The sequence below is a fragment of the Pezoporus occidentalis genome, unplaced genomic scaffold (assembly GCF_034315485.1).
Source record: "Pezoporus occidentalis ecotype Australia unplaced genomic scaffold, CSIRO_AGI_Poc_V1 ctg160, whole genome shotgun sequence".
Classification (NCBI taxonomy): Eukaryota; Metazoa; Chordata; class Aves; order Psittaciformes; family Psittacidae; genus Pezoporus; species Pezoporus occidentalis.
In genome coordinates this window covers 2,017,767-2,264,881 of record NW_026913426.1, presented here as the reverse complement: position 1 = coordinate 2,264,881, position 247,115 = coordinate 2,017,767, and the positions used below count along the sequence as shown (strand labels likewise).

The window sequence follows — 247,115 nt, the reverse complement described above, 5'->3', positions numbered from 1 at the left end:
GGCTGTTGTATTAGACATGATGAAGCTGCTGCTGATTTTAGGCCAGGGAAGAAAGATCTACTGTATTCCTGGTTGTCTTGGCTCCTGCTCATAAAGGCACTTAAAAAGCTGTCTAGCTTCAAGTATGTGCTTAAGTACCTTGCTGAAATAGTCCATTACAAGATTTGCTTTCCTGCAGTCTTTGCAAAAGTCAACTGAAAGCACTGGGATTTTGACAAATGCTTTCTATGGCCTCTGGAGCAGACAGCAGGTACGAAGGTGCCCTTCCCAGTCATACTTCCATATCCTGTGGCAGCCCTGCCCTGCTGAGCTGCAGCGTGAGGAAAAGCTGAGCTTGACTGCTTGCGTCTGGTCATCTCCAAGCTATATCGAGGCAACTTTTGTGATCAGCTTCACTGTGTCATTTGCAACACTCAGTGCCATTTGGAAACTCCTGACTGCATGAAGCAGAGCTCAAGTGTGTCTTGCCAGAAATGGGTTTAAATTCTTATGTTTGGACTTTGCTTTTCCTGCTAATTGGGGCTCTGAACTCCAGTGATGCTTTTCCTTAAATTTAATTAAGGGAAGCTGTTTCCAAGGAATCATACATATAGCTCACATCAAAGACTTTAAGAGCAATGATGCACCCTGAGATGTAACGGATGTGATTCACAGTGACTCATGGGCTGTGTCCAGCTGCCAAATGAGTCAGCACTTGCAGCAACCCCATCAGAATCCACCCGCCAAAATTAAGGCATAGTGGTACCGTGGCCATGCTGGGTGGAGGAAGACGAGCTCCAGATGTCCCACTGCTCCTCAGACCACAGCACACAGCAGTGGCCCATCCCCAGATGCTGTCCCATGGGACATGTAGCTTTGCACTGCCATGGACACACTCCTCAGTGGGAGCTTTGGTTTCCTTTGGGAGCTTGGTTTGCTCATGGAAGTGTAGAGCAAAAAAGAGCTGGACTTTGGTGAATATCAAGACTGGGTGCAGAAGACCTCAAGCCTTCTCAGCTCATTAAAAGCGAGACTCGAGCCAGTTCCAAAGGAACTTGTGGCCAAATGAAGTGCTGAAACAAGCTGTTTCTTTTAAAACTTGTGCAGAAGCAATATCCTTGCTGGTGCAGCCCAACAGGAGGATCATGGAGCTGCCTCTTCTCCTCTCACATGGGCCAAACAGCAGCAAATAAGGGATTTTTTTCCTTTTCCACATAAAGAGTAATCCAAATTCTTGCCAATTCTTGTAAAACCTGAAACCTGAGCAAGGCTGACTTCTCTACACACACCCCCTGTGTGATTTGTGATGCATTTCTGCCAATGCAGGGGAAGATGACAACCATCTGTTTTTCCGGATGGGAGAGCGAAAGAGCTGTGAGGAAAGTTCTGGTGAGGCGGTTCAGCTCAGGGCTGTGATTTATAACTTAATACAACAAATCCTCTCCAATTGCCCTGGCCTTGCTTGGAACCAGCACCCAGCTAATAGACCAAGCTAAGGTCAGGCAAGTTATGATGACCGACTTGACTGGAAAAGCAAGGGAAGGGCTGGATAAATTGCTGCCCCCAGGACCAAGCTGAACTGCTGTGGACTGTGGGTCTGCAGCCACTGGCCAGGACGGAGTGATGTGCACTCACAAAATGAGGCTTAAATGGCAAATGCAAGAGTTCATCCCTTATCTCTGCCTTCCCAGAGGCATCACCAGAGACCAACAGCAGCAGTCGGCTCTGTCCCGGTATGTGTCAGTGCAGGATGCTGCCCCTGCACTTGGAGGAGGCAGCAAGACTGAAATTTTACTTTGGATTGGTTAAAAAAATAGCTCAGCAAATCCAAACATTTTATTTTAAATTCTGGGGGTTTAATTTTTTTTTTTTCTTTTTTAAATGGTTATTCAATTGGAGGAAATGCTGACGCCATTTCCACCACCCTGTCTCAAAATGGGGACCACTTTAGTTTTGTGAATCTTAGAAGAGGACATTGAAGTAACTTTTAGAGAAAACCCTAAATATCTAAACAAAAGCTTCAACAAACACAACACAGGCTCAGAAAATATCCTGATGTCACCAAATCTATACTTTTCACTGGAAAAAGATGCACGAGAAGCATTTGTCTGTGTTTACAAAGAGCCGATGGGAACAGACTGGCTGCTGCCATATCCCTGGGGCTTCTTCCCATCCCAGCCTCCTGACCATCCCCTCCAAACTGGGAACACCCCGCATACCCACATGCACAGCTCTGCTGGTGCAACTGGCACCATGGCATCGAAGGGGCGAGTTAGAGGATGGGCAAGGAGCCCAACATGCTGAGAGCCTCATGAGCTGCTCTGTCTGAGGGCAGCTCCTCACAGATCTGTCCCTCCAAGGACCACACTGGCTCACAGCAGAGCACGTCCTTTAAATCACTGCTGGAACAAAACTGTGGTGAATTCCACACACAAAATAACTTGGTGTGTTACTTAGTTTAAATGATACGTTTTCCTTTTCATACCCAGCAGGGCAGACTAAATAAGGCAGAGCTAGGATATCACACGAGTCCTCGAGCAGGGGAGTTTTATTGGAATAAGCTGCTTTTCCCAGAGCACTTGCCAAATGGCACAGTGACACGGAGACCCCAACTGGGGCTCACTCATACTGCTGTGGTTGGGTGCTTCCCTTTGTGGCCATGATCCCCAGAGGACACAGTGCAAATCAACATTGATATAGAAACATCCTTGCACACCATTAGTGGCCAGCAGCCCGCAGGGGTGCCCCGAGGAGCAGGACTGCAGGCACACTGCTAAAACCCCATCTAAATGTGCAAAATCTCAGACTTCCCTCACCCACCTCATCCCTGCAAACAAATCTCTGCTTTTACAAGGCATTATTTAATTCTTCCCATGCTGACCATCCAGCCCCTCCACAGACATGGGTCAGACTGGCACGGGGTCGTCTCAGACAGGATATCCTCCAGGGAACAGCCTCTCCACAACACAAAACAATAGAGCCCTGTCTTTCAAACCATAGGCATTTTAAAAGATATACGTGCCCAGCCTCTTCTCCCTACAAACCTCGGATATCTGCTATCTGCACAGCAGTCAGCACCATGAGATCAGATCTACAGCATAATTTATTTCCTGCTGTTGGTGAGCAATTCCCACCAGTGTTAAAGGGAGCAGAGCAGGCTCCAGTCCTGCGCCTATGCCTGCTCTTTCGGATGCTGCAGGTTTCAAGAGCTCAGGAGTTTGTACATTTACACGCTGGGCTGAGACAGGTCACCCTGCTTCCAGTGCTCAATGGCACAAGCCCACCAGCCAGTCTTACCCATGGTAATGGCTACAGAGGCCTCACCACAACTCCAGTTCCATAGCTACCATCAGTGTTTGCAGATATACATAACATACTGAAGGCTTTCACAAGGGCTTTAAACAAACTGCTGGACAGAAGCACCTTACGTACCAGATGGAGAAACAACATTTACAGTGGTCCAGGCTGGTCATAAACCAACCAGCCATTTGTTCAGGGTCTCTTTGGTTTGATCAGGTTAAGTTGCCCTGATTTGACTGCTGTCAGCTGAGCTGCTGGGCCCTATTCTGCTTTCAATTTTGTCAATGCAAATTTGGAACAACTCCACTGACTTTCAAAGCATAAACTAATTTAATGGAGAGCTTTCTAGATTCATACTGAGTAACAGGGAACAGACTTGAACCTCTGACTCATTAGCAAGAGAACATATACTGAAATTAAGTTCCCAGTAGCTGAGCATCTCTTGAGGCTATGGGCTTTTTGCCCTGGTTGTGGAAACGGTGTGACTTGACACTGAGCTGTAGCCTGATACCCATTGCCTGGAACTTCTGGAGTATTGAAAAGGTTTCTATCTGCTTGACAGACTGAAACAGAGAACGTCTCTTTAAAAGCCATGATCAGACTTAAAGCAAAGCCCTGAAATCTTGCCCATGGGAGTACATGCACCCTGAGCAGCCTTGAGCAAGCAGAGGACTTGATGGCATGGCACTAGCAGCACGCAGGATGGGGTTTGAGAGTCAGAGATATCTCTTGTGTGTGCATATCATATCTAGTTCCTCCCTAATAAGTCCACTGAAGCTGGGCTTGATTTATTAAGGTATTTGTCAGAGTGGACACTGTTTATACTGTGCTCTGGGAAGAAAACGTGTAACTGAGGCACACATTACTGTGGGCTGGCTGTGCAGGGCCAGGTGGCTCCTTTCTGTCTGGTAGTGGCCTCTGGCATATCCTTCCCAGTGACACTCACATCTTTCACAAGCGCATGAAAATGAAGAGCACAGAAACCAGCTCCTTTTCTCCTCCAGGCAAAGCAATCCCACGCTATCAGCACAAGCAGCACTGCCTGCAGGGGATGCCCTAGGAGGAGGGTTCAGTATGGATTTTGGCAGTAAGAACCCTAACTGTCTGTCATTTACAACCAAACACTGGACATTGCTGAGGATACCGGTCCTTTGGGATCTTTGTCATCTTTGACAAGAGCTCAATGATGAGCTGTGCCTCAGTTTACCTGCTCCTGTGGGCAGATAATGCACAGCATCACATTGGCCTGAGCACAGATAGGGAGCAAAACCCTGTGACCTGGGACCAGCTCTCCCAAAACACTTCAAAGAGGTTCAAGCAATTTTTTTTCACTGGCTCTCATTTGAGTTGCAGCAGTTGCTGTGTCTCAGGGGTCTGCAGGGTCAAGCTCCCTGCCTGCTCCTTCCCTCCCCTTGCACCCCAGTGGGGATCAGGCAGACCTGCTCTCTCCACAGCTCCTGCTCTCTGAAACCCAGGATCTGCTAAGCTTTCTGTGCAGCCTTTCAGAAAACAGCTGGGGTTTGTAAACAGTTCTTCTCCCACAAACAGATTCCTTTGTGCTTGCTGAGGAGCGGGGACACCTCCTACACTGGGAATTACAAATAAGGAGCAGGTCACAAAAAGAACCCTTAAAACCCCCCAAAAATCCCTTGTGCCAAACTCCATCTCAAGTAGACTCCCAGCCTGCAACACTGGGTGCATTTCACAGCAAGAGGTGCATTTAGCTTCACCCCAAGCAGGAAATGGCTGTTCCAACATGTAGTTTCTTTGCTGGGTCCTTGTCTCTCATTTTGCATCCCAGAGCCAGTGCAGGATTTGCAAACATTTAATAATTCCAAGAACAAGCGCATTAAAGCCTCAGAGCAAGGGGAAAGCCCTTTTCCTGCCAAAGAGGGATATTATTGTCAATACCCCATTGTTGTACTTGCACTCACCACCCCTTAAAGCAATTAATGGATAAATCAGGGTTTTTTCTGTGGCATTTCTGTGGGTGGAGTTTACTCCCATCCTTATCTGAGCAGCGGATCTTTCCCACCAGTAACCTGGTGCCAGGGTGTCCCACAGCCCGTGACGCCGGAGCCCGCTGCAGAACAAACAAACTCACTTACAGGAGGATATTTACAATTGCTGACCAAAGTCTCGATTTCCTTGGTAAGCTCCTCAAGACAATACACTCGGGGCGCTGGCCTCCAATTGTACTGTCAGAAATTCATACAGGCCCAAGAATGAGAAAATATTGTCTTTAGATTTGTGATAGGCAAGCAAAACAAGTTAGTGATGTTTTTGGGGGGTTCCCCCCCCCCCCATGTTTGTTTTTACAGCCACTGGATAGAGCAGGGTGAGTGTGGAGCTTCCCCTTGCTCCTGCCAGCAGCCAGCCACGCAGTGCCAGCAAGCACCGGTGCTCCCCTGGGAGGATGAGGAAGAGGAACAAGCGCTGCAACTTGTGCATGAGGCACTCACACAGTGCCTTTACTGAGCTCATTAAAACAGCCTTCCCCAGGCCTGCCAGGATTCAAGCAGGATTTAGATTAGATACTAGGAAGAAAGTTTTCCACATGAAAGATGCTGAGGCGCTGGCGCAGGGTGCCCAGAGAAGCTGTGCCTGCCCCATCCCTGGCAGTGTTCAAGGCCAGGTTGGACAGGGCTTGGAGCAGCCTGCTTTAGTAGAAGGTGCCCCTGTCCATGGCAGGGGGTTGGAACTAAATGCATTTTAAGGTTCCTTCCAACCCAAACCAATCTGTGATTCTATGAAACCATGGTGTCAACATAGGTTTCCAACAGAGGATAAAGGACACCTTCATCTCCCATCACAGGGGTAATCCAGCTCATCCAAAGGTGCCTAGCACACTGCAGCTCCCAGCCCTGCCCTGCGTGGGTCTCTCAAGCACCTCTTCCATGAGCAGCACTCACAAGGTGAGTTAACCCTCACCCAAGCAGTGGATCCAGGCTTTGCTCCCTTCTGGCACTAGTTTCATTGTATTTTTACTGATTTTGGTCACAGAGCAGCTAATATACAGCCCTCATTCTTGCCCCAAGCAAAAATCAGGTTTACACCTGCATACACCCAAATTAACAATGGAGCTTAACTGTGCGTTGGTGGTTTAATGTTCAGACCAATTCTCTGTTTCTTATTACACTAAGCAGATCCTGAGTGACAGCACTGCAAGCAGTGCTCTCCAGATCTGCACCAGTTTAATGAAAACCAGAATTTGGCTCTACATCTTAAGAGATAACACTCTCTGTACTTGTGGCCAATACATTAATGTCTTCCAGCATCATGCATCTTTCTCCAAAGCTGTTGCAAGCCTTCCCTTATGGGTTACCCAGGGATCAAGGTCTGAAAACCCATAAAATAGACTGGCTGTGTAAGATTTGCATTTATTGTAGTATGGCTTTTCTTATGATAAAGCAGTCCTGTTTGACTGCAAACCTCCATTTGTTACTTAGGGGATTAGGAACATAAAAGAAGGGGCAAGTTCCAATGGCTGTGAGACTTAAATTCAGTAAAACATGTAGTAATTTCTCTAGATTTACACCAGGCTAATATCAAACTCTGGTTCAGAGAAGGAACATAAATGAGTTGGTTAATGAGAGCTGGATTCCAACCAGCTGGATTAGGATCCTGTAATACTCATGTATTCTACTTTCCTCCCCTTACCCTGTTAACCGATGGCAGGCCACCCAGGGTAACAAAGACATATGACAAATATAGTGTATATTTATGTTGGCTTGTCTTGCTGTAGTCTCCTTCAGGGTATGAACTGACTTTAGTGACTCAGAGACTTACCCTATCGCTTTTTGGCTCATTTCCTTGTGGGCTTATAACATATACAGTCCCTTTCAGTTTATTCCTTCAGTAGATTTGGGGAAGAAAAAAAAGAAAAGGAGAGAAGGAAAGGGAAACCGGCCACAAAAAATCCATTGAAATCCATCTCAGGGGCTCCTACACATGTTTATTAGCATGGGTCACTTCCAGACTATGTTTCCCCACGGCCAGTAACAGCATCTTCAGAGAACTGGAAGATGTGAGCACTGGTATCTGTTCCACTCTCAGTGAACTGAGAACTATAAACATCCTCAAGGCTGGGTAATTTATCATTACAAGAAATTATACAAAGAGGCAGGAGTTGAAGTAAAACCAGGTTATATCATAGGAGGATATCTGATTGTAAAGGCATACCAAAATATCTTGTAATCCATCAGCTTTCCTAATGACTTGCAACGGCTTGTACATTCAGTTCTCTGTAGCTGAGGCTGTTTAATTTAAACCTGCTTGTTTCCAGTTGTGTACTTCTGAGATTATTAGTATAGATTGTCTGGTGGCATAGTTATGCTGCTAAAGTTCAGAGAAGTCCCCAATTTTAATAGCAATTTCAAGTATGTTACTGGGATAAGGAGAGGGAAAATAAAATCCTACAAAACTCAGTTACTGAGGATGGAGCAAACAGGTTTTTGAGGTGGAAGTCCATAATCAATGATTTTGTCTTAAAGTTCACAAACAGGGACCAGAAGCAGATGGTTTAGTTTCTATAAAGCTCTGTTCCACTCCATTTGTTTATCCTTCTTAAAGCAGGTAGTTCCTAAAACTGAGATTACAGAAGTGGCGAGTATGAAGATTAATTTAGGACTAAGGGAAGCTGATCCCAACTAGAAGAATGAGAACTGCCAGCCCAAGAAGAGGAAAAAGCAGCTCTGAGCAGGTTGAAGGGGTGACCCACAGGCACACCAGTTGTGCCTCTCAGATGCAACAAAGGATTCAAAGGAGCCAAGCATCTTGAGGAAAGAAAACAAAAGAATTTGCCTCACGTGAACTTTAATTTTGTCCAGAAATTCCACTCTGGATCAAAGAACTCCAGTGAAAGTTTCCTGTTAGTTTGAATCAGCATTTTCCTGCACAGAGGCTCAGCTTCAGCAAGTAGGAAACTTTTCCCCTCCCCTCGTTTTGTCAAATCCCTGGCCTCTTCTAAAGTTCAGCCCAAAGGCATTTTTTTGAGAAATATCAAGTGCAAGACATGCTGGAACAGTTACTGGGCTGACAGGGTGAGGCACACAGGAAACAGTGGGGGACTCCTGTAGCAACTAGTCTGCCAAAAGCCTGGAAGTGATTTGTGGGGTGCAAAGAGTGAGGAAAGGTGGTTGGTTCACATGGAGATATAGACCTGCCCCTGGGTCTGAACTAGGAGGCTGTAGAGTACAAGATGTGTTTGAGAAAGGAGCTAGAGATATCAAGTCATGAACTTCTGGGATACTTTTACTGAGTTTTGTCCTTTTCCTAGGGAGAAAAGTTGCTACTGGACAATGCTGAGAGAAAAAGCTACTGCAAACACTGAGAATGGAGAGAAGACATAGAAGAGTGAGCAGACACAGCAGATTCTTGTGTTGCCCTGGTGCAACAGGGCAGACGGGAGATCACAGACATGCATGGGAGTCACATCTCAATGGAAGAAGCATTCCAGCTCTGATTATAACCACACTTGCAGCTCTCTGAATAAAGCTGAGGATTTAATCACTTGTTTTATAGAGATGAGACACGATAGATTTACTACCATCTCCCTGCAGTTCATTATCTACTGACATGGTTTTCCTTGCAAGTTCCAGTTTCCAATGACTTGCTGGTTTTAGCACTGGAACAGCAAAGTGCAGTATGATGCCAGTTAGCTCTACTAGTGGTTCGTCACACTGCTCTTTGGCTGATGCTCTCAGTTGTTCTGAATAGACTCAAAAAGTAATTGGAAATCTGAAGTCTTTTGTCCAAAGCTGGAACTGCAATTGATGGTTTCAATGAACTGCACAGGAAGTCCTCCTTTACAAAAATTAAGTGAAGTAGAGTGATGAAAATCTGCCTTTATCCTTTGAAACAGGAGCAGAGATCAGGAAGAGATCTGCAGAACCGCAGACAGCAGTTGTGACATGTAATTGCTCATATATACTTGGTAAGCTTCATCCTGTAGGGGGGAATCAGTTTCTTTCCCATACTTCAACTGAAAGAAGTTCTCTCTGATGGCCAGAGATCTCCCAAATGCCACCCCAAGTATATTTATAGCCAGCCTAGACTCATTTGTTCTTGTGCCAACATTGTCCTGTTTCAATAGCTCTTGTTCCTCCCTGGTGCTTACCCTTCTGATGTATTTATTACCCTCATGATATAGTTAAATGAGGATGGCTTGTATTCCCCATTGGTTACTTTATTGACTGAAACTGTAAGTGCTTTTCCCAAGGCACTCAAAAAGAGGGACCAATGCAATACTCACTGCACCTGGTCACTCACCCCAAGTTAACAGCCTGGCAACAACAAGCTATTCGTGATCAACTAGCAATTTACAAAATGTTTAATGCCTTTTGGTAGTGTCCTGTTCCTTCACTGTTAATTCTGAAAATAGATACAGGAAAAAGAGTCTGACTTTTAATCATAAGCTTACCATTAAGTCAGTGAAACCCCAAGGGTTATTGGAAGTCAGGGCAATAAGACATCAGCACTTCCTCAACAACTGTGCCATCCTAGAAAGCAGTCCATGGAGCTATATGCTATAACTGCACACTGTCATAAATGGAAGTTATACCTTCATATCAGCAACTGCTACTGGAGACAGGTCCTCACAGATCAGCATCATAGCCCACAACAACTCTTTCTAACATGCTGGTGGTGTTCAGGGCTCACATTATAGCAGGGCTCCAACACACACATGGAATGGCATTTCAGAAGAGCAGAACACTGATGCATCATCCTTGCCAAAACAGGGTATAAAGAAAGCCCATAGAAAGCCACATTACACAGATCTGAGTATTGATTCTGCTCACCTCAAGATCTGAGGATGTTCATTCCTGACTGCTTGTGCTCAAGCTGAAGTTGGAAAGGAATTAGCTTGGCACACTCACACTTGATGTCTTTCTTTTGTAGTGATCCTATTGTTCTGAAACATAATGGGGCAGAGTTTTCTATAGTCCCACTGGGACTGTATCAAAATTGACACCAGTAATGAAAAGCGTGCTGTGTAATGCTGCTGCCTGCTCTTAACACCACGATTTCAGCCAAAAACAGTAAGTTATTCACATGTACTCCCAGTGAACTGGAAGGCCTTTTATTCAGGCTCCACATTAAATTTCAGCTGCCCGAAATGGTCTCATTCTTATTCAGGTCAGTGCTTTTGACTTCTTAGGCTTGTACAGTTCCCAGGGCAGCTCCGGCCTGCAGCAGCTCTGAGGAGCTCTCCATTCTGCAGCGTTGTTACTTGGTATCATGTTGATTTAAGCCACTGCTTTTCTTCAGGCTCCTTCAATCAATACCCAGCAAAGAAGAGTGGAAAACAAGCTAGTCGAAAACACTGTATTTTTCCCCTAAATTCTGAATTCCTATTGACATCCTCACCTTTAACTTTTTCTACTTAGATCTGTACTTGAAACTAGAGATGATCAAAAAGGAGTTTGTATCTTTGGCCTTAAACCAGTAATATTTGTGTACAGTTGAGGTAAACGTTGCAGGAAGTCAGGCTGACAAACAGACATACTTCAAGACCACATGCTGTCAAGTATAAACCTTCTCATAGTGTCTAATTGTGCAGATGACATTTCACAGCAGCACAGAATGGTCTGGGTTGGAAAAGACCTTCAAAGGTTGTCTAATTCCAAACCCCCTGCCATGAGCAGGGACATCATCAACCAGATCAGGTTGGTCCATTCAACCTGACCTTGAATCTTTCCAGGGATGGGGCATCTACCACCTCTCCAAGCAACCTGTGATTGAAGAGATGAAGAGAATACAAAGTGCAGTGAAGGGTTTTCTTTCACTTTCTCCCCTTGCCCATGTGAAGGGGCAAAGAAAAGCCACTGAATAATTTTTTTCCCTGCCATTTACACTGGTAGCATCACTGTGCCTATCTCAGGGACTGAATTCCTGCTACATGAGACAGGGGAGCATCAGGAGCCTAGGGCAGATGGTGGCTCCTATGGGAGAGGCAGCACTCAGGGCCCTTACCCTGATGGGAACAGGCTGACAACCTGTAAAGCTGCTGTGGCTCTAGAGGGACTTTTTAAATATAAAAGATAAAAAGGGTCCATGAGAATCCTTATGAAAGCTGAAAAATAATCAGACTTCTTGAGAACGCAGTGAGTTTTCAAAGATAACTCAATATGTATGTTATTCCTTTGCACAGAACGGCTGCCAGCTTGCCCACGGGTCTCTAGGACAGTCTAACCACACTGCGGTCCTCCAGGATGCTGCTCTGAACCAAGTCAGCTGCCTTTGCTTTGGCTGTGCCTCTCCCTTCAACAAGACCACTGGGGGTGCTTCCCCTGAGATAATGCTCATTCTCAATCAGCGTTTTGAGGGTCAGGGATATCCAATAGGCCTGATTGCCCCTCCCCTCAAGGGGATTGGCACCAAAAGCACTCTAAGAGAGTTAGTGAGGAAAAAGAAAGGTTTAATTGCAGTAAATGGTTCTTGATCACCACCAGAAACAACTGCCGCTGTGAGAAGCACTGGACAGCGTTGTGGTTTGCACCAGAGCTCTCTGAAAAGGAGCCTTGTTTGTTTTTCATTTTCCCTTTCCATAGAAGTTCTGCCAGCACAAAGCTGGGGAAACTGAGTGTTTTCTTTGGAAATGCCTCAGAGATAAACATGCTCTCAGAAACAGCATCTTCCACACGCACCTCAGCAACAGGGGAGGTCTGAATGGGCAATTGGATGTTCCTTAGCAGCACTTTGCTCCATCCTGGGGCAAAGCTTCAGCACCCTGGTGCAGAACTGAAGCAGTCCTCATCTGCTGGGACATCCCACCCCTCAGTGTGTGCTGGCTCCCTTGCTTCTGGCAGTAAACGCTTGATGAGGACCAATGAGTCCCGATTTCATACAGACTGAGTCTATGAGAAGATTCCTTCTTCCCAGACATGCCTCATGATGATAAAAGCCATTTCACCACATCTATCTTCCCACTAGTAGACACAGCAGGGCCCAGAATGGTCATTTCTGTCATTGCAGGCTCTGCTGTGATCTGTAGCCAGCACAATTCCCTGCTGGCTCCAGCTCCAGGGTATATTTGGCACCTTTACATAAAGCACAAGGCCAGATCTGACAAAACCCACAGTTTACACCAATGACATGGGCAGAAGAGAACAACTGGGGGGGAAGTGCTTGGCTTCCTTCTAAGAGATCAACCAAGGAGGCATTTAAAACCAGGCCTGATGATGTGCGACATGCCTGCACACACTGCAAAGGATGGAACACTGATGCACCTGAGCTCACTGCTCTCCAGAGGTTTGGGTGCTGGAAACCCCAGAGGCACACTGAGGAATCTGGGGACCTGTGGACATGTCAGCACCTGTTTGCAAATGCAGCTCATCCAAAATTAGCCGGGAGAAGTGGAAGAACCATTTGTCAGCTCCTGCTCTACTCAGCCATCTTTGAAAAATGTCACAGATACATTGACACTTCTGCTGTCGATTTAAATAGCAGGCACCATCCAGGATCGGCTGCTGGGGCAGGGGGCAACGTGTAGCTCCTGTCGCAGACTCCTCCTGTATCAGATGACTCACCAACATGCCTGAGAAACTCCTTTATACCACAGACTCCAGTAGCAACCCCACAACAAACAGTTGTCCAGGACTTGCAGTCATCCTTTGGGGTTAGGATGTAATCCTGCCAGCGCTCAGCAAATGGGGCGTGAGATGGCAGCGCTTCATCGCTCTTATTCTGCTGCTTCATGGCCATGTTGCTCCATTGGGATGCAGGTCACACAGAACCCCCTGCTTTGCCATAATACCCTTTGCTCCCCAATAAGATGTTCAGTCTTGGTCCTGGTTTTAATCCAGTACACTAGTGACAGCAAAACCTCCTCCCCAACTCTTCCAACTGACCCCTGAACTCCTTGAACAAGAGGATGTTCACACCTACATTTGCACACTGCATTGGCTGGGCCTTTGTGTACTGCCCTGTCTCTGAATCACAACTGCTTTTGTGGAGCTGCACTGAAGTATCTTGATGCACAAATGCATCCTCAGAATACTCTGAATAATGAAAGCAGAAAAACTCATACCCCAAAGGAGCTAGTGCAGCCATCCAGTACCTCCTGTCTGCAAAGTGATAGGAGTTTCTATTCCAGCCAACACTTTGGCAGCGTGATCCATCAATCCCGCTTTTTTAACATGAAAATACAGAGATCCTAGGAGTGACCTGGAAAATCATTTCCCCTCCACCTCTCCTATCATGCTAAGGGCAGGAGCTTTGATTGCGACACTCCCACCCCTACCCTGGAGAATTGTAGCTCTACCTCCGAAATGCAAGTGAAGTGTTTTGACTCTGCAGATACTCAGCTCTGGGGAGGACACTCCTAAACAAATACTTCTCTCATCTGGACCAAGAAAAACTACAGAGCTTCCTATGACCTCATTGTGATCCGCGCCATGACCCTCTGCAGCTGCATCAGACACACCTTCATCCTTCTCTAACTGGTGGCGATTCCGCACAGCGCCACTCACACTGTCCACACTGTTTCACTAGGATGAGTGGAGCTGCACATAGGATGAAGGGCAGCTATTTAACATGGGTTCATAGCAGCAGGCACTTCATTATTTAAGCTACCCCAGCACAACCTTATCACACCAAATATTCTCTCTTTGTCAAGAGAACTTGACCAGTATCCAGGGATTTCTCATCAGCACTGGGGAAAAAAGCTGTGCTACAGATGATGTATAGTTTTCAATATGACAGTGAAACTATTAACATAAAGGACTTCAGAGCCAATACAAATCAACATCCTATGAGGTTCTCATATATATTCCAAATGTGATTCTGCTCGAGCCATGCACAAAAAAAATATGCAATCTGTGGTAGGTAACATGCATTTTATACTTAATTTTAATACTGAACTTTTGCTGCTGTAACTTCACTCAAGCCATCTTTCCTCCACTGAGTTTTAAGTCTCTAAACACACACTGACTCAAGCTAATAGAGTCAGAAACATACTTTGTGCTAGCTTTTAATGCTCTGAAGAAAGATAATGTGTGTTTAGAGCTAAAACCATGTCTTTATTTGGAGCCCAATTCTTCAAACACACAATTATGTAAATAGTCCTTGGCCAGGCAAAAACCAAAAATGTCTTCAGGATCTGTAAATTGTGAGCCAAGATTCCCAATCTGCAGAGCTCTGTGAGGAGAGAGACTGCTACAAGCAATCGAGCAGCAAATGCACACAGGACCCAGCTCAGACTGGGGCTCGATGTTCGTCTGTATTTATATCCTATTCAGTGCTCACCCTCTTTTTGCACTGTTAAGGAGCAATCAGCATCACTGACTGTATCACTTAATGAGCAGGAGCTCAAATCCTTGCTGCCCAGGTCTTTCCCATCCAGGACCCCATCCCAGAAGGCCACCAGCTTTGGGAGATGGCAGTCCACAGCCCAGGAGCCAGCCTTGCAGTACATGATATACAATTAATTGTTCTCACGTACCCACGAGAGACCCAGGTCTGTGTATACATTCAGATGGAACCACAACCCTTTCCTACTGCTATCTACCACACAATGTTTATCAGGGCTTACAGACCACTTCCTTTTAAAAACCCTTATTGAAATTTGCACAATAAACAATTTACCCAATTGGTTTTAGGAAGCCCTCAGCCCTTTTCCTTTCAAGGCAAAAGAAAGGAGATTTATTTATTATATAGAAGCAGGCTGGGCTCTGGAGGAGCTGAGGGAGGCAAGCAAGAGGGCTCAAGACTCTGGCCATGAGCATAGGTGCTAGGAGGGGACATACCCACCCCACGAGACTGTCAGACCTCAAGAGACTAGAGCACATAGCATCCGTGCTCTAACCCAGACAGAGATCATCCACATCACAGGTTAAAGCATGGCAGCAGCATAGATTTCCTGCAGGTACCAGGATTAAGAGTTGCACACACAGCATAGCCTTAACTGTTCCCCTTGATGGCACTGCCTGAGCACCAGTAATCATGAACAGCCATAAGCTTAATATCAGACACTTCTCCCAGCTGAATGTATAGCCTATATGTAAGCTCTGCTTTGGATGAGGAGAGGACATCACAAAACTGCTGCTTCACCATCCACCTACAAAGCTTCCAAGCTCCTGGAACCCATTTGGCCCAGGTTTGCCGCAGACAGGAGTTCTGCCTCCAGTTGTGGTTTTGGTCTCTGGTTTGTTTTGTTTCCAAGGAAGCTGTGGAAGGCATCCTCAGGGACACAGGAACTGCCAACAAATCACCTCATACCACATACGGGTGGCACAGCTGGGAGTGCAGATACTTATTAGGTCTGATTTTCAATTGTCTTCCAACTTTTCCAGGTGCAAAGAACAGCACAAATGTTGCATCCCATTGGAAATTCATTGCCCTGTGCATTAAGCATTTGAAGACCAAGCACTACAAGCCAAGCATGCAGTTGTTCTGAGAGAAAGAAGGAAAATCTTTCTGAACAGAGAAGATACATCTTTAACACCATCCATATGAAAAGAGGAGACAAGAGATGCAAGGGAGTACTTGCTCCCTGGGAGAAGATGCCTATTCAAACTACATTTGCAGAAAGCCACATGGCTATAAGGAGGACTGAGGTGACCGTTTCATGCTAAGCTGCTGAAATGAGACCCTCCCCAAGATGAGCCAAGCAAGGAGCAGCAAAGCAAGTGCAGTAGCAGGGGAATCTTTGAGCCTGGAGTAATCCACAGGTACAGAGGACTCCCAGGGGAGAGCAACAGCTTCTGTTATTTTGGTAACCCATGGATTTCTATTAGCCTGAAGCCTAAGCAGTTCCCTCTCCCTTTTCTACCACAGAAACCCCTAGATCGGGTTTTTGGTAAGGTTTTCACTTTTACCTTCTGAAATTGCTTATATCACAGGGTACAGAAAGAAAAATACACACTTATCACTGTTATCACCCAGGAGAAGTAGCTTTAATACAAGATGTAAATAATTTACTTTGTTTTTCTCTGTCTGAACTGTCATCACCTGCAAGGGGCAGGATCCCCATTCCACCCTGAGGAGGCCAAGCAGCTGCTTTGGGCAGTAACTCCCAGACTGCTGGAGATTCTGACCCTTTGTGCAGCCACTTGCAGACCTGCAAAGAGTGGGAATGTATTTGCTGGGGAAGCACTGACCTTTCTGCACAGCAGGAATTCATGGCAATGCTTTGAATGCAAGAAGTACAGCAGATAAGAGATGCCACATTAATGATGTATCTAACAGCACAGTGACTTTCATGTTGAACAGCTCCACACCTGGGGCGTTTTTAAATTGACTTTATACTGTTTGCAGATCTTGTGTGAAACGCAGCCACATCTGGAGGGGAAGGAGTTAACCCACCAGTACCGGACACACTGCAGACAGAAGGGATGGATACCGTGGCAACAGGCATCTATCAAGTGCAAAATCGTTACTGCTTTCATAAAGTGCTTTTAAAAACAGTGAAGGGTAGAGCAGCTTTTTGCTGGAGTGCTTGGGGAGGAAGCATCACAGCTGGAGCTGGGATAGTTCAGTCTTGCAAAATTCTGTTTGTGTTCTCTCAAGGCAATGAATACTTGCTGGGCAAGCCAAATGCAATTAATTCATGGTGAGAGCTGGCAAGTACAATTCCATCCCCAGATTTCCACCCTTCCCCTCTATCCTGACACACACATTCTGCCTCCAGAAAAATATACGCTCATCAGGAAAGCAAGCAAGGAGTACAGTGTCCTGGGAGCCAGCTCTGTCTCCAACACTGAGCTCCAGTATTCAGCATTTCCCAGGGCCAGTCATGTATTCTCCCAGCTTTGGCTGTGGTCAGCTTCTTTTGGGGAGGAGGTGGCAATTAAAGTCACAACTAATCACAATATTAAAGCACTTCACTACTTGTCAGAACAGAGATCTTACAGATGGGGCATTGTTAGAAGCGAGCAGTAAAATGCTGTGATTAAGCACCTGAAGGTCATGGATGTCCTCTACATGAAGGAGGGAAAACTTCCTCCTCCCTACCCCCATCCCTTCTTGATAGCACAAATTAAAAACAAAGCCAGCTGTTCAGTTGGGAGTGACTTTAGTTTAAATCTTTCTGTTTCTTGCTCAATAACCCTTTCATTATAAGCTTCCTGCTGGGAAAGTTTGTGAGCCAAGGCGTGCTACTGAACACGCAGCACACTGTCTGCTGAGAAGCAGCACCCAGCGAGCCCACATCCACATCTTTGTTGAATCATTACGATTTCTAGACCTGATGAGGCACATCAGAGGGTGTTGGTTTGAAAATAAGGAGTAAAAAAATTAAGACACAAGCTGTTCTCCATGAGAAACTAATCACATGCTGGAAAGCTCTGTAGCAGCTTGAAGAGAAGGCAAGAAACAGAAGGGAGCAGCTCCGGGGTTTGTGCAGCAGGATGTTTCATGCTCTGCACGGATTACATTTGTAACATAACCTTTCTAATTGAAACAGTTTGTTCACCTATAAGCTCGCTCCAAAGTCCTTGGAGGTCTGTAGGAAAGTCCCAAGAAAGCCTTGGATGGGCTTTTGCTCACCTTCCCCATTGTTTGCATGAAGGGAAAAATCTGAATATTGATATAAACCCAGCAATTTGGAGGCCTTGCTACCAAACAGTGGATGTTGACAAGGGAAGACGGAGAGAAATAAAACATGATCAGAAAGGTAGCATGGTACACTGGAAGAGCGTTTCCAATTGCTATCTCTGGCTGTGATCTACACCTGGAACATTTAAGACACATGTATTTGGTATGTAAATTGTGAAACTGAAGAGCATCCCACATTGCCTCTGAAATGCCTTTTCTGAAGCACTGTCTTCAGAGGAGAAGTTATCACAATCGCCCCTTCAGTGGTTGGATGACACAACTTTGCAATTTACAGAAAATACCACTATCCAGTGCCAGATGCCCAGATACATATCCAGGCAAAGTTGTTATGGTGCACAGAGCCCAAAGAAACCAGTTGTGGGCTCATGGAAACTGCATGCAGGGAAGAACTGCTTAGTAACACCCACAGGATCCAAATACCCACTCAGGCTGGGCACATTGGGCTTTCCACCTTTCAAGTACCTCTAGCTCAAGTTTTACTTCTGCTGAACCATAATTACAGTCAATGAGCTCTTGTAAGCTTCAGATCAATCCATGCAAGCTTTGTTTATACAGACTTGTCAGCAGTTTAAGAAACCATTCTCAGTCTGGCTGACTACATCTCTGCAAGAACACAGTGGTCATTCTTTTCCCTTCAAACACTACAGGACCCAACACGTTACTGAAGCCAGAGAGCCCACCCCAGTCCTCCTCCCCCAGCTGCTCCAGTGTACATTACATTCAAAGAGCTTCACCACCTCCATTCCCAAGGCTGTCACCTTCTCTCAGTAGGTCACTCATTTTGGGTGTATTTATTTGCCCAGTGCTGGAATATCCCCTGCCTGCTGACATAAGTGATTGCACGGCAGCCGAGGCTCCTCTCCCCCATGCAGAGAGTGTTTAGGCTCTTTTGGGGTTTGCACAGCCCAGACCTCACAGGCAGCTGGGCTCAGTTCTCTCAGTCGTTGATCAATCTTTCAGAGCAGTGGCTGACAAGTTTAACACAAGTGTCTAAAGAATTCCATTGCTCTTTAACAGCAAGAGTGAAGGGGTAAAACCCCACCTTTTTCCTACAATGACACCTAAATACCAGGTCTGGTTCAAATGACAGAAAACATAAACATTATGGTTACAGAATTGAGCATGAAAGTGCACGAGGATACTGCCTTCTGCCTCAGAGAGAGGTTCCACTGTGCAGCTACAAAAATACACTGGGGAAGGTGAAGTCAATGCCAAGTCCTAATGACTTTCAGTAGCACTGAAGTACTCAGAATTCTACTCCTACAGCAATGGTCTCTTGGGAGAGTATCACACCCCTTCGTCTCAGGCCCTTTACACTGAGCAAAACATCATTCCCAGGACTGCATCCAGTAATTTCTTTAATTTGCCAACAGCCTAAACTGGAATACACCTTTAAAGAGAAATCAAATCTATAAAAGTTGTAGAGCAATAGAACAGCCTGCTTAATCTCATGTCTTTGGGGCAGAGCATCCATTAAACAAACTTGTAACGTGCTAATTCCAGGGAATATCTTTTTTCCAGAAGACTAGCATCACAATAGTGTCTCCAAGTACTACCAGAAAAACAACGCAGTCGTCTCTAAGTTCAGCAGTGCTCATGACGACATTCCTGTCCTGAGACTGCCACCAAGGTGTTCTCATCCAAGCCAGTCATATGGAAATCACAGCTCTCCAAGCAGCTGTGTTTTTTGGAAGTGACTTCATATTTTTGGATGTTGTCTACCACATGGAATCTAACATCTTCAACAGCAAATAAAGCTCTTCCTTTCATCCCATGCCATATTTCCTCCATGTAATAAAGGTGGTAAATGATTTTTAACTCTACAATTACTTCTTTTTGCTGCCTCCTTTACAACATTATCTCCGTAAATGCCTATGCAAGCTTCTGGTATTTCTAATACAAGTTTTGCTGCGATTCTACACAACACTGAAAGGATTCTTCCTCCCACTTGCCTCACATCTGTGCTGATGTGGATATACTGACTCACTCCAAAACAGTCACTCTTGCAAGTAAGTTCCTTTCCCAAAACTACATGTTTCATAATGACAGTTCCACCACATGTCTGTCTGTCAAACCACAATGGTTGTTGGCTACCATCTTCAGGAGAGGTCCAGCCTGTATGGGACATGCCAGAACACACCCTTGGACCCTGGGCCATGTGAACCAGCAGCTCAGAGAGCTCAGGGGTTGCCAACAGCCAACACCTCCGCAGCCTCCTGCTAGTGATGGTTGACAACTCTTGCAAGGGGGTAACCAGAGGACATGTCAGGCTGCAGTGACATGGCAAGATGAAGGGCAGGGGTTCATCTTGTTCACCAGGAAGGAACTTTCCTTTTCATTAGGGCATCTTCATCCCCAGCCATTCCCCACAGGTGCAGCCCATTCAGAGGAAGCAGCATTGCTCCCCACACATTCAGGCAGATGAACTCAGCTTCACCAGCCTGCTGAGTCACAGCACAGTTTCCACAAACATCAGCCAAGGCAAAAGCTAACTTCAGTTCCTCCTGCCCTGCTTTGCATGATAACCAAGTCCTTTCTCAGCCTCCTCTTCTTCAGTAAACAGTGCTCAAGCCCCACTACAAACAACGAAGAGCTGTCCTTTTATCTGCTTGGGAACATACTTCACAAATAAAAACCAAACATTTCCATTTGAAACAACAACCATCTGCACATACTGCTGGAGTGTATCTGCCATTCTGTCACACCACTCAGCTGCTCACCGCTGGAAAACAGCTGGATCTCCCTAAGTGCCAAATGGACATGCACCAAATGTAGCTAACAAAACACAGAGGATGCTGCTCCAAGACCCTGCAATCAGGATCTGCCCCAGCTTTTCTGATTTGAGAAGCTGTGCAAGCGACTCCCAGATCCATTGGTGCATGGCTTCTATCAGTTCAGTTCCTGCAGGTCCAGGTGACCATACTTACTCCCTACTGTTCTAGGAGTTGATAAAAGAGCATTTTACTTCAGCATTTTGGAGCAAACTCCAGACATACACCAGGATGTTCAGCTCTTCTAGTCTCTACCCGTTTTCTACCTTGTCCAGATCACTCAGGCTAGCAGCAAATTGCAGATTTCAGAGAAGTGCCTGAGGATCCAGATGCTCAAAATGGTACCAGGTTCCTAAGGGGCTTTAGAAAAAACTTCTTTGCTTTTTTAAAATCCCTAAAGGCCTTATATGTATTTTAAGGTACCTTTGAAAGTGGGAGGAATCCAGGTCTAAGTAATAAGGCATCAACACCTTCACTCAAAACAAACAGACCTAGAACATTAGTGTTTTCCCTCAAGATCTCCACTAAGTGCATTTGCTTTCCAGTTTCCTTACACAAAGAACACTGCTCAAGACCAATGTGAATCCAGTCTTATTAAAAAAGTTAAAGGTCTGCATGTAAGGATAGAAAGATGCAAAAGTGATTATACATGCATTTAAAAACAATCATACATTAAACACATTTTCTATCTAACTTAAAATGAAAGGCAGCAAGAGACTAAGTTTCTTACCAAAAGATAAACAACTCAGCAAGATAAACAAAAGCATCTAAGAGAGCCTGAGTGATGAGCCTCAGACACATTTTCTCCATAACTGCTTAAAAGTTGAGTGCCTGACCTCAGAAGCCTTGGTGGAGGCTCCCATTGCGACACTAGGTAAAGATCTGATCACAACAGTGCTGGCCCACACTAACTTCCAGGTCTCTTCTTACCTGAGAGGGTGCCCTCCACACTTGGCCAGAAGCTCACCTCCCTCATCATTCTGTTCCACCCCATCAACCACAAAGTATTTTATGTAAAGCGGAACATTTCTCTTTAGCCTGCACAGTAAGGGACTAAATTCAAGATAACTGGACTAGCACAACAGCTGAGGAAAACCAGAACCACTGCAGCCAGGTCAGCCCAGAGCATGGAAACTGCTAATGCCCTTGGGGGCAGTAAACAAGGACACCCACCTGATGGGTGCTGGAGCACTCAGCTTTCCAGAGGGAAGCAGCATCTGAATCAGCTGGGATGCCTCAAATACAGACCCTCTAGCAAACACCCACCTTAGACAGCAGATCAGGGAACATTATGGGGTTGTCATAAGATGGTTCAGCCCTTCCACAGGCCTAACCCTGCAGTGCTTGTAGGAGAGTTCATAGAATCATAGAATAGGTAGGGTTGGAAAGGACCTTAAGACCATCCAGTTCCAGCCCCCCTGCCATGGGCAGGGACAACTCACACTAAACCATGTCACCCAAGGCTTCATCCAACCTGGCCTTGAGCACTGCCAGGGATGGAGCATTCACAACCTCCCTGGGCAACCCATTCCAGTGCCTCACCACCCTTACAGTAAAGAATTTATTCCTTATATCCAATCTAAACTTCCCTTGTTTAAGTTTTAACCCGTTACCCCTTGTCCTATCACTACAGTCCCTAATGAAGAATCCCTCCCCAGCATCCCTATAGCCCCCCTTCAGATACTGGAAGGCTGCTATGAGGTCTCCACACAGCCTTCTCTTCTCCAGCCTGAACAGCCCCAACTTTCTCAGCCTATTCAGGTTGTTTTGTTTCCTTGGGCAAGACCTGTCTGGAATTGAAAATTTGCATATGTATATAAATATATATGCAAGCTGCAGCTAGCCAGGAGGGAAGTAAGCAAGGAAGTAGTCAGGAATTGGGAATAGCAGGGTGTCTTTTAGTTATTTAAGGTATTAGCTGGGCCAATGGGTATGCTCTTCCTGTTTTAAATAGACACAATAAGATAAAGGTCAGCAGGGGAATTGGTTACATTTCTCTTTCCCACGTATAGGTATACTGCAATGGAGGATGTAATCCTGCCAGAACACTTTAAAGACACACAATAATTTGAAGATCGTAGAAGTACTATATTGGCTCCATCGGCTAAAAGCATGCTGCATTATAGGCACTAATTCCAGTAAAAGCCAGAATTTGGGTATTTGGATACTCATACAACAAAACTAAATCCTGCTATGCAACTAAGGGATCCCATAGGGAACTTTATTTAGCATCAAAACTAGCTACCCTGTATGCTTATCTTTCTAAAGCATCACATTATGGGGAATATACATTTTCTAATCAGCTTTCTTCTGCTTCAGTGGATAGCAGAACTAATACCTCTCAAACTGCACCAAGAGGCTCAATAAATACCACAAAAAATGGTAATTTCTTAATTTGTAATTAAATCCTTATTTTTTCAGTATATCAAACAATTACAGAAGCAACTCACAGGAATCACAGCCTTACAAACCTGCATATCCTATTGCAGTCAGAAAGAGCCTTCAGCATAGTGGGAATTCAGGCTGACTTGCAACAGCATTTATAATGCCTTCTGGTGCATTAGAAACCAATTGAGATCGCTGGCAGCTGTAAATAATTCAGTTAATCAGTTCCTAAAGCACAAAGAAAGTGATACTTCTGGTTACGAAAGTACTTTTAAATATGATATCATTTCTTGAAGGGATAACATTAAAGGCTGGGTTTTATATATACATATATATACACAAACATACACTTTTGCACACAGGCATGTATATAAAAGCCCAAGAGATTTTGTTTCATGCAGAAAGGTAGAAGGACCTTTACACTGGGCAAAGTGGATGTTCTGAGTGTTGTTTCCTTAGTTTTAAACATGAACTCTAAGACTGTCAATGCAAAATAGAGAGCAGTCTGCCTGAAGTATTGAGCATGTTGTATCTTATATCCAGGTTCTGTTTTACAGTTCCCTTATTGCCTCCAGAATCATTACACTGGAAAACACGCTGTTAACTCATCAGAAGCCAGAACCCTGCTCTCAAGAGCTAAAGGAAAATGTATTACAAAAGCTAAAGCGTAAGGTGTGATGTTACTGGAACGTTCCTGAATACAGAACTTAAAGCAATCTGTTTCTCTACTTTTGTTTTGGAAAGAGAACAATGAAATATTACTCTTAGGATCCAAAATGAACAAGAGATCCATTCCCTCCCTTCATTGTAAAATATCCATCTTGCAAAATCTGTTTTGGTGGCCTATTTCTGGTCCAGAGATTTCAAAATGTATGTGGCTGTCCTCCAAACCTTCCTTGAAAGACATGAAAAAAGACTGTGTATTGTTTCAACTTAGAAAAAACATTCCCACTGTATGCAGATTCCTTCCCTGGCCTAGATCATAGTGACCATGAGTTCTAAAACCTTCATTGTACAAACCATGATACAAACCACTGTATGCACCATGATGATGTGTGGTTTGACAAACACCTTATTTCACCTTTCTACTTGACCAGTTGAACTAGCACTGAAGGGCAGAGGTACAAGAAATCAAACAGCATTTGCTTCAGGAGTTACACGCGTTAGATTAGGCTTGGTCCAGCAGAGCAGTAGCACCCTTGTTTAACCTTGAGCATCTCTGTATTCTTTGCTGAATTTGCAACAATAGCAGAAAGTCATCCTAAAGTGCAGTCGTCACAGTGACTTTCATCTGAACAAATGCATTCGATGGCTTCCAAATAAAATACATAGACCAGGGAATAAGGGGATTTGATATTGAGTGTAATTGCTGTTGTTTGGATGCCTTCAAATAACACTAGTCTTTGGGCAGGCTGCTTTCTCAGCTCATTGTGATCCTACCAAGAACCTCTGGCATCTGAACATACAAAATGAGTGTCAAAGAGTGAGCTGGCTTTGTGATATAGCAATTTAAAGAATAATGGATCTCTAGTGACAAAGTCTCCACGTTGTGCTATTATGTTAGCAATTATGGCAGAGGAAGTTTGTTTAGGATTTAGGCCCAGTGTTCCTTAAGCAAGGCTTGTAAACAGTCTGGAAGTTGACTTTCCTGTTGGTGATAGAGAGACTGACAGCTAACAGCAACCTTTTGTGTAGCAATGACAACTGAGATTATTTTGCAGTTTCACTGCAATGTGATTAGATTGTAATTGCACTGTGGCTCTGCTGGGATTTTGTGTTGCTTAACTGATGGCCCCAAACCAAATGACTTTCACTATGAGAGAAAAACCCTGAAATTGAATTCCCTGATGTTGGTTTAATACATTCTAATGTAGTTTCATGCTTGTAGAAAATGAATCCACTTTGAATAAAACCCACAGAAAGAGTGGAAAGATCCACTGACAGATTCTGTGGTGCAGGTATCTGACAGAGGCATCTACACTAAAAAGTTCCTCAAATTTGGTTGAAGGAAATTGTTTTCTGGTTTGATTTAGAGAATGGTACAAATTTCTTCTCTCAGTGCCATAAAACTGTTATGAAGATGAAACTCCTTTTATAATGAAAAAGTAGTTGGCAACAGAGAAACATCTGTGAGTATGACCTTGGTTTTATGGAGATCTGAAAGTTGTGTTATTATCACCAGTGAGACAAAGATATCATCTGGTGGATCCAGAATAAAGAAAGTGCTGGAGTTTCTTTATATTGTATATTTTAATAGGTGTGCTGCTCAGGGCACGTTTCTAAACCTGAGAATTAATATTTTTAGATCATCTACTTTATTGAAGAGAAAAATAAAGCGTAACAGGATGATTGCTTATATACACAAAGATACTATGCTGTTTAACTGACGAGATGTTAAAACAAATGAAATCACAACCAAATAATGTCTGAGAAAATCAAATCAGAATTAATTTCATCCATTAGGAACAAGCGTCTGATGGGAAGTGTACCTAATGAGCCCACCTAGGAAATGTTTAAACGTATCCAGAAATTTGAGCCACAAGCTTGTATTTGGCAAACACTATCAAAATGTTCTAACGTCATATGATAAGAGTGAGTTATATAAACACAGCCTATGCATGAGAAACTCTCCTATTTCTGCTTCTTGTATCAAGTAAGAGGAGGGGAAACCTGCCAGTATTTAAGAAGATCCTATTAAAAAATAGACTTTTCTTTCTTTTCTCTGCAAGAAAGAGTGAGTTTAGAGAAGATGGAGACAGGAGCTGAGTTCTTTTTTTGGACCTGCTACCAAGATCTCCACTCAAAAAACAACACAGCTTTTTATTTTCTCCCTTTCAAGCACCTAGCTATGCTCATTGACCTCGTAAGAGCCTACTTTGTGGATGCACACATTCATTCACAAACAGACTCAAAAATCCTCTAAAATGACCTAATGTTGTAGAATCCATTCTTCCTCCATTTGGACCCCTTCTCTGCAGTTGAAGGCCATTCATTAGCAGCTGCCAGCCATGCTACCAGCCCCTCTCTAATCAGTCATTCCATCATCACTTTAGGACACTTGTAATGCTTGACAGGACTTTAATATAAAACTTCCCAAGGCAGTTGTCAGATGGCCATGAGTTCTGACTATGATATAATTCACATGTTCAGGAATGTAATTTCATGCTATGGGTGTTGCTGAACTGCAAGCTTTTAGCTCTGACTTCACGGTACTTAATCTCTTCCATGCCAAAAATTGCCTCAATAGCATCTTTTATGTTCAGCTGAACTGCTGCACTAGCCCAAGGGAAAACTTTGGTTCAAGGTGGATTTAAATTTTGCTGGAAACAGAAAAATCTAATCAGACCATTTAATACAATTTACACTGTTGCTCCTTCTGCCTGTGATGCGCAGAAGATGCAGAACAGCTCTGCCCACCTCACCCCATCAATGCCTGGCACACAGCATCTCTCTCTGCTCAAATGTAGATTTATTCTTCTCTCCTGCCTGTAATACTTGTTCTCCAGGGGCTTTTGAGTGACTGGCTTCCTGAACACCTTGCTGGGCTGCCGGAGCTGCTGGACCACTGGAGATATCTGCTCACTGCTGCACCGTGCCCTACGCACGTACACAGGCACTGTCCTACCCACAGAATAACCCTCCTAATACCAGTTTTAAGCTGGAAAGAAAGTGAAGAGTGACTTTGCAGGTTATCCTTCACATGGCTCATTCTCAGACTCATCTGTGATTAAATGATCCCTCTGCACAGCTAGCCTGTCCCAAAGGAGCTAAAATGAGTGGCTGAATGAGATGGAAGCAGAAGTTGTCTCTTGCAGATGATGTGTCAACATCAGGAGCTAACAGTGCCCAAGCCTGAACAGCTCTGGTAAAAACTGGCAACTACTGCTTCTCTCCTTTGCTCCAAACCATTTTTCAATACAACTTCATGTCTGCTGTCTGGTGTTCAGACTACAGCTTTCTGCAGCAGGAGCTGCCTTCCCAAATACCTGATGTTTAGGGTGTGATGCTAGAGAGACCTGAGATTTTCCTCCTTTCAAATGGCGGATCCATATAGATGAGAACTCTCTTAAAGCACTCTGCAGAGCGATGCCAGTCACATTTGCAGAGTTCCAATGCTTAACAAAGCCTTCACTCTGGGGACAGAGCATTGTCCAGCAAAGGAGGTGACAGAGACGTCAAATCTATATGCCAGATGTCGGTGTTGTAACTTGTACTGAGCCTCCTTTCTCTTTGTACGCTTGGCCTCACTGCCTGCAACGTGCATTTCCCTGCTGGAAAGACCTCGCACACTTCTAACACTGGGAAAACGAAAATTGCCCAAAGGGAAAAAGTACAAAAGGTTTGCCTGTGCTACAGGAAACTGGAACTGCCAACAGTCTGCTTTGCTGGACTGAGGATGTCGGCAGGACTAGGGTTTAGCAAGGTATCAGCAGTGTGTGCATGGACAGAAACACAGAGAAAGAATCGCCCAAGTCAGGCTCTTTATCAACATGGAATACAGAAATAAAAATTTAGCAATGGGAGCTCTGTACAGTCTGGAAATTCAACCCATGAAAAATTCCAGGACTGTTCTCATTTTATTACCTTCCCAAATCAGGATGCAAATCTCAGTTTCTGGATTTTATCTATGCATGGATTAAGGCATACAGCTTTCACATAGGTGTATAATATTTCATTTCAGCAGATGAAGATGTTCTGTATCATCTCTCTCCTTTTGATGTTCTTTAAAACAATGCAGTCAAAAATGCAACATGCTTCATGATTACAATTTCCTGGAAAAATGAATAAGCAACAAAATTCTTACATTTCTGTGAAAAGTTTGGAGTTAATCAGATCATCATATTCCAGTGGAAGACTATTCCCTTGGGAGTTTCAGACCAGCTGTAACTCCAGCATTTGGAAATCTTTCACCCTAGGAAATAGTGGAATATCAGAACCATGAAAACCTGGGAGCTTGCTGTGACACTGTAGGGATGCCCATCAGTCGTGGGAGCACTGCGGTGCTTAAGTCTTACTTTCTCATTCTCCTCCTCAATTTGAAATCCTTCAAACCTCTTATCTGTCTGTATTATGCATCTATGAATACATAGGCAGCACAGTGTGTGCAGGGATAAACCAGGTAAAACTCCAGTAGATGGCGCTCAAAAATATCCAAAATTGGTGTCCCTGCAGGAGGCCAACGGGAACTTGGTGCTGTGCAAAGGGTGCCGTGCGGGCAGCCCTGCGGCGCTGGGGATTCGGAACAAGGCGCTGGGCTGGCACTGCCATGTTCCAGCTGCTGTGATGCAGGCACTGAAATACCTTTGCCAAGGGAAGAAAAGTTTGGTTTATTGGTTGTTGGGGTTTTTTTTCCTAATTTTAAAAGGCAGCTGAAGGTGTTGATCCTATTACACGTAATCACTCAGCTTGTAAGAGCTGAAACATTAGCAATAACTTGAGCATCTTCAAACTTCATTTGCTTCAAGCCTGGATTTCATTAAATCTAAGCTGTACCAGTTTTGTTCCAGATCAGGCAATGACTGCCCCAGTCACTGGATTTTCTTATGAAAAATACTTCCAGGAAAATGGCTAAGAGATCAGAATGTTTCTTTACAAATTTGTTTTAGAAGCCAGAGTGATGACTGAAAAGCTGTTTGCTTGGGTGACAGCAAAGGTCATTCTTTCAAGCACCATCAGCTGGTAGGCAAAGAATGACATTTTCTTTGTCTAGCTAAAATCAAAACAGAAGTGGCAACTCAGATGGTCATGCATGACATACCCCATTGATTCCAGGAGACTAAGCCAATTCTCATGACCAGTGTATCTGCCTCCAGCACTCTTAACTAAGGAGACCTCTTGAGTTACATGATGTGAAGTATAGTGGGATTTCAGCTCTTCCATTACACAGAAGATGAGGAAAAATGATCATGGTTTGATTCAGAGGCACAGACATCTCACCACATGAAGCCAGAGCTAGCTTGTGGGATCAGACAATTCTTACCCATAAAGCTGCAAAGGGAGCAGGGAGGTGGTGAGCACTGGCTTACAAACAAACTTTCATTCCAGCTCCAGCCCCAACATGCCTGGCCCTTCCAGCAATTATTCTGGCTCTCAGCCATCAGCCCTGGGAAGAAGCTTCCTTTGGGGGAGTGCATTTTTATGCTGCAAGTATTAAAAGTGTACTTATCTCAGGCTATTTGTCCTTACATCTAGTCAAAGGAGCATATGTGTGCATATGTGTGTGTGTCTATGTGATCTTTTCTCTTTTTTTACCAATCCAGAACAGCTCAAGATATTAAAACAAATGGACTAGTGACTTTGGGTTTCAAAATGGGATGTCCTTCAGGAGAGCACAGCTACCTCTATAGCTTTGAGATGAGGAGCAAGAGGACTAATATTCCAGATTAATACTCCAAGTAGCTCAGAGAAGAATTGCCATATGAGAACCTAAACAGATTTTGCCACATGTGATCTGACAGAGGAGTGAGTGGGAATAAGAAGTCTTTCTATCCCCCTCTCTGCACTCTGCCCAGTGCCTATGAAGGATTTTGGGACACCGCCTACCCAGATTGACGGGGCTACTGAGGTAATCTTGGAGAATGCACACTTCAGTTTGCACCATGTCATAAACTGAACCCAAGTCTCATTTAAGGGATGATTTGGGCTCCCCTAACTCATCATTTAATCTCCCAAGCATTTGTCCTGCTAAATACTGAAGAGAACTACCTTTCCCAGAGAGAGAGTGCAGTATCAGGAGAAAGCTAGCTGCAAAATATTCAAACTCCTGTTCCCACCCAATGCATTCTCCTGAAGTGGTGAAAGTTGTTCAATGAAGCTTTTGTGTTCTTTTGGGGAATCTCAGCTAATTCACATGCAGGCCTACTTTGTACTTTTGTTTCCTTGTTAAGCAGCCATTGTACTATCCTCAGCACAGACAGAATGCAGGGGAGAGAACAAAGAGCAGCCGGCAGTAAGAATGTGACACCATCTCTTCCCATGAAGCTCTGTTGCCGCAGCTCAGGGCGGCTGGATGTTATTTTAGTGGCTCTGCATCCCACCCATGCGTTTCTGTGGGTCCTGTGGCTGTGACGCCTTGAGAGCGCGAAGCTTATTCATGTTCAGGAATGGGAGGGTCAGGGCCATCGACACACACCAGCATCCTGCTGCCTATTATTTCCTGCCAGTGCTGGCGTCGCACCAAGCCCTAACATGACAGGTGGATGGAGTTCACAAGGAAATAATGTCATGGGCCAGTTTTCCAGGAAAGCTGTTAACTCTATTCACAAACTCGGGCCTTCAGATTGAAAGGGAATGTGGCTGAGAAGAGGTGGTGAAGGGCTGCTCTGGTGTTACTGACTTTTTTTAATAGATGATTCACTGACATCTCCTGCTGCAGTACAGAAATCTTTACCTCTATGTAATGCCTACCTCTTCTAGAGTAGACTGTGGCTGAATGCTTTCTAACTTCCAAAAGCAGAGGGGCACTGCCTCTGCAAATCCCAAATGGCCATTTGATTTCAGTCAGATTGCAAAGAATGTATGAAATTCACCTCCTGCCTTTCACTGAGCTAACTGGTTCCTGGGAAACAGAAAAGGAGAAGAAATACGAGGTGAGATCTAACACTGATCTTAACCTGGAGACTTAGGTATTTTATAGGAAAAAACCTGAGGATACAGGCAAGGATGTATCAGAAACAAGACTTACATATTTATACAAATCTCTGTCTTTCAACAAGGTACTTGTGTAAAGCTCTGCTATCCCTCCGTGACTTTTTGCAGTGTCCATTTGCTGTTCTGTTCTTTGTGTTCTCTTTCTTCTTTTCCTCTGTTTTTAAAGTTTAATACATTTTTCTCTTAGTCTGCAAAGCACAGAAAGTGAAGAAGTGAAGCAATCAACACAAAAATAAGTGTTTTTCAAAAACACCATGTTTGCCACAAATGCAAATTTTTGGGTGCAGGAGTTAGGACAATAGGACTCTAACTGCCTGCTCACAAGAGGAAGGATTAGGTCCTCTGTCATGTTAATAGTGACATCAACAACCTGAATAAAAGCCAAAAATTCAAGTTGATTCTGCAGTTTAAGACCATTGTTCTCCCATGTGGTTTAGTCTGTAAGATATAGTCTACACATAGAACTTTTCCAGGATTTATATAATGTTTCACATCATACAGTGCAATTCTTGGTATGTTAATGTACTTTTACATATCAAAGCCCTTTGTAATTGACAAAGATTTATACTGATATAGCTAAAAATTCCCTACAGCTTACAGGCATCAGAGGTATTGGAAATACATATGCAAAAAGATGGCTGCCAATATTGTTCTGTTCTTATTTCAGAGCCCATTGTAAAAACAAATCAGGTGAAACCTACTAATAATATGCAACAACCTCCACATCAGATTAAAGGAGCATTAGCCCTGGACTTTGGCTCCGGATAAGCAAAGCTGAGGCAAGAATACGGGATATTCCAGAGGGCTTGTTCCTGGCCTGACCCTTCCGGATCCTGATGAGACTCTCAAGCCTTTCTTCATTCCGTACTCTGAGCCCAGTTCCTGTTCTGTTGAGCTGCAGTAATGTTGTACATTCGTTGTTTGGTAACAGGAGCTCTCCCGAGTGTCCAAGGCAGAGGAACATAATTCTTGAACACAAGTCCATGAATCTACCCTTTCTCTCTCTCTTTCTTTAGTTTCTTTGCAAATTCTGGTATTAGACCCACGATCACGTACAAGTCACATCACGTTGGTGACTGGGGAATCGTAAATTGGGCATTTAGACTTGAACAAATACTAAGCATTGTCATCCTAAACTGATTATTATTTTAAATACTGTCCCGGGCTATAACTGCCTTTGTGTACAATAGCAATACAGGGTGTAGTTACAGACACAATTTCCTGTGCTTAGGGTTTGAAATTATTATTTAAGATCACCGTAACGTTTGCCCGGTGCACCAGCGCAATTCCCCTATTAGATAATTTTCTATCCTTGTGAGGGCAATTTTGCTTGTGCAATGCTGCCAGAGCTTTCAGGAAGGGAGAGACAAGCAATTGTGACAATAAAATTTGCATCAGCTCCCACCCAACCTCTCCCAGAACTGAAATACCATTTGTCGCATTCAAAGCGTTTTCGCATCAGAAGGGAAGGTGTTTCTGAGCTGGAAAGTCATTGTGATCTCCACAGGGTTGCATCCTCCAGGCTGACTTCTGCCGCTCAGGTTCCCATGAGAAACACCAAACAGCAGTTCTGGAGTTCCATATGGCTTTGTAGCAAAGACTTGCTGGGTTGCCTGGCCCAGCATCCAAGCATGAAACCCCAAATCAATCCAGTCATGGGGTTCAGAAACTGAAGCTGAAATTCTGCTGTTTGTAGCTGACCAGTTTGACGAGGTTGACCCTTGTAAAAAGCACTGCAGATGTGCCCTTGTAAAAAACATTTCAGATCTAACAAAATCACCGGTTTCTGGAAAATGAAGGTGCCAAACCTGCCACACTGTACTCGTGTAACGCCTCCCTCAGAACAACTCGAGGTTTAAGGGCTAAGAAGAAGGTATTGTTCCTGTGTTGGAACCAGCACCAGGGGCACAGGGAAAGAGGATAGTAATGAAAAAGTCCGTAATATGTAGATTTGCAGGAATGAAAAACATAGACTATAAGACTTGTGTTGGATGTCATCACTGGTCATTCAGAAAAGAAGCTACTGCTACTTCAGGCTGTCCCAAAATCAATGCACACAAATCATGGTGGTGAAGTCTGTGCCAGTTTCTAAGGCCTTGTGGCAATTCAGCAGTGAAACATATGAAAACGTCTTCAACAGCATAAGGTCTCTGACTAAACTGTTCACAACCTCTGCCTTGCTCCTGCAGGATGCCAAGACCAAGTGCTTGGATTTTTCCCCATAAAGTTAACATTTTGCTTTTCTGAGTAAAGGACGAACAAAAGTGAATTCTTGCACAGACTTCACTCACTGGTTGATACTGAGAGGCTTGTGCACATATGTTGTACCACCAGGATAGAGCTGATGCTGCTGAGCTCAGCAGTTTGTGCTGTGGCAGCCCTGTATTACCTAGAGGCCTCTCAACCTGTCTGCTAGCTGGTATCCTGGGACCATGCAGTAGCTGAAACTTTGCTTGCTAGGGCATCACTCCTAGGGTCAGCACAAGGCTGGCTGTCACTGCTCACATGCTGCTTAATGCCTGGATGCCCACACTTAGCAAGGCAGAGGGTAGTGCAGGCACTGTGCTGCGTCCTTGTACGTTCAGGGCAAATATAAAACAGAGTAGAGATAGATAAGGGAAATCTCTAGCAGTATCAGAGCAACTCTGACTCATATATACTTTCCCTGGAAAAAAATGCTCCACAAAAGCCATTGCCTCTGTTCCACTGAGTTCAGCCTTTTCTTTTGACTTGGAGCAGAGGCTCACCTTGCACCTCTGCTTCCCTTCCGCACGCCGTATGCAAGCTTGCCTCTATCGCAGCAATGGCGAAGGGAGGACCCGCGCATGGGAAAGACTTCTGCAGAGGACAACAGACTGGGAATGATGGGGCTGAGCTGCTCCATGTGTGTAGTGCAAATCCCTGCATCTCTACAGTCCCTGCAATTCTCTCCTCGGCAGCCTGCAAAATTCCACTGAGAAAAAACAGAAATGGGGAGGGGGAAGAAAGAGTCAGAAAAACTATTGTGTTCCTAGGGGGGCAAGAAATAAATAGCCCTATTTAGCTTATCCAGCTTTGCTGATGTCAATCACTTTTCTCATTTTAAACAGGAAAGACACCACTTTAGTTCCACCTGTTCCATTATTTATCATGCTATGCATTTCCCATAAATTGTCACTCATGCAAAACCTGTACATCGTAAGGGGACACCCTAATATTTTTAATGACCTTAACCAAAGTGATTGACATTAGACACCGGTGTCAGATGTTCTGGTGACGCAACATGTTCTCCTAGCAGCAGGAAAGCTTCCTGCCGTGATTAAGTTAGGGCCATGGAAGTGCTAAAATGTGTTGTCAGCTTTCCTCTGATGCAAGTGATTTTATTATAGCGTCTGGTAACCACGGAGTGTGGCAACGCAAATACTGACTCCAAACATCCCCTCCCATACATACAGCTTGCTCTATTTAAAACATGAAGTGCACTGCACAAATCCAGGGATAGATTATGGATGTAACAAGCTTAAACCATGGAGGGCAGAGGAAAAGGTGGCACCTCAGCCAGAATGCTGGGTGATTCCAGGAGGTGAAGCATACAGCTCTGGGATGACCTGCGGAAGGCAACCCCCTGGTTGGCAGGGATGCTCTGCAGTGGCATCACCACTGCTGTTGTGGATGCCAGAGGCACCAGAGGGCAAAGAAGAGGCACATTAATATCAGGTTCACTCGCTGCAGCAGTGGAAACTAAAAATCACATCCAGCCCTTTTGAGTCAGGAAAAATTAAGGACAAAAAAACAGAGAGGGGAAAAATAAAGAGGGCTCCATGCAGCCCCTCTGCCTTCTGACACCCTCACACACACTGGGATGAAAGCCTGTGACTTGGCTCCACACCACTTGTCCTTCAGGACAGAGATAAAGAAATAACATTCTGGTTTGCTTCAACTCGGGACCAGCCCCTCAATTATTCATTACCTGAAAAAAAAGCTGGAAGACCTCTGGAACACAAGAGTTACAGAATCGAACATCTTAGACACACACAAGGGACGCCTGGCACCTGCTTTTCTCAAGATCCATAATCCCAAAGCTCATTCAGCAAACAGTTACTACACAGACGACTTCACTTCCACAGGTAATCATTCATAGTTGTGTCTAAAAGTGACCATGCCAGTATGTGTCTGCAGAACTGACCATTATGGTTTTCCAGTAACAGAGTTGTTAACCTGCAAAAGGAATGGGCCATCAAACTACAATCCACACTCTACAGAGATTCTGGGAGGAGATCAGCAGTACATATGTTCACAGTTACTGTTCTACAAAAATAGAATCATAAAGCAGTCAAAGTTGAAGATACAAGATATCTTGATAGCAAGAACAGATTTTCTAAAGGTCTAGCAGCACTGAATATTATTTTAATGAAATTTACTTTTTACTTTTATAGCAAAATAATCCAAAGTGCTAAACCTGACCATTTTAATTTAGAAAACCCAAAAAGTCTCATGTTTTAAGCCATAATCATACCCCGTTATTTAGGTTAGACAATATCATTATATATTTCTACCTATTTCTATTCAATAGTAGAACAAAATTAATATTAGTTGGTTTAAAAAAGGGGAAAAAGTACCACAGATATTGGGAGGGGAAAGTTACATAAAATACAAGAATCAGCTTATTGAGCGATCTGCAGTGTTTGGTTGTTATTGCTTTTTCTTTTTTGAGCTACAACTTAAGTCACAATCTGGCCATAAGCTTGTAGTCACCTCAAATGCTTCGACTTCTCCCTTGGTCAAATGTCACAGTGTGTATTTTAAGGAGATTCTGGCATTTCAAGGCCTTATTTCAAAACTATTCTTAGTTTTCACAAGTCCCTTTCCAACATGATCAGCATGTTGGAGAATGCAGCTGTGATGATGGAAGTCAGGATGATGCCTCTTTCTGTGCAGGAAAAGTGGGTTTTCCTCCGTCTTCAAAAGAATCACTACCAAATCTGCAGTAAGAAAAATATTAAGAACACTTGCAGACTTTCAAAGAGTATTTCTTAATCCATTCCATTTCCACTTCAGTTCATTTCCAAAGTTAAATTAAAACTTGCAATCTCTCCTACTGATAAATAGTCAAGTTGACTTACAAAGGTTCTGCCTTCTGTCCAGTCTTCTCCTGGTTGGCTTTAACCAAACAAGGTTCTCTGATTTGCCACAAGTGCTGTCTGGCTCTCCCGCCTCTTTGCTTTTTTGTTTTGCTGCCTGATTTTCCAGCACACTGCACTAGAAGCCAGCAAAAGGAGTCCTGATGACAAAAGGACTAATCCAAACACCGAGATGATCGATCCATGAGAATTAAAGCTGTATGCCACAGCAGTAACCACGATGCCAGCTATGAGGATAACCACCCCAAAGGGAATGGTACAGCGGTAACAGGAGAGTTCTGCTCCCCCTGTTGCTGCGGTCAGCTGGCACTCACTGACAAGAGGGATGGTGGTTATCACACAGTCATTGTTATTACACTTCTCCATGGTTACAGTACCAGGATGCTTTGGAGCGCCCAGAATCTCTTTAATAGGTTCGTTTGTCATCTTGATTGCCTTGACTCCGTCAGTTCTTAGGCTAGAGCAGGCACTGCAGAGCACATGGCGCACTGTGGAGAGAAGAGCATGAGTTCAACCAAGTGTTACTGTTGCATGACATATGGATGACAAGGGGTTATGGACAAGCTTTCTTGTAACACTACTGATTGTGGAGGATCTGAATAAATTCTTATAGTAGTCATCAGCATGTGCTAGAAAGAACACAGACCAAGACAGACATCAACCTTAAAGTGCTGTGGGCTAAATCTTACTTTAAGTCACATCCTAAAGTTGGTATTTCTGGATGCAGTTTAGATTTCAATGGCATTGCATCTTCTGATGAGGAGGTGAAGTTCAAAGGCTGTTTTGGTTAAAAATTCTGCTCTTGCTCGCACACTTTTTCACAGTGTTTCTTTAGAGCTACACCTCTACACACACATTATGCAGATTTGCTTCAATACACATCACAATAACATGGGCAAGAACTGGTCCAGTAAAACCCAGGACTTAATAGCAAACATCTTCTCAGTGCAAGTGCTACTCAGTGAAAAATTCAAATGGTCATGACTAGATATGGATGTGGGGGTAATGGAGATTAAAACAGTTCCCTGCACTCAACAAACACCAGCAGAAAGCAAAAGTAATGGGTCCCTTTTAAGTCATAGAGACACAGAATACAAGGTTGGAAGGGACCACAAGGATCACCTGGTTCAACTTTTCTTGGCAAAGCATGACTTAGACTAGACTTCCCAGCACCCTGTCCAGCTGTATCTTAAAAGTGTCCAGCATTGAGGTATTTACCACTTCCATGAGGAAATTACTCAAGTCCATGAAACCACATCCATGTTACTCCATGGGAGGGAAATTTAGTGTCATACTCAACCATTCTAGTGACAGTAGGTCACTTTTCTCCTATTTCCACACTGTATACACACTTTCAGTCCTACAGAGAGCATGCACAATTTGATTCCATCTGCATTATGAGGCAAAACGGCTTTTGACTCCCTGTGCCCAGTGCCTAACTGGAGTCCATCTGATCAGGGAAAGATGAGCCCATGACTCTCTGCTGCTACAGGCAGCCATGAACAGACCTCATAATTCCTGCGGGGAATGTGGTGGTATGGGGGTTAGTGAGCACCTGACAATGCCAAGGCTACCATGGCTGTGTGCTCAGTGCACCCCACCACATACAACAGAGACTGGGACACTAGGGAAGCACTAGGTTTTCCTTCTGCATGTAGTGCACAGGACTCTCCCACTACTCTCCGGTACAGGCTGTGCAGCTTTTGCTCTTATGAGCAGCATGATATGCAGCTCAGAGAAGAAGGAAGAGTGCTGGCAATGCAGTAATCCTTTTATCACCTTCACATCTGTGACTAGGAAGTTAATTGCCAGATACTTGTATTCTCCTTTTCCTTTCCCACCACTCCACCCTTGTTGCTAAGATATATTCATCCATTGTGGAGAGCCCTTGGTTTTATATCTCAGTACCTCCTATAACTGTGTGTTTTCTGAGAAAGAAGATTTCTCTATTTTTAAACACACACACAAACAGGCAACACTGTAGTCAGAGAGTTTGTATCGGAGTTTCCTTGAACCCTACTGACAGAAAGAAAGTTTAGATCTGGTTTGACAAAGCTTTTGTTCTGCTGCCCTAAAGAAGAGTGCTCAGCTCAGTAGTGTTTCTTTCTGTACAGGGCTGTCCTCAGGGCTCAATCCCACAATGGGTTCAGCAGCTACAAGACAGAGTAGCCTCCTAATGACAACACCAAGCACAGCGGAACTGAGCACACACACTGACAACACAGGAGACAATGGGCACTAACTGAAAACACAAGAAGGTTCTGTCTGAACATCAGGAAGCACTTTTTTACTGTGTGACTGAGCACTGGAACAGGTTGACCAGGGAGTTTTTGGGGTCTCCATCCTCGGAGATATTCAAAAGCCACCTGAACAGATTTCTTTAGGTGACCTTGCTTGAGCAGGACACGGATGGACCAGATGACCTCCAGAGGACCATTCCAGCCACAACCGTTCCATGATTTTGTGTGTTGCTGTGAAGGTGTCTGGTATCTCCAAGGGCAGGAACAGGACCTGATCAGTGCTTACTGGACAAAGCAAACAGATCTGCTCTCTGAGGTTCTGTTGCTTTGTTCTTCAAATTCTAATGTACGATTAAGTGCCTTTTAGATCAGACAGAAAGAGCCCGGGAAAGCCATGGGGCTGCTCTAGAGCACCACTGATCTGTCCCCACATGGGCCTGAGCCCAAGTTCTGCATTCTCAATAATGTCTTACATGGCAGTGAGACTCACTGGTGCCACTACGTTGCTGCATCACTTACCCATTAAATGTCACAGAAGTTCGGCACAATGGGAGAATGTGCTCCCTAAATGTCACCCTCTTTTGATCTTACTAATTGAATAGGGCAAATCTTTGATATTTGATAGCCATATTCAGTTAGTTCAACATTTTATTATTAAATTTGAGAGAGGAAAAAAAAATAACCATTTTCCATATAAAAGGTATTTCACATCCAAATACATTTTAATGACTATGCAAAAGTCTAAACACTCTAACGGTCACAGAAATAGGGAAAGTTCCCAATAACTTGAAAAGACTTTGGACTGGGGTCATAGTGAACATGATTATCCTGAAAAAAAATTCAACATTCAGTCAAAGTATATTTATTCCTGTCCCTAGAGTCCTTGTCCCTCTGCTTCAAATACATCCCCAATGAACATTAATCTCTTAGATGTCTTGTACAGAGGTTTATGAAGAAAGGAGATGCATTTATATAGTCAAAACTAGCATTAATTTTGTAAAAAATCTTCTGAACTACCAAAATTAAATTAATGGCAAAATACCTTTTGGCTTCTGAGAAGCACATTTCCTGCCTGTAATAGGATGTAAGCAGACAGGCATTCATATAAAACAAATAAACAAACCCCTATTGAAAGACTCTAACTAAAATAAACAACAGAACCTATCTGAAGTGGGAGTAAAGGTATTCAGCCCTAGAAAATAAGGTAAGAGATCCTCATTGCCAGCAAAGTCACTTCTGACTTATGCCAACAGGTGACTTGGTTCAAGTTTCAGGGTAAGAAATTTAGGCGAAGATACCCGGCAACACCAGCATCCTCTCACTAATCATACCACAAGTACTGCCTTACGGAGCTATGGTGACTTGGAGGAAGAATGTGTTTCTCTGGCAATCTGTGGCTAACACCAGATAAAGAGGAGAGGAACGTTTTACCCACTAATAGTTGTAAGTTGAAAAGCCATGAAATCCAGCAGCACACGCACCTACCAGGTCCAGGAGAAATCCATCCGAACAAATCCCTTGGCTCAGTAAGCAGAGGAAGATGGCTTGAGATGTCTCGTATGTCAATTCAAGGGGGAAGTCATGCAGCAGTAAGTGCTGCTCCAGGCTGTGAAGTGTTCAGATGTTGCTGAACTGGAGGTAACAATATTCTAGCATGGAAGTTTCCTACAAGAAAAGTTGTTGGATATTTATCAGCTTCTTAAGAACAAAGCTCCTGCTGTATGCTGACTCCTGCTGCTAACCGAATGGAAGCAGGGGATGTTCTCCCTCTGGTTCTCCTAGGGGTTTCTGCCTCTCTTCTTGGCAGCAGCTGCACATTTCTGGCCCTATGTAATTTTTCTTTGATGATGTGACATCTCAGTGATGAATGTCACAACCCAGGCAAGACCTCAGAAAGAGCTAGGCAGGACAAGATAACGCATGGGAATTTCTGCAGTCATAAATCTCATGTAATTTCATTTCTATTGCTCACTTACGTGAATCACAACTTGGAGTACTTGGGGTTTCGCCTATTCTGCCTCCAGTTTCTTTGAGCAAATTACTCCATCTCCCTGTGCCTTGGTTTTCTCAGCTGTAAACTGGCAATAACAACATTCTTCTCACTAAAACCCCCTCTACTGTAACAAAACCCAAAAACTCCTCTCAGAAAAACAAACAGGCAAGCTAATTGAGCCCAAGAACTCACGGTAATAAATATAAGTCCATTATATTTGCTATTGTTAATTTCTGTTATTTGGATTTGTAAGAACAAGGTTCGTAACTCCAACAGGGACAAGGCAGACTCTGCAGCACAACAGTGATGGAAATTGTAATCAAGTGCAGAAACAGCTGGGAAGTCACCGAGCAGCTGGGTAAAACTCATGAAGCAGCAGAGATTTATGTTGCTAATCTTACTCAACATTCCCTTTCTGTATAGGCATGATTATGGAAGCTCATTTCCACGCTGAATTTGGAGTCCTAAGTGGAGATGGGAATATATTCATGAGGATAAACTTGTATAATGATAAACTTTAAGGGCTTCTTCTCCTTTTAAGTTGCTTAGGCCACGCTAACAGCTCACAAACATTTACAGGCACAAACTGCTGCTGCTCTTCAGCTGATCCTTGGGAAAAGCCTGTGACACAGCTAAAGTATAATTAGCTGGTTAATGAAGGTAGCTAATAATAAAGGTCTCCTTGCTTATCTCCTTGACTACATTCTTGTCTCTACCAGCAACTAGTTTCACTTTTTGAAAAGTCTGGAGGGAAATGCAGGAAAACCCCCACCTCAGATAAATAATCCAGGTTACAGCAGACCAACAGCAGACCTCTGGAATAATCTTGCAATTTGCACACCTATTGTAAGAATGGTTATGGTTGTTCAAAAGGCTCTTCCCAGCACATCTGCGCCCCTCAGCCAGCATCATTCTTTACAAAGATTAATCTCTCTGTCAGTCATTTCTCTGGATTTGATTTGACCACAGACATTTCACATCAGTTTTTAAATCAACGTCTTTACCAACCCCCTGACTGACAGACCAAATTTCTTCCCCCCTCCTTCCCTCCCTCACCATAAAGCCAAAGAAGCAGGAATACGAGGAATCTCTACATTCAGCTTCCAAGATTTTAACTGGGAATCATTTCAATGTGGTGCTCTCAGGAGGCTTTCCACATGCTGACCCTCTCTGTGCAAGTGCAACGAGATGGTATTTCTCACCTATCACAACTGTCTCCCCTTTCTCACATTTACCCAGAAGCAGTGTGTCACATTAAGTTTTCTCCTTTACCACAGACCTGAGGCTGTGTCTTGCATAATATTTCAAACACCCCTTTTTTCCATATATAAATTCCAATAATTCATAATGCTCGTGCTTCACACTTGGGTTTGTGTTAAAGCGACTACGGAAACCAGTATAAGGAGTCAGTCCCCCCATACTGAGTGGAGAGAGAGTTCACTTGGAATCCAGCAGCCTGTGGTAACCCTGAACACAACCCTGCAACTCTTCCCCATGTGAACGCTCCTGGAAACACAGAACTAGGATTTGTACTTACAAGGCTCCAGTATCAGGCCCTGAAGTATAGGGAGGAGAACACGTTACACTCGTGCGTGCCAGCTCTCTGCGCGTCGGGATGCCCTAAGTTCCCATCACCAAGTTTTTCGGTAAAATAATTACCAGGTCTGAGCTCTCACACCTTTTTGGGTTTCCAGATGCAGCTGGGGCAGGACGGAAACCAGACAGCCCCCTCCACAAACAAATCGTTCTGTAACGCACCACAGACACGGAAGCAAAGCACGCGTGTCGTGCCTGTCCGCGCACACCTATGCGAGCGAGAGGAGCGGTGAATAGGCAGGGAAAGCCCAAAGCATGCCTCCGGCTGCCCGTACCGTGAGGCTTCCACTGTACCACCAGCCCCTGGGGCAAACCCTGTGCAGCGCAGGAGGGAGCGGTGCGGGAACCGCCTCAGGAGCCGGGGCCGGCGCACGGGTCCCCGCAGGGCCCGAGCAACCCCAGCGCTCCCCGCCGGCTCCGGGAACCGGGAGTTGCCGGGCAGAAGCCCCGCGGGCACTCGGTGTGTGCGGGTCCTGCGCCTGCGAGCCCAGCCGAGCCCTGCTGTGCTATGCCGAGCTAAACCGTGCTAGACCATACTATGGTATGCCGAGCAGAGCCGTGCCATGCTGAGCTAAACTGAGCTGTGCTAAACTAAGCTGAGCTGAGCCGAGCCATGCCAGACTATGCTAGTATACTATAGTATAGTATGCTGAACTAAACTAAACTGAGCTGAGCTAAGCTAAGCTAAGCTAGACCATGCTGTAGTATAGTGAGCAGAGCCGTGCCTTACCTCCCGAGTGCCGGGCGGGACTGCAGCGAACACCAGCCCGGAGCACGTATAAGAGGGGGATGCCGCCCGCTGCACAAGGGACTGTAAACAAAGTTCTTGTGAGAGCGAAACAATTGAGGGACCGGAGCAAACTCAGCGGCGGGAGCTGCGGCGGGCGGGGCTGCACTCACCGGGAAGGTCCCGCTCCAGCCCTAAGGAAGGCTGGCCGGGGGCGGGCAGGCGGGGCTGGGCAGTCCCCTGCCTTGTCTTGTCTTGCCTCGCCCTGCCCTCCGCAGCTCGGCGTTGCGCCGTTCACATGCCCGGCTCGGATGCGCTCGGTGTCTGCTGCTTTGTCCGGTCCCGCACCGTGCGGGGCTCTTCTGCACCCTGCCAGGTGAAACATGGGGCCGGGGGGTATCGTCCAGCCCTCTTTGTCCCCCCTGCACAGCACCATGGGGGGAGATGTATGTGTGTGTGTCTGTCCCCCCAGCAGCAAGACACCCTGGTCCGAGCAGACGAGGGTTCGCTGCGGGTCCTGAGCCCTTAGGGGCTGGATGACCCCGCGGAGCACAGCCAGGCCCTACTGGAATCCGGATGAACTCCCAGCTGGTGCTTCACTTCTCAGGCATTAGATGAACAGGAGTGTAGTTTTAGATTACATCCTTAGAGGATAAAGCTTTTCCTATGCTTTATTCACTCATTTCAGCGGAACATTAAACTCTTCAGGGGGTTGGAGTGGAAGGGAATGGGTGTTATTTTTTACCATGCTTTCTGATCTTTCCCAACAGATTTTGCTTTTGAGGCTTGTAAAAGAACATGTTTGTATTGTGTGGTTAAGCTTACCCAAAGTTTATATTTAAAAGGCATTATTTTATCAATGATTGATAAAAGAGCAGTGCTCCAGATGTATTTAATCAGCCACTCTGTCTCTGAAAGCATGCATGTACTTTTGACTCCCTTTCCAGGGTGAAATCCTGGCCTCAAAGAAATGAATAGCAAAACTTCCATCAACCTCACAGGAGCCAGGATCTCGCCCCGTGTATCATTAAGAACTCCCCAGTGATGGAGATCCTGCCAAGGATTCATCTCCTGCAGCTGAATCAGTCAGGAGGTTCTGGAAGAGCTCCACAACTTTATACAAGAAACTGGTACTTTCTTCCCTATTTGCAAGTGTTTCCTCCAAGCACATTGGCCTTTCAGCAGCAATGATAAGTGACTGCATCTGAGGGCAACTGTCCCGGGCAAGGAGCTCCTGGGCTGTTAAATCCAGGCCTTTCTCATACAGGCAGCAGTGCCAGGTAATCTCTTTATTAAACTTGCCAAGTTCCACCTCAAACCAACTAGATTTCCTGGTCCTGCTAGAAAGCTATGAGCTTTATTCTGTTGATGTCTAGGAACCTTAATCATGTTTCTAGCTGCATAGATTCATAGACAATGATACATTCAGCCTTGGGCTGAAAGAGATGATCTTTCTTTTGGCGATTAACCCTCTAATGTCCTGAGGTAGAAATCAGACTCTCTCAGGCTTACTTTTGATCATCATTTTTTCAGATGTGGCCTTGCCAGTATCCTGCATGGATGTAAAATATTTTCCTGTCCTGCCAGAAATACTAATACTTCATATTTATCCTCTGATTGTTCAATATATCTGGATTTCTTTCCAGTATCGGTTCCATTTATCACTTTATATTAGAAATTCTTGCTATTAGCACGTATGTGCATGACCTGACTTTCACCCCATTCCTATTACATCAATTCCTCTCTAGTCTTTCCAGTGTAGTATTTGGTCCTGTGTTGACAGATAACCTCCCTCCTATGCTTACACCATCAACAGTTCCCCTAGTACATTCTTACTTTTCCATGCCAACTTTATTACTGAAAGTATTACATAAAATAACTCCCAATGCTGATTTTTGAGAAAGTAATCTGAAGTACACATAAACAAGTGTCAAACTGGGCTTAGAATTCACATGTTTCTGAATAAATAAATGCCCTAACAATAGGCTAGAAAGTTACACTCTCTTCTAGACCTCATGCAATTGTAACTCCTTCTTGTGAAGCAGAAGAGCTGCTATGAGAAGTGATGGGAATGATGCCTCCTTTCAGTGCTGTGAGAGCAGTGGGCTGTCCCCTAAAAGGGGAGGTTTGTAGCTCCAGGACACAAAGAGGTCAAATACAACCACCCCTCTGGCCTTTTAAAATGGGGATGGCAGACTACCTCTGCCTTTTAAGGGCCTGCTGTGCTCGGAGCATGACTCTCCAAGGATATAAGGAAAGAAGTACCAAACATACCCGAAGCAGCACGTTTGGCACCTGTAGAAATGCAGTGCAAACAGCTGAGGAAACTTCAGGACTGAGCAACAGCTGCAGCGAGGGGTTACAGGTTCACAGTTTTGGACTGCCATGCTTAAATGCCTCATAGTTCCCCTTTAGGACCTGACCTAAATGACAAAATCTGCTCCCTGTGGCCTTAACACAGCTGCTCCGAGGAGGTGCAGCCCCAGAGGGGACAATAAACAGAAGCCTATGTCATTCTGGAACTCCTGCAGCCTATTGAAAGAGCTCAGTTTTACTCCTGAATCGAGCAGTGCTGTTGCTCTGCCTACTAAGACACACTTGTAATACTTCATGGCTTCCTTTGAGTTCCTGACAGTCTCCTGGGCTTTTGGAGCACAGCAAACAGTGACTCACTAATCTGGCAAAACACAACCTTTGTGGGCTCCCTATTCAATTAGTTTTTCTTGCCTTTTCTCTAACTCTCCACTGAATTTTCCTTTATTTCACCCCTAAGCCCACACACGGACACAACATGTCCATTGATTGCATTTACTGAAACTTCTAGAAAGCACTCTTTCAGCATGTTTAATATGTTGGAAATGGTCCTTACCATGTCCTGCTGTGCATGTGTTTCATGATGGGGAATGGAGTTCTTAGCAAAGCCAGTTAAACCAGAGAACATAAAACATTGTAGCTCCCCTCTCATTAAACCAGTTTCCAGCACCAGGGAGTTCAGCCCTGTTGGTTGATAGCTGTGCAAACCACCCACCCAGTAATCAGTCTCATGAAATGGATGTGCTTATAATGATAGTGAGAAACCTCCTTGGTGACTAGGAATATGGAAAGGAATTTTCTTTTAACTCCATTAGATCCTCCCCATACTTTGGTCAATTTCAGCTATCCTGCTGTGCATTTGAACTTCCTTATTCCCCTACTCGACTTTCACTTGATCTTCCTGCAGTGCTGAAGAAGACAGGACATCTGGAGCTGAAAACAATTATTCTTATCTCCTACTGCTTTCATAATTACACGAAGTTCACATTTGAAAAGCTGCATTCCTTATGGGGATGTGTGCTTTTCATTAACAGAGGGATGCGCCACACCAGCAGACGCCAAAGCCTGAAGCTAGCAGAAGTCTGTTACAGAACCTCTGAATCTTTAGCCAACTGGAATCTCTGAATCTCAGCTTTCTGGCTGAGCTAGGAGGAAGCCTGGTAACAAAGACAAGACAATGTAATTTCACCATAACAGTGCTTTTTCTTAGAGGTTATTGCAGTAGAATCCAGTGAATTCAGCTGAGATTTAAGTCAGGGTAGGAATGAGCTTTTCCCATGGCTCTGCAGAGGGCTTTTATTGGTTTCCCACCTGCACTGAGTACCCCAAGGAATTCACAGGGCACAAAGATGTGGAGGGAAATGAAGACAAAGAGTTGCAAAAGTGACCTCCCCAAGCTCATGTAGTGGGTGATGTCAAGATGCTTTGTATGTCACTTCCCTGCTCTGCCAGTGGGTATGGCACACACTGTTCCCTCTTCTAATGCTCACTCTAATGAATATGGATCATTTCAACCACTGTAATTGACTCTGGCAGTAGACAGAAAATGACGAGCTGTCAGCTACCCTAAACAGGCCATCAGTTGGATTACTTCCTTTAAAACGAGGCTCTAGACAGCTTGGGAACACTGGTGAGAAGGGAAAGAATTATGGGGAAATCACCACTTGCCAGTAGTGTTCAGGGGCTGCTGATACACAGATATACAGGTCAGGAGAAGCCTTCAGATTCTCTTAGCTGACATCCTGCATATCACAAAGCATTCCATTTTACATTCAGCCCAAGATCAGGATTGTGAAACCAAACTTCTCTGCTCATCTGAAGTATATTTTGAAGAAAATTATCTAGTCAAGAGATGGAGAAGTTGTCTTACCAATTCATTGAAATGTTACTGTTTAAAACCTATGGTTTATTTCTGGGTTTTGGGGGTTTGGGTTTTTTTTTCCTGATTCCTTGATGTTAATTTTAACTCTTTAGCCTTTACCATGTCTAATGAGTCTTTTTTTGTCCTCCTCTACTACAATCCTTGGAACTAAATTTATATCTAACATACTGCATGTAGCTACACACACAGTTTTTCTCCTGCAGAACAGATGATTTCATATGGGATTAGCAGTAAATTACGTGTCTGATCTACAGAGGAATTAAGAAAAAGAAGAAAGCACTATTGCAGTAAGCAACAGTTCTCACTGTTCCCACAAAAGAAAGCTTCCCATCCATATCATCTGCGTTAGCATCACTGCTAAGGGAAATGCTTAGAAATAGTTGTACATCCACATAAACAAGTTAGGAAAGGAGAGGGTGTGGTAGTGACAACCATTTGCCAAATCAAGTCAAGAGCTAAACAGCCTTGCTTATCATCTGAATGACTCATTTTAGGTCATGCAGATGATTTGATAGTGCAATCCCTTCTTTCCTATAGAGGTTGTAAAGTTGCCCCTTTCCTCAAGGCCAGGTAGATGGGTTGCACCTCACAGTCTCGTTTATTTGCACTGGGAGGGAATGTGGCTAAAAGGTGTAAATCAAAAGTAAATATGGCCAAATGAAGAGGTGGGTCCTAACACCAGGAGTCCAGCATATTAAAGATAAATAATATTGAATAGTAGCAGGCAGGAAAACAGCAGAACTCCAGTTATTCTCTGAATCTTCTTCTGTTTGAATGGAGCTCTGTTGAAACTAGATAATACAGATAGAGTCATAGTTTGGGGTTAAATTGAACTCTATGAAGAAGGCTATTGCAAGCTAGTGTTTAATGGCCACTTAAAACCTCTTCTGACAGCTTGAACAGTGAATGTCTTGTGCTAGTTCTTTGCACACTGGGTGCCTATACATGTAGGCAGGAATAGAAAATATATAGAATATATTTTTAGATAAAATATATACAATACATATCTCAGTGTGTCAGACAGGCTAGACTTTCTGCATGTTCTTTATGTGTTGGAAAAACAGATTTCCCTTTGACTCCCGCAGCAGAGGAGAATACAGACTGCCTTGCACAAGCACGGCTATCCTGGGAGATGCTATTGTTACTTTCCAGCTTCCTGGATGAAGAATTTGCTTCTTGCAAGCTGCAAAAGTCATGAAACAATTTCTAAGAAAGGCTTTTACATAATGCAATCAAGGGAACAACAGTAGCATAAGATTATAATTGGTCTGGCTGTGTATAATAGAAATATGAAAGTGCATACTGCATAAATGTCAGGACTATTCAGCACTTTTGCAAAATTTTTGGAATACACTGAGTGAAATGGAATGACAATAGTATATAAATATCTGCACAGCAGTAGAATCCATTGAAATCCCACATCTTTAGTTCAAGAATTTCTCAAAGCGCACCACTGCCACACAGAGACAGACGCAGGAAAACACAATATAACTGGTAGCACTTTCACATATGGATACCCATATCCAAAGCATCTGAGGCCTGAAAACTTTAACGTAGTATGTTGCTTTTTTCATTTCTGACCACATATGATTTTCAGATGGAGGAGTTGTCCTGTTCAGTGCTTTGATGCCACAGCATAGAATTCACTGGATTACTCAGAGCTGATTTCAGAAAGGGTGGAAGTAATACAGATTATTTCCATTCTAAAAAACAGGTGGGCAATTTAGGTGCACTAATCCCATGAACAGCCCAGATCAGCAAGTTTCCTCGAGGTATCACTTCCCACTGAAAGCAGCAGCAGATGAATACCTAAGAAATATTAAGTATGCGGGTCAAGTCCTGGGCACTTTTGAAACTCCCCCTCATTGCCCTAGAATAGTAACCCTCTATTTTCATTCAGATAGTATTTAGGTCCTGATCCATGTGTGGGACTGGATCGTGCTGTAGCTAGGCTGCCTTTGGTAGCTGTGCTCAAGCTTGGGTTCGTGTTCCCAGAACCAGCTGCCTTGAAGCAGTTGCTATCCCCCTGTCTGTTGGGATAGAGCTCTAGGATATTGGTCTCTGCTATGTCTGAACTCCCCCAAGACTACAGCCCACTAGCCAATAGTGCAGATATTAAAGGGTTTGAGTTCAAAGTTTAGCTTCTGTCCCTAAGGTAAGGTCTTATGACATGCAAGTGATAAATAATAACACTTACGTAAACATACATGAAAATAGAAAATAAAGTCTCCTTTCAGAACTGTTTGTGCTTTCTTAGTACTCACCACTCCTTCTTTACCAAGAAAACAGGGCACATAGTAATGTCCTTTTTGAAAGCTTTGGTCCCTAGAGTAGCCTTGGGAGATAAATCTCTTTTTCCATGACAGTGTTATGGGAGGGAGGGAGTGGCCAGGCAGCCGTAGCCAATGTACAATTCTAATGCCGTGTGGACAACAATATAATACCAAAGATCTACTGTAAAACAAAACAACAATGTTGAGCTATGATCACTTCAGTCCTTTTGCACAAATAAGGCTCCTTAAGAGGTCATGTAATCCTACAGGCACACATCCTTGCTGTAGGTGAAACACTAGCTTTTGACTCACAACTCTTCCTTTTTCATATGGGGTGAAAGTTATCCGTGTACAAACAAGAGCCATGAGCTCTTTGTGTCTCATTTGAGTCCTAGTTCAGAGCATGAATGGGATTTAAAAGTGAGATAGAAATCTGGTAAAATCACTGCAAAAGTAAAACTACCACTTGAAGAGCTATTTCTGTAAAATAAACTACATCAGCCCCACCATTGTCTCATATTCCATTTTAAAGAGCAGATCCTCAGCTGGGTGAGCAGCACAGCTCCACTGAAGTCACTTTAGCTCCACCAAGAATTTACTTGTAAGGCTTCAGCCATAAGAAGCGTCATGTTTTGGAGAACCAGCTGGGCTGGTGGGCACACCATTGTAATTCACAAAGAACACAAACAAGCCAAAATATTTTACATATATTGTATAAATATTAACAACAAAAGGTCATAATACATGTAAGCATATTACAGAAGTCAAACACAAGAACTGGAATGTTTGCCTAGTTTCATTGGGAGGTGAGAGCAGGTAGTGTGAGAGCAAAGACTTGGCAACTGTTAGGGTCATTATCTTAGGAAGATGCTATAGGGCAAATTCTGGCATCAAATATACATGATGAGGGGAGGTTGTTTGGTACCATCTTGCCTTCTGCCAAAACCCTCTCTCCAAAAGTTCTGTGGACTGTGCACGAATGCTCAGCCTGTGTGTCCAAACCAGAGTCATCCAGAAATGCTCAGCTCTGCTTGCAAACCAATTGTCTGGAACTGGAGAGGACAGCTGACATAAGTGAACTCTTTGTCAAAGAGCTCAGCCACTCGGCAGGGAGCTAGAAAAAGCTAACTTTTGCCAGCCTTGCACAGAGGTTACCACCCAGTGCATTGCACTAGTGAATCTGCTCTTAGTCAGTAGGTTTGATGATGTCCCATCGCTCAGAGTTGCTTGTGTTTTATTCTGAAGACACAGTGTTCAACAGGAAAGTCTCACAGGAATTAGAAGAAAAAGGCTGGAATGAAAACAGGCTTACAACCCCAGGGAGAATACCTTCTTTAGCCTCTTACATTTTGATGACCTGAATGCACTGAGTGCCTATGCCAGCCTCACACATCATCATATTGTTACAGGTGGTGTTATTAGCAGTAGTCTAAGTAGGATGTGAGGAGTGTCCCCATCAGTGAGCTCCTCCTGCCCAGGAGCTCAGACCAGTGGCAGTTTTGTCCCCTTCCATCCTGTCCATCCCAGTCCACCGTGGGCCAGGGCCTGCTTCCATCTCTCTTTGCCTCCCACTTTGTAAGCTGGTTGGGGTGTACCTGTGTCCAACACACTTACCAGCTGCTGCACAACGTTTATGGGTGCATTATATATAGAATGATAGAATGGTTTGGGTTGGAAAGGATCTTAAGATCATCCAGTTTCAACCCCTCTGCCACGGGCAGGGACACCTTCCACTAGACCAGGTTGCTCCAAGCCCCATCCAACCTGGCCTTGAACACTGCCAGGGGTGGGACAGCCACAGCTTCTCTGAGCAATCTCTGCCAGCACCTCACTGCCCTCACAGTAAAGAATTTCTTCCTTAAATCTACCTGAAATCTCCCATTTAAGTTCCTCATATGAACCACCTATAAGGAAAACTGCTTTTTAAAACGTGAAAATACATATACAAAAATACACGTGCCCATAGAGACTCTTCAATCCCAGTCTTGGGGGACACCCAAAAAGCCAAGCTCTGACTCACACACCAGCAGAACCTGACCCTGTTCTGGCCCCGGACATAAGACATTTAAACACCACCTCCCCAAGCGCAGCGGACAAACCAAGACCTTATCATGAAACACGGAGCAACCGTTCACCCCGGCGCACCCTCCATCCTCCGCCCCCCGCACCGCCCCGGCCCCGCAGCCCTCTCCCTGCTGCGCGGCGGGGGCCGGTCGTGGTGCGCGGAGGGGCGGTGCCGGCCATTGGCCCCGAGCTCGCCGCCGCCGCCACGGAGAATGGAGGCGCCGGCGCTGCGGGGCTTCCCCGAGGAGCAGTTTCGGGCCGCCTGCCGGGAGCTGGACCAGCCGGCGCCGGCGGCGGGGGGGCCCTGGCAGCTCCTGGTGGAGAGCATGGGCGTGAGGATCTACCGGCTGCACGACGAGGTGGGCGGGCCGGGGGAGCTCCCCCCGCGCCAGGGGTGGCCGTGCTCGGGCCCTGCCCTGCCCGGCCCTGAGCCCCTCAGGGAGCGCCTGCGGCACGCAGCGGGGAGAGGGACACGGAGGGTCGGGGCAGCGGAGCGGGTAGAGCCGCCGGGCCGCGCACAGGGCGGGCTGGGGCCCGTTGCCCGTCCAGGTGCCCCCGGCCTCGGCTCGGTTTCTCCAGGCTGCCGGAAAGCAGCTTTCAGGGTAATGCTATTAAATGCTGATGAGGAAGCGGCTCCGCTGCGGTGAACGCCGCCCTGAGAGGCGGTGCGCTGGGAAACCCGCACCCGGTGAGGCCCTGAAAGCTCGTTAACAGCCGGTGCCGGGGACGCTCCTGCTGGAAGGTGGTTCCGGCCTAACGGAGTGTTCTTCCCTGCGAGTCCGCTCTAGCAGTGGTAGTCTGGGAAACTGAAGGCAGCTGTAATATTTCCTATTGGCTTTCCAGCTCCGTGCTGTATTCCCACCCACTGATTGAAAATTTGAAATGTTCCACGCTTGGTTTAACTTTCTTATTGTGAATTGCTGGTTTTATTGAATGTCTGTTTTACCTCCTGAAGGGTGTACTGTTCACTTCTCAGATCAAATCTGTGATTTCATACTGTTACCAAAATCCTCCCTTTTTTTAGTGGAACATATTTAATGATGTATGCCATGATTTGTCTAGCAGTGGTACAAATAGACTGGGAGAGAACACCATAATTTCTTGATCTGTCTTGAGTGACAGTATAAGAACTTGAAGGCTACAGATGTAATGACTGAACTGACATTAGGAGCCTACCTTTGAATGTAAGGTAGAGTCCCATGTGTTAAGTCAGCACAATATATAGTGCAACACTTGCACTCTCTAGTGACTTCTGAATAATGTGACAGTAAATGACATTGCTACAGCTCTATTTTAACCTCTGATGGAGGGTTTACCTGTAACAAAAGTGCTTTGAAGACCTCTATTGTTCGTGTATCTTTTGATAATCCTCAATTAAAAAGTATTCCAGCCACTTCCAGCTGCTGTAGGGTGGTTTGTGAAAGCTTTAGAAACAAGCAATACAATGTAATAGTTTGTTGTCCTAAAAGCATGGAACTGTAGCCTGCCCTCACTAAGGTACAAAGCAGACACTTCTGTGTCTTTGAGGCAGGCTCTGACAGCTTAAATGAGAAAACAGCTGCATGACTTTCTTCTATCAAACAGATTGAGAGAAAGCCAAAGGATGCAAAGGATGAGTGAGTGTGCTGATGAACAGCAAGCTTTGCATGGCAACTGCAGAATGAAAGGTTTCGGTGAGCTTGGTTTGTTGCCTCTCAAGATGCAGCCATAATCAAAGTCCAGGAAAAGAATAGAAAGAATATTTTGGAAGCCCCAAATTTTGTGCTCTGGCATATGCTGTAGGATCTTGGCTTAATTTCAGCTGTAATACTTCAAAAATGAATTTTTCCTTGTGAAAATAAACGTGGATGCCTTTAACAAAGATTGTAAGAGTGTGTGGAGCTGACCGGTTCAGGTTGGAAGCTTGTGACTGATGCTTCAGTGAAGCCACAGTAAAGATGAATAGCTGAAGAATTATTATCTTTTGGTGTATCAGTTCTTCATCTTCTGAGGTTGATTTGTGAAGGGGAGGGGAAGAAGAAAAATCAACCATTCACTGACAGAATGTTGTATAATCCCTTCCTTCCCTTGAGAATGCTTGAATTTGACTCCTACACTGTACATTCAAAATACTCTCTTTGTTTTAATTTGGTCTTGAGCTGGTACTAACAATAGTACAAACGTTCTATAGGCACAGATGGAGTTTCCATATGTTGAAAGTAACATTAAAAGTGTTAACACAGGAGATATCCTGCACCCCATCCCTTCATTGCAGACAGCTTTCAGAAAGAAAATAGCTGATAAATATTGAAGGCGGCTATAATAGTGCATTGTATATAAGTGTGAACATTGTAAAGCATTCTTATATCACAGCTAGAAGGATAAGCACACCTACTTTGCTGGAAAGCTTATTCCAGATGGTGCAGTACTTGGTAACCTCCTGGGAGGTTACCTGAGATTCTTAAGCATGTTATAGAGGGTCTGGAGGCTTTGCCACAGGAATTTAATGCTTCTGGTAAGCTTTGGTGTGGGCAGGATTTATTCTACGTTGACCACTGGAGATGAAAAGTGGGAATGTGTGTGAAGAAACATGCTCCCTTTGGAGCGGCTTACGAAGTAAAAGGGTACTGGTGTAAGGGAAGGAACAACCATTGTGCAGGGCAGGTCAGCCTGTCTGGATTTACACTTTCATGTGTAAATCAAAAAGTTGAGAGGTTAAAGACTGAATCTCACATTGTTTTTTGAGCACTTCTTTCACAGCTCTTGGGCAGATTTGTAGTATGTGCCCCACCTAACTTCCTTCAGCTGTTCTCCCTGCTGCAGAGTGCTTCCCTTTCCTGTGTGACTTTTCCTCTCCCCATTCTGTTTCCACAGCAATCAGGACTTTATGAATATAAAATCTTTGGTGGTCTTGCTGACTGCTCCCCAAAATTGTGTGTGGATGTCTATATGGACTTGGATTTCAGAAAGCAGTGGGATCAGTATGTTAAAGGTAAGCTTCTCTAGGCCATTTAAATCCAAGCTTTATGTTCACATTGACTCTTCCCACCAGAAGTTTCAGAGGTATTTGAAGTTGCTGCATCCAAAGACTTTGAGCCAGACGTAAGTATCTTTGGAGATAAGGTTTCACTCTGCCAATACACAGGTAAACACTGGCATTCATCACCATACGCCTTTTTTTTTCTGGAATGAATTATTTCCATGTTGATTAAAGCACACAACTGGCGTCACTTTTTATGCTGGAGCACCTTGTATGTTCTAGTTGTAATTCCTTAGTTAAATTTTAGTAGAGGTACTGGGGAGCAATGGAGATAGTACCTCTTCTGCATCTTTTCATATTGCAGTGGAGCAGTGCAATCACAGAATCATAGAACACCGGATAGGATCAAGGATCATCTGGTCCAAACTTTCTTGCCAAAATCAGAGACTAGACAAGGTAGCCCAGCAGTCTGTTCACCTGAATCTTAAAAGGTGTTGGGGAATCCACAACTTCCCGGGGAATTATCTCAATGGCTGATTGTTCTCATTGTGAAAAATATTCCTCTGGCTTGTACCAGTTTTGGTACATGATGGAATGTCTTTTCCTGAAAGCATTGGTTGCTCTTGGCACTGGTAACAATTAGAAATGGATGTATTGAGAGAACAGTTGGTGACTTTGGGCTCTTGCAGAGAAAGGAATGACTAATTTAGTTGTGTTTATTTAATGTTGTCTATGAAAAAGGGAGTTGAACCTGGGTATCCATATGATGTTAAACCATCTTAAGTCAGCAGTGACAAGGCAAGGATTCAGCTGATGTAGGCCTGTGCTTAAAGTCAGTTCAGGCCAATAAAAATGAAACATGGTCAGAATGTTTTGCTGAACAAAGAAAAACCAAAGAACTGTTAAATGTTGTGCTTGTTAAGTCTAGGACAGCTCTGTGGGGAATGACTGCTGGTGATGCCTTTGGCTGTATGGGTACAGAACCACATATTTGACTCATGTCAGTACTTGGTCAAGCTTAAGAAGCTGTGTCTTCATTAGTAAGTGTTATTTGTCAAAATAGGCAATGGATTTCTTATAGCAAAGGTCACTTTGCCATTAATGAAACAACAGCCAGAGTGGATTCAACATTATCATACTGATGTAGAAATAACTGTTATCTTGAGTTACTTCAATAGTTGTCAAGTGCATTTAGGAAAACTGAATCCTTCTTAAACAAATACTGCTTTTTTTCTTAATGCCTCCTTAAAGAAAGGAAAGGAAGCAGTTCAGGGAAGCTACACCCTGAAACTGAAAGCTACATAATATTGCAGAGCTGGTGTTTATATCCTTGCTGACCATCATATGTTCATCTGTGAATTTGTACTTGTGCTGGTACTTCAAGTCCAGTGTCTCACAGAAGTTAACTCTTGGAAGGTTACAAACACAGTGTTAATGCTTTCCTCTTAGCTTACCAATTGACACAAAACCACCCATTCTTCAGAACTGTAAACGGGATGAAACAGTGCCAGCAACTGTTTTCAGTGTTAATGATATAAGCTCAGGTTTTCTCCTTTCATATTCAGGGAGAAAAAACAGACCACTTTTAATTCAGAGCCTTCTTGCTCTTTGTTTCACTGTTTCTATTCCTTGTTGCTCTTAGAACTATGAATAATGGCAGTGCAAAGAAGAGTTCTCTGCTGAACTGCTGTCTGGCATTGAAATAAAAATGTGACTAGAGTAGATATAGCTGCCTTTTTAGCTGAAAAGGTAACTGTTTCTGCACACGGCAGAAGAGGAAGTTATCTCTGTCCTCTAGTTATGTTCAGCAAAACTCTTTCTGAAGGCCTGACTAAAAGCAGATATAAGAAGGGTTCCTACAAGTACTTCAGATTGTTCTGCTTTGATCTGTTCTTCCAGGGGTTTGCATGAGGCTTCAGAAACTTTGGTTACCAGACTGTTACTGTTGTTGCATTGCTGTTAGTAGTCTGGCTCTTTCCAAAGCAGGCTCCTGGCTATCCCGAAGATGTGGACATTCTGAGGCCACATTCTGAGTGTGGAAACTGCCAATTCAGCAGGAAAGCTGTGTCTAAACCAGGAAATAGTGATTGAGGTACCATATGCTTCTGTGGCATGATCCAGAATGGCTGGGCCAGAGCTATATTGAAATTTGCTCCTCCTGATTGCAAGAGTACTGATTGAGCTCATGGTAAAACAGTTTAATGGTAATAACTGACTGCTAAAGCAGCAAATGCAGCTGTGCCTATTATGAATAGAACAGCCTTGTGATTGATTGTGGTAATGCTAAGTGAAGTCTGGTTATTGATGAAAATATGCTGTATTCTGCTTTGGCCGGAAGCTGCCCACTGGTATTGACAGACTAAAGTGATACAGATGGGACATGACTTACCTATTGTGTGTTTTCAGTGTGATTGCAAAGATACAAAGGTACATGTGTTAGCGGCTAGCAGTTGCGCTGAAGTCTTTAAAATACTGTCTTTATCCCCTGAAGGAAGGAAAGCTCTTCAGTTAGGAATGAAAGTAAAGCTAATATACCAATGCTCCACTGACCTCTGGTGGATAGCATAATGCTCCAGCTTGGAGCAGAAGAGCTGTTTTTGTGGGTGGCAGCTGACTTGCAGGGCACGCTAGCAGAAGCCTGGTTTGGAACATATTACATAGGGGAAGATTCTCCCATCAGTGACACCCTTCCTTAGCAATGAGAATATCAGTCTGTTCAGCCTTGTTTTCAAAAGCCTCCCCCCCACTGAAAGTGATATGCAGGTGCATTACATCTGCAGGATACACAGTACCTCAGACAGAAGTCTGCTCTAAAGGAGGAAAGCTCACTCTGTTTATGTGAACCACCTCTCTGGATCACACCCATGATAATGCATTCATGTAGTGACCAGTCCCTAACAGACAGGAGTTCACCACACTCAGCCTCATGGCTTATCAGGTCTGTTCACCTGATAATGGCAGTTACTGCCTCAAGGGAATAAGCCATACAGTAAACAGCTTTTCAAACTCCATTATGTAGTTTGGTTTTAACCGTTTTCTTCTCCTTTTTGCCACACTACTGTCTGGCTGAGTCACTGCCGTGATTTAGGGACTATTCTTAGATTTTTCTTTCTCTTTTCCTATGCAACTGCTTTCTGACTGAGTTTCCAGGCAGGCTGAAGGTGTGATGAAGGCTTGTAAACTGCTCAAGCTTCTTGCTCACTGTTGCCTGTATATACTGCTGTGAAATTCCTAATAGCTTTTCCAAAGTTCATTAATCTCTCATGTAAGACTTCTTCTTACATGACAAGCAGTGTTTGTCCTAGTTCCGTGTTAACTCAGAATCATTTACAAGGACAGTGACATGCTTGTGAGAAAGCATACTGTACTTGTGGCTCAGATTTATACAGAATATGGACATATGAGGGAAAAGCTTTGAGATGGAAAGGCTGTGGATGAGTTGACTGTCTGAAAGGAATTTGACTTCGCTTCCCGCCAAAATTGTTCTGGTTTTGTGGTTTGTTTGGGTCTTTTAATCAACTAATTCAATAGCAGCAGAAAATCAGGCCACTTATTTTTGTGTATTTGGTTCCTGCACAGCCCTGGTACAGAACTCTCTTTAATGCCTCCTACTGCTACAACTTTACATACATATCAATTTTGATATAAGGATACCATGTAAAATGTGTTCATGTCAGAAATCTGAGCAGCTCTCGGTCCTGTTGCATTAGAAATTAAAAATATCTAACCATCTTCCTTTTTCAACTGCAGAACTGCATGAGAAAACATATGATGGTGAAAGCATAATCTACTGGGAAGTGAAGTACCCTTTCCCCCTCTCAAACAGAGATGTATCCTTTCAAGCTTTTTGTTCTCTTGCACTCTTTGTCACTTCGTCATCCAGGGATCCCAACAGTGTACTGATTCTACTGCTCTGCTGCACATCGTCTAAGGTCTTGCAGTCATTGTATGACATGAATATGTATAACATGAAGGAGAGTGGGGGTACCTCTTCCCACACACAGCTAAAGCTCACATAACTGGATTGAATCCTGTAGAAGCATAAGAAATAACTTGAAGGGGCTGGTGTTTGTGATGGAATTCACTTGTCAATTCATCATTTGTCAAACTGACACTGTTTTGACATGCCTCCTCAACTTGAACACAGTATGTCTATATCCGTGAATGCCGAGAGATGGATGTTGCTGGGCGGAAGGTCTGGGTTGTGTTAGCTCGGAGTGTATCTGTTCCTCAGTGCCCTGAGAAGCCCGGTATAATCAGAGTTAAAAACTACAAACAAAGCCTAGCAATTGAAAGTGATGGCAAGACTGGATCAAAAGGTAAGAAGTCAAGAAAGCGTGGTCACAAGTCATGTAGCCAAAGAATGTCTGTATTAGCAAGATGCACAAAGAGGAAGACTGGAAATTTTAACCTAAACCCAGGTACTGTAAAGTGGATGTACTGAGCACTGGGAGTACTTTAAAATAAATGAAGCTTTTAGAAATGCCCAGTGCAGCGTGCTGCTGTTAAGAATCTTTTATTTAATGGGCTGGGTAGTTAAGAATGAACTACTGACCACTTCATTCTGGCCCCCCGTTTCTCTTCCTGCCAGACGGTTCAGTTGGGTAGAGTCTGATGCCAGCTGCAGTCTTGTGAACTCAGCAATGATTTAAGTGTCAGGTTTGACAGATGTATAGATTAAAGGGTTTGCCTAGAGCTTGACTCCTGTCTGAGATCAATCCTTTAAACACAATCTTATTTTAAAAGACAGGCTGCCTAAAATAGTTTTCAGTAGTCTAAGTTAATATTACGGCACTCTCAAGCTTCCCAGAGGTTACCTGGGAATGGCTGTGCTTATTTCACATTCTATTTCAACATAAGTTGACTGTTTTGTGAAGAAATGAGAGCAGAACTGTTGTACTTGGTGCTTCAATCACGCACATCAACAGCTTCTGTCATGTGGTGTTAGAGAAATGGGCTATGGCTGGATAACTTTCTGGTAACTTCTCTCTCCTCTCTAGTGTATATGTACTATTTTGATAATCCTGGTGGCATGATTCCATCATGGCTGGTCAATTGGGCTGCCAAGGTAAGTAAAGGCTGACAGCACAATTGTCTTTGGCTAGTCTGTTTCAATCAGTGCATTCACTGCGTTGTACCTTCTTCTGCATGGTGGGTAGAATTATTTTCTTTCTGAAACAGATGTATTGACCTATGTAACAGAGTCCCATTTTTAGAGAATCGTTATTGTCTGCTCTCACTGCAGTTGTCTTCAGTTTTGGTTTTGGTTTTTAAAGTCCTATCAAATTCCCTTGGTTAGTCAACCAGGCAGTTACATTTCTGCAACAAAACCAAGAAACCCATCTTCCAGAGAATATGCGAATAGCCTTAACACAAGGAAACTTCAATAATGCAGTCTGTTCATGAAGCATGAAAGGAATGGTCTGCTGCCTTGTACCACATCTTAGAATTGTCCTGAATTAAAGGTTTTTATCTATAAAGGGGGAATTCTTACTCTGCTTATAGTTTTTCTTGATTCCATTATGCAAGAATGACTTTTCCACTTTTCTCTTTACAGAGTGGTGTGCCTGCTTTCTTGAAGGATATACAGAAAGCTTGCCATAATTATTCCAAGAGCACGTAGGTCAAAGTTGATCTCAATTGCTTAATTCCTAGAGCTCTGCACTTTCAGGAGTGGCTATGATATATTACACTGGATAAAATCTACCTCTAATATTGGAAAGAATTTTATTATAGTTGGTTTATGCCTTGGATTTGATTAGATCTTTGTTTCTATCTCCAACTGAAGAGCTAGCCACTAACGAGGTAACAGCAGCATCAGCTGCATCCTTTGGAAAGGACGTAAGTCGAGCCTTGTCCCTCATGCTTTGCTTCTGCTGATTGTCATGTGACAGCCAGAAGAGTTCTGTTGTCTCAAATATTGCATCCTTGGACAAGAGACAACGATCTTGCAAGGAGAAACATCTGAACTTGGGCTGAAAATTCTCTGCATGTCTTACGCCTGGATCTGGCTTCATGGCCTTGCAGGGTGGTTGCCTACTGAAAATGGGTAATGGAACTTGGCATTGCTTAGGAGGAAACACTTTCGCTGCTCAAGTTTTTAATTCTTAAAATTAAACGTATAAATTCTTAAACTTAAACGTATAAAATGCTGAGGACATGCAGGTAAATTACTAGAAGTCTACATCAGGAACTGGAACTCTGCGTTACGATGCCTCTTTATAGTGGCTTTAAGTCCAGAGCTAAAAGGACTTGTGCCTAAAGCCTTGCATTCACATCTCAATACCCCTGTATGCAAAGTAAAAGCCGTTAGCTGTGTCCAGCTAGAAAAAAAGGAGGAGTTGGCTTCCATATCTAATTTAATGGGAACAAGTTATATCTTCAGAGTCAGTACCATATCTAGAAAGCAGTACCAATTTGAGACTGGAAGTAATTTTAAACTGGATGCCTGCAACTGATTGTGACTGAGCCTGATGTGAAATTTGGGCTTGCTTGCATTTTAAAATTTCATGCTGCTGTGAAGGATGGAACTGTAGTTTTGGATGGTGATCCACTGAAAGCACAACAGAGCAGGAAATTACATTTCCAGCACCTTTGCAGGGGGCAAAGAGGTGGTGGAGTGCATAAAAGATGAGAGGTCCTCAATCTCAGGGATTTAACTTGTTCTTCATTGTTACTGAATCTAATCCTGCTACTGAACAATTCTTCTACTGGGGTAGCTCTGTCCTGTTAAAAAAGAAATGGTTGGAGTGATTGCCTTTATACTTTGTGTACATATTCATTTCCAATAAATTATTATTCCATCCATGCAGTGTTCTTGTTCCTTCTCTCATGTTCAACAGTGGCCACGCTGGGCAGGTCACAAATGGCAGCCTGATATCGTGGGCTGCTTTTTAAAGGCTTTTGAAAGAATAACTAAGTAGGATTCCATGTATTCTGAAGAGCTTGCTGTCAGCAGTTTAGGCATTTTTCAAGTATTTTTGACTCGGAGGCCATTACAGAATTCAATATTACAGTGTTGGGCAATTTTCAATCCATTTTAAATTTAGCTGTCACATTTTTTTCTCCAGCAGATAAAGAACAGACATGGAGAGAGAATAGTTCTGAAGCAGAATTCTCTTTTAATAGTTTTTGCGCATGTGTGCTTGCTGGAGGTGAAGCTGAATTTTTATGTATGTGTACTGAAAATTATTTATCTCCATCATACCAGGAATATGATGGTGTTTCACCTGAGTATATAAATTCTCCAATTTTTATTTGCAGTGTTGGAACAAAAAATACCTTCAGAAAGCATTTTAGCAGTGTGGAAAGTCTGTAAAAATTCAAATGTCATATGCAATCAAGAATACCACAGTTGCTTTTGAACAACACAATGTGGATACAAGTTAATGTTCTGAAGCCCAGCAGCAATGGTGGGACTGGGGAGATTGTTCAGAAAGACGATAGAAATGCGAAACAAACTGTTCTAGACTTGATGTAACAGCACTTAAGAAGGGGACTAGCTGAGGATGGATCTTCCTGGAGCAATGATGCAAGCTAAGTGATTTCCAGTTCCTTCTGGACAAAACTGACCTCTGTGCTGCAATACAAACCCTGCCTGTAACTGTGAACCTACCTTAAAATGCAGAGTTTCAACGTTTACAAGAATTCTGTACCTAGCAAGCTGAGTATGTGCGCAGAGGTGAATCATGTCTGGATGGGGTTTTTTCATCCTTTTCTCCAACCAATCCATAATTTTGTTTATAAATAAAATGCAAGCAGGAGAGAAAGCATTTTGTATTCATAAATTCACAATCACATTTTTGTCATTACAGTTGTCATCACAAGAGACTGTACATTTTTCCCCAGCGGGCTGAAAGAGTAAGACTGACCATTCAAGAGGGTGAATGGCTCCATTGTCAATCTTGCTGAAAACCTGATTTCCTACAGACCCCACACAGAGAGTATAGAATACACAACCTCTGCTCATGTATCCTTGTTAAACTATTGCACAGACAGTTTTTTGTGCTGTACACAACTTTCCAAATCAGAACACATTTGATTAAACAGTACCTCCGTAAGGAGTGATGTTAAACAAAGTGAATATAAACCATTCTTCCACATTGTGATCTAGTCATTCAAATCTGTTCTTTCCATGTGATCTTGCTGTAAAACTATTGTATTTGAGTTGGAAGGTAAAGCAAAGGAAAGATTCTGAGTAACCCAAAGTCAACATAGTGAATGATGTCAGATACGCAATCACTGCAGTGCTGCCTCTCAGAAGATGATGTGTAAAGGGAAACACAATTTATCTTTGCTCAGGAAACATCTGGTTGGTACTTCATTTCTCAAGCAGGTTGTTGGCTGTTTTTATTATTTAGTGGAACAGAAAAGTGGGAAGATAGAGGGATAGGCTTCTGGTACAAATGCACACTAGTAGATGTATCTTCTCACCAGCACTTGTTCCATTCTGTTAATTTTTTTCTGTACAAAGAACATTTTCAAATGGGGTCTAATGGTATTTAGATTTCACTTAGCTGAGAGTAATCTCCCTGAGAATGGATTTGCCTTCCCTAAACAGGAAGATGTTTCATAATCAAATTTGGTGCCCCACTGTAGTCTTCTGATCAGAGGAAACTATTAGACTTTCAGACAGAACACTGGTTTTCATTCATCTCTTAAAGATTAAAAATCACTGAAAACTTTCATGCAAAACCAGAAAGGAAGGCTTCCGATATGAGATAAGTTGTTAGAAGTCTGGATGGACTGTATGGAAGAAAATGTTTTTTGGGGAGCAGTAACAAGAATAAATCTCTACAGCATGATGAGTGTTGCTGGAGTACTCATACCACTCTGGTTTACAACTGCAGATTCAAGAGGAATCCTGACCAACAAGGTAAATAGAGCTGGTGTTTAAGCATCCAACTAATTCTTCTCTGAAGCTGCCAATCAACATATGAATTAGCGTTACGTATGAACAAACATGCACACATAATGAGAATGTCACCTTTCTCAGTTCAGCATTCCTTGTTCTTTGAGAACTTGACCATAAGCAAGTAATTCTCATCTGGAATCTGGATTACAAAAGTAGCCTGGGGTCCTGCTGTGAGACAGGAACATTTTAAATGGGAACAATTCTCCACTGGAAACCTTCATTTCCAAAGTAAGAACAACTGCATCCTGTGAATAAGTGTTTCAGTGGAACATGCCATCGTAAGCAATTACATTGAAGGGCCTTGAATATAAATATTAATTTTAGCCTTGTGAAAAATTTCCTGCACCCCAGCTGTGTAAGCAGTTAAATTGAAAGCTGTCCCTGCAGTTGAAGCACAAGTGCCTGTAACGTTAAGATTTGAGCTTGCCTTTGTCCTCACTGGATTTCATGCAGATTTTTAGATTTTTCTATGGCCTGTTTCATTACTGCAAGCAGAAAAGGTTCTATTACGGTCTTTGTGACACTTGAAGTGTCAGCTTTTGCCCCAAGCTTAATTCTGCTATTATTCCTCATCTGTGAAAGAAGTTCCTGAGAGTGAATCATTTTAATAGACTGTGTTGTTCCTGAAATGATCAGTTTGGGATTGTAGCACTTCTTCTTCCATAATACATAAGGCCAAGGATTACGTCTGTGCTGTACATACTTCCAGTAGATGCCTGCTGTTCAATTACAAGGATTACTGACTGCATTTCTGCCTAAGCATAGCTTGAAAGGTTTTCAGTCTTCCCCTATTTCACCTGGAGTTGTGAGGGGTTTGGCTTTTAATATTCCTAGTGCATATACATATCTTCCAAAGCATAATAGAAATTGTAATTGGCTGTAAATGGATGTTCCATATTCAGCTGAAACTTGGAGACAGGTTTAAGAATGGATTTGAAACAATTTTTATTAAGACCAAACTGCTGCTGTGCATTTTAAAAGTTAATGTGTTTTCTCTGCATGGAAATCATATAATTGACTTGTACATTTGAGTTGAGAGCATGATTCCACAAGAAGCCAAAATTGCCTGGCCAACCCTTTTGCCCTGTGCAAGGCTCATATGATGCTGTTCACCTATTCAAATAAAAACAAACAGTAGGAACATTTCTTCAGCAGGAAATTACTTTGACACTAAAAGTGTCTATTGTCTGAGCGTGAGGCGGGTACGTGAAAGGGTACATTGCCTTCCACTCATTTTTTGTTTTAACATGGGAATAAACTGACCCTTGATAACATTTGAGGCGTGGTTGTAGGAACCATGAAGTTGAGAACATTATCACTGAATAATGAGCTCGATTAATTCACTACAGGGACAGGCAGTGGGTCAGTAGTTTAGAGAAAGGACCTTAAAATCCATTTGAAACAAGTTAAAGAGTAGGAATAAACAAGTAATCTGAGGACACTTTAAGGTCTTTCAGCAAAGACAGGCCTAGAAATACCTGCCAGATCACCAAATGCAATTACAGGCATCGCATAATATAAATCATTCCCTTTCATAAAGTACATTTCACAAGCATGTGTTTAACCCATCTTCTCTTTCAGACTGGTAATCCTGTATGAATCCTGTATGCTGAATACCTTTGTGTAAGTTTATTGTGAACATATGACTTGAGTAGAGAACTAATTTTGCTCTTCATCATTTTTATGATCAGCAGATATCTGAATATTTTATGACAGTATAAAGGAAGTGTTTTTTTCACAGTAGTGCTAATCAGCAATGAAAGAAGTTGATGTGAGACACTTGGAATCTATGGTTTTGGAGATACTCAAAGCTCAGCTAAACAAGGGCTTGGGCAATTTATCTGACCTTGAAAGTAAAGCCAACTTCAAATCTGGTGCTGCATTGGGCTGCAGGTTGGACCAGATGATGAGATGATCCCTTATGTCCCTTCCAAGTTGAATTATTATATGACTTTTAATAATAATAAATCCAGGAGATTCCTTCTGAGAAGGCAGCATTATTTTTTTTTCTAAATACTGTTATTTAACAGACCAACTTGAATGAGCTAAATTCCTATGATATACAGCAAGATACACAAGTATACAAAAATCCTATAACAAGATTTGCATTAGAAAGAGGTACACATGCATTTTTGACAGGATGCTTCTGTAGGCCTGCATTATTGTTTTAGTTTAGTATTTTAACTAAAATTATTAGGAGGAGTTGGTGAGAAATCTGATAAATTTAAACTAAATTAAAGTAGACTTTCTTAATCTTTGCTAGTGAGGTTTCATATAATAAATACAATATCAACTGTAAACATGGTAACTGCTTTTGGAAAGGGACAGCAATAGCAGACAAACTGAGGCTGTGCTGCACACTCAGGGGAAAGTCACTGAGACTGTTTTTGTCAGATATATACTCAGTCATATTTAATTAAAATTAAATTAATATTAAGGGATATTTAGTGTTAGTAAGTAGAGTCTTCACAAGACCTAGTGCTCCTTACCAGCTTAATTCGATACTTAGCAGTAGAGATTAAGAAATCTCTGTGTTGATTCTATAGTGTGCTTCCCTCCAAATGGTCCAGTGAGGGATATTTACTGGTGAATACAGTGTCCTTTACTGTCACATGCCTTTCCCTTTCCCTTCCCCCTTCAATATTGTGTCAACAGTTGGGATGAGCCCAAATCCTAATGTGTGATCCGACCTTCTGACATCTTAGCCCAGCAAGCTACCAACTTAGCCATGCTTCCTGCTCTGGAGAGTAAAGCACAAACATCACTCTCAAGGATCTTCTACCCACCTATTATTTTTATGCCTCTCAATGCTTGTGCATTTTGCTGTACTATAAAAATCTTGGATGCATTTTCATTCCCCAAATATGTATGTGGATCTATGTATCTGGATTTATGTGGGAATAAGAATTATGCCTTTTGGAAGTGGTAAATGTTGAACTAAGAAAAATGGAAGGGAAAAATACAAACTGGACTGAAATCAGTATTGAATATGAAATTACGTTGGTCTTCATTAAGCAGCATTCTGAAAATATAATAGTTTTGTGTTTAGAATGACATGCTATAGTATATGAACTGTATTTTATAATAAACCAGGACATTTCTTCAGGGACATTTGTCTTTTTTTCATTAAGCAGAGGCATATTTTGAAATCATGACATTTTTGGCTTGTGCCAACACATCAAAGAGCAAAACTGTTTGCTAGAGTCCCAGTAAATACTGTCTTCTGGCTTTCAAAATGTATTAGTTTAGCACTCTTGCACTAATGGAAACGCCGTGCTGTTAGAACATTCTCCCCTAGATAAGTCTCCTGTTTTCTCCTAATATTTCTTTTAAAGGTTAAAAGAAATAATCCTCATTGCTCCACCCTTGCCTTGAACAGAGGCTCCAATTCAAACACCATTTTGTTTTGGAGTAAGAAGTTCATTGCCTACAGTAGCAAACAAGGAGGAAAACAAGAAAGGTTCCCTTTGAGTGGCAGTATCAGCAATATGCCTTTTGCAGCTTTCACAGCAGAGACCAAATGAGTGAAGCACCAGCACACTGGGATAGTGCAGGCTATTTTTGGTAGTGAAGCTCATCTGCATCACTGGGGATATTAGAGGAAATGCAGATACTGTGGAAGGCTGTTCTGATGTCACATGCTTTTAGGGGGATTAAAAGGACAATACTGAGCCTTTCACTTTGGATTTCTCTCTGGCAGTTGCTGTTTCTCAAGCATGATGGTGGGTTTGTCTGCATCACCGAGACTGCCTCATAAACAGCAATTTCTTTCAAGTACTAATGAAGTCTATAATGTGGCAAAAGTACATAAATAAGCAGTGGAATAAGTACAGATTTTTCACTCACCTTTAAAAGATACTGGAAATCTAGTGGATTAATTTCAAATGCAAATAGAAAATAGTGAAGCTTTCCCCCATCATTTTCATCCCACTTCTCACATTTTAATTATTAAAATAAAATGGAGCTAGAGAAAGATGTGAAACGAGGGATAGCAGCAAGGGAAATAAATCTCAGGTTGGGGAGAAAACTGGGGCAATGCTCCAATTGTCATGGAAAAATAAGAAAACCAGTATTTTACTTTTGTGAAAGAAATTGAACATTTTTCAGCTACAAACAGTCTCTTCCACTGCTGCAAAGCAGCTGATACTCTGCGCAAAACAGAGACAAGGTATTAAAACTGCAGAAACAAATAAACCCCTCCCTTTCTCCCAGCTGTACGGCACAAGCAGCAGTGGAAAGTCACCCACCGGCACTGTTTTAGAGTTGAAGATAGGCTTCTATCCAGAGCATTACTTCCTTCTCAGCAAAACCCTGAGAAGAATCCTATCTCTTTTCCCCATTGACCTGGATCATTCTGCCTATGTTGAAGATTTGCTTTACAGAGCAGCACAGCCCAGGTACAAAAACGTTTATCTCTCCAAGCCATTTATGATAATGCCTAGTAAAGAGACTGAAGTCCCATTTTGAAGCCAGCAGTCTCTAAGTAAAGGAACCCTGGCTGCCATGTTACTTCAAATACTATTTCATTTGTATTGGAAGGCCATAGTTTGGGAAACCAAAAGCATAGAAATAAATATATTTATTATCATCCTAACTTTGGCTTCAGTAGAGATATCTAGAGAGCTAACAGCATATGCACAGGAAATAAGATCTCTAGTTATTGGACTTAAGACAGCAGATACTGATTATTTGAGGAAGCTAACAAACAAACCCAATGTGTCCTGAACCAGTGGATGCTATTGCTCGACTGGCAGCCTCATTGTCTTACAGAGTGACCTTGTGCATGCAGCCTGGTGAGCCAACTGGCAGAGGCTGCAAGCTCAGGGTTACTGACTCTGAAATGTGGCAAAGGGGAAGGAAAGCAGCAATACCTACGTACAGAAAGGCATGCCTGTGAAGTAAAAGAGGGCAAAGCAGCACCTGGAAAAGGGCAGTAAATAGAGCTTCATAGTGAGGAAAGACTACAGGAAACTGGGTACCCAAACACAGTAGAACCAGGAAGGCATATCAAAGCACTAGGAAAAGGCCACAGGTACAGCCTAAAAACAAGGGCACCGTTGGGCACACACTGCTCACTGCTCTGGGCAGGCTCCAGCACCAGGGATTTGGGACATAGAAGCAGTGTGGACACACTATCTTTATTTTTGTTTATCTGAGAAGTCACATCAGCATTTGGTTTCCTTTTTCCTGATACTTTTCTGATTTTTCCCATGGGGTTGGAAAAAGACCAGAAAAATTAAAAGAAAAGGAATTTGGTTTAAAAGAAGCAGAAGTATGTTGCTAATTTATGTTATTCAGAAGCTAAAGTACAGCTGTGAAGTGAAAGAAGTAGGATGTGGCCATTACTGGAAGAAGACACTGAGCAAATTCTGAGTTGGGAGTCTAGGTTCCTAGGAAAGACCCTCACTCAGGTCTATGAAAGAATCCACTCACACAGACAGAGGTACATACTTATGTATTACACAGAGGTGTCACACTGCAGTTTTGCTGTGCAATGAATCAGAAATCTCAACATAATATTTTCAAAATTGTGTCAATACCCTCCTTACACAAACTCTCATGCACAAAACATGGATTTCTGTCAGCTGATAGCAAGCGTCTTAGAAAATTTGTTCTCTAACTTCATAACCACAAAGACCACAAATACATCAAAAACATGTAAATACTAAGATCTGGTGATTGGAAGTTTTAAGTCTCCTAAAACTCATGATGAGCTCTCAGCTTTACTCTTAGAGATATTTAACAGTCTACAAATGCCCACTATAAACACAGGCTCAAGTCCTATGTAAGGCAGTAGGAGTTTTGCTTTGCCTTCCACGCACCCAGTCTCTTTTCAGTTCCTGTTCATTTCCAGTGTGACAAAGGAAATGAAATCTTTTTATCCTCTGAATTTTTGCTAGTCACCATGTGAAGAAGGAAGCACTCAACTTCATACTTTCATAAACTGCTAATAAAAACACAATGGACGAAATGTCATTTAGTCTTTCAAACTTCTAGCTGATAATATCTTTTGGATTATTAGACAAACTGCCTAGATTATCATGAAATATTCCTTCTCCCCTCTCCAAATTCACCAAATAATTTGTATTTCTTGAAGCAAATTAAAAATTTGTCAGAGTTCTTTGTTACAGTAGCTGTTCTCTCCTTGTTAGTTCTGATTTAACGCCTGAATCTTTGCAGATCCCAAACTCTGGAGCAGTACCTGCTTGTCTGTGACTTCATTTCTAGATATCTCCACTCAGCCATACATTCTGATGTCTTCTCACTCCATCACTCTTCCTTTATTCAAAAACTGGCAGAGCAGCCACCTATCAGATTCTCCTCACCAGCCTCTTTGCTATGCCCACAAGTGAGATGTGCGTTTTCTAGTATATAACCTACTTTTTCTCTGTTTCAGGGCTTATGTTTACTAAATCTTTACAGTGCTTTAACATTGGACACTCTTCTAAGCCAAACCCACAGGGAAATGAACAGTCCTTAGAAACCTGTCACATTTGTCAAATCACTTTTTGATATGAGCAGCAGATTACAAAAAATGTGTCATCATGTCCTCCTGAAGAGAATCTCTGAGAGTGAAGAAGGGGAGGAATCTGCAGAAAAACTCTCTTCAGGAGATATGTGTCTAATCAACCTGTTAGGGCTGTAAATTATTCTCCAAACGTGAGCAAAGTGTATTTTTAAACACTCCGTGATTTTCTCTGTTTAAACAGCGTCTGTGAGGAGTTACCGGGTTTTTTTTTTTCGGTGACACCTGGTGGTGACAATTGTATAAAGAGTCCCTGCAGAGTCCCTGCAAAACAATAATCACAGTCTGTGGCATCACCGACCTCTGAATTTAGCGTTTGCATCTTGCTTTGTAAAATTATGGCTGTGAAACCTGCCACAAATTGTGCACACTGACAAGAAACCTTCCTGAAAACTTCTGGGTGACAAATGAGCTGTTAGTTTGACTTTTCCCTGCAGTGCTGCAGAAGGCAACATCCTAAAATGTTTTCTCTCCCTGCTGAGCACTCTGGTTTGCAGTCTTATCATGTATGAGCTGAACTTCAGGCAGGTTCAAAGAGACCCATTCTAAATCAAATGAAGAAAATGCACAATCCCCAACACTGTATCTGCAAGTGGCAGGTACTGCTTTCATAGAATCATAGAATCATAGAATAGTTAGGGTTGGAAAGGACCTTAAGATCATCCAGTTCCAACCCCCCTGCCGTGGGCAGGGACACCTTACGCTAAATCATATCACACAAGGCCTTGTCCAAACTGGTCTTGAACACTGCCAGGGATGGAGCATTCACAACCTCCCTGGGCAACCCATTCCAGTGCCTCACCACCCTAACAGGAAAGAATTTAATTTACAAAGGCAGATCATAATGTACATTTACTTTGCATCTAATTCATTGTGAGCTAAGAATTTGTAAAAGATAATTATTTATTTTAACTATTTTATTAAAGTTAAGGCCCAAAGCAAATCTGTTCAGGTTGTGGACATCTAATGACAGAAATCTTTCAAAGTTTCTGGACTTTTAGAGATAAATCTGTAAAGGTCACTTAATATTTGTGTTCTTCTTTTACATGGGTCTAATTACCATGCAGAAGATTGACGGTTTCAAGGAACACTGAAATTTCCCATTGGAACATGTTACTGATGTAAGTCAAATTAGGATGTAAAAGATATTGGGAAGAGATATTTATTCTTCTTTAAGGATGTTATTCATAGTAATACATCTACTTCTGCAAGATAAGAAAGAAAATGAAAGAAAAAGAGGGACAAGAAATAAATGCTGCAGTGGATTTGGGCTGTGGAACTGCTGTTTCTGTTTTAAATCAACAGAAAGAGTGAACTGGAACTGGGCTGTGCTTTTCTCCCCACTGGCTTGTAAACATAGAATCATAGAACGGTTTGGGTTGGAAGGGACCTTAAAGATCACCTAGTTCCAACGCCTTGCCAAGATTCATTTAACATGATTCATTTAACTGAAATTTCTACCAGTAAATGCAGCAATACTCAATCAGAAGTCAAGATACTGTCTCTCTGGCTTCACAGTATGTAAATGCATGAATAGGATCTTCATCACATCCAGGGAAACAGGTTCAAATATTGTTTCCTACCTGCTGGGAACTGACAGATACTAATTGCAGGCAGACATATGTCACAGCTCTGGATACAGGATAAACATTTTAGCAACATCACTAGATCATTTATGCTGGTCACATCTGACAATGAACTAACCAGAGGAATAAACACCACTGTGCTATTTTGTATCCTTAGAAAAGGGGTTGATGAGTTTTGTCTTACCAGAGGGAAAGATCATTTTACGATATTCTTTGAACACAGAAATTGCACAAAACTGAGCTTTGTCTGATCAATGTTCTGTGTGAAAGGGCATGGAGTATGTTTCATTAGATCTATAAAAACAATTTGCAGATTGAAAGGAGAAATAATGAAGATTCATTCAAAATTATAGCTGTTGTAACCAAACAATACACTGACATTCAATCATTCTAATGTAGTTTATTTAGCTAACTGTTTAACAAAAACACCTAAAGCTTTAAAACCCAATGAAAAGTTTTTCTGAGCCTTAAACTTTAAAGCACAAATCCCCAAGTTCTTTTTCTAACTAAGAAGTAGAAAGACATTATAAAAATCTGCAATGTAGAGCAGTGGCTGCTTTAGGCAGACTGCTCTATTGCATCTTGTCATGACTTGGCGTAGAAAAATGCCCTCTTATTACTCTCCAAGTCTTCCAAACTCTTCTTTCAGCAAACCTGTTTTTAAATTGAGGTGCTGGCCTGAACTAACCTCTCCTTTAGTGAGATCACTCCAAAGAAACCCCAAACCTTAGTACATTGGGAAAAATCTGACTTTGCTTCATTCCATAGGCTGTTTGAGGTGCACCATTATGGTGAAGGTGTTTTCAAATCATAGAAAGTAATAAATACATTTCACAGTAAATAATCTTAATGTCACAGCATTTCTCATAGAGTAAAATACCAACCAGCCTGAGTAGGAAGATCAGAGTACAGATACTTCACTTAGCTTTTATAATATAAAAACACAGCATCTTATAAATAAACCCAGAAGGATTTTAAGCATTGTCCAAAATATCATTCACAGAAGTTTCTTGCGGTTTGCAGTTTCTCACTGACACTTACTGAGGTTTAATATTACCAATATCTCAGACTGAAACCTTTTCTCATGCATGAATAAATGTTGGCTCAAGAGATGGATTCTGCCACTGACATTTTAATTTGAGGAGAATAGGGTCTGGAAAGATTGGGATTATTCTCTCTCAAAAAGATCGAGATTATTCACTCTCAGTCTTACAAATTATATATATAAAGAGCATTCTTTGTCACCATGAGATAATGGTAAAAATTTATAAGGGTTTGCCTCTAAAGAGGTACACTGTAAGGACCCTGTTTATGAAAAGTCAGGGGGAGAAAAGGAGCTAGTGTGTAATTAAATTGACTTACTTGTTCTGTTCATAAAATATTGATTCTGCCTGAAGGAGCACAAAGTCATGAAGTGCAGAGAAGGGGAAAGAGTCCTCATTATGGCTGAAATGAAATGAGAGAATATGACTTAATAGTAATAATTGCTACTAAAACCTGCTTTCGTTAATTTATCTGCTTTCATAAACAGTTAAATATCATTATTTCCATTTTAAAGACAGAACACAATAAAAAGTGATCCATTCTGTCAACAGCAGAACAAGAAATGTAACCCAGTTTTCCTGGATCAGTCACTACAAAACCCTGCAAGAAACTTTTGTCTTTGTCATGAAATGAGCAGCATATGGTCAACTCTACAACCCTCCCTCACTCAGGTTTCTTCATCCAAGCTCACTCACATAAATATTTATTAGTCAAAACTTTGCATCAGCAAAGAAGTCTGTTTGGTCCACAATCAAGAGGTGTTTGGATGAAAGCAAGAGACAAAGATCCATCTTTCCTTGATATTCCTTAAACGATAGCCCTGCATCTTTAAGATGACCACATCTATCATCTCAATATCAGTGAATTAATAAGAGAAGCTTCTGCAGTGAACACATGCAAGTGGTTAATAATTCACAGACTGTTTCACATCTGTTTTGGACAATGAGAACAGAGGCTCTTTTACAGTTATGTCAATTTACACCTGATGAGAAAAATCTCCAGCAAGACTAACTGAAACTACTTTTTTGTACACTGCCGTTGACATTCATCACATTTATCTCATCTTCAATGCAATTTCATGATGGCAGATTTGGCTAAATGTAATAATGCATAAAGCTTTTTGATTTTGCTGGTGTCTGAACTGACAATTCTCTTGGCAGACACATAAAGAGTTTAATTAGTTGGCCCTTGCAGGGGAGTGTGCTGTGTGCTCATGAGAAATGGCCTTTGTGGTCAGCTTAGATCAACTTCAGACTCTAGACCAAAACAAACTCAGCAAAGAAATGTGTTTCTATTTTGCACTTAGTTTATATTTCCTAATCCAGATGACTAATGACACAGGGAGCTGATGGTTCCACTGGGAAGAGATGTTGCTGCCATCTAGTGCTATGCGGTAGCCTCACCCTCTGGCATACAACTGAAATCTAATATTTTAACATGACACGTGGGTGTATTAGAGAAAAAGATTACATTTCCCATCAGTTGATCTGGGAAGTTTAGAATACAGTTGAGTGACATGGTGACTTTTGGCCTGACCCCGTGATAGGTCCTCTATTAAGACCGTAACAATGAACAAGCTCCAAAAGCAGACAAGAGGCAAGGCAGAAACTGTGCTGAAAAGGTGAAGACTGTTATCTTCAAGCCTTAGCCAGGATCAGGCTGTCTTTCCCTCTATTAAATGAAACCTCAGAGCTCTCAGGTGGCCTACACATGGTTTCCCATCATGGGTTTTCTGAGATCATATGGTAAAAATTTGTCAACATTCAAGACTAAGGCAATTTCTTGGTCAAAATTTAGACCCTTGACTCATAATGAAAAGAATAGAATTAAAGTTCTGCTGGTTTGGTTTATGAGACCAACTTCTGGATGCTGATAAGACACTTGGAGGGAAATGATGCTGAACCACAAAAAAAGGCTGCCAAAGGAAAAACACATTTTAACTATTCAAGCTCTAAGCACTGTTAGATAGTATGTGACTAAAATAACTTCAGCTGTCAGCACTGAGTATCTCATGTTTATTGACAACTATAGTTGGTACTGGTGCAGTAGTAGAGAAGCCAAAACATAAAAACCCCCGTTTGTGCAGAAACAGTTCAAAACTTATCAGAGTCCATGAGACTCTTGATTTGAAATTTAGGCCAGCACTTCAAAGTATGTAAAGAGAACTTCAAGTATGGCTTACAACTGGCATGAACAGTTAAAATACTTGTGGGAGAAGACTCATGCAAAAGTCTGTTCTGCATTTCTATCATTTCAAACTCATTATTTCTCCAAATAGAGATGCTGCTCAGGAACTGGAAAGGTTAGAATAATTATTCAGTCAGTTTGGGCAGTATTGGAAAATGTCCTTTAGCTATATTCTTTTTTATAGCATATTCCACAGCAAGTTGAATAAACTGACTGTAAGCAGTGTGAGCTTCGTTCAATACCCATTAACATCTTTAACAGTCTTCTATTTCTTTTAGAAGGCATCTGATTAAGCCCTAAAGGTAAAATTACAGCTTAAATTGAAATATAAAGGTTTTAAAGGATTCAAAGGTGGATTTTACAAACGTGGCTCAAAATAAATGAAGTCAATGACATTCTCAACTCCTTATTTTAGATCAAACCTGTAACTTCTTATTTATACTTTCCTTTTACTGAAGAATCTGAACAGTATCTTCATAGTTTGTGCCACTGAGATTGTGTAGGTTAATAAATTCTATAACATATCAAAACATGCTATTGTAAAATTGCTTTCTTCTACTGACAAAGGATGAAATGTCACTGCAGCTGCTGCCAAGTGCAGCCATTCATGTTTTCAAAAGAAGTTTGTGACAGCCTCTTAGTATAATCAATTTTACATAATTTAGGCAGCTGTTTTCAGTTCTCCATTTGCTGAAAGTATATTATAAGAAGTCATTCTTTTCTAGTTAATAGAATTACACAGCTTGCAACTAGAGCAGGAGTAATATTTCAGAGTGATTTCCAGGAGAACATGTAGAAAAGAAGCTCACTTTAATTCCTTTGTCATAGTTCAAAGAGAATCCTTTTCTATTTCTAGCCGCTTCTACCCTGCAATGTACAAGAACCCTACAATAACATCTAGTGAAACACACTTCAGTCCAAGTTCATCCTATAGTCAATGGAATGCTAAACCAGTAAGATCCAAGTCAAATTTGTAACATTTGTTCCTTGAATTTAATAAAAACCCCAAATAAGAGTGCTGGTGAGATCTGCAACAGTCCTCTGGTGTTATAAGAAGCAGATTACAGATCAGATCTTCATTTCCTTTTTCCCTGCATTGGACTAACATTTTATAACGTTTATAAAACTTCAGAAACAGTGGAATGTTGTAGTTTTGCACTGCTGATTGCAAGAACAACCCAGAATCAATTCCAAAGTGGTATGCTTTGTAAAAATGGGAATGTGCCTACTCTTTGGGGCATCCTTTAGTCCTTTGCCTACCCGAAAGCCAAAGCTATGGCTTAACCATTCAGCCTGCAAATCATTCTCACTGCTACAATGATTCCCAGAGCTAGTCACTCCCTCTCTGTTTTTTCTTGAAGACCTTCCTGACCAAAGGCCTGCAAGCTTGGTTGCTTCTTCCTTTTTCTGGTCCCTCTCCCATCTTTAGGTACATTCAAGTCATCATTCAGGCTCTTCTGAGACAATGCATCCAACTTTCTAGGATCAGTATCAGTTCCATCTTCTAGCATCTGCCCAAGATGGATGACCAATAACATAGGCTGGGAATGAGCTTTTTATTACTGGAATTCCTTGTGCAGTGCAAACCCACGCAGTCAATAACTCAAACCAGGCATACATACAAATCTCCTGGCTCAGCAAATAACACCTCACCCCTCAGGCTACCAAAGAGTGAAAAAAGCATCTAGAAACCTGCCCATTAGCTACTTACTCTCTTTGCAACGTACATAGCCCAAAACCAATGCAAATGTAGTTACTTCCCACTGAAGAGAAACTGGTTGCTTTTCCGACGTTATGATCAAACCAGGCTTGATATGCATTAATAGAAGAGTATTGCTTTCACGTCAACAATTTCCTTTTGTTGCAACCACAGCAACAGAGTAAGAAACCAAGTAACAGAAGTAGCAATCCTGGGAGCTGTTAATGACAGATCTGGAATTGCTTTTGTTCTGTGACCTTAATGATAGGTATGATACAAAAAGAGAAGCATGTAAAAAACATCCTTCTTCACAATCAGACTTAATCAAAATCAGCTTTCAGAGGAGACTGAGGCAGACTATTTTGCAAGATTAAAGAAAAGGCCATTCCATCAGGGAAACAGAGAAACAAATCTTCAATTTCTGAATAAATAGCACTGCTATATTGATCTATGGGACCTTTTCCTGCATCCTCTTTGCAAAGGCCAACATCTTTCTCCTTCAATGAGAATGATATCATATAAACTAGGCAATGCAATAACAACTGGAAAAGTTGATCCAGAAGGACTTCAGCAGAAATGGATTAAGCTTGAGAAGACAATTTAGCAAGTACTTGACTACAAAAAAATGAAATTGCTCATCTAAAGTACAATAAACATCCAGAAACATCATAATTGATGGTTCTAAGCTCAGTAAGTCCTGCCAACTAACTCTGCAAATATATCTCTATCTGAGCCTGAAAAAAAATGGGACACATTACAATGACAGGATGTCTTTCTTTCAGATTATATCAAAATGATAGACGGGAATGATTTGTGGCATGGGAAAGTTTGCTCTTGTCACAAGGGAAAGAGCTACTAAAAGGCAGCCTTGGATTGTCTCAGGGGTAAAGGTTTTCCTGATTGAGATTATTTATAGAGAATTAGCTTTTATGGTGGGCGTTTTATTATTTTCTTTTTCTCTTGAAAATTCCATCCGTTCCTTGTTATTCATTTCAGATGTTCTCCATGGATGAAGCATATCAAGGTGTCCTTTGTAGAAAAAATCCAGCAGCAACTCAGTAAACTCACCATCACTGTAAGTAAATTCAGCAATCAGAAAATTGCTCACATTTGTCAGAAATGTTTTGTCTTCTCCCTGCTAACCAGCTAAATGCATTGGAATCAATGCCGTACTTTAAAGTTAACCATCCATGCTGCAGAATATATATATGTATTATCGGTGGGGTAATGAATTTCTCTCTAAGCAGATCAGAACACTCGAGAGCAGTCTGCATATTTAAAATATTTCCTGAGCTGCATCTGCTAGGATGGTGTTTTGCATGGGAAATGGATTTCTACTTAGTTTTTACTGTACTCGCAGCACTGGCTTTCTCACAGCGGCTGACTCCCATTGTTAGACTTTACCAGGGTTAGTATATGCACTGCCTTCTTTACAATTAGCAGTTCTATTATATTCAGCATGATTATAATACAAATTTCCATTCTTTGGAGGTTTTTATTCTTCTGGATTTCTCAGTGATTAAAATCTGATTTCCTTAAAATCAGTGATTTTAAGGAAAATAACACCTTCCTTGTTTGATTAAAGTATCCTACGCTTATGCTTTCATTGGTAGAAAAGGATGTTTTCAATCAAACTTTAAAACTGTTTCAATCTAAGAATGTCTGTATTTATGAAATCCTAAGCCACTCCAGGATGATGATTAAATGACTTAAAATGTAGATACAAAAAGATACAATCACACACCATTAGCATTTCAGGGCATGTGCTTAGAGGGTTGTGCTGACAGGTTATGTCCTTGCCCATCTTCCAGCTGTTCTTCAGATCAGATCAGCCTGACTCTCCTCTGGACCTCTGATATTCTCCTCCCCAGACAGAGTGCAGGAGGTAAACCAGTATAGCATATCCCCAACATGCTTTATATCTCCATGTTACATTGTCACATGTTCATTTTATGAATACAGAGGCTTCTAAAGGTAACATATATCCAGGCTGTCAGGAGGCATAAGAGCTATGGGCACAATGTTTTCTGTACACAGATTACATGGATGCACCTTCTGTTACAGTGGTAGTGTGGGAGTATTCATTTTCATGTTTCTCAGCCAGCTCTACAAAAGGAGGATGAAATGACGACAGACTCAGTGGTCACAGAAAAGCTGTTCAGTTTTCTTAGAATCTGTGCTGAGTTTAAGAGTAGAGCTTTGTTTGGGTTTTTTATGCCTATAAATGTTGCTTCTCCAGAAAAAAACTGCACTTTTATGAGTGACCTGGTCTTTACATTATGTTATTTCTCTATGGCATACAGGACCAGATACAAACTGACACAAAGAAAAATTTAATTCTCCCTCTCTATCCCTTGACCTTGTAAATAATTTCTATGGACCCCTGGCCTCTGTACAATAACAGGCATAGAGAACCATAAAACTGTGGGCTGTTCATCACTGAGTACCATCCTTCTGAGCACTGAGGCAGCTAGAGAGATTAAAACCCCACAGAACAAAAGAAGAAAACCAAAGAAACTGAAAGAACAATGTTATAGTCTTCGAGTCAGTCCTACAGCTGGTGTAAATCAGCACTACCTCCTCCAGCTTCCATGTAATTCTGACAATATCAGCTACCTGAGACTGGTCCTTTCCATGCAATATTGTGGGGAGTATCATGTTTAAACTGTCAATTCTCATGTTGATTGCCCTCCTTTTTCACAAGACAGTGAGAAAGAAATGGGCTGTTTCCTTGCTTTTAAATAAGGTATTTTACTTCAATTCCCACTGTTTGTGGGAAAAAAGATAAATTAAAAAAAAAAAGGAATTGTAAAAGTACTCTTTATTTCCATTTTTTTTAATTAAAAGATAGTTTGTATTTCAATGAAAATTGGAAAAGATAATTGAAGATGGATCTTGAGAAAGAGAATAAAACTGGAAAGCAGTTTCCTCAACAAGGAGTGATTCAATGAACAACATACATCCATTTGAAGGTATAGGATCTTTTAGTATCATTCGAATGGCCTCATTTCACAGCTTGAATACCCTGCATATCTGCCCTCCCACCTTTGGGTATTGCTCTACAACAGGCAAAGTTTGAGACATTGCATATATCAGCCTTTCTCTCTTCATTTTCAGTTCTGGACCATTGGAAAGAAAGTGTTTAGATAAGCAAAACTGATTTATGAATCCAATGGGCCAGTTCTTGCTTATGCAATTTACATTTTTCTCACTTCACCCTCCCTTCAGATTTGAACGGTTGAATAGTTTCTTGCTTCACATTCTAAATAGTCAGAGAAATGTTTTTATGTTTTCTTCTAGAAATAACTAGAAGTATGAGTTTGGTCTTTGTATATTGCAAGGAAAGCATCCCTTTGATATCTTTTAGATTGCACAATCCCATACAAGTGCAAACTCTTGTATAATTGCAGCAATTGTCAGGAGCTGTAGACTCTACAATAAACTTGGAGGTAGAAGAAATCTGTTCTTGCAGGGAAGCGTTATTCTCAACTCTCCCCAGAGAAAATGGAAGGATCTGCATGCTTAGAATTAAAGAAATGATTCCAGTGATTATGAATTTTGTAGTTAGAGAATGCACAGAACAAAAGTGCCTTTAAGAAGGATATAATGTCTCACTGTGTATTTATTCCTGTATTTGCCTGTTTGATTTACTGTATTTAAGACCTTTTCAAATGATAATGTGTGTGTAATGCAAGAGATGGGAAAGAGTGAAATAGTACAAATCAGAACACTTCTACTAATTGAAATGGACCAAGAAACATTTATTTCAGCTGAAGTTCTGATTAATGAATTCAAACCTGTTCCAGATGTGGATATTCCATCCAATTCTTTTTAATATTTTGGTTGTCTAAAGAGTTTTTCAAAACAAAGTGATCATCAATCAAAACAACGTAAGCATCAAAATTAGAAGTAGCTTCTCTGATGCGATTTGGCTTGGTAAGAGTCTGATGTTTCCACATGTAAAACATACACAATAAAAGAATTATTGGTGGCATTGTCTCTATCTCAGAGAACAACAATATCAGATTTGATTGAGGCTAAGAATGTATTCAGTGCTGCCTAAATGAGTGAAAAATTAGCAAGTCAAATTCCAACTTTATGAAAGCAGAGGAAGTAGAGAATTGTAATAAAGCAGTACTTCTCCTACAACAGAAACTCAGCACCAGTGTAGGTCCCACTGATGCTGTAGGAAGTATTCCTCCATATTCCTTTCCTTACTTTTCTTCTGTTAGCTGTGTATGAAATAGTACACATAACTTTCATGGCAGCAGTTTTGTTTTATGATGTTCTTGTAAGACAGAGAATTTCTTGTTACAGTATTTGTCAAGGACATCATTTGTGGTATTGGGGTTTATATGTTCTATATTTTGAAAGAATTTTTTTCCCTTTCCCTACTCACCCAGTGACTTTCTCCATGCCTGCAACAATTGGACCCTCTTAGTTCAGTCCATCTGATTTTTCATTACATCTTTATTGTTTTCTGTCCATGGAACTGAATAGAAATGGCATCCATGGGATTTTAATCTGTTCTGGTGACGATTACACTTTTCAACTAGCATACAGCTATATAAGCAACAGTTCAAAGAATACACTTGTCCCATAAGGATTGCTATGCTTTGTTTTCCATTTTAAAGCCAGAACTCAAGGTTACTCAGTGTCAAGAAGTCTTCTACACTCAAAAATTAAAGCCCCAGGACTTCATCAAGCCTACAAACAGCTACTGTAGTACTAGCTGATAAGGGACTTGCCAACTAACATAAGAGGGCACTACAACTAAGGATATCAGAGTTTTAGTTCCTTTCTTCCAATGTGACTTCAGACAAATACTTAAAGATCTTGATTGCTCATCTGTGAAACAAAAATAATTTCTTGTTCCCTCAGATGGGAGTCACTGTATGAGTCATGAAGCCTATTCCCTATTGGAACAATATGAAGCACTAAATAACAAATAGCTATGCCACAAGATGATGCGTTTGTCTGTATCATAAGTAGCCTGGAAGCTACTCAGCTCTTCTCTGATACTAACAATAATGGTTCACTGTTTTAGAAATTTGAAATTTATTCAGATCTGGTCCCTGCCCATTGAAACTTGAAGGTTAGGTCTGGCACAACAAAAGGCTGCTGATAGAACGCACTAAGAGATTGCAGGAGCCCCACATGGTGGGCATTTATCAGAGCTCACCAGTGAAAGGCTTTTTTTGTATCCAGTACGTTTGAGCAAGTAGGAAAAACTAATAGCTTTGCCTTCAGGAGGCCAGACAGTCTGTAGAAAAGCACTGTGCAGATCTCCAGACCGCCCTGCGAAGGCTCCTCAGTTCTTGCCCTCAACACTCCTATTATTCCCTTGCAATTGCTGCCAGTTGGCTTGGCAACCATGGGCATATTTGAACAGCTGAATTCTTCCCTCAGTTACATTTGGCACCAATACGGACTTCAGGGGAGCTACAGGGTGTAACCGAGGGCAGAACTTGGCTCCCAGCATCCACTACAAAACAGGTCAAGGCCACCAAATTTTATCCTTAATGTTTTAATCCATATGGTTAGCAAAAGGAACCTAAACCAACTGTATCACCTTGCCTGAGAAAGCCTGGCTCCTTTATTTGGGCATAAGATTCTGTTGTGCAGGAAGCTTTGTCAGTGTGCCAGCGAGTGTGGAAAGAAACATGTTTCTTATACCTGAAGTACAGACTCGGTGTCACTCACGCTGCAGTCTACCCACCTATCACACCAACTGAAGGTTCCGGAGCTCGACTTGAAACAGGGCTTTGTTTTCACCACAGACTTTTATTTCATGAAACAGAGCTAAGTATCCTGAAACTAAAGGAGTATTTCTTCATGCTGCTATAATTTGTGAAATAATGAGACATTTTGGTCTGTTAACTCCTCTTAAGTCTCACCACAATGTTATGCTTTGACTTCATTTGTGGTTGCAAAATATTTACTTTTCTCTTTAGCAGATTATATGAAACTGTGTATTTTGTCTTGGGAGATATATACATATGTTTATATATATATTTAATCTTAGTAGGAGCTCTTAGTAAAGCTGCCTTTGTGCTCTGATCTGTTTTGGGGTCCTCTTCAAGAATATTTACCAGAATATTGTGGATTTATTTGCTGATGCTATCTTTTGTCAAAAAAAATTTAGGACATAATAATAATGTTTTTCCACTATGCAGGTAATAGACATACAAAGAACTGTTCACTTGAATGGGGAATATATTCCCCAAACAATTATTTAGTAATATTAAACTTCCCTCATTAGAGATTATTAATACAAGGTGGTATTTCTAAAACTGCCAGAGGGAGTTAGAATCTTCAGTTTTCGAAAAAGTCAGAGTGAGCTTTTACTAGTACAAACTCCACAGTAAAGGAGGCAGTTCTGTAATATTGGGATTTAAACAGCACGGCACCTGGCCTTTCTTTCCTTCCTTTTCTACCAACATACACTGGGTTCAGTCACCAAAACCCTGATAATCCCTCATTTATCACCTGAGCTGCTATCCAAGCAAAATTCAGATAGGAAGATCCAATCTAAACCCAAACAGCAACAGTGTTCAGGAGACTTCTGATTCTACATTTGAGCCACCTGTAGTTACAGCATTGCTTATACAACGTGACTGTGAAGTAATTAACAATTAAATTTATTGGTATTATATCCTTTGAAACAAACATGTTTATCTAGTCATTGTTGCCTCCCCCCACCCCTTCAGCGAGAATTCAAATGTGACTTCCTCATTGTCCGTGAATGCCCGAACAATGTTGTTTCTTGGTAATTAGAGTCTATCTCAGGTGGTACCTTTGTCTCTTCATTCGCTATCAACTTAATGCCTTGGTGTCCCCACTGCTGTCATTATCTTGGGGATGTCTCTGCCAGCAGAGACCCTAGTAGCTACTGAGTTTGGCATCAAGGGATGAAGGAACCTGCAAAGTAATTCACTGCACACAAGGACACTAAAACTGCATCATTCTCACAAGTTAAAGGGGCTTTTAGTAATATTTTTCATCTGCGGCTCTTACTTAAGCTTGCCCAGACTCTCAGCAATTTTAGAGATGTATAGCACCTGAATCTGGCAGAGAATCCAGGACCTATATGACCAGTGCCAAATGCAAAGACAACATAATCCCTCCACTTTTATTCAGCATCTCCTTTTCCTAAAGAAAGTATTTGCATTTGCTCTGTTGGCCAAGGCATTCTAAGGTGGAAAGTCATGTTCTGTTGAGCCTTCCACAGAATTCTCAGATCTTTTTCATGGGTAGCTTTTCCCATATAAATGGTATTTTACTTGGTTATACTGAAATGTAATTTAATGTTCTCACCATACTGAGTTTTGCAGACTCCTGTCAGCAATCTTAATTTTTCATGGCTTGTCAGTGTGTGTGATCTGCAGTTCCTGTCAATTTCATTTTCTTTACATCTGACCTGAAACACTAAACTTGACAGAAGTAGATTTTCAGAAGACTTTAGGCACCTAAAGAAAGGCACCTTGTTACATTAAACAGGGAATTAAAGAAATAAGGTACCTAATTCCTGTTAACTGCCAACAGAGAAGTGCTTAAAATATTTAATGACTTCTCACGGTTTAATCAGCTGCTTGCACGTGGTATTAAGTCTCTAAAAATACTTTTGAAGATACCAACCTTTGCTTTTCATTTGTACATTGTTTCCTATTGTAGAAGCAGAAAAAGGACCTAGAAATGAACGGAAATTATATCCACTTAAAAGTCCCTTTGTGCTGGAAGAATAAGATAAAAGTTTAGTTTGCTGTACTTTGTACTTGTGGAGCTGTGCTGCCTTTTAAGCACACTTCCAACTACAGACAATCTGCAGCTGGGAATCCTTATGCTAAATATCTATATCAAGTATAAGATTCCTAAAACAATATAAAAGTAACTCAAACTGGGCCAAAATTCCTTTTTTTTTTTTTTTTTTTACTTTGCAGAACCTAGATATAAGATAAATTCCTGACCTTTTTTTTCATTCTTATATAGAATTAAAGCAACCTGGGGGAAGGGAGAGAAAAGAGGGAGGAGAGAAGGGGATTTTCTAATTTTTCAACAAGGCAAATCTTGGAAAAACATGAATTAATTTAGGAAACATCAGATGCATATGTCTTCCAAATGTCTCATGTTTTTTGAGCTTGTGAGGAAAAATGGTGTGTTTTGTTCTTGTCTTTGATACCTACTGATCAACTACTTGCTTCTAGTGAAGTCCCAGGATTTCTGAGGCTTAGGTTACAGAGGAGCCACAAAAACTCGATTGAGACAATCTGACACTGGTCTTGCACCTCTGCACAGGAAAGTTCATTTTTGCTGAGAAAACTGCATATTTAAAGCTGGACTAAAGTATTTCAAAACAAGCACTGAGGTGCTATTGCAATAATCACATATAATTTAATCAAACACTTTGGTCCAGCCAGGGATGAAATCCTACAGAATAATACATAGTGAAAAATTTATATGCACTCAAAAAATTCTGGCTTAAGTGTAAACCCTACACATTCATGCTCCCTGTCAAAAAGCTTAGCCAAGGCTTTAATTGTTCCACTGATAATTTTCCTGGATGCAAAGAGGACCAGCAGATGCCTCCAATCGTCACACGCATGCTTTGTCACTGAACTCCAGAGGGCAGTAGGGTAATATATATATGTCCATCAAGTCATGCAAGCTATTTTTCTCTCAATATAACAGTTTGGCTGCATAAATATCTTGAATTTCTGAAGCTCTGATTTAGCTTTTTGACTAGGAGTAGGGATGGATATTATAACTAGCCACCTATACCAAACAAACTCTGGAAGTAAGAATCCTTTCCAGTTCTCCAAAATGAAAGCAGAAATCAAATTTGCTTAGGTCCATCTCTGTCTTTCAAGGTGATGTATACTCCTGAGAGATCAGTTGCAATGACCAAGAATATAGCTCATTCTTATTCATATGAAGACTGGAGAAATGTGCATGTAATTTCCTGCTCATATTTAGTGGCTATGGGTTCCTCCAAGTCATAGTATGGACTATCCCAATTTGCAAGTCCTGCTTCAAAAGCCCAGTAGAATAGTTCAAGTAGTGCAATAATTCACTTATCCTCCCCTTTCACCAAACTCTTTTTTGGTTTCCCATAATGACAACTGTCTGGACAGAGAGCTTTGTTCCATTCCATCTCCACACCAGCCTTATTATATCACTTCCCTTAGCAATACTAGACAGGACTTTCTGCGTAGATTTCACAATTGCCTAAAGGTGCCATGAGCTATGGCTTAAGGCATCTCTCAAAGGTGTGAGGTCAAAGGGTTGATTACAATATTTGACAAATTACATTATTAGAGTACAATTTAGCCCCTTGATCATGGTCCTTAGCATGTTAATGTGGCAAGTAGCCAGCCCCTATTAAAAGTGCATATGTATACCAATGAGTATGTATGTGCCAGAATGCAACTGAGAATCAATAACCACCATCACAGTAACAGTAGAAAATGATTCCCCAATGATATTATTATATACAATTACAATAGGATCATATTCCAATTGTTTAAATAAAATGACTACAACATGAGGCATTTTTAGTCAGCATTGGCCATAAAATTCTGAAATTAAGCCTAACCTGTATGTAGCAGGAGGTTTCATATAAATAATGCCAGCAAGACAAATGGGAATCCCTGTATAGTGCAACCATAAAAAAAGCTTATGGAGTGTTGCCTTGCTTATTATGGATTTTATCAGGGGGTTGTGGAATGAAGTAGCAATTAAACTAAATATACTGTCCTAGAAACCATTTAAGACTCTTCTGTCTGTATAGAGCAGACTATACTGAAAGAGACCACAATTTGCATTTCAAAACATGCATTAGGCTTTCTTTTCAATGGTTGTAAAGAACCTAGTCTGAGCCTGATCTGATGAAGCCAAACCCCTGATTTTATAATTTTTGGTCCTATGACACTTGCCTAACACAGTAGGAGCCTTTCTCAAACAATTCTTAGGTCATTTATGACTGCAGTAATCCAATATAGTGTTCTTAAAGTCAACGGACATTTTGGGGGTTGATGAGCTGTGGAACAAGTCTTGTAGCCCACAGACATTTTTTGTTCTGTAAGGCTTTTTTTTTTGCTTAGTTTAGACACAAGAAACCTTCCCAAGGAAATCTGGGGAGTTATCTTTTCCTGTGAAACTTTTAACATCTTTTGAAGGAAAACTGTGCAGAATCACTTTTATACTGGGACCTTCCCAGTCCTAAGCAATGTCAGGGCTGTACCAACACAGGGCACCTGAATGTGAAGCAACACTTTTGCTCAGTCTCCTCCAAAGAGAAGTATGTATTTAAGGAAGGATCAGTAGGGGAAAATCAGTAATTATAATCTGTAAATAATTGTGCTTAGAAGGAGGCTGGCTACAGGCAGTATCTTGAGAGAGAAAATACGTTTCTCCAGTCTGAAAAGACATGGATACTGCTACATTATGTTTTTGACAGTTCATTAACTTTATCTGCTAACCCTGCCCTTAGAAATAGGGATTTTTTGGCTGAGTTCTGCTTCACCATTTATCTGTGTCGTGCAGGTCTAGCAAAGCTGATTTCATTACCCTTTGTTCACTTGCTTGTTTTCAAAATAGATTTTAATAGTACAGCCAGGAATTTTACTATATGAAACTCAGACTGCATGCAATATTTGCTGTCTGTGTTCGAAAGTGCACCAACTTAGGCAGCAACAGCATCGTTTAGCCCTGTAGTAATCAAGTCTCATACTTCCATGGACATCTACAGTGATTACAATGGACACGTAGACAAATGTGGACAGAGAAGTACCACAAGTATATGGTAAATGTATATTCAACTGACCTCTGTAGTTAAACTGCAATAAAAATATTTCCATTATGCAACAGAAGTAACAATGTGGATTGGCACAAGACTGACAAGAAAGAATGTTCTTGTAGGTGTAGTGTTCCCTTCAGACTCGAGATTGGTATTCACCTCCTCATAAATATTGTTTTTGTTTCACAGAGGAAAAAAACACCTCTTCTGCCCTATATTTCTCCATGTGTAACATGCCCTGTTACACTAAAACAGCAAGACGTTTGGGACAGAGGCTGTGCAATGACAGTCCTTGTAGAACCTTGTAGCAGTACTGGCTGATCTTATCTGGGTCTCCTAAGTGCTGTATGCAAAACAAACATTCTTGGATTTGGCTTGATTTCACTGCCAACACTTCAGGTCAGCCCCCAAGCTGCGTTAGTTTTTTATTAAAATACATCAATAACACCCTTTGAAAGGTGGTGTCTCTGTTGTTTTCAGCTACACACTGATTTTGTTGTCCTCATTTACACAACATTTAATTTTCTGGTTGTTATCTGGAGAAATTCTAAAATACTTTTCAGAGCTTTCTTTCTGCTGTGGATATGCTGGCTCCTCCAAAAGATGCCTGCCCTGAAGGCAAATCAGACTCTTTGCCATCTTCTTACTCACTCCCCCCCATGATTTCGACAGGATAAGAGCATCAGTCTTGGCCTGTAATTACCTTTAATTCACTGGTACTTTTATTGGACCAGTTGCATGAGAGACTGAATGAGAAGTCAGAAGTCTCTGGGTTCAATGAGAAGACAGAAGCAGATACATAAAGCAATAATCAGAAGAGGGAAGCTATACACACACGTAACTGCAAGTACATCACTTAGTCATGGCCCCAAAGAAATGATGATCAAAGGCATTGATTCTGCAACCTTAAAGCAAATGCCTCAGTGACACAATGCTGTGCTGCCTATGTTGCCAACTCTCTCAGTTCCTACCAAGAACTTCATAATGTATGACATCTGCCTAAAATCTCATTTCTGAAAGTCGTAAGTCTGCATGAGAACCTCCAGATTCATTTGGAGAAAAAGGAGAGTTTCTGTCATGGCACAGAAAAAGACTGGAAAACATGATGCAGTTTCCTTAAGGCTCAGTAAACAGAAAGCAGATTTTAAAATACTCTTTATAAAAAAGTTCTTCGGTTTAAAGCTCACATCTTTTAAATTTAAAGGCCAGCCTGATGATGTTTTAGTACTTCAGGTTGACAGAACGATCAGTGGGACTATTCACAGAGTATAAAGATAAAAATGTGCAAAAGATCTTTGTCAGATCTGGGCTTCCAGCCAGCCTCTCACTCCCCAAGAGCATGTCATATGGCACTACTTCTAAATTTGGCTCAAATTTGTTTTGGTGAATGCAAAATTTGCCTAGATCCAAAGCTGGTTCTGTATCTACCATTTAAAACTTTTCCATCACATGTAGAAACCTCCGAATAAATACAAAAGTACAGAGAAGGTTTTATCTGGATGTAGATGTGTTTATAAAAAGTAGGAGCAGTGAAAGCAAAACAGCATTGGGCAGGGAACCAGAGGCTGATACCTCAGCTATAAACTACCACTGATTACAGTATTTAGTATATCCACTAAAAACCTCTTCCTCAGTTTCACTGCTTGCAGTCACATAGCTTTCCAGCTCTTCTTGTCTGGACTAGAATTTGCCCCCATAAAGCCCCAGGGAATCAAGATAAAAGCAATGGCAGAAAATGAACAGGATAATTTCCTTCCTCCCCAACATTTTCCATGTAATGCTGGCAGCGAAATCAGCAAAGTAACAGTTCAGCAAAGGAAACCTTTGACAATGACAGCATGTCTCACATTGCAGCCCCTTCCTCCCACTTTTTAGCTGTTTATGCTAAATCACTTTTTATTTGCCATATGGAAAAACACCTCTGTCCACGATGAGGATACACTGTGCATGCAGCTTCTTCCTTAACCCTTCCCAAGCTACAGAAAACTCATAGAAAAGGGTAAAGTTTGCTCATCTCCCAGTAACAAAACAGCAAAAGAAAATACTTGTCAAAGCAGTAAACGGTCCATTCCCTCAATTTGCTAATAGATACAGAATGCCACACAAATAACCTCCTTCCTCTGTCCCTTCCTGATTGATCTCTCTGTGATCACTAGCTTTGCTCTAAATAGGGGAAGGGGGGAAAGTTACAGCAAAATCAACAGTAATATGGCAGTAAAATATCACCTAAAAGACCTGTGACCTGTGCCTAGGCCAGTGCTTCAACGTGAAAGCCGTCTGGAATTTTCTAAGCAAGGACCACCAGATGGGTGAGGTGGGAAGCAAAATGGCGCTGCCATTGAGCACAAAGGCTAAGGTGGACAGTCTATAATCAAACCTTTCAGTATGAACAGTACTTTTTTTCCTTCCAGCTTGCCCTCAGCACAACCAAGGTGCTGCCTAGCCTCCTTTCTCCAAAGGAAGGCTCCTCTCCTGCCCCTGAGGGAAAACTCCTGTCACCTGGGGGTAAACACTTGTCACCTGAGGGAAAACTCTTGCCATCTGAGGGAAAACTCTCGTCACCTGAGGGAAAGATTCTCTCTTATTACCTGAAGGAAAACTCCTGTCAGTAACAGAAGGCTCCTCTTCAGTCCCCTAAGGGAAAGCTTGTCTTGTGTCTCCTGAGGGATGGCTTCTGTCCTGCCCTGGAGCTGCGTTCCCTCTGAGGCACCCCGCTCGGTTACCTGCGCTCTGCCCTGCTCTCACCCGCCTTCCGGAAGCTTCCGCAGCGCAGCCCGCCCAGGACCCTCGGGGCAGCACGGTTCCTTCCTGGGAGGCTGGAGCAGAGCCTGGTCCTCGCAGGCAGGACCAGGGAAACAGCCAGCCCTCATCCCAGCTGCTTCTCAGCCATTTAACAGAGCATGTGGAGGAGCAGCAGAGGAAACGCTTTGGGAAGGACACAGTCCTAGAAGGTACAAATGAGCGTCTGCTCTGTCTGACGGGGTAGAGCTGAGGTAAACTCAGGCCTGTTTCCAGGGCAGTTTGGTGTATCAGGTAACTTCAGAAATAAAGCAGCTTTCTGAAGGTGAAACCTCTCGGAAACGAGGAATGAAACTGTAGGCCCTTGAAGTGCAGCAAAGTGTGCTCTCCTGGGGATTAATAAGGCTTCAGAAGTCTCAGAAGCCCAAGAGATTAGTTTAGGACTGCAGCACGTCCCTTGAAGTGTTAATGGCAGTAGAGCCGGATTTCAGACATCTTTCCTCTTCACTATTCTCTTTTCCGTTAGTACCGTGGTCCCTGGGGCTGGAGAGCAGCGGTCTGATGCACTCCAGTGCAGAGCTGGACTTTCAGGCTGTGGGTGCTGGTGGAAAGGTGCTGTGTGGGGAGGGGAGGTGCGATGGCAGACTGCAGCGGCAGTCACGGTTTACATTTTAAGATGCGGTTTTGAGCTTCAGCCACCTGATGGCCACATTTAAAAGTCCTGTTTCAGATAATGCCTGTTGATGTAGTCACAGAGATGATGAGCTTAAAATGTGTGTGGTCAGAAAACCCTCTAGCCAGCCTCCCATACAGGAGAATGTTTGTGCATGTGTCTATTTTGATTGTGTAAATGCTTATTTCGATATCTTTCTGAAACAACTGTATAATATGGCATGGAGGAGAGAAAAAATTTTTATAATACAAGGGGCAATTCAAGTTTAACTTTCTGGTCCTGTAGCCTGGGGTGTGGTGGTTCTTTGGCACCCATGGCCTTAGATTCCATAGCCTCTGTTCACGCTGTGGATAGGATGTGACTGCTGAGAGGTTTGGAATAAACATAGCATTGTCTTTATATACTTGTACAGAGCATAATAATACAAAACTAGAAATATTAAGATAACAATAAAGATATTATTTCACACAGTCTGTGAAAGAGCTAACTGTGGCATGAGCCAATCCAGCTCCCAATTTCAATGTTGAAAGAAAACACATTAGAATACGTTCTGAGATTTGTTAAGTTTTTCATTTATGAAGAAATAGGGTAATCTAATGGTAGCTCCAAATAGAAAAGGTAGTTCCAAAAAAGTTCCAAATAGTTTCCACAAGAACACTTCATGTGGAAAGTGGGTGCAAAACTGGAATTCTGAATTTTTGGAGACTTAATTTCCTTCTAAGTAAAACATTAGATAAGTCAAAATGAGGTTTTTGGCTTTTACAAATTTGTGCTTTGAGCCTTTGACTGAACCCTAACCCATTCTGGCTAGGATCATGGTCTGAGTGTTTTACCTGAGCAATGCAAACCTTCAAATGATTCAGGAATATAATCCTAATGGATACAATTTCCTCTCGGAATTTTGTTCTTATGTGGCCCATTTGAAAGTTGTACAACCTGATGTCATTGCTTGTTCTAAAGTTCTTTTGCTCCTGACATAACCTCAGGGTTACAGGGCCTCATTGGCAGGATAATCACAGGGTTACTTCAAACAGCATTGTTCCTTTTAACTGTCTTGAGAGCACTTCTGAACTTTTTATAAAAGGAAAACAAGTAAGTTTATTGTTGCCAAAAAATCTTGGGAAATACAAGCAAAAGAGGCTGTGATAGTACTGAATAATAATAAAAAAATTGTATGTTCCTACTGCAATTTGATAAGATCTGGACAATTAAAAAGGCATGTTTCTTTGGATTACTTTAAAATTTCTTGGTGGCATTTTTAAACATTGGAAAGTTTATTTTAAACTTGATGGAAAGAAAAAGAAAAAAAATTACTTTTTCAGCATAAAGTAGTTTATCAAGGAGTCAGTTTAGACATTGTAATAAGTGACCTTCTAAGACTGCAGTATAAATTTCTGCCCATTGAACAATGAAACTAAGTTATGTCTAATCTCTATTTTATTAATTTGACCTAACTACATCTCATGAGGCCAAAAGACAGTCTCCTGTGCTTAGGTTAATGAACCTTTTAAAAGTTGATAATAGTAAATAATATAACAGAGATCCAAGTTTTAATGTGGTTGAAGTGATCCTAAACTTAAAACAAGCAAGCAGGGGTTTGATCTGAAGCTGGAACTTTCAGAGCAGTATTGTACCAAACAGCTTAAGCTGGGGAAAGCTCCTGGGCAACAGCAGTCTCATGAAAATTCACTAGGATCTACAAAATGGAAGACTCAAAGGGAAACTAAGAGTTGATTTGTGCTGTTTCAGAAGCTGGTTTGGAACTCTGATTCTGTTCAACTCCACGTGTCTATGAAATGCTGAACAAGAAGAGCTATTTATTGTTCTTTCCTAATTTCGAAGCTGCTTGAAATTTTGTTTGAAAAAATCTAAAATCACCTATCTACACTGTGGTCACCATAAGTTTCAGATGGTTCTAGTAGTTGCTCATATTTAATAATGAAGAAGAAAAATAATGCTGCAAATATTACTAATCTTTGTTTTCTTTCACTTCTTTTTTCCTTTTCCTCATCTTCCAGTGTGACTGTGCCATTGAATACAGTTGAGACAGAGCTGGTTCCAGCCTCTGGTACTTATTTTGGCTCATTAATCTTTGGCAAAGAAAGGACACTTAATAGGTCTGACTTTCCTGGCTAGGTGGTGATTGATCAAAAGTCAGCACAGTCAATGTTGTTATTTTTTCCAAACTTGTAGTAATGTTATTCCCCAAGAGCCCACAAAAACAAAGCAATTAGGCTGGCTAGATAGGAATGACAGTGGCTAAACCAGCAGCAGAAGGGAAGATAGTGGCTTTCCATGGGATTAGCTTTCCCTATTTTTTCTGAAGTCTGCTGCAGTCTAATTTATAAAATGACAAGGTAATGCATGTAGTATTTAAAATACATTATCTAGATTATGCCAACTGTACTCTTCAGGAATGTGACATTGTGAAATGAGATTTCCACACACCTACAGGAATGAGCAGACACAGTATTTATTAGCCTAGTAAAAATACAATCTTATATCAATAACACCCAGACTCTCTCTCGGTTTCTTCCTGTTTGTGTTGTGTGTCTGTGTCAGCCTTGTTCTGAGCCAGTGTTGCCAGGTATACTCGCCAGAGTCTACTCAATTGGAGCTGTGAATACCAGCCAAAAATAGCTAGCACTGATCAGATGCTCCAGCAGAGTTAATAATTCAGAGTCAGTAAAAGTACATGCAGAAGGTACACACAGCTATTGGCTGCTGGAGGTTTGAACTTGCCCACTGAAGATGAAGCTGTAACTGACATTGGGATGTGGAACACTGTTAGCTGTCTGGACAGGCTGGTTAAGTAAGAAACTGGGTGGTAACATCCAATATTTAGGTTTAAAACCTGCCTCAAGATATTGAGCTACTGGGTACTCTTACTTAGTCACTACTTTGTGACTTGATTTCCCTACCTGTGGAGCAGAATTATTCTGGCTGTGAAATGAAAAGGTTACATATTCCAAACAAAACTCAGTGTTGCTATTATTGACAGGGAAAATATACCAGTTGGATTGATTTGTGATTTCATAAAGTTGCTGGTACACTCTTGAATAAGGTGGTGCTGCTGGTATTCAGTGGAGTGCATTCTCCTTTGCAAAAATGAGGAGGTTTATGGGACCCTGTTGGAATTGGTGATATAAACGTGCTCCATATACAGATGCATTTCACTAATTCCCCTTTGAATCTGCGAAAGAATCTCTATGGGGACTGATTGAGACCAGAGTATCTGAGACCTACCAAAACCCTGGCAGAACTTTCTGTCTTCATCTGGGCATGTACAACAGCTCAGAAAATGGTGAATGTTCACTTTGCTTTTATATCATAGGTTTAGTGTCTCCTTAATCTGATGACAATTTTGCTAATGTTTTGAGAAAATCAGGGTTTGAATGACCCCTGAAAAACTAGACTTTCAGGATTAATGAAAAAGGCAAATGGGTCTGGTTCGGGATCAAGTGAAGCAGTTCTGGATTGTTGCTGCAGCTGGTAGGCTTCCAGGAAAGGTCTGAAAAGGGAAAACTCAGCTTTGGTTAGGAATACTGTTGGATGACAAAGACATGGGAGCCTGAAATGAAGAATCTCTTTCAGAGTCTTCCTATATAATGGTAGGCACAGCAGGAGTTTGCTTTCTTTGCATGTCAATGTCTGACTCACTCTAGTCTGAGCCTTACTCAGTAAAGCCGAATTGCTGGTGCTTCAGAAAGCCAGGGAGCTGCCAGGGAGCTGCAAGAGGTCTGCTGAGGTTTGAGCCTGAAAGCAGTGAAAGACTTTGTTTGTGTGCTATTTGAACTTTAGGAGGGAATGAAAAAAAATGTTATCTAACTGAAGCGCTAAGTCATCTTAGCCTGGAAAGTGTTAGGAGCTGCTTAGGTCAGCTGAAAGGGAAGGAAAATACTGACTCAAGTATTTTCTCGTGTCAGCAGGGGGTCCCTGCTGCAGTATGGAAATCTGAAGGGAGACATTATACACAACAGCTGCTTTAAAAATAGTATCATTCCTTTGCTTCTGAGGATTGCCTAAAGTCATAGGAAATCCTGCCATGACTGTCCCTTCTAATTTTTCAACAAGTAATATTCACATCTCTGTTAGTTATATTCTAACAAGTTCCATTACTTAGTGCTTGTTTAAGAAAAGCTTGGTTATACATTCTTCCCTAAACTGGCTTCATCTCAAGCAAAAATTTCAGATGCACAGAAGTGATTTAGAAGCTTAAACCTGACTGAGCTTGAATCACTCCTGAGAGTTAGACCTGACATTTATGAAAATCTTATCTGCAGTCTATTGCTAAAATCATAATCATAATATAATATTTTTCAACTGCTTTGGCTGAAAGTCTCAAGAACCTTGTGAATTTAGAAATGAGTCATTTCATTCAGCCTGTGTGTAATGATGACATCAGTATGATGACATCAGTATGGCCCTTGGTCATGGGAACAGTTTGGGAATTTTCTGATGTTGTTGGAAAATGCTTCAAATGGGGCTCTCAAGGCTTCATTTATTACCCATTCCACTGTAATTCCTATGAGCTGTAATGACAAAGACCTTTACTCTGGCCCTTGGGCACAATTTGGTGTGGCCTCAAAACCCTGCTTCATTCCTCATTCTGAAAAGGTCTCCATGTAGCAACTACTTCAGTCTCCTCTTTGCTTTTTGCTTTCCACCTGAAATAGAAGACATGGTGTTCCACTGCTTCTTCCAGCTATATATGCTGCATCTCTAGCGTGCCAAGATCTGTTCTATTAATGGTTGTAAATAGCTCAACTGTGGGAGGGTTTTCTTTACATAAGTTATGAAATGGTTTGTCTTCTATCAGTTCTCTTCATGAAGTAAAAAGAACAAAGATTTGCAACAAAACAGGTTCTCTTTAGAGTGCACAAGAAGATCTTTCATTCAGGGAATGGGGTACAAAAAAATTTCCACCAGGTTGCTTTCTCTTCCCTTTTCCTCCAGTTTACTACCTAGCCAGTGGGGTGAGAATAGCACCTCCCTGGCTAGTCTTGTCCATAGAAGTCATGCTGAAGGCCTTGTGACTGTAATTATTTTGTCTCCTTGCTCTCCAACACTGCCATGTGAATGAGGTCATGGTAATAAGTGGTTCTAGTCTGGCTCCGTAATACCTTTGCTTTATGTCCTGAAGGACTTACGGGATCTAAGGGGGACTATTAGGTCGGAATAATTTCTTAAGAATTTAATGACATTGTTGGATTTATATCCTTATGTGCTTTCTATATCAAAGTGATCATTGAAGTGAATAGAAATGCTTCGAATGACAAGATTCGGGTAATGCGTATTCTGCAAAAGAGTGGGGGGCAGGATTCTCACCTCATTGACTGCAATTCAAAAAGGGAATGCCCTTTCATAAAAGCTGTGCTGTCCCAAGCATTGCAATCAGATTCCAGTTTGGAAAAATGAATCAAGGTACTTAAACTTTTCTTCTGCCACTGTGTTTAACATTTCTTTCTTTCTTCACTTAGTGTCAGGAAGTGGTGCTGAGTTGGCAGCAGTATATACCATCCCAGTGGAGGCTGTAAAGTAAGTGTTAAAAATGTTTACTCCTGTCTATAAAAATGACTTTTACTGAACTCTAAAAAGGTAGTAACTGAACTGCCTCTTCCAGCAGTTTTTGTGGTTATTAATAGATGTTAGTGCATTGATTATTTTCTAATTGAGATTTAAATTCTTATTTGAAATATCCATCTAATTCAAACATTCTCTTAATCTCAGCTGCCTGGCAAACTTTCTAGGAACTCCTTTACATAGAATGCAATTTACCACTGTTTTAGTTAGTAAGCTTGTGAGAATTATTATTGATTCATATGACTAAGTGTTGTAGAGACTTCTTGGTTTTTTTGATGGATATCTTGCCTTGAAGATTGTTACAATTCATCTGTTCGCTTGTTTCAGCGCAGAAGTTATTGTAATTAAGGTCTCATAAACCAGAATGAATTTTGCAAGCTGTATTAAAAAGATGGCTCTTTATCAGAATACTAACATTGTATCCTGTTATTTCTTCTAAACTGAAGGTTTATTATGTAAATTATATAAATACTTACATTGCTTCTGATCCTCATGCAATATAATTGTCAGCTTTATGGTGCTAACATCCATAACGTATTTAACTTACTGAAGTGGAACCTAGTATCTATCAGGATTATTTCAGACTTTGCTTTTCTCCTGCTAAGGAGAATTTGAGGATTTTTCCTTTTATTAAGACATAGTATAATTTTAAAGGGACATCCACCTTTTGAATCCTGTGATACTCATGATACCAATTGTTTAAAATCCTTTTCCTGTGTTGTTGTGCCCCTAGATTTATATTAGCAGTATTTTACAGTTTTTCTGGGGGTTCAAAATGCCACCAGAGGACAGCTGACCTACCATAGTATACCATTACAGTCTAAAGTGTTACTTTGTGGTCTCAGGTTGCTTTGCCTTGAGTAGTTGGATACTATCAGTTGTCAGTTTCTCATCTATTGTTTCTTTCCTGCAAATGCTCAGTAAGTGGGAGATGACAGAGCAGACGTGCTGCCTGTGTTAGGGGAGCAACAGAACTCCAATAGCAATATGAATTATTGGAACAGTGTTCATCTGGGGAACTGCAGACAGGCAAAGCAGCTCTGAAGAAATGCATTCCTGTCAAAGACAGTTTGTTTCAGCTGAGGCTTAAATAACAGCAGAAGTAAAAATAGAGTAATCTGGTGAGGGAGAAACCAAACTGGAGCCACTGTATGTAAGTATTTTCAAATCATTTCTGATAAAGTTCACTTATCTGATGAGCATATTATTACATGCATTTCTGGAAACAATTTTTCATCTTTGAAGAATGAAAATTGCATTTCCTTTAATGTGATGCATAAGCAGATTATAGCTTTCTGTTCTCTAAATATGTGGAATGTTTTATATGAAGAATGGAATTTCAAATATTTGTAGGGGAGAAAACACTTTTGTTTTTGCCTTCCAAGTATATGCAGATATTTATTCCAAGTATAGTACTTTGATGTGTGGTCTATACCTTTTAATGGGCAATAGTTATGAACAAGTAATTATATTTGAGACTGGGTGTTTATAATTTCTATTTATGGAACTGTTTGCATTTTTGCTGTTTTCTTCAAGAGTCAGTTTATGGGAGGATGTTCATAGCAATAACTTACCTGCACTTACACATGAGCAAACCCAGTGCTAGAAACTGGCAGCCTGGAGTGAGTAAGCATAGAGTTTGTGGTTTGTGACAGTCTGAGACAAACTGCTTTTTATGAAAAGTTCTTGTTTCCTTTGATTCTCAGCAAAAAGGTGTGTGTGTGTTTGTTTCTGAAGGCTAAAGAAGAAGTACATTTTGGCATTACCAGAAACTTTATGGGACCAGTTTTGAATGGGAGAAATCGACTCCAGCCAATGGGAGTTCAAGGAGCTCTGCATTGTGCTACCAAACTCAGATGCCATGACAAATGGAATAAAAAAGGATCATTTGGGTTTTCTGAAACATGACATTAATCTACAGTTATTTCTCAGTATGTTTTCCAAGCAATACTCATTAGCAACGAATTCAAAGCTCACAAGCCTGCTATAGCAACAGCACTTTTCATTTTTAGAACATTTATGGAGAACCGTGGCACTGCACCAGCCTAGATTTTTTACATGTTTCATAAACTGATTATGATGCCTTTTTGAAGTGTAAAACAGTGCTATAACTTAGCATGAGTGTATCTCCACTGGAAGAATTTGATTTGACTGCCTCTTGTCAGAGGCTCTAGATAAATAGTGATTTGTATAGCTAAACAGTCTCATGGAGACAGTTCCTTCTGGTGGAAGAAACTTGGCGTGAACATGCATGTTACAGTTTAATTGACTGTCTTGGAAGTAGCATGCCATTCTTGTCTGTACATTTTTCCACATACACAATGGAGTGGTACTGGTTTCTTTTCTTAAAGATAGCTTAACGCTTTTGAGCTTATGACAAGGGAAGTCTTCACAGAGCATACTTAAAACTTTGTATTGAGCTCCATCCATACTATTACAGAAGGGCAGATAAATCACTACAAATCACTGTAAATCACTGAAGAATTCATACCCATTACTTTTGTTTTCAGTGTGATGCCCAATTACACTGTCTTTATGAACATTTGCTGATTGAGGTTAAAACTTTACTGCTAATCTCCACAGGCTCTCTTGCAATTCTTGACTTTATTATTCGTAGAGCTTCCCTAGTGTAGAGTTAGGAGATGATGTTATTAGATGTTATAAATCTAGGATTTTACAAGTATTTTCTGCATTTTTAGAATAAATTGAGGACTCCTTATTCAGCCAAATTAATTATGTTCTCAATTTTATTATTAAAAATTACTCATAATATATACATATGATTGATGTATATATTACAAAGTGTATGTTATACATATGTATATTATAATTCATTGGCTCTCTCTAAGAAGTAAGTTTCAATCTCTTTGAAAAGATTAAAATCTCAGCACTTTCTGATGAAAATACCAGTCTATTTACCATATGAAGTATTCAATTTCCCAAGCACTGTTTTTAAAATGAGGATTAAGCATCACTGAAGTCACTTCAGTTCCCAAGATAATCATATTTCTGAAGGTGTTTGTGTACACTTCTGGTATAAATGACCACACTTTCAATAAACTTAGTGGGACATTCTTATGCCAGTACTTGGGTGGCTCAGGGCTAACCAGTACTGTTTTGATGTCTGCCTGGCCAAGGCTGAGAAGAGGAAAAGGGCAACCAGAAAATACTGATTGTAAATTTATTCTTTTTGAAATACCTAGATCTGCATTTCTTTTTTCTTTTTTTTTTTCAGGTGAATAACATTTTATCAGCTTTAACAAAATATTATATTCCTTAGAGCTTGGGGTTGAGACAAATTCAGAAACCATTTCTGAATCAGTGCTGAACTGCTCTTTAGTTTATTCAAAGAAATTAAGCAGAAATCTTTGACTTCTGTTTAAAAACAGTGTTCAGAGACTAAATTAACTCTGTTTAAAAAACTAATTTAAAACCAAAACCCTCTAATAAGAATACTAAATTTGACCTCTAATTCTCATTTTGATTTTGGCCACTGAGCAAAATATAAATACTCCCTATTAGTGCAGTTATAACTCTAGGAAATTAATTTCCAGCTAAGGAATTGACTTGTCCAGAAGAGTCTTCTTGACACTCTTCTTGCCTTCTTCATCCTTAAATTGATACGTTCCCTAAGCATGTAGAGAAACTTGCTATGTGTCAAACAAGTTTCCACATATTTGGCTTAGTATTCAATTAGCATTTATGAGTGTAAATTATTACTTCAGAGCACTTCTTACACCAGCAGAAAATATATTCCTTAGAATTGACGTTTCTGTGCAGAGTACTTCATAATCACAATGCATGCAGTGTTCTACTACGTTCCCCTCCTACTTACACAGAATTTCTTCTTTTCAACCCAGATTTACTTATCAAATGGCCTAGCTGATTATATGACTTGTTACAAATCTGTTATACCTCTTTTAAGTGGTATTAGAAAAAAAGGTTGGGATTTGTAAATACAGGCAAGATAGCTGAGTTGATGTTTAATAGATAAAGCTTTGTATGAAAGACACTGCTTTGAATCTTTTTAATATATCTCTTACAACAGTGTTCAACATCTAGCTGTATTTGTGAGCCCAGTAGTCTATCCTCTGTCTTGAACTTTGAAAAAAGCAGAGTGGAAACTCCCCAGTAGGTCAGATGAGAACATTCTGCAGCCTACAGCTGTTTCTATGCTACATGGCCTTTTAGTTGCCTGAAGAACAATTGTGGAGTGTGGGAATTGCTTTACAGAACTCATAGATTGCTTGGGGATTTACTCAATAGATTCTAATTTGAATGAAATATGTGATTATGGAAGCACATAATAAGCATTCTCTCCTACACTCACAGTCTTTCAAGTATTTTCAGATAGTTCTCTGTTAAGAATACTCGGATTCTGTTGCATTGTATCAGCCTAGTCACATACTTCAGTAAGGTTCCATAGTAGATTTGCTAATGATGGAGAGTTTTACCATCTAAACAAATAAGCAAACAGAATTCCTACCTGTCCTACAAATAACAATGTTCTTGGGACAACTGCTATTCAGTGGTGCTGTGTTTGTTTCAAGTATGATGCCTCCACCCTTCCTGAGAATGTGGAAAGAGAATGAAGAGCACAGTTGATTAGAACCTATGAGCAGGTAGAACCTGTTTCTCATGTAGATCCCAGTGAAGAATTAGCAGAGAAGGCCTGATGGTAGCAGAAAGTGGGGATGTTTGGCCAGCCTTTCACTCAAACTTTGGTGTATTAACTGAATTAAGAATTAGTCGCTGTTGAGTCCCCAGCCCATAAGGCATGTGGTGACAGAATCAGAAGAATCTGTATCAAAACATGACAAAGATGAGGACATGCTAAAAATTTCTGAGCCATAGTAAAACCTATGAGGATTTTTCTCTTAGCTTAAGGAAGGAGCTGAAAAGTTTATTGCCTCTAACACTTTTTTTAAGCATTTTTAAAATCAGGAGCAAAACTATATATCGGTTGGCAGTGCTGCTTAATGTCCTTTCTTAATAGCAAAGAGGTAAAATAAATCAGGGAATTAAGTATAGAGATCCAGAGCCTTTTATGTGTAATAAAAGTATGCCCTATAAAATTCATATTTAAACTTTCTGAAAGGATAAGTGGATTTTCTCCTGCTCCTATCCTTATCCTTGTAGAGTATTTTTAGTGACTATAAAATAAAAAATGTGGTTATTAAATAAAGAATGTATGTCTTGCTGGAGTATTCCTCTTCCATATATAGATATCAAGATAGCTACAGATTAATGACAGCCTTTTGGTCCAATGAATTTGTCAGTAAAGGAAATCAAGCGTTTCTCTTAATAAAATAACTTTTCAGCATCCTTGAGGACACATGAAGTGATCTCTTTAGAAGTCACATTTAGTAAGGTAATGAGCATGATCAGAGTGCATTCCTTCCTCATGATCAACTTCATGGCAATGGAAGGAAAACTCTAGGTAAAAGTCTTACAGTGACACTAAATACATAGCTTCTTATATTCTGTATTGGAATGCATGACACACTGGCTGCAGTTTAAATGACTGTTTAAAGTATTTCAAGAGCAGCAAGGACATAATTCAACTTAAGTTCTCACTTTCCCTCAACAGAAACACGCAGGGCATTAAACAACTTGGGCAAACAGTCTGGAAAGTTACATTGTGGTTCATCTTGTTACACTTGGTGCTTTTTGTGTAATGGTGATTTTCGCGCTGAGGTTTAGTCAGTAAAGCTGGGACTTCAGCTTGTTTATGAAAACAGGAATTTACAATACCTTATCTTCAATGTTGCGATAATCTATGTACTGTAGCACAAAGAGAAAGCGTATGGAAGTGATAAGGATCACTTTCATCACATTCTTTAAAGTTTGATGTCTAAGAGATTAAGAATATTAAAGTATAAATGACATGAAAAAATGTAGCTGATGTCTTTTTTAATTTTTAAAAGCTATAAGTGATGTTTCCTATTGCTGAGGCACCTGCACTGAAATTATTTTGCACAGTGATGTTCTTATAACATCCGCATGAACGCTGCTCCACAGCATTGTGCTCAGGGTATAACATCAGTACTGCTCCATATAAACCAATATTACTGTCTAATCTCAGTTTAGTTCACTGAACTACACTTAAATTATTGAAAGCCAGTAGCCTTTGCTGTTAGAATTTTGATTGAAGTAAAATGGAAAACAAAATATAATATTCCTTAGAGCCTGGGGCTGAGACGAACATCATGGCGTTACTTAACATTGCATTCAGGGTTTAAGCAATGAGTTCTTCAGCAGAATTGCACAGCTTAACTATTCTGTTTTCCTGTGTGTCTGCTGTGGTGTACTGCCTGCCTGTTCTTAGTTTGCTTGAACAAATGTCTTGTTTCAGCTATGATGAGACAGATCAGTGCAGCCTCCGTAATACTCTCTGATTTCTATTTTATTGCTGGTTTACATCAGTCTATCAACCGGTCTCCATGTTTCTTCTTGTAATATGGCCATTGAACCACTTGAGAAATTATTTCTAGCTGAAACCATACCAATATACTTATTCAGATCAAACTACCAATTCTGGGCCACCAGGCTCCTATGAAAATGAGTGGGCTTTGTTAATTGGAAGAGATTTACATATATAATTCCTGGGAAATAACTATTACTCTAGCCTTGAAAACAGTGACTGTCAATGAGCTTACCCCCAAACATTTGCCTAAAAGTTTGTTCAGTTATGTAGGCTGAAGCTCTTCAATAAAGCTAGCCTTCATTAATATAGCTAAAAATACATGTGGGGAGGTTTAAGTGTAGTCTTGTCCTCTGAACCTTAAGAACATACATGCTGAAAAGGACAGAGAAGACACTGGTGGAAATAATTGAGAAAGAAAAATGTCAATGCATAAACCAGGAATTGTTTACGTAGGATTACTTGCTGGTCTTGAGACAACAGCAGAGGGTATGTGCATCGCAGGTGTTTCAGTGCATCTCAAGAGGATTGAGGCTCCAGACTTAGTCCTGAAATAAAATAAAAATAACTTTAATTATGTGCATTTTTTCCACCTAAAGAGCAATAATGCTATTAAAAGACATCCACTGGTTCATCTGTTTCCTTAAAGCTGTATCAGAGCTCTTGTTTTCCTTCTATAAGAACTGACTCCTGATTGCACAGTCCTGGTCAGGTCACTGAGGAGTCCTTGTTTTTATCAGACAATGCTACTTTATGGTACACTGTAATTACAGGTTACTGTTTGTGAAGTCTGTCCTACAGAGCAGAGAAAGGGAGAATGCAGTCACGTTCCACCTTTACTACAGCATTCTTTGAAAGGTTCCATACGTTTACCTTTATCTGACTATAGATATTGTGCTTTTGTGGCTGCTGGCAAGAGCAGTTGAATTCTTTCATGTCTATTGCTTTAATAAGGAATGTGAAGCCACATATATAATAACAGTAGAACACAACAATATGAAGCACAAATGATCCTTGATGGGATGTATATCTTGAGTAGGGTTTAGGAATGCTTTCCACCTAATTCTTTATTTGGACTGTTACACTTATAAATTCCAAAAGGGGGCAATCTTACCCTCTGCCTGAAAGTCTATAAATACAATTCAAGTGAGAAAATACAGCGCACTACTTTCTAAGTTTCATTTACCTTAGAAAACTGAAGGTTGGTGCAATGATGAAAACAGCTTTTAGGAGGTTGCTTTTGGTTTTGAAAATAAAATTTTAAAAGTGTTTTTACTGGATTTTTAAACTTTGTTAACTGCATTAGCTTGAATCCATGTGGTCACTCTCAAATTGTGATAGTTCAAATCATCTGACACCCTTATTGTAGAGAAAAATCATGTTGTTGAGAGGCAGAACCATAAAAAAAATAACAAACTATACACTTAAATTGCTCTTGGGCATAAATAAGCATGTTTATGATGCAGATTTAGGGAAAAACAGAATTTCAAAGTCATCCTATTTTTCCAGCTGACTGGCAGTGATGAATTTGAGACAAAACCTGTGTGCTCTCTTGGAGGAATGAAAGTCAGGTTTTATAATTTCTTATCTTTCTGTGGTATAGATAGGAAAAATAACCTGTGGCCTTGTGGAAAAAAAAAAAACAAAACAAAAAACAACCCTTCAAGATATGTGCTTGTCATTCATTGTGGTAACTTTTTAATGTTATATATTATTTTCTGTAGGAATTATGCCTATTTTCTATATGCTTTTTAAATAATGTCTTGTGGAGCCATCTTTTGTAATTTGATGGCAACAATAATTTAACTATAAGAAAACATTTCATGTACATGAAATATATATATGCATCTACTAGCTGCCAAAAAAATATTATTTCTGTAGATATTGGAGAGTAAATACTAAATCAGTATCCTTTGGCTGAATCAAATGGGCGTTCAAAAGGAAGACTGTGAGAAAGAAATGCTGATGAGAGCATTCTTGGTCTTGACTATGTATCACACCCTTTCAGTTTTCCCCAGGTACCAACTTTCTGAATATACTGTCTTACTCTGAGAGTGAATGTCTGCTACATGTTCATAATTCTGGCATCTTTCTGATAACTCCCTGCCTCAGCAATCAGGAGGTATTGTGCAGACACCCTCTACCTCAAGTGAAATAGAGCCAGCATGCTGAAGGGAAAGATCTAGGACTTCAGATGTGCTGTTCGTTACATGGCAGATGAGAGCTGTGGGGTGTGAAGGAAATGGAGGGATACACTGGGACATGTATTCTGATCTTAGCTTTATCTTAAGTTTAGTTATAGAACACTTCTGATGTTTTAAAGCTTTTGAGAGACTTCTGAATGCTGATATTTATAAACTGCATCATCACTGTTCATTAATTTCTCTTTTGCTTGTGGTTCATCCTGTTACACCGGGGCCGCGTATCTTCTCATGATAACACCAAATCCTAGAATTAGTCATTACTCCATGGAGTCTGGTTAGAGCTGATAGATTACTTGTAGTTAAATGAGTTGCAGCTTGTGGTGTTTGGAAGCTTGAGCTCCAGTACATGTAGTATTAATAAAGAGGTACAGATTGTCAACCTGTATACGCTGAAGTGGCTCTGACCCCTGATTCAGAGCCAAGCATATGGCTGCTACAGCCACAGTTCCATAAAGTGTCACAGTTAAAGATGTTTTCATAAGATGTAAATGAAGCTAAAATAAATTATGACACCACTTTATTTTTATTGTGATAAGCGGTATGCATAATAAATGAATATAATCTTTCTCTTTTTTGCCTTGCTTCACATTCATATGATGTGGACTATTTTAAACCCAGCTGCATTTTTTCCCCTGTCGAGAAGATGACCATACCAATTGCCTCACTATCTGTTTACATACTGGAAAGAGTCATTTGGGATTTTGTCTTTCTGAAATAAACGTTTGCTTATGGATTTTTTTTTTATTGTCACATCCATGGCATTTTTAAAGTAAATAGGAGTACAAGGTTTATATTATTTTAAATGTATATTGTATTTGTCTTCCCAACACTGTGGTTTTTAGTACTGTGAATAACGTAGTATGGAGCCAGCCTATTAAACAGCCTGTTTTTGTAAGGAAACTGTTAGTCCACCTACAATATTCTATTGCTTACTGTGTTCTTCCAATATGCTTAGCATTCCACAACCTAAATGATCATTTGTTGAACAAATTCATGCTTTTATTAGTCAAAATACAGAGAAAACAGAGCCCCCCTGTTTCAAGATATTTGCTAATGCACGGTTAATTATCACATATAGCTTACTATAATTCATTTTACAGGGAGACCTCCTGCAGGTAACATACTAGCAGTTTATGAAGCAAAATAACCTCACTATAGATTAGAACTGTTTCACTACTGGTCAGACAGTTGCTGCTTCTAGGCCTTCTCACTTCACATTGCTAATTTGAACAAGGCTTTATTTTTATATTTGTCAGCAGCAAGACTGTAGCATGGTTGTTAAACCTCTCCCAGGCCTAATTAGAGTAGCAATGCAAGCATTCATAATGAATCTCGTGTCCTGGGCTGGAGGAGGTAGCCGTGGTGCTACAGTAGCTTCCTGGCAGACAGTTGCTGGCAGGTTTAAGGTAGCTTGTGGCTTGCAATATTAAGTGACTGTTGAAATTCATTGACTCCACTGCGGCTTATGTGTCTAGATGACAACAAGTTTACACGGTTCTTTTATAGTTACAGCAAATGGGTCCATTTAAATATTTATTAGGTGATTATGGTGATGTGAAATGGAAAAAAAATTGCAAAGTACAGTATTGCATGTATAACTGTTTTAACTGTTTGTACAAAATAGGCCTGTGGTATCATTTGAAATTACAGCATCTTTTTTTCCTCATAAATATTTATAGTGTATCAGTAGCTAGGAATGCTAATTTATTTGCATTTTGTTTCTTATTTAATTTGACAGCCATTTGGGTAGCCATTAAAGGCACTCACTCTGATTTGAATGAAGGATATTTCAATCAGCAGTTGAGTGGCATTTTGATTCGAGTGGGTGAAGTTCAATTTTAGAAGTTCTTTTGGCCTTTATGAGACTCAGAAAGGAGTGTTATCTGTGTGTGCTAAGTGACACCCACAGCCTGCTTCTCTGAAACTGCTACTTTTGAGGAATTTGTCATAACTATTGGATTAAATATAGTTGTTTTATTTTGTTCGTCTGGCTTAATCAAAGTAAAAAGAACACAAGCACCAGGTATAAATTAACAAAGAGTTCCTGTAAAATATGAGTGTGACCTGGATGATAGAACAAGCTGTTGCGGGCATATAGATCAAGGGATTAATCACATGCAGGAGAAAAAGAAATCCAATGTATTGACAGCTTTGTAGCTACTGTTTACTTCTTCGTAACAATAGAAGAGATGGAAGTGAGCCAGTCTCACTGAAGGGCATGAAGGAACATAATAATGATGATATCCAGAGGTGTCGCAACAGATATGTGCGTTTGAAATGCTCTCAGTAATAGCACAGAAAATAGGTATAGCGAAGAGAAATCAGGTACAGTACAGTAAATTTAGTCTGAATGTCTGTGTGTGTCTGTATCTATATTTAAACTTAAATATAACATGAGAGACTTGCTCTTTGTAATAATTAAGTACACTCCAGCAGTCTCACTAATGATGCTATCACTGAACTTTGCTGTTGTTTAGAAATTTAAATTTGCTGCAAGTGGGTGGCATAACTTTCTATATCTGTATTTTATAAAGAGCAGAAATTAACAGCAGAGAGAACAAATCCAAAGTCATCTCTTGTTAGGGGAAGTGTAAGATGCACATCATTGTCAAGTGGAGGCAGCGAACAGTTGCTGAAGTCATTTAAGTACATTTTGGGATAATGAGTAACACGTATCCACAGGTCTGATTTGTGCTTTCCTAATCCTGTGCAAAGACTTTCTTTGATAGATTCCCATTACTTTCAGCAGGCATGGAATACATTCTATTTTGTTGTGGTAAGAAATTAATTGGAAATTAATTGGTCCTGCCCTCTTTGGGTGTTCCATTCCTTTGGTTGTTTTCATTCCTTTGTTCTCCTTTAATGCTTTTCCTTCTTCAGTTCTGCCAGTGTCTCTTATGGCCAAACTTGCTCTTTAAAAAATTGCAAACAATTATTCTGTTTCTCTTGCAAGGGATTGGTATGAATACTGCTTAAATGTATAGATGGAAGGAGCAGAATTAAGAATTTAAAATAGAAAATAATGAGTATAATTAAGATTTAGAAGACTTCCATGATTAATATGAGTATACCAAGATTCCTAGAGATCAGCAGTGGACAGGAAAGTATCTTCCTTAGTGGAGCCAATTTTGCCAACTGTACCTGAGGAAAGGAGCTACACAGTCCAGAAATATGGACCCCTACTTGAAATGGAGATAGAGAAGTTTCACACTTTTGAAAGTGAGGCGAGTTACTCTTCCAAATAGGATAAAAAATTTCTGGAAAGTAAAATGGAGACGTGAAGTTGAATTAACTCTGCCTTAGGCCTCCTTTAGACTTTCTGTAATATGTCTAGTGTTGGGGTTTTGTCTACTGTAAAGAGTGAAAGATTGACTGATATTTTGTTATTTCAGTAGTACTTATTTCAGTATTAGTAGAGAAAAGCAAGACAGCAATTCTATAGGGATATGTTTAATGCCGGCTTTAGTTCAAAGTTGATGCCCTTGCTCCAAGTTGAGAGCACTAGTGACTGATGAATATGTCTACCATACAAGTAGTAAGAATTACTCAGTTGAGAACAGGTTGTTCAGTTTCTGAGAACTTAAAAGCTTAGGTGATTACTTACTGCATTAATAAACTGTCTATATGGGTATATAGACGTTTAGCCTCAGGCTTAAGAAATCTGTGCTTTATTTCTTCACTACCTTTGAGTGAAGTCCTATTAATTCTCAAGATGATAAGTTAAACTAGCAACACAGATTGAAAGTACATCAGAGTGAAGCCAAGGCTCTGGGAATGGCTGTGTCCTTGTGCACACACAGTAACCCTTGGTCTTCAGGGTTGTCAATGTAATTTTTTTCACAAGCACTAAATTCATTTAAAAGAAGACGAAGGGGGAGAAAAGAACATTCTTTAGCTTTTTGAGTCTGGAACTTCTGTCCTACTGTTTGCTCAGATTTTCCAGTGAGATCACTTCCTGAATGGGGCATAATATAAATAAGTGTTCTGAGAGGCAGGTACAAAACCTACGCATGCAGAAACTGTCCAAATTTGCAGTATCCCACCAGTGACAAAGCTGAATTTGGTTCAAGTTTTCAAATAAACTCAGAAAATTCACATGTGCAGCTTGATTAAGATGAACCTTTATTGAATCTTATGTGTTAAGTTTAATTAGATGTTAAGTTCTAAAATACTATTTAGGTTTTAAGAAACCTTAATGTATATATGCACCAGTAGAATAATTTGGTCTGAACAGAAAAATGACAGAATTTCATTCTAAAAGTACCTGCCAAGCACTTACTTACAAAAACTTTAATGTTTTTTAAAACATTACATGGTTTTACCTCCTTATGAAGTGCTATTGCAAAGACAGATTGCAAAATTCCTGAAGTAGTATGGTTATAATCAGCTACTTTCATAGAAATTAGTGTCCTAGTTATAGACCAGGATTCTGTCCAACCTCAGTGCAAAAGCTATTTATTTCCTCCATAAACATTTTGATGCAAGACTACTTGCAGAAAGAAAAATAAGACAAAACATGAATTAACAGAAAACTGGTGGTTTAGCCAAGGGCTCATATAGTTGTTTCTGCTGTTAGTTCTTAAGAATGAACTTGGAAAGAATGATTTTCTTGCCGCCATCCATTGCTATCTGTGATTGGTTTCCTAACCCCCCTCTCAGTTTTACTTCATTGAGTAACTAGAACTGTTTCTGCAGCAAAATAAAACTATCCTAAATGCAGATGGAGCAAACAGATATTTCTCAAGTATAATAGAAGCAGAAAATTAATTATACAAAAGTTTCTGAAGACCAATTAGAGGCAGCAGAATAGAACTGCTCAAATAGCAGCTCTTTTCTGTGTAGGCTGTTAGCCGGACTTGAGAAATATCCAGGAACATCCCTGGAATTTTGATAGCTACATATATGCTTTTTTCCCTATTATTAGGCAGTAGTAAGCACTACATTAACCATCCTTTTCACTAGTTGAAGTGATATCCAGGTGTTACTTTCCAGTTTCTGCAATACCTGCACCATCCTGACTCTCAAAGCCCCTGTACTGAAGCAAGCATCGCACCTCTTGTCTGGCCCTCCCTTGTTTTAAGAACCCTGTTCAGTACATGAGTGGGGTTTTTTACATGATCTAATATTTTAGTAATGATACACAACTCCTGCCTGCTGAATGCAGTTTGAGTGTTTGAAGTAGGGTCAATGAAGTATTCCCACAGAAACATGAGATTGAACTGAAAAAAATCTGTATGTACCTGAGAGCAGAGCTTAGTGTTTTGTCTTTTCTTCTATTATTAATTCATGTACAGAAGCTCACTCATGTTCAACTTGCTACCTTGAGAAAATGGAAAAATAAACAGATTTGCAGAAAGGCCATGCTGGAATAATTGGTTGGTGTCCATAATGATCCATGAATATCTGAAGCAAGGCTTGTAGAGGAGACAGTAACTTTTGTTAGCTGGAATTATATTTCAGACAAAGGAGAAAATCTAGGGAAGAAAACCCTGCAGAAGACCATATGGACACAGTAGGGCTTTCAGCTTCTGATTTGGGGAATAATAAAGGGGAGAGGGAATGAGCAGATTTAACTAAGTAAATACAATAATTAAAAGGAGTGCTGGAACACGTGGGCTAAATTAAGCTTTCATATACAGTTTCACCTTAAAAATCTCTGAAATCAAATACCTGAAGTGTGTGTGGGTGTGTTGTATGTGCAGCTAATACATGGCTGACTGTTCACCCAGTGCTGAAGCTTTCTCTACCTCTGATTTCTGCCACAACTTCGTGACATCTTTGCTCAGGATACTTTATTTTTAAGAGATTTCTGCAGTTGAAGCAGTTGAAGTTATTTTATATATTTCCAGAACTGTTAGGGTCCATTATTATAATCCCTATATATTAATTTTAGTAATACTGCAAGGTGGAGATGTACTGTTTCCCCTACTGAATTCATACAAGGTTCTTGTTCCAAGATGTATATTATAATCTGCCTCTGAGTACAAACTAGCTCTCTCACCACTGAGCCCTTCTTCTACTGACACTCTGTGTTGTGATCCACACAGATGAAAGGAACTGAGGGGTGGGAGGGCTGCAAAAAAACATTCAGGCTCGAGAGAACAGCCAAAATAAAGCTTCTTTCTCAGTAACAAGACAAATAACTTCAGACAATCGGTAGTACAACAAACTATATTCTACCTCTGTGCATGACCACTGGGAAATAGAAATCCATTTTTCAGTTGAATGAAAAATAGGAGGTCCAAGTGTCAAGATCTTAGCACTAGGACAAGTTGGAAACTTTCCAGTGGAACATTTTTCTCTCAGCTAATGCTGGTTCACCAAAACCTAACACGTTGCATGAAAATGTCTATTCCAATGAAATTTTTGATGGAAATGTGTTTGGTTTCCTGCCAGCTCACCCGCTTTTCCCAGCTCTCAGCTCCCCGGCATCTCACGTGGAATGGTGCCAGAAAGTCAAGTTTCTTCACGTTCTTGGCCTGTTTGGCAGACTGCCACAAAGGATGGGAGTCTGGGCTCACGAAAGTGGACAAGAAACCTTATACATGCACATACGACCATACACATACTCTCACAGGTCATTTAAATCCATGTCAGTTCATTCAAAGTAGAGGGTTTTTTACATAGAGGGTCTTTTAAATATGACCCTCCTATGGAAAATTTCTCATGTAGGAATTTTAATTCCAAGTTGCAACTGAAAAAAAAAGTGGGGAAGATGAAGAATTTTCCTTATGAGGAAAATACTGGTTCCTGTGCAGATGTATGTTGCACTATTGTCATTGAGGCTATCAAGAGCTCCATCTGCTTCTCTTTTCCATTCCATAAGGTCTATATTTGTAACAGGTAAGGTGTTTACACACTTACCCTTAACAAAAGAAGATGATATTTTTAGAGTTTTGTAAATACTTGTTTTAAAAAGTCCTCTTGAGACATATAGGGCAGACAGTCTTTTCTTGGTCACTAAGTTTTAGTCTGTGGACTGAGGGGATAGAGAGTTTCAATGTTTTTGGCTGAATAATAAACAGAAAATAGGCACATATACTGAAATCCTGACTGAGAGGTCCCTGAAGCAGGAGCTCTGTAATGTACTTTTCCATAGCTTCACTTCATGCACTGCAAGCTGCTCAGTCGCTTATTATATGTAAGTAAATAAATAAAGTTCAATCACACTGTGTTAGGTAATTTCTGACTGGGGGGATGTGTTCACATTGGAGACAAAAAGCAGTTGATTCAAGTAGCCAATAATGAATTCCTTTTCTGATTATTCTTAATACCTTGGATTAGCATAACAAAGTCAAACTCTTTAGGAGATCAGTACTTGAAGCAGTTAATTTTTCAATGGAGCTTTTGAGAAGCTGGGGTTTATAGTACTAGATAAAGTTCTTACTATTTCTTACTTACCAAGAAAGGCTCCTGACCAGAACTCCACTTCTGTGTAAATTGGTGTTGTGAGGCCTGAGCCTCACAGCCAGCCTGTCAAAAATATGTTGCTTTTGGAATAATAGGAAAATATCAAATGCCCTGTAGAAGATAACTAAAATTTCTGTTTTACAATAGAAAGAACATCTTTGTTATTCAAGATAAGGGGAAAAACATTATATGTTCTTTTTTTTTTTGTGGGGCACAACGTGTGGTAGAGCAGGAGGCTGCATTGATGCTGCCCCTGGCTCTTTCACAAAACTGTAATGTGATCTGAAATTGCTCTCAATGTCTTCACATTCTCAAGTGATAAAATGGGAATGATCAGCAAAATACTTCGGTATTAATGATAGCATTATGTACATAAATACTTGCAGCAGGCTTACATAAAATGCAGTTAGAGCCACTAAGCATTAATTTAGGGTGTTGAAGTTTTTATTATGCTGGGAGCTAACTTTGAATGTACATGGGTTTGCCCTTTCGTTGTGATAGTGCTGAAGAAGGCTCTGTGGATTGCAAGCAGCAGAAGAAAGTAAGAATTTATTGACAGAAAAAAATCTGCCAATTTCAGAATTGTCCTAAAAGCTGTTGTCTTCCTCACTGTGGCTGCACAGAATGGCATGATACTTCACTTGCATTTACCTTGACATCATCAGTCTATCCATGAGGAGGAGGAAATAGGATGGCGTGTATACAAACACAAACAGCAGGATTGAGCAATTCAAATCAATCCTGTGAAAAGAAATTAAGAAATAAAATCACAAACTTTTAAATTGGTTTGCTATTAATTGTTCCTTGCTAAAAATAATGCAACAGAAACGTGCATGTTACCAGCTGCTTTCTAATGTCCCTAAATTGAACTCCCTGTTGCCCTCTTGAATCTCCTAATCTTTCTGTAAAGGAGAGCAGAAGGGCCTCTCTACAAAGCAATCTTGACTGCTTTATTTGACTCATTGGGGTGAGAGGAAGAAGGGAGGGGGGGTGCAAGGCGTATCATGCTGCAAATACAATTCAACATGTGCAATGAAGTGACAGCTGAATTCTTCAGGTCTTTATGTCAAAGAATCAGTGCTGGACTGTGGTGTGTAAGCAAAGACATACTGTTATCTGACGTAGTGTTCTCTAAGAGCAAAAGTCTGACCAAGGGGAAAAAATACCAACTCAGCCCTCTGGAAAATAGAGGAACACTGGCACTGACCTTCCACAGCAACTTCCTTGCTTGAAGTGAAGCTCTGCTCTTTACTTGCTGTAAGCCTGAACTAGGTCTGACCTCTCTCCACTGTTGCAGGCACTCACAGCTGCTCTCTGGTGGAATGAGAAAAATCTGATTTCCATACAGAAGTGCATCATCTGAGATCCTGAACTTTTGCCTGTTCATCCTGACATAATGTACCGTATTTTTCTGATTGTTCTCTTGATTTGTTAAGGGACTCAGGTAAGTCTATGCTTGAAAATTTGGATCTGGATCGAAGCCTTTGACCATTTCTACCCCATAATCTTAAGGTATTGGAACAGATAATTCCATAGGAAAAAATACACTCGTATTTTGGGATGGCATTTTTGGTGTCACCTGAAAGAGACAGTGGGATATGATTGTGTTGTGTAATGCATGTTGTGCATAATGAGGCTGATGTTCTTAATGCAAACAAATGGAAAAACAAAAATGCAAACAAAAAGTTTGCATGAAGAGGGTAGACTCAAGGTGTTTCTGTTCCCAACATACTGACCTCCATGACAATTTCTATAAGTTCTTCCTGTTGTAGGACCTCAGACATTCAGTGAAACCACCCATATCCAAAATACACATCCAGGTACATTCATTAAACCCAGGGATGGACAAAGATAACAAGCAGGGATTCCTAACTCCATATGCTGAATTGGACTGAGACCAACTGGCCTCTGCAGAATGTAGAATTCTCCAATATTTGTGGGTTCAGGAACATGGCCAGTGCAGTGCTGGGCCTGGGGCACAAGAGGCAGCAGGGGAGAGCAGCCACAGAGCACAGAGCTAAAAAGTCAGGCTTGGGTTTTTACAGGAAGTAAAGGCATCTCTCTTCCAGAGTCAGACATGAGTACCTATTGAAAACTTATATTTCTTGCTATTAGTCTCTCTCCACTTGATGTAGTAAATTGGATCTGGTTTCTTGATTAAAATAGATCAAGATTTCTGTAATCAGCTACCTTTATCCCAAAAGCTGATTACAGTAACTAAATTAAACTGATGCAGTGGTCTGTTGTCCCATCAGATGGCACAGATGAGTTCTACAGTCTCCTTGGAGTCATCCAAATCAACTATTAATAGCTGGATTTAATGTAAGAATTCTGAGGCAGTTCAGTGTTTCTTTGGTATAAGATATTCTGGAGGGTTGGCTTTATTTCATCCTGAAATTGTTGTGCTGTTTGCGGTACTTAAGAGACAGACTCCAAACGAAGCAGCCATTCCTAACCTATGCAGACAAAGGGAGTGGTTCCCTTAGCAACAGGAACCATGTGGAGGTTCTCAGAGAGCTCTCTTTTCCCCCTACTCGTGTTTTCTTTTAACTCAACATTTTGCACAGCATCTTGCATGGAGACTCCGACAGCTGGGCTGGAGGCAAACGGTTCTTCCGGCTCTGGCTAACCAGTGCTCCAAAGGCAATTGTTCTGCACTCATCAGACAGCAAAATGATAAGCATGGGTAAGTGAACTGGCACAGGATCAGAGTTCACGCTGAGGAGGGGGAAAGTTTACTGGCTGGCAACCAGAAGTGTCCAGCACTTCCCAGTAGGCATGTATATTTGAAACAGGGGTACTAATGTGATGATTACCTTGGTTATTGCTAGGATTGTTTGTCTGCATTTAGAATTTCAGGGTTTGGAAACATTAGCACAACTGTGTTTTAGTCCTTAGTATGTTACTGACTTCCTCTATATCCCTGAACATCTCACCTCTCTGCTTTCCTTCCTCATCCACTAAATGGAGATGATATGCCATAAGGATCTTGAAAGGACTGTAAAATACTGAAGAAATATACCATATTGCTTGTCAAAATTATATTTGTTTTTGAAGTTAATGATAAGGTGTGCAGAATCTGAGATAAAGTATTGCTCTTTTATTGAAGATTTAACTCAATTAACTTTTTGGTAGATCTAGTTGGTTTTCTTTATGGTATGGAAGAGATGTGTGCATGTAGTATCTGTACAAACGTATGTATATGCATAAAAAATTGTGTATGCTGATGTATAAATAACAGAAATAGAGCAGTTTATTTCCCTCAAAATAGCTGTAGCATTGGTAAAGTAGCAGCTGTGTTTCAGTGAAACCCAGCATACTACAGAATAATGAAATTTAATCTTTGTATGTCTTGAAATAAACACTTGCTCTGCTGTCCCTAAAGTATTGTGTATTACCAGAGCTCTTGCCAGTCTCAGCTGGAAAAGCTTAATGCATAAACTCCATAAGTTTGTAGTCATTTACCTAAAAAGAGACATGGGGATTAATCCAATTTAAAGTCAGTTATTTTGTGGAGGACTTGCATAAGGGATGAATTTGTCCCTAAGTTATTCCTAATTTAATGTACAAAGTTCCTTGGGTCACAATTTTTCATCATATTTGAATTAAAATTCAGGCACTCAAGTTCATATCGTGACAAAGAGTGCTGCATACTGATCATTTGTATGCAGGCTTCCTTTTATTCCACATTTAGAGGCACGTCTCATAATGTCGCAGTGAAATGCATTTACCATTACAGGCAACTTAGTTGCTCTTATTTCAAATGTGATTACTGCAGGAAAAACAGGCATTGGTAACTGCATGCACAGAGCAGCTGCAGAAGTGTCATGCAGTGGCTGTCCACAGTCATATCACTAAGGTACTGTCATTACTCTTCCTATTCTTTGTGCAGCACTAACCTTCTGCATGTCACTTGCTATGTGCTTGTACAGCACCCAGTACCACTGAGCTTTCCCTACATGATCACCCGTTCAGTCAGAATACTCCCTTTTGGTAGTAATTGACAATTTGTCTCTTGGCTCCCATTCAAAATGAGAAAAATTGCCCTGTTTGCACCTTTCTGAATAATGTTCTCTGCCTGAACAAAGACGAATGCAATACTGTAATGTAATTGAAATTAATTGTACCCCTTTTCTCTCTGTGGTTATATTTCCCTCCTTTTATGCCCTATTTCAAACAATACTACTGCATGAGCCAGTGATAGTAGCTAAGGTACAGGATTAAAATATTTTATATTTAGTAGGTAGTGTCTGAATTCCTAATTACAGCTCAGTTTGTTGTAGTTTGTAATATTTGAAGAAATCCTGTGCATAGAAGGGGCTCAGCAAAGGTTTTAAGTAACTGCAGATTGATCTTCTTTATTACTCCCCTTTCCCCATTTGGTGTCTAGCTCCGAGGTTTCCTTTGTTCGACATTGACCCTCTCTTTTTGGGCAGAGTTTATTTTCTTTCAGATGAACAAAATCATCAGTCCTTTTACCAGGCCTGCTGGTAGAGACTTGGTATGAGTAAATCACTGAGAGCCACTTTGAGTTACTTCAGATTTAATAAGTTTGAGTTGTTATTAGCAGTAGTTACACTGTGCTATTCATGAAGCACTTGAAGCATACTGCAAAAGGAAATGAAGCCTCCTCTGAAATCTGGAGACAAGGAAGTAACACTGAGAGATTGCTTAATCCATAAATTGAGTAAAGAACAAGAATTCTAATCATCTTCAGAAACAAAGAACAGGAAGCAAAGATCTAATGTAGAAGGAGTGGATTAGGCTGATACCAATACCTATTTCAATCTCTTTCTGCTTTACGTATAGGCCACACAAACAGACTAAGCTGAAACGGAAGAAAAGGTGGATGTTAGTCTTAAAGGTTAAAGAAATGAATGACGATTGACTTTTAGGAAGAATTATGAGAAGCTTATTTATGTGGCTGGCAGCCAAAAAGCTGGAGAAGTTTCGTGCTTTTAGCAAGAAGGATAATCTCATCCAGGTCAAATTTCTGGATCTTACCATTTTTATGTACTATATGATTTTTCAATACCAAGTCAAAGGCAAGGCTTGTAATGGGAGTAATTCTTTTTTCAGTCTGGTTTATTCATTAGAAGATCAGCAGGTAAAACTCCTCCAAGATACCTCTGGCTACAAAGCAAACCATATATTAGTTTATGCATGGTTCATGGCTTTTTCTCTTGTAGCCCTGAAAGGAGGACTGGTGTGATAGTCTGGTGTGATACTGCCCCTAGCAACCTGTTATCACTCATCTGATCCAGTGCTAATACATTACTATTGCATGAAGGGCATCTTCTTTTTTAAAGACTTTTCAACATCTTTTGTGGGAAAAGCCAGAAAATCTGGGAACTGTGAATGGCTCTTATGCAGCAGTTTCCAGTCCTGGAACTGGTCTGGCATTTTCAGAGAGCCTAAAGGACTTAAGAAGCCAGGATTAATGACCTTATACAGTCTGAAACTGCTGTTCAGCAAAGTGGATAGAGTCTTTATCCTTGTGTCATTTAAATCCTGACTCTGGGTATGTCTACATTGCAAACTTTGTAATGTAGCTAGAGATTCATGTAGGTCAGATGCCAATTAGTCCATGGGACTAATGGCCCAGCCCTTTGCTTATATAGATGGAGACCCTGAAAGTAGACAAAGTGCCCCAAACCTTTCATTGCTCTGACATTGCACTTAGTCACGTTGTATCACTGAGCCAAATACATTTTACTGTAGCACGTGTGCTCCTATTGACATAGGTAACAGCTGCTGTAGGAGCACTGCAGCAATGGGTTTAGCTTGTTCCAGGTTGATGAGAAGACAAACTCACCCAAGAGCCACGAAAGCACTCTAGTTTCCAAGATGCACTAAACCTAGTGCCTTCACATCTTCATTGCTAGTGCTGTCCTTGCTAGCTCATTTATGACAAAATCTGCTATGATCACATTACGTTAACTTGATGTGTAGGCATACTTGATGTGGTATGAACTGTACTGAATAAACAACTAGGAAGTGTTACAGCCCAAAGATTTATTTCACTGAATAGAAGTATTCCCCACAAATTAAGACGTAAAAATAACAATGCGATGTACTTAAAAACTTAATGGCAATGAGCAGTGCACATGCATCTAAAGTAGAAGAGTAGGTAGGACATCTGAAAGAGTTCAGCAAGGAGTTCGGATAAACAAGCCTTGTTTCAAAGGTTATTTCAAATACACAGATATCATACATACGAGAAGATGTAGATCATTGTTTCTTCTGTCTACTTGAATGTAATCAGCAGTTTTAAGAGGCAGCCTTACGGAGAACTGGTATTACTTCCCTATTTCCTTATTTTTAATCACTTGCTTCTATTAACTCTTTAGTCATGGGATTTGTAAGCTGTTTTCTCCCCATATAACAAACTGATTTTACTTCTGGTTTTGTTTATAGATGTTGCATTTCCATACTTCCTTCCTCTTATTTTTCTACTCAGTGGATAGAAACCAAATCTTTTCTTTCTTTTCCCTGGTCTAATGGAAGGCGTCCCTACCTGTGGCAGGGGGTTAGAACTGGATGAGCATTAAGGTTCTTTTTTAAGTCAAACCATTCTGTGATTCTATGAATCTCTCTCTACTCTTTCAGCACCATTATGAAAAAGCACATAAATGTGCATGTGGAGTCTACCATAGAGAAGCTATTTTGAATTATAATAAATGTATTCATGGGATTATCCTTCAGACTCTAGTCTATTGCCTGGAACAGTTGTAAGAAACACTAAATGACATGTTCTTCAAAATATACAATAACCGTGGTTTATTATGTCGTTTCTCTCTCTCTTGAAATATTTCTCTTTGAACTAAAAAAGGTAAAAATAAGACCTGAAAATAGTCCTTTGCTGAACCTGTAGCCTGCCCTTGTGTCATCTTCAAGCCTGTATAAGGATCATCTCCTGTGTGATTCAGATTAGGTTTTTCTGTAGAAGTAAATTTTGAGAGTTTGGAATGTATTTTGTAGGAAAGTCTGAAAGTTCAGTATGAACTTAAAGTTGATGCCTAAACTTGCCTTCCTCAGAAACATACCAGAAATGCATATACAACAGCTCTGAGTTCAGGGTTAGTTTTTTGCCTTAAGGCAGTCGGTGAGCTGAGAAAGATAGAAATCTGCAGAGGGATCCTAAAACACCCTTTCTAAAATCTTTAAGGCTAATGTCTCCTTTTCCTTTTGCATCCTGACAATGCTGAAATTAATGATCTTCGGATTTAGATTTCACATGGAGTCAAGCTGAGAAGATGTACCTGAATCCAAGTTTCTTCTAAATACAAAGTTGCTGCAGCTTTTGTTCAGAGCTAATCCTTGTGTGAATCATATGGCAACGCTCAGCATGCCTGGTCTCCTGAAGATGTTCCTTTGAGGTCAACAATTGTCTCAAGCAAATATTTGCCACTTCATAAATCTCTGCTTGTATAGGCTGGGTTCTATAGTCTCTTTTGGGGGCAGTACAAGATTATACAATAGCTATCATGCATCACCAGGGAAGCAACAAATTATTTTGGAAAAGGAGAGTAAGATATTCAGACTGGAACACAATGTTTTTTTTGTGGCCAAAGTTAAAGATCAGTCAGAATGTCACTTAAAATACATAGGAGTTTCAGGTCCAACATCTGAATGACTAAAATAACCCATTGTGGAAACTGATGTATGCAGTCAGTGCACTTCTGAAAAGGAAAAAAGGTTGAAATATTTCACTGAATGTATGATTACAGTGGTTGGGAAGTTTCTGTAATAATATTTAAAATTACGAATGTATTTCAAAAATCATTAGAATGAAGTGTACCAAATCTGTTCAGAAGTTAACGTCGAGTTAGAATTGCCATTTAGCCATTTGTACGTCTTGAAAAGTGTATTTATCACTGGGCATTTTACATATGGAAAATTTGATCTATGATCATTGCAAAAGGATATGGAAAAGAACTGGCCATTTTTACTGGATTCTGTCCGTGTGACAATACTTTTTGGCTCACAAGTGAAGGTAATCATTCAATTGTAATTTAATATATAGCCAGAAAGTTATTCTTTAAAAATAATCAACATAGCATTTTACTTTGTTTGACTTGGGGTTTAAACCAGATGATGGTTTTTAGGTGCTTTTGAAAACCAAATGGGCTGATACATTATAAAATACCTCACATCTAATTAGTTAATGTTGATTATTTTAGAAGTGTCTTCCATTGTGTCATTCCTTCTGCATAACCTGATTGATTGATTGTGTTTTGCTGCAGTGCTGTGTACAAAGAACCTCTGACATCATTGAGCAGTGAATGTCTGTGTTGTCTGTTTAAAATGGGTCTTCCAGTTTCTAATACAAAGTTACAAAGCTTAGACAGACGCTGTCTGAACTCGGCCATTGTGGTCAATTTAGGATTAACAGCCCTACCTTCACTGCTTTCCAGGATATTCTTATGTAAAGTACATTTTGTGCCTCATTATCTGCATCTATTTTGAGTGTTTAGGACAGAAAGCGCACAGCCCAAGTGTTCACAGGGGTAAAGGATAGAGACTCTGCTCTGACATGTTTCAACATTACCAAATTCAGTTGAGCTACTACAGTTTATATTAGCTAAAGAATTGTTCCTTGCAGCAGTACATAAAAAAATTACCCAATTTCATTTCAATAATAATAAGAGGCTGAGAGTTGTAACATTTGTTGCCTTATGGTGCAGTGTGTATTATTATATCATGTCATGCTACAGGCCTGAAGTTTTGAGCATTTGTAAAACTTCATAAAAGGACACAAAGATGAAGTTTTGGAGAGAATACCAGATTCTGAGCAATGTAAGAGAAAAAGAGGGTGGAGAGAAAGATGGGTTTGAGAAGTTGAAATTTCTTTCCTTTTGTCACTGCTTGTCTGCAGTTTGGTGATATCCAGTGCTCCAGACAGCTCCCATCCTACCTCGCTATTGTCCCTATTGAACAATAGTAATTTTTTGCTATTTTCTATTCAAGGGAACAAAGCAGAAGGGCAAAACCATTTCTCCAGATGATACCTGCTGTTGCGTTTATATGGCTATTTCTCTAAACCCATGGTATGCAAACAGTAAAGCTGTGAAAGGGGTATTATTTACACTTAGCATTGTCTGTCCTCACAGTCTGATTATAGCGCCAGATAGGATTATATTTAGATTCATCATTCAAGAAACAAGGAATTAGGACTGAGAGGGAAGAGATGCTATAGGAGGATGGTAATGGGAAAAATATAGATGTCTCGGCCCGTTTCCTCCTAGTCTACACGGCTACTTGGTTGCAGAGTAGTGAACCTCTGCAGGTAGAGGTGGCTCAGAGATAAATGTATGTAGCTTTATGCACCTTCATATCTTGCAGCTAAACATTATTTATAGATATTAATTAGTTCTTTGCCTCTGCTATTTTGTTACTTCTGTTATTTTTGTTGATTTAAAAACTAACCCCCCTGCAGCAGTCTGTAGAGAGAAGAAGGTTATAGTAATGTATCACTTCAGTGTGATACTGAGAAACAGTACTTGGAGAGTAAGTTAGTCATTGCTGGGTGTGATTTTTTTCCTTTGAAAACTTTTGCTGATCTTAATATTGCTGTTGAAAAAGGTGATGTTTTAGAAGTCAGATTTAAGTTGTTGACATAAAGTGTATTTAGGTGTAAACCCAGCAAACTCTCTGTAAATTGCATGTCTCAGACCTTACTCTTGCAAACAGCTACTCATAGGTCTTGCCTCATCAAAATCAGCTATTTATACACATAAGTGTGCCGATTGGGCTTTCTTGCTTTAAATCAATGACTTAGGAAAGACTACTGCTTTCAGGACACTGATTGATTTATTCATGTTAGCCATAAAATACGTAATGTACCATAGTTCTTTCAAAGTGCACAGCCAACTTTATTGGGACTTTCATCCTGCTCACAAAGTTTGCCTTACAGGACCAGGTTTCAGCAGTGAGAGACTTCACAACAAGTGGCTAGATTGTTTCTTCCATGTTCGTTAGGCCACTATATTCCTTAAATAGTGTTTTTACATTTACCTGGGGATTTCAAATTAATATTATAAAGGGGTTTTGTTGGGACAGAAAGGGAACATAAACCAAAAGCCTCTGAACTTAATGGGAGTCTTTACCTGATTTCAATAAGATTTGAGTTTAACTTCCAAAGGATGTCTGAAGAATTAATCAACTAATTTAAATAGATACTGCATTTATGAATGTGATAAGATCTTTTTCTCTCCTGCTAAAAACCACAAGGTCTTTAGGATCAAAATCCTGAAATTTCAAGTTCCCAGTGCTGTAACTGAAGTAACAGCTCATACTTCATTTTACCGTTCTTTATTTTTTATCTTAAAGAACAGATTGAAATTGTATATAAAACCCAGTCATACACCGGAATGGGACTAACCTTGGCCAGATGCTAATCAGATCTCCACTACCACGTAGCTAAGCCTACACATAACTATCATCTTCTCACCTTGCTGTTCCCTCTGTGTCTTACTTACTTATACTGAAAGCTTGAAAGGGGAAGTATTCTCTCTTGCTAAGTGTTTGTAGAGAATACAACCCCAATTTCAACAGGAGCCTCTTGATACCACAGTAATAAAAGTAAGCAATTAAAGTCAAGAATAATTGCTTTAATTAGATGGTTTAGAGCTGACCAGCTGCAGATTATGGTAGAAATGTGTCATGCTGGCTGCTGTACTGGGTACACAATAACTGGTTGGAGTCCTTAGGCTTGCCAACAATATTCTTTTCAATGGGAGTTATTAACCTGTATTCCTTCCCAGAACTGAAATGTAATACCAGTATGTAACAACCATAACAAAAACGTATGCCATGTTTCATGTAGTACTGAATTGTTTCAGGAATAATTAATTATTCTCTAATTCCCCATTCCAAATCTGTAACATGAGGGATTTCCACAGATCTTTGCTGTCAGCACATTCTCTCTTATTTCCTTGATGATCTTCAAAGTCTTTCCCAACCTAGCTGATTCTATGACTCTGTGATTCATACTTCCGTATTGCAAGGGTAAGAGCAACTTTCCTAAGATCCAGAATTTTTCTCCTTTCTGGAAGTTCTGGTTTCTGTTCATAGTTCTCAGTTTTCAGCAGGAAAAAGTTTTTAGTGTTACTAAATTTGTATTGTCAGTTGTCAATAGTTGAGTGCTACAACACAAAATGTGCACCATGGTTGATAAGTGTGGGAGGCTGGAGAGAGAGACACCTCGGGTTTGTGCAAAGATCTGATGCTGCACTTGTCTGGTGTGACTAGAGAAATGCTTGCAGACAATAAGTAAAATAGACTCAGGGTTAGAAGGGTAGAGTAAATCAGATAAATTGTTTCCTTTGCATAATGAAACATGAATGGTTTATACATGAGCCTACAGGTGAAATCCATCATTAATGGTTTCCTGTTCTTTGGTTAAATCTCAAACAGGAATGGATAGCTTTTGAAAGTTCTTACTTACAGTGTCTTACTGTAGCAACTAATAATTCCTTCCACCACATGTGTGACAATGTTCTCTATGTATGAGAGAACTCTGAGTGTTGAGAGTCCAGCAGACATTTAATAAAATAAGAGCTTGTTCTTCTGAACAAAGAGTACTTTAAAACAGTGGCCTTTGGAGCCTGTCCTTGTTGGGAGCCACTTCATTGTTTGATTTAAAGGTTGGACTCTGAGATTTGTACAGGAAGAGCTGGATTATTAACATGCAAAACCAGGCACCGCAGACACATAATATACCTGTCCCAATATACTTTTGAAATGTCAACTAGAATAGTTAATAACTAATAGAAAAATTGCTGCAAAGGAACCTGAGGCATCAGATTATGTGTACTAGCATATGCAGCAACTCTGTGTGGTCGCTTTGACCACTCAGTAAGTACAAGACTGTTTATTCCACTTTGTAAGGATTTGGGGTATGGTGAGTGGATTAACACAGGAACTACTTCAAAGTAATTGGTATTCTGTAAATTTATGTCCCAGTGTAATTTGCATTAATATCCTGGGTAGACAAATGCAAAGGAAAATGAAAAGGAAATAACTGAAGAGACAGAAGCAGAGCAAACCCCAGCTTGCAATCCAGGCTGCAGGGCTGGAAAAAAAAAAAGTTTCCATTTGGTTGAATATAAAGGAAACACAGTCCATAAAAGGGGATACTGAGATCTCCAAGTTCAAACGAGGACAGCTATGCATCCTTGGAGAAGCCATGACCAAACTTGTATGGACTGTCAGCAACTTTGTGGGTTTGTTTTCATGTCCTGTAAGACAGTCACTGGTGGCAGACAGACCACCCCAGTTTGCATCTGACTGATCTGTACAGGAGGTTTAAAAATGAGATATGATTTTTTGCCTAGTTTCTCCTAGTCTGCTTGATAGAGCTTTTATGTGGCATATTTGGTCAGACCTGATGAGGAAGAAGTGGTAAAAATAATTTGTGGGCTATTATGAAAATGAAATCAACCCCTGTATATGGGAAATTTGGGAGTTTTTATCTAATTCTGTCTTAGTGCACCAAAGCATTTGTCCCTCAGCAAAGCATTAATGCAGGAGTGGGACCTAAAGGCACCACAGATCTTTCCTGCCTTGGTTAAATGCATTCATTGTAACCAGAAATACAAAGACAACAAATGGCTCATATAAGCCAGGCACCTGAGTACGTCTTTATTTTAACTCTTGCAATCTGATATTTCATAAGCAGTGTTACATTTCCTTTTGAAATTTTATTTTGCTTCTGATTTTGAAATGTAATGGTCAAACAATCCAAAATCATTAATGGGAACCTCAACAACTAAAGCTCACAGGCCCTTAGAACAAGGAGAAATATGTTGGTCATTTCCTGCTCTGACTTTCGGCAATGGGATTAGTGGTATATTTTTGCAAAGTGAGATGCTTCTCTGCAGCTTTGAGCACCCAGTAACATCAGTCTTCAGGGATCCTTGTAGACTGGCAGGAAACACCTTGTACCACAAATGTGTCTTCCCCACAGACATTACAGTGTTTGCCTGTGCATGCTGAACAGGTTTATCTGGATTCATCACCTCCAGGGAATAGGAGCAAAAGAGATTTTGTTTGCCTGTGCCTGCTTCTGCGCCAGACAAAGTTAACACTGCAAGAATAAAATTGTCCAGCAAAAGAAAAAGCAATTCTTTTCATTGAAAACTGGAAACATAAAGATAGAAGGAAAAAAGGAAATAACAAAATAGAGAAGACTTGTTACCAGTCATCTGAGTAAAAGAAAGACAAAGGGATCTTTCTACCCCTCTTCCCCAGTTAGGCAGGACAGATCAACCAACGTTGGTTGGTTGGTCTAAGTTCTACAGTGACATGTGTTTAACTGGAGCAGGGAAAGAGGCAATTCATAGATGGGTTCAGTATCACCAGGTGACATTAAACCATGACTCATAAATGCTACCACACTATTACTACAAATACCACCTTCTACATAGTGTGTCAACCTGTAAATCTCTTTGCAGCACTTCTTGCTGAGGAGGAGAAGCTAACATGGAGTTAACTCTGTTCACCAGGAAAGGGGTAGTGCCCCTTCATCAGGTCACACAACAGACTCATAAAGAATTAAAAATAAATCTGATTTCCATTTCTAGTTTGTTCCAGCCAAGTTCTTTTGTATAAATGAATGTTGTGGTTCTTTTTCCAAGAATGATGTGGCTTGATGGGATGGGGATTGGTATCTTTCGAGTTTACATGGAAATTGCCAGCAAGAATATGAAACAAAAAATGTATTTTCTTAATTTAGAAGCCACTCCAGGAGGCTGATTTCTCAAGAGCATAAACTTCTCCCACATGATTTTATTTTGTGCTTTTCACAACTGATTAGAGAAGATAATGCCAAAGGACATCAAAGAAAAAAGATAAGAAAAACACTAAATCATGAACTGGAATAAGAACGAAAACTTGACTGTCATCTGTAAATAAGCTGTCTTGGTTGGGGAGTCTTCCTACCGGCCCTCTCTCTTTCAGGGCAAAAACTATTTTAATGTAATTATTTTCCCAGTTTTCTCCTGTGAAAAGTTGAGCTTTGAATCTGACTATTAATACGAAAGCATTTGAAAAACACATCCCTGATGCTGTATGTGAAGCTCTTGCCCTTTCAGATATCAGCTGACCAAGATATTTCAGCCCATGCCTCCTAATAATCAGATTAATTAATTGTACTGAGGTGGCTGCATGAATTTCCACACGTGAAGAAGGACTCAGGCTTCCAAGTATCTTTTTTAACTGCATCTGAAACCTGCATTTCATAAAATGTACTTAAGGATGAAAAGAGTGTTCCAGCTATACCTGGTTCAGTCCTTTGGACAGCAATGGACTTCCCCTGCAGAAGGTATTCGTTGCATTTAGGCAGCAAAATGGGGCCCCAGACTTGCCTCATGGGAGGTAGGTGACATCCAAATTTAACTACTCTCAGCTACTCTGAGATGCTTCCTTCCCTGCTTTGACAATAAAGGAAGCATTTACTACTGATCCATATATCTAAAATGTAGGTGTGACATTCTCTTCCTCACTAAGCCTTACAACAGAGCTAGCAGTATGGCATTTTGATTGCAGGATATTCTGCCTCTCAGATAAGTATTCGCTGCTCTTTAAACTTTTATGTCACTGAAAGAAAGACAACATCTGTTTAAACTGAAGTGCATACTTAAATATTTTACTGCATAGGAGAGGAAAAGACTTTATAAAAGAGACTAATGTAATAGAAATTCTATGCTGTCTGATGCTCACTTACTTGGTCTATGAAATCAGGATCTGGACCAAATTTTGTTGAAGTTTTATAGCCTAGATTTTCACTGTTTGCAAATGGTAGAAAGCTGTTGCTCTGAAACTTCTAGCTTGTTTTTCAGGCTGTCAAAGCTCACAAGTTCAGACAGACATTTGGCTAAGAACCCAAAGCCTGGAGTTTTCACCAAACTGGAAAATTAGTTGAATTTTACTTGTCACTGTATATAATACCGATATTGGCATTTACAGCAGCAAATTTTCCTTTACTGGCTAGGATTGTAAAGCTTTCAAAATGAGGTTCTTCAACTTAAACACTGTGACATCTATGAAACTTCTGCCAACTTTTAACAGCAAAATCATTGGTTCTCTGGAAATAAATACTACAAGCCTCTTGATAAACCACTTCAGAAATTTCCAGCTTCCCAATTGCGATCAATAAAGGATTCTTCAATTGGCAAAATAACTTCCTTTTATATATATGCTTTCTTTACACTCCAATTTTGTTGACATCAGTGGATTTTGTGTTTGAAACAGCACTAATGTACAGTGGAGAAATATCTTGAACAGCAAGAACAATTTTACAGTAATTGAGCTTGCATATAGAGCAGTGAAGGATTTGCATGGTTACAGATGTTGCAGAAGATTAAATATAAAGGCACTGTTACCTGCAGGAATGAAATCCATCTTGTCAGCTAGTTGGAAGACTCATGAGAAGGAATTTCCTGTTGTGGCCAATTCCATCTCTCTTTCCTCCGCCCCCATTACGTCTTTGCTGTGCCTCCTTCTTCAGCTCTATACGAATATATTTTCACTACGGCACATTTAGTTATCAATCAACGGGAATCTCAGCTGCTGTTGTGCTTGGTGGACAAACTGTTCTTTCTTTACACTAACAAGGAATGCCTGAAATAGCCAGACACACAGCACTGATTGATGCAGCTACAGTTTATACACCTAGATTCAGACAGTCTGAAACTGCCAGAATTAATGGCTTATTATTAGAAAAATACTTCAGCTAGACTTATAATTTAAAACCATTTAAACGTCTCGAGCATAATCACTGAAGTTAAAGTTCTAGCTCATTGCTTGATGGTTTGAATTAGACATGTCTGCCTGTCTCAGGTGTGTTTTCTCATCACGGTTTTGCTGGTTTCAGGTTTTCCTGTGTTTCTAGGATGTGATATCTGAGATGATCGAGATTGCATCACTGAGCAAAAGAGAGAACTGTCCTTCTTCCACTGATACAAGCCTACTCCAAGCAGGGTCAGGAGCTCCCACTTCTCAGTTCTTGTAGAACTGTTCTGGTGCCAACTTCAGGGAGGGAGGAATAATTACAAAGTGAAATGCTAACTTCCCCACTCCATAAGCTACAAAGAAAGGGAAGAGAAGGACATAGCAAACAGCATCAGAGATGGGATCTGTTTCTTGCTTATCACACTAGTGAAGAGCATGTTTAGATGCTCTTGCAATGAGCACAGCTCTAAAGGGCTGAGAGTAAAAACCAACCGAACTTCAGATCAGCTTAAACCATATTAACATCCTGAACTGGGGGAAATCACAAGAAAGATTAAGGGACCCCCCATAGTTCAGGCTATGTAAAGTTGTTGCACAAACAGAAAATACTGGCAAAAGCAACAACTGCTTCTTCTACTGCAATTATTCTATGACACATAACAGAATCAAAAGCTTCAAAGAAATATGTTGGAAATTAAGGGAAGGTACCAAGTGAGAGGTAGGAGGAATAATATACCACACAAACGTGGGCTATAGGACAAATAGCTCAGTTTTGCCACACATGTCCTTACTGCCTTTGCCTGTGACTCTTAACCTAATGGTTAGCCTTTCTGGTTTATATATGAGACTTCAAGTTTGTGACTGGCTTTCATCATGAAAATGAACCATGATTTAAATGCTCAGACAGCACAAAATGCAGAATACTGAGCTATGGGAAACTTGTCCAAAGCCTGTATTAGTACTGAGTGCTCCAAAACAGAGCATGGGCTGCCCAGTTAGGTGCAATCAGAAAACACAAGGAACTAAAAGAGCACTGTGGCTCTAACTGAGATTCAAAGCATAAGGCCATGTGCTGTCTAAGCAACAGTCTGCACCCAGAAAAAGCTGCTAAACAGACCTGGCTATTCTCATCACTGAATAATGTGTAGTACATAGCGCCAGGACTCCAGAGCAAGGACAGTTTTCTGTTCTGATGAACTGTAAGCGCCTAGAGCTTTGCCACTGTGTTAATACAATACTCTTGGTTTGTGTTACTGTGTAAAACTGTAAGAGCAAAGCTATCAATGCACTTAAGGAAGCTTTTAACTGATGGAATTCTGTTAATTAAAATAACTTTCTGGGGAATGCTCAGCATTTCAAAATATTTATGAAGGCTGATGCAAATATCTATTTATATAGCACCTGCTAGACATCTTTTTATCTCTATTCTGTTGTAACCTAGTCAATCAGAGCATCTAGTGCTTGAATCAGGGCAAGCTTTTTTGTGCATTGATAAACTAAAAAAGGTGGTGTATGCTGAACAGCATATTTGTTTCACGACAAGTTTATGCTTCAACAACCACCAGTGCTGTTATTTTAGCAGTCCTCTTTTTAAAGAGAATCTTTTCCATGCTCCACTATGCCATTCTCTAAGGGAAAAGAACTCTCAGCACTATTGCATTTTCCCTTTTGAACTAGATGTGTGCTTAGAGGCTGCTTTGGAGGCTTCTATGTAACCTTCAGAACGTGTGGGGCTGCATCCAGGGCTGCCTGTGTGCTGAGGACACATGATGTCAGTCTGCCAGCTCAGTTGGAAAAACAGATTTTCTCCCTGCTCTGGCAAAGGGCGTCTTTTTTCCCCCAAGCCAGACTCCTGGTAGCTGAGCCCACTGTGTTGTCTTTAGAGCACAACAACAGCCTGAACACTGGTGGTTCTGCCAGACCATTGTTCCTTGGTTTGTCAGAGCACTAAGTCACTCTGTACATATGCATGGGGTGTTAAGCAAATCTGTTCTCTTTCTGTAAGAGCTGCTGCTGAAAAGGTTTTATTAACTTGAGCAGCAGCAGGAAAAACACTGTTAGTAATGATTTTGTAGGTTATCTGAGGCAAAGTCTTGTTTTGTTTTCTCTGGATAGTTTGAGGCATCCTTTATAATCATGACTTCAAGACCTTCCTCAGAAATGAAAGAATTTTAGAGCCTTTGTTCCTCTCTTTTTTTTCTGAAGTGAATTCAAATGTAAGTCCTTTATTCACCCATCTTGGTGAATCTCAACACACATGCTCTATCTAAAGAACATGTAGTTTTCTATTTATTTATGTTTTATTTATTTCAGGAATAAGTTCCTAATACAGCCAGTGACAATACACAAGTGCCTATTTTTTATCTGGCTCTGAGTGGTTAGTATACTTTTATACAGATTTGGGCTAAATTAATGACATGTTTGCACTAGGAACACTAGGACTCTTTGCACTCTCCTTGCACATAGGAAGTTCATGCAAGGACATATTTCTTATTTTTACTTAACATCCCAAATTTTATTGACTCAAAGTCTTAAGGTTAATAGGCATATTTATAAATATACCCACATCAATCTACATTGTGGCTCTCAGTAAGTGCTAGAGAGGAGTTGTTTGCACAGGAAGTTAAGACAAATTAACTAAAGATATGATTTTAAAGTATATTAGTTAAAGTGCATTAAAGCTTGGTGTGAATGTTCTCATTCAGAAGTAAAATGACTGTAGTTCACTTTACCTTAATGCACTTTAAATTCACACCTTTCAGCTAATTTAGCCTAACTTCCTGTGTGGACAAGCCTTAAGATTGTTCCCATTAAATGGCTGTGCTGAGCTTTATTTTCTACTTCTTAAATGCAAACATGTAAAACAGTCTTATGTTCTAAAGAGACTGTTTTAAAAAGAGATTTTGTTATGAGTTTTCCAATCATGACATTTGCTCGAATGGAGCATTAAGTGGAAAATGTTAGGATAAAGTGCAACTTCTAAATTTTATTTATTTTAGGTATAAGATTAGTGACAGATAAAATGTATTTATCAAACAAAAACCACAAGACACTATGAGCAGCACATGGAACTACGCAGCTTTTACTCAGTGAGTCTGGATTAACCAAGATTGAGTGAACTAGTACTGACTGAATTCAACTCATGTTATGTGAGTTTATCTAGATTACTTGTAGCATCATTCACCCATCACAGAACTAGTGCTTCTGCAGTTACCTGCAGGTGGTTGCATCAAGCTCTGTACAGAGCTGGGTGATCTAAATGCATTCAACTGAACACAAGGATGTGAATTACTGGTTGGATCTGCAAAGTGTGTTGGTCCCAGTCCAGCAGCCCACCTGAGCTCCCACTGCATTTTTAAGTACTTAAGTGACCTCAGTGTTTTCAATGGAACTGCCCAGTGTTTCAGGGGGTTAAAGAAAATCATGTGCTTAATGCTTTCCAGGGTTAAGAGCAGAATGCTAAACACACTTTTGGGTTTAGCACTATGCATTTTACTCTGCTGATGACATGAACTTTAACCAGGGAGTGTGTGTTACATTTGCCAGCTGTTACCCCTGGTGTTCTACGGTTTGATCAGAGCTGGCATGTAGCTCCAAAAAGACTGTGCAGCAGCTGATAGTAAAGTACGTGTGTAATAAAAATTGTAGTTTTGGTCTTCAGATAATGGTGAAAAAGCTCCAGTTCTCTTTCATACTCTTTTCCCCATTTGTCTTATTGTTCGCATTTTTAGGAAGCCATAATACAAGATTTAGATCAGTCTTTATTCACTGTGTTCACTCTGAACATAACTTCTGCTCCTTTTTGCATTGTTGATAGTAGTTACATATTAAGAAAATTAAACTCTCAAGTACCAGTAATTCCTGATGGCCTTTTCCATAATAATCTATGAGATAAAAGAACAATGTATGAAACGGTGGGTTTAAAAAATAGGTAAAGAACAGCAGAGATATCTAGTACTGGGACACGTTGCCAGAGACCACCTTTTCCACATGCTTTAATAAGTAAAATAAAAGATACTAATTGGTGTTTGTACCTGATATGTACTAGAAGATTTGCAGACTACAAAGGAAACAAAAAAGCCTTTGGCATCATTCATGGTTCACATATTTTGAAGACTGTTTTGCCACTGGGAATTATGATAATGTCTTCTGTGAGTTTGACAGTTGTATGTTGCCATCTCTTGAATCATAAACATAGAGGGGATGTCTAAATAAACATAGGCGAGAAGCATTTACAGATATTATTTGTGTTACAGGATCACCCACAGGCCCTATTTTATTAGGTATTGCATGTAAGAAAGCAAGCTTGCTGTGCAGACAGATGATGGATGAGGGTGGAAGGGGTCAGAGAAACAGGAAGCAACTTGGTCACAGTCATATAACAAGAATAGAAATGAAGTCTCCTCACTCCCTAACCCAGTGTGCTATCAGGTATTCCACACTGCTGCTCTATCTGTATGCTTAGGTCTTTCTTAAGCTCAACCACTGCTTGAAATATGAGCCCACCTACCCTAGATGTGACAGTAAGCACCACCGAAGTTTTAAGTGGCTATGTTGAATGAGTGGGTATAGCACATTACTTAGCGAGTGTAGTATCAAGTTTCTAATTTTATCTGCAGACACCATCATTCCAGTTGCATTTTAGCACCAAAATAGCAAATCAGGCAAAACAAATTTGGCACAAACAGCGAGTTTCTCATCTGATTCCTTTGTATATACAATACAATACAAAGTTGCATTTCTAGTTGCTTCACAGATGAAAGTGTAGAGCGCAGGATGGACCGTAAACTAGTGGTATCTGCAACAAGTTTTTAGGTTTAGGGGTGATTGTGAAAGGAAATCTCTTTTGAAGCTGTTTTAGCATCAAGAATAATTAACTTGTACCAGCTTTTAAGCTAAAGTCAGAACTTCTGTGGACTCTTTTCCCTGGTAAGCCATATTCATTTAACAATAAGCTGTCTTTTCTGTAAAAAAAAAAAAAAGAGAAAGTCACCGTATTATTCTGAATCAAGCATGCAGTTTTATGGCAAGCTGAATCCCTTCTGTAGTGACTGGAGGACGAGTGAGATTGCTTCCTTCATGCTACAGCACTACTGTAGCAAAGGAGGAGTATCCTGCAGCTGCAAGAAACTTTGCCCCTGTTGCATATGTGCACGTTATCTCACAGTCCAGCATGGGAATGTTTAGCTTGTACCTGGGTCATGCATTAGGCTAGATACAACTGACATGTTTTAACATTATAGTCATTACAGTGGTTCAAGAATTTGTTAGGAAACAGTTCTTCACACTGGAGCTTACTGAAGAAGAAACATGGGCTACTACACGTCCAGGTTTTCCTCTTTCTGGATAAAAACTTTAGCTTCAAAGGTTTTGACTTATTCAGACATTTATCCAGGATTTCTGGTAACACAGCAGGCCAACCAGAGCATCAGTGGCTGCATTCCATGTGGCACTGTAGTAGAAAAGCTTAAGTGCACATGCATTACACAGTTGCTGTCTGCCTGCAATAGATTTGACACTTGCCGGAAGTTTTGGACAGACCAGCCCTACCACACATGTGCTTTCAATTCAGGCTGCACTCACTCAGTAAGTCAAGTCTTTCAGGAAGCATCTAACCTGCTCCACTAGCTCTGTATATTTTATTCCCTGCATGCACAGATTCATTCTCTTCCCTGCATGCACAGGTTCATTCTCTTCCCTGCATGGACAGATTTATTCTCTTCCCTGCATGCACAGGTTCATTCTCTTCCCTGCATGGACAGATTCATTCTCTTCCTCACGTGCACAACAATTATACCCCATGCAGTAGGTCTGACATGATGCTTTCAAGGTGAGGAGCTGGCTGCACAGGTGTTGCACAACATATGTGTAATTTTTTCAAGCTGGACTTAGCATAGGGCCCCAGAATGCTGTGACTTCTATTTAGGTGAAGTAGCTGCATCCCAGATGGTTGCTATGGCAGAACACAGGGCACTGAATTGTTTGTGTATGGGTCAAACTAGAGATGGGGAGGTGTGGGGAATAGAAACACCTCAAATCAATTCTGCTGTCGGGAGAAGTGCTTCTGGTACTCCAGCCTTTATGTGCATGTGCCATGGAGTAACTTCAAGCACAGGTATTAATCCAACATACCTCATCAGCCTAGGTGAGCTGATCACAGACAGTCTATGCAGCACCTGTACACTAGGCCTGAGGACTTGCAGAAGTGTTAGACTTAGTGTATATGTGATACATGGATAACATTTGTATAGGGCAACGCTGAGTATAGACTCATTCACAGGCTGCAGGAACACAAAACATAACCATGCTCTGCAGCTGTAGTGGCTTTGAGTACTTAGAAGAAAGTTGCAACTTGTGCTTCAGCTGCAGTATTATTTAGGGATTACTTTTCTTCTGAAATAGGGAAAAAAAAATGTTCTTTAATCTCCATAGAAGGAGAAAAATTACATTTAGAAGATTATTTTAATCATTGATGGAAATAAATTGCATTGAGTAGTCACTCCTATGCACAGTTTATTTATACCATGTGTCTTATCAGCATACCAGGTCATTAAATTTTCTGTTTACAAAAAGAGTGTGGCCAGTATGTTCAGATGTGGCTGGTTTTCACTTGTTTGAAACTTCATTGTCTGCTCTTCCGATAACTCATTTGCATTAGAAATTACACTTTTGTGCAAACTGTTAGCAGATAATAATTACAACTTAAGCTGTCAGCCAAAATACACCAAAGCAATGGTTCTTGTGTTTGCATTCTGGTATTCCTTCACTGTCCACTGAAGCAAATTAATTACGCTGTTTCTTTTGCAAGTCAGCAGGAGGTAAATTGGTTTCTTAGAAATGAAAGGGAAGAGTCAAAAAGAAAATTGTCAGCCAATTTGTTAAGTTTTCCTTTCACTTTGCTGCATTGTTTTGCAATATCAAAGCCAGAAAATGAAATGCCTGTCATTGTTTTGGGCATTGTCCTAGTGCTGCTGGCAGGAGAACTGATAGTGGTAAGTGAAAATGTCAGATGGCTTTTTGAATGGCAGCTAAAGGCACCACGAGGACTTTAAAAATCTGTTTCCTTTAATTTCTAATGGCTTCATCATTCATTATGTTTAAGAGATATTGAATAAGATGCTCTTCATTTCCTTTTTTTAGGCTTCTGGTATCTTGGCCTGTGCAGGTGGGAGGAATTCATCTTAAATTATTCTTGACAATAAAATACTGTTCTCTAAAGTCTGCGCTCCATAGGCATAAATATTCAATATATTATATTCCATGGACTTTAGCATTGTGTGTGTGTATATATATATGTGTGTGTGTATAAGCATATATATAAAAATCAGCACTATTTTGTAACTGCATGTGTTGCTCCTACTTTTTACACCTGTGTTTAGATTAAAGATGTTGAAGAAACTCATTACTGAAGGATGAGGCAGAAGTACAGTATTTATGTACTGACTGTGGTCCCAGACCCTCCCCTCGACTCCTTATTTATTACCCCCTCTTGCCTCTCTCAGTTATGATGTACCAGAGCACACAGATCTGTAAGAATATTGGTTATCAATAGTGCTCAACCTGGAAATGGAGTCCTGTGCACCAATGACCAGTCTGACTGTGAGCCCTTGTGGATAAGGTTCAGTTTCTCTATTTTGAATCAAATGATCTCTAGTCCCAGTGAGAAAATTAGAAGAATGACATCTATTATTGCATATACAGAAAAAAAAACCCAAACATTTACTACAATGTTCTTGGGGTAACACAAGCAAAAGGACATCATGAATGGTATAAGAATTTTTAGAGGTGGACAATTGATTTTGAACTGAACCTTGCTGTCTAAAGTAGAAAAAAGCCCCACATCCAAACTGGAAAGCCTCAGAGCATTTAAAAAATATTTTTGTCTAATATTTCTAAGTTTTAAAGTAGAGGGAAAAATCTCTCCCACCCCACCGCATTGGGTAACAGGTAAAAAAGTAAATATGAACTTTGTATAAGAACATTCATTGAAATTTGAGATTTCAAATTAAAAGAAAATTAAAATCATCAGTAAAGCTGAACATTTTTTATGCTTCTGAACAGCTTCAAACCATGACACTAAGCCCCAGTTTTAATCTCTACAGTGTTCATTTTCAATTCTATGATTTTAGCTTGCTGAGCAGATGGTGTGCAGTAATAAAGCGGCAGTGACATGGGTTGAAAGGAGCTGCAAATATTAGAAAAGCCTTTTATTTTGTTCTATTTTATTTATATTTAAGGGCAAGCCTGAGGAGTTCACAAAAGGCAAGTATGTTGGTTCCCCTGTATGCAGTAATTGTCTTCTTCACTGAAAGGGTTAAAGATCTGACTCTGATCTGAATCTCCAATACAAGTGCAAATTGAAAGATGTAAATCTGACTTCGCAAGTGTAGACATAACCGTCAGCTGCTTTTAGCAATTGTTTTGTATTGATTTTTATGTTCTTAGTTTTATTTAATGAATAGGTTATTTTTCCTTCCTCTGTAATTCTGACGTTATTCCAGAGAATCTCACTCTGCAGCTCCCCTCTAACTTGCAAAAAAAAAAAATCTCTTCCATAACAGGTTCAGAAAGCAGTTTCCTGTGAATTTTTATGGGGATGTTATGAAAATTAGGGTTGCATTTTTGACCCCATTTGATCAAGCATCTGGCTTGCACTGCTCTGCTTGGTGATGTTTCTTTCTCCCAGCCTGACTTTGATAAATACTTTTGGTAGGCTGCTTACCCTTTGCAATTCAAAGCATTAGAGTTATTTACTACACTCCTGCAAACTTTCCTATTGTTTTCACTGTCCTTTGTATCAAATAAGTTGAAGACCAGCACCAGCTTTGCAGCAGATTGATTATGTGGCTGTTGATGGCTGCTTCTTTTGGTAGTTTTGAATTTCAGTTCAGAGTAAGAAGAACTGTGCAAGTACTATAAAATTATATCTTTCTTGCTTTTATTTTCCCTTTGCACATGATGCTTTTATTAAGATGATATACTATTTTTATTTGCCATGAAATCTTAGTTCTACAAAACTAATTTAGTTCAGATGGCAATACTTGACATATGAATTTTTAAGAACTTTGATGTCCTACAGGACAAAATTCTTTTCATGCACCTTTAGTCGATGAGCTGGATTTTTACTGTCAGTAATATTTACTATTTTTTCTTTGCAGAGCAGTAGTACCCCACTGTGAGCAGATACCCATTATAGTAGGCACTAAACCAACATTTATTAACAGAATTCTTGCCCTAAAGAATTTGCAGTCTGGACATAAACATATAGAGGAGGGGAAAAGAAGGACTGTTTATTCTTCTTTTACAGAGGAAAAATGTGGCTGCAGGAACATGAAGGCTCAGATCCACATAGGCATTTAACTGCTGTTGAAATTGATTCAAGGTCCACGATCACGCTCTGTATAAGTATGAAGAGGGAGGGCATCAAAGTTAGATGTACACTTCTGAACAAAAATAATACAAGTAAAAATAATATAACCAGCCACAAATACATGTATACATATGGCAAATCAGGATGCTTTCATCGATTGGTAGAAAACACTCTTCCAGTATGGGTATTGGCAGCAAGAAAAACAACTGTATGCATGGAAATTCATAGCTCAGTGATCTGATGATCAGGGAGAATTAAGAGGCATTTCAGGAATATAATCGGAGAAATCTTGGAGGTTTGTACTTGTCCTTGAAAGCTAATATTAGAGGCTGCAAAGTTCACTGGCCCAGACTCATGGTTGTGTGGAGGTTTTGTTTGCTATAAACAGAGTTATAAATACATAGTTTATAATACTTTTGTTTAACATGGAAAATACCCATTAGAAGTACAGAAGCTGTATGACATGTACAGTGTGTGCTTCCAACAAAGCTTCTCATTGATCTGCTAGAGATCTTGGGGTTCGATCTCTGCCCAGTGGATGCCTCCCAGACCAGAAGATGACCCCTAGGACTGTAAAAGTAAAACACTGTTTTAGCTAGGGACTTCTATAAAAAGCCCTTTTGACTGATTAATCTTAGAAGAAAACATAGAGAAGACTGATTAAACCATACACTCAACATGGGAGGAATACTTGGAGACCTGGTACTCTGGTTATGTCAGCCAAAAAAACCCAGGGCAAATACAGGGCTTGAAAACTAAAATTACATATAAGCTTTGTTGTTTCCTTAGTAGCAGCCAAAGTGACATAAGCCAGTTCACTCCATGTGAAACAGCACTAGAATTGAAATGGCATCATTTCTTTGAGCTATCCAGGCAAATTCTGTGTTCTCAAGAAAATTAAATGTTTCATAGTTTGTGAGAAACTTCACTTTCATTATTGTCTTGACACAGATTATGGCATAAAAATGATTAGGTAATTTGAAGATCAATATAAAATCTTGAAAGTTAATGTTTTTCTAATAACAGCTCACTCTAAGACGTTTCTCTATAGTTACCTTACAGATAGTTCTGTTTCAAAGCTAGGAGAGCAACTGCTTTTACATTATCTCTCTGGATAACAGAAAATCCCCAATAATTAATGCCAGACTCTCAGCTCTGATAGTTTCATTGCAGCCACTAGGTCGATGCCAGTTTACATCATTTGAAGATCTGACCCAGCAGGTATAAAAATGAATATGGCAAGGCAAAAAAATATGAGCAATTTCATATCAATAAAGATGTGCCTGAGGTCAGCAGGGAAAAAGGCTTTTCAAGTTTCCTTTGACTCTTTTATCCTAAGGAAGAACTTTGTTTCTCAGTCACTGGGCAGGTAATGTACAGCAAATGATAAATTACAAAACAAAATAATCTCTTGTAATAAACTCTGGGCAGAGGCCCAAGTATTTGTTCCTAAAATATTTATTTTTCCGCAGCTGTATTTGTCTGTGAATGCAGCAATGGTTCTAAAGCAGCTACTACAAAATGTAACATCTTTGGAGTAAGAAACTGCTCTTAGTTAGGGACATTTTAACAAAGAGGTTTTCCTTTTTCAAAACTTGAACTTTGACCCTTCCGAAATCTCGCCATCACAAGTGACAAATCCCAACTGTTTAGACAGCGAATTTCAATTCAGAAGTTTGAATCAAATTTTTGACAAAGAAAGTTACTCAGTTGCCCAGAAAAGAAACTGTAATAGATCAGAAGGGCACGTTAGTCTCTGACTTTAAGTAGCAAATGTATTCAGTAGCTTACATTGAAATTATTGTCACTGTAACTTTTATCTGGAAAAGATTTATGAATAATTACTTACCAAAGAAACATTAAATCAAAGACAAATACAGAATTTGCTGTTAACCCTAAGAGGGGATGCTTTTATTTCACTGTAACACTGGTAAAAAACCTCAATTCAAAATTTTTGTAAGGAAAATCACAGTTTATAGAATGACCTGGTGGGGGGAAAGTGGGAGGGAAGCTCAGACCTGAGATCTGAATGTAGAAAATGGAAAGTTTGAATTTTAGTGAGCCACAGGGCAGGAATATTGCATTAAGGGGTAAGGGTGTAGCCCCACATGTGATTAATTAGCTGCACCCAGGGGGAGATAAAAGAACAAGCAGCTTAGTTGAGAGGGAGAGAACTGCAGGGAATAGGGGTTGATGTGGAAGTGCTGGGTCAGGGGAAGGGGCTTGCTCTACCAGCTAGATAAAAGGCCTTGTGGTCTACACCTGCTGTGTAGACAGCAGCAGAAGCTCTTGGAAACAGAGGTCTTAAAGAAGGCCCAACAGCAGGGTTTGGTTTATCTGTTTTCTTTATTGATGACCCATGTTTCAACAGTAAATATGTTCCTTAGAGAAGGACACAGTGATGGTGAAGATGTTTTGTTAAGAAGTGTGACTGGTTTATATCAGAGCAGGGAAACTGAGGCAGGAAAGTTTGAAGGTGGAGTTGTTGCTTGTGTTGTAGTGAAGTACCGTTTGTTTCTGCTAAGGCTGTCTCTGACTGCTCTCTCCAACTTTGCTTTGCCTTCAGAGTGTGTTGTGAGCAGTGGAGCAATTTGGAATGTTCTTCATATCTCTTACTGAAAGTGAATAGCAATGATAGTACTGGCTGCTTAGGGCACTACATAGAGGAGTGAATCCTACGGAGGTGAAGTTCCTTGTTTAGAATGGTTTGGGTGCATGCTGGGGCCTAGCCTTGTTATAAGGAATGAAATATATGGAATCAAAGTGAAATTCTATATGGGATAAGAAATGGGGTGGTCTTTATAGCAGGGTGGTCTTACACTGAGGTTTAATGTATGTACAATATACAAACATTTTTGACAGACCATTAACACCTATAATCTTGTAAATATTTGCAATTTTCTAGATCATAAATATAGCTGCATAAGCAGTTCTTTCAGGACATCATTTATACTCCATTAAAGGTTAATTTACAAGTTAGTACCTTATAGAAAGAAGATATGTGTACTTTTATGTTAACTTTCTGTAAAGGGAGACTGGTGTCTCCAGCAGCAATTTGTAATTCTCCTGTGACGCTCCCAGTGGCACTATTCAAAGCACTATTTGAATTCTTTTCATCAGCTCATGTTCACAGCAAACTTAATCTTCTGTTTTGAAGACAGAGGGAGAAAGAAAGAGGGGAAAAAAAGAGCAAGATCTTAAGTCTTCTGTCTGCGTTCCCAAGCATCCAACTGTTTGTTTAAACAGTCTCCCCTGACGCACATTCTCATTTGTCACAGTGCTGATGATACCTGCTGCTGCATCTTAGCCCAGCTTCATTGGCTTGGCTGTGCCAGAGTCTTGGTTGTTAAGGGGGGCAGGGAGGGAAGACGTAAATAGTAGGGGATTGACTCTGTGGGCTATGACTTTATTCACTGTAATGGCGTTTGTGCTTTCTAAAGATCAAAGGCCAGAAAAAGGGTGGGGGCAGGGGGAGAGAAAGAAAATTGTTCACTGCAGACCCAGTCAGGAGCTTTCAGAAGTGCCTGTGAGAAATTAGGTGCCTCCCCACACATTTGATCATCTAACTTTGAAATCCTGATGAGAGAGGGTAGGGAAGGATCTAAAGAGAAGAGCAAATAACAACTCATAAGTTGGGTCTATTGGGGAAGAATGAACAAGAAAGGTTTCAAATTTAACTGATTTTTATTTATTTTCTTTATGACAGCTTTCTTTGCTGAGCCTGGTAGGTAAACAAGTGAGTGCCTTTAAAAATTGCAGTTAGCTGCAGATATATTGGGGGGGGGGGGGGGGGGGGAGAAACCTGTTGCAAATGCATCTGCTTTGTTGTGAGTTACTCGGATTAAAAAAATCTCAAATGGTATGGCATGAGTTACTAAAAGGATTTCTATGGTTTTATTCACCTTCCATAGGATTTCCCACAAAAAGAAAAGCTTCTTTCTTGTTGCTCACTATCTAGTATATATTTACCTTTGTTATTCATATCTTAATAGTGTAAAGATTTCAGCAGCATTTTTTTCCTGTTTCAAACAACTGTGCGTGTTGCAGAATGTTCCAAGCTTCTATTTCTCATATAGTGAGACTTTTTCAGCTGGTTTCATACACAAAATGGAGAGCACGCATTATGCTTGTTTTAAATGATCACTTGTTGTCTCAGAGAACATTCTGTGGCACCACTTGTAACCTCATACCAGTTTTTCTCTATAGTTTTAAAAACGCATCTTTAATCCAGTTGTACCTCTGGTGTTGAATGAAGTAGGCTGGAAGGAATTGGCATGTATCTTAGTATCAAATTCAGTGGAGGGACTTCTTTTATAAATGTAGCTGGGGTTGTACCTGGCTCTAGGAGGTATCTGATATGCCAGTGCCCATGCTGAGTCCCAGTGTCACATGCATGGTTGGAAGTCACAGCATTTTGCATGAACAAGGAGACACTTTAACAGGATCATTAATCTTGGCACCATGTGTGGCACAGGAATCCAAAGAAGAGGTTGGAGAGGGCATCTTAAAATGGCAGAACTAGAGTGTTGGTCACAAGTCCCGCCAGTGCCCTTATGGGTTGCGAAGATGTGACTCTAGTAAGTGGAGTGCTGGGTTTGCATATGCATATCAAAAATGTGGCTTTAATTTATCTTGTAGTAGTTAATATAAATATCCCTGTTATAGCTGAGGTTGTAAGTGGGTGGGCAAAACAAGAGTAATCAAATAAATGTCCTGTTCGCTAGGGAGCTCATCAAAGAACAGTTTCTTCCTACAATAGCTAGTAAAGCAGCTGTGGTGAGGGAGCATGAGGTTTAATGGCTGTATAAAGGCTTTAATACAATTTAGCCTTAGAAATCAGTTAGCCTCAGTGCGTGCAAATTCCTTCACTATATTTTGGTATGGGGCTTGCTTGCAGATCTATGGCTGCCAACTGAGAAAGTAACACTTGTGATACTTCTTAGTATAGATAAGTATTTCATAAGGATGTTCGTCACTCATCTTGCAATCTGTGAAAGGACTGCCTTTATCATCTGTCTGGTCATTCCTCATACCTCTTGAGATAACTCTCCTCATATCCTTCAGAAATAAGAAAATCTGAAGAAATCCTTTCTAGTACCATTTTTCCATCCCTGCCTCTTAGCTCTAGAAATGTGCAGTCCCCATTGTTCTAGTTAAGGGCAGGGTCACACCTTAAGAGGGTCTTATTTCACCTTACTCTATCTGGTGCACAGCTGAGGGTTGGCTCTGACTTTGCTCCTGCAGCAGCTTGAGGTATGAGTATATAGTGAAGTGCTCATGCGTTTGCAGGGTCCAGCCCAACACATTTGCTCTTGACCTTCCTCTCTTTACATTTCATATATAAATGTAGACAGTGGAAGCTAAATTAAAAAAAAAAAAATCATGAATAAGTGAATATATGACTACCTCAGTATGTGAAATCTTCCTGAGTTCTTTGGGTTGAATCCAGAGTTACACAAGTGCCGAGCTCAGTGAGTGCAGGCATCGTTAGCCTTTCTGAATTTTACAAGTTGCGGAGCCTTTAGGCTCCTCTATAGAAATCTTAATTTAAACAAAACTTTAAGGTCATAAAAGCCTGAAGATGTAGATTAAAGCAGGATCCATTCTATTAACTTTGTTTCCTAGAATGGAAGCAATTTCAGCTACATTAGGAGCTTAAAGGAGTGTTTGTTAATTATTAAACTTGCAGTTTAGAAATCTAGCAGACTTGCTTGGAATTGCATGAAAACCTATTTTGTATGTAAATGCGTGCAAAAGTATGTTCAGTTCCCCAGTCTTTGAAGTAGTGATATGTCACATATATTCAGGAAGCTTTCCAGAAGGTTACTTGAGGACACCACTGGATGTATCGCATCTTTCTGCTGATAATTGTGTATATTTTATGATGAATGAAGCTCTTGCATCTATCAGACAAGTATCTTTTCCCTTTTCATTTAAAGTGTGATGAATGGACATAAGAGAGCAATTTTTCTTTACTGTTATGACGGAAGGGAAATGTGCCAGCACTTATGAAATGACCATGTTCTGGTTTATTCATGACACAATTGAGACATTGATCAGAAAGGGTTTGTTCCTTCAGTAGCAAAGTTAATGAGAGATTAACCGGTGCTTTGCAGTCAGATCAGAGCTGTCATTCCACAGTGCTATTTTGCCAATCCTCCAAATCGCTGCTTTTATAGTGGAGTATTAGTGTGAAAGAAGACATTTGAATGTTTTCCTGTCATCTCTAAAAATACTTTGTTATAATTCCAAATACAAACAAGCAATTTCATCATTGCAGTAAAACTCTGGGTATAATAGGCTGTCATTAAATTGTTTTGCTTTAAGTAGCTTGTAAATTGTCAGTACAATTTTCCTGGGTAACAGTCAGCTTTCTTGTCCAAGTAATAGTTTGTGAGTTGAAGATACTGACAACTCATGTGGAATTCACCACACCCCTATGTTTCAATATACAGCAGAACTAAAAGGAAGAGCTACCAGAGCAGTTTATCCCAAATCCCACTCTGAAATGATGTAATTTGCAGGACTACTGTCATGAAGGTGAACATCAAAGCAATGAGAAGACCTAGATCCTGAGTTTTCTAAGAGAGAAACAATCTGTTATCTAACATTTCTTTTATGAAGTCTGATGCACCTTTAAAAAAGTCTGCTATTACATTATAACCAGACAGCACAGAGGTAGTAACTGGGGCATCTTTAGACGGTAATAAACAGTTGTTAAATTGCCACAGAAAACCTCAAATTGAACAGTTGCACAGATTTCTTTTTTTATAATATGTTTTTATTACTCAGAAGCTACTGGAAAGCTCTTTATCTGTCTCTTCAACAAACTTCTATTTTTTTTATATTCCCATGTATAACACTTCAGCCAAAGGGCTGTAATTCTGATGGCTTTACAGGAAGACAAAATGCTTGAGATAGATACAGATATATATATATATATATATCTCAGAGGCCCTGTGTTTGTTTATACTTTGAAGATCCAATAAATTAGAGTGTTTGCTTCATTGTTGCATAAAATCTGTGTGATTGTGGTTCATTTAGCTTTAGGGAAAGCAAATTCCTATTTCCTGTGTTACAGAATATTCCTATGGGAGGGTGTCCTATTTTTTCAGCTGTTTACAGACTGCTATTGTAATTGAAGAACTATGATCAGAAGTTGCTCTTGGAAGTCCTGTGTATGTTTTCCTTTCCTAGACCCTGTGACAAATCCATTCTATAAAGATAAATGTTAATTCATCCTGGACCATTTCTTCTCAGATACACATCTATTGGGTGTTTTGAAATCATTTATTAAAGTAGTGGCTCAGTTTCTTCTACTGACTGAAATTTTATCAGTTTAAACTGCAGAGAACCTAAAAGTACAGCTACTCATAAGAAGGGATAATTCCATCACTGAAATTACATTTTCATCTATCTTAGTTTCACTGTACTCTATCCTTTGTCCACCTTTTGGTACTGAATTAAATTTCAGCATCTCCTTCTGCCTTAGTCTTTATCTTGGAAGAATGCTGCAGATGCCATAATAATTTCTATATTACTTCTAAGCATCTGCAGTTTTTAAACAAAATGTGTTTCAAGATTTAAAAAGATCTTTCTCCAAAGCAGTAATAGGTGGATGTTACACATTTTGACTCTGACAGCTGCTTATTGTTGCTACGTTGAGATCAGTGGAAGTTAAAGAAGCTTTTGGCTTTGCTGTTCAGATTTCATAAATGCAGAATGTGCACTCCACATCTTCTGTGCTGTCCAGCAAAAGAATTAAAGCAATCAACATGCACTCTTGAAGCAGCCGCTTGATTCAAACCCTGTTGCAGTTAATAGTGATCAGTGTCATTAGATGGTAATTTCTGATCCATGAGTGGTCATCTTCATTTGTTGAAGTTTTTTGGAGATACTTTTTGCATCGTTCATTCTCAATATAGTATTAGTTTCAGAGCAGCACAGATAATGCAAATGCCATTTTTTTTTTGACCTGTTTTAATCCTGACCTATCTTTTGCGAAAGAAGGTGTTTTCAATGTTCTTCATTTTCTATTTGTTCCTGGATTAGTAACAGTGTAAAATCCCATGTTATTCAAAATATGTGAAACTATATCAGTGCACTGCCTTGTCATCTTAGACACAGAGGTGAAAATGAGTTTATATAGAACTAATATAAAGTTCCTTTTATATAGAACTAATGGAATACAATTCCATTGTAATTACTTTCAGACTTCACTGACTTTTACATTTCACTCATAAGCTTAATTTTCTCACCCATCTGTGTATGCTCTTCAGTTGTATTAATTGTTCCATATTGAAAGACACTACTTGATAATTAGTTGGTTGTATAATTTGAAGCAAATGCTGTAGTGAATTTTGCCTTTCTTTTAACTCGGAAATCATCTGCAAGCAGTTTTCTCTAAAGTACTATTTACAGAGAATTATTTACCTGGTAATTCTACTGGAAGAAATACAATTGCTCTCTAACCATGTCTAAAAGGCTCATTGTGTGTATCTAACGTTTCAATATATTCTAATGCTCTCGGTTGTTCTTTATTAGATAGACACATTGATGCAGTAATTTTCAGTACAGCTATTCCTTCACTTTCTGCACTGCTTTTCAAGGAAAAGAAAGGTTCCTGAGTTATCTCAGAGATAAGTCATTTACTTTTATGTAATTGTTTGCTTGGAAATACAGTTCAGATGCTTCTTTGGATAGACAGACCAGTGAAAGAAATCAAAAGGAATTAACTCTGTTGTGGAGCATTCTCAAGACCACACCTTGCAGGCGGACAACTTTTACTGCAAACTCAAACCTTATCGCTGCAATCCTGTTTTATTTTCTTGTATACTTGTGATCGCTCATTCCACTTCACATTTCAAATGTATTTCTGGTACACAAGTGGCATTTAATTTTTGCACTGTCATCTACTGAAGGCACCATGTGCACGATTGGAAATGTTGCCTGAACTTAGAAACAGCTTTCTTCTACATTTTGACAACTGATTGACAACACAAACCAGCAGTAGCTCGGTTCTGCCAACATTTGTTAGGATTGGTGTTTCTGTTGTGTTTTTATCAGTTGAATCTAAGGTTGAAGAAAGATATTATTCATATGCTGTGAGGTTTCATATTGGTAACCTCTGGATTCTCCCTATCCAAACCTAAAATCAAAGAGCTAAGGAAGCTTACAAACTATCACATCTTTAGCAGATACCTGAATGGCAGTAACTTAGAGGGATGGTTATCATTTGCTAATAAAATAGGAGCCCCCATTATGGAATGCAGATCATATTGCATGAAGCTGTGGAACTTCACTTAAAATTAGGGAAGATTCATTTCACTCTAAAGCCTGAACTCCTTATTTTTCATGTATAATGATTCTGGCTGCAAGTAATCAGCTGTATTAATCTCCTCACTATTATCAACAGCCTGCTGGGCAAGATGCTGCATACTGAAAGAACATTTGGTTGTTCTTAGAAACATGGAAAAACTGATCAGAATTGATGTTTTTCTCATGGTGTGAAACTATGACTGAATTATTTCTCTAAACTCATATTAGAACTACCTGGAATTCCATGAATCATGGGTTTTTTTCCTATTACTTATTAAAAACTTAAATCCTGGTATAAATAGAGGGGAATTTAAGCAATCTTTGTGCTGGGCTGGTGCTGTTGAGCTTGTATCTGTGTTTCTTCCACTAAAATGTAACTGCTTCACTTGTCTTTTTCTGTATTCTCCCAGTACAGTTTGTATCCAATATTTGGAGCATTTCATTTTTAGAATGCCTATCAGTTTGTATTGTCAGGAGGCTGGTAGTTACTCTCTTGGGTTTTTCACCCTTCTAAAGAATCCTTCTTTAAGGACCCCACTTGTTTGAACATGATTTTCTAAGTGTCTGGATGTTCAGAAAATAAAAAGTTGTACTTAAACCATGAGATTGTGCTCTGATAATGGGCTCAGTAATCAAACTTCTCTGTAATACTGAATTGCTGATACTTCAGCTTGTTGCTGAAGCACAGGTACTCTTCTTAGGAATAAATAGACACAGGAACAATAATAATGTTCAGTTCTATCTCTGCCACAGGTACATTGAGTAACCATTGGGCAAATCCGTCTCCCAGCTTTCCTGTCCTATTTGCAGTCCACTGAACTTTCAAGTTTTGGTACTTACACAGTAATTCCTGTACAAAACTTGCATTTCTGCAGTGAAGTCAATGTGAAAACGTATCTGAGTGTTCTGATAGAATATTGTAGAAGGGATTACTCTGTTATCAAATGCTCCTTTTTCTTAAATTTCAAATGGAATTTTTATGGTGTTTTTCATGGTTGCTCTTTATCTGTGATTCAAAGTTGAAGTCGTTCTCTCTGGCTTGACTCCCCCCCCCAGTTCAATATTGCTGCCAAGAAAATTCACCTTATTTATATTGAACAGTAGGCAACAGAGCCATCTGCACCAGCAATTCCAGGACTCTTATGATTCATGTTTAACACTGCTTCTTATGAAGTGCAGCTGGAATAATCAATTCGACCTTCTGTTTTTCAGCAAATTCATCTGAAAGATGAAGCAAGACAGAAAATTCAGTCTGAATACTGATAGTGTGTAATTCTCAAGTTCTTTCTAATTGGGGCCCCTAATTAAAACCAAAATACAGTTTTATTATGAAGTACAGGCAATAGAAAAGATCAAGTGCGTACAAAGTAATAGAGCACAAGATTTTTCTTAGAGGACTGTATATAATAAACTGTCATCCAGCTGAGAATCTCTTAATATTTGACAAATATTGGTGATTTAAGTTTCACAATTATCTATCAGCTGTATATTTAAGAGAACAGAAGCTGAGGCAAATTGTAACACAGCTAGCACACAGTGAGGTATTCATATTAAAACTGGGCTTCTTGAACTTGTTCATTAATCTTCAGGACTTCCTTTCTTCTTAAAGAAACAGGTTATTCTACCTAAAAAGCTGTTACTGTCACCTCTTAATACACCATCAGGTGAGCGGTTTGTTAACAGCATCATAATGTAATTGCGTTCATGTTTTGAAAGGAGATTGACAACACATCCCCAAAAGACAGGAAGAAATAAGAGCTTAATTTCTGAGCAGGGTATGTATATTTGCCAGTACTGCTCAGATGAGTTTGAGGTTGGTTGATTTGGGTTGTTTTTTGTTTTTTTTTTTTAATGTTAGTCAAGAACAGCATCTGAATTAAAACCTGTGGGCATTTTTTCTGCACCAGGGCTCAGTTGTCATTGATCAGTGATACCTTAAGGGCAGTTCTTTTGCCAGCACTTAGGATCTAAAAGTTTTCAGCTGGATTCAGTGTTGCCTATAAGCAATTCACTGCATTATGATATAAGAGATTTCTGGGCTGTAGGTTACTTTTATACAAGTTATCTATGAAATACATGCATACAGATCATGCCCCTTTTTAAATTGCAGAAGAAAGGTGCTCAGTGAGAGATTTCACATTGTGTGAATTCACGTAACTTTTCCTTATAGCACCTCATAATTTTTCTGAACAGAGATCATTAATCATTGCAAAGTGTGTAGAAGTTTGTGTGATAGCTGTAAGACCACCAAACTCTGACCCTGGAGGAAATGAATTCCTAAAGGTGAAAACCAAGTGTTTTCTTAATTAAGCCACCTAAGCTGCCTGGGTTTGCAAATATTTATTAACTCTATTCAGATGAACTCAGATTAGCACTTCTAGCTACAGAGAATGTTGTTCCATTGGACCATGAGTCCTTGTTTCAAATCAGTTTTAGATCTTTTAACACAACAGCAAATTATTCTCCCCATCTGCCTCCAGGAACAACTCTAATGAATGTAATATCTGGAGGGGTTTTTTCAGTCCTGAAGTGCTTTGCTAAGTCAGAATATGGATTTCTGGAAATAAACCCAAGAATCTTATGGCCTGAATCAGATTCTCTTTGACCTCTTGAAAAACAGAGCAACGCTTGCTGCAACCTGCCATGAAAAGGAGAATTTATTTCAGCTTCTTTTCTCACCTTTGGTGTTGATCAATGTGGTAGTGAGGACATGGGGAAGACGGAGGAATGGAAAGAAAAAGTGTTAACTAAATCCATTCAAAAAGTATGTGCTCATTAGAGACTACCAATCACTTTATATTCTGTCCTCATTTCTGCTGTTGGGGGAGATGGAACTTGTGGCAACAAAGTGAGGACTAATAATAATGTTTATTGCTTAGCAAGAGGCTGACATAATGAATTGAAAGGAAACAGATTCATCAGTTTTAGGGCTTAAGGAAAGTGATGAGAGGATGTTTTCATGAACTCTATTCTAACTGCAACATAAAAGCCTCCACTGCAATAAAAATGTGATGATTTTTACAAATTATGCCACAGATGTCCCATATTCTACAAAGGAAAGATTTGGTTGCATTTCCTGCATTTGAATTCTAGCTTTACTGAAATGCTGGATTTCAGGAAAGAACAATCGCATACTTAGAGTTTAGCCATTGGTCTTGCTGTGCCTCACAGGCAGGTGTCCTTGACCCTGCACATTATATAAGGCTTTAACAAATACTCTTGAATATCCATGTATATTGCCTCTGCAGTAAACCTTGAATCTGCCTGATTTGAAAGCTATCATAAATGCTCAGTGAAAATGAATGTTTAAATGAGCTTTTTAACTCCATGTGAAATAGAATTGCACTGGAAAGCCTGAAGTTCCTTCACAGCAATCACTTCTGTTCTGTTTAGGTTTTACATTGCTCCTGTGAGACTCTGGTTTGGAACTCCTCAGAGTTATTTTCATTTTAACTAAAATGTAAATGAACAGTCACATCAGACCAAATGATTGCAGCATGGATTCCAGCCTGTGTAAAACTATCATAGCTGGGAAGTGTGATGTTTCCCTATTACAGAGATGACCCATGGGGGTTATTACTCACAAAAGCTGGTCTAGTGAGACGGATCTTGTGGTTCTTTCTCTGATGATGCAGACAAACAGGCTGCTGTTATGAATTGTTGTTATCTCGAATAGTCTGTCTCTATCAGGATCTGCACAATTGTTCTCCCCAGGTTATGTTAGGTTATTTGAAAACAGTCCCCTGAAGGGCAACTATCACTCCTTGGCTCTCCAGGCTACGGATCAGCTTATGGTTGGCAGTCAGGGAGTCTCGGTTGGTGCGCCATTGCCCCCGGTGCACTGTTCTGGCCATGATTGGCACTTGCTGTTCTTTGACCTTCAGCAACCCCACAGCAGAAGGATCCTCTGAGAGACCAGGCAAGGTGGACAGCTGCGTAATTTCCTCTGTCTCCAAAGCGGCAATACCGAAACCCCATTGGTATCCTTTTGGGTCTTTGAAGTACCCTCTCCTGAGGTAGTCTATGCCAAGGATGCATGGAGCCTCTAGACCAGTCACAATGGGGTGCTTTTGCCACTTCCTCCAAGTCAGGCTGATTTCAGCCTCCAGTACAGTCAACTCTTGGGATCCTCCTGTCACTCCATGTAGCATCGGTTGTGTGATGTGTAGAGGAGACCCTGCCTTTGAACATCCAGCCCAGCATGGGCAACCAGAGTATCAAAGTTTTACTGAAAGTGTTGTTCTTGAAATGCATTACTTTAATCACTGTAAATTATCTGTTAAAAGGAAATCATTGCCTTTAAATTTCTGCTTTGATGAGGCAAACGAGCTGCTCTTTGAGGAATATGTGTTTAGTGAAGTAAACACTGCTTGGGGCTCACAGAATAGGAGGAAGTTGTTCCTCTGTTACCAAAGCTGTTTCTTTACTCAGTAGGAAAAATATGACTCGTTTAGTGCTTTGTAATAGATATTCTTACGTATCAAGTTGTGGAAAAAAAAAAAAAGAGTCACCATCAGAAATAGGTCTTATGTTAGTAAGTGCACTGCTAGTCACTGTAATCGTGCAAAAGCTGCAATGACCCATACCTAATTTGTAAGTTCCTTTTGGTCTTTCTAATGGCCATGTCACAACCCCAAAAGTTGTTCTGATCTTTTAAGACAGCATCAATTCATAGCTATAGCTTAAAAAAAAAAGAAAGGGTGCTTCCCTGGAGTCGTGTGTATCTGCCTCTGCTCAGCTTTGTTCCATGCTTAATTTTGGTAAATCCTGTTTTTTCCGTATTCTCTCCTAATCTAGAAATTGCCAGCTATGAAAAACTGTTAATTTCTGTTTGTAAAATGTTCTACTGCATCTTGGATTAAGTGCAGTGCAGCTGGGAGTAGTCACAGCCAAACAATACGTGGCATAAATTAACTGTGTATGAAGTGTCTGACTAGATAGCATAATCAACACAAGACTGACAAAAAACAACACATTGAGCTGTTCTTGCTGACAACTTCATTATTCCTATGATGTTCAGCTGGGTAATTTGCTTCTGAAGAACAGCAATATCTTCAGATACGTGTGATGGTCTGTATGTTCTTTTATACCCTTTCTGAAGATGTATTTGCACAGGTTTAGGTTTTCTCCTAATATGGAGAATGACTGCAGGACCTGTTAGCAAAGAGTGTCCTGCTCTACCTTGGTTTTACAATAGGGCAGCATTTCCATCAAGCCATGTCCGTGAGCATCTTGTGGTATGCATGCGGATCACTTAGGATCCACATGCTGCTCTTTGATCCCTTGTTTCAAACAGTAATGGCTTGAAGGACCTGACAAACTTTTTAGGTTAAGGGATTTCTGTTTAATTTACACCCCAAACGATCCCAAATAACTAAGTACTGGTTTGTGCCTAAACACTTCAGGCCTGATTCTATTCCACTGCAGCCAGGGATCGTTTTTCTCTGGAATCTTCCAATTAAAAAGACTGGGGGGGAAGCCACTTTGTTGAAAGCAAACTGTACAAAACTCATGCCATCTTTGAAGAATTCCAGCCAAACAGTTCTACAGCCCTACTAGTTCACTTAAACCCATACTGTGAAATACAAGCGACCAGGGCTTGCAGCTCCAAGGCACTGCTGCCATCCAAGCTGCCACAAAGCTGGAGATCTCCTGGCCTCCATGTCCCTTCCTGTGGAAGTGGGAGTGTGCAAGTCCCAGGCACTGACATATCTGCCAGCTTCAGGCCTGCAGCAGAGCATGTTGAAATCCAGGTTGTGCTGAGATTAGGAACCACAGCAAAGGCAGGAAGCCTGGAGGAGCTGGGGCTGCCAAGCTCGATTTCTTTTAGCCACTTACATCATGGGTGTCTCAAATATTTCAAAACACTTAGTGGAATTATTTCATTGGGAAATTTTCTAAACTTAATCCAAAGACAATTATTTTTTCTTCACTCACAATTTCAGAATTTCTTGAGTTTGATCACGTCTATGACTGATGAACTGGGAAATATTTGTCTTTTTTTATGAACATACTGAATACTTCTGTGTCTCTGTGGATAATAGGTTATTTGCTATGGATCTGGATCAAGAACACCGGCGAAAGAAACTAGTGAAACAGTAAGACTCAGATCAATGTCCTTGAGGAAATACAAGAGACCAGGGAATAGGACAGGGAATGAACAGATTGGCAAAAGGATACGTGTGAAAGATGATAGGTAAACAGGGAGCCAGAGAGGCAGAAATTGCCAAAACCAGAGTTGGAATTCACTACAGTAGCTTATATGTATAAAAATCTGCAGCAAAGAGTAAGTGTGGAGACGAAGATACACTTTTATAGGCTTGTTTGGGATTTGGGGGGTTGGATTTTTTTTTTTTGTCTTAACCTTTCCCATTGTATATTTTTGGCTGCATGAGAAAAACACCTCAATGTCTGAGCAGAGTCATTTTAACACCTTTCTAGTCATGGATTTCCAAAAAGAGAGCATACAGAAGTCAGAGTTGGACTGACCATGTGACTTTGGGAGAGGCTGGAGATCCCATCCCCAGTTACCTGATCTGCCTGGCTCCATTGCTTGATCCCAGCCATGACAGGGTAGAGGACGTCACATCTGACGTTTGAGCAGTGTTTGTTCTTTTAGGGGGATCATGAAAAGTCTAAGATACAGCTTTGTCTCTAATGATGATGACAGCTTTTCCATTGACTGATTAGGAAGTAAAGTCAGGCTCCACATGAAGTTTTCAAGTTCCGCATGTCTGAGTTTCTTTGCTCCAGACTTCCCACCCAGTTTCCAGACTATTGGTCTATCAAGTGTTCTTCACAAGCTGAGTGTGTGCACACCGTCAGAACACAAGGTGATATAAACTCGACGAGCGTTGGATTCTATACGTGGAGGACGTGCTTGCTACTGAGCTGCCATCTGCAATTACCCTTTGGACATCGTGTACTTTGGGACAATGTGATACCTGTGTGCGGCTGCTGCTCCATGGACCACATGAGGGGTTTGAAGACCTGGGTGGATACTGCCACCTATTGATTGCCGACGTGAAAAGGAGTGTCTCCAGCTACCCTGAGACTTCACACAGAGCAGCTGTGAGCTTCCCAACCTCTTTGTGAGAGCAGCCTCCCTCATGCCAGAACTGTGCCCGGTGTCCAGAAGAAACAAACAGGACTTGCTTCATGGAATTAACGGCCAACACAATGTGATGCTTGGCTCCTAAAAATATCTGTGGTGTATAAAGCTGAGAACAATACAGGATAAACATTTTCACAGTTGATCAGCCAACTTGGGTGGCCTCTCTAAACGAAGTGTACTGCTCACTGTACATCTTCAGGATATCTTCACCTTAGCAGTAGTAATAATAATGATAGCAGCTTGTGGAGCCAGCTCATGATGTGTACTGCATGTAGATAAACTTCAGAGTGATGAAACATGGAACGAAAGTCTGTCGCAGCAGGTTAAGTAGTATAAGTACAGCAAGCAAAATAATCTGTTCAGTTAGTATGAAATATAGGCAAGGGAAATAATAAATGGCTGAAATCTTTGAGCCATCTAATGGAATCATCAAAAGCTAAGAACAGTCAGCTTTCTGTACAAGATCAGGCTAACAGCTTACATGTGTTTTATCATAAAACCAGGATTTTGGTTTCTGTAGATGTTTAAGTCTACTTCACCTCCAGATGTAGGTGTCTCTCACACTTACACACATTCATTCAGCATTTTTAGTAATTAATTTCATGGTTTTGTTGTTCAGTAAATTCGTAATTCTTTTACTTTCTGAGCGTTGCTTTATGTCTTCTGGCTTTTGAACAGCTTAATAATGAATATAAGTTCATATGACAAAAAGGTTAGAAATCTGTTTGCTTAATATAAACAAACTAATTGTCTTTCATAGAACTAACTTGGGCAAGAAAACGTCCTTTAATGATCTTAATAATGTCTGAGTTGATGTATTAAGCATTATAAATATTGAAATGGCAATAGCAAAAGTTCTACTTTCCACCAAGCTGAAGGGAGAAAGCAAAGGAGAGAGGGGGGAGTATTGCCCCACAATGAGGAATTGCTATATAGCCTGGTTTCAGTAAACACACTTCAGGTTTTTGCCCTGAAAATAGTTGAGAATTCCCTCACAAGTGAGTTCTATAGATGGGCTCTATAGAGACCAAAAAAAACTTAATCAGGGATTTTGACTCAGAAGAATCATCCCTATTCAGCACAGCACTGAAAATGGGATCTTTCTGCTTACATTTAATTTTAACTAATTTAGACATCTCAGATTTGCAGCATGTTTTTTTCCCAGATAGTATCCCAGTGTTAGAGAGGTATTCAGTGGTTTTCGGAAGAGTTCCTTGGCAGGGAGCAGTAACCTCAGTCAGCTGTCCTGCAGCCTTCTCGCTACTGGTCCTTGGAGCAGCAGAACAAAAGAGGGAATCCCGTACACGATTAGCTTGTGATGTTCATGGTGTAGGAGAAGGAATGTTGTGCATAGCTCATTGTCATCACACTTGTAGTTCTCTGCTGCAGCAAAATATGCAGAGAATATGCAATATAATAATATATATGCCATTTGGGAGAGACTTTTTAGCAAGGTCCTTTGTGACAGGAGAAAGGGTGATGGTTTTAAACTAAAAGAGGGGAAATCCAGGCTGGATGGGAGGAAATGCAAATGTGCATACAGAAAAATCATTTTTTGGTTAGGTTCATATCCAGATTAATTCGAAAAGTATATAGTAAGTCCTATGAGATATAACTGTCAGGCCCAAGATGGATTTTAGCTTCTTTGGCAAAAAGGTGCTATTTGGTATGAGGTACAGTACCCCTAACCTGGTTTTGAAGGGTGGGAGAATCAGTCTGGTCACTGGCTTTTGGGAGGTTTCAAACTTCAAACACCATGTCTGAATAAAGCAAGTCAAATTTTCCCAGCAGATTGCCACAGTAGCCCCATTATCCCTTTAACAGCAATAAACCCCACCTTTTCTGTAGCTATTAATGATCATTGGCTATGACAGACACAGGAATCTGTGTTTTGAGTTTTGTCTATTGCCAGGTGCTCCTCAGGAGTGTTTCGGTTACATGAATTTAACCCACTGGACTCTCCAGAAAGGATAACTATTTGCTAGGCTGTTGTCTTTGCTTATCATCTACACTAGGTTTAGAGGTCTAAGGCTGGGTATGGTTATTCCATATTCTGATTTTGGAACATCTTTGTGGGGTGCTGTGGGATTCAGCATTTGCGTTTTTGTTTTTTTTTTTCCTATGGTAGAAAAAAAAAAGTATTTTGAAATGTCCCCATTCTACAATTTTTGGAAGCTCTTAATGCAGCCATTACAGGATCTGGTTTAGCTGAAACAGAGGCAACAATAAAATATGTTTTTCTCATTTATTTAATAATCTTAATTTAAGCATAACCTGTTCAGGCTGGGAGCTTCCAAACGGTCTCACAGATGTCCCATAGCTATGGATGCGGTTGCTGCTTTTGTTTCTATGATTGCAGACAGCTGTAGTGATAGCTTGAAGAAAGAAGAAACAATACATCACATGCAACATGCATTAAAGGACTGAGTGTAGGACTGTGATTCTTCCCTCTTCCCCCCCCTTCCCCCCACTTTTATTGATTTAACATAAAACTAACTGCTTTAAGATGGCTGCATTAGCGTCTTTTTGCTACTACTTCATGGCAAATTAATTACTATCACAGTTCTGTTTACTCTGGCAGTAATTATTTTTCCTACTCGTACTCTGTGCTGCTGATCAATTTTAAGGGATGCACCAAGCTGAAAGCACACAGAACTCGAATCATCTTTGACTATGGAGGCAAGAGCTTTATGTATCAGTCATTCCTATAGCTGCACAGGTAGCTAGGACAGAGTTAAGGTACCAAACATTTTACTTGTGATACAGCACTATTTGCTTTTAAATGCTGGTTTGCTCTGAGATCTTATCAATGAGCTTGGACTTCAGTAATTGCTGGTAATAAGCTTTTTCATATCTGATCATTCATGCAGTGTAAGGAAGAGGTTTTCTCATTTTGCCCAGAGGCTGAAGCAGCAGAGAAAGCAAAACCAATGTGAATCATCAAACAGTGACAGTGGACAATTACCAGCAACTTGTTCACGCTTTGCCTGGAATAGCCTAAGCTGGTAAGTCACATTTAACTCTTTAATGCATTGATACCTAATTATTAGTTTCAAGTGTAAAATTGTTTCATAAATTTATGTTTCTTAACATATTTAAGAAGAAACATATAGTGTTTCGTTGTTTCTTGGCTGTTGTATTTTCCTAAAGCTAATGCTTTTCCAGCTGGGCTGTGTCCTGCTAGTGCACCTGTCTGTACAGTTCAGCACATATGTGCCACATACCACAGACAGTGATCTAGAATTTAGGTATTTAATTTTTTATTTTTCTCTCTGCAATATGCTTTTAAAAGGGCGTTAATACTGGGTCAGTATCTGCCAATCAAAAAAGTAAAGCTTTCATAATGGTAACAAATCTATATTCATTTGTATTTGAATTTGGCTTTTAAAGCACCCTGTTGCTGGCCAATAAAGCAGTTTTAATGCTGAGTTACCTCTGAATTAAGTATTGCACAGCTCTGCTCTTCTTTTTTTGTCCTTGTCTTGATGATGTTTAGGTTTGTGTGGTAAATGCAAATTGTTCTCTCTGTCATGAGTTTATTACTAACTGCATGGTATTTGGACTTCAATGACTGTACTCTTGGAATTAAATGATTTTAAGAAATTGAAACTTCCTTTAAGAGCATTCCTATGACATTTATTGGTGTGTTTTTATCTGTAATTTGAGACTGATTCTTGACCCATGCTTTATTGGTGAAAGGAAGAAATTCTTGCAAGCAAAGGCAAGAGGAGAAATTTGTATGGGATGATCTGTAGCTCGATATACTAATAAAAACTATGGAAGTGTTACTCTAGCTGAGAATGAAATTATTATTGTTGCTAATTATTATTATCATTGGGTAAATTACTGAATTCCTTTAAAATTCCAGTAAGATGGGCCAGTGGAAGATGAGTATTCAGCTTTGGGGGTAATTGGCTATTTCTTAAGCTTATTTGTAATAAATACTGAAAACAAACAGAAGTGTTGAAGCTCTGCTAAACAGAGACAGATGTGAATGAAATCTTTTCACTATCCTAAAAAAGAATTTTATTTCATGTTTATCCTCCCAAACGGTTCCACAGATGCATCTGTAAAACAAAAGGCTGTCTTCTTCTAAGTTTGCCCAGTATTAAGACTCAACACTTACCAGCAACTTCCGTACAGTTCTAGCTGTTCTAACTTCCTAACCCACACTTACTCCAGCACATGGCTCCAGAACACTCTGGCATGTCTGGAACATTTGTGAGTTGGCATTGGTGATCATAATTTTAGTGTTTTGCTCTAGTCTGATGTTGACAAGCAGCTTCTCACGACAATGACTTTGATTTGCTCTGTTTCTTGGTTTCTACTAAGCCTTTCTATCTAGTCTGTTTTGCAGGGCGGAGAATAAACCACTTCCTTTGAAGAGACAGTGATTTCTGTTAGTCCTTGTAGGCACTGCTGAAGTGCATGTAATAATTAAAAGGCAGAAATAATTGCTTGTGTGTGCCTCACATTACCTTTATTCCATAAGCTCAGAGAGAAGCAGCCCAAAATCACTGTAGTATTGTCATTCCCTGAGTCCCAGAAAGCTCATTTCTTATCACATCCCCACTTGCATATTAGTTTCAAGGATACAGCTCACATAATTCCCTTCTGATTGCACACACTGTTGTTCTAATTTATCAAAGTCTTCTCATCACACATGTCAATTATGTTGACTCAATCTCTCTTCATTCAGAGGTTTGGTCTCTCTTCAATACCCCATGAGCTTGGAGAATATGTGAGACTATTTGTAATCAGATACTTTTGCGCTCAGGACCACAACATACAAATGAGAAAAGAAGGTGTAGGAAGCTTATGAGACCTGGGTGGTGTCTTTAATCTTAGGGGACAATTCATGTCACCAAGCAGCCTCAACAGCAGGGAGAGTGTTTAGTAAAGAAAGTTTTTATGATTATAGTTATTAGAGTCTGGTCTTGCAGTCTGATCTACTTAGGCACAGGCTGAGACCGTAAGAACAGAAAGTTACAGGATCTGTAGCATAGTACATAGTACAAAGAATCTAAAGATTATTTCCAGGAAAAGACAGTCTGAAAGGGTAGCCAGGTCTACTGTCACATCTGTGAGGTCTTCCAGAGAGATGTTCTGTCTTACAAATGTGTACACACTCTTATCAGGGGAAAAAGGAAATGTGAAGAAATTTGTCACCCTTTCACAGACATCCCTGGGGATATTTTCCTGTGCTTGCAGTTGGGTCAAATCTGATTCTTTGTTTTCCTTCAGAAAGGCAAAACTATTCCCAGAGAGTTAAGTACTAATTCAGTTTTTCCTAATAGGGAAAAATGGCTGTAATCATAGAGCATAGAAAGTGTTGTTTAATTATGGGATAATACGGAAATCCTATTAGGCTAGTCAGTCTTGGAGAGAGGAGGCAGTCCCTCTTGGAAGAGTTTGTAGTCTAAATGGGCAGGGCAAACAGAGAGCAGGATATAGTTACACAATACATAGACAAAGTCAATGCCTGCTCATTAAATGAGGGAAGAAACTACTCAGTATGAGACTCTAAGCAGCATATATTAGATTCACAGATTATTTTACCTGTAAAATAATGTAAGGGTTGGTTGTTTTTTTTTTTTTTTGCAATAACCTGAACACTAGTTGGCCACAGGTGGTTTAAACTAAAAATGCACATATGCCTCATTCTGCCTACAGCAGAGCCCAAGTAGGTTTTCTGCGTTTCAGCTGTTATTTGCTCCAACTTAATACCTTTGGAGTCTCAGTTACAGAGCAGGTTCCCTCCCTGCCAAACGCTCCTCAAAACTAACAAAAACATTCTCTGTAGCAATGGACTTTCATATGGATGATAACATGTCAGCATGTGATGCAGATTAAATGTATGTTCATGCATTATTTCTGTAGTAGCTTGTGATGGGTTCAGAGATGAACAAGTATTTTGAATTCAGCCATTCTTTCTGAGTGAGAAATACCGCTTGAGTCTCTGGAGAAGGAGAATCCAGCCACCCAACTGAAAAGACCACATGCTTTCAGAGCACAGTTTCCTAGCAGGTAGTAATGCTGGAAATAAAGCACATCTTGCCACAGTTGTCTGTGTCAAATATAAGTCACTTGACCAGTTATAAAATTCAGTACTGCATTGTGTTCCATAATCAGTTAGATTTTTTTTTTCCTCTCAATTGATTCAGTTTTAAGAAACCATCATACTGACAAAGTGCAGGTTATGTACATGTTACCCAAACTGTATTGTAACATTTACATTTGGGTGTAATTTTTTCTGACTCCTGCATGACCAGAACTCACACCATCAAAAGGCTGCTTCCTCAACTAAATGAAACCCCTTCTCCTTATACAAATTAGCAAACAGTTCTGGTGTGGTTTATTTTTCCATCCTTAATTCTCCCTCCCCATAGATATCCTGGCACTAAATAAAGAGCAATTTGCCACTGAACAAGCTCAAAACCATGCTTCTGAGTGTTCGTGTGTATGAAAAGTATGAAAGTGATTTTTGTCACAGAAGTCTTACAATGTGCGTTTCAATGATACAGCTCTGATCAATGATGTTAGTGCAGTAAAACCTTGCTAAACAGCTGTTGCTTTTCTTCTAGAAACCACTAGCTGAAAATGACACAGCAAATGCATAACTTAAGTCTCCTCCAGACTAAAAAGAACAGCATGCCTTCCTCCCCAAATGCTGCCAAGCGGCTATATCGGAACCTGTCAGAGAAGCTCAAGGGGAGTCATACATCCTTTGACGAAGCGTATTTCAGAGCTCGATCTGACCGGCTCAGCCTCCGTAAGACCTCAATGGTAATTACTTGATATTTATCAAATTGGCATTTTACTGTCCTATTCATCTCCTTACTCAGTTTGCTTTTAATCTGTGCAATTTTCATCATCTTACTTTGTTCCCTGACCAGAGCTGTATGCTCTTCATAGAATTACCATTTATGATCCTGTGTTAAAGTCTGACCTTCATGAAGGCCAAAGACAAGCTATGTAAGTGATAATCCTTTATTTTAGGACTAAGGTCTTGGCATTAATTTAACGAAATATGAATTAAATATATATATATATATATATATATATATATATACACAAGTGATTCAAGAAAGGAAGAAAAAGTACTTTGTGAAAACTTAAGATGTCATAGGTACCTCCAGGTATTACCAGCCTGGGGCCTCAGCTGATGTCCACAAGCCAGTGAATAGTCTCCAACTGAACTTAAAAGTCTTTAGATCCCATTCTATCCATTTTGCCTGTTGTTTTCACAGTTGTCCCTAGAAATAAATAACAAGGAATCCATCAGAGAAGAGGTGGAAACATTCCAGGTCAAGTTGCTAGCTGATGTATTTTCTAATCATTGGGTTTCTGTGCTACAAAGCAAAGCCAATGACTAAAATCATGTTTCCAGACAAGTGAACAACAGTTGTTCGGGTTTGTTTTCTTTCAGCTTTGGCCAGCGAAGAGTTTTCTTTCCATTCTCTCTTGCTGTGCAACACTTTCCATTCAGTAAATTGTTGTCTTGCTGCAGACATAGCAATGTCCCAAAATAGCTTTATTCTTGAACTCATGTTTATCAAAACAAGTCTTTGCAGAAACTACTTTAATGTTTTTTCCGACTCCAGTAGCACATAGTGGACTTTTTCAGTCAAACCTAGAGCAAATATCTTGAAAGGGGCACTTCATTTTAATTAAGCTACATAAGATCGCATTTCTAAACACTCCAGCACTGAATCACTTACTGGAACATGGTTATTACTTACTGCAAAGCAATACTGTAGTCCTTTTCAGTATACACATTTGTGCATCAGAGTAACACCTAAATAAATTAATCACATAGCACAGCTGTCTACCTAATGATTAGAGGTTGTAGAACTGAGTCAAGGGAAAAGCAATGTAAAAAATGCCCCTAAGCTTTAGCCGATCACTTGTAAATGGGATTCAATTTGTTTGAATTCAGTGGTTTTGTCCTTTCAAAGCAAAAGTTATCCAGTAAATGTAAATGAAGGCAAAAATCAGAAAGCTCTTGTTAACATTTGTGATAATACCAGTGGGGCTAAAATTGCGCACATGGGTCTAAAGAAACTATCTTAACACTCTTTGAGTTTCTTACTCCTTGGCTGCAATTCTAGAGAGTGCTTTACACTCAATATGATCAGCTTTTGGCAGAAAACTATATAATCTTCAAATACATTTCTGTTTCTCTGTGAAAGCAAATAGCTGGGGAAAAGTTGGTCAGGTGTGTCAAGTGTTTTTGTAGACTTGGAGAGCTGGGCTCGATGCAGACATCCAAACAGGGCAGTCTACTGGCATGGCTGAAAATGCGGTAGATATTTTGCTGTCTGACAAGGATGTTTCTTGACCGAAATAGCAATAGCGTGGTTAGATGCGCACTGCTATGTGGATGAGGGGATGCATACATGCCCAGTTAGAAAGGCCATATCACAGCTCCCATGTTTTTACGCTCTTTGAAGTGATGAGACGTGCCAGCATATTTCAGCCTATTGCTTGTGTCTGAATTGTTCATTTGGAAAACCTGATATTTGCAATTTGGTCTCATAATTGTTTGGATTGGATGAAGTAGCTTATAAAATTCATGCTCTGTTTCTTGTTTAAATCAGTGCAGCTTTTTCAATTAGTTTTCTAATGAAATGAAGAAATAGAAATTTGCTCTTATTTTTCCCCTTTTGGTGAAACATCCTCACCAACAGATTAGCTGGCAAGAGCATTTATGGGGAATTAACTTAAGCGTGTGCTTAGATTCTGTTCAGCAACTTTAAGGCTAAAATTTCACATATACCTCAGGTATTTCATTTGGCAAGCAAAAAAAAATATAAAGATGCATTTTGAAAGGCATCGAGGCAGGTCTGAATTTTGACAACTGAATCCAAATCAAATGTTTAACAGTAACTCTACAGTAATCATTCAGGTAGGTAAAATGTGTGTACATATGTGTGAAAATGGCCAGATGATTTTGTCAGCTGTATCGTTAGGTTAATTTCAGCTGTGATACTGAACCTCGCCATCATTTGTTTTACTATGTAACAGAGATGTTTTGTTTTCATATAGCGCAAGGAACTCCTGAAATGTAATACAGGATTTAATGAGTTTCACCCAAAATTGGAATTAAAGCCAAGTAATGGTATTGAGTGCCTAGGGTAGCACACTACAAATGCCAATTCATTTAACTTTTATGCTCAAATACCAAGTAAATTAAAAGAGAATGGCCATTCTGATCTCAGAAAAGGCAAAAACCCTGTATGTACCCAGTGCCACAGCACTGGAAATGTGAACCAAGGAATAGGTAATTTTCTGCCCTAAGTGAGGACCACAAGCCTGTTATTAAGCAGTATCATCAGCAGGACCTTTTTGTTCTGTTCTCAGACCATTAGCCCATGTTTCCTAAGATAAACTTCACTAAAAGAAAGGAAAACTAATGTAATCATTCAGTTTACTTCAACCAGTTCCCTTTGTAGTAAGCCTCTTCTGAATGTACTGTTAAATAAGTAGATTTTCCTAGCTGTGATCAGTTACAAGAGTAATACAATTTTGCTTGTTTCCTGATTGCATCAAAATGCAGATGCTTCTGAAGCTTAACTACCCTTTTTTTCCATAAACAACAGTATAGAAGAAGTTCCAAAATCAGTAGAAAATTAATTTCAAATGGGTGTAAACTGTGAGGAAATTAATGTTTCTTACAGTGTTAACGTATATTTTTGGAGAATTGGTGAATATGTTTTGCATTTCTAATAATTTATATGAAAACTCAGTCTATGAGATTAGTTCTGCATTCATAATAATGAAGTTTCAAAGAGCAAAGGAGCACAGCTGCTATTTTTTCCAGCTCTTTAGGTGGAACATCAGTGATCTATTTAAGTTAATTTTGAGTACAGCTGTTCAATGCATAGCATTGATTTGAGTGGCAGTTGATGATATTAATTAAAATATTTTGACATTTGAATTAAATTAATTAAAATTATTTAATTTCTAGCCAGAGCACTTCAAGAGTAGGGTTAAAACACAAGAATAAGAGTATGATCTCTGATCTCGGGATGATAAGGTGCTGTATAAACAAGGCAGCAGATGTGTGGAGCTACTGGAATGAAAAGAACTGCTGCATTGCAGTAAAAATATGTCTTTAAGTTTTACCTTATAATAAGAGAAATATGCGCTGGCCTCTATTCTAAGATTTTCTGGAGCTGTGCCCCCTTTAATGACAGTATATGTCCTTAAAGACATTCTTTTGCTTTGACAGGGGGGTGGATAAAGAAAGATAAATCTGGCTGCTTACCATTTAACTGTTCCTTTTTTCTGAGCCTTTTCTCTTACACCTAACACTGCAGTATGAGCTAAGCATTTGAGAATGGAATTAACTCTGAATCTTACAGTCTAGAGAAGAATCTCCAGACTGTAAGCAAGAATTTGACAGAGACCCATTTTGATGAAGCACTTGTTTAAGTAGTATCTTTTATTCTGTATGGAAAACTACAGCATAAATATTTCTCCAGCATGAGCTATCTTTTGTACTTAAGTGCCTAAAAGGTACATTCTCAAGTCAGCACTACTCTCCTAGATTTGCTTTATTGCTTTGTGATTCATCTCATCCTTACATAGTTATCTAACATATGTATTTTGTAGCGTGGTACCAATACTTTGTATGCAAAACAGTAGAGCAGAAGAATTTTGTCAGGCCCAAGAACTTCTGAAGCACAACTGAAACAAACCCTCTAGAACTGATCAAATTCCAAAGGGTAGCTGTGGACCCTAGCTTTCTGAACTGCTAGCAAACTATTAGTCTATGCTTTTTAGGAGGAGACAAAAGATCTTCCATCAGATCAGCGCTCTTCCAGAAAGTGCTGTTCCCCTGAGAGCAAAACTTGGACAGGGATATGCCAAATAAAACTACATCAATTTAAAAAAGAAAATGAAGCTTTGCTGTGGCTGAAATCCTTATTTCTAATCACAGCAGAAGGCTGTTTCAATTCTATATTTTCTGTTTCATCCATGTGGGTTTCAGGGCACAGGAATCCAGTTCACATCATGTATCTGGATAACTTCTCTCTATGTATGCATTTCTCCAGTATGCCCACTGGCACAATATATCCACACAGATCTCTGTTCCTTTATGTGACCACATGCTGAGCCCTCTTTGCTTAGCTGAGCCTCTTGCTTCTACTGATTCATTCTTAAGAGGAGAAAAATCGACTGGGTAATTATGGCAATGGGACAGTGGGAGAGAATGTAAAGAATCTTGGCACATAGCATGTCATTGCTGTAGGCTCCAGAAGGATGTTCTCAGAACAGAAACCTGCAGGCCATGCTACTCTCCTGCACCTTCTTCTCCCCTGCTCATTTAAGTGAGAGGTTTCTTGGTATTCTAGCATTGTTTTACCTCCTTGACATTGGTAAGGAAAAGTTTCAGTGGTTCTCCCTGCTTGAGAGTTGGTGCCATGTATGTTCAGGGGGTTGGCTCCTGTGTTCTCTGCTGTTCAGACACATCACTTTCTGGGCATGCCAATTTTTTCAGTTTCACTTCTTTAATGACTGTACATTTCAAAGCTGCTTCTACTTCCAACTAAATGCAGAACTGCAAGCACCTAGAAATGACTGAAGTGTTTGAATGAAGAGTACCTGTTACTGCTCACACTGGAGCTGTGAAGGGTTTTCTCCAGAACAGCTTGTTTGATCACCTGAGTTTGAAAACTCAGTAGTCCAAAACTCTGCAAAAATCAGTGTTTCATCCAGTTTCACACCGAAAACATAAAATACTGCTCATAGAGTTCAATTATAGGACAGATGTCTACATAAATATGGGTTTGTTTTGTGTAGGCTTGAATCTCATTTGAATATTTCCAGGGACATGCAGCAAGTTCAAGCACACAAGGTCCAGAAGCAGACAGAGCGCAGTTTTGCTGCAAACCTTTTCCACATTTCCAGCTGAACCTAAGCTGTGGCCAGAGGATCAGTATTTTACAGCAATCTCAAAAAGTACAAACTTTCTCATTTTATTTTTAAAACACTGACATTTGAAAAGTTTTATTGACTTTCTCATTTTATTTATACACAGAATTTCCAGTGCAATGAAGCTATGTTTGAGGCTGTAGAGCAGCAAGATCTGGATGCTGTTCAAATTCTTCTTTATCAATACACACTGGAAGAACTGGACCTGAACACACCAAACAGTGAGGGACTAACTCCTTTGGACATTGCCATTTTGACAAACAACGTCCCTATTGCTAGGACCCTTCTACACGTTGGGGCAAAGGAAAGCCCACACTGTAAGTAAAGACACAAATTTAATTGATTTACATAATTGCCTGTAGATTAGATTTGCTGCTCTTTTGGCAAATTAATTACTTCACACACAAAAATTGCCTGGTTTTTATCCTAAGGATGATTTTACCAGCAGTAGTGCCACAGTGCTGGAGGGCATCTGCAGCAATGTCTGCTTCTTGAATGCATGCTCAGTAGATGTTTTTTGTTCTCTATGTCAAATACACCAAGTGATGAATCAGGCTGAGCTTCTAATGTGATTAACAGTGGGACAGGAGAGTCAGTGTCAATGCTGAGGAAAAGATCTTTAAAAATATGGATGCAAGAACTGAGTGATTCAAATGCCATGGTCTGAAATACAGAGTTTGTCATCAAAATGAAAGGGTGATGGGTTGTCTAGACTTTGGTTTATTTTGATTATCCTTTTGATTTTAGCTCTGCTGCCTTCAGGTGACAGGTTGTGTTGAAATCCATCACTTCCATTACGCACAGACTCCTCAATCCGACTCTTCAAATGGCCTAAAATCTCACTTCAATGAGAATTTCAAAGTTCTACAGAACCAGTGAAAATCCAAATACAAAACAGACCTTCTCACTTTACCAGAATACCAATATCGCTTATAACTACATATTGTAATTCTAAAACTCCTTTGTATTCCTTCATGGGCATTTTAATGCCCAGTTTGTGGGTTGGAGGGTGACTTACCAACCCAATTAATCAACCCTATACCATGACACAAACTCTGACGCCTTACTTGTGTCTAAAAATACACCAATGTATGCGAATTTGTTTTAAACTGTCAATGCCTATATTTAGGACATTCCCAGCAAGGCTATAATGAGACTGTGTTTGAGGGGTTCGGCCACTGCAGACTCTGCCATTAATTTGAAGTTAGTTAAATTAACAACATTTAGTGCTGGCTTGTCAATCTCAGTGCTCCAGGAAATTGCACCTTGAGGCTACTAACATTGCCAGTTTTTTCACTGGAGAGTGTGTGTGCGTGTGCGTGTTGAGCTTTTTTGCCAGACCCTCAGTGTTGGTACACCTTTATTGCTTTTCTATGTCCACAGCACTTATATTATCATTTATTCTGGCCTCCTTTAACCTTCCCTGGAGATTTTTGCATAGTGTAGCTGCTCAGTGAAAAGAGTTTTTTAGTTTTATATTTATTTGTTTATTTTTCTGTCATGGTTCATGACTGAGGCTTTAAAAAAAAGTGTGACAGCATTTAGAGTACATGATTGACTGCTGAAGCAACATTCATTAACCATGACAAATCTAGAGGAAAACACAGTCTTGAGTGTTCTAAACAGCAGTAAAAAAGACTAAACTAATTTTTCATTGACCTCATCTGTAAATAAATGCAGTCTGATGGCGAGCAGGGGCAATCATAAATTAGTATTCATTTCCTGTAATTAATGCAAACATGCCTATGAACACAGAGAATATGAATATATAACCACCTCATTTCCATTTCAAAATATACCCACCAAATTTCCACTTATCTTGATTTTTAGTTTTTTCTGATTGAAATAATGGATGAAGCATTCTCACTGAAAAGCAACGATTGTTGGCTTTGTTGGCTTTCTGTTTGGCTTCAGGGTTTGCAGTTGTGCTCCTTGAGAGCAAAATGCAAAAAGTTATTGTCAGCACTCAAGAAGTTCACAGCACCTTTGTATGTGGCTTCATTCTCGTGGACCTGAGAGCACTCACTTTCTATTTGTCTTTCTGCTTTGCTTTCTGCACTTCAGCAACCCTGTTAGGATGAAATCCATTCTGTTTGTATGATCTCAAGGCAGCACCCAGCAGGAGAGTTTTCCTCTCTCCATGGTGGGCATTTGAGCAAGGCTTCTGCATGCTGAGTGGAATTTCAAAGTAAAATTCCGACTCATGCCAATTTTGGGACAGGACACAAGCATCTCTTAAATCTCATTGGAAGCTTATAGGACAGACGCACAAATCTGGGAGACTGCGAGGCAGGAGAATTCTCCATTCCAAGTGCACACAAAGCTTTCTATAGAGAAAAGTCTTGCTCTTCCACTGCGTTAGCTGTAGTGACCCAGGTGAAATCTCATTATGGCCCCTAATCTATCACTGTAGAAAAGAGGATCTGGAGGACAGATAACTTCCATCTGCATCGCCTGGACTTCTGCCTGGAACAGGAACAACAGCAGAGAAAGCAATAGAAAGTAAAACTATGGTCTTAATTTCCACATGGAGCTCAGACTGTGTAAATCTGAACAGGAACCCAACATCTCTTGAACACAAAGTAAGATCAGACAGTGCAGCATTTCAAATATTAATTTCTTTTGGGAGGAGGCGAAGTCCACTGTGTTACCTTTTCAGTTCCTCTTATTCATCATACTCATTGTTTGGCTTGGTTTGCTCATGTGAACCCAAATGAAAATAAGATTAAAATTTCCAGTGGCTGATCAGATGCATTTCCAAGACCTGACAATTGTGGATCAGAATCTTGATTAAACAGACAGAGCCAGGTCCTTAGTGAGAACTTGAATTGATGCCAGTTCTCAATTACCTGAAGTTCTGGCACATAAAATCTCCTTCTTCAGCCCTGTTGTGCTATCAGATATGTTGCATGCTTATCGTAGGCTTAGATCCAGGAAACCATATCACCTTTGGCCTCCCAGTAAATAGGCAGTTCTGAGGATACCAGAACATTCCAGTAAGCTGGGCCATATGTCTCTGATGTCCATATGAAGAATGATCAAACTTCAAGGATGGCTTCCAGCCAGCTTCTGAAAGCAAAGTCTTGGAGACAAACATTCTTCAAAAACAACCTTTTGGATGTCAGAAGTGTTGAGTAATTTGCTCTCCTCCTGTGGCTTTAACGATCCCATGGCACTTTTCCTATCAGTATGTGGGGTTATTCTTGGACTCTGATGAACTTCAATTGTGATACTGTTATGAGAGACAGAGGGCAAATAAAATGAGAGGTTTAGACTGGATAAAAGATGTGCCTTTTCACCTTAAGGACAGTAAAGAAGTGGAATAGGTTGCCTAGAGTCTGTAAAGCTTCAATCCTGGGAAGTTCTCAAGACCAGATAGGTATTGGCCTCAGTAACTTGGTCAGACCTCACAGCTGACTTCGTTTGGAACATGGAGGTTGGACTAAAGAATGTCCTTTCCAATCTCATCTGTCCCATAATCCTTATGATTCTGGTTTAGGAATGACACGTGCATATGCACAAACATCTTTGCTCCTGTGGTGTTTTGATGTCAAAAACCTTTCAGAGTCTTGGTCCTACGTATGGTACAGTTTTCAGAAATTGCTACTGCTCATGCAAGTGAGTGACCAGTGCATCCTTTGCAAGACTTATGCTGTCCTCTAAAATCCTTAGGGAAAAATAGAGCCTGGCTGTCCCAGGAGAGCAACTCCCCGTCATTGCTAAGAGCAGCTTGTGCTGTTTAGCTTTTGCTAGGACAATGCTTTCAGTAAATAGGGGCCTTTTAAATGAAGACTCTCTAAGAGCTCTTCTGCAAAAATACCAGACACCAGAGAAAAAAAAATAGCAGAAAAAAGTAATTTTCTGTGATTTCAGAATTACATCTCTTGTACACTATTTCCTTCTTACTGCACATCAGATCAGTGGCTGCATTTATTTTCAGGTAAATACCCTTACAAGCCCTATTTTCTAAACTGCAAATAATTTGAACAATTTCAGGCCAAGAACATTGTTGAGAAGAGGGCTTGATTCATCACTTTTCATATATAACAAGGGGCTGGTTTAGGGCAGTCTTGTGGACTTGGGCTATTTTAGTTTGTAACTTACGTGATCTTCCTTTTCCCCTTTGCGTAGCACAGACAATCTGAACTGCTAAATGTCAAATTAAAATTATTCTGAGCACTGGAGCAAAACAAAATCTCTGTGTCAAGCTGCTCACTATCTGTCCAGCCTGTCAGAGGACTCATTAGGCATTACACAGGCAAAATTGTGGCACAATGAAAACCTGGAAAAAGATCCATTCTATACCAGCCACAGCTCTTACACACAGAACTCTCATTCTTAATTTTGCCAATGAGATCTCTCTTTGCTTTATTGTATGTGTTTATAAACAGTAAAAACCTTTTTTCTATGAAAGCTTATGGTATTGTGGTGAAATGTGAATTGGATAGAAACCAAATGTTTTATTATTTCAGTTTGGTTTTTAATATTCCACCAGTTTAAAACATATACATACTCTTGATGACAAGATAATGACTAGAAAGCAAAGTGTTCAAGTACTTAACCTTGTATGTGTTATACCAGAATGCATAAGGCCAGAATTTTGTCACATAAGTCCACCAAGCAATTACTTTTCCCTTCTCTTGGTAGTTGTTAACATGGAAAGCAGGTCAGTGCATCTGAGTACATTGGTCCAGGAAGCACAGCAGCGAATTACTGAATTGTCTGCACAAGTGGTGAATGAAGACCTTGGTACAGACAACACAGAGAAAGAGAAGCAACTAAAAGCATGGGAATGGAGATACAGGCTATACAAGCGCATGAAAGCAGGCTACGAGCATGCTAGTAAGTAGAAGACATCAGCTGCAAAATCTGAGATGAACTGTACAACTGGGAACCCTTTGCCTTTGTTGAGCAAACATGCTCTCATCAAGTGATCCTCAGCACTGATGTGAAGCAGGCTAATGTTAGGGTGAAAGAAATGAGGCATATGGCTAAACGGCCTTCCCACAAATGAGGGATATCAGAACAATAGAGGGCCACATATCTGAGAGCGACAAACTCGTAACTCTTAGGAGTGGGCTGCATAAAATTGGTAAGATGAGTTCAGGATCTAATGATTTGGTCTTGCTCATTTTTCTTCACATTTACTCCTCGATCTCATTTAATGTGCTCAAAGTTTAAAACAGGATGATGAGAAAAAGATACGTGAATAGGGAGGAAGAGGGGGACATTGGCCTTTGTTCTGTTGTGACTTTTTTTTTTTAACTTATTCTGATTCAGAATGATCAAACAATGGAATTTCATTTTCCTTACAAAAATTCATTTTAACTTTGGCCTCCACATCTAACATTTTATCAGCATAGTCACAGATCGGGCCACTTTAAACAGTTGTACAAGTGACCCTGTACCCAAAGTAAATGTGAATTTGGGGCCATAGGAAGGAATAAACAGGCTTTAATTGTTTCACGTGTAGATCTTTTAGCTGTATCCTATTTGATGAAATACAATCATTGCCATTACCATTTTTACAACCCTTATAGATGCACTTAGAAATTATTTTCTCCAATTCATTGCATTTTAAGATTACTTCTTCAAGACAGATGTAGTGCTCCTTACGTTAGATACATTACTGCTGTATTTCCTGCTTCAACTAATATAATGATTTTTTAAAACAATTCCAGCAGTTACTCATGACATGTTTTGTCTGATTTCTGAATTGAGTCTGATTGATATTCTGTGAATTGAGCCTTTAAAAAATAAAAGTAAAATTAGGCCTCAACTGACAACTGTATTTTGGAACTTTTACACTGACACATATGTGGAATTTGCAATTTCTGCATCATAATAATGTAAAAATGCGTTCTGCGATTTGATAATTTGAGCTTGTGAGTGAAACCATAAAGGTTTAATTAGCTCTTTGTGGTTTTGTCCTTTCTCTCTCCTCCTCCCCACCCCAAGAGATTTATAGGGGCTTTTCATTGACATAATTAGCATGAATCTGTTTTATTGGGTTACATATATGCAGGAAGATATTTTTAACTGAAAGGAGCCAAAAACCATGATAGAAACAAATGGTGTCTGCAGGATATTGTTAGCAGGGGCACTAATTAAAATGCTCAAAAGGCAGAGAACACAAACACCTACAACGCAAAGCTCACAATTGCAGGGTGATTTTCAGTGGGTTCTTTGAAGACTCAGAAACATTGTTTGAATAGGATTTGTTGTGTTGAAGAGCTGATGTTTTCTCTTCTCTCCCAGGAGCCCCTGAGGCGCCAACCAATGTCTGTCTCATGGTAACAAGCAGTACATCACTCACTGTCACCTTCCAAGAACCTCTGAGTGTCAACTCAGCTGTGGTGACCAAGTACAAAGGTACTGATTTAGACATCTTTCATTTATGTTATCAATGTACAAAACTTCAAGGGCTAAATGCAATGGTATTTATCTGCAAGAGATTTATTACAATGCTAATAACGTTTGAATTATTTTCCCAGTTAATAGCCATAGAAGTGGAATTTTCTTAAAAGATTCCCCAAAGACAAAGTCTTTATTAAAAAAAGAAAAATAAATTGACCAAAAGATTTCTCCATGAGTGCTTTGAAGAAGTTTGCTTGACTCACTGTGGTTAGGACATCAGCTCAATGACTGGGTTGAGATGAGCAGTTATAAAACACAAACTAACTTTTGGTGCCTGTGGGCTCCTAAAACCATGTGTATCCTTGTAAATGCCAAACCCACACCACCATTCCTTAAAGGAATGCCTCTGGAAGCTGAAACTTTTGGCAGAGGCATCATACAGCCCAACTAATTAGCTATTCCAGGGCTGCCACATCATTCTTGGAAGAGCAATACATTTGGGGTGGCACCAGTTAGTTGCAAAGTGGAATGAATAGGAAAACGCTTCCATCTGAATAGCACTGTTGAATAGAAATGGTTTTAAAACAGAATTTCTGTTCCACAGGAAATTCCAACATTAAAATAACAAAAAATGTTTTATTGAAGATTAGAACAAAACCGAGAAATTTTAAAATTTCCTGCTTAAAGGAACTCCTAGGTTTTCTAACATGTTTGGTACAATAAGTTCTTCAGTGTTAAGTGCAGCAATGTGCGGCAGCCTCCATGTTCCAGTGGGAGCCTGAGTCTTCCCACAGGTCAAGGGACGGAAAGCTCTGTTCTGAAGTTCTGAGGCCTTCTTTGCCCAGCCCAGAGGGGTCAAGGAATGAGGAGCCTGGAAGTCCTTTTAGTTATTTCCCACTGTGTCTCTCAATGTTTCCTGTTGTGTTTGTTTCTTTGTATTAATAATTAAAAACTCCTATGAGAGAAATTTGAACCTTGGCTTTCCACACACATGGCAAGAACCATAACGGCTGTGTTGTGGGGCAGTTTATTTCATGTTTCCATGTGTGGGTGTCACAGGAGGGATTCAGAAAGCCCCAGCCCACAGAGGGTCCAGTAGCTCATGGAACAGTTCTGAAGGTGGGACATGCCAGTGCATAGGCTCCACTGGCATCAAGCATAAGCACCCAAAGGATTGCATGAGTTTATTTTGGAAAAGGCAGATTCTCTCTTTCTTTCCTCCTCCTGTGTCTGGTCACAGATTCCCATCACCACTGGCTATGGCCAGTAAATAATTTTTTTACAGTGTAAGGAAAAAACCCAACAGCCTCTCAGACTTCACTAAAGCCATCAAAGTGATTCCATTCTGATAGCCTCAGTGGAGGGGTAAATTACTGTATTACACCTAGTCAGCTGTGCAGTGCTGCAGGAAGCGTGATTTTCAAAAACATCAAAGCCCTTTAGAAGCCTAAATCTAATTTTCAGCAATGGTTTGGGTTGCCAGGAGACTAAATTTCATTTAAGGGCTTCCTACTGCCTGATTTACTTGTGAAAATGATACTTGGGCTCCTAAAACATTGAAGTTCCCTTCAAAATATCAGCCTGTTCTTTGTAATACGTGTATTAAAGAACATTGAAATGTTGCCCACGCTTAAATTATAATGGCTATTGATGTTTGCACAGTAAAGCAAATTCCCAAATAGAAATGATTCTTCATAAAACATTTTCCAAAGCTTGTAGTGCATTTCTTCTATGTATTCACTTGGCTTGAGTCTGTTTTGCCCCGTGTCAGTTCTGTCTTCTTTTTGGTAAGCACAACATTCAGAGAAATTTAATCCGACCCAACCTAACGTTCTCATCAGACTAGGTAGCATTGCTGCTGTAGTTCGAGTTACCCCCACTGGTGATCATTTTATGCTTTATCAAGTTGACAGTTAGTTTTGCCAGAATGTTCTTTTTAAATCCTTTATCCCAGGAGACTTGTATATTTATGGTTAGATAAAAAGAAAGATCATTAATAGCTCCTTTTGGTGACTTTCGGGAATTAATTAAGCACTGCTTGTAGAATTGTTTATTACGTTATGGAGTGAGATTCTTTGTGCTACTTTGAGGGGTCATAAAATGAACCTTTCAAATGATCACTTGCAAGAATGATTAGAACCAGCTAGCAATTACTAGCCCTGAAAGGAGAGTTTGATAACATTGTGAGAGGATCTTTTTAGTCAGATATATATAAACCTTCTCCCAGAAAACTATCTAAGCGCTTTACTAATTCAGGGAAGCGAATAAGCTGTTAGTTTTTTTCCCCTCAATACTTTACCATTTCTTTTTCTAAGCAAATTAAAATTCAGGAGCATTTGCAGCAGTGTTTAGGGAATACCTGCTCATTAACAGAAGCTAATAATGTTCTTTTCTCTGGCTCTGAATTATAGGGGATAAAACCTGACATCACTTCTGTTCAGTTTAGTTCCCTAAAAAGAGTGTGAAACTGCCAGTTCCTTTCTTATGTGCCATCTTTTCTTTTTCTTTTTTTTTTTTTTAACATACTTTTTCCAAAGTTTTATGTGCCCAAATGTCATTTAGAAACTGGGCTTGGAACATTATCTAACAGTCTGCTGTTTTCCTGTGTGTGATCTTTTCCCTTGTTAGCTGTATAACTTACAAATAATAATACAGGAGAATAATACTTTGCACTCACTCTCTAACCACTAAAACCATCTCACTTCATTAGGAGATTTAATTTTAACCACACACGGTGAATGGGTATTGACTTTGGTGTCCCAGCTGGATGGCAGTTCAGTGACTGCATTCTGTTGAGCCATTGCTTTAAGGAGCCAGAGTATTCTTTACTTCCTCTCCTGGATTGTTGTTTAATGTTGCAGGCACCATCCTAATGGCTCCCTTCAGTTTCCCTCCAGAGTAGGCTACAGCGTGGTGGTGGTTGATGTGAAATGATTCCTATGTATATTGTAACTTAGTAAAGTGTTTTGAGGCTGGAAGCAGACAGGCATGACATAAATCAATAATAATAGCAATAATCTGCTCCATGCTAGGGAAAGATTCAAAGCCAGAGACACCTCACCCCAGCCAGTTTTAGGAAGGATGTGAAGCATCACTGTGATATTGAAAAGAAAAACCCCTGCCCTTGGCTAATCATGCCCTAAAGCCAAACTTCACATCCCACCGTGGAAGTACTTAAGACCTACTTTGGTTTTGCATCTTTGAAAGCACAGTCAAAACTTTCCACGCTAATACACATAATAACTTGCCACAGTTTGAAGGTAGGGTGAACCTTCTGCTTACAGTCTTACTGCATGATGCATTTTTTATCCTAGAGCTACACTATTGTAACTATCTTCATGCCAAAAAATCCCAGCAGCAACATAATCCAGATAGACACCACTTGACTCCTAGGAACAGTCCCAATAGAGCCAGTGGTAAGTGCTTGTAGGGCTTTTAAGAGCTAGTCTCTCATTAATTAGCCTTTCTAGAGTTCACATGTCCCACGCAACACCTACACATAAAGAGAGCAGAACAAAATTATTAACAACAATAAGTAATTTTGTTGCAGGTATTTTCTATGCATTTTAAATCTGACTATTACTTTGCTATTATGGACAATAAGTTCAAGGAAACCTCCCCTTACTGCACGGATTTTCGCCCGTTTCCCATCAGAAGTAGTGATAATAATGCTGTGATCCCCAAGTACAGGAGAAGAAAGAAAAATAGACATAGCACTGATCATTACCTACTGGAAAGGATCACTATGCAATGGAAAATCTCTGTTTATATTTTATTTACACTTGTAAAACAAACATCCATATTCCCTTTTGGAGGAAAAATGAAACAGCTTGTATAACCAAAATTGAGCTAATTTATTTAAGAGCCTGGAACTATTTATGTTTAAAGAGAGAGGAAGAGAGAAAAAGAAGTCTGAGCCATGTTTGATGTAGCAAACAGAGCTGATCTCTCTGTTTGGATGTAGCTGTGAAGTGGGATGCCAAGTTATTTTCCAGATACGATGCTAAGCTGTCTGGGCCACGTTAGCCCTTGTTACCTTTTTGCTTAGCTTCTTATTTTAGCAGAGTATTTCACATTTGCCAGCACTGCCAAGCTGCCTTCTAGGATTTCTGTTGGAGGGGAGAAGAATTTTTCATTTTCTCTGTCAGTGTAGCTCTTTAGAAAACCCAACACGTCAGCCTAGATCAGGAAAACAAGAGTTATGTCTTGCTTGAATCTTGACATAAAAATTGTTCCCTGCTCCCTTCTTCCAAGGCAATTTGTGGTTCATTTCAGAATGTTTGCATCGCAATAATCTAAATTGTCTTTAAATCACTGGTTCGGTCCTAGCTAGATAGGCAGTAGCCACAGTATGTTGCTATCACATGGTTGCATGACATGGGTTGGTTATAGGCAAGTTCCTTTGTCCAGTAGAGGACACTTTGGTGTTATCCCTAGAAGTCCCAACAAAGGATGAATGGAGCTGCCTTTTTATTAAGGTCTCAGCACCCAAGACCACGGACTAAGGAAGACTGCCAGGCTAGGCCTGTATGATGTATGTTCTGTACCTCAGAACTATCTGTATTTGAGATTCTCAGCTGACATCTCACTGTATCAATGAAAAGTTTTCATTGAAAGTTTCAGCGCAAGAAACCTCCGAGGTTTTACAAAACCCACCTACCAATTTGCTGTGATTCTGTGGGTTTTACTCTCCGGGGTAATCCTTTCACAACCAAATAAGCTTACCATTTTGCGTGGGCTTCTGCTTGTCCCTGTGAGCACCACAAACAGCATATACCATATGTTTTGTAAGTCTGTATTTGACTTATCTGTCAATAGTTGACTTGTGTTTGATCAAGTTTGGATTTGTTCCATAGCAGGCTTCCTGCAGTGATCTTTCTAGTGCTGTACAGTGGGTTTGACTCGACAGACTTGACTAGTCTGGTTAGGTAGAACTTACAGAGACCTAAATACATATATATGACATCTCTAGGTTTCTTCCTCACTTTAGTGGCAACTAGCTGCTCTCATAGCAGAGTCAGACTAGAAAATAGAATCTCTGTGATTTCTTTGATTTCTAGAAGAGTGTTATGGAAATGACTGCTTGTAGAAGTGAAAATGTGGTGCTTTAATGCTGATATCTATGAGACTTCCTAAATGTGGTGGTACGTCACTGCTGGATCCTGTTCCAGTCTATCGTGGCATTAAGTCGCATTCTGCATTCAACTTGATCTTGAAATCGTTTCCGCTTATTATTCAAGGTTTCACTGTATATTTTGAAACTCATTCTTTCTTTCCCCAAAACAGTTCTTACTCCATAAAAAGGAAAGAGAATACATTTCTTTGTAAGACATTTGAATTTATCCTGCTGAATAGGTGTGGTCTGATACTTTTTACAGTAGTTCATTTATGGCATTTTATTAGGTCTCCCGAGCACTTTATTTGCACATTACGTTTTGGTAGCTACCAGGACTGTGCAATTTGACTTCTATTTTTATGCCTCGCAAGTACAGAAATGTACAAATGTTAAAACAAACCTTTCTATTTCTAGCTCCTGTCAATGTCTGTAGTATGTGTTGGACAACAAAAAACTTAAGAACTTCTATTTTTCAAGTTTGCTGTGTATTTAAAACCACCTTTGAACATGGATCACATATTAAGTGATGGTGTCATTAACTCATGTAGTTGATCAGACACCAGCTACTCAATTCAGTCATTCTTTCCTCCTGCTTTGTGTTTTATAAGGATTTTGAACAGCAGCTCAGATGAACAGCTACAAGAAAACCCAGACATAGAGGCTCTGGTTTTGTCTGCCTTTGGTGCCTAAGAAAAAAAGACTCATATCATGATGTTGCTGAATTCCAGACATTGCTTTACCTTTTATATTCACTTTGGAATACCAAAAATAAGGATTTTTTTAAATTATTGGCATGTGGATAAGCATTACAGCTTCCAGCTCATAGATATTGCGTAGAAGTGGTGATTTTCTTGTAGTCAGTGGCAGGACTGGAACTCAAGACCTTCAGCTTCTGTCTTGAAGAAGTTTCCTGATTGAGTTGATCTTCTGATTCATGGGTTTGGGAATGCTTCCTCACTGGAGACTTAAACAAAACCAGAATGTCTTCAAATGGATTGTGGCAAGGTTCCCCTGCATATTGCTTTGTCTGAAGTCACAGACCCACAGAACTGATAAATGAATGTAAATTTGGAATTAGGGCTTTACATATGTAGTGAGCATAAATTGCACAGTTTTCTGTGCTCATGCATGAGCACCCACTTAGTTCATGCATGAGCACCCAATCAATTTATGCATGAGCATTCAATTAGTTCATGCATGAGCACTCAGTCAATTTATGCATGAGCACCCAATTAGTTCATGCATGAACACCCAATCAATTTATGCATGAGCACCCAATTAGTTCATGCATGAACACCCAATCAATTTATGCATGAGAACCCAATGAGTTCAGGCATGAACAGCCATTTAATTTCCTATGAACATCTAGCAGTTCACACAAGCACCCTATTAACTCATGTCTGAGCACCCAGTGAGTTCACACATGAGCACCCACTTAGCTAGCACCTGAGTACTGTGTCCCGTATATACAGCAGGTTTGAGTAGCCAGTGGTGTAGGAGGAGGTCAGGAGATGCTGGGTGCTGGTCACAACCAGCCTGGCTACCTCTAAATGCAATGAAGAACCCCATCTCTGAGTTCAACCCCATAGTGGACACCAGGGAAACTGGGAGTGGGAAAGGATAGGTGAGCCAGGGAAAGGTGGTGGAAAGGTGTTCACTTGTTGTTTGGTTATGGTTTCTCTCACTCTGAATAAGTGATTAGATGCTTGCGTTAATTGACAATAAATTAAATGAATAAATGAAGTAAATGCAATTAAATAAATGAAGTAAAAATCCCCAAAATCAAGACTGTTCTGCCTCGAGCACATGGGCTTAGTGCAGGGGACAGGTGAAAGCTCTTTAAGTTACTATAGGGATTAGTTTGTAAATAAATAAAAGCCTTAAATATGATTAATTGGTATCTATGCAGTTAAGTCCCTCTTTAAATGTATATTAGAGCAGGACCAGGGAAGGAGGAGGGGAATCCCATTAAGATGACTTGAATTAACATTAGATATTTACTTTGTTCGTTAGGTGCTGTGCAGTGCTCTGGTTTGTCTTGTACATTGTGATAGATGACTTTCCTGTTTGCATTTTCCCAACTGCTCTTTATTAATTAGATTTTAATGCATTCTGGTTTGGGAAGAAGCTGAGCCTAACCCATGCTTCACACAGATGAGTAGTCCTTACGTTCATAAGCTTCCCACCAGATTTGGTTACACAGATTACATGAGTAAAATGTTCTCACTTGGAAGGGGAAATATGCAGAATCAGAGCCAAGCCTGTTACACCCTTCTATCATGTGAAGCCTTTGCATATGAATCCCATTTATTCTCCAATCCCTTTTTACAGTTCTAACATGTATTTCCTCCCACTTTTCTCTTCACAGCCAGAGTAGGGTATGTTTGTCATTGCAGGGCTAAGACACAAATCTTGGTTGTTATTATAATCCACTGTAGCTTTTTAACCATGGGCTCACACTGAAAGCAATATGCACCCACATGGCACATTTTCTTAGCCGTTATAAAACGTTAGCAAGAAATGTCCTTTTCACTTACAGAAAGGAAAGAAGTTCCTTCTTGTACTGGACTAGCTTGACCTTATTACAAGCAGATACAGAATTGTTAGTGCTTGGAAAACACTGATTAAATACTCCAGGAAAAAAACAGTCTTTTTTTTTTATTTTCTCTTAGTGAGAATTTTATTACAGTGCAATAAAAATGGTATCTTATAAATCATTTATATAATGTAGTTGTGCTAGAAGATGAACTAGTGAAACCATGATCAAGCAAAGATGTGTCTTTGGCACCCAGCCTGCTGTCATAAGGCTTCCCATAAACATCAAGACATAAAACTGAGTATTCTGGCCTGGGTCAAAGGAATGTCCAAAAGCAGGGCCACAAGAAAGGTTATTTAACATCATCGGTTATTATTAGCAGGTGTAAAAGGTAAAGGAGCCCACAGCTCTTTGGGAAGCTTTACCCCAAATCAAGTTTTTGGTTATTAAAGCAATTCTCTGAAATAAGTATGAAGATTTCTACCCAGAGAAGTTTCAAATGAAGATGTGCTCTCTAGGAACAGTCTAGGAATGCTGCTCTTGGTACTCTTCTTGGTGCTGTTTTGGCTGTTGTTGTAACGAGAAGCCCTTAAGCCCGTGTGCAGCTCTCACACTAAAACACAGCAATGCTTTATTTACTTCAGGTGGACACAGTGCTGCTTGTTTGCATCTCCTTTCACTCCTCTTCAGCCTTATTGATGTTTCTCCTGACCCAATACAAAAAGCCTTGAATATGTTTACAGAAATATATGAAATAATAGATAAGATCAAAAATAATGAGCATTAGTATTTAGAGCACGTAGGAGCTCAGCTTTTAGTTTAAGTAGTGCCTAGAAAGCCTACTCCTAGACCATGACTGCACTGTTTTAACTTCAGTGTTTGCACAGCAATATGCCCAAGTCCCTTAGGCGTTGCAGTAAATCCCAGTTAGAGTCCTTAAACAAACAAACAACTGGAAAGTTCACCTGTTCCCTTTGTAAATGCTGTGGCTCATATCGTGTTATCCCTGTCTACACTCCTGGAGCAGAATGCAGCCAATTCCAGATGCTCTGTTAGCGTGCATTTGTGGATGGGTTATACCCTTCATGCAAAAAAACAAATCCACAGGAAAAAATACAAACTCCTCAGTGCCAAACATTTGGTTTTCCCTAACGGAAGCACTATGCTGGGATCTCTGTCAGTACTCCCCGCAGCTGGTATGACTTGAGAATTTCTAAACATGAGGGAGGCATGAACAGAGCCTGAACCCAAATCTGCAAAAATTGGGTTCCTTACTCAACTCAAGCTGGAAAGAGCAGTTCAAGGCAGCTGTTTGCAGTATGTGGTCAATGCTCTTCATCGGAGCTGGTGATGCTGTCTACACCAAGAAACTGATTCCTGCTTTTCACTGGTGTTCAATTCTCTTCTTGTGTTATATGTTCATTTAGGTACTTTCACGCTGATCTTTTTCACCCAAATGGCAGCATTCAATATCCTTAAATCAAGCTGCTAAGATATTATGAACATAAACCATTGACATTATTTCCTAAAATCAACAGGCAGAAAAAAGATGGTATGAAGTGGTTTCTGGTGTGTCAGTGTTCCCTTTCAGTTCTGCATTTTAAAGGAAGCTATTGAAGAATGCAGTTATTCGTTTGGAGGCCCCTGGAAATGCAAGCAAAGATCACAGTGTCTTTCAGCCTAGCCACGGATATGGGGAGGAAGGGAAGGAGAGAGCATCTTTGTGCTTAAGTCTGGGTTAAGCGCTATAGTGATGTAATTCTTTGCCCAAGGTCACACAGCAAATCAGCAGCAAAAGCAAGAATAAAGCCCAGAACCCCAGCTCAGCACACCATTCTGTAGACCCCATCCACTTAGCAGCAGAACTTATGTCCTTCAGCCTAATTAAACTCATCCATTCAGTGAGTAATTTAAGTGCAAGCAAAAGTAAATGCCAAGTGACAAATTCTACTGTTGCTGGAGATTTTAACTTGACTCAGGAGAAGGTGCGCCCCTGAACGAATCTACAATAGGATCAGGAGCTGTTTTATGCCTTCACTTTGTCTCTTGTCTGTCTGTCAGTCTCTCAGATAAACTGTGTAAGGTGAGCCCGGTATAACAGAGAGATAGGTCGTGGAAAAGAAACAGGTGAAAATAAACTTCTCCTTTTATTTCAAAGTGCATGAATTGAGTATTAAAAAAACCCCAAGAACTTGGCCACAAGTAAGTTACATAACTTAAGCCAGTCTAAAATTATGTGCCAGCAATTTACATGAGTTTTATGTAACTGTTTATACTGCTGTTTATTTAAAAATTACTACTTATCTTGGCGACCGCAGCAACACATCGTGCATTTGCCCGCTCTGGAATACAGGGCACCTTCATTAAAGCACATAGTCACCAATATATTAAACACACAAAAAAAAACCCTGCTCTGACATAACATGAAGTGTCAGATGGAAAGCCGCAACAGCAAAGACATTCAGCGTTCACAACAAAGCAGCCCTTTGGGGCGTTCAGAACAGCACTGGAACATGCTCCATCCTTAATTCATCCAACAGCTTTCAGGTTCATTACAGCACAGTTGGTACAATCTACAAGACCAGCTCTTGTTCCTGGGCTCTTATAAAGGGCCCTCTTCATCTTTCTATGCTTGAGTATTTTTATATTCAACTTTTGCAGTGCTGAGGTTACCTCACCTTTTGTTCTATCTTAAAGTCCCAAGTACTTCAGTTTCCCAAATGGCTGATACTTTTTGTTTGCTACCAGAGCAGTCTCTCCCAGAAATAAGGCAAAGGTTCAGCAAAATCTTCACGATGGGTGCTCCTGAATCGCCATGATTTTTTGATCCAGATTAATCACAAGTGTAAGACCATGGTTGTGTAGCATCATTCTGGTACCAGGAAGAGCTGTATGTGTCCCACGTAGCCAGAAAGTATGAGTGACACTGATTTAATAGTCGTAGGATTTTGTCCCTTGTTTTGGGACCTGCTGAGTGAACACAATGCTCTACCTCTCTTTGCCTTCATTTTCCCATCTATAAAATGGGTATTCACATCCTTCTAAAAGGTTTAAAAGCCAATCAATGAGTATGGTATAATATTATGTATTATTTTTAGCCAACCATTACAGCAGAAAGCTGAAATCTGGCAATGTATTACAGCAGATATAAACTTCAGTTATAAATTCCTTACGTTGATTTGCATTTCTTTAGAACTATATCATAGAGTTTTCTTCTCACTTGTGTCAGTAAAATCATGGGAGAAAAATTGTTAAAATCAAAAGTAAGCAAAAAATTCCAAAATTTGTTATGAGTTTAAGACAGATCTCATGAGTCAGAGATTGACATTCTGTCAAAAAACAGCAATGCTTCAGTGTATCCTGTTAATATGTTTTCAGTAGTACATTGGAACAAGGGCAAAAAGAAGGCACTATTCCAAGACAGCTGTTTGAAAAATATTTATTTTTCAGTTATGGAGGTTTTTATTGAAACTGGGGGGCAAGAGTTTTCCAAATGTGAGGGTTTAAAATGCATCTATTTGAAAACCGAACTTTGAGTAACTTTGTAGAAACCATCTTGTTTTGGTAAACCTCCTTTAAAAGGGGGATTCTCAATTTTAACGATAACCATAACCTGATCCACCAGCTAAGACCATATTCCTGTTTTCAGTTTGATGGGTCTCAGCCACCACAGCATAAGGCATCACTTGGCTGTGTAAGGAGAAGCACAGCTGAACTTCAGCCTAGCAGCCAGCAAGGACTCACTGGTGAAGGGGCTTAGAGGGTTACCCAAACCCTGCAGTACCTCCTGAAAGGACTAGGTCCTTTCCCTAGCAAGTAGTTGTCCTTCAAGGGACTGGGAGATTACTGTGTCACCCCACAAGTGGATGAGGGTGTTTGTACTGCACATGAGGCTTCACTGGTGTGACCTGGGACAACAGTTTGCTCTAGAAGATAAGGACAAAGCTGTGATTTATTCTTTTAAACTCCACTTCCTCAGCTGAGAGCTTTAAAGGCAGTGTCAGCCTTTTCTCCCCTTGGTAACTCAGCTTCTTTCTCTGAACTCAGTACTCCTTGACTATTTCTGAGAACAAACTGCCATGCTGTTACTAGTCTTAATACTAGTACCATGATGGTCCAGCTGTACACATGCTGGCAAATGTGTAGGATTGCAATCCTGTTTAGATTAAGGTAGTGAATTCCTCTCCAGGCAGAGAACTCTAAATATTAGGAGCTCCTTTCCAAATGCCAGAATACAAGTGGATGGCTTGAGGAGACCCACATCAAGAATAGGGCTGCAATGTTTATTTGTGTAAGCTACCCAAACATAAATATACCATCTGAATTTCCAGTTTATGTTTGGGCAGCCTTCAGTCCATGGAACAGCTAAAACTTTGGGAAGCTCAAAAGCCACTTGAAGCTGCTTATTTCACCCTTGGTTTTTGTTTTGTGCTGCCTAAAGTGCAACCTTAGCCCCGCATGCTGTGCAGCACACTCAGTCATGCTGGAGGCTCCAGGGAAGACAGGATTTGCTGCCAACGCCTGTCCTGAGTGACATGATCTTGCTTTACATGAACCTTTCTTTGAAAGGAAGAATGGTATCTGAAGTGACTGCAAGCCTGTTGATAACGTGTTCAGCAGTTCAAACAGGGTTTCTCCAGCTTATCCCTCTGGAAAACTGACATGTCTAAGTTTGCAGCATGTATACAATGTCCTCAATGATTTAATACAGTGGAGTTATGAACCCTGAAAATCGTGGTTTACAATGGAAAATTTGACAGGCCATCAGGTTCAAAGGCACTTAAAAGTATTCCTATAATTAAGTTGTCACCAAAAGCCTACAATACAGTACCATAACATTCTCTACGTATTCAGACTAATGTACAGAAATAGCTTCCACTAAAGGTGGCAGGAATTAGGTACTTAAAACCTTTGGAAGAGTAGGAAACTACCCTCTGTAAAAGTTCAAAGACAATAGACAAAACCAATATCCTTTTCATTGCAGCAAGCAGAAAAATGTTGCAGAACATGCTGTGCATTCACAAACTGCAATCACAGAAAAGGAGCAATTAGGAGAGAAAGGAAAAATGAGTTGTGCTATTGATACTTGGCTGCTTTAGAAAAATGTGTTGGCAGTTAAATGCATATACTGAGCGCAAAATTCTGTGAAGCCTTTTTCTTTTAACGTGAAAATACCAGTGTGACGCAGCCAGAAGATGAAAATTCCACATGCTGAAATTAAAATACCTTTATCCTCTGATCCAGGCGAAATTATTGACTTTTATACTAACAAATATGCAAAACCAGAAAGGTATCTAGAAACTATTTTGTGAATCTTAAAGGGAAAGCTTTGGGTTGAATTCTCTTCCTTGATGTAAATCCAGAAAACTGATGGAATTTTCCCATGTCTACAGTAGAATAAGAGATTATTTTCACTATGGTTTTGGGAGGTTTTCCTGAGTTTGAGTGTGAGGGTGCAAGTTACTAAATCCCAGAGTTATGTCTCCAGGATTAACCCTAACCCTAATCATGGTACCTGTCATTAATAACGTATAATTGAAGAAAAAGAGGCTGTCCCTATACCTGCAGCCATCAGTTCCCCACTTGCATAGATTCCCTTCTTAAAATCCCCTAGTAGGTTTCTGAGGCCTATTTCAGACTATTTTATATCCACATTCATTTTTGCAAGTATTGGGAAGAGTCCTGGCAGCAGGACTACTCCTACATGAGTCGTCTGTACAAGTTGATGGGAGCACTCTGGTGAAGGTACCCATTGTAATTTAGGCTGCTCGATAGGTTAGGAGAGACGTGTCAGCCCAATGCCACTTAATTCCCTTTAAAAGCGGATACAACCTAATAGATCCTTGTGGAGCTCTGTAATTTCAGTGACCACAGCAGCATTAGGCTTGGACAAGAGAGCCAGAACCCACTGAAACCAATGAAGAGACTCCAGTGAGTGTCGGATCCAGTCCAAGGAGGATATTTCTATACAAATTAGCCAGGGTTAGGTGATGAAAGCTTTGTGGACCTGTGGAGTCCAAAGGACTCTCTGACTATTCCTACCTCTGCAGACCCAATTGCAAAACAGCCCTTTTTGTCAGTTTGGATGTGTAAACTGCCAAATGGCATTAGCAGGTCCAAATCCTTTACCTACTCTTTTCCACTACTCTCCTTTCTTTAAAAGGAAATTGTTTAAATGAGGGCAAATGTTGCCTGAATGTAGTTTGTATTGCAGTGTATGAGGTTAGAGTAGATGATCTCCAGAGGTCCCTTCCAACCCTAACAATTCTGTGATTATGTGCATTTTTAAGCAATCTTTCCTGAAAAGCTTTTGAGCAGTATTTTGCTTTTCTCTCTCATACACAGAGATGTAGTTTAATTATTGTCCGAAGTTTTGTTAGTTATTGTTAAACATGGCTTTTAGTACCCACATGGAATGGGCAACTGCTTGGAGAGAAGTTAACCTGTGAGTGATTCGAGTACTTTGATATCTTCTCTTGGACTGGTATTTGATTTTATTTTCTCCTGCTATTTGTTCCCTAGTGGAATGGAGCTGTTCAGAAGACTTTTCTCCTTTGGCTGGTGAAATAATTATGGATAATCTTCAGTCTTTGAGGTGCACCATCACAGGTCTCAGAACGGTATGTGCCAAGGGACTCATTCAGGCCTCAATGTCCCCTGCTGCCCCAGGGATACAAAGGCACTGATTATTTGCTTCCACGCCTGTTGGCAATAACTGTAGAGTGCCTTTCTTCTAGCAACAAGTTCCAGTCATTAAACATCATATGTCTGGCATCCGTAATCTGAAAGTCACAAAGGAATAGACAGACAGCATGAACTGGTTTATGTCATCTTAGGGGAGATCAGAAAAGGCTGCAGTGAAAGATGCTGTTTTCTAGATCACAGGATAATCTTAGTGCAGATCAAAGGCTCATGGAAGATCTAGACCTAACTCTGATGACCAGCAGCTAAAATAACAGTTCTTTCTCATCTGCTTTTTCCAGGAACACATATGATGATGGCAATCATTTTCATTTTTGTTATTTTTGTATGGTTCTTTTTGGCAGGGCCAGAGGTATTATGTCCATGTTTCAGCATACAACATGAGAGGATGGGGACCTCCACGCAAATCTACTCCTGAATATGCTTCTCCTTCAAGTAGGTTGAGTTTGTCTGCCCTCCTAGTTTGATTAGTGATGTTGATTTGTAAAAATGCTCTGTCTTCAAATAACAGAAAAAGACAAATATTCCAGAGTGGATGATTTAAATGCTGCCTAGGAGTGAAATAAATAAATAAATAAAGCTCAACTCCTCCCACTCCTGAGAAATAACCACAATAATCATCTCTGTATATTTACATGTCTTTTCTGCTAGCCTTCTCCAGTCCTTTGACAGAATACTGTTGTCTAGTCACTAATGCTTAAGAAAAAATGAGAAATATTTTAACCTTCATTTCTCTTAATAGAGTTCTGCTATATGGAACCTCATTTCTCAGTACATGAATGGATCAAAAGGTGAACCAGAACTCGTAGAAGCAAAACACAAGTATCATATGTAATTTTGTATTCTGCCTTGTAGCACTGTAGATCCCATTCACTGGACCATTCCTATAGCATCCTGTGTATAATACGCCCTAGTGTGGACACACATGTTGATAGAATCTAGCCTGTATACACTGAAATGGTCTAGACATGTCCAAAAGCCTTTCTCTCTTTTCAAACCCATGACAGGTTTTCTCAGACTCCATTGGGACTGTGATTTTTCATTTGTAATTTTTAATCTATTATAATGACATTGTATTGTTGGTTGCTTTTCCAGACTTGTGTTCACTGCCAAACTGGCTCAGCATATGACAGCTTCCCTTGTATTGATAATGCAGTAAAGTGGGACTTCTCCTTTTATTGCATTAGCACTTATTTTTATTAGGCTAACATAACAATTTAATAACCTTGCATGCTAATGTGAAGAAATAAAGCAAGCTGTACCTATTCATAATGGCAAAGGCTGGATAAATGAGGCTCTTGCAGTACCATTGAAGCATCTTGCTTCAATTTTGCTCTTGTTTATCACAGAATAAAACCAGAACAAAACTAAAGAAATATTTTGTTTGGGAACAAAAATGTGCTACAATCTTGGGACAAAATTCTGCTCTTGGCTACATGGATAACTCACTACTTCAGAGCTGGTTTGAATAACAGTGACATGCAATTACCTTGACTATAGGCAGGTATATCTGTACAGGATTGGGCCCCCCAGCCCAAACATTTACAGCAGCTGAGAAGCAGACTTCTGCAGTAGCTGGTAGTTATTCAGCTAAACATCCCCAAAGCACTGGGCACCCCTGGCAAAGCAGGTGGAATTTAAGGCTGTATCTTTGTATGAGACACACTTTTGATTGAACATGATGCATTGTCTTCCCTGTCTATTTCTTGTCCACTGTTATTAACCTGAAATCTGACCATACATGCCAGTTCCAAAGCCTTGGGATGCAGGGGAAGTTCTCCTGCAGATTTCAGTGGATTAACACAAAACTGTACAGAGAATTGAGCTCATTTCCCATGTTTTGTGTCTCAGGGACTCTGAAGTGCCTGGGATAATCACTCTGGGGGTGTTTCTCTGAAAGGTAACAAGTCTTTTGGATTTCCCTGTAGGAAAGCAGGAGCATCATTTGATATATATGTGATTTTTTATGAGTTTATGGCAAAGAGAAATGTTTATTCATGGTTATATATGTATGTTTTCTTTGTTGATGAACACAGAAGCATTAGGCAGACTTAGCTCACTGCATATAGATAGTTGGCAAGAAAAGGGTATTTTCATTACGTATCCTTAGCAGCTTAAGCTTCACAGCAAGAGAGACCCTCACAGCTTAAATGTAAATGCTTTCATTAAGTAATAATATCAGAATTGTAGCTTGAAAGACAAGATGCTGTTTACCACTGCAGTTACTGGGGGCAGAACTGCTTTACCCATGACTGCCTTCACCACTGGTTTTGAAAACTAGCAGACTTGTGCTTGGCAAGCAGGCAGCAACTTGAAATTACACCAGTGTTGCATAACAAAATATGGCCTTAAGCTAAAAATTAAATGTGAATACATTAATACTCTACAAAGCTGTCTGTAACGGCAGCCAGAAGAATATGCAAGGGAAATTAAAGCCTCAGGGCTTAATCCTGATCTATTCCAATCCCAGAGCATCAAAGTGACATCCTTGTAGATTCATCTGTGTAGCATGACAGTCAATGCTTGCCACTGTCCTCCCATCTCTTCCACATACACAGTAGCCTGGAAAGTGGTGGCCAGTGTTGTGCAGCTGGTCTGTGAAATCACAGCAGGCACTAACATTTCTAGGCTTATTCACTAGCATATGAGTGGTGGGCAGTGAGGGATGCTGGTCTGACTTCCATGTCATGTTTAAAGGTGTCAGCAGTCTGGGGTATCAGAAACGTTGGAAACCTCTGGAACAGAGGAATCATGAGGTTGTTCAAAACTCTACCAGCCTGATGACACCAAAGCACTTTGGGGTTGGCTGCTCACAGGGGATCTAAGAACTGGTATCCCCACACAGAGCTATAAATGCAGTCAGCCCTTGATCTCTGCAATAGCATACAACATGCAGGAGAGCCTCTCTGCAGCTATTAAAACTGCCCACAGGCTATCAGGATAGCAAATGTCTTCTCTTTCCACCCTTTCATGGGGCTTACTCTAGCTGCTCTATTAAATGGCAGCAAATACATATTTATATCCCTGGCATAGTGAGCCTATTGGAAGGAATGCTTGACTCCAAACTTGCACTAGAAACTAGATCTGTATATTTAGTGAGTGAGCAAACTGTTGGTGGCTGTGAATACACACACAGCCTCTATGCCAGCAAGATGGAAACATGTCTCCCTTGCAGACAGATCTCTTACCTTGATCCACCATTACTTTGGGTCAAGAAATCAGTGCAATGCTTTCTTCTTATAATAAGGAAAGTATGAAAATAAGCGAGTCTGGAATTACAAAGCTCCTCTCTAATACACACAGCTTCATCCTCCTATTTGTGAGGAGATTGTTTGCTTTTTAAAATGAAGATTGTGATTGTAGCAAGCAGCACATGAGTGAAAACAAAGCCTTTTGTAGGTTGGAGGTATGTAGGACAGAAATCGCAGCTTCTTGCCTCACGAGTGCAGTGCTGAGCAGAGCGTGTGCTCCAGGGCAGGAATCGCCAGCGTTTGTTCAAGCATCTGCTGAGAGCAGGTTTTCAGAAGTGATTTCACTCAGAGCATGTTTCTCTGGCTGCAGAGCTAGCTCTGGATGTAGGAAGATGCTCTTTCTCTGCTCTGCAATCAGTTTCCTATATAACTGTAGAAGAGTCATTCAGCCTCCTGGGGTGTCGCAAGCGGAAGAGCAGCAGTGTGATCTTAGTGAGGTACCAAGAGTGTCGGTGCGGTATGGGCTGAGAGCAGCTCTGGCCCTGCAGCAACAGAGGCCACTTATGCACTGAAGAGAAATAGCCATTGTCTAGTCAGTCACTAGAGGAGCTTCTAGGGGCTGATTGTGAGCTCTTTGTTAATAATCATTATGATGAATTACCCAACTGGCACAAGGCAAAGGAAGTTGATCGTCCAAGTAACAACAGCAAACTTACAAACAACTGCCACTTTTTCCTGCATGCCCAGATGTAAAAATCCTCTAAAGCCAGGAAGTATCAGAGGCACGAAAATGTTTTAAAACCTTCTCCTGCACCTTTGTGCTTCATTTCTGTTTGTTTCCTTTGCTCAACAGACTGGAAAGACTGCAGTGGAAGAGAACCTCGGCACAGGGGACACACTGAGGCCCTGGAACGCCTCCTTCAGCAGGTTCGAGCAGCTCATCAGCATTATAATTGCAGAGGTAAGGATGAATATCTATGTGGTAGGGCACCAGCTGAAGCCTCTGCGGCGCCTGTAATTTTAGCAGTTTTCTAACTAGGTCATACCTTCTCATTCATCAGGAAAAGAAAGATATTAATATTGGCCCATCTGGAATCACTTTAGTGCACTATCTTGCTCTTAACCCTTGAAATTAGTTGGATGAAAACATCCGAAAGCTACAAATGCACGCAAGCACAGGCACAGCCTTTCTCCCTCTGTACTCTACACACCTCTTGCTTTGGGGTTTTTCCTACACATTAGTTTCACACCAGATTTCACCACAGTGTTTCAAGGATCTCCCTCATTTTTTCATATAAAGAAATACTTTTGAGACTTAACAACTGTTTTGGATCAAAAGCGGGGACTTGGCTGCCTCCAAATGGAAGACACTAAATACTCCAACGGATGTGATGCCAATGAAAAATACTTGCACAATGCAGTGGGAAGATAAGATTGCTACGTTTTCAAATAGAATGGATCAAAACTAGGACAGAGTTCGAATCTCAGCCAGCTTTTTGCTCTTCATTCATGAGAAACAGACTGTGCCTTTAACAGCTCACGAGCCAAGACAACAGCTTGGCATTCTTTTTAAAGCATATATAAAAACTCCTCTTCTATATGGGTTGTTGAAAAGTACTATTTATTTTCTTAGAATAAACTTCTAACTGGAATAATGCTTCATTGCAAAGGAACTTATTTGAAACTGAAAAGCTGAACTACCATGAAGTTTTCATTTTTCTTCCCACACTATGACTGTTATGTCAAGCTGCACCAAGTGATTTAAAACTATAGAAATACTTAGGGCTAAAATCATCTGGCTGAAACAGAAAGATGCAGGTTTTGTTCTTTACGTGCAAATATGTCACTATCACGACGATCCACAGTCTGCAACAACCCACTGTAACCATAGCAACTTAAAGTAGTCAGCTGTGTTGCTTGGAAAGGGAAAGGAGATACTGCAAGAAAATGTTGTTTCTCTAATTAAAATTCATACAAGCATTATCACTTGCAGGTGGCCTTGCTACTGAAAATACAGATGATGTATTCCATCTCTTACATAGTTCTTCATGCATTAAAGGAGTCTTTTTTCCCATGGTACAGTTTTCCCTTTCTGAAGTTTGTGGACATCTCAGGTCTTTCAGGTCACCTTCCTCGTAAACAGGGAAAAAGTGACGGAATTTCAGAAAATAGTATAAATTGTTTTACTGACATAGCAGAACAGCAGCAGTTACAAACAACATGCAGAAAAGCCTTTCTTTTGAGAATCTGACACCAGTGCCTGGTTCTTATAAAATCCCACTGCTCCAGAAATCAACCCCAGTCTCAAAGCAAAGCACAGACAACTCTGTTGTTGATTTCCTAACTCCCTTTCCTTAAATAATAAATAACAACAATATAGAAAATCTGTTTTGCTCAGAACGTTTTCTTGCATGTCTGAAGGAGGATGTGGGAGCTTACATGTGGCAGTGCTACACTGGGGAGTCAGCCTGAGCAACGCCCTTGCCTCCAACCAAGTAAAATCTCATAATTGCTTGTAATGCTAGCATTACACAGTAGTATATTTTGGATAAATCAGGATTGTAATATAATAGAAGAGCCTTTGGAACTTGCCTTAAATATATGACTGATGCCAATCCCATGTATTTCAGTAATTTGGTAAAGAATCAAGACAAAGAGTGTGCAGAAAATTAAGAATTATGACACCACTTTGACTCTGAAATTTGATTCTGGTGAATCTCAGTGAAATCTGAGGACTTTAATCAAGGATCTCAGATAAGCTACTGTATATGTCTGACAGACCCAAATAATGGCTTTCACTCCATATAATAGAGAGGCCTGAGATGCATTCTTCATTAACGTGAATTAGCATGATTCACCTGACAGGGATAGCAGTCAGCATGGATATGCTGTGATACACAAGCTGAGAACCTGCCCAGGCATTTATCCCTTCCTTACCATTCTTCTCTTTACCTCTCTCTTCTTTGATTAGACATTAATATTCTAACCTCTGATTTCTTCAGTTGTTTTAGAGATGTAAATAGCTGGACATTGTTTGTAGGGTATCCCTAAATCTGCTTACAGCCACTGATTTGCTGTGGCTTATAAATAAGAGCAGAATTCAGCTCTGCATGAATAAAAGCCGGGTGAAGACAGAGATAGGACTCAAACCTGGTGTCCTGGCACCTTGGTTTTTCACTAAGTGATTACTCTGCAAGGTACCACGCTTATGGTGTTCAGGCTGGTTCAAGGAGTGTGGAGGGTGAATGCAAGGGATTGTGATAAAAAATGAGGGTAAAAGATCTGACATTACTTGGATAACACAGGCAAAAGCCTTAGAACACAGAGGAGCTGGAGAAGCCAGGCTGTGCGCTAGAGCTCCAGTGTGACCTGGGAGGGGTGAATTGCCCAGATTCCAGGCAGATCCCTTGTCCAAGTCTGCTCATTCAGGCTTCACACTGCAGCCTGCCTTTTGCCCTCTGCTTTGCATTGCAGCGGCTAGAGAAAACAAGCTTACAAAAATGCCAGGAAGAATACACTGGAATGTACAGTGAGTTTAAGAGCTTTTGGAATTAGATCAGCTGTTGCTTTTGAACCTGCTCTGTGATATGATGAAATCTCCTAGGGAATTACTTAGGAAGCTTTGCTTTCATATGTTTAATCTTCTGGAAAACCCTGATGATTACAAACAACAGTCATCCATTTGTCTTCATAATACCATGCTACAGACTATGATAACTGAGTTACTACAATTGTATGTCCTGGCAACACTTCAAATGTATTTTTTAAGTATTATTTTCTTGTCATCATTCTTCCTAAACAATTCTGAGTGGATTAAGCAATTGTGTGATGCTTCATTAAGAAAGGAACCCAACTCTTCAGTAAAATGCTTACCAGATATTTTCCTTCTGAAATTTGGTTGAAATGTATTTTACTAGACAAGTCAGAGCTGAAATAAAAATATTCTAATCATAATTTGGTTCACAAGCAGGGCACATAGGTTTATTGCATTTAACAAAGAGAAGGCTCTTTGATTGCACCAGGCATTTAAAGAGTTTAGATTACAATTATTTGTGAGAAAAGATAAAATCAGGCTTGAGAACCAAGCCATAGACTGGGAAGTTCAGGTAGGGAATTAGAAAAGGTACAATTTCAGCTCTTGTGCTTGGCTTTGTAATCCAAAATATACCTCTCAATGGTATGACTGTCATGCTAAGAGCTGCTCATGACATACAGAATTGTCTTGTGAAAGACATCTCACCTTGAGGTGAGGTAAAACAGAATCTGTCATGGTCTCGAGCTATTTAGGTGTCTGGCCACTACTTATGCCTTTAACTTCTGTGTGGAATTATGTCTCCATGCGTATTATCCCAGCGTCAGTTGTCTGCACTGCTAAAAATGTGCAGTGTTAAATTGAGTTTGAATTCATCTGGAAGTTTCCAGCTCTTGGATGTATTTTCATAAGGTTACACAATTAGTGAAAACTCTAAACCCCATTTTATGCCCTCCACCAGGGTTTCAGTGGGATCTAGCTCATTTTGTGCTAATTTACTTCCTCATTCAGGGTCACTCTAAATGATATTTAGCTGTTCCACATGCCCTCTGATTTGTGGGGCTGAGATCTCAGATGATTTTGCACTGAGGTAATTCCATTTCCATACACTTCACATCTGCCCCACTTGAGGAGAGGCACCCGCTTGTCTAGTGATAGGACAAAGAATTCCAGATGATCTTCCTCCTCAGAGAAATGGCACGGCATAACAGACATTCCTCTAGAGCAGAGATCCCAGATGCATGCTGGCAGCCTGAGCAGGCAATGTCGTTCTTACTCTTCCACAGCCGACTTATGTTCTTTTAAGTATCTTCTGTATTGAAGTGCACTGCAAAGAAGCATTTCTATTTTCTACCTGAAAGAGAAAACCTGCTAATGCTGTAGTTAACTGCCTGTTTTACTCCAGCTTTGAATGCTTCTGATCTAAATCTAATCACTGGAAATTCTCCGATCTCAGCCACTATCTATTCGCTCCTGAGCATCTATTAAAAGAGCTCACAGCTCTATTGCTGTATCATTTATTAATGTTGTTACTGGTGCCTTTCTATAAAGGTTACTCTATGTTATTTATTACTTAATTAAATAACAGACAAAGTTCTATTTCCTGTAGATCCAAATTATCTTCTAATCTCAGCTCCATGGTTTTTGGCTTCTAGACAGACTATACTGTAAAACAAGCAAATAGCAATGTAGGAGTTCACGGTCTCCATCTAGTTTTACACTATTTCTTTTGCTGTTGGCTTCTGCAAAGCTGTGGACTGAACCCAAACCACTGAACAGCCCAATAACATATACTTCACTTGTAATGTGCCCTCTTATTTTAATGCTGCACTCTCTGGGTGCTTTATACAGAATTATGTTGCTTTGCCTTCAGCGATTTCCTCCTCCATTCCCTCCATAGAGATGGAGGCAATAGAGAAGAAAATAAAAACTGCATAATGAGAATGAAATTTATATTCCTAAATTGGTCTTAACCTTGGAAGAAGGAAGCAGCAAGACAGGAGGTCTCATGTACCATTTGGTTTCCATTACTGTGATACACCGAAAAAAGGTCACAGTAAAATAGAAATTATCTCAGGAGATATGGATAGAAAAACAAATGGAATTTTTTTAAAGGAAAAGAAAGCAAAGATCAGTTGCATCAAAGGAGCAGTCATGGCTTTGGATGAGTCTGTTAAACCTAAACTGAACAGCACAGTGGAGAATATGCCACGGAGAACAAGTCTGCACTGGAAACACAATGGATTTGATGATCTAATAAGTCTCATACATCGTGCATGAGTTCACCCCCAATAGAACCTTGTTCTCTTTGTACGTACTGTTCAGGAAAGTGGTAATTATTGCTAACAATGTGTCTTCTTTCCGTGGTTTTCAATGTGAAAATTACAGTGCGAATTTATGCATCATTTAAAATATGTTGAGCACTTCCACAGATGGGGTTTTGACAATAGCACATTTAGACGTTCTTTAAATGTTCAAACTTAGAACTCACTCAGGAGACACAGACAGACACCTCCTATTCTGCACTGAAGATAAGTGGGAAATATGTTACTCTGAAAGCACCTAAGCAAACTGATCAGCAGCTTTCAGCAAATGGTTCTTCATGGGATGTATTTTTTCCCCACTGGAGAAGGGTGTCCCTCAACACGTTTCCCACTTCAGGCTTGATGGGTACCCGTGCTTCATCCAAACCAAGTCAGATCCTGGGAAACGGTTTCATTTTTCTTTTTGTCTTTCTTTTCAGATTACAGTAAATATCTGAGGAATTAATTCCTATTTTAAATCAAATGTTTCCTCTGTTTCTCTTACAACAGCATTAGACAGGAGAGACATTGCAAAAGACAATGCAAAAGAATCCCAAACAGTTTTAAGCACCCATTCCTTTTAAATGCCATAAGTGGACAGCAACTGACAATACATTTTGCAGTACACAATCCTGCATGTTCCTGACTGCCATCTATTGGCATCCCCTCCAAAATCTGAGCACAGGTACACAGGTGGACACGGCTGCTCCACAGAGCTTGGGAGTTCCAGTTCCCACTGGGAGATTTTTCCTTGGCTTACAAGGAAACCCAGGCCATGTGTGAGAGAACGAAAGACTTTAAGTTAAATTCATCAAAGTGAAAAATAACACCATGTATAAAAAATTAACCACGTTTTCTACAATATTAGGCAAAAGATTTGACTTTATAAAATTCTTATGTTAAGTGAGCTGGTCCAGAGGTCCTTGCAGGCACATAGCAGGTCTCAGCTTTACAAGAAGTGGGCAAATGAGTTAAACAGCTCTTCCTTGGATCCCAGATGACTAGGGAGCAAATGTAACCATAAAAGCTCTGAAACAATACATGTGAGTGGAAGCTGTTGTGATGGGGGGAAATATCCAAGCAACAGCACATGCACTTAATGTGATATAGAGAAAGATGAGGGTCTATCTAGTTCCTTAAAGCTCTCACTCAGGTCACTTTGATGATGTGCTATTACTGACTGCCACTTATTCAGTTCTTAGAAGCTTAAGTTATGTATGGACAGAAACTAAGGAATTACAACACCCTAAAATGCTGACTGATGGTTCGAGTATTTTCCTGGGTTTTTGAGACCACTTGCAGAACTCATATCCATTCTGAACATTAACAGCATGCAGTTCTGGTTCAAGCTGTATTTTTGCCAAGACCAAGTTTGCTGCAAGTAAGAAACTTACTTATTGTTACGTATCACTGACATACTGAAAATATAAGCAAAAGGTTGTATTTGAGCATGTTTCTAAATGTTGTCTTTTGAAGGGAATACAGTGGGCCCTGACTGAAATTTAGTGTTGTGGTTCAACAGACAAGGGCTCTTTATGAGACACTAACTGGAACTAAAGTGCTGGGTTTGTTTTGCTTTTTATTTTCCATTTTAGAAAGCTCTAAACTACAGAATGCTGGTCGCAAGCAATCTGTTTCCAGAAGCTTGAAGCACCTTTTCCATTCATCAAACAAGTTTGTGAAGACTCTGAAACGGTTTGTCATTTATTTTATCTCCCAAACATATCAAGTTTTAGCTAGCAGTTGCTGCTCTTATAGCGAAAAGCACCTTAGAAATGTATGTGAATATTCCACTGGCAATGAAACAGCAATTGATCAGAATGAAACTGATAAGCACATGTAAGACTGGTGTAGCTCATAGGAAAATATGCTCCAGTTCCTACTGAAATCAACAGAATCTTTTTATTATTACTGTTGGAAATGGATTTGAATTGTACCAGAGTGAAATATTCTGCTCAAACACACGTGCAGTTTCTGAGGTATTTTGGAAGCGCTGCTGCTGCTGCTGCTGCTGAGTAATGAAACTATGGTATTTATTTCATTTATAATACAAAATGCAGAGCTCAGGTAACATGTTTTAATAGTCCACTGGCAGCAAGCAACACATCTAGAATCCTCCAACATCTTTAGCTAGGTTTGCAACCCAGTGTGACCCAAACAACCCTCAGCCATGATGATTTGGTTTAGCACACGGAAGCTGCTTATGCTGGATTATTTCTTTTTTCATTGCCAGGAGTGTGCTTTTTCTTCTTTGTATTTTGATAAGAGTTTGATTCTTTCAGAAGAGCTCTCCAGAGCCTTTAAATTCCCTAAGGCAGCTACTTAACGTATGTAACTAATTGCAAGGGTAAATATTGAAAGGAATGATCTCTATAAACAGTTTTGAGATATGCTGGCCAAATTACACTCAATTACACTAATGTAAATCCATAATAACCCACCTGATTTCAATTGAGTTACTTTAGATTTACTGTGAAGCAAAGGAGGGCAGAACTAAGCCCATTAATGATAAAAAGTTTAAGTAAAATTTCTGATTTCTAAGGGGCATAAAGCCTCTATTGTGTACTGTTTATGCTGGCAAAATCCTTACTGAAGCTGATGTCAGTGGCTTACAGATTCATAATTTCTTAGATTCCTGTAGTCTCACATCATCTAACGTGATAAGCTTCCCAAATGGGTTTCAGAATTCACTTGCTGAAGTTGCATACGGAAGTTAAGACCAGATGATTGTATTTGTCTCCTCGGAACTTAACATCTATGATACTTTGACTGAAATTTGGCATGGATGTGAATAAACATGAAAGGTGTTTGATAATAATTGTTTCCTTCTTTCATCAGGGGACTCTACTTAGCTGTTATATTTTTTTACAAGGACAATTTATTAGTAACCAATGAAGATCAAATCCCAATTGTGGAAATTGATGACTCCCACAGTAGCTCAGTTATGCAGGATTTCCTGTGGTTCACAAAGGTAAGAGGAGCCTAATTTCATGTATTGCTTCTACCAATTTGTTGCTGGTAATGCACAGGCGTTAGCTCATCATTCTAATATATGAAACGATGTCATTAAAAAGATAACAAACCATTTATATGGGTTAAATTCTGACTGGGTCACTGGCAGTGGCACAATTAACTCTTATATGTAGGAGCCTACACAAGTGATGGCTACTTAGGTACATAAAGGGTTTACGGACATTTAGAGGAAAAGCCTAAAGAAATAACTAGAAAATTTAAAGTTGGTATTACGTTTACGCCATCATTCAAAATATCTTCACACTATTTCTTATAGGGCAAAACCCAGTAAATCAGTTTTACACATTAGGCCAGAAAGTAACTGAAATAGGTGCATGATGGTTGCAGAACAACTTCTGTGTCTGATTCAGTCTGTTTCATGTTTATCTAGGCAAGTCACTGCCACCCGCCGACACTCAAAATGAGCAATAGCTACTGGTTTTTCCAAGTCCAAAATGCTTTTAGTTTCATTTCTGCTTTTGTAAAATGCTGAGAACAAAACCTCATTGAACTGCGTATATTTTTGCAGTTGTCTTGCATGTGGGATGATATCAGATGGCTAAGGCAGAATATGTCTATATCCGTGTCCTCATCAACAACGCTTCAAGCCAGGCAAAAGATGCTTTCAGCAGCAGCACAGCTACAGGTTGGTTGCTTCGCATATTTCTTGATTCACCCATGCCTTACAAACTGCTCAAGTATAGCTTCTGGGGCAGAACTTCACTGTTTGACCAACAGGATGGCTATGCTTTTGTGGATTGTCAGCAGGGAAGTTAAATTCAGTCTTTCATTGAGTTCCTAACTGAGCTGCAGACTTATTTAAGGTGAAATGCACCTTTGTGCAGAGAACCAGCAGAGACCTGTTTAACCCTTAAAAACAGAGATTAGAGAGATTCAGTGGTGCACAGGTCCTGTGCTGACCCCTCAGCACAGTGGTAAGGGCAGCAACACTGTGTGCACTATTCATATCACATTGTCAAGGCACAGCACTGACCATCAGGATGGTTCTGTTCCAATCTGTGCTACAAACTGAGCGGTACTGAACAGGTCACTTAACCCTTCTGTGTCTCAGTCCACTATTCCATATGCAAATAATAATGGCACTCTCTCCAGCAAAACATTTCGACATGTATTATAAGGCTTTTGAAGAATGGGTTTCATGATAAGCTGAAATCTCATGAGGTTTTTACTTTTGTGAGAAGATTCATTTTCAAAAAGATGCGTGCATAAATCTCATAGGAAAAGTATATCCAGGGCCTGCTTTCTCCTACCTTTTGTTTGAATGAAGTCACCAAAGCTTCCCAGAAAAATCTATGGTACAGTCATGGAACTAATGAAGACCTTGATATTGCTTGACTCATGTATTAGCCACACAACCATCCCTCTTGTTACTGCCAGCCGATGCAATAAGCTGGTTTTACAGCACTATGAAACCCAGATACTTTGTGACCATTATTAAGAATATCCATGTGGGGTTTGTTTTACATCTTTTGGCAAAGCCTGCTGTACAGGAGAGTAGCCTTCATGGGCAACCACCTGTCTGGACTGATTTCCCCAAAGTATCCCGAAATATCTGGAATGCCAGTCTGCTGTACCTTTATTGGAGGACCACCTGTGTTAAGCAGCAGCTGCTTGTCAGTCCTTTGAGCTGTCACTAGAGAAAGTTTTAACTGTATCTGCTGAATGTTCCCTCTGGTGTGGTTAGCTCAGCTTAGGTAGCACAAGCTCTTTTGGTTAGCTCAGTTTCATTCCCCCTGTGCTGATTGCCTTTAACTGAGCATTGCTAGGATGCACTTGGAGATAACCAAGGTTTCTAGTACATTGTGTTATTATTTGCTACCAGAGATGTTAAGAGCAGCACTCGAAGCACAGAGATACAGCAAATGTGTCCATGTGGCATATTGCTCTGCTGACTCTCTGGCAAATTTATCGTCCTTAACGTTTGTTCTGTTAGCTTTGTCCCCTGATGAGCACAGGGATTGTCACCGGCCTGCCAGCCTCTAACGGTGTGTGGCCTAGTGGGATCCACCAATGGAAAGATCTCAATAAAGTTTATATGGTTGAATACATTTTATTGAGGCAGTTAATAGACTGGCTCTGCAGGAATTCAGGACAGAATGGAAAAGATCAGTGACAACACAGCTGCTAAGGGACTAGATCAGCAGATTCAGAGACAACAGGGACAGTAATTTTGCCTGTTGTTACTACTAGACAACTAAAGCAAACAAAACGCAAGTGGTGGGGTGCCAGCCTGAGCAGAGTATATGAATTTTCAGTATATGAATTAGTCACATATTCTTATTAGTAAGTGCTTCCATTCTCTGTGCTGCAACACCACTCAGAATATACAGTCAGTGACAGTAAAGAACTGTTTGTTTCCACCTAGGCACATTCATATGTTGCAGTGATTCATCTGACAACTGGATGGCTAACATCTACCTGCATGGTCTGTCCCACCTGCAGGCACATGGATTGAAACAAAATGTATATTCAAGACACCCAGTGTTAATCAGTTACTGGGGCTAACCTCAAAAGGCAGAACAGTTAAAAAGAAGAGGGGAGGTGCCATCAACAGTATGCCCTGGAGAGGGATGCATAAAGCTAAAATAACTAAGTTATGTATGCCACGTAAAGGGCAGTCACTGTGCTGGCTACCTAGAGTTTATAAGCAATTTAATAATACAGTTTATAAGTAAATATTGCCTGCTAAGTACAGATAAATAATTTCAGGATAATCTATCCATTTACAATGTCATTAAGTTAATGTACAGCACTTCCCTAAACATACAATGTGCTACATTGTGAATTCAAGTTCTCACTTTAAACCACCCCCCTACCTACCCAGCTTACTGTAGATCTCTTGAAAAGTCACAAAGTAATGAGCATATTTTAAATGTCAGGCATTTTTCTTTAAGACATCTGGGAATCTCTTCAGTGGCTGGTCAGTGGATTGAGTGTGTTTGCACCTATGAGCAGATGCCTTACTGTGTGAGGAAAGGGATTTTGACCAAAATATGTATTTTATGTGGAGCCTTTTAAAATTACTTTTCTTTAATCCTCACATATTTTCCTGGAGAGCTTTGCCCTGGGAGTTTGTTCGTTTCTGCTGGTTTTGTCTAGCACATTCTTGGTATCTGAAGTAAAAGGGCCCACGTCTCTTCAAATTCTTCTGTGTTCCTTCAGAAACACACTCCACAGTTTAGCTCCAAATTATTTACATTCAACACGGATATGAGGGCCTCTCACTTCTGTTGCTGAAAATAATCTGAATAATTTTAAAACAGAGACCAGAGAATGGAGATTACAATTAGAAAACCCTTGGAAGTGTCCATTTTGAATGATTCAGGGATAGACAAAGAATTTCATATCATCGCTGACACTTGGTTATGGGGAGTTGAAGATAAGCACCTAGCTCTTGAGTAAGTTCAAATCAGAAGGGCCTCATTGATACCAAAGGAGTCTCCACTAGACCAGCACTGAGTGCTTTTGGAAAGTGCACCCTTGATCTTTAGAAGACAGAGGAAAAATAAGAAGTTCTGTCTAAGTAAGTGAATTACTTTGTAGTGTTTCCTTTTACAAAGGCGCTGGGTCATAATGGTCTTTCTGTTCTCCATTAAATGTTAGACTAAACACGGCTGAATCAAATGCGTCGGAGGATCCACAAGCACAACCTAGGGAAAAACTGTTCCTTTTGCCACTAAATGATATGATGTAGGGCAAGTGTTTGAGAAAGATTGTGTGTCTCGTTGTTACTGAAGTCACCAGGACTGATGTCAGTGAGCACAACGTTACGTTTCAACATACACCACTCTCCTGCTATGTGACAAACAACTTTTGGTTTATGATGTGCTTGTTTTCTAGAATTTGCTGGGAACTCACAACCTAGGCAGAGTTTTTTACGAGCCAATCAAGGATCGACATGGCAATATGCTGATAGTGACTATAAGAGAAGTGGAGAGTCTTTATTCATTTTTCAATGGCAAATGGATGCAGGTATCCAAATTACAAAGCCAGAGGAAATCCCTCTCAACTCCAGAGGAGCCAACAGCATTAGACATCTTGCTTATAACAATCCAGGTAGTGCTTTGCTTCTCTTACTGTATGTTATTTGCTTTTGTAAAGCCTGCGCCAGAGCCCTGACTTTTGGAAGAGTCTTGTAGAATTTTAGGCCTTAATCCAGTGCCCAATAAAATTAATGGCAAGGCTCCCATTGAAAGCAAAGACTTATATTACTTCCAGTGGGTCTGGGATCAAATCCTTAATATGTAAAATATCCATGAGATTCTAAAGAAATAACTTCAAAGTCCTAACACAGAATAGTAGTTTCTATCAGTTTCGGGAAACCATGCTACAGAATTCACAGAAAGGGATATAAAAACCTTTAAAATTCTCTGGGATGGTTTTAAGCACCTATACAGACACTTAAAATTTCTACACTCCATAAGATTTTTCCATCCAACCTTGGACACTAAACCTGGGTTTAAAACCTTACTGTTCTACTTAATAAACTTGTTCTGTGGGGTTCAGAGTTCCTTGGAGCCTGGTATAGCTGCTAAAGAATTCTTTACTGACCATAGCCCTCCTTTAATTTCTGTGTAACATGCTCCTACACTTCACAATTAGGAAAATAAAAGGTAAGGATTGATGTTAGGAGTCACTTTGCATAGTTAGTTTAGTTAACATCATTGAGAGCCATGAGCTTTCAGCCCTTCAAGAATCAGGGTTATTGGCAAACTCATGTTAAACAGTAATGTTAAATACTAATACATGTTTTCTGTAGGGAATAACAACCTATGTCTCCCAAAGTGTCAGTAGCCAACTCTAAAACTCAGTTGCATGGTTACCCAAAATATTACAAGACAAATCACTTAGTCCCTACTTTAGCACCCTTGACTAGACGATGACTACTGTGGTTAGGTTTGAAATAGAGGCACTTTCTTGGGCAGAGACTGTGCTTTTTGCACCGGAAGCTGAGAGGCAATCAAATCACATTACCAGCTTTTAGGAACATTAAAACATTTCCAAAAGACAATAAAACTTACCTGAGCGATGTTAGATTTAATGTATTAAAATGTGTTAAAGGTGTAGAAAAATGTCAATCTGGGCAGAAGTTTTATATTAGGAAACCCAAAATACAGGCCTGGTCACATTTCCACAGAGATCCTAGTGGAAAAAATGTTCCCCTGGTGGTTTACACATTCCTATCTAATGCCCACCCTTTCTTCTATTACTTGTTTAATCATCGAATGGGTATTTTGTTCATGAAGTGCTTGTGAAAATGAGGGTCTAATTGCATTGGTCAGAGCCAAGTACAGCACTGGCAGATAATTTGATGGTTCCAAGAGTAAAGGCATAAGGCCAGGTGTCTTAATCCTCACCCGCTGCAGAAGCACACATTTCTCAGGATGGCAGCAGACATCACTTTCAGGGTAGTTTTGGGAGACTGCTATACATAGCCTTAAAAGCATGTCCTGGCTTCAGCAAATCCTCCATCATTATTAATTCTTTCTAAGCTCTGTTTGTTGGTAAAGACATTTGTGCAGAAAACACAGCCGTTAATTAAAATTAGCAAACCACCAATGGCGGTGCTCAGTGAGAGCTCCCTGTTGACAGCAGGTGACACAGAACAGGCAGGCTGGGACTCTGAAGGGATTTCTTTGGTGCCAGTACGGGCTTATACAGCTCCCTCTCTCCCACCTTCCCCAGGGGACAGCTTTGTCCCAGTGCTGCTCTACTCCATCTGTGCAGCTACGTGCCAAATGTGAACCAGGGAACGGCTCTGGCTGCTCCTTTTCTGAATTGTTTTTCAGCAGAATCAATTCCCTGACGCAGCTCACTGCAGAAATGACCAGGCAGGAGTGCAGAGGTGGGTGCTCTATTTAAGCTAGTTTAAATACTACTGTTGTGGAAGATTGAAACCTCAGGTTTTAGACTCAATTCCTACATGACATTGAGAGCTTAGAGAACTTGTGTATGACTTTAAGTTGTCCAAGTGCATCCAAACTACCAGAGATTATTTATATGCTTAAGCACATACTTAAATGCTCTGTGAATTGGGAACACTTGAAACAAAAAGATGGCTGTAAAAACATTAGTTGCTTTTTATCCCAAAGACTTCCCCTTATGTGGAAAAAAAAGATGAGATTTTTATGTAGGACTGTTTCTCTTCAAACAGGACATACTCACCTATCACAAACGAAGTCAGCAGCGCCTCCCTCCTGGCTTGTACCTGGGTTACCTTAAACTCTGCAGTTCTGTGGATCAAATCAAAGTGCTCGTGTTGCAGAAGTTGCCTAATGTCCTGTGTCATGTTAAAATCCGAGACAACAGCAATGTCTCCAGGTAAGTGAATACATACATACTTACACAGACATATACATATTTACACAGAACATTTGTTTCAAGTTTAAAACAACTGATCAAATTTAAACGCTAAGGCAACTTTACCATTGCAAAATTGTAGGTGCCAGCAAAGTCTGGCTCAGGTGTGTACCAGCACAGACATCACCACCGAACTAAGGTGGACCTGTGTGTTTCCAGCAGTCTGAAGGCCTATCCAGAACACATCCAGATGAGCCCATTGGTTTCTAGGAATAGCATTATGTTGTTCGCTCAAACTCCGCACAGTGGTAATGATCTTCCATATATCTGCTAGGAAGATCATAGCCTGCATCCCGGATTCAGCCTCCAGTGAATTCAATGTCATCCTTTTTCCTGATTTCTCCTGACCATGGGGTGTTGGTGGTGATTTTTCTGTTTATTTCCTTGTGTAATACCTGGTTTCTCTAATCCACGGCAAACATACATCAATTCTAAACACATATTCAGACAAATGCTATCAGCCACTGAACTTCTGTGCTCTGGAAAGGCCATTTTTCCCTTTGTCCATTGCTTCCCTTTTCGACTGGGCAAGTGCACTTACTTGTACTGCCTGGTCCTTGCCTAGTGGGCAACATATTTTATTCGCTTCCTTCTGGAGCTTTTTAATCCCTTATCATTCCAGCAACCAGCTGATAATTTTGCACGGGGACAGGAACCGGCTATCTGCATGCACAACAAGGATATCCAGAATGTAGTAGTTAATATTAACAAACATTTTGGAAGGTATATAAAGCCAAGTGCTTCAGAGTTTATACCAATCTCTGACTCTTGAAGTTTAAGATCAGATCTTTATTTAGGAGCAAACTGTACCACATCTATTACTCATCTACTAGTGGGGTTTCCTGTACTTTTTTCTCTTGAATGTTTGCTGCTGGCTGCTTTTCAAGACTGAATACTGGGCAGAGTGCATTAAGGAATTGATCCAGAAAGATGATTCCCATGTTTATCAGGTCTAAAATGGATATATGTCAAGCAAACCAGGAAGTTCTTTGGCTCCAGTGAGTGGAAGAGAGTCTGCCACAGAAATGAAACTTCCTGCTAATTGTCACTGCTGTCATTTCCAATGCATGCTTTTGAAAACGTTGTGGTAGATAGGAATGAAGTATGTGAAACAGAAATCCTGGAGTGAGAAGCCTTGGTGAAATCTTTTAAAGGCACTTGGATTTTCAGGGTTGCAAGGAATGTTCAGCTTGATGTACATGTGCTAGAAAAATCACACGTCTCAAAGTCAGACTGTTAACCACAAACAATCAGGGCTGCACAAGTTTAGAATGTTTTGCTATATGAGGATTAAACTATCAACAGATCCCAAATGCACATACACTGAATTCCTGCTTGTGCACTGAACTTTTGTTGTATTTCTAATTTTAACTTGACTCAACATACAGAGATGAGTGGGAATGGATCCAAACACTTTCTGGCTCAGAATCTGTGGAAAGTATGGATCATACTTCAGACTGCCCTACTCAATTGTTCTTGTATGAGCTCCAGATGGCAGTGAAAGCTCTCCTTAAACAGATCAATCTACCTCTGCATCAGGTATTTTCCTCTGTGGTATTTATCACCTTCTTAAAAACTGATTCTTAAGCACACAACTAAAAGCTACAAACTGTGTAACTTGCAAGCAGGGATTAAATGATATGGTTGCAAGAAAAGAAAAGCAGAGAAGTTCTGTATTCCATTGTTCCAAGGGGAAGGGGGTGAGAAGAACATCTTTAATAAACCCGTTATTTTCCTGGATATCTGAACATACAAGGATTAAGAAACAATTTTCAATTAGCTCCTATTTTTTGCATCTGCTAGCATTTGTGCAACTCGAGGCAGGTGCAAAGAGGCACTTTTGCATTAAACTAGTAGTTGTGAGAGCCTTTACCCAGCTGGCAAAGAAAAACAGGCTATTTTTCCAGGCAAGCAGGGCAATAGACTGTTCCTCTGGAGGCAGCAGTGAAAGCGTATGAAAAGCCTACTGAAGACACAGCATTTTGTCTTCTGGAGGCAACAGTGAGAGTGTATGAAAAACCTGCTGAAGACACAGCATTTTGCTATTATTTTACACATAGACAAACGTAGCACTCCTAAATCACATAGCTCTACACCTCCAGATTGCTGTGGGTGAGGAGAGGTATCTGGCTTCTGGCTTTACATTTATGTACAAGAAATGTGCATGTGAATAAATAAAGTCAGGGGGGATAATCTATGATGTGAAAGATCCATGAAAAAATAAGCTAAAGAGTTTGTTTCTTGTTTACATGAATTCCATTTTATTTTGGTCTACATGGGTAAAGAGGGCTTAAAGAAGTAAATCATCTTTATATTCGCTTCGAGGTCTGTTTGTGCAGCTAGAAAGATGTGGCCTTACAATAAATTAATCTGTGTCTACATTTCTTGATTTTGAAAGGTTTAGGCTTTGCTTTTAAAAAGGAATCCATCAGTGCTGCACCTTCTAGCCTGGGAAGAGCCAAGTAAGACTCAAGTAAATCCAAAATTAAGACAGATGGTGTGCTGCCTTGTGGTCAGTCACTCTAATTCAATAGAGCTCTGTACAGGTCTCGAGGAGGGTGTATTTTCTTGGAGGTTATAGCTTTTGTGTATCTTTTTTTTTAACCTAGGAATGTGCAATATATTCCTTAGGCTGCAGCTCAGCCAAGCCTTTAAGCTCATCTATTGTACACGAGAGATAGACGTAAACATGACCTTGCAGTTAAACAGTTGTAGATGTTTTGATGGCTCAAGACCAAACTCCTGTGTTAATTAATTCCATTTTTAATTTAACAGATTTATTTATGTATTTGTATTATTTTGGTGGTAACAGAACAATGGGCAGTGATGCTGGTGCATGCCCAGGCTAAAATGCAGTTCTGCACACAGCAGCTCTACAGCAGCCTCCGGCCAACTCCTGTGTGTGCCATTTTCTCTTGCTGCAGCACTTGTTAAACCTTTTCAGTGCTGTGTTGAGGGAGAGCCGCATATTTCTCCTAACCAACCCTAAATTGAATCTTAAAGGTTTTTAATTGAATCCATTTTCATGTTTTCACATAATTATGCAATCATAATCTTGAAAAGCACATGGCATGTGATCATTTTCTGCCTAATAAGAAACATAAATGTTGTTTTCAGGGGGGCTGTGCCTGTGTGTGTTGTTTTAATGTGGAACATTGCAGCTTTAAATCTTTATTTTATGTAGTGACATGAACCCACATTTAGCCTCCCCCCCCCCCCAAATATTTATGTTTTATAAAAATTCCGAGCTTGATGTTGTGCAAATTTTCTTTAATGTTTTATATCATTTGGGGTGTTGTTTATATAAGTGCCATGTTGTAATTCTCTCCTATTTCTTTCCCCGCGCGTGTCCCTCTACAGGCTAAGCACTTCCGTCTGTATACACAGGAGGTGTTGGAACTGGGTCACAATGTCTCCTTTCTTCTCCTGCTCCCCGCCTCAGACGACGTCTGCACTGCCCCAGGACAGAATAATCCTTACACCCCACACTCAGGATTTCTTAACCTCCCTCTTCAGATGTTTGAACTCGGTATAGTAGCTTGCTTCACCTAGAAATATTAACCCAGTCTTCTTATAATAAAATCACAAAGTTGTATCTGTTTTCCCCCTTGTCCCAGTGGAGAGTCAATAAATCACATGATGGCTTTGGCAACAACACTACCTATAACTGTGTACAAGTTATAGAGGGAGCAGAGCGGTTAAAGCATATACTGTAGCAATCGTTATTGAAATGCAAAGCATAGAGCAAAGCCCACAGTTATCCAGTATGTGTCTAGAAGCTTATTTGGAAGATGATGTGCTCTATAAAAACAGAACCAACAAAATTACACACAACACAGCAAGGCTGGAGTGTGAAAGGAGATGCAAAAAAGAATCCCTCTAAATTGTCACAAGAATCACCACTAGTTCTGTAGAGGAGAATTTATGCAGTTTCTGATTGCAGATAGTCTGACTATCTGCAAGGTCTGACTCCCTCACAGCTTTGTGAAAGGTGAGTGGAGTTTCCCATGTGAGGGTCATCATTTTTCCTTCTGATTCCTGGAAAAATGCAGAAGACAGTTCCATTGCAGTTATGGAAAATGCCAAAGCACTGGACTTGAATCTATTTCTTTAGGGAGCGCATCCTGTGCTGCAGCAGATTCAGCCCTCTTGTTCCACAGCATTTCTGGCTGGGGAAGATTTCCCCAAAACAGAGTTTTCCAGCTGTCTCACAGGAGGCATATGATGCTTTAGGTTCAAGGTCCTCTAGTTCTCATTTCTTCTTGTTTGGTCCACAGAGAAAAGAAAGGTTCCACATAAAAGCAGCTCATAAAGACTTAATAGTTCTTCTTAGAAAGAATATTGTAAGTATGGGGACTGCTGAGCCTTACACATTAGTCTCCTCTGTTTCCTTCTGGCCCGTAAAACTGGATATCTTTCTTCCCTCTGCTGTGGGGAAGAGAAGAAAGATATAAGCCAAAACTGATGGGATCAGTACACACACAGCCGCTACAGAATACACCTCTAGTGACAACTGTGTCCTCACTGGTATCTCTCTCAGGTGCTTATGTGACACCATTACCATCCTATGTCCTGTATGTCATTGCTAAGTGCAGTTAGAATCACTGATGTAGCAGAACAATGATTAGATGTTAATGGAGGATCTTACCAACACTGTATTTCTGCAGTCACAACAGATCTGTGACCTACCATCATCCAGCAACACAAGTACACAAACAGGAACACACAACAGTGCTCATTCCACATCAGCCAGGGCACACAAAGTGGTGCCTCTGACAGCTCTGGGGTTCTATGCTTGTTGTAGGAGGAGAGATGACAGCTAGCTGAGCTGCCACATAATTACGAGTGGTCCAGAACCGCAACACGTGAGCTGTTGTGGTCAGCTCAGGACAAGTTAGCCCTTCAAAAGAAAACTGATGTAATTGAACTAGAAGAGTTAGTTCAATGCTTCAGGTCATATGTCCTCGGCTGTAGCGCCTTAAAGCCAGACTTACCTTCCCGGCACACAACCCTGAAGCTCACTATTAGACTGTATTGAGCATATCATTTCTTCCTTTGAGAGGTGACTGCTGCACTCACTGTGCAAATTAATGCATGAAGCATACTCTTTTCTGGTGAAGTTAATCTCTGTGCTAGAGGCTTTGCAGACTACCTCTCATTGTGTGGTACACAGGCCAGGGACAGGAGTCATTCTCACTTCTGGGACATAGTTTGCATCAGGCTGAGAAAGCAATATCTTGGGTGATGTGTGCAGATAAACATGCAACAGAGCAATCTCTCAAAAGGCACTCTGGGTGCAGACCTCTCTGTTTAGCAGTTCATGGTGCAGAAAACAGTACAGAAAGTGAACTTTATGTTTCAGTATTTTTATATAAGCAATCATCTAGCCAAAGACAGATGACATTTCTATATGACATTATATATGTATCCCTGATGTTCTATAAAGTGACTGTGATTCACATCTCAAATATTAGAAGCTTCCATTCCCCATTAGCTGGTGGCTACCAGCTATATAATTGCATAACCACAAAAGACTATGTTGAAGCAACATTTGTTAAAGTAACATTAAAGGGTCTGACTTAAAACCACAAAGGCTAGAAACTTCAGCACTGGAGCTGAAACCGCGGCCGTAATTCACTCAAGAGTCCACCACATATGGCACATATACTGTAAGACCACACACTATTCAGACTAGATCCCTGCAATATCTCGGCATCTTTGAGAAACCAGAAGGTAGAATTCTTTCTTTCACTCTTTTTTGTGAGATTTCTATGTTCAGATTAGGCCTTCACTGTTATGCTAATGATGTGTCTGTGAGCGGATTTCTTAGTTTGAAAAAGTCTTCTCAGTTACTCTTATCATGTTGTTTGCATGGGACAGACAGACACATGATGCTGGTTTGATTTCTTTATTGATACTTATGATAAGAACAATACATGCAATTTACACTTGAAACACCCTGAAAAATACCCTGCCCCAACCCAGAGAAGTAGCAGCAGCAACCACCAGGCAGTCACTGCTGTAATAACATCATGCTTTGTGCTTGCATTTATTGAAGCACCACTGAATGGGGAAGTATTTCTGAGCTCTCCCTCAGCAAATTTCAGTGTGTCTGTGCAGAGATTCATAGTGATAACTGCTAAGTCTTGCTTGTGCAATTGCAGGTTCTATAATGGAGCTTTAAGAGGCCAGGAAAACTTAACACTTGCGAAGCTCCATGGCACTGAAGCTGTTGTGTCTCTTACCTAATTACCTCTTTCAGAGGTAGCTCAGACTGCTCTGTGCCACTCCAAAGTCAAATCACACAAAGCAAGAGGTCACATCTGCACCTTCTTATTACCCTTCTGCATGAGAGTTCAGAGCATGATGTGTGCTAACACCTAACAGAGTTTTAATTGCTTCACCCAAACTGATACCACTGAGATGCTTTTACTGCTGAGTCATTTACATTTCAGTTACTGATTTCAGCCAGCCTAGCTCAAGAGAAAGTTATCACCCTTTGAAATGATACTTTCTGTCTGAAACACTCAATTAAAAAAAACAAGAGATGAGTTCCATTTTCCAGTCATGTCACTGCCTTCTTGATAAAAGAAATGATGAGCTATAAAAGCCTCAGAAACAGCCCTTCTGATTGAAGCTATCAAGGCTAAGATAGCCTCTGGAGCTGCATACTAAGGACCTGATTATCCCTTCACTTAGATATAAATTAGAAATGACTCTTTTGAAATCAGTGAAGTTACAGAGTAAATCCAGTGTAAATGAGAGGAGAATTAGAGCCTGTACTATTTATTTCTAGCTTAAAGTAACCCATCCAGAGTTAGTAATTATATCTAATAAAACTTGTGCTCTGAAAGCTAAGGATTTCATATTTCATAACCAGAATAAAACAATGTTTCCTTTGCACTTGGTCTTTTCACAGTTCATTTTTGCTGCTACAAGGAAAAATTTATAAGCCTGTATTGCCGCCTTTCTGCTGTCATAGAGCTGGACTCTCTGAAAACCCAGCAATCCCTAAGGGAAGCAATTTCAGACAGTGAAGTCGCTGCAGCCAAACAAAGACACCAGCAAGTTATAGACTACATACAGGTAATAGTCTGTTTCTGCCTATTCCAAGGAGATTTTAAGGTGGCTTTCTTAAAAATTGCATAGGGCTGTAACTTGAAATCTAAATGGAGAATTATTCACAGACATCATAAAAAGAGCAGTTGTATCAAAAGTGCAATTCTGTTTTTATGAAATTCAAACCCAGAACATGATTTCCTTAGTTGTTGCTTTTATAGAAGGATTTTTATGGGCAAAATCAAATGACAGTTATACTAGACTGTTATAAAGAAATGTGTCAGCCTGCTTGTAAAACTCACTCCCATCTAATGTGAGGTAAGCTAGTACCAGGCTCGGGCATTCATTTGTATAATGGTTTTCCTCTGTCTTTGTGAACTGAGGACGTTTTTCAATATGAGAAGTTGCCAATTAACAAATTAAATGAAAACTTAGACTAGTTTGCAGAGCCAATCTTCATCAACATTATCACAGCGCAGCGAGCAGTTTTGCACTGAACATGGCAAACCAGCCCCAAGGCATCCGGAAGTCTGTCCAGCACCACGCAGTGATACAGCTTCAGTCCCCCAATGCAGAAGGATCACACATGTAATCATACATTATCATTCTTGTCTAATTTGATTATTCTCTGTATCTTACACTGATTTTCAGTACTATTCCCAGATGAGCGCTTTACCAACTCAACTCGGGGATCTTCCAAGTACACCACACTGTGCCCCATAGCAAGGCCTGTCCTTTTGCAAACCATTTTGGTAACTTAGAGCTAAAACTCCTATGGACATGGTTGATCTGTCTTTCTACAACTGAGGTGCAGATAAATTAATTGCTCTGCACTCTTAATATTCAAGCATTTTCTGTTGGAATAGGGGCCAAGACAGCCATTTATCCCATTGATAATATGTTTTTATCCATAATTATGAAGAAGATGATAATATTTCTCTTCCTCTTTGCTTTGAATTCAAACCTCCTTTGCCTTGTTCGCTTTGGAGCTTTTGGCAACATGCAGGAGGGCAGGGAGGAATGTTCCATTGTACTTTCACTGCTCAAACACCTCCTTCCTTCTCATCTTCTCACCCTCACCCTCAGAAAACCTACCTTTTTCCCAGTGTGCAGGAGACTTTGGCACATTCTTCTCCTTCACATCAGAAATGAGTATATGCATGTTAATGCGCATGTACTGTATAGACAGGTCTGTGTTCCTCTTCTCCAAAGTGTCTGGGTCACATATATACGCTGGGAAAATATGGGAGAACATCTGAAACTTCAGTGTTTTGTGCTGAATTATTGTGACAGTGTATTAGCCTTGTCAGGTTTCCCCTCAAATGAAAACCAGCTGTATTTCACCTATTGGCAAAAATATCTCAGCCCACCACATACCGCAATCTTCAGTGGTGACCACAAAACCGCAAGGGCATTTGTGTGATCCTAGATCTAAGACAGTGTTGAAGTCACTACACAAACCAAACATTGTAAAGAGCGAGGGAGTCTATATAAATGCAGTTCTGAAAAGGAGTCAGAGGGCAACTGAAAAGTGAAGATTAAAATAAAATAAAAGAGCAGATAAGGTACTTGGAGACTTTACCAGAATGTTACACAGCAAGAAATCCGCAGACACTGAAACTAGAACTGAAGTTAAGCTGTGAATTATGCAGTATAATGCTTCAGACGTTCCTGAATTGTAAAAGAACCACAGTTCATTAAAATGACTGGTCCATTATCCCAGGAGACACTGCAGAATGGCATCACAGAGAAAAACAACAGGATTTGCATCTTATTAAACTGCATGCAGTGTGATTTCTGTTTGGGATTGAGGGAGGATCACAGACAGAGAATACAAAATCTCCAAAATCAAATAGGTGAGACGTTTGCTAACTGGCATTCTCTTCATGGAGCAACACTGAAGTCTTGAAATGATGTAGGATTATGAATTAATCTCTGAGCCATTTGCTATTCTTATCAGTGTATATTCTTAGCTCAAATTAACTCAGTGGCAAGGCTTGCACTGACATCATTGGAGTCGGGATTTCACCTTTACATAAAAATGGCCATACTAGGTCAAGACAAAGATCCATCTCTCCAGTTATCCTGTCTCCAATACAGCTCATCAAGAACTACCCTAGCTAATCTGGCATCTACAGTATCCTTTGGCAATAAATTTCACACTCCGAGTGTGCAGTTTGTGAAGAAGTATCTTCAGCTAAGAATATGTGCTGGAGCCCTCAAAGTACAATATGCGAGTCTGCAGTCTCCTCTTCCCTGGTCCCTTTGTTACTTCTCTATTTGACAATACTCACTGCACAAAGTACCAATCACTTTTGCCTATCCATTTCCTGACCCAGGGCTCTCGTTCTGCATCCCTGCAGAACATAGCTTGCATAACTGCAGAGCAGTTTCCCTTAAACACTGCAATATTAATATGAAGGCTCATTTCTTTAAATGCAAAATCTTCTGCAGGAAGAGGAGTGCAAGGGAAGTTCTAGAAAGGGTACTGCAGCAGAAGGATAATACACTCACAGCTACTGTCACTTGCTGGTTGCAGCAACATCTGCTCCGTCATCAAACATGTTGAATTGCTTGAAGATGGTAAAAGTGTTCCATTATCAGAAGGCTCTCAAGACCCACAGTAAACAGCATCTTTTCTCTCTTCATAGATACTTAAAGCTATATCCTGCTATTGGTTTAGGCACTTGTCTCTTATTGCCATCAACAGGCATGTGTTAGAACTGTCTTACTGTAGATTTATACTATTAAAATATATGAAGACCAAAATGATGATAACGGAGAAACTTGCAGTTTGCCTCATAGCTGTGCTTCTACCCTCCATGAATGTACATTCTTCTACGTGTATGTATATTCTTCTGTTAAAAACTAGCTTTGATTGGAGCACTCTGCTTTGGAACATAATCCTGGGTTTGCAAGGATGCTCAAGAAGTCTTGCTTTCATGACAGTACAGAATGAAATCACCTTTCCACTGTGCCACAAAACTGATCCCATTTTTTACTCCATCAAAAGACCATTTTCATTTTCTTTCCATGTCAGAGTTTAGGCCTGAATTCCCACACCCACACCCCCCCTAAGTGCAGGTTCTTAATTGAGGTATCTCATTTGAGAGTCAGACTGCAATGGTGAAGGAGAACAAGCACCGAACCAAAGGCAGTTCAGACCACCTACATCTGAAGTGTCCTGTCAGGGGATCCTGCTGCTGTCTGCTGGCAGCATCCACACACCCACTTGGGTGCTTTTATAACGCACGCACTTAGGTAGAATCAATACACAGGCTAACTGTGCTTTTTCACCATTTCTTTACAGCAAATCGATGAGATCTGGAGGGAAATGAGATGGATCACAGAAGCACTGCAGTATGCAAGATACAAGCAGCCAGCAGCTGGCCTACCTGTAAAGAAGTTTGTGGATCTTTCAGTAGAACACTCTCAGAAGAAAATCAGTTCATCCTCTTCACATTTAGATTGTCTTCCTTCACCTCCCCCTTCACCTGAGGCTAGACTCCAGAGAAGAAAAGCTGTGAGTGGTAAGAGAACTCTTCTTTGTTCATCAAACAAAATCCTTTAACTCACTTTCACTTGTAACAGTTCCTGTATTGTCTTTTTATAAAAGGAGTCAACATTTTCCCATACCTGCCAGGGTATTTTAACAATCATTTTACCAGCCATTTGCCACTCTCTATCCTGAGATCCCTCTACAATCTTTGCAATCAGTTTTTACCTACTCAGAATAACTGCTCAGCATCAGCCAACTCTGTCAACTCACTGTTCCAGGTTATTAAATGAACAGGTTGGAAGGTACAAGTGCTGTCACTGACTTTGCTTTGTTTTGACAGAGCAAATTTTAGTGCCAATAGTCCAGTTTAAAAGTCGTTTTCACATACTTCAGTGTTGTCAGTGTCCCAGACAAGCACTTTAAAACACAGACTTACACAAGTAAGTACCCACCTCACTGACTGTTACTACTTCTCTGAACAGCTGGAGAACTAAACTGATGAAAGAAATGGATGACAGCAAATAAAGGTGAAGCAAATTAAACAGTAACACCTAATTTGCTAACAGAATGAGGACTTTGGAGAAAAATGTAATCCATCATTCTGCTGAGCTGTCTTTAAGCAATAAGTAAATGAAACAGCAGAAACAAAAGCACCAGATGCTCCATTAAACAACTGCCATGACCATTTTGGTAATAATAATTTGTGAGGTTTATTCAAATTGGAAGTTTTATACAGTAAAGAAAAATGAATACATGTACTCTGATTAGATTAGGCTGAAAGCAAGCCAGAGACGATGGTGTTTTGATTCACTCCGTTACACCATGGTGTTCTTTCTCAGCATCTCTCCCTAAACTGATTTTTCCCTGTATTACAGACCATGAATGCAGGATAATCCTTAGCTCTGGCACCATGTTAACTAGAGCATTATCTTGTCCTGCATGGGCTTGATTCACTATTGCTGGGCTATACGGTGATTTACGCTCAAAGTGAATAGTCAGCACTGTATAAAGTCTACATTTCCTTTCCTTGGATCTAATATAAAACCTGCAGGGCAGTGAAGCATCAGCCCACTCTATCACATATGCCACTATTTATTATGTTATTGATCCCTCTGCAGCCAAAAGACAGCAGTGGTTTAGTGATGGTGTGGTCAACAAATTCACATCTGAATTAAGTGTTTTCTGCTTGTATATGAACACAAGTAACACACCTGATGGACAAAAGGGTAGTTTTTGTTCATCTGCCTCCAGATGAACCTCTTAGGCACACACACAGTTGCACCTACTCACAGTTACAGAGGTATACATGTGGAGTAATTCAACTGGCATCTTTAACAAAAACAGAACCTGGATTAGAGTTTTTCTCTCCCAAATCTCCATCTCTATGAAATTTGGTGACAAGAAGATAAAAGAAAACAGATCCTTTCAGAACATAATCCCAGTTCACACGAAATACACATACATGTTTAGAATTGTAGATCTGACTCTAAATTCAGGAAAAAAAAAAACATAAAAGACAGTTAAGCCATTTCTTTCCTGTGCTTGTCTTCTTAATCACTTCTCTTTGCAGATTCCCAGCCCTGCTCAGATGAAGAAGGCTGCTCTGAAGTATTCCTTCCAACTGACAGTGACTATGATTCCAGTGATGCATTAAGCCCCAGAGAATTAGACCTGATTTACTCCTCCTCACAGGACATATCCCAGCAGGCCAGCAGTGGCCTGGGTGGCAGTGCACCTGATGTTCTCCAAGTCCACGACATGAAGCCTTGCCTGACATTGAAAGAAGGCCTGACAGAGTGTAGTGCCTTTGATACTAATGCTGAATGTTGCACAGAGGACATGAGCAATCTAACAGTGTCAGGGCTTACATTGAAAAGCATAGACAAGTCCTCTAGCTCCAAGCAGGCACTGAGCTTTTTAGGGAAAAAAAAACTAGGGAAACATCAACATTACAGCTACTTCAGCCGGCACCATCGGTGGCTGCGTGTGTACAGTGAGACACAGTCTGGCTCTCTGTCTGAAGGGGTGTATACTCAGCATCTCATGAGACATTCAGATTTGTCTCAAGAGCCTATCTCCACTGAGCAGGTGAAGATTCCCATTGATGGATCTCGGAGCACTTTCTTGCCTCATGCATCCAGCCTTCCAGAAGATGGGAAAGGCAAGTATGAGGAGTCAAGGCAAACTGTCCATCAGATACATGTGGAGCCTTATAAAACATTTCTGGATGAAGACAGCAAGTCCTGGGCAATGAGCACACAGTCTGTAGAACACAGGGATGCTCACAGTGCTATGCAACAGAAAATGAGTCCAGATGACCAGTCGGGTTCTGCTGTCTCAGAAGTCTTCAGCAGCACACTTTAACCCTCAGACTTGTGCATTGCTTCCCACTGCTACACAGTGAGAGAGTGAACATCGTGCATGCAGGGCCATACTTTCAAAACCACTTGGAAATCTCCAGCTCCTGAAATGGCAACTCATGCCACTCAAAAGAATCCTCATCTTTTGACTTCATCACCAGGTTTCTGGTCTTACAGAGGTATCATCTGTCACGATGTAAGCTTTATTATTGGCATCTGCACTTTTGCAGGTAGAGCTGTAACAGTCACCACAAAACAGAACAACCTGTGGCTGCAAATCTAGTAATGAGGTTTTGCAGTTCTCCTGGTTTCCATGTCTCCCTGAGCATGCAAAATTTTAAGCATGAGTGGTTCTGCCTGCAAGTTAGCAGAAACTGTAACATCCTTGGTGTCCTCACGTTAGGACTGTGTCCTAAACTTGTACTAACCAGTTCTCCATTATTTCGTGTCAGTTTTTCTACTTCTTGAATGGATTTAGGCTGCATATAACTGAAGTGCTAACTTCTCTAGGAACACATTTAACCCAGAGTTTCACTTACAGAGAAATGAGAAGTCTTTTGGTACCTAGAAAAGGCAGTCAACACCACCTCTGAGTGCTGTCGAAGCCTGACATAATTATCACAAGGGTTTTTTTCACCAGCTTAGATTTCAAATTATGTATTATAAAGGCTTAGCAGGTAAACCTTTGGGGTCAAGAGCAGGCAGAATGAGACCAAGTTCTGAAGGAATAAGATGCAGAGTCTAAGTGAGACTGAAGCTTGGTCTTTTCTTCTGCCCAGAACACAAGAGCTCATTTCTGCATGTTGGCAGCATGCTCATACACCCGTTGAAAAGAAATGCTCCTACTTTTGTTCCTGAATATTCACTGTAAACTTCAGGGGTATTTGATCACCATGTCTGAAATTGGGATAACTGTAATGATTAGGGAAATTTGGGGTACGGTTTGAATGCATTATTTGGGCCACCAATATTGTATCATAAGGAGAGTGGGAGGTGGTGTTTTAGCATGCTGTGTTTGTCTAAAGGCAGATCACACTGAGTCATGATGTTGTCCTTTACAACCAGAATCAGCCTTATAGTACTACAGGAGATGATCTCAAAAATGAAATCCCTATTAATGAGAACCATAACATTTGAGTCAGTAAGAAATGAACGAATGTGGAGAGAAACCCCAGCTGTTGCACAAGCTTTAATTTTTCTTAAACAGTTCTTGAAGTTTAATTTTATAGGCCACATTCCTGCTGGTTAAATTCCCTCACTCCATGTTTGCGCAGCCTTCTACCTTTCAATTTTTCAGCCTCCAGGTGGATACATTCTAAGGCCTCCAATAAAGAGATTTGAGTTAAATAGTTGAGTTTACAAGTCCTTGAGGTAAAGGTAAGGATTTGGGCCCATGATCTGTGGTCCTTATTAAAATAGCACTTCCATAACCCCAGTGCTATTAAAATCCCTGTGAACTCAATCCATAAATTCAAAAATAAATGTTATTCACTATTTTATGCTTGGTCAGTATGTGGAAGCCAAGAAGAGTGTTTGCAGTGATACAAGGGCAAAAACTTTCTATAAGGATTTACATTTGTAACTTCTCTTTTTGGGTGAGGGAAGTTAATTTTTCACCCAAACTATTCATTCATTCCCTGATCCGAGGCTGGAAAGACTTCCATTCACTTCCACAGGCTTTGAATGAAACCCATATTGAAAATTCCTGTGGGTGAGAAGATGCTGGGGGGAGCAGAAGTGTCAGCGCCAATTTGCAGCTAGAAGGACATACATTGTATGTTGTATGCCACATGGAGCTGCAGGGGGAAAACCTGACTCACACACCATAGAACCAAACAGTGATGTTTTACTGTCACTGAAGGCAGTAACAGCTTGTTACATTAGATTATGTTCATTAGCAGAAGGCTTTGCACCAAGGAGAGCCAGCCAGTGTAATGCTCATACTCAGAAGTCAAAATAATTTAGATTGTTTTCTAGGATACAGCACCTAGCCCAGGCTCCCCTAATCTGTTTAGCCTCTAAGCAAAACTGCCATAAAACTGTCTATTAAAGAATAAAAATAACAATACGCTGAGGCCATATGTTTTTGCAGGAAGCGATGAGATAAAACAAGATGTTCCTAAATGAAACCCACCTTGCTTTGCTTCGGCTCTTCAGGAACACTGAGGGCAAGAAGTAGCAAGAACTACAGCAGAACAGGTACACACTGCTGGTTAGGTAAGGATGTAAAAATCTCTGTCACCTACTTCTGCTGCTGGACTTTTCCAGCAGTAGTCATGTATCTAATAACGAGCTGGGTTCTTTACTGGTAGAAAGGGCTTGATTTCATCATAATCTGCTGTGCTAAAATGGAATTTGACTCTGAGAATGCAAATGCCAGCCACAATGTACCCCACCTTGATTCTAACTTTGTTACATGGAAGTAGTGTTTACATGATGGCCAATGGGGCATGCTTCCTTAATTCTATTAGCTCTAAATTGAGGTTCTTCCACATACTTTAATAGTCAAAGTAGTAATTGATAGTTCTGACTTTAAATACTTCTGATTATAAAGCACTGAATTGTCTCGTTAGAAATACATGTTCTTTGTTCAAAATTATCATCCCTATCTATTCAGTGGGTGATTGAGCAGAGCAACGCCTTAAAAGAATAGTAATGAACACCCAGAGATAAATAAATAGTAGAAAGTGGTGCCTTTCAAGTACTGTCATAGTACTATTCATACTGCTGCTGCAGTTGTCTTAGGAAGATCACTCACACATTTCACAAGCAGCCACAGCAATTCAGAAGCATCCTGCAAACTACAGCACTGTATTCCCACTCCATAAAGGCACAAGTGGCTCTTCTGAGTAGGGCTTAGAGTAAAGGCTCACAGTCAGGAATCAAATTAAAATTAGGAACTCAGATCTTTGCTTCAATTACTGTGAACCCTTTCCCCAGGTTGGGCTCAAGTGCCCCTCCAAGGATTCCAGCACAGAACGGGGAAATGCTGTGGCTCAGAGCCCACAGCACACCAGAGTTTCATTAGCCAGCAGACAGCTCATTCAAATGAGTCTGCACCCACTGAAGCTCTGCCCTAAAATGGGTACTAAGGCTTCGTAAACTTCTGGACATCTCTCTTTTACTCCTGTATCTTGCCACAGAACTTTGTCCTGCATTTTCTAGGGAGTGTATATTCACCTGGGCTGAACTCAGACCCTCCTATCTCTAGGCATGACTTAACTGGCTAGGAAAAAACATACTGCTTTAATACTGTGACTCAACAGCAAAAAAAAGAATGTGGATCATATCTCCCTGTTTAGTGGACTAAAACTTTCCTTTTTCTGCTGGTAGGAAGCAAGTTAGAGGTAAACTGCAAGCGAATTCCTAGCATCAGCAAGAAGGCAGTCTGCCCATGGATAGTTTGCCTCAAGAAAGCTGTGCCTTGAGCACTGATTTCCCAGGCTTGTATTTCTTCTTCCTTTGCCTTTAGGTATTAGTTGACAATTGGATTTTCTAGACAATAAAAGCACGCACAGGGAAATCTACAGTATTTTTAAACATAGATACTAAAAGGGGAGGGAGAAGATGGAATATTTTATCCTGAACATTTATGTTTAGAGCGTTTTGGAAAGAGATGGTGCATCTTTAAATTCTCTAAGGTATAAAGAAATGCATTAAGTTGCTGGTCAACTCTTTTAAGGTGTTTAAATGCATGGCTCATGACTGTTACGTAAAACTTCAATACAGCCTTACAAACAACAAGGGTATAGTGTATTTGAAACTATGGTACACAGCTTGGAAACTTACTCTGAATTTCTCTGAGGTGTTGAACTTTGCCATCAGCAAAAAGCATTTTTAGTAAAGAGGCCTTGAATTTTCAGACAACGGAGATTTCATCAGGTTGGGTCGGATTTTTCCACTACAGAAAAACACTAAGTAGCTGGAATACTTTATTTGTAAGTATAATCTATCTTTTGATTCCATCAAGTAGAATTCATAAGGCTAAATCATGCCCAGAAGCGAGAAGCAGAGCTGTTGGAACAGTATATTCTTTGCAAAACCCAACGGCAACGTTCCCGAAGGCAGGCTGTGCATTATCTCTGGCAGCTTTGGCCTCTTCTGTGCTAAGTGAACATCTGCATCTTTTGTGCTAAGTGAGCATCTGCAAAGTCATGAGAAGTCAGTTTGTTGATTCGACTGGAGCAGGCCCCACGTACTGCTGAAAGCTGTGCAGCTCCTACCAGCTCAGAGGACATCTCATGGTCCTGGTGTTCGTGAGCACTTACCCAGCTTGCTGTCTCTCAAACGGAGCTTTGGGGGTGAAATAAGAGCCAGGCTGGAATACGTATTCACACGACAGCACCTTGGGCAAGATTTAGCCTTTAAACCACTCACACTGTAATAGAGTAATGTGTTAGTAAGCTTGTCTGTCATTAGCCTACGGGAAACCTCGTCTTTTGCTTGTCAAATAATAAGAATAGATTTTTTACGCTTATGTTCATTTTCTCCCTTGGAAAAGCTATCTGAAATTGGCCTAACCTTAGAGAAAGTGGTTGGTGTGGCACTAATCTACCTTATTACTGTGAACTGTAGTAATTCATTAAGCAGATTTTAAGTTAAACGCACAGAGGTTTTGTGTTTTGCTTTATATAATGGTCAGTTTGAGGCCAATTGTGCTGTCCTTAGACCTCGCTCCAGGTCCTTTTGCACCAGTGTAAACTATGAGTAGCTCCACTGAAGGCAAGCCAGGTATTGCCTTGTACAGATCAGCATTACCTCCACTGACTAACAAGGCTGGCTCGGCATCAGCTGAGGATCTGGATCAGTGGAGTCATCACGAACACAACACACAGATGCTGGTGCAAAAATGGTATGTGTAAGGAAGACAAAAGGGGATTTATCTCATGGAACATCCCCCTGGAGGTCACAGGGACAGTTGTTGGAGCTGGCTCATAGAGTGAGCCCACCACGCTGCTGTGTTACCAGTTGTACTGGGGGGGGTAACCTATACTGCATGATCTATTGCTACATTTGATAACAGGGACCAAATTTCTCTCCTATATTATGCAAATGAATCCCCTGCTAAATGTAATGGGAGTTTCAGTTACTTTCCTGATAAAAATGAGGACTGTTGAGGGTTACTGGGGACCTGGGGGGAGGGAAGAGGGGTTGTTTGGTTTTTTCCCCTCAGAGAAAAAGTAATTTAAGTGAAATGTGCAAGGCAGTGTTTAATTGCTTCCTGCCTTGTTTGTACATAGCAATTTGGCTGTTTATTGGTTGTCTTTGTTCAGATTTTTATTGTAACTTGTTGCTATATATGCAACCAAGCGTATGTTAAAGTTTAAACTTTGGTACAAAATAATGCACAATTTTATGTGCTTTAAAACTTTGTAAATATCTAGATGAACAATGTGGGCTGTGCTAACTGTGATCTTGAGACTTGACGCAACAATATTTTCATGCATATGTACCTGCGAATGGTTTGAAAATAGCAAAATATATCTTGAGGATGGCCACGAGCCAAGAGTAAATGAGTGCCGCATGACTCATGCTTCTTTAATAATTCCTGAAAGAGGCATGTCTAGTACATAAAATAGACAATAAAAATAATTTTCAAGACTACAAATATTTTTTATAACTTCAGATATTAAATACTATTTTAGAAAAAAGATTGGTTGGTAAAAGAAATCAGGTTTATTCGAGTGAATCATTGTCATAAAAATGTTCTTAACATAGATTTTTTTGTTTGATCTAATATCATAGAAACCCAGCTCTTTTAAGATTTCGAAGACTTGAAGTGCTCTTGTGTTCGTACCACTCCCGTGATCTTCTGAAATGATGTACTTCAGGTCTTCTCCCTCATTAACAAAAACATGCTAGCGTATACATTCGGAATCCTAAATACCATGTGCACTTGTGTATTTGACCGTCACCAAGTACCCACCTATATGAGCTTTACAGTCCATAGAAATCTGAATGTAGCTTGTGTTTTTCCCTGAATTCTTTTATTTTTATTAGAAAATGACTTATTCTAAGGCCAAGCTTTCAAATATGGTCTCCAAAGTTAAATTTTGGGCTACACATTCAGACATCTAAACAAAACATGGCTTCCAGAGCTTGCGGGCAAAAATAACCTGCCATCAAAGTCAACAGGAATTGAAACTCAATTTGTACAAATGTAATTGCCTCAATACAGCAGTGATATCTGGGTAGCTGGATTTGAAGTGGCATCTTTCTAATCTGTGTGTTACAACTGCAGAAAGTGCTGGCATACAAGTATCAAAGCAGTGAACAGCACCAAGATCTTGCAGGCTGACAGCCCAAACCCTCCCCAAGCCCAGGGCTCTCCTATGGGCTCAGCAGCTTTCGGCAGGGTATTTGCAATGACACCCAGACAGAATCCACTGCATGCTTGCGGTGTGAATCTGTGCTTTCAAGCCACGTTGTAAACACTGTATTGGAGGTGTATAATCTGCTTGTAGCCAACACCCCAGATATTGCCTGCTGACGGGAATTACCTTATGAAAGTGAAACACTCTTCCATTGTGACTCCTCCATTTTTCACATATTCTTGTCCTCCAAAAGCATGGCAACATTTCCAATGTAGGATAAAATTGGGTTATTGTATGTAAACAAGAGAAATAAGAACTCCATTTTCAATGCTGAAGTGAAAGGACTTGGGTCACTTTTTACCTTGTTTCCCAGATGGAGAGGTTGCTAAATCTATTTTAAGCACCATACTGTGGGAGCCTCTCAGCATCTTATGCACTATCCTACCTTTTGTACAGATACTGCTGTAATTAGAATAGGTGACATACCCAAGGTCACACAGAGAGCTTGTGACAGAGCAGGGACACAATTTTCTGGCTTAACATCCTTACAACATCAGCAGCAGCCAATTATTCATAGCTTCTGCACAAGTATATGTGGTAATGTAAATGTTGACAAATGTCCGTATTCCAGCCAGGACATGCCAACTCATTGCAAGCTTCAGGATAACAGCATCTTACTGGAGTATCTGTGGGTATTTTCACACATGGAAAATATTGTAACCAAAATGCAGCCAAAGTGGAGCTCAGCAGTAGAGTGAAATACTGCTTAAACTGTAAGATAAAATGTGACTGTCGGTCACCTCTGCTTCCTTCGTTTTCAGTTGCAAAACATTGTTACCACATTTCCAAAGTCAGTAAAAGAAAAAAACCAAATGCAAGTAATTAGTCATGTACAGTAAGCTAAGGAATTAACTAGAAAAAACACTGCAAGACAAAGAAGGATTTTTTGTGTGCATGTACTTAAATTACTTGGGGGCATTTCTGCATGTACCACACAGCTTTTAGAGCCTAGTTGTTCCTATGTTTTGCTTGCCCCAAGCTGAGATTTCTTCTTTATATGAGAAGATAGGTAAGTGAACAGTGCAGTCCGTCCAGACCTTTCTAACACGTTTGCCATGGTTCCTTGAAGGACAGTGCTGGTTTATAATTGCCTCTGTGTTCTATGATGAAATGCTTTTAAACCAACTGGAAAGAAGTTAACAAACTCATGTTTCTGACAGCAAAAGACACCATTTCGCTGTTCCATTCAGATGTATTAACTTATATAAACTGTCATCTCTCTGAGCAAACTTATTAACTCATTTTTTAATTCTGCCTTTAAATAAATGCTTTGGGTTTGATTTGGGGTGTTTGGTTGTTCTGCAAACACACAAAAGATCGTTCTTAATAAGCTTCATCGTTCTCTTCCCCAGACAGCTGTATTCAAACTCTCTTTTCAAACAAATGTATGTTCATTCAGAAGAGCTAGTAAAATGTTTCTATTTTAAGAGGTTTTAATTACTAATAATCACCCCTAATTAATCAGTAGGATTTCTGCTCCTTACCCGTGTGAATAACAGAGCTAATTATTCTGATTATCCAATTCATTTTTATTATGGCAAACATGCCGGGAAAAAAATCAGGTACACTCCTCTGCTCTGCTGCTCACGTACACACTCAGTTACACACAAAAAACGGTAAAGTGGGCAGCAATTTTGGAGCTTTATAAACTAATATTAAAGTCAGTTTAAAGACAAAACAGCCTTTAATAACAGTAAATAAAAGTGGGGGTTTTTTTGGTATATATCAAAATAAAATCCCTGCCTTTGGTGAGATGAGCAATTTTTTGACTTAATGCGGTCTTTGCAAAATAAATTGTTTTAAAATTTCCACCAATTTGCTTTTTAAGGGGGAAACAAAGGCAATGCCAAAATGTTTTGCTTGTAATCACTTTCTGAAAAATCCTGAGGCAAAACGTTTCAAGTGTGGATGCCATCATTAAGTGGTGATAAATAAATGCATAATAGTGGACTAGGCTGAAACACCCTTCTGTGAGCAACGCCGCTGCTGTTGGTTTTAGTGGTACTTGGGAGTGCTCCTCGCTCCTGAAAATCAGGCATTTTGTTTAAGTGCTTAACATCAGTGACACACGTATAAGAATGTGGCTCTGGTTCCCCTCAGCTGTGATCATTTCTGGACCACAAAAGAATCCTGCACCTACACAGAGATGTTTCACACGAACCTGCACACCTTCACCTTTTCCCATACTGCTTTTGAAATGTTTGGGAAAGGAAAATGTGCCCTTTTTTTTTGCTTATCTGTTTCTGAAATGGTCACAGAAAGGAGCTAAATCAGAAGTCAGGCTTGATAAGTTTAACACCCCAGTTTCACTCCTGTATGTGCTACAAACCTAGCCCCAACAGAACACGTCTTTTTTCAAGCTTTCTTCTGGGGCACACTTGCTCCTTCCCCCTTCTGTGCCTTGTGTTCTCATTCTGATCCCCTGCTCTCTCATGGCTCCATCCTGATCCCTCTCTTCCTCGAGTCTGAGTCACAGGAGCAATAACCCAGCCTGCTTCGACCTACTCAGTGCCTCAGCTGTTAGGGTAAAGCCACGCTCCCGGGGGACTCACGTTTGAGTACAACCCCAGGATTGTCAGGGCTCTGGCTGGCAGTGCTGCCGAGGGGACAGTCTAAGGCTCTATTTTAATCTTCTGGAGCCCAGCCAAACACTGGAACGGAGCTGCCAGCACGAGGGGGGCCCTCCTGCTCACTGCGCCTGACCTCCCATCAGGAGAGGTGCTGGTGTGTTCCTACTCAAACTACTAGGGCTCTTTCATTGCGCCTGACCTCCCATCACGAGTGCTACCAGGGATCCAGCTTCGACTACTGGGGGCTTAACCCTGGCACAGGTCCAGCACACGAGCTACACGCCGCCTGTCTCCAGATGTAGGATGCACCGAGTGTACACTCGCACACCGCGGGCTCAGCCGGAGGGGGCTGTTTCAGGTACTCTGTACAAGCAGCCACGCAGCACTGCCGACCCCTCACCCTGTCTTACAGGGGTGGACGTACCCCTGCAGGGGGTTCTGCCGATCCTTATCCTTTCATTTGGGAAGATGCAGCGTTTCACACGTGTCTGCAGTCCTAGCCTGCATCCCTACTGCAGCTGACCCTGCAGCTTGACTGCAGACACTCGCTCCTGTCTTGAGCAGTATCAGCTCCACAGCCTGTCTCCATGGACGGGCATTCAGTGAGATGTGGCTGTGCCACGGGCCTCGGGGAGGAAGCCCCTGAGTAACTGTGAGGCAGAGAGTATGTGCTACCCCTTCCTAGGTACCCCGAGATGGGAATGTTTCTGAAGACCATCACAGAGGTTCGCAGTTCAGCTAAATCACGCTGTGCTTTGCAGCTCAGCTCTGCAGGCCTCCCCTTCAGCAGTCAGCAAACCCCAAAGCCCGCTCCTCCTCTCCATGCTCCCTGTGTGCTCAGAGCACCAGGACGTCAGCTGAAGCCCATCCTGAGCATCAAGAGCATCTCCCTGACACCAGCAGGCTCCGAGCTGGGATCTCACTTGCTAGTAATCTCCTGTCCTGGCTTCTTTATGTTGGCTGAGTATCATGAATAACCACATCACCCTCCAGGCCAATCTAACACCCCTCCAACGCTACTATCTTCCGCTGAAACACATTTTTAGCAGCCCAACTCAGTATGTCACCATTTAAGAGGTTGATAGCACATACACCCCTCGGGCCAGCTCTGCAGAGTTGGCAGGTTCACACCGCAGCACCCAAAGCGCTGGTGCTGCTGCGGTGCCAGAGCACATGGCAGCGGGAAGCAGCTGCGGGCTGCGACGGCTCAGGCAGGACTCGCAGTACCAGCCATAGGCTAACGCTGCCCGGGGCCCCCAGCCTCGGCTGCCCCAGGACCCACCTACGCGCGCCCTGCTGCTGCCCGCACACGGCGGGACGGGACCGGACCGGACCGGGCACCACACGCTCCCCTCACCACACGCCTGCCCAAAATGGCGTCCCAGGGAGCGGCGCGGCGCCCTCTCCTGGGCAGGCTGAGGTAATGGCGGCCGCCCTGCCGGAGGTGCGGTGCCTCCATGTGCTCTGCGGGCTTCGCGGGACGTGGAAGTTACCCAAGGCGCCTTGCACAGGTGCGGTGAATAAAGCTCCCCGGTATTTACCACAGCGTTACCCGCAATGGCGCCGCACGGCCATGCTGCAGATATGGCGCCCGCATTGCTGCAGCTCAGCCTCTGGGGATCGTCTCCTCACTGTCAACGACTGATGACTGCTGCCACTACCTCAGGTATTTATGGTTTTCGGGACTCTGAGGTAACCCGATGGGGGCTGTGACACGAGTGGGGTGGGTCGGGTGTGCCTTTGCATGGTCTGACCTGCCTAAGCTGCAACTTGCAGCCACCAGCGGCAGCCTTAAACCCCCTCTGCAGCGGTCTGTGTTGTACCTTGGTGAAGCTGTAAGGGTTTTCACTCCAAGGGATTGAATAACACAGCTCTAAGTCACCGGGAAACACCTGAGGTGCAAAAACATTCAGGCATGGCTCCACGTGGATGAGGCGTTCCAGCAACCGAGGGCAGCTTGTGTGTCATCCATGGGGATGAGCCTCGGGAAGATGGTTTGCACATGCATTCTTGGCAGAGTTAAGCTCATAAAGATCGCTCTGTTTGAGGGATTGCATCACCGCAGGTTTCTGAGTGACTCCGAGCTCAAGATGCATATTTTAAATCTCCCCTGCTGTTGCTGATAATTTGTTCCATATTTACCATATTACTTAGTACTTGTAAATGGAGGGGGGTTTAGAACATAACTGTTAATTAAATTAGATAGCCATAGCCGCTGCAGGCCGAGCTCATCTCTGTAATGCCATTGCAGTCTGTGACTTTAATGTTCAGGATGAGTTTAGTGCTACTGACTTTCTCCTTACATTAATCCATTGGACTTGAAAAGGAATGGAGTTTTTACTTCTGTGTAAGCTCATTTCTGTGTCGAGCTTTGTGCTGGCGTTGAGTCCTAAAGGTTTTCAAAGGATGAGGTTACTGCAACTGTACTGCTTGTTTAAGTAAAGTATGTGATAAATATATGCAATTCTGGACTTGGTCAAAGACAGGTCTTACATCTGCCTCTGTCAAGGTAGGATTTAGGTAAGAATGTAGGTAAAATAAAAGACTTTGTGCAACAGGCTTTCAAAAGCACATTTTCTCAGCTGGAGTTTTTATGGTAATAATTTTCCTTAAAGTAAATTGTCAGACTCCCACAATATCAGAAAAAAGGGGCAGCTCGGAAGAAACTTATCTCAAGCACTGTTCTTCCACGTTCTGCAGGGATTGCATCCAGTATAGCATGTTTAAAATCCATTGAATTAAATGATCGTTACCATTTAGGACTAGAATATCCTTTGCACACTTGATGATAGCTTTCATTTGGAGCAAGTAAGATGTAAATGAGATCCATGCTGTTGGGCCCACTAATGTGCAAGCTGGTGAGAGGTCCATTGTTTTTGTGGCAGTTTTACTGTTTCACTTTTAACATGTTCTACGTTATTTGTGAAATCGGTTCAGAGAAAATGTGTTCAAACAGTGCTGAGGAAAAAATGTTTTAGTTTTGGCAATTAATTATAAAAACAAACTGCAGATTCATTTCAGCATCCACTGAAGCCATGAAAGCCAGAGAGAATGTAGCTGTACTGAGCATCAGCTATCTGATTACACTCCAAGTGTTTTCAGCTTTCATGTTATCTTATTTGAAGTGACAAACCAGTGTCTTTCACTGGTATTGTTCTTGCTAAATGTCTCCTCTATTTGTTGTTTAACCAATTATTTTAAGTTTAATTTGTTGCCAGATGACCAGATTTACCACATACAGATCTGTATTAATGTAAAGTAGTAAAGCATTTCATCCTGTTTTGGAAGTCAGACTTCAGAAGGATCAGTAGAGATCTGTAAGAATGATTCAGGGATTGGAAAATACAATTTAGAGCAAGATACCTTAGCAACTCTTTCTAGTTCATTTAACCCAGAGGTGACTGAGAGCTGTTAGCTTGCGTTCAGTGTGTGTGTTCATGAGGAGGATGTTTCTAATCTTAAAGGTGTCCTAACATTGAAAAGAATCTGTGTTGTAAGAGTGGTGTCTGTCTGGGTATTGGAGCAGTTGTGAGTAGAAATAGGGAATACAATTCACTTTTAGAGAAACTTCCTGAAGGTTGACTTGCCTTTTGCACTGGACTGCCTCTCTGAATTCACATTTCTTATTGGAAGTGGGGGAACAGAAAAAAAAGAAAAGGAATTATTTGCTTCCCAATACCTTTTGTTAAGTGAGGAAAAGCAAAAATGTGACTTATGATGAACTCTAAAACATATGCCATAAGATACATATACCACAGCATGTATTCGCATGAAAAAAATTAGGAGGAGCTATGTTCTCAAAATAGTTTGTATTTGGTCCTATGCATGTGTTATTCATTGTGCACACATACTTACTGTGAAAGTTGAAGGAAATAAACAAGTATGAAGTCATTAAAAGAAAAATCAATTCAGGTGGTCACACTTCAGCCCAGTTTGTGTGCCAGTGTCTGTTTGGTTTCGGGTGCTTTGTGCTTTGTTATTGTTATTTAAGGCTATGTGCAAAGTTATAAGCAAAACTGAAGAATAGACTGAACTTTGCTTCTGGAACATGTCTTGTATTGGGGTGTTCTTTATATTTAAAAATATCTGTTGAATACTTCTTCATACTGGATGATACAAGATAGCAGTTCCCCTCTTTAATGTGAAATATGGAAAAAGAACCAGTTGTCCTCATTCCCTTATAACTTCACCATGTACTTCTGGTGTAGGTATTTTCAGCATAATGTAGCTAGTCCTGCTGGTGTTACTGTCTCCCATGCTTTAATCATACAGGAATTATTCTGGTCTACATTGTTATCTAGTCTAAACGGCCTGCATGTTAGCAGCCACTGAAATGAAGCATAGTTTTAGACTCCACATGATGCTTAGCAGTTTATTATTAGCTCCATATTTTGTGCACTTTCATAGCACGTAGTCACTGCCCTTTTGTAATAAAAAGCAACAGCTGTGGAAAAAATGGTGCAGTTGGGCTGTACCTATTCCCTTATGGCCTTTCTGTCCCTGTCCTAATCCGCTGAGCCCTGATGGAGAGCACAGAGAGCCTAAGCAGTAGTGCAGTAATACCTCCGTGCTGCTTAACCAGTTGGGGGGCAAGGAGGTAGTCTGATCAGTCGGGTTGTTGACAGTCAGGAGTGCCTATTGGACAGACAGTGACCTTGCTCAGGGGTGAGAGAATCTCTTGGTGCTGACTTTTCCCCAGTGTATGGCCAGGGAACTTGTCGTTCCACTGAGACCTCCAGAAAGGACATTAGAAACGTATTGTCAGTGTGAGTGATCTTGACTTAAATCTTCCAGCCTGAACAAACACACAGCTCTGGATCTACCCTGTACCCTCTAGGCTGGCAATAAGGTGCCAACTGAAGGTGCAGATAAGTGTCCTTTGAAGATTGTTTTGGTGTCAGTTGGTGTGTGGGTCAGGCAGAAATGGAGGAGCCCTGAGGCTACAGAATATATAATTTGGGATTTTGTGCATCCAGTTTTACTGTAAGTGGAGACAGAACTTCACTACTGGAAGTTGAATGGCCCCCGTAAGTGTTGGTTCTGGGAGATGAACACACGTAAGACCTGCCTTTTGGGATTCAGTTTGGCAGGAATGAAAGCTGGCAGAGCTAAGATGACAAAGTGCTTTAAGATCCTGTCCTTGCCCTTCCAGTTCTCTGGGTAGTATGTTCCCCCAGGCTGGGTGACTGTATGCAGCAACAATCCTTTAAGTACTTCCCTTGGTTTTGAGTGTTGGCTCATGCTCTTCTTTAGTTGCCTGTAGTCAGATTTATAATGTATCTGCTGAGGCTTATTTTTTTACATGAGAAGATATTTGGTCTGTATCTTTGTCTCTTTAAAGGCATTCTGCTATAATGCACTGCTCTTACTATGGGCTTGTTAGTTTCACAGAAACTTGTAGAAGGCTTCTGACCAGCACTAAGGGTCTGCTTGCCATAAAGACCACCACCTGCTTGCTAACCACCTCCTATTTGTCAAGGTGCCTCTTCTCCCTTATTTCAAGTTCAACAACTGAACTTTGTTAGCAACAGTAAACAGATAAGTAGCTCAATGTCTATTCAATGAGTGGCCTGCCAAGCTACCAATGCAAGGATATTTTTGTAAAGAAATATGCAGCTCAACTTGTGGTGGCATTGAGAAGCTGAGCTGCAAAAACATCAACACCACCAGGATACAGTATTTTTCTCCTGATTACAACACACTCATTTACTTTGGAATTCTTAATGCCAGCTGAGGACTACAGGGCAGTGACAGTAGAAGAGTTGTCCAGATGCCAAGGAAAAGAGAGAACTGTATATGTACTTCTGCCCTGAAATGGTGGAGGGCAGGGAGAAAAGCTGGGTAATGATTCAAAAGAATACATTTCCATAAACTTTTCAAGGGAGTCTGCAGATTGCTCCAACAACAAATACCTGCAGTACTTTGAAAAGATGTCTAAAATCCAGCTGATTGCTGAATTCTCAGGTCTGTTTGTTCACTTTGCAGAGGTCTGCAGAGTCAGAGCAGCTTTTCTTTTAAAATTGACATAAATTATTACCTTTCAAATTAGCTGAGAAAGCCATCACATAATGAGGTACTTGTGGTGGGAGCAATCCCTGTAGTATGTATTCCTAGGGCTTGGGAGAGAGCGGGCTCTAACATCTGACTGGGTTGGCCAGGCAGCAATACAAAGAACAAACAAATAACTGTAATAGAGACTTTGTTTTGGTTTGTGTGGAAAACTCAAATCACTGTGCCTTTCTCTAGGGTATGTAGACAGCTTTTTTACCTCTTCATAGATGATTGTTTCTGTGTGAAGGCAACCTATCCAGCACCCAGCATTTATTCACTTTTAGATTCACTAGCAGTTCACAGTATTGACTTTGTGAAAGCAACCTTATGTTACTTAATGGTTTTAACTTCTGGTATAAGCTTCTGTGGGAGCAGGGATGCCTTTTTCTTATGCATTTGTATGATAACAAACATTGTGTGTCTGTGTCCAAGCTGTTAGGTATTATGATATTATAAATAATCTTTGAAAGGTTCTATTATTTTATCTCACTGGTATCATCATGGGTGTGATGTCATTTTGTGGCTGTAGAATGAAGACATAGATGCCCTACAGTCGAAATTATTAAGTATCTCCTAATGGTGGGTGTGCTTATGGAAGCCACCTAAGAGCTGATATTTTGTATCAGGACTTTGTGTTCAAAGCCCAGTTCCAGTTGTCTTGAATTGCAGCTGTTGTGAGTGCACACTCTGCTATGAATGGAGTCCCAACTGAGGCTGCGTAGCTTAGGCATTGTTGAAAATGAGACCTATATGTTAATTGGCCACCTGTGAAAAGTTTTCAGTTGCTTATATGCCACTGCACTGGGGTTCTTTGGCAGAACTCGGGGAGGGAATTCATTTTTCTGTGATGATGTTCAGTTCCTGCAAGTGTTGCCTTTATCTTCTTGTAATCTTCTGCTTCAGTTGCTACTTAGCATCCAATTATCATATCTTCTTTCATTGCATACCCACTGTCAGGTACACGATCAGTGAGCTCCAAAGATGAAAGTCCAGAAAACGCAGGGAGCAAATGGCATTTGCTCAAGTAGTTAAAAGCTGTAGTATGAAGTGTGAAAATTTTTCAGGGCTATTTCTCAGACACTGATGACACATGATAGAACATGGTTCATTATCAAAAGTGTGCTTCCTCCACACGAAGGTCCTTCAGCTTCATTCCTTTATATATATCACACTTTGACTGAAGGTGATTAAAGCTCCCCTGTCACCAGGACTGGTAGTTGAGAACCAGTGACTATTCAGAATAAAATAGTGAGAAGCCCTAAAAAAGTAACAATTAGTTTAGAAGCAGCCGTCAAAATTTAACCTAAATTTTGTCCATGTGGTATTTCCTTGCTGCAAGGATTACTTCGAGAAGTTGTGCAGAGAGCAGCCAGTACTTCACACACTGCACAACTGCTCCTTGTAGCTACAGTTCTTATTCTGTCATGTTCCTTGCCAGCTGATAAAGCCACTGTGGAGTTCTGCCATTGCCTTTCATGCAGCTGTGATTTGGATCTCCCTTTCTAATTGATGACTAATTTCCATTGTAATGAAATTGGACGATGCTGTAAAATCCATGAGGCCCTGTGACCTATCCTTGCTAACATTATACTCTTATAAATAGGAAAGGGTCCTAGGCAGTGGAGCCCTCTTCTCAATTTTGCTATTTTGTGACCTTGGGCAAGCCAGTTCAGTACTTAATGTGCTTTTATCTTCTCACTTTTTATCTGTGTAATCTATTGAGATGATCCTGAATTGCCATTTGACATGCACAGTGCCAACTGTAAAGGGATCCTCATTACCCTGCACTAACATTAACCTGATAGATTTAGCTAAAATACAAAGTGAACTGACAGAAGTTGAACTCAACAGAATAATCACTGAGCAAGCACTGGGGGCACACAGCACAGTGCACAGATCATGTACCAGTTTGTATGAAATCCGTTCAATTGTCTTCCCAGTGTCTCTGATAAATCTTTTTACAACACCCCAGCTGTCCTTGTGTACAACTGTATACATGTTCTTGATGTTCTGAAAGTGGCCTTTCAACAAGGAGCCATTATTTTCCTACGTTCTTAATGCACGATATGATAGTCCTGTCTCCTTGTACAAAATATCTTCTTTGCCCAGTGAATGATGTAGTTTGAACCTATCAAATCAAAGTCAAGTTTCATCATAAGCAGCGTCACATGTGACACAACTGGATTTTGAAAGCACTATCTGGGATTTCAGAGCTCTCAGTTCAGTTTCCAGCTTTCTCATAGATTCATATGACCATCTCTGCTCAGGTGGTGGCTGCACCTGATCAGGAATGATCAGCCCAGCTGAGAACAATCAGCCTGGCCTGGGCCTTGAGTGAAAAAGGAGATAGGGTCCTCCAGCTAACATACCCTGATGGTCCCTTCCAGCTGTTTTGTGGCACAGCTCAGCATCTGGCTCTTTCCCTGCGCACACTGCAGTTTTGCCACTGGTTTGAGCAAGCATTCACATTTGGGTCCAGTTCCTACTGATTTCATAAACACGACCTATGCCAGGACAGTGATTCAATGACAGGAGTCTGGAAGGAAGCTGTTCTCCAGGGGGTTTGTTCTTCTTGGAGATCAGCATTTGTTGGCACTCAGTAGCAGCATCCATTCTTGGGATACCTCTGTGTGTGTGAACTTACATGCATCTACTGCCTTTGGGTATGCTTTTTCAGCAGCTAAACAAATGGGGATGTAAAGGAATCAGGAGGCTCGATTGTTCTTTGTTGCTGTCTTTTGGAAAACTTGTCCATTAAAATGCATGTGAGCTTTTTCTGTTACTTCAGGCTTTTTGAATGTATTTTCCAATATCAGGATCTAAGCCGCAGGATCAGGCTGTTACCTTGAAAATCTGTGCATTAACTGCCTCGTATCTTATCTATATAGCTGTTGAACTAATCAGTAAACACTCTACTAGTTACATTTATCCTCCCAAGCTGAGGGATCACGCACCACTGGCATTGAAAGGCTGAATGATTTGCCCCGGTTCATGCTTTTGAATAAAATTGACAGCTATGAGATGGAAATGTTCAGCTCTTTTTTTTTAATTTGCTGCAGTAAAGATTTATCAGACAGAGGTGAAGTCTTTGACCCAGTTTTGTCCTGCTGGGGTCTTTCTGAACGCCTTTACAGGCTACATAGGGAAAGGAGGAGTTCCAAGCACTGATATTTTCAGGTATCTCTTACTCTCCCACTTACAGCCATGATACCCCAGCAAGCCAGTGGGATTTTAGGATACCTCACTAGCTCCACTTTGCATCTGAAGCAGAGGTTTAGCAGGGCTGGTGAGAGGCCGCTGCAGAACAGGACTCAGGGCAGTGTTCCCACCCAGCTGGGAGCAGGGCACCTCGAGGTGCCGCATCCCCTCGCAAGGAGCCCATGGGATGCTGCTGGAGCTGGAGCAGGGCTGCGTTCGGACCGGCCGAGGGCTGTGCTGCATGCGGGGTGCCGGCGGGCCGCGGGCCTGGGGGCAGGGCGGCTGTCTATTTTTAGTGAGGGTTTTATAGAGTGGATCCCTGCGGTCTGGCTCCACACTGAAATATTGTCCTAGTCTCAATGACATAAACACAGGGCCAGCCTGTGATCCTGGCGCCAGCTTCAGCTTAGGGAATGTGAATGAAAGTACCAGTGGGGTCCAGGCAAGAAGGAGAAGAAAAAAATCCTGACTGTAATTACAAATAAATCCCAAACCCTTTCGCTCTCATGGCTCACTTAGTACAGCAAATAGCCTCTGATTCTCTACAAATAAGTCCCAGCTTAGTTACTGACAGATCTACCAAGAGGCAGTTAATGGAATAATGACTAAGGGAAGCTTAGGGTAATTTACAAACAGTTCCCAGTGTTGGAGGGCCATTCCCCCACCTCACCCCCCGCCCTGCTCCCTTCAGGTCCTGCAGCAGTAAGCCACTGGGCAAGACCAAAGCCTGGGCACAAGGGCTCTCTTAGGCTGGGGGGAGAAGGCTGCTTGTTTACTTGTTTACTTATTTAAGAGATCTAACTCAGAATAATGACAAACAGACTCCAATATCTGGAGCTGAACTGTACCCCTAGAGTGAGTGATGTAGTTTAGGGTCTGCAGAGCAAGGTTATTCCTACTCACTTTTTCAAAGAGGAAAGTGGGGAGATCTGAAGTGGCATAAAAAGTCATGAGACACTTTAAATGCGGCAGTGTTTCTTTTGCTTCTTTTCCTGTTACAGAAAAAAATGTCTCCTCTTTGAATCCCTAGTCCAAGCCTGTTTCAATACCCGAGCTGAAGTGCTCAGTTTACTTACAACAGTTAACCGTCATGTTCACAACAGGGAGAGAACCCTGGTGGAACTTCCACAGTGGTCAGGGCAATGCTCTTTTTTTGTTTGGTTTTGATCTTTTTGTAAAGAAAACCAGAACTGTTCCAAAGAGACATCATCTTATGAAGATCACCATCTTCACACAATGAGAGAGTTAAAGTATATGCCATTGTGTCTGGCATCTTCTTGAACTGCTGAGGTGTTTATTATGAAGACATGTACTTTAGAAGCGGATGTTGCTCCAGGAGGCAAACTTGAAAGGATATTCTATTGAAGTGTCATTATTTCAATCCTGCTTGAAAGAAAATGATCCCAAGACCAAGGTGTGTGTGGTAATGTCAAGCTGATTGTCAGTCCTGAGATGGGCTGTTTCTTCTTACTGTGCCACCTTAGACTTTCCAAGTATCTGCATTAAAAGGAGGGTAATAGTCACTTGTTAATATTTTTTTAATGAAAAAACCCGACAAAGTCCTTACTCAGGCTTATTGAAGGAATTGGCTATGCATAAGTGATGCTTTGCTGTCAGCAAAGTAGTAATTTGGGACTACTTCTTTCTTTGTGGTGGAGATGTGATGGGGCTGCTTGTCATATTCCTACTATACCCTGTGTCAGTGCTCTTATACAGATGGTGGTGTTGTGGGGACCCTGCTCTATACCCAAGAATGGCTCTAAAAGCTTTTAACTCTATCCTGTAATTGATGTGTTGTGTAAACTGCAAGAAAAGAAGGATATTAAAAAAAAAGGGGGGGGGGGGAGGACAACATATTTAATGAGGATGAGTAAACACACCCAAGATGTAACTGTAGATATAAGAAAAATAAAAGCAGCTGGGGGGCTTCTGAGACATTGTTTGTCTTGAAAGTGATGAGAAGAGGCACCATCAAAAGACTTGTTTTACTACAGTCATGCTTCATTATGGGGATGGAGAGTGTGGGGACGGGGAGGGGTGGAGGTTTCCTACGTGACCAGGTTGCCAGAAGAGAGAACCTAACTCGTTTGCATGGGCTAATTAATCCCTGAACCCAGTCAAAGCCTGAGTCAGAGGGAGAGAGCAAATGTCAGATCTGTGTCTGGGAAGCCTAGATTCATTATTTTACCCGCCTGGGTCCCTTTGCCTTCACAGGCAAAGACTTGCAACTCCCAAGCCAAAGAAATACATCCCAGAGATTCATACTGAACATGAGCAGGTTTGGAATCAGTCTCCTTTGTGTCTGTTTCTGTATCTGAATTAATCCGATACCACCATGTGTGTGCCTGTTTCATCATTTGTTAGAGAAAGGGGAAATCATTCCATTTGCCACTAAATGTACAAGTTTCTTTGAAAACTATCCTATTGAACATACAGCTTTTCACAACCAGCCCAGTCACTGAGTTCATGTTTTGTGACTTTGTGTAGTGCCTGCAAGGATAATGCTGTGCACTCAACTCTGGCTGATTATTGTGATCTACTTCTTTTTGAAGATATCAGATTCCCTAAAGGGCTAAAGCTTAAGAAGCAGGAAAGAAGTGATAAATACAGAATGCTGGGGAAAGAGGCACTGTTTCATCTTTCTCTACTTAGTAAAACACCTTTATCCTTGCAGATTTTCTAGCCAGAGCAAATTTTAAGGATGTCTAATAAAGCAGCAGTTCTGAATTTGTGGGACCTTCCTCTGCTGCATTTGCTCTTGAGGCAAAACTATAATCAGGAGTTGTTTTATATATTGAGCTAAATTCTGCTCTTTTATTTCCCTGTGGCCAAATTGGTTCTTGCTAGCACAAAGTGCAGCCAGCTTAGATTTAGACCAGGGTTTCCGAGTTAGATATATTTGTAATCCTGCTCCCTCTGGCTCTCTGATCAGGATTACGCTCTGCCTTTGGGATTTTGTGCTCCCACAAAACCCATGAGTCTCTCAGAACATTTTGCCCCAGCATCTCGGGCAACATTTACTGAGCAGAGGAGACTTGGGGATTCAGGACTTAGTTGACAGAAGTACTTTTAAAATAAGTTTAATTTTCCCTCGTTCATAACCAACAGAAAATATGATGTAATCGGATTTATTTTTTCCTCTTCACCCCCACTGGAGCCAGGGAAATGAAGTAGTTGGGAGAAAAGGGGTTGTCATTTTCAGTCAAGCAGCCATTCATCACGGAGTATTAGACAATTAGCAATAAAACATTTGAAGGGCTCCACTGGTGCTAAAAGGGCGAGGGGGTCTTTTTAAATATCAGAGGTGGGAAATGTTATGTATCAGGGTTATTCAGTAGCTGGCATCAATGAATCACTCACATGCACACAGGGCTTGTTTGGGGGGGGGGTGCTGTATTTCTCACTTCATTGAATCTCTGTCACTCAGTTGTTGTTAGTGTTTTATACAAAAGGAATAATAAAAACTTGGTTTATCTCAATAGATGTTTATCTTAATAAGCAGGCTCCTGGAAAAAAAAAGATAAATGCGTTCCTACTTGTCATGTGTGTATATATGTAATGTATGCTGCTACAGGGAGTTTGTTTGGATAAACAACATTGGCTGTGTGGAAATTCAGATCCCCGTCAGGAGCCATTGCTTGTAAATATAAGTGTCATTTTTTAACATAAAAAATGCCTTGGTTTCTGTTTCATCTTTTCCAATTCTCCCATTGGCCTCTCTCTTCGTAATGAATTGGTCTGCAAACTGTGAGACACTCAAGCAGCTCTGGTCTCTTCTCTTGACTGGCACGCAAAGGAAGATGGTGAGGTGGGGAAGAGGAGGGGGAGGATTGAGAAGAACTTTGGTTTTCCTCTGTTGCAAACCCTTTGCGTGAATAAATAAATAAATAAATAGAACCAGTTCCTACAAGTGGGGTTGCAGCCAAGAAAACTCTGTTCGGAGAGATTCAGATTTACAGCAGAAGACACTGCTGAGAGAAAAAGCGAGAAACGGAGACAGTGGAGTTCCACCTCCCATGATATATAGAGCCAAGGGGAGGTATAAATACCCGTCACTTCCCGGACAAACACCCAGGATCCTGTCTCTGGCTGACTTGCAGCAAGGCGCCCTCATAAAAGCTAAGATAAACAGTTTATCAGCAGATGAATGCACAAGCTCTGTTCTAAAGACAAAAGTCTATACCTTAGGAAAAATGCAGGAGCAAGAGGAGAGTGGGCTGGCAATCAAGGAGACACAGTATTTCAGGAGCAGAAACGACATGAAGTGAGAAAAAAAGAGCAATTCCTTAAGGACCTTGCAAGATTTTATTCTCTTCTCTTTTTAGGCAGTGGATACATCTCTGCATATAGCCAGTCTTAAAGACTAATAACTTACTTGTTTTAAGGGGGGGGGGGGGTGTCTCTTTTTAGTTTTGGGTTTTTTGCATTGCTATAATGCATCAGTCATTTTAGGATTTACTCCACTATAAAACATTCATCCCAGAGCTTAGTTTCAAAATATATTATTTATGCATCATTTATCATTGCATATACAGGTTCTTAGCCAAATGTATCCTTCCCCATCTCCATTCTGTTGGGATTTCAAGGTAGAACTTTGCTGTCTCAAGAAAATGTGTACCTTCTAAAGTATGTGATTCAGAACTGTTCTCTTTCAGAGCAGCTCATCACCTGCTGCCATTGTGTGGTCCATTAACAGAATCTTTATTGTGTGGCCCTTTCCTTAAATCAGGAAAGAGACAGAGAAATGGATGAGGTACTTCGAGAGGCAGCACAATGTTTCAAACATCCAGCAAAGATCTCCCTCAATCTTTCCAGACTAACGAATACAGCTTGAAAGCAGTAGAACAGTGATTGCATACCTGTGGTGCATGGATTCCTGGGAGAGGTCGTACATGGCTTTTCATAGCCAGTAATGTGGATTGGGTAGATGGTCATATGGCATATATGAACTGTGTAGAATGTCTGAAAGCTGTGCATTTCCTTTAGAATTTCTTTAGGGATTCACAATTTAGAAAATTAATCTGTAAGGAGTTCCTTACAGAATGTATAGGGGTGTGACCAAAGAAGAGGGAGCTAGCCTAGAAGCTCGCTAGGATTTAAGGCTAGAATTTAAGTGATTTAATTCAGTTGTCAGCAATATTGGTCACAGGTTTCCTCTGTAATTTTAGTAAAACCCTGGATATCCCTCTGCATTGATACAGCTTTACTGGTAGCATCTCCTCAGACTCTCCAGGCTACCTATGAAAGAGGCAGGGATTGGCATTTCTTGCACTATAAATTAGGAAAGCACAATGTGAGAGCTGGACAGAGCACTCATCTGGTTGTGTGGTTGGTTTACCTTTCTTAGTGATGAATAATCACTATTTCATGCCAATAGATGTTTAAAATAGGAAGTGAAAGGCAATAACATAGTGATTTAAATAATCTTTAAGTGGAAGGGAAAATAGAATATTGTAAGGAAGCCTCCACTCCTAGGGAAGACACAGCTTTTCCAAGCACACGTGGCATAGTTCTTCTTCATCCCAGTTTTGTAGTGGTTTATTTCTTTTCTGTGAGATTCCCTCCATGTTTTAGAGTGGTGCATGCATTGAGCCTGAGATAACAGTCTGGCTCATAGACCAGACTGACACCATGGACTGAATGCAGTGGGATGTCCCTGAGCACTGAGTTGGGTGAAGTAGGTCAGGCCATTTCTGTTAGTAGATTTAACGGAAAACAAATCTATTCTGAATTCTTTCAGTGCATCCTTGCTGTTGTGGGCTGAAACCAGATCCTTACAGAATGTGTTTTCAGAGTCAGCAGCAGAGCAGTGCAGGCTGCATACCTCTTCTCTCCTCATCAGAGATGTGACCCTGCAGAAGTGGTGTCTTACTTTTGCCCACGTTGGCTTCCTGTGTGCCTTGAAGGTTGTATTTGCTTTGTCTGCTGAAAAAAAAACCCACATTTTTACTCCTGACAGCACTCCAGAACCAATAAAGTTGAGGCAAAGGGAGTTGTATTCTCTGCTGCTTCATGCACCATTGCCAGCAGAGTGACCGTCTAGGGCCTCTGTGAGCTGCTGGCCCCTCTCCCTGTCCCAGGAAGGGCTGGCATCATGCACAGCGCCTGATCAGGCCGTTTACCTCTAGGTTTCATTTACTGCTGTTTTCAGCAAACCCTGAAATAAAACAGTTTCTTTTCACTCTGACCCAGAGGCTTCTGGCAGAGCTGTTACTGGCAGCTCTTCCCAGTCCTGCTATCAGCCATTCCACCAAGAAATTCTTGGGCCACAAGCGACTTCTGTCACTTCTGCATCCCTTGAGCTTTCACGGCCTTGCCAGGAGCCTGGTGCAGCCCCAGCAGACACCTGCACTTGAGGAATTATGGAGCTCCAGCCTACTCTGAACAAACCTCCTTGTACCCTAAATAGGCAGTCCCCCTGAGCCAGCCTTGTCCCAGAAACATTTCTTCCTGCAGGTAACTCAGTTTGGGAGAGAAAGATCTTCAAGTGCTTGCTTAGAATCACAGTTTTGAATGTAGGATCAGGCACAAAATAGCCAGGACATAGGCTTATAGGCTTTATTTTTAGCCTTAGAGACCTTTTTTAGATTTTAGCCTTCAGAGGCTGATAGTTAAAGAATTGTTCTCAAATACCAGTTGAGTAAAATTGCGTTTATTATTAAAAAAAAAAAGAAATACAAGACATTAGGTGTAACTGAGTTTTTGCTTTCCGTTTGAAATGCAGTTATTTTAACCTGTATTATTATTTGTGCCTTTGTGTTTAAACAAGGTAGTTTAAAAGTGAATTCAGAAATACTGGCAGTGACCTCCTTATTGGCTGCAGGTAGGAGCAAGGAAGAGAGAAAAAAGACAGGCACCCAAAAATACCATAAGTACCCTTGCTGGGATTGATCAGCCATCCCCACAACTGCTCCTTTTTGCAAGCAGTCATCAGCCCTTCCCAGAAGAAGGGGACCAGCCGATGAGCTCTGAGCATGGGCTGATGCTCCCATGTGTTGCGTTGAGAAACATTTTGTCCTGACAGGTGGGCAAAAATATGGAATGTGTGTGGAAGGAGGGGCGAGTAAAGCCTCCGCAGCTCGGCAGTAGAGGAGCAGCTTCCACAGGCTCAATCCCAGGAAGCAGAGTGGAACCATGGCAAGAACAGGTCAAGATGTGTGTGAAAACCCGAGCCAGAAGCCGTTTGTGTCTGAGCTTGCCCACTGGCTCTGCTCAGACCTCAGCGCCTCTGTGTCCTGCCCGTATTCAGCTCAGCACCAAAGTCATACCCAGTTAAGTCCTGAATTCAGCAGAATGCTTGTCATCTGCTTCTACCCCTTGACTTCTGGGGAATTGTATTTGAAAGACAAGGGTATGGCTTCTCACTTACTTCCAGGGACAATGTGTATGCCAGGGTTCAGCAATGAAAGTGTCAGGCTCTAGATGAAGGTAGAGACCTGAACTTCCAGGTGAAAAGAAATTCAGTAAAACCCCAGCAGATCCTTGACTGGCATCACAGCAAGTGTCACTGAGGCTCCTTTTACAGATGGGCTAGTGTCAGTTTTCCATCTTTTTCATGTAATTTATTCCAGTTCTATTATTTATAAGATGCCCTACATCCTCAGGATTAAAGCAAAGTGAGAGCTGGTTTAAATATAACTTAGAGTGAAAATAGTTGAGAAAATATTGTTGATTTTTAGGAAAAGAAATATGTTCACCTCAGTAATAAGATCTCTATTATTTTCAGTGACCCTAAATTTGAAGGTTAACATTTAAACAAGTGCTTAAATAATTCAGGTGGAATGGCTGAGCTTGGGTCCCATTAAACTTGGGCTTCTAAGTGCCTAAATAGCCTGCAGGAATGGGATTCGAGCACTTCAGGAAATCTTACTGGAACCGTAATGGCCTGTTCACCCCCCTTGCAGCGCGGTGTCCTGCGAGTGCTCTTGGCGAGGCGGTGGCTCTGCGATGGGAGTACCGTTTAGTATCAATTTTTTACGTTGTTTTATGTCTCCGCTGCTGAGGTGGATTTCCCGTCCTGTCTGTGTGGGCTGGGGCATGGCTGGAAATGGTGGTGCTGATGAGGGAGAGCTCTTGGAGAACTCCCTAGACAAAGTGCTTAGGAAGCGCTCGGGGGCCGGAGCCGAGAGACCCGCAGCGGGATCTCGGGGATCCCGGGCTCCGTGTGGAGGGTCTCGCTCGGCGGCAGCCCCTGGCGTGCGAGCACCGGCCGCGGGGCCCGCTCCTCCCGCCGGGGATGCTCCGCAGGGGGTTCCACGCTCGTTTCGGCGGGCGCGGGACGCTTATTCCGGGGGCTTCTCCGGCCCCGCAGAGCGCGGCAGAGGCGCCGGCTGCCCGCGGCTGCCTGCCGCTCCTCTCCGGCCGGTGCCCGCCGCCCGCCAGCGGCGCCGCCAGCAGAGGGCTCGCTCCGCCCGGGAAGGCGGCCGGCGGCGGCCGCGCGGCGCCGGGGCCGCGGGCGGGCGCGGGCGGAGGAGGTGTCTGCGGCGGCCCCGCGGGCGGGCGGGCGGCCAGCCGGGCGGGCAGCGCGCCGCGGGACCCATGTGCGGGGCCGGGCAAGCGGCTCCCGGCCGCCGGGGTAGCGCCGGCCGCGGTGGGGGAGCCGGCGCGGAAGCTCGCGCTCCTGCGCGGGGGGAGGCCGCGCTCCGCCGCCGCGCGGGCTGCGCCCATGGGGTGACCGGCGCGGCGGGGCGCGGCGGCGAGGCCGAGTGAGGAGCCGGCGGCGGAGGCGCGTTCAGGAGGAGCGGGGCGGCGCGGCGGCTGCCCCGGAGAGAGCAGCATCTCCCGGGGCGCGGCGGGCTCGCGTGAGCGGCGGCGTGCGGGAGGCGGGGGGAGGCAGCGGCGGCTGCCGGTTCAGCCTGCCCCTGCGGAGGGTGTAGGCAGGGGGAGCCGCGCGGTCCGGGACTGTTGTGGGAGTGGGGGTTGTGTTGTGTGTGTGGGTTTTTTTAAGGGGGGTGGGGTGGGTTAGAAGAGAGTCTGTGGTTTCCATGGAGATGAAGCTGAAAGTGCAGGAAATTTAAAGGCTTTGGGTCCTTGCAAAGCAGACAAACTGGTGCCAACGTGCGTGGCTGCTGTTGCTGCTGAGGAGGCTGCTTCGCGGACGGCGGAGAGGAGCGGGGAGGAAGAATCGGCAGCAACTTCTCCCATACGCACGGGCAGACAACGAGGAGCAGCAGCAACAGCAAAGCAGAATTTGCAACAAAAAAGACGCATCTCCCTTTGCCGGGGAGGGTGAAAAGAAGCGGCGGCAGCAGCAGAAATTTGGAGCGGCTCCACCAGGAGAAATTTTTATCGAGACGCCTGCAAGGAGAGTGTTTGCAGGGGGCTAGGGGGCTTGTTCTCTGGGCTTGTGAGGGGGCTGCCTTTGCTGGTGGTGCGGGCAGCGGAGGGGATTCCCCGTAAAGACAAGCTATTTTGGATATCCCCGTACAACTTTTCTGATGTATTTGCTTGCACCTTCTTCCCCTGCTGCTTGGTGAACCCAGCCCCCCTCTCCCCCCCCCCCCCCCCCCCCCCCCAGCGGTCTCCCAAGGATGGATCATTCCCAGTGCCTTGTGACTATATACGCCGTGGTGGTTCTGCTGGGTCTCCGGCTGGAGCAGGGCGCCTGCCAGCACTATCTGCACATCCGACCGGCTCCCAGCGACAACTTGCCCTTGGTGGATCTAATCGAGCACCCGGACCCTATCTTTGACCCCAAGGAGAAGGATCTTAACGAGACCTTGCTAAGGAACCTCATGGGCGGACACTTCGACCCTAACTTTATGGCTGTTTCCTTGCCCGAGGACCGGCTCGGAGTGGACGATCTAGCTGAGCTGGACTTGCTGCTCAGGCAGAGACCCTCGGGAGCGATGCCCAGCGAAATCAAAGGGCTGGAGTTTTACGACGGGCTGCAGCCGGGCAAGAAGCACAGGCTGAGCAAGAAGCTGCGCAGGAAGCTGCAGATGTGGCTCTGGTCCCAGACCTTCTGCCCGGTCCTATACACGTGGAACGATCTCGGCAGCCGCTTTTGGCCCCGGTACGTCAAAGTGGGCAGCTGCTACAGTAAACGGTCTTGTTCAGTCCCAGAAGGCATGGTCTGCAAACCTGCCAAGTCCGTGCATCTGACGATCCTGAGGTGGCGGTGCCAGCGCCGGGGTGGGCAGCGGTGCACATGGATCCCGATCCAGTATCCCATCATCGCGGAGTGCAAGTGCTCCTGCTAGGGCTGCGCTGCCCCTCCGCCCCGCGCCGCGGGGACCTGGGCTCACACAGACATGAGGGGCATTTGCTTTCTGGTTAACGTTGTAATGCACTGTAACGTGTAGGAGAATGTATATTGTGTGTATATATGGCACCGGTTTAATATACTATTAAAAGGTCAGTATTATACGTGAAATAATCAGCGTCTACTGTATTTTTAAGACTATTATCCTGATCGTTGCTAATGTATCTTTTTTGGGGTATTTATATTCCGGAGAGAAGTTGCTTCGCTTTGGCGAAGTAGGATTTTTGTTGGGTTATATTTTTTTTAGTTGTTTTTGTTTGTTTTTTAATAAAAGGATTAAAAAATAGAAACCAAACTTTTTGATAAGAAAACGTCTTAAAGCTATTTTCCATTATTCGGAAAGCGTGTGTGTGAGGGTTTTTTTTTTTCTTGTTTTCCTTATGGACTTTAGATTTAAAATAAAAAATAAGCGCCTAGAGCACAATGTTATTGTAAATAGAGAGGACAGTTTGAATGACTTAATCCTATGTAAATGAAGAGTATCTGCTATTTATTCTTTATATCCTTGTAGTAAAAGCGCAGTGCAGAATTAAAGTCAACCACTAAAAGACGAGCCGTTTGGATTCTGTTTGCTATCTGCCCTGCCCACCCTCGGGGGGGGGGGGGGGGGGGGGTGTCTCCGCTCTGCTCCGCGCTCAGCGGGACGTTCCGCGCCGGCGGGAGGGGTGGGAACCTGCTCGCGGCTGTACCGATGAACGGGGTTGTGCTGTGGGGGGGGTCCCGCCGGCTCCGCGCTGCGCCGTCCCCCGCGGAGGCGCTCACGGCAGCGCGCAGGCGGGGCGGCCCGGCGGCAGCTGGCTTGGGGGGTTCTTTTTTAACCGCTTGACATTTCATTTACAAGGGGACACGTGTCTTTCACACCTACCATTGTGGTGGGACACTGCTGAAACTTGACCCTTGGGCTCTGGGGGCTTTCAGCGCAGACACGTTATTAGCCCGATCCTATGACAGCCTCGCACCCCTGCCCGCCCGCCCGCCCGCCGTCGCCCCTCGCAGCCCGGTTAACTCTTGGGCTCCCGCCAGCCCCGGGTGCTCGTCGCACTGACGGGCTGCTCGGGGACCGGCCCCCTCCGGCGCCCGGGAGCACCGGACTGCCCCGGGGCCGCCGGGAAGCCGCGGTGGGACCGACCCCGGCCCGCGGGCGCGTAACTGTCCCGCGGCTCGGTCGAACCCGTCGCGATTAAGCAAGTGTTTGAGTTTTCCGTGCTGGGAGCCCCGGCGGTCTGTATCTCATAGATACCAACTGCAAAAACAAACTCTCCACGTGCGCTTCAGAAGCTCCCTGACAGCGCAGGAAGCCGTGTTCCGTATTTGTCTTGGAATCAAAACCCTTTATATTTTGTTTCCCCCAAACTGAGGGCATCTGTGTCATTATCTTCAACCCGTGTGTCTGCCAGTGCCAAAAGCAGCCCTGCTTTCTCTGACGTTTAGCTCGCCTGTCTCCGAATGCATATTCATTCCTTCTCTCGCTCTTTCGCTGCGTTTTACCACCCGTCTCTTTGCTTCTAATTTCAATAGTTTGGGAAGGGAGGGGGGGAATC

At 40.9% G+C, this 247,115-nt stretch overlaps 4 protein-coding genes and 2 long non-coding RNA genes across 23 annotated transcripts; 4 read left to right on the top strand and 2 right to left on the bottom strand.

Moving 5' to 3' along the window:
- Positions 1-31,102: 31,102 nt before the first annotated feature.
- TMEM100 (transmembrane protein 100) lies at positions 31,103-42,482 on the bottom strand. 3 transcript variants are annotated; one of them, XM_062612713.1, is made up of 4 exons: positions 42,321-42,482; positions 39,487-39,666; positions 35,744-36,249; positions 31,103-33,594 (listed from the first exon to the last, which is right to left on the bottom strand). In XM_062612713.1, exon 3 carries the CDS (start codon positions 36,185-36,187, stop codon positions 35,783-35,785), a length of 405 nt encoding a protein of 134 aa, XP_062468697.1. In that variant the 5' UTR covers positions 36,188-36,249; positions 39,487-39,666; positions 42,321-42,482; the 3' UTR covers positions 31,103-33,594; positions 35,744-35,782. The 3 variants fall into 3 exon arrangements, with proteins under 3 accessions (XP_062468697.1, XP_062468696.1, XP_062468695.1); XM_062612712.1 differs by lacking the exon at positions 31,103-33,594 and adding an exon at positions 34,739-35,602; XM_062612711.1 differs by lacking the exon at positions 31,103-33,594 and having other exon boundaries at positions 34,739-36,249; positions 42,321-42,481.
- Positions 42,483-42,566: 84 nt separating this feature from the next.
- LOC134160574 (uncharacterized) lies at positions 42,567-46,775 on the top strand. The gene is made up of 3 exons (XR_009963616.1): positions 42,567-42,693; positions 43,265-43,597; positions 45,538-46,775. It is a non-coding gene; the product is annotated as an uncharacterized LOC134160574 (long non-coding RNA).
- Positions 46,776-50,879: 4,104 nt separating this feature from the next.
- PCTP (phosphatidylcholine transfer protein) lies at positions 50,880-59,936 on the top strand. Of its 3 annotated transcripts, none has more exons than XM_062612708.1 (6): positions 50,880-51,208; positions 53,703-53,820; positions 57,559-57,638; positions 57,956-58,127; positions 58,809-58,876; positions 59,366-59,936. In XM_062612708.1, the coding sequence occupies exons 1-6, from the start codon at positions 50,897-50,899 to the stop codon at positions 59,429-59,431; spliced, it is 816 nt and encodes a 271-aa protein (XP_062468692.1). In that variant the 5' UTR covers positions 50,880-50,896; the 3' UTR covers positions 59,432-59,936. The 3 variants fall into 3 exon arrangements, with proteins under 3 accessions (XP_062468692.1, XP_062468694.1, XP_062468693.1); XM_062612710.1 differs by lacking the exon at positions 50,880-51,208 and adding an exon at positions 51,276-51,451; XM_062612709.1 differs by lacking the exon at positions 50,880-51,208 and adding an exon at positions 51,421-51,537.
- Positions 59,937-96,471: 36,535 nt separating this feature from the next.
- Positions 96,472-224,632, top strand: ANKFN1 (ankyrin repeat and fibronectin type III domain containing 1). Of its 14 annotated transcripts, none has more exons than XR_009963608.1 (22): positions 96,472-96,707; positions 99,603-99,685; positions 156,000-156,134; positions 159,714-159,915; positions 165,176-165,386; positions 169,717-169,911; positions 171,328-171,441; positions 185,601-185,698; positions 186,125-186,215; positions 189,825-189,932; positions 196,402-196,501; positions 197,645-197,777; positions 198,348-198,464; positions 201,680-201,895; positions 203,994-204,160; positions 205,588-205,738; positions 207,560-207,728; positions 211,119-211,285; positions 214,569-214,788; positions 216,328-217,296; positions 219,210-219,316; positions 221,798-224,632. XR_009963608.1 is itself a non-coding variant. In XM_062612707.1 (20 exons), the coding sequence occupies exons 4-20, from the start codon at positions 159,730-159,732 to the stop codon at positions 217,119-217,121; spliced, it is 3,237 nt and encodes a 1,078-aa protein (XP_062468691.1). In that variant the 5' UTR covers positions 96,472-96,707; positions 99,603-99,685; positions 156,000-156,134; positions 159,714-159,729; the 3' UTR covers positions 217,122-220,354. The 14 variants fall into 14 exon arrangements, 1 of the variants encoding a protein (XP_062468691.1); XR_009963607.1 differs by having other exon boundaries at positions 216,328-217,710; positions 219,214-219,316; XR_009963611.1 differs by having other exon boundaries at positions 216,328-219,316; positions 221,798-221,969; positions 224,063-224,632.
- Positions 110,154-111,634, bottom strand: LOC134160497 (uncharacterized). The gene is made up of 3 exons (XR_009963566.1): positions 111,584-111,634; positions 110,584-110,673; positions 110,154-110,255 (listed from the first exon to the last, which is right to left on the bottom strand). It is a non-coding gene; the product is annotated as an uncharacterized LOC134160497 (long non-coding RNA).
- A 19,332-nt stretch (positions 224,633-243,964) lies between the features above and the next one.
- NOG (noggin) lies at positions 243,965-246,127 on the top strand. Its single transcript, XM_062612705.1, has 2 exons — positions 243,965-244,111; positions 244,352-246,127. The coding sequence occupies exon 2, from the start codon at positions 244,841-244,843 to the stop codon at positions 245,510-245,512; it is 672 nt and encodes a 223-aa protein (XP_062468689.1). The 5' UTR covers positions 243,965-244,111; positions 244,352-244,840; the 3' UTR covers positions 245,513-246,127.
- The last annotated feature ends 988 nt before the right edge of the window (positions 246,128-247,115 follow it).

What these genes read in the sequence shown, in the direction of transcription:
- TMEM100 (XM_062612713.1), bottom strand. Translation starts at nt 36,187, where the DNA reads ATGACAAACGAACCTATTAAAGAGATTCTGGGCGCTCCAAAGCATCCT.
- ANKFN1 (XM_062612707.1), top strand. Translation starts at nt 159,730, where the DNA reads ATGACACAGCAAATGCATAACTTAAGTCTCCTCCAGACTAAAAAGAAC. An exon ending in GGCAAAGGAAAGCCCACACT is followed by an intron (nt 165,387 to 169,716) that starts GTAAGTAAAGAC and finishes TTCTCTTGGTAG; the next exon opens with TTGTTAACATGGAAAGCAGG. An exon ending in TCTTCAGATGTTTGAACTCG is followed by an intron (nt 207,729 to 211,118) that starts GTATAGTAGCTT and finishes GTCTTTTCACAG; the next exon opens with TTCATTTTTGCTGCTACAAG.
- PCTP (XM_062612708.1), top strand. Translation starts at nt 50,897, where the DNA reads ATGAAACACGGAGCAACCGTTCACCCCGGCGCACCCTCCATCCTCCGC. An exon ending in TCTACCGGCTGCACGACGAG is followed by an intron (nt 51,209 to 53,702) that starts GTGGGCGGGCCG and finishes CTGTTTCCACAG; the next exon opens with CAATCAGGACTTTATGAATA. An exon ending in TGGTCAATTGGGCTGCCAAG is followed by an intron (nt 58,877 to 59,365) that starts GTAAGTAAAGGC and finishes TTCTCTTTACAG; the next exon opens with AGTGGTGTGCCTGCTTTCTT.
- NOG (XM_062612705.1), top strand. Translation starts at nt 244,841, where the DNA reads ATGGATCATTCCCAGTGCCTTGTGACTATATACGCCGTGGTGGTTCTG.